Here is a 235,753-nt window from a genome sequence, read left to right as displayed (position 1 = left end):
CATTTTCATCTTGTGGTTCTCCCTAGTTATTTCTCTGCTGTTGCATAATGGCACACAGGGCATTTCAGGTGTCTGTTTTAGCCAGTACGGGCCCCAGAAGTGGTTCTGCCCCTGCTGTTGGTGAAGGCTGTATGCTCTGCTGCCACAATGTATTTCCTCTGTTGCGGGCAGAAAACTGAGACTGCTACACTCATCCACAGTAACTGATGTCTTGGAAAGCATTATGCTTGCTTCTTGAGGCTGCATTGTGTGTACTGCCCCACGCTGAGACTTGATGAGTAAATCATGAAGGAACTGAAACTTGACATGAAAGTGGTTTTGGTATTTTGATAGATGCATGTGATATTTCTCCTTGTAGTCTGTCATCAGCTGTGAGGTCCTCTTGTTTAAGGAAGCACTAAAATTCCAGAAAGGGAACTAAAACTGACATGACAGCAGGAACGTGTTGATTTGGGGAGAGATTAGAAGGACTGAAATAGTTTTTTGTACATAGTATAAGAAAAATAGTGCTGTCCAGAGATTACTGTACTGGTGATATGAAGCCAGGAGAATGAGTGATAATTATGTGATTCTTTTGAACTGTGCACCACAGGAAGATCGTAGTGTTCCTTCCTTTGAGTTTGTCCATCTCTTTATTGGTGCTGGTTAATGGAAAAGAAAGCCTAGAGAGTAGACTGGAATACAAAAACCTACATACTGTTCTGTTACCCACATTTTGGGCACTCAATGCACAAAGGCAAAAACTTGGGGAGGTGCAAAACAGCGACATAGTTTACAACTACCAGCTAATGCAGAGACTCTTCTAACATCATACAGAGGGAAGTGTCTGGGGACAGCCAGGGGAGGGAATTGTGAGCTAGATCAAAAATTAAAGATAAAATACTTGCAGTTGCATCAGAGAGAGTGATAGTTTCAGCAGTTATTGCTCCTATTAGTTTTGTAGTAAAAATTGATACAGTTATTACTGTGTTGTCCCACTGGACTGGGGGTGATGCACAACTTCTCATAGTCAGACTTCTTGTCTGGCTTTGCTCACAGGAAAGTCAGAATTGCTCTAAGATAAGACTTGAAACTTACTGAAGAATATCCGTGGCCAAGGATGTATTGCAGCAATATACTCCTGATGAAAATGTTTGAGAAATGAATATTTATTCCTTCCTGTGCTGGTAATTCTTTTTTCTTGCAATCTGAATTTTCATTCATTTCCATTTTGCAGCAGCAAAGAACTAAACGAGGAGGCTGGGCTAAAGGGAGAAAGAGGAAGAAACCTCTTAGGGACAGCAATGCCCCCAAGTCCCCCCTCACAGGGTACGTGCGATTCATGAATGAGCGTCGGGAGCAGCTTCGAGCAAAGAGGCCCGAAGTCCCTTTCCCGGAGATCACCAGGATGCTGGGCAACGAGTGGAGCAAACTTCCTCCTGAGGAGAAACGGGTATCGTTAAACTCCCTTTTCCTTGTTGGAATGGGATTGCTGTTAAATGAAAATATTGTTGTTTAGTGAGGAGGTTAACCATTGGCTTTTGATTAAGCTTGAGTTTAGGAATGTTCTTCAAAATAAGGGGCACAGATCCTCTAGAGTTTACATTACAAACCCTGGTAAGGCCATAATGTCTCATTCAAGTGTGGCTTGAAGAGAACTCTCAGTCCTCTGGATAATACAAGAATATATTCAGAACAGTGGCAAGTGCTCTACTGAGACATTCCACTGCTGATGTAGTTCATCTAAATAAACTTGTGTTGTACCTGACTCAGATACACCTGAGGCCTGCCAGCTTCCAAAGCCATCATAAATGTATGTGTACCAATGTACATGGATCGCTCTGAAAGTAATGCCTCCTGTGTATTTCTTTGGTAACTATAACAGATACAAAGAGCACAATGACACTATTTGATAGAGCAAATTCCCAGCTTCTAAAGTCTTTTTCAACATTGTCACAGCCACTGGCTGTGCATTTTCATCAGCGATGAACAAGAACCTGCATGCTGTGCTTGTACAAATCTGCACCAGTGGAGGTGACCCACTGTTTCAAAGCTGCTGTGACAGTGTTGCTGCTGAAACAAAACTCACCACCCACTGCATCACTCTCCTTCCATCCACTGTTCAGTCTTCATCAGTGCTCCACAAGCATGATGAATGTCAGTTGATGCCACTTTTTCCAGATGGAGGAGGAATTCAATTCCATACCTTTTCTTCACATGCACTTTCATGTCAGAGGCCATTTTGTCAGACTGCTCCTTTGCTGCCATCTGTTGCATTGTAACAAAATGGAACAGAATATTGGTAGGAATGTTCAACCTCTGCTTTGATTCCACCACATCTGCTTCTGATGTTGTGGGCCAACATAATAAAACAGGTGTTACTTTTGGAGCAGCCCTTATATATAAACACCTAGTGTCTTGGATTAAGACCAACAAACCTGAAAGGACAGGTTACTAAAGGAGATAGTTAAAGTGAGTAAACTTTTGCACAGTATTTTAGTGCTGTTTGCTCTGGAAAAAAACAAAACAAAACAAACAAACAAAAAATAAAACAACCAAGGGCCATTGCTGCTTCGGAAACCCTGCACTCCTGTTAAAACTGAGCAACCTTATTTTTATTGTCTCATATAGGGAAATATGCTATGAGGTGTACAAACCTGCACTAGAAAATCATGACATCTGCTTACAGGTAGTGTAGCAGAACACACTGTTCCAAAATGCAAAAGGAGAAATTTAACTCAGTTACTGTGCTCTTTCAGCAGTCACCCTGCTGGAGGTGGAAGAAAGGAATTAATGTTATGTGGAAGAGCTCAGTGCCCAAAAGCAATGCAAGCCCAGCATCAGCACCCTAATCCAGGACATTAACTATCGCCTCAGCAGGGTCAATATTCCAAATGCATGGAATATGTGATTGTTAAGTAAATTGCCATGATGATTTGATGATAATGCAAGTCATAGCATGTGACTCAGTTTGCCTCTGATTCAGTGCTTCCATTGAATTTTAAACTCCTGAAGAGGGGAGGGATTGGGAAGTTATTCCTTGAAAGGATCCCACTAAATAAGAATTGTGACTACTCCTTAAATGCTATTCTGTTCATTTGTTCCCCTAAACAGTTCTGTAGTTAAGCTCCTTCCGTTATGCTGATCTGTGAAACATCTGCAGGCCAGAAAAGAATTAATTTTCTTAGCCTAAATACAGGTGGCTTACATTGATAAATCCTTGCAGGCTTGTGCTTTGCTGATAACCACGTTGCTTTATTCGCTTCTCAGATGAAGGTTGAGGTGTGAGGTTGTAGAATGGTACTGCTTTTGTCTGCTGAGAGTGTGAAAACAGGTGTACTGGAACCTCAGTGTTACCCTTCTGAACCTTAAACCATGATCTGTTAATAATGCGTTCTTATTTGATTGCATTTAATCCTGACCACAGACAGGCAGTCCTTAAGCTTTTATTTTATAATGTGTAGGTGTGTAATTCTGTTGAACTGAGTGGCCTTAGCAGCAGGTCATCTCAACAAAACAACACTAAAAAGGGATGGCAGAGTACAGTAATTTTATCCAGGAACTTTAACCCTTTGCATCTCACACACTCTCGTTTCTTTGCTCCTTTCCTGTTAGTCAGTGAGATGGATCAGCACTTCCTCTGACAAGTTGTTTTTCTTCCCTTCCTCCAGAAGGGGATGAAACTCCCTGAACCTCTTGGACTTTTCTGTTTCAGCGATACCTTGATGAAGCAGATAGAGATAAGGAGCGTTACATGCGAGAACTGGAGCAGTATCAGAAGACCGAAGCCTACAAAGTCTTTAGCAGGAAAGCACAGGACAGACAAAAAGGCAAATCACACCGACAAGGTATTGATCAAGACAAAAATGTAATCTTAGCTAGAAGAGAAGATTCCCAGCTGGACGTGTAGCCAGACATTCGCTTAAAGCTTGTCACTGCAGAAGTGTTCTGTCTATGGCTTTGGCCTCTACTGTGTCTGAAGTGATTATTCATGTAGAATTAACTGTGTCTAGATTCTGTGGGAGGATGTGCATTAAAAGCATCCACATTTAGACACAGGTTCTGTCTGACTTGTTAGGAAAGTTGCACAAGTTTCCTATTTACCTCTCATGCAACTGCTTTAACTTTTGGTGATTTGCTCAAATCTTAGGTATTCTAAAGGATTACTTTTGTCTTTTTCAGATGGAGCAAGGCAGCCAGTCCACGATCATGAGGTAAACCTCTTCCTTCTGTACATGAGTATCTGCCGTGTTACAGGCTGAACGTGCAAAATTGTTACTATGGAATTTTTCAAAGCAGAAAGAGCTGTAACTTCCCCCATATTCTCTGAAACTGGAAACTGAAGTAAAATTGACACAAAGCTTGCAACCTAGATAAGCCTTCCAGCTTTACCCCCTGTAGGTTGTTGTTTTGAGGTACTGATTTTTCTGCAGCAACATGGGCGCTGTGGCTTCCTTGAGAGGAAAATAACATAACCAAATCACTGGGAGATGTCTCGCAAAACTCCTGCCTCCCACCACCTCCCACACACGCTTTGCATATGTAAATACTGGAAAAGAGTAATGAATGTCTGAAGATGAAGTGTCTATACATGGTGAGAAGTATCACAAACCTGGGTCTTGGCTGACTGTTGTCTCTCTCCTCTTGCAATACTTAAGCTTTCTCTCACAGCTGCAGAGAAATACAACTGGAATTTCTAGGGCAACAGAACTTCTTGCTTGGTTTTCAGTAAATGCAAACAAAAACAATGAAAAATCCTATTTATGCACAGCCTCTCCATTTCCTTTCTAAGCAGAGGCTGTTTTGAAAGATCTGCTTTTCTTTTGAGGTTTTTTTTTCTTTTGCCTTGGGAAAGCGATCAAGTTGCTTTTTAATGCATTCATTACAATAGTGACAAGGATGTGCACTGCTGAGAGGCAACTACTGGTCTCATCTACTTTAAAGGAAATAAGTTTCATGTTGTGGAAAATGCTTTGGTAGCATGTTTTTGGTGGTGTTTATTAACTCATAGGCAGTACTTGCATTAATATCTAGAAGTGCACAGTCCCCAGCTTTTCTGATATGCCTTTGTTTTTTGGTGGTTTTTTTTTTTGCATTTTTATGCAGGTAGTTAAATAGTACAATCTTCAATGTGCAAGGAATGAGTCAAAAAAGATTTAGATTGCTTTTAGAAGTATATGTTCACTGAAGTTGTTACTGGAGCAAGACTGAAGCTTCTTGTCTTGCTACTTTATCAGCATTGGCTATTATCTTTGTGATTAATAGGTAGGATCTGATGAAATTACATCTTGAGACTATATAGCAACCTTAAAGTCATGGAAACCTTTCATTTTCCCCTTGCTTCACTCAGATGATCATGATTTAATTTCTGGAAATCTGTTGAACTCATTATAAATATTATGTATGGAGGTGACCTCCAAAAAGAATTGCATTGAGCAATTCATATAAGCAGTATTAATGACAATAAGAGCAACAAGAGGATGAGGCTTAGGAAGGTAAGAATCAACTTCTAAAATGCAGGTGTAACCATGAAAAGCATGGAGAAACCTCAGAATGCTCATCTCTTTGTTTGGGAGAGGACATTTGTCTTCCTTTAAATCCTAGATTCATAAACATGACATACAGCAATATGTAAAACAACTATTAATTAAGATCTGCAGTGACAGAACCGTTGTTATTGTTCTCCATTGTTATGCTATTGCAGAAAACAGTACTCTGATGAGAGAACATTTATTATGTAACAGTATATATATGGTATCCGTACCTTACTTTACACCTAACTGTATAAGGGAGGATGGGTTTAAAGCCCCTCAAATCTCAGCTTTCTCTTTACCATACATCGCAATTCTCTAAAATCTTTGTCTGCTTTGTTGAAGATCAACCTCAGTTTTAATCACTAGGTGAGAATGGTGTCACTAGTTGATACTCTTGTTTAAAACAAAAGATTGAAACAGTTTTGATTGTCTTTTTAATCTGGGGGGAGGCAAAATGACATGCAGCCTGAACAGGCTGTGTATTTTAGTATGAGGTAATCAGAACTTTGATTTTAATCTTGAGTGAACCTCAGAGAGGCTTAAGTGTTCCTCAGCTCTCAAGAGGATCTTCAAGTTGTGTAATATATCCTGTAATGGGAAAGTGCTGATGACTTTCATTCTTGCTCTTTTGTTCAGTAGAAATTTTTGTTGCTTTTCAGAAGCTGAGGAGTTTTATCTATTTATTTATTTACTTATTTATTTTACCCGAGGAACCTTTATCTTATCCTGCAGAGCTGCAGGCAGAATACCCTGTCTTTTTCAAAGCACCCTCTCTTCTTCTTTCTATCCTCGAGGAACCAGTGCTGAGCCAAGGCAGTACATCTTTGCATATGGGTAGCAATGATAGGGATAAATAATCTCAAATGGATGTCTCAGGTGTTTTCACCAAGTTCCAAAGCTGTCAATGTTACTTAGTGGACATAATTTCCCTAATTGTTTATCTGCCTCTGCTTTTTGCCTCCCTTCTCTTTCTGTTTTCTTGCTTAAAACTATTTTATTTGTTCCTGAACATGAGCAGTATTACTCTCTTCTCTGTAGAAAGAAGCAGACACAAAAGAGAGATCTGTTTTTGATATCCCAATATTCACAGAAGAATTTCTGAATCATAGTAAAGGTAAGTTGAGCTTTTGCAGGATCTTCGTGTTTTCCAGAGCTCTTGCTGTGTGCTGTCAACTTGAACAGCTCTTGTGCTGTCCTGCCTCAGCTAAATAATGACTTGGGTATAGTTGGTTAATGATTCTGATAATACTTTACCCCTGTACAAACACAGTGGCTGCAGCAGAAGTTGTTCTTGGCTTTGTCTTTCGAAACCTCCCCTTCTGGAGAATGGTGCTAATGTTTGGATTCTGTTTGTCATTATTCCAACTATTCCAAGCTGGAGCTGCTGTTCTGTAGGATAAAGAAATAGCCAAGACATTGCATGCTGATAATTCAGGCTGCTTAGCAGTATTTTGTTTTCCTCGACACATGGAAGACTCCACTGGCTCATTTTCTGTTACTTTACTTGGTTTTGGCAGCTGCACGTAGTGAGAGTTGAGGATGTTTTTGCCAGAATTCCTGGAGGCTTTTTCTTAACTGAACAGACTTCAAATTGAGATACTCTTGCTGATGATCAATAGAATTGTATTCTTGTATCTGTTAACTTGTCTCTACGCCTCTTCATGCTGCTGCTAAGATATGCCACACTGAATGCATCTGAAATCATTCTTACAGCCTTCCTTTCTAATCAGTTGCGCTATTCACTTGTACTCTCATCCTTTGCATGTCTTAATTTTTAATGACAGATAAAATGGGTGCTATTTTAATACTTGGGTGTCATTTTGGTACTTCTTTTCACTCCTTGGTGTGTTGCTTGTTTGTCTGTAACCTAAAACTGTACAGTCAGTTGATCAGTACATCATCAGTTGAATGCTCCAGAATAGCCTACTTCATTGCCTACCAATCACAGTTGTTTTCTTGACAATGGTTTGATATCTACAGCACGTGAAGCCGAGCTGCGACAGCTGCGTAAATCCAACATGGAGTTCGAGGAGAGGAATGCTGCCCTGCAGAAGCACGTCGAGAGTATGCGTACAGCAGTGGAGAAATTGGAGGTGGATGTAATACAAGAGCGGAGCCGCAACACAGTGCTGCAGCAGCATCTGGAGACCTTACGGCAAGCACTGACAACCAGCTTTGCTGGAGTCCCGCTACCAGGTAACACTGAGGTTATTCTTAGGGCTCTCTGCCCAAGTTAAAATTTAATTGCTAATGTTTATATATCTCTGTGAATTCACAGCAAGTGGCCAGGTGGTGGAATTCTGTGCTATGGGCTGTTCCAGAGTTTTTGTTGTATTGGATTCTGGAATCATCAGATGCATACAGGGGAAGGCTTATTACCAGTGCTTAATTCCAGTGTGTTTTTTTTTCTTACTACTCTTATTCTTTTATTCCTAATAAAGTAAGACATTCAGTCTTTGCTCCCTTTCACTTGTTTGTGGAAGAAGTTACTAAATGGAAAAGACAGGAAGTACAAATTGCTTGATTTAAAAGAGGAGCTGTACCTGTCCTGTCAGATACCAGGGAATCTGCTTAGATGCACTTAATGCCCAGCTGAAAGAGTGTTGTAATTAGCTTTGAGACCTAAACCAAAGAAAGCCCAGCTTTGTTAGTCCCAGTATGCTTGGAACTACTCACCTTGGAGTTAGGACATACTGCTCTATTGAATCTGTCATAAGAGGTGGTGCGTGGCAAAAGCAGCCCTGTAGCAGTTGACATGTTGCCCTTAACAGTTCTAATTTTTGGAAGTGCTGCAGTCATCCAAGTGCTCACTGGCTCATTATGCTGTGTTAACAATAGGTAGCGGGGAAACACCCACGATGGAAACTATTGATTCCTACATGAATAGGCTGCACGGCATTATTATGGCTAACCCACAGGAGAACGAGAACCTCATAGCCACAGTCCGGGATGTGGTAAACAGACTTGAACGCTAGTGACCAGGTCAGTGCTTGCTTACTGCTTAGGCTGCTTTTGCTTGCCTTCTGCTCTGTACCGCTAGCATTTGTTCTGACACTGATTCTTGTGCTGATTACTGTATTTTACAATCATATTTTTTTCCTCAATGCTGTAGGAGTGGGTTAACTTAATGAAAGTCAAATGGAGCTGAAACTATTCAACAGCACTGAAGGGCTCTTAAATTCAATTCTCCAAGAGCTTTCTATAATGGCATAATTAGCTCTTTTGTCCAGTTATTCAGAGTATCTCTGTAAGGCGAATAAGGACTTTGACAGAATGCTGTAAAAAAAGAAGTGGGAAATGATATTTAAATTTTATTGATAGGGTTGGATAGGTTAGAAGATGATGAGCTTCCCAAATAAAGTAAACTTGAAGAATTCTGCATTCTTTTATCATCTGATCTGCTGATCACATGGGAATCTTGTCTGCCTCAGGGTGCAGGTGAAGTGATCTCCATTCTAAACTAAAAATGCACTACAACTAACAAGTTGGCAGCACCTGTAGTCAAACTCTTCTGATTAGGAGGGTTTGTATCTAAATGAAGTGCTGATGTGCAGCTCAGGCTTCATGTAGCATTTGCTGAGATTAATGACCATATGGTTTATGAATAGATTATTTCTGAGCTCATGATTTTTCATTTTTGCTTCTGTTCAGCAGCTCAGGAAATTGTAATAAGGAACAGAGGAGAAAAACAAATCAACAAAGAAAAATCAGCCTTTCTGAATTGCCACGCTTCCTTGCGTTTTGCACTCGTACTTCCCTCCACCCCCATGTTGTGATCATTAGCTGCCTGCCGGGTTAAACCACACAGTCATTTGCTGACTCTCCCCCCCACTTTCCCAGTGGGATGGGGAAGAGAGTCAGGAAAAAAAAACAAAGTAGAATTCATGAGTTGAGGTAAAACTATCACCAAGATAAAGAAAAGGAAAAGGATAATAGCTATGACTAAATATGAATGTATATAACAAGTGATGCACAAGCAGTTGCTCACCACCCCTGACCAATGCCCAGCTAGCCTCTGAGCAGCAGAGGAGTGAGATGAGATCCCACCCCTTCCAAACTCCTCCTGCATGATGTCACGTGGTATGAAACATCCCTGTGGCCAGTTTGAGTCAGCTGTCCTAATTCTGCTCCCTCCCAGCTCCGAGGGCCTTTTGCTGTGAATTGCCTTGGCTCTGCACAGCATCACTTAGTAGCAGCTATCAACACTGTTGTGTTCTCCTAGAACCAAAACAGCATCACACCAGTCGCTCTGAAGAGAACAATTCAGCTAGAACTACAACGCCCTGTAATGCACCAGATAGCCATTAGGAATTTGCCTGTTTTTATTTTACCTACGTACATACCTGGATTCTTTGTCAGATCAACTGTGTGTCTTGTACAGTGTTCAGAAATGCAAATAAATCGAGGTAACACCATCTGTAAATACAAAGACAGGATTTTTCATCCATTCTGATTCTGACCTTTCATGATACTGTGTAGATCAGCTAATTACACATTCCCCATTATAGCATGGCTTAAGCTAAAAGATCTTGTCCTTCCAGAGGGTAGCCAGATGGAAAGGACTGTAGTTCTAAGCAGACTGAGCTCCCAGCAGAACAAAGTGGCTTTACTGCTGCTGTTTGTGAAGGGGAACAGCTTGTTGATCCATGCCTGGGATTTTTCAATAGCTCATCAACCTCCTCATTTTTGTATACTGTTTTCTAACTGCGTTATAGGCTCAGAAAGAGATGTGGAGGATGGGGGGAGGCTTTACAGAGTGTATAAAAGGGAAAGTAGTTTCTCATTAGTGAGTTATTAGAAGGGTGTGCCAGACCTGAATCAATGTTTGTCCTTTAAGCACCTTGCCAGTAAAAGTGTATCTGAAGGCTACTGAGATCTAGACTTCGGTTTTCATGTCATGGGGATTCTTATTTCCTAAATAATGGATGTTTTCTGCTTTCCTAAAAATGCAAATATTTTCCTCTTGGTTAAGCTGGATTTAGCTATAATTGGTTTGAGGAAAAAAAATTATTGCTTCAGAATCCTTCTGGCTTTATAATTAAAAAGAAAAACTGCATTCCTCTTTCCCCCTCCCCCTGATACTTCCCCTACTTTCAGCAGCAAAACACTGAGGCAATTAAACTATAATTAATAATCACCTAGTTTCATTATACAGATCTGTGCATGTAACTGGTTCCAGTGGTCTCCTAATTCATGGGGCTGTCACGCCGATGCTCACATGGCAGTTATTTTGTGACAATATCTTAGAAGGGAAGAGGGTTGGCTGTTAGAGTTACAAACTCAGAAGAAAAGTAGGGCTTCCACACGAGAGAGGAGAAGCTGTGAAGGATTCAGCTGCCATCTGATGGATTGAAACAGCAGACTGTCATCATTATCCCTTTGCATATAAATTATGTTAATTCTTCTAAATGTCGTCTCTATCAACCAAATGGTGCGATGGAGGTTGGGACACATTACAAATCAATTTCATGGCAAAAATACCAGCGTGATGATAGTCTTTGAAAAACTGCCCTTTGCAGAATGGAGATGGCTTTTTTTGGTGGCTCAGGTGCTTTTCTTAGAGAGTATTTGACTATGCTGGTGGCTGTTGTTGCTTTTCTGTACTACATGGTGAAGATGCATTTTTTGTGCAAGCATATGGGAAGGGGAGAGGAAGCCTTTCTTATTTAGCACCGTTCTTTGAGTGGAAGCAGGAATTCACAGTTGCAAAAACAGGAGGAATTCTGGTATTGTTCTCTCTGTTGGCTTCTGTGCAATACTTCTTAATACTGTGTTTTCAGGTGTATCAACCAGTGTATCAGCAGTGTCCTCTTCAATCCTGACAGCTTGTCGTCTTCTAACACTTATTTTTCTGTTTCATCCGCAGGTCTCGTGATCCGGTGATACTTGACAAAATTTCTTTGGCCAGTGTGGAATATGAAGCCATGAGGGAAAGACTAGGGGTGGGAGGCAGAACTGCAGGTTTGTCCCGGTCCCTGCCTTTGTGGTTTGTCATTGGGACAAACAGATGCATTAAAAGGTCTTAAGAAGCCACGGATATCACCCACTAAACATTCTGGAACTGTCCTCTATGTAAACCCTTAAGTGCATGCAACTTCTGTGCAATCTTCAGTTTCTTATTAATTCTGCTAAATGTGAGGGTGCATATGTTCTGCGGACTTGCTGACTATGGAGATGAAACCTCTGTGAAATGAAGTCAGCCTGTGTGTTGTAGTAATAACTTGCATTACACTGCTTCATGTCTTCTAGTGTCTTTCAGTTTGTTCTCATGTTTATCTTGTGAAATTACCTTTCTCCATTTTAGTTTTCATCTTTTTATCTGATACTTTCAGTACTGGATAGCAGCGCTTGTGTTCTTCACTATAATGGGCAGTCTCCCTTGGTGCGCTGTCTCATCCTCCCCTGCCTGTCATGTTTACATAAGCTAATCTTCAGCTGAACTCTGTTTTCTGTGTTAGCCTCCAACTTCAACAATATGAGTTTGTGTGAGACTGGCTGCAATTGGTACTTTATGACTCGATTCTACCAGGAGAGGGACTTCTTTGTTTCCCTACAGCACCTCCCTTGCACACAGCAACCTGCCCTTCTGCGCAGACCCACTGTTATCTCTTGAAAATGTTTGGGAGGAATGTTTTACTGCAGCGTAGATCAGAGATAGGGTAGAAAGTGAAACGTTAGCTTTTTGCAGTTGGCTGGGAAAACAGAAATCTCCATTTTAGGCTACCACAAAACACAGTTTGCCTTTGCTCTGATACGTTGCTCGCTCTAATTTAGTTGTCTGCTTACTTTTGGAGAGAATGATCTCACGGTGAGAGTAATATTCTATATAAAGATAAGTGGGCAGGAAAATTGTATTTTCTTCTGCCCTTCTGAAATTGGTGCTGGAAAGCAGCGTGCCTGGAAGCAGCACGTGTATTTTTGCATGAATTATTATAGCAGAGATGGTTATTGGCAGCTAGGTCCACATAGCAACCCATGATGGTATTCTGTGTTACAGCACATAAGTGCTTTTTGACTTCTGTACAGGCGAAGTGCAGACTGTCAAGCCTATATCATTCAGCTCATTATGTTTCTGTGTGGCCTAAGTTAAAGGCCTAAGCCTTTTATTAGCATAAGGTCTAACTTGGCACACTGGAGACTAATTTTTCTGAGCTACGGCTGCACCTCTTGTCCAAGATGGCACCTACTGTTTGCACTAATGTATGCAAATTGTTTGCTGTCCTTTGATTGCTGTCATATTTTGAATTCAGACTGTGGTTAAGCACCTGTTGGACATCCGTGAGCTTAATGGTAATGATGGAAACGTGCTTTCTTCCATGTGACAATCTTGCTCCTCCTTCAGAAATCTTTCAGGTTTTCTGTGTTACGAATTGGAGATTGCTTTTATTACATGAGTGCATTGCAGTCGGGATTGCTTTTGTGTATCTGTAAGGCAAGTAGAAGATTAAACAGCAGTTTCTTTTTTCCCATGCGACGTGTGCAGACTTCATGCTTGCCTGAAGCCATCTCCAGGTCATCACCTTGTATGTCAGGTCTCCACTTTCTCATGGACTTCCTGCTGTAGCCAAGCAGCGAGGATTTTCATGTATATTCAGGTCTTCCTTTCTGGAGGAAACTCCTTTCTCTTGTCTTCAGGCTCACGATCAAGACTTCATAAAAAAGAACCTTGATTTGTTGAATTGACCTCCGTTATTTTCTGTAATGTGGATGAGACCAACAGATGATTGACGTGAACTTTTTAGTGGACTTTATGACAAATGTTGTGTGGGGAAGAAATCATGTGGATTCATGTCTTCAGAAGACACTCATGCCTTCCTCTCCTGTGCATGTCTGGATTTGTAGCGTTAGCGGTGTTTTGCTTGGATTTAATTGTGGCCAAAATACGATTGATGAAATTCTAAAGCTGACTGTGACATCTGACCTGATACATCCCATAAAGGTTCCAGAAATTGTTCTGTAGTGTGGTAGAAGGATGCACTTCCAGCCTATGACGTACACATTCCATAAATAAGGTATTTGTGGCTGCAGGCTGCCCTGCTTCCATAAATTCAATACAGCCATCAGCTTGTGGCACACTGCTAATGCATCGTTTGGTTGAGTAGCATGTAAGTATTCCAGGATGGGAGACTGAAGATCATATTATTAACTGGAGGTTGACAAATCTGTTGACTTTTCCTACAAGGAAGGCGGGGCAGTGTTATACCTATGTGTGGAAAAAGTAATTTCTTGCTTACGGCTGATACACCAATTAATGTTCTGTCTCATTAAGATGCTTCTTATTTACACTGATCAACCCTATGAAAATGGATTTTGTCTTTCCGGTGTTTCTGAGTGTCACTTCAGTTTAACGTTTTTCAGTGTTTGCTGATGTGGAAAACAAATGAAAATGTTGGTGTCAAGGAGAGGAGCAGGATAAAACGTTTTCATCACTTAGAGAAATATTAAGGAAAATACATGAAAACTGAATTAAATTACTTGGATTAATGTGTTTGGAGTTGTTGAGATGCCAATTTTTTTTTCTGTAAAATGCATTTGTAATTAAACTTTTGGAGTCCTGTTGTTTTTAAGAAGTTGATGTGCTTGTTTGACACTTGCTTCATTAAAATCCATCCTGATTCAATTTTAACTGCTTTTCTGTGAAAGAACTACTAGGATTGCTTTGTTGTGTGCGAGAAACCATCAGCTCCGTGTTTGCCTTTGAGGGGAAGTAAGGTTAGAGATGTTCCTTCCCTCTTCTCTTCCCAAATGTATCCCCCTCTGAAACAGCGGCAGGAGCTGGTTTGTATGATGGGAACTTTGGTGACTGTGTACAAATAAACATCAGGGCACTTCCTGTCCTCTTTGGCCCCCAGCTTGAGCTACTTTAAGACTGTTGTCCCTTTTTTGACATCCTCGTCCTCCCTTGACCTCCCTAATTTTTCACCCCCAGATTTGTTTTCTTTTAAGAATCTTCTGCATCATAAATGTTTCCTCCCAATTGATTTTCTTTTCCCCTGCTAGATTCTGTCGTGCATCTTCTGCTCACTGAGCCACACTGCAGCCTTGTGCAAGCAATTGTGAGAACAGCCCTGAGTGCACATCCTTGTGGGAGGAGTTTGGATGATTTCTGCCTGCATTGCTGCACCTTCTGCGGTTGCAGTAGTGCAAAGCAATCATGTCTGTGCTGCTTCTGTGGTCACATCATGTTGTTTCAACTGACCAATGAATGCCTGGTATGTCTCTATGCCAACATGCTCGATTTGATTGAACCTTTTGCTTTGTTAGAACTGACAAGCAGCATATTTAGGTTTACTTTTTGTGTTTTACAATGTCTCCAAAATACTGAAACTATAAACATAGCAAAAACTGAAAAAAGTTCCAGTCCCTTTGTAAGCTTTGCTGCTGTAAATGGCTTTAGGAGCAGATGGTGGCCAATCATGCTCAATATATGTCAAGATGGTCATTATATAGTCTTAATTTAAGACAGGACGACATTCCTACTGTTTTTCTTCTGCTTGTAATCTCTCTTTACCCTGCTGTCTTGTTGATAATCATGTAAGGGAAGTGATGTGGATTTGAGGGTTTTGAGTTCTTTTAAGGGGAAAAGCTAACTCCCCTTTTCCCTGGTGTATTTCTGCTAATAATGGTTTCTGAGGTTGAAATGAGTCAGTTGCTTGTTTTGCTGGGGTGTTTCGGGGTGGGTTTTTTGTTTGTTTCTCAGTTGCTCCAGTTCAGTTGTATCTTTCAGACTTCAGGAGTGTACTCAGACCCATCCTTCACTTCTCCTATAGGGTTTTCTGCTCATTCACTACAAATACTTTAATACTTTTTGCTTCTTTTTTCTTCATCATTGCTTATTTGATTGACATTTTTCTGGCATTTAGAATGTGTTGGTTATATGCAAGATTTGTCATCCTGGTTTCAAAATCAGTAGACTCTGTACTGTACCATTTTGGTATGTGATAATCTATCCACATCCATTGTGTAACGCAAGGACCACTGTTTCTAAATCTGACGTCTGGGTTATAATAATAAACCTGCCATTCTTATGCTGTGGGTTTTTGATTTTTATCATTTGATGGGTGGGTGCTGATGGGTGAAGATAAGAAACTGGCATTTGGGAGATATAGACAAGTCCTTGCTTGAAGCTTACGGCTAGCTGGCTTCATTGCTGTGGATATATGTGGAGACCTGTACAGCGCAAGGTTTTGGATGTATACCAGGTTTTTGAGTAACTGTACCAAAGTAATGACATATTAATGCTGCTAGTATGTTTTTAAACACGTTTTTGGATGGAAGCAAGAAGGAAAGGTGACTGTACAAATCAGACCAGATACATAAAACCACATAGCTTCGAAGTTTAACCTGCAACTGAGTGAAAAAGGTGCGATTCTGATGGCTTCTGTCACTGAACTATGGCTAGTTTGCAGTCTGTTCCAAAGATGTGCTGGCAGGGATATGGGCTGAATAGTCTATTCTGACATATTTCAGCTTGGATTTATGTTTCACTCTGTGTAAAAACAAATGCAACACAAGTTTATCATGTTTGAGCCTATTTTGTAGCTACAAGAAAGCAACAGGCGATTCTAGCTGTAAAAATCAGTGTGAAGTAAACTTCATTTGCATGTGTATCATACAAAGTTAAACTTAATGCTGACATGTAGTAATTTCTGTTAATTACTTAACGAAGTGGTGAAGTAACACTTGAAAAGATCTGCATGGACAAGTAGAGAAGCAATATAGAAGGGACTATTTTTTCTAGTCGAGTAGGGTTTTAGGTCCTGATCCTGAGGTGCTTGGGCATGAGGTCAACTTTGTACTTGTGCATGGTGCCACTGAGTTGATTGGACTTGCCCTCCTGAAGAAAATGACTCTTCAAATTGATTGTTACATCAGAGTTACAGACTGGAACAGTGAGAACATTGAAAGCCTCTCAAAAGTTCTGTAAAGGCTTATTCAATGAGAACAAGTTTAATACTGAACATAGTGTTAATTCACTTACAGAATTTGAAGTCTTTGTACACTGCTAACCAGGTATGTTGTTCTATTTAGAATCTTCCTTCATCTCCTTCATGCTGTGTTTTTATATCCTGGTTTGTCATCAGACATGCAAGTGTATGTAAATAATTCACTGCTATCAGAAACTGTTTCACGTAGCAAAACTTCTGGCATATTTTTGGGGAACTAATCACAAACAGTACAGTGGTTTCTGAGCAGGCCTGCTGGAGGCAACAGCCATTCCAGTGATGACATGGGACAAGTTACTTTTGCAACACCAGTTGTTGTAGAGGTAATGAAAACGCAAGGTTCTCTGAGAAGCGTGGCTGGCTGTATGTTTTCTCACTAGTTTGCATGGCAGGTTGCTGCCCAACAAAAGGATCTGCCATTTGGTTTTCTTAACCCACGTAGAGAGGTTTGATTAAAGAGTTGAGAAGCTCTGTGGTTGTAATAAACAGGAAACCTCAGTTCTCCTGCTGATACATGGAAAAGATTCCAGCTGATCACAAGCACTACTTCTTATAGAATGTAAGCCATAGGAAAAGGAAGTAAAAGCAATCATTAAAAACATAAGCGTGGTGCTCTTCTGGGCTTACTAACATGCATATGTTTAATTTGAATGTCATAAGAGCAAATATTTTAATGGTTAGAATTCCTTCCCAATGTGCATAGTTGGTTGGGTCTGGTAAAAGAATTGTTATTGATATTCTTTAATGTATTTTAAATACTTACAAGGAGTTCTGCCTGTCAGAATTCTTGTTTGAAACATATTGGTTTGACTTCCTTGGGCTGAGTAGAAGAATTATACATGCGTCAGCTGAATAGCTGTCTGTCTGGGGATTGGTAAGAGGTGTAGCTTTCAGTCTGGAGTAATAGTACCATGGGATTCCTCTATCTCATACGGGCAGTTTTAGTTTTATTAAATCTGCTCTAGTGTTAGTCACTAGAAAGAATTCCCTCATCTAATTTACTTGAAATAATATTGCTTAAGCCCAGGACGCTCGCAGAGAAATCCCAAGCTGAAATTCTAGGCCTATAAACATACCGTTTCAACCCCTCACCTTTCAAAATGAATGTTAACAACTGTATTAGTGCTGTAAGTCTTCTCAGTGGAAGTCTCTGGTTTTTTTTCCTGTATGGCACTTCAAGTTCCTGCCTCAGTTGTTTTTGTTTCTTCAATGCTGGAGAATGAGAGGTAAACTTGGTTGGACTGGGACAAGAGATGCAGGAATTGTATCAGAAAGTGCAAGCCCAGCAGGATGGCTGAGTCCTGGAGAGTGAAAACCTCCAGAATATTCATCTGATGCCTTTCCCAGAAAGAACTGGGGCTTTTCTCTCATCAGTGCTGTATGTGCTCTGAAACAGCAGCGTGGCTGCTGATTTACTTATCTGTAAGTATCAATAATGGGAAGAGTGTGAATGTCAAAAGATTTTAGTTATTTTACAGCTCTTCTATGGAAATGTTCTGCTGAAGAGCATCTGCTCACATAGATGAAATGTAGCTGTGTGCATGCATGTGGGTTTCAAACATGTGCTGTGAACTTAACAAACAGAAGGAAAAGGTGTCGTGTGTCTTCACAAGGAGTGAGTACAAATTCTCTTCCATCTCACCCCCTTAACAATCTGTTGCTGTTAAAGGAGACTTTGTAGGACAATTAGGCATAAGAGGATAAAATAATTTAATTTGCATTCATTCTTGAGGTGTTTACCTACTGCAGCACAGAAATGGTTGAGTCTTTAGCCTTGGTGTGTTTGGATTTGGACATGCAGATTTCATGCATTCTTGAAGTGGTTTTGATAGAAAAAGATAGGAAATGTGAGAACAGAATTCTAGCTGTAGCCTAGTTTTTGGATTTCAGTTATCTGGAAACGTACATTTGCCACATCTGAAAGAGCTATCCATGTCAGGAAAAGAACCCATTTTCTACTGGGGGGAACAGTGCCCTCTAATGATAATTCTTGGTATCTTAAAATGAGTGAAAAAATCTGCTTACAGAATCCAAAGCCAGAGAGCTTCTGTGTGTCAATTCCCTGCTTTTGTTCCAGACAAATGGTAGTTTCCTTAACTGCTTGTTTGTTTGTTATATGGGGTTACACAGTCCTTTTCCTATTATGCTTTGAGGGCTGGTCAGGGTAGAAGCAGGGCAGAGAGACCAGAAATTGTGGTATGGCAAATAAAACATTAATTGAGTTAACAGGTCTTTGAAATTGTAGTTCCTACAGCAAGGAAGGATTGCGATAAAGGCTTCCAGTTGGCTAAAGCTGATGTTGTGTGTTGGCTGATATGTGAAATATGCACAGTTGATTCCTCTTGCTCCCTAACCAGCGGGAGCTGTGAATACAGAAATCCACATACAGGAAACTTTGTGACTGCTGATATTTTTGTCTCTATAGAGTTGGTTTTTGTTGGGGAGCCTGCAATAGCCTCATAGCATGACCAGAACTCAGGAGCTGGAGCATATACAGCATGGTGGTAGCTGCTTTGTGAAGATTTTACTGCAGCTAAGAGCACCTGCACACTTGTGAACTTCACTGGCTCATCAGAGTAGTAGAAAACTTCCCCAACTTTTTCTTGCTGAATGTTTTCTGATCTTTCATGACTTAGATGAGCTCATTTAGAGGTTCTACAAGCACTGGAGTTCACACAAGGTCAGAGAGGAGAGGGATTCAGGAAGTCCTGGGTGGTATCTTGCTTTCACTTTGTACAGTGTTCATGAAACTATGGACTGAAATAATGCAGGAGCACCAACTGTAGAGAACCATCTCCTTTTTAAAATCCAAAGCTGTCATTAATTGTATGACTACATAAGTCAATCCAACTCCTAACTTCTGTGCTGGTGCTCTTAACTGTATGTTTTCTTCTCCTTTCTTCATATTAAACTGTTCCTGCTTACAACAAGTTAAAACTGTCTTAATGCCTCTGTCAGCAACATTTTCCTGTAGAAAAAGCTTTTCCATGAACATCTCTAGAGAACTACTGAATTTGGAAGGGACCCACAACTGCTGTAGTCAAGAAAATGTTTAGAAAAGGTAAGTCTATGGAAATAAATGTTTTAAGTTATCCTGTTTTCTGTGAAATGAAGGCAACCAACCCAACAGCAGTGCTGCACTCTCTGGTGCCAGTTCTGAAGCCAAGCTGAGATACTGAGAAAATGAACAGAAGGTATAAAATCAGAATTGCTTTGGGGCACGGGTGGATGGGTTTGGAAGCAAGATCACGTTACTGATAAATCAGTTTCTGGCTTTCTCCATTGGGGATCTTTCTGTGTGTTCAAATGCAGGAAGAATGTTTATAGGAGAATGCTATTCTGATCAAGCATAATTCAAAGAATGCAAACTTTCTTACCTTTTAGAATTTTTTCTTAATAGAAAATAGAAAATAATTGCCAAGCAATTCAGTTTTTACCACTTCCCTTGCCTCAGTAGAACTGCTATATGTTATTCATTGGCTGGCTTGTATAGGGGTAGCTTAATGTGGGTCCATCCCTATCCTGAATTGCAAGTTTGTTGTATTTAATCATGTGTTAACCCAGTTTGTTCTTTGAGATTTGTGCAGTAATTGCCGGAGCAGTCTGAAGCTGATTGAAGCGTAGGTGTACTCTGTAACACACCTGCTGAGTTTTGCAGTGATGTCTGGCCATTCTTGCCTCGTTCTGGTGTTCTTATATTTTCATCACAGCTCTTCCACCTTTCTTTCAGGTAGTCTTGCTTTATGTTTGAAGATTTATCTCCCTTTTTTAGGAAATGGATCTATGTCTACTTGGTCTGGCCTGTTTCCAGATCTAGTATCCCATCCTGCACTAAAACCCTTTCATTTCTGCAGGTACCACAGGCAGGATTTGGTCTCTGTGTTTTCCAACTCTGATTTAGTCACTGTCCATTTGCAGCCCTCTGTCCTGGACTCCCTGTGACTCTTTGCTGCTGGAATTTGCTCTTTTATACACATGGCATCGTTAATTTGGTGCTTTCTTTGTCTCTCTGAATCACTTTGACATTGTGTAAACTTCCTGTTGTCATCTAACTTATAAATGACTGCAGAAGGAATTCTGAGGTCCTTCTCGGGAAGTAACTGTTACACAGGCAGCTTTGCTTCAGTACCCACCAGCAGCAGTAACTGAAAGTATCACGCTGCAGTTCTTGATCTGCTGATACCTGTGTGTTTGGTTTTCAGTTAAGCTGTGGTGCAGACTACAGTTCACCAGCTTACCACAGGCAGCTCTTTGTTTGTCCCATCAGCCATCCCTCACTATATTCAGTAATCCATGGTAAGGCCATGATATACACTACTTCCTGTAGTAGTATATATAAAAATTCAGTCCTATTAAAAAAGTATTAAAATGCTTCTGGTAGTACAGATAAGAATATGAATAAGGGTGGTTTCTGAAATCTGTTTTACTAGTAGGTCTCTTTGTTCAACAGAATTGTAGCAGAACTCAGCTCTAATGATGTTATGAAAACATGAAGGATGATCACAGCTCAAGACAGTGATAGCGTTAAAGAAATGCCAAAACAACAGCAGAACAGAGGGGAAAGAGAAGACAACACAGAAAACTTAAAACTGACCATGTGTGCAGTGTGACAGACTTTACTTGGATGGAGATGCTCTATGAGAGGGAAAAGGTACAGACCAGCATCCATTCCATAGAACATAAGAGTGAGTCATTGTCTTCTTGCACAGGTGGTCTTACAATTGCCTTAGGATTAAAAACTCAGACAGGGGATTCATAGTAGGTAAGCTTACCAGCCAGTTTGTGTTAATGTGAATTCAACATGCAGCATGATTTCTGTTGAACTTGCCCAAATTTTTTTAATTCTGATTATAGAATACAGAGAGAACTAACTTCACCAGGAGCTCTTCTGGGACATACTTATGTCCTGAACTAATATGAAATGTGAGATCTATTTGTTTTGATTCTCTATGCTGTCATATAGTTTTGCCATTCTCGATCCACTAGTAGACACTCCTAACTTCAGAAAAGAGTTCTGGCTCTCTTGCAATTAATGGTCATTTAGACTCCAAATCTGAGGGAGCTGGGATTTCATCTTCAACCTTTTTGCATGGTCGTAGGTTATCAGCCTGTAACAAAGTTGCAGTTGGCACTGCAGCTCTTTCTAGATTCTTCCATCATTCCCAATCCTATAATATGGCTTCACAGAGGAATTTCTGCTATGAAAAATTGAAGAGCAATTCCTGCATTGCAATACAAGATTGAACAAATCATGTTTGTTCAGCTAAAACAGCAGCGCTCATTCCCATTTAATGGAATCAGTGTACCTGGTTTTTTTCATATCGCCAATACTTACTAGCTGGGTTCCAATTTGATGATAAAATATGAGCATTGTCGCTTCACAATCCTGAGGGAGCTTCAAATCACAGAAAAGTCTGTCCTGTCACTTAAACAAAAATCTTTCTTGTTATTGTCCTTTCACTGCTGCTACTTTTTTTTAATGATGGAAGAATTTTGATTCAACTCTGAAGTTCTCCAGTAGTGAATTCCCTGAACTCATTACAGGAGCTCTGCTGGGAGGAAGGAACCATCCTCAGGGCAAGGTGGGAGGACTGAGCCCAGATCTAGGTTGCAAAGGTGCAGTTGCCAAGCTCTGAGATGTTCTGTAAGTGACAGACACTAATGCTGTCACATGGCGTGGTCAATGTACTTGTGAAAGGTACTCAGATATTTCAGTGATGAGAATGATACAGAGTGATGCAGAACGGGCAAGAGTTCTAACCTGATCAAGGCATTTGCTTTTTGCTTCTGTGGTTCTTCATCATGTAAATGAAGAGAGTTAACATCATCCATTTAGACTGGGAGCTGTCTGAAAAAGAGACTAAGACCAAGTGTCTAGGAAATATCACTGTAATCTGAGTAAGAATCTGTAGGCATTATTCTGTTTAATCACCTGCCTCCAATGAGAGTTTTGAGTGTGTTTTAGAGGGTTAGGCGTAGTCATTTCTTGTTGGCCTTTTTATTATTTTTTGTTTAAGACAGACTTGTGTTTATTTTTTCTCTGTTTGAAGGGTGCGACCTAATATTATTAAATATTGCAATCAAATCTTATTTTCATTATTCTTTCTTAAGTTCTGACCTTTAAGAATGTAAGCAGAAATTACAGCCGTACAAGGAGGTGGCAGAATTCTCGTGTGGTCTTCTGAAAAGTCATTTTTTAGTTGCGTGGAAGAAGAGTAGTCAAAATATATCAAAATATATCAGGAAGATAAAGTGAATAAAAAATGAACGACCTTACTGAGTGCAGGAGCCGGGAATAACCTCCTGACTGGACTTCTTCACCTACCCAGAAATTATCAGTATAATGAGACTGTAGTTTTTAATCATTTTGAAGCATAACGGTAGTGTGCCTGGATATATATTTATATCAGAACACTTGATTTCTGTGTGGATGCACTAATGAAAAATGATAGACTGTAAGTATCAGCGTACACACAGTTTTTCAGTTTAAAAAATGATTTTTAGCATACAAATAGGCCCTATCTTACTTTGTTGTCTACAGAGGCTCCATAGCAAATGCCACATAGGAAAAAATGTTTACCGGGTTCTTAAATTCACCATTTTTTGACAATCTGTATCTTTGCAGGCTCCTCTGAATTCCAGTCTTGCTGCTCCTTGTTTGGATGAGCATAAAGTGCATTTCTACTGCTTTTTTAGAGATGTAGCATCGCATCATTCACTTTCAAAGGGGTTTAACGAAGAGGACATGGTTACTCAGTGCTGTTTCAGTTGAAGCAGCAGTGCTACTGCTAGGAAACTTGTGTTAGAGTTAGGAGCTGCTCATCACTGGGGAGGATGGAGCTGCGTCCAAAAAAAACCTAGTCAGTGAAAATGGCATATTCCCATCTTTTTACTTCTGCACATGGGGGGAAGTCACGGGTGAGAAAGCTTGTTTTAACTAGGCATGAAGTTGGGAGAAGAGGAGAGAATAGGATAAATCAGATGAGATTCAGGCTCCTGGGTAGTGAAGGAGTTGGTTTAGTTGTTGCCCATGAAGGAAAGATTCCCATCATCTCCAGATCTCTCAGGAGACATCGTATGCTGAGCTTCTGTGATGAGAAGGTTCCGAGTCTGGGTGGTTCACTAGTTTGAATGTCTGGTTTGGGGAGGTATGTTCTCAAGCAAAGGATTCTAAATATAAAACAGCCTTGTGAAGTTTTCATCTTATGAATATTCACTTGTTGAATTTACATTTTGTTTTTCATCTCCGAGCTTCTAGAACAGAGCCTTACACAGAGGACAGCCCTCCCATCTGTCTGAGTAAACTGATGGAAAATGTTTTGTGCAAACAGTACCTTGTGTGTCCATAGTCTTTGGTTGGTTTCTTTTGGAACACTTTGAAGGTCCAGCCTTTGTCACATGCAAGCTCTAATAATCCAGGACTTGAGTAGAATTCGGATCTTCTGTTCATCCTTGAACGTGTTTATAGTGATGGAGATTAAAGTGTAACTGATAATGCAGTTTGACCTTGGGAGCCTCAGGTTATTTGAGTAGCTGTTCTCTATTCAATGAGTTCTTGATAGACCTGGGAGAGAGCAAATGTGTTTAATGTATTCTTGTCAGGTGCCTGGATTGGATGGTCTGGAACTGCAGGGAGGATCATCCTTCAGAATGGAGTGTTATCACTAAAGCTTACATGGGCACCCCCTTCTCTGTGTCGACATTTCAACTGCAGATGTCATGCTTCACGATCTTGTTGAGAGCATTAGCAATTGCAGTTGGTCCCCTGCTTTCATATACACTGAAATCATTTTCTGAAGAATGAAAGATATAAATAAGGGTATGCATTCTTCACAACCGCCCTTTCCCAAATCCCTGGAATGCTTGATTGCTTCTAGACAGAGGATTTGTTGATATGTGTGTTATTCTGTTCTCATTTACTTTCTTTTCCAGTTATGTATCAAGTTATTTCCTAATATGGTTTCATGTGATGGCTAGTGGTACAGAATTGATGCAATTGCTCCTAAAAAGGCTGTTAGCCAGTAGATTCTAATTAAAGCAACTGTTTTTTTCCCTTTTTTTCTAGAGGAGAAAAAAAAGTCCTTCCAAGAGCCCACTTTCTTTGTATCAGATGAATATATATGCAATAATTTGCCAGCTTGTTGGAGACAGAAGCTGAAATATGCTCGGAGCAGTTATATTCAGCCATATGTGAGTGCTGGCACTACCTGGAGCTTATTTTTCCTGCAAGGTGATATTTCTACCATGTAATCTCGCTGCTCCCCACCCTAGGCAGTATTAGGGAGAAAATTTGTCAAAATGGCTTCCTGTCAGAAGGTTCCATTTTCATCGTGCCCATGGGAAAATGCAGAGATTTAGCTGAATATTCACGGTTCTGGGTTTTGACCGGCTTAAGTTTTCAGGGCAAGTCCACATGCCCCATGGCAGAAGCACTTGCATTTACAAATCCTGCCCTCAGGTTCTCTAGGGAGAATGTTTCTTTGATCTTTCTTGTGTCTTCCATGTGCCTGGTTACTTAAGCAGAGGTGGAGAAGAGAAGCTTGTCCTAGAACAGCTGTGCTGCAGGGACAGGGAGGGCAAAGCCAACAAAAATCCACTATAAGAATTGTAATGGAAACTAAAAGGTAGAATTTTACATGTCTGTTTCTCAATGACCAAAGTCAGGTGCAGCTGTGGAGATGGGATGGGGGCTAGGTGGGAATTAAGGAGCTGTACTGCCCTGATATAACATGGACTGCTCGTTTTACTGTGAGTCTAATGTGGTGGGGGGGAGGGGGTGGAAATCACCTTGTCTCTAAACCTCATCTCCCATCCAAATCTGCCTCATCATGTCAGACTGAGAAGGCAGTGCTTAGGAAAACAAAGAGCTGTTGCAAATGCACCTCCCTGTTCCAGGTGCAAGGAGCATTTCCTTAAAATATTTTCTTCTGCGTTAGAGAGAATCTGCCTAAAAAGCTTACGTAGCTAACTCAGTGCCTGAACCATCCTCGGCAGGAGGGGGAGATGGAATGAATGATTTGCAGTTAATACCTACTAGCCTCAAGACTCGATGGGAAGATAAGATGGGTACTTACCCAGCAGGGTTCAGTGCCTGAGAATCTCTGATTTTCTTCCCTTTATCACTGCCCCAGAACAGTCCTCCATAATTCCTTGCCCTTAGTGTCCTAAATATCAGTCAGCCTGTTACTCCTCACTTGGAGCGTTTGGGTTCTCCTCATATTGGGCATTAGTCCTTATCATTCCCTACAGAGCGTGAGAAGTTATATCCCTGAAAATCCTTCCTTTCCAGCATTCCCTGGTTTAGATGAAAGAAGCCAGCCAATACCCACATTTTCCCTGTTTTCCCTGTCCTCTCGCTCCCTTACACCTAAGCCGGCTGTATCTGTGAGGCTCCAAAACCTGTAAGTGATGCTGTTTGCCTCTCTGTCAGAAAAGCTTTTAAATCTGAGTGTAAAATAAGACTCCTACAGCAGTAAACAGAGTGATCATACTACTACCTTTGAAGTTACCATTTAAATAACCTCCAGGGCTTCACTAATGCAGGAAGCGAGCAAGAGGAAATAATTCCCCCCTCCTCCCCTCCCTCCCTCACGCTCCCCTCTCTGAAGCAGGGAAATGGAAATGCATTCTTTGGCAGAGGTGGTGTTCAGGCTATTGCAGAAGAGATGAACAGTTCTAACTTGTAGCTTAGCTAATGAGTCAGCACATTCATTCATGGGCGCAATTTATTAACCTGTAAACACTGCAGGTGATGGTGTTATCACTGATGAATTAGTTTTAATTTGCTTTATAATTTATAAGGTAGCTGCTACATCAGAGGGAAGCCTGTGTTTGTTCATTTGTCCTGGCTTGGTCCTAGGGAGAGGAGAGAGGATGTAGGGAACAAAAGGGAAGCGGTGCCAGTAGGATTGTAGGAGCAGAGCTAGTTGCAGACCGCTTTCTACTGATTCCATAACCCCCCTGGTTCTGGCTGGTGCTGCTAATTCATGAAAGAGTGGGTGTGTGTTCCCAGGCCTCTAGCTCTGCATCTGAACTGATGCGTGGAATTTCCTGGAGTCAGACAAACGCGTAGCAAGAATGTAAATGAGCGTGCATGACAGCGCTGGAGGGTGTGCGGTGATGTGCTGCGCAGGAGATCATCCTGTCTTAAGTAGGATTGCTGCTGCTGGAATGTGGATGGCAGCATGACATGTACCTGCTGTTATAGCAGGGCTTTCTATGTGGGCTGATGGCATACACCTACCCAGTAAGAACGCTGTGTAGCCTTCTGTGGCCTTTGCAGTCAGTGTGTGCAGCAGTGATAGCATAGGACAGGGTTCCTTTGAGACATGGGGCTTGTTCAGTGCTGGAGGGATCAGGACTAGGAGGATACTGAGAAGTAGGATATTGTGGACAATAGGTGTTTGACAGGTAGTTTAAGTAGTCAGTACTTAAAAGAGTTCACTCTTTTTAAGTGATTTATTAGATAGTAAGGTTTGTTCAACCAGTTAATAGTGTAGTCTTAGAATAAGTCTGAGTCTTACCAAGCTGCCCGAGGTCAGCTTCTCCTGGGATCAAAGGACGCAGTGCTCACCATTCCTGCATTTTCAGCCTGTTCTTAATTGAGTGTTAGGGGCTTATCTTTTATAAGGAAAACTATCCGCGTGCCTGAGCATGTTACTACTTCAGCCTGACTGAAATGTGAGGAGTTTTCAAGGCAATTATGCCTGTGCTAATCATAATTTGCTCCGTCATCTAGGAGTACCTGTCCTTATGTCTGCGTTTTGTTAAATTGCTGAACAATTTGATTAGGTCATTTAATAAGCTGTGTAATTGTGCTACAGATATTCCTGATGCATACATTATTTTCATTATCTGAGTTATCACCACCCATTGTTACTATTGTAGCGCAGTAACACTTAGAGGCTGCTATTAGAACTGAAGCTCCATTGTGCTAGGTATTGTACAGATGTTCAGTAAGCTGCAGTCTCTGCTCTGGAAAGATTGCACCTCTGCTGGTATACAACACCCCATCATGGCACCCTCTAGACTTCAGTGGTCTCACCCAACTATATTTTATATCATAGTTGTTTGGTTTGGGTTTGTGGGTTGTTTTATTTCTCTGCTTGTTTTTTGAGACAAGTTATCCTTTCAGCTAAGGAGATGTCTTCATGCCAGCAGCAGGAAGCATCAGTTCCAGCTGCACCAACCTTGTTGGTCTCGGTGTCTGGTAACTCCCCTGCTGCCTGTCTCTTAGTTTACTCTCCTCTCAGCACTGCCCTCTACTATAAGTTCTGTCTGATCCCTTTCAGAGGTTCTCTTGTCTCATCTGTCTTTACCTTCCTGTTTTAGTGATATTTGTATTTGGATTCTTGTAAGATCACTGTTCAAATAAGGCCTTGTAGCTTGAGGTGTGTGGCATAGGGAAAGAGCAGAAGATTGGGTCTCCTCCTTGATCTTTGGTTTTATGAAGTGTGTACAGCAGAAAACTATATTGTGAAAGAGTTCTTGGTAACGACAAGAACTTTCCCACTTATACCCACAGATTCTTCCCAAAAAGAGAGAAAATGTTCTGCCCAAAATAGTTCTATGGGTTCCACAGTGGAAAGGGCCTTGTAGAGCCTTTCGCCTGTGGAGACAGCGGTGTTCCTGGATCCCATTTTTCTGTGTTCTTTGAGTGTTAGCAGCGCTGAGGTTTGTTAGCCAGCATTTAGGAACGTGTACTTTCAAGTGTACTTCAAATGGCCACGTCTGCTTTTTCCATAAGCCCTCCTGAGGGTGGAACATTACAGTCAGACCATCCTCTTTCATATCCACAGCATCAGTTTCTGTTTTATCAAATGTATTTTATTGCAAGCTGAATTCTTTCCCGGCTTTTTGTACTTTGCCAGATTCCCTTGACCTTGTGTCAGTCAGTGATGAATTGTACGAGTCCCTGCTGAAAACACTGCAGAAGCCGGAGGAATGCCAGCCTTGCTGTGTAGTACATTGAGACAAAATATTTTAAGCCCAAGACTGATGGGTATGACTTCTCTATTTCAGTCTGCTCCTTCAGATTAAAAAGCTATTAAAAACTTCTATTTGTCTTGATGCATCTGCTGCTTCATGACCAATGAATGGCGTGACTAGGACTGGAGGCTGCGGGTAGGAGGGTGATATTTGTGATGAATGTATCTGACGGTGTTTTATTTGCAGGAAAAATAATTAAAAACACACTACAGCCAATGATTGGTTTGTTGCAGGGGCTGCAGAAATAGCATCTAGTGCTTCTGGCCGAGGGCCGAGCAGTGTCTGAAGAGACCACAGACCTCTAATATGCACAGAGCTGCTTTCTCCCAATGCCTCTTAGCTGTCCTTCCCTCCACTGTGCTGCGACTGTTAGATTGGCTGTAACTGTGAAATATCATTCTGTAACGTGTATTGGATCTCTAATTAATTCTGTAACTCTTTTATGCAGTTTTGTAGCTGTATGATTAAATCTGCAGAGCGTTTCTATGTAAAACTATAAAGTAACCAATCAGTGGTATTTTTCACATGCCCTGCATTCAGTTCTCAGTGTCAGAGGCTCACTGAGCCAGATTCTGTGCTGATGGGAATCAATGGCATTAGAGTTGGTTGATTTGATTTGAAACTAATGGTATGAGAATATGAGGATTTACGGAGTAAACTGGGAGGCTGGAAACTTGCTCCAAGACAAAGCTGGGAGGACGAGTCTGTAAAAGCTTTGAAATGATAAAAAGGCGTAAATATCAGGCTGCTTCCTGCCGGGCTGCTGTCATCTGCTGTGGCACCAGAGCTAGAAGGAGGAGAGGTGCAGTGGCTGCAAATAGCAGGTATTATTTCTAGAAACAGTTGGTGGGATTTGGATCTGGTTTAACAAGCATTACATTTTGGGACTGAGGCCAGGTGCTATTCACAGAGTTTGGGTTTGACCCATGGCTTGGATTAGGGGCTTGAGCTTGATTTAATTTAAGTCTAAGGCTGAACTTAGTTGGCATCTACTGGTGGGGTTTCTAGGAAATCCAGCCCCAATAAGCTCACTGAAGCTTTGTTGGCCCAAGTTCAGTTTTCAAATACTGGTGAGAAATCCAATGCACTTGAGCTGTGTTCCAACAACAAAAAGAGAACCCACACCGATGCCATTTAGGCCTGACCTCAGCACCCTCATTTCTCCTGCTTTTTGGAACGAGGGAAGGGGGTGCAGAGATGAGAAAAAGATGTCTGCAAATAGGAACTCAATTGGTTTAATATACAGAGCATTTTGTTGCAGCCTAACTGGAGCCTCTTATTAAGAATCTGATGGCATTTCTAAACAGGGAGAGCTGCTCCCTTGGTGGGGGCAATCTCCAATCATACTCCAACATTGCTTTTGACATATTTATGACTCCAATAAAATCTCCCATCTGGTATATTTTAAAATAAAATTGAAAATTTATCACTTTAGCTGGTTTGTCGTTCTCCCTGAGAGAAGATAGCCAGGCTGAGATTATTGCATCGGCAGCCTGTCAGCTGAGGTTAGGCTGAGGTGTGATTTAAATTTCAATACTTTCCACATTACAGCTGTCTGGGGTGGGGAAATTACAAGAAGAAAAGCAGAGAGTCTGTTATTTTTGTTCATTAGTCTCTCCTGATTTGCTTTGTTTTTCTTTTTGCTTGGCTGGGGAAGCTGGGGGAAGAAGGTGCTCCCCATTTTTCTGAATTTCCACAACCTTGGCTTGCTCAGAGAGATTCTGGAGGGGATGAGGCAGACCCATAAGGCTGGGCTGTGAGGGCAGGGAGGGATCCTTTTCTGTATGAGGTGCAACACAAGTGACTGCATTTATATAGCTGCTAGAGCCAGCCTGATTAGGCTGTGACCTTTGGGAGAGCAGAGCTGAGGGAGCAGTGCCAAATGTGATTTCTCCAATGCTTCCTCTGGCATTGCCCACTGGTGCATCTGACTAGGTGCATTTGTTTGTTACATCAGCTGTGTGTAAATTATCATAGATCTTGACTCCCTTTATCCCCTCCAGTTGTTTCATTGATCAGATTGTGACTTGAGCTACTATGAACTTGGGGCTGATATCTTCCACTGCAGTCACAAAGGCAGGAGAGGAGGGTGCTGGTGCAAATACCCATGTGAGGGCTGCAGTAATTTGCCCCTGCTACGAGCCTGGCAGGGAAAACAGAACCCAGTGCGTTAGGCCTATGAAATGAAACCTTCATTTGAGGCAAATGAATTTTCTTTGGAGTGCGTATGAACCTTTTCTGCATGATTTGTGTAGCATGTTTCCCTTCTCCAAAGCATTCATTTTGGGCTCATTATGTGCAGTGGGCGCATTGTTCTTCTGAAGTTTATTTGTGTGAATGAACATATGCTTAAAGGATCTGGTCACGTGCATTAAGTACAATGCCAGTGTGTGTCTATGGCATTGTGCTTCTGCCAGCAGCCATATTGTACATGCACAGTGCATGGGTGTTATTTCATTTGATTGTTCTATTTTCCTGTTTTCCAGATGGGACAACCGGGGTCATTTGATGACTGCATCAGGTGTTTTGTTTCCAAGCACAGCCAACATGAATTTGCTAATGTCAGATTTATTCTGAATCAATCTACTGGCACAACTGGGGAAAGCAGCAGCCTTTGTTGCATGGGCATTTTTGGATCCCTGGCATGTGTTGAACTCAAACAGCACACGTGCTTTTGTTGCCTATAGAAACGAGGTACGTTGCACTGAAAATAATGTGTGCTGTAATGTATGTTCGTGATGGTATGGTTATATACCACGTGCACTCAGAGGCCATAGTAAAAGTGTATTTTATCTCTGAAAATCAGTATGCTGAGGGCTGTATTTGTGCAGTGTAAGCGCATATTTTCTTGCACTTGCTGGCAGAGTTGTGGAAATGTTGAGTCTTCATACTGTTAAAATAACAGAACGGTTGTCCATATATTTTCTAATTTCCTCAAACATCCTCTAGCTTCCATGGTTTAAATTTTTGTCTGTCCAAATGATCTATGTCAGAATATCAGGAAGGATATTTAGGCAGTTAAGGCAGTGGAATGGAGCAAAGTTGTGAGTTAATGCTTTTCTGATGCTGTATAAAAGGGAAAATGGTGAAAAAGAGCCACAAATAAAATAGGAAATGAACAAGATCAACCAGGGGAAAGTCGAGGTTTGTGCTTAAATTGGCGATGTCTACAGCATAGGAATTCAGATGACAGTATTCCTATTTTATTCCATCCTGTGCTCATGCCACCCTGCCCCAGATCTCACACCTTCTGGGGTCAGCCCCCGGGATACAGGAAGGATGATGTAGCACTTCCAGCCTTGTTCCTTCCTTTGCCTGGCCTGCCTTGTACTTAGCTGCTTTGAAAACGAGTCAAGGCCTTCATTATCCCACCGTTTCTTTTCAATGACATTTTAAAAGATCTGACACAGAGTAGGCATGATTGAAGCACCTGCTGCTTTTCTCTGTAATTACCCAGTTTCCTTGTTGGGACTGAAATTATTGCCCTGCAAGAGTGCAGCGTCCCTATTAGCACATATGAGCCAGCCAAACACCAACCTGCCTGGCTGCAGCTGGCACCTCTCCATGTACTGAGACACAAAAACGATTTTCCTTGCCTGCTGGGCTGAGCTGTGGCGTACCTGAGCCCAGTGGTGGGGCTGCAGCAGAAATGATCTGTGACTTTGACAGAACAAGGGAAAAGGGAGCAGGAGCACAGTGAAGGGATGAGAGTGGTGCCAACGGCTGGGGCTGACAAGGACGGTGTTGTGCCTTTGGAGGCTGGGAGCTGTGAAGGGCTTGGGAGGCCCAGCACCCAGGTGCTGGTGGCGTGGCAGGAGCCCAGCCCTGGGGTCAGTGCATGATCAGAGAGGTAGTGAAGCTCTGTGCGGAGCAGGGGCAGGTGCCGGCATGCTGAGAGCTTCCTGGGAGCTGGTTACTTGTAGCTCAGTGTCTTTTGTCCATCGGTTTCTCTTTTAATGGTAACTAGAGCTAGGGAAAATTGTTCCTGAGTAGTAACTAGTGCAACAACTGGAGGTCTGGCCTGTAGCCTGGGGAGGGAGAGCACAGCCCGGAGGTAGAAAGAGGCAAATCTAAGACAGATGAATAATGAGTCTTCATTATGGAGAGCATTCTGCAACGTTTGCTTCTTAAAAGGTGTTCAAGGAGCATCTGCAGCCTTTGTGAAGGGAACTCAGTCCAGAGAGGTGGGAAAACATGAAAGTTAGGAACAGTTCAAATTTCTCTGCCCTTTTGCAAAAGGCAGGAGTGTGCTGGGGGTTGTGTGTGACACCAGAGGGAGCTGACAGTGATTCCTGCAGGTATTTGTTGTCCGGCTGCTCTTTGGATTTCAACTCCCAAAGAATCATCAAATATCTGGCCCTGGAGCTTGAGTGCTGACCCTCTGCTGAGCCCCCTGGCTCTGAATTGAGCTCCAAGATGCATGCGAGTGTGTCAGTCAGTGGATGTGCAGTGAGAGGAGAGAAAGAAAGGGAGGATTATGCTGAAGGATCAATGCAGTAAATGACTTCCACGCTCAGGGAGCTCACAAGCTCCCTGTAATAAAGGAAGAGGCAAATCCAGATCCCGCGTAGCCTCCGTGATGCATAGCTAAACCTTATCTCAGCCTGCTGGGTTTCCATGGGGCTCAGCTCACACCCCAGCCCCTCACTTCTCCCTCCCCACAGCAACGCCTGCTGCCTGCCTTCCCCCCCAGCCTCCCTCTGGGTCCTTGTGACAGGCTTAGGGATCCTGGGACCCTGATGCTGGAATGGCATTTTGGCCTAGCTGCAATTGTTTATAAGCACAGAGCTTTGATGCTGTTTCCAAGGCCTCTGGAGAGCTGAGAAGGGCTATTTTTCATGTGATGCTTTTGGAGTATGCTATGGGAAAAGGTCAAGGGACTCAGTGGGAATGAGTGGGTCACATACTCAGTGGTTTAGGGCACGACAACAGCATTGGTTCTTTAAGATCTCCAAGCCCACTTTGTAAAAATAAGCACCTCTTACTGAGCTGCCTGGGAAAGGAGAGGGGCACGTCTCCTGCGATCGGATGTTCGCGGTGTTCCTCTGGGTTTGTTCTCTTGCCTTGGCAATTGCTGCATCTCGGCATCCCTGTGAACCAGACAGATCCCTCAAACAGTGTTCAGCATTTTAAAAAGCCTCCTTGCTTACCGCTCTGACCTTTGTAATACAAGGAGAAATTCTGTAAGAGCAGAGGCTCGCCTCCTGCACCCGGCACACGGCTGTCTTCCAGCAGGGCTGGGGAGCAACACTGCAGGGCTCCATCAGCCCATCCCAATGTCCACTGTGCTGGGCCTGTGGGCAGAAAAGCTTTAGGCCCAACAGATATTTGACTCTTATTTTTCGCACGTGCTGTATTTGCTTATTCAAGTCAGGGAGGGGGAGCAATCTAGCAAGGGTTGTCCTTTTTTTCCTCTCTGATGCGTACCTACTGTAGATAAAGAGCCAGGAACAGGAAGCGGAGGGGTGAGGTGGCAAGTCATTTAAATTGGAAATAGAAGCTGAATGTGCATTTCCCCACTCTTGCCATCAATCACTCAAACTTCCTGTATGCTGTGAAATAAAGGAGTGGAGTTTGCTTGCTCCCCACTTCCCCCTGGGATGGAAACATTTGTTTCACTGTCAAGAAATGCTGATCGCTCAAAGCATTCTCTTTCCTAGATGCGTTCCATTCAGAAGCTGAACTTTTTGGTGTCCTCCAGTTTGGACTTCAGAAATGTATTCAGATGTCTTGCAGATGTGAGGAGTCACTCTGCTGGTGCTACAGCTCTGTAAGGGAAGGAAAGGTGCTGCTGAAATACAGAAGGGCCCCCAGCAAGTTGAACAGATACGTCATTGCAGAGCACTGGCAAATACTCTCTGTTCTCTAGTTGTTTTAACTTGTTTATGTGATCTCACACCTGATAGAGTGCAGTGAAGGCCACGTCCTGCTTGTCATTGGAAACCTGTGAGTATTTTATGGGACTAACAAATATGTTGGAATAGATAGAGCAGCATGTGTTGACTGTTATTTACAATTTAGCTCTGCTGGAAGGCATGGGGACAGTAGCAGAGATGTAGATTGTAGGACTGGGAAAGGAATAGAGGGAGGAAAAAAGAGGAAAAAGAGAAAGAAGTGGGACAAACAGGCAAGTGAATGAAAGTTACCTGTCTCAGAGCAAATAGCATAAATGAAATAAATGTGGAAGAATTCGGGTAGCTCCACCCGGCAGAGACTCAATTGAAAATGACCAGCAAATGTCTGTGGTTTTTAGATGGTGTCTTGGTCCCTGGTTAAGAAATTCCTGTTATTTACCACTCTCTAATTAGCCAAATTCTTGTCCTGCACAAGAGGAGCTGACTTAATTCCTTTGTGGAGGCACTCAGGCAATGGACAGTTCTGAACTTTGGGGGATAACCCAAGTAATGGAGCATTAAAAAGCTCTTACGTGACTTCAGCATCCTCTGACATCTGTGGGAAACTTGGTTACAGCATGGTGTTTCCAAAACTTCCATGAGATGGCTGGGAGCAAAGTGCTGATACTATTCAGTTCAATTGCTCTGACAAAGAAGCTGGTGAGGAGCTGTGTCCTTGGAGCGCAGTCATGGCCTGGAAACTTCTATTGGCCGTGGGGGACTGAAGCCCCATTCCCTTGGGTTGTGAGCTCAGCAGCTTTTATGAGCTCAGCCATTGTGGGTCTGGGCAGAACACACAGGAGAGGCCTGTCGGGAAAACCCAAGGACTGGAAGGAAATGCTGTTGGTGACTCAAAAGGCAGAGCTCTTCCTTTTGTTGATGTTGGAGTTGAGCCACACAGACATGTCCTTCCATAATTATCTACTAGTTGCTTGTAGCTCATGCTTTTTAACCTCAGGCATCATCATGTGTTGCCCACACCCCACTATGTGAGGCTGGAATCCACACCAGGAGCTCAGGTATCACATTGATGCAGACTCTGATAAGCACAGATGTGTTTGCTGCTGAGATGCATTCAGCCCAATGCATAGGTATGTACTGGGAATGTACAGATGTTGTGACAATGCAGGCAGGCCATGGTCAGCAGTCGTTGTGCTGCTGTCCTGCTTGCCCACAGAGGGCTGCGCATGGGATTGCACGCACATAAACACCCAGCAAGATGTGTCACTAACGGCTCGGTTTGAGCCTGCTGAGGGAGTGTGGGCTGGTTAGGAAGTGTGGGTGGGGGAAGGGATGAATGGATGTCAAAACATCCTGACAGAGGGAGAAAAATCTCCGCCGAGTCCCGTGTTGAGCAACAGAGACCCTTAGCGGTCACCTGGAGAAAGACACGGGTGCTGAGCTCAGTACTGTGTCAATGTTTGCTTTCTCCCCACTTGCCAATTTCAGACCTGAATTTAAGTAGTAACTCTAGAAATAGTAATTATTAAAGAAAAAAGACTCAGATTAATTTGTTTTAACTGCAGTGCATTATTTCATTTGTTGTTACTTTTCATTTTTAACAGCCTATTTTGAAATGGGAAGGTGCTTTGTAAAATTGGTATGTTTTCAATCCTTATCGATTGCCATTTGATAGTGCTGTATTTCAAGGATCATCACAATTACTGCCTTCTTCTGAGAAGTTATTACTTCTGCTTGTTACGTAAAATTCATGTTTTTATGCTTCCATCCAATTATAGCACCACCTCTTCTCCCTTACTTCCAACCAGCCCAGTGTCTGGTGTACCTGAATTTAGTGAATGTGTTAGCTCACCTGGTTCTGTGATGCTCTCACTCACTCTGCTGACCAGCGCACAGATAATTAGATAAATATTCTTTGTCCCTGTAGGACTTATTTCCATCTGATTACCCTTTGCTGTGAGTGAGCCCAGTCCACCCATGCACACTCTGGCTCTGCAACATCACTGCCTTCCTGCCCCAGGAGTACTGCTGGGATCCATGGACTTCCAACAGCTTTTTCTGACAACATCTTTTCTAGAATCACTCAGGTAACAACCAGCACTTGACACATCATCCCAATTCTAGGGCTCTTTGTGGGGTTTGCTTGCTGTCCTCCTAGTGCTCAGGACCTGCTGCCTTCCAGGGGATCTGTTGGAGCTTGAAGAATGGCAGGGTAGGGATCAGAAATGATGGGCTGCACATCTTGAGGGGTTGCTCATTTTGGGTAAGTCACTTTGGGTAAATCTCATGGGGGCTTATAAAACAAAGATAATAGTCTGACTCACCTTTGCCAAGAGCTTAGAGAACTCAGCTGGGAAGTGTTTTGAAAGAGCTATGCTGTTACAGCGATGCTGCCATTGTCTGCCATCCCCAAACCTCTGTTACAGCTTTGCCAGCAGGATTTCTGCTGGTCTGGTGTAGAGCAGAGCAATACACTGCAGAGCTCTCCCTTATTTTGCTGTCTTTTCCAATGCTGTTCAGCCACAATGTATATTACCAAACCATTACGGCTATTGCTAGGGTGCTGTGTGTTGTCACCATTACAGCCGTTTCCTGGGTTCCATGGGAACCTACTGAAATTTCCTGGAAGTGACAATTCAAAATTAAAACGATCCTGCAAAATAAATCCAGAAAGCTGAGATTTTTTCTCATCCCAAGTTCCCTTCTGCATTGTGGTACTGGCATTTATTACCTATTGGTACTGTAAGTAGTACATTTTACACAGTCATGAGCTGTTGCTGCATTAAGAGAAGCTGCAAAGGAGGCAGCATGCCAAAAGGTGGATAGGTGGGTTTAGAAGAACCGTGTGATTCTGAACAACCTCTCTGTAACTGGAGAAAAGACTCCAGTAGAGATCAGACCTTGAGGTTAGCATCTTGATCGCTGTTAGACTTCTTCCTACAGCTTTCAACTCTTGGTCAACTGTCAGAAGAGTTGTCCTGAGTAAATAGTCTCCCACTGAGCAGCTTGCTCCTTTGCCACAGGGGCCTCTGCTAGGGATCTGCCTTATGCTGAAGCCCAGCATGGGCACTGACAACTGTGGTTTGCTTACTGGTTCATAGAAAGTCTGTGTCTGTAGCAGATGATGTGTGTAACACGAGTGGTGATTGTTTCTTTAAGGCCCCTGTCGACTCTCCTTCCCTCTCCACTGCTGCTCTCTTGATATTACTGCTGATACAGATTTTTTCTCTTGTTCAATTTCAGTGCACCTGCTCATATAAACAAGACTGCAGTGGGTTTGCTCAAACTGAGCTTATATGTAATAACAGAAGCAGCACTCCTAAAGCATATTCCTATGTACAGAGGAGTCATTAATACAGAGAATGAAGCCTGGCTTAGGCAGTTTGGATGCCTGGCTTAGGTGACCCACAGAAGCTAGTCACTAAGTTAGGATATTCCCCAAGTAAAAGGTCAGATCAACTGTTATGGGAAGCTGTGGGGATGTTTTAGAGGGCTTGAAGTCAAACAGGAGGCTTTCCTATCATCCTTTCAGATCTAGATATTCAGCCTACCTATGCATCTTCATTACTGCATTATACATTCAGTGTAAACCTAACTACCTATATATGCTAAAGGCAAAGCACTCAGATTCAATTTTACAAAAGACAAGCTGACTTGAAACGTGAATTACTGTATTACACTGTACCTGAGCCTTCAAGACAGGCTTGTACTCAAGCAGCTACATGTAAGTTGCATTGCCTTCATTCCTGCTTCAACCTGAGTTAGCTATCTTGGGTTAGCCGGCCTATAGTTGTTTTTTTCCTTCACATTTCTGTGTAACCAGACGGACTTAAAGATGGATGGGAAGACCTTGGTGGCCAACTTTCATGAGGCTGTGCCATGTGGGAACTGGGTATTAGAAGCTGTTTGAGAGGCTGGCAAATGGATGGAGAAGCCTGAAAACACTGAGGCAGCAGAGCGTGGTTAAGATAACCCAGAACTTATGCAATAGAATACATTTTAGGAGAGTCGTGATGACTAGAGGGTGTGATTTAGATTCTCTATGGGCTGGAGAGCCTATGAAAAGGACAAAGTGAGCAGTTGCCTCTCAACACCTTCACTGCATCTGCCCACTGAGTCAGTGCATTCTTCTTGCCTGTTGGAGTTGTCGTGGAAACACTACCATGTGAAGTGTCTGTGATGCCATGCTCTGTGCCTGGAGAAGGAGCTACTTGATCGCATAAGTGGATAGAGGTGAATCTACAGCTAACTTCTGAAACGGAGGAGTGATCCCTGGCTGGCCCTTCCCCCTCCCAGCTCTGTGTGGTGGACCTCCCAAAGTGCTCTGCCTGGCACACTGCTGACTCTATTTTGTGCTCTTGACTGTTCCCCGTGGCTTAGAGGTTCAAGCACCTTTCTTCATCTTCCCCAACTCATGTGGGAAAGCAGGGCTAAGAGTCCTGGCCCAGGCCAATGCAATGACTCAAGAAGAAGCTGAAGTGCTCCCCAGGCCTTGTGAACTGACCAAAGCAACTGCTGAGGTTTAAAGCTTTATTTCAGGGAAGGCAGGGTTACCTAGAGCCTGGGTGGGGGTTAATCAATGTACATTCATCATTAATTTATGCATGTAAGGGGCTTCTTGAGTACAGTTGTCATGCTGGTTTTGATAATGCTAACTCGATCCACCCTGCCAGCTGCTGTGATGTCGCGGTAGTCTGTGTTGCTGCATGCAGAATTATGGTGCTTTTGTGGGAATATTATGTTCCCTGAATAGAGCCCCACAGAGCAATTTGCTTCATCCTTACAAACCCATCCAAATAACTGGCAGTGCCTTACAAATACAAAACAATCGAGAAAATAAATGTATTATACTGTACATCTGTGACAAAACAATGCTTTCATGTGCAAAGAGAAATGTGTTTGTTTAACTTACGGTTTCCCATTTGGAAATAAATGCATTCATTTAAATTAAAATGGGACGTTCTTCACTATTACAGAATTTTGCATGCCAGATGTAAGAAATATGCTGCTTGAAGAGCAGACTCAGAACTTGGAGTGGTTGGTATTACATGTGCTGGTTTATCCTTGATGCTGTCTCTCTTCCTGCAGGGTGTTCTTCACCTGAGTAGGACATTTCTGCCTTTGCATGAACAGTGTGGTCTCTAGGAAAGGTTTGGGAGTGAGATTCTCCCTTTTGTGGCAGCCTTGTGTCTTAGTGCATGCTGGAAAGCCTACTTTTCATCTGGGTTGTGCTTAGGAGAGAGTGCTAAAACTGACTGATCTGCTTCAGAACTTTGCACTACTGTGACCATGGGATGGATTGGCTTCCTGCAAAAACCATGGCAGCCCAGAGATATTTCATTGGTTCTGGGTTTTGTGCTAGAGAAATGTTAGTCTCATTTATATGCAGCAATGGAAATGAGAGATAGATGGGGGGGGGGAAACAATCAATGAAATACAAGTTGGACGTTCCAATATTTGTTTTTTAGAATGTGCCACATTAAATGTGCCTTTTAAATGTTTGAGTTCTTGTAATGAAAGCCTGCTGCATTTCAGTTTACACATAAGCTTAACATCATCAAGCCAAGTTTGTTCTGGGAGTTAACATTTGCATTTTTGAAAGCAGCAGCCTAATCCAGAGTAAGACCAGATGAGAGGACTTTAATACAGCATGTTATGAGCTGCGGGCTGGTAGGTGTGAGCATCCCCAGACAGATACTGAAATTCATTTGGACAGTTTTCCAGGAATCCACAGACTTCTGTGAACAAAACTGAAGATCACTGCTACCAGCAGTAGGAGTTGTCAACTGGATTTCCACCCTGGTGTGATTACTAGAAGGAGAAACGGCCAAGAAATAATAAATACACTTGATTTCTTTTTAACCTGCACTTTTGATATCAGTGCTCAGACCATCTTCTAGATTCATTATTCTTCCTTAATTTAAGTATTTTTTTCCAGTTATAGATGGGGGTGATGAAGGTAGCAGTTCTAGCCCTCTGCCCACATTGGCTGACCAGGGCTGTAATGCAGTGGTGTTTTTCAGGTGCAATCAAATCAGTGCAAGCATGTGATTGTATTGTCGTTTAGTTGCTTGGGGGCCACAAGAGATGAAAATAACAGTTCAGCAAGCCTGGCATTAATAAATGCTCTTCAGCTCACTTTGGAAACATCATAGTTTGCATCTACCCCATTTGAAGTACAAATATCTTGTATCCAGCCAGGGAATGCATTACATGACACCCGGCAGGAAACGCGCTGCATTTCTGAAAGGCAACACCAACGTATTGACTAAGAGACCAACAGGGCTATGCAGCAAGGGTAGCTGGGCCCAGCTCAGTTTTTCCTCTGGACTGATTAATCAAATACTTCAAATAATTGCTGCAGGTGTGATTAATGTCAGCATGTCAGCAGCACAGCTCATTGCCCACAAGACTAAAATAACTCTTAATGTTTGTAGGTTTTTTTTTTCCAAATCTGTAAATATGTTAATTATTTACTCTGATCACCTCTCTTATCTTGTTCTGCTTGTAAATGAATGGAAATATTGATCCCAGAATGGTTTTGGGTGCTGCCTGTTTTGCATCGGTCTAATTAAGGCTTTGACTGTGACCCTGTTTGCTCCTTCTAACCATACTTTTGGCTTTGCTTTTGTAGGTATCTTGAAGCTGGGGCTGGGAGGGATCATTAGGGCATAACTGACCTCCAGGATCTGTAGGATTTCCTTGTCCTAGCTCTACTTAAGCCATACTTACTGCTCTACTTAAGCCATACTGGCTCTTTGCAGCTGTGTCTTCTTGACCACATCTCTTGATAGCAGACTCTACCACCCAGTGGCTGTAATTGTTAAAACAATCTTCTGTTTTCTCATTGAACTGTTCCCTCAGCTTCAAGCTCCATCTTATTCCTCAGGTTGTCAGTCTGTGAATGCACTGTTCCTCACAGGCATACAGTCTATGTTTTAATTAAACAAGTTGCTGTAATACGTTTCTCCACCATGACAGAGTGATGTTAGAAGGCTGCAGATTCACTGATGGAGATGTTTGGTTGCATTTACCACCATGGAGCAGAGACCTGAATGCCTCCTAGACTGCTTGGCTTAGCTAACACTTGTGTACCCAGCCACTGCTCCACCCCCAAACAGCAAAGCTTCATGAGTTGCTAGCAAAATGTGGGCCTCCTTGCCACAGACAGAAGAATGCCAATGTTGGGAACAGCCACTGAGCTGCCCCTGTAAGGAAGACGTCTTGTACCACACTGGTCTGGGCCTTATGCTCTGCCTCCTTTCTCAGTCCAGAGTGGATGCATGTCAGACGTGCCCCTCAGCTCTGGAGCTATACTATTTGTATTAAACTGCAGAGACTCATGTTTGCCTTGGAGAGCTCTCATGGAGAGTTGAAATGGTGGCTGTAGCATTCCCTTTGATTCCTTTTTCCTTGTACGCTGAAACTCCAAAGTTGCTCTTTATTAAAGGAAAACATGACAATTTGGCCAGTAAATCGCATCTGTGTGTCATGGGTTTTGTCTCAGCTCCTCTCTTATGCAAGATGATGGGCTTGAGCAGCCTGGACAGTGACTGTCAGAAACAGCCTTTCAGAAATGCAGTACCAGCCTTCAAATCCTAAACCATCTGTCATGGTCAAATTAATGTAACCTTCTCTCTGCTCCTGGTGAGAGATGGGAAGTAAAACAGCAGCAAGTTCTTGGTCCAGTAGGATCAGTCTGGTAAAATGCAGGAAGCATTTCTGCTTCTGGGTTTGGTAGCTGGTTGTGCTTAGTAAGTAACATCCTGAGTGTCAGATGAGCAAGCAAAGCCTGTGCTGCCAGTGGACGTGGCTGGTACTGAGATGGGAGCGCAAGACTTGATACTGGGAGGGCAAGTGGTTGTGCTTTGTGCTCTAACAACCCAGCTCTGAAGCAGTCATTGCCAGATGCCATCATGGGAACCTGGCTGCAGCTCAGCTGCTTGAAAGCTGATAGGTTTCCTTGTAGCTCCTGAATATAGCTGTATTTTCTGGCAGCTGAAGAAAATGACTTTGAAAAATAATAGCAGCTTTTAAGTCAAATTGGTGTCAACATTCACTCCAGGCTACTTGAAGCTAATCAGTTTAAGTTCCTACTTGGCAAATGGAATGCCTGTCTTGCTGCCCTCCCTCTCCTTAGCCCAATTCTCATAACTGGTGATTGTTTTTTTCACCATCTCTTTCTAGTGTGTGTAGTCAGGGAAGATGTTTGGTTGCTGAGATGTAGGTTCTGGTGTATTATTGAAGGTACCTGCACAGTCTGTGTGAGCTTGGGCTTCCATTTTTTCTTTCTCTTTCTTACAGGTTCTCTCTAGTTAGAAGCAGAGGAGATAAAAATCAAAAGCTGGTGAACCTTTAGCACCTGCCATAAGCACAGTTCAGCTGATGATAACCACCAGTCACTGCTCTCAGCAAGAGACCTGATTCCACCCATCACGCTTGGACTGAGATAGGTGAGTAGTGAGGATCCGTGGGGGAGCCATTACAGGCTTTTCCAAGTGAACTGAAAAAGGAAAGAAGCAAAGCAGCTGCTGAATAGGGAGAATCAGGAGAGTAAGTGGTAGATGGGCTGATGAAATAATGCTGTCTATAACCATGAATAAGTAACAGCATCACAGGAGGCATTCAGGGCAACAATTTTGGAGAGTTAAAATGGAGGTTAAGGATTACATTTAGGATTAGAAAAATCAGGATCCCTAAGGCATGCTCAGTGAATGCTAATGGCATAGGCAAAATCAGGTGTGCCAGAAGTAATCAGGTGCCTAGTAATTAGATAGTATGATGTAGATATGGACGTGACTCATTTCTTTCTGCTAACAACACCAGTGTGTATGATATCTATTACACAAACACCTTATGGAAGTACATAAGAAGTTACTATATATTCAGGCTGACTTCTTGGATTTATGGAAGTGTTAGAATTTGCTGTGCTGTGAGAAGGTTTCTTCTGGCATCACTTTATCACAGCTCCTTAGTTCAGCTCCTGTATGACTGCGGCTTGCACACGAGGCTTTCTGGTCACATGGAGTGCTTAGTGTGAATGCTGAGACTGTGCGTTTGACTGAAGCTCCTCCTGCCTTTCCCTGAATGTTCGTGGAGAGTGCTGACTGTACTGGTACGCAACGCAGCTGTTGGTGAATGAACAAAGTGGAAAAGGAAGAATGAGTGAGTTTTCCTTTGTCATCCTTTTCAGAATGCAGAAGAATACATTAGCAACCTCCAGAGGGAGTTTCTCTTCTCAGCTGGTCCTTAGGCATGGTGAATGATACCCCAGGGAATCTCTTGACACGTGAATCAATTTTACTTGATTCTGTCATGATCCCATGTGATCACATTTGCTTCCTGATTGGTTTTAAAAGACTAGGCTTACTTAATGCTAGTTTTATGTGAGGATGTCAGACATTGCAGAAGAGCTAGTGCAGTGCACTCAGTTCTGGCTGTGCAGCTTGGGGCTCGAGTGATAAACCTCCCAGTTGGGTTTGAGACTGCTGAGCCACGTGTGTGATGTGGGGGCCAGGTAACACAGTCATTCCTTCTCTCTTCTGGAACCTTATCACATCTGCTGTGTAAAGGCTGACTGAGTTGTTTTGTAAATCTCAGCAATAAAACGTGTCCACAGTCTTCTAAATAAAGGAAGAAAGAGACGAGGGCATAGAATGATTATGCTGGTGAAAGAAAGGAAGACTAGTGGAGTCTGAAAGAGATGTGTGAAGGTAAGCAATGGGCCTTCTGAAGCAGAACAAAATGCATTATTATTTTTAATGGAAATGCAAAAAAGGCTTTGTAGAAGGTCTGGGCAGAGAATGAGTAGAGAAAATGTTAATTCTATTTTGCAAAGTTGATGGGAATGAAGTTGGCTTTGTTCCACTGTTCAGGCAAATGGATATGGCAGCTGGAAAGAACTGGCTGGCAGGGGATGGCAGGAACCTCACATGGGGACTGCACTTCACACCTGCCAGTCTGTGTTCCCATTTGTGCCACAGAAGCCTGTTGTGCAGTTCTGAAGTTCCGAGTTCCAACGGCGGGAAGATGTCTCAGCAATGTTAGTGAGATGCTAATGGTAGCCTTCTTGCTGGCCCTCTGTTTTGAGTTTCAAACCTGACCAAGCAATGTGTTTTCTCTGGCTCACTCAGTCCCTACACAACCTTTCTGGCTGAGGTCTCTCTCCATTCAGCATTCTTCCAGCAAGCTTGAGTCTTTCTGCCTTTAGTAAACTTCTCGAATGCGAGGTTTGTAACAGACAAGAAGGATCTGTGGAAACCATGAGCTGAAACATGAGAAACATTTTGCTCTGAGAGCCTTAAGGGAGAAGCTTCTGCGTAGTGGTTTCACCATCAAACCCAAGTGTGTATGGAGGAGTTCACCTGTATTGACTCTATTCCAAATTGCTGGGAGCCAAAGCTCCACTTGCCTTCGTGTTTGTTGATGAGGTCCTGATGCCACCACAAGGGAGCAAATGCCCATAAATTTTCACAGACTGAGGTCCTCTCTCTTCCTTTCTTCTGGGTTGGGCACTTAAAGCTCTGTTGGCAAAAGTGACAGTAATCTAGCTAGGCTAGGTGACAGTGGTGTCCTGTAGTGGTTGGCACTGCTTATAAAGTGGTCCCTGCTTGCTATTCCAGAGGCTGTTAGAGAATGTGACACAGATAAAATAAATTAGAAACAAAGTCAGCGTCCATGGGGAGAGCATTCCCAAGAAAAGCATTTGCTGAGAAAGAGCGTTTACTCTGCTTCGGGCAAAGTCAGAAGTAATTAAACATCTTAGTGAAGCAGTACAAGTGGGCACACTTTGTAAAAGAGGTTAATCTATCAGGCAGGAAGAATCTCAAACCTGAGAATAAACAGCTCCAAGAGAGCAAGTGGTGAAAGTCTGAGGCACTGAAGGTAGTTCTGTCGTCTTAGTGGCTTGAAGCAGTGGAGAAATGGAACTGGTGGAGTGGATTCTTCCTGCCTAACCAAAGCACTTCTATAAAGGTATCAAGCATTTTCTGCTGAAATAGAGGTAACTCAGCTAATAGCTCATCTGCCAGGTAGGCCCCTATGTGCGAGTGGGCTGAGTCTGAGCCTTTGGCCCAGCGTGTTGTGGAAGGCTGAAGTACCAAGTAGGAAGTCCTTTGACATTTTGAGTCAGAGCTCCTTCACCTTGAGCAGTTGTGATGGTGTGTGAAGGAGCAATAGCTGTTCCTTGACAGTGGTGCAGACAGAAAGATACCATAGCTTGAAAACTGCTTGAGTGTGTATGGGGAGAAGTATTTTTAGTGTGTCCCCTTTGAGGGGAGAGAAATGGACTGGGCTGGAGGTGCAGATGGTCATGTACATGACATGTACACGGGTGGCCTGGGCTGCCTGGAACGCTTTCATTGCCACTTGGTGAACTGGAGTTTGTTGTGATACGTTGCAGCAATGACCTGTTACAAGCATGGGATAATTTTAAGCCCTCCTGGATTTGCAGAGAAGAAAGCTCAAGTATGGTGTCTTTGAGGCAGTGATTTATTTAGATAATCAGCAGGGAATGAGTAAAGGAGTCATGGCTCACAAAAGCTGGAGACTGTCCATAAAGTACCAGACATCTGGGAAGATGGGATATAGCTGCCCCAGCCCAGATCTATACCCCCGTTTGAACAGCTGCCTGGCTGATCAGTGCCATGGAGAGGAATGGGGGGAAGGAGACCTTACCTATGGCCAAAGACAGGAGCAGAAATCCAGAGCTTGGCTGTGGGGTTTGAGCCTAGAAGTGCCCAGAGCTTTAACAGAAGGTGCAGAGGGCTGAAGGTAGAGACCTGGAGGATTAGAGGGAATGTAATCAGACTGAGCCTGTAATTCTGTGCATTAGGATCTGGCATAAAATGAAGTGCTTAGGCATGATCTGGTTCCATTCAAGAGCTAATGGGCAACTGTGAGAATGCAAGCGAGTGCAAATAAGGATATGAAACAAAAATCTAACCTCGATTTGCTCTTGTGCTGCAGTTTTTCTCTGGTCAGATACTAGTTTACAGAGAAGGATGCATGCTTTTCTCCTGTCTTTGTGACGGCCTTAGTTTTGGCAGTGGGGAGTTGGAAAGAGGGATTTTGAAGTGTGAATTTCATCTAACAGTGAAAGACAGACTCCTCAGGGACAGGCAGAGCACCTCCCCGAGGGAGCATCTGAGGTTGGTAGTTGACTAAGTGGGTAATGTGGAGAGACTTAGGTCATAATAATGGTCTGTGATAATGTTTAATAGAAAGCAGTGGTGAGCTGGTTGTTTCCAGGGGATTTAACTCCCCTGGATGCATGACCTTGCAGAGCACAAGCTTTCCTAGCATGAAGTTATGCTGCATACAGAGATGCTGGGGTCTCTGGGTTGTTGCATAACTTCCCTGGGCACAGCTGCTTGCTGTGGCACAGGTGTAAGGTAGGACTGTTTTCATCTGATGGGAAATAGGTAACAAATGGTGCATCCCAAGGTGCATCTGATTCTTTGTGCCAAGTCCTTTTTTCCCCGAGATGTACCTGTGCCAGGATGGGTTGGACAGTCTCTCAGGCTGTGTGCTCTGGTTCTGGCTCAGATAGATTTTCCCTACTTACGCCTGTGTGCAGTATAGGCTCTGGGCATTCAGTATGACATCCGTCTGGCGTTTCAATTGGCAGTTTGAACAGTGCCAGGGTCTCTGTGAGCGATGCTGTGTGTGTCCTGGTATGAAAACAGGAGTGTTTGCTTTTCACAAAAGGCTCTGGCTGAATCCTGAGGTGACAAGGAGCACGTTTGCTTCCCCTGCAGCCCACCAACATTAAGCATTTACTCTGCAATAGCCAGTGCCCAAGGCCTGGTTTCTATGCAGGGTCTGTAGGGAGGGAAGCGAGAACAAAAAGAAAAGGAGGTTTTAGGATTTGCTTTTGCAATGGCAGTTCATTCTGATCCTTTGTGTATGTGCTGGCAGAGTGCAGGAATGGAGGGGATGCCACTGCTTCATTCAGTGCTCTGGACGACTAATGGACCTTGACAACTGCAGCACAACATGCAAACTATTAAAAAGGGAGGACTGATTAAAGCCCCAGCCATCCCGGCATTCCCCTGGGCTCTTAACCCCGTGTTGGAGCTGAGCAGCCTAGCAATGCCTCCTCCCTGGCTGCACAATTAACATCTCTTGTCACTAATTGATTCCTGTGGTGCTCACAGGACAATTAGAATTTAAATTGCCTTTTACAAAGGTCATGAAAACATGATAAAAGACGAATCTATTAGGAAGGATCACTCAGGAGTCTCTCTCCTTTTCCACAACAGTGGCTGCTGGTTATTGCACAGACATGAGTGAGGGGAGCTAGAAAAGTGGTTCAGGTCTTGGGTTCATTCCTTGCTGAGTGTAGCTCATGGCAGGGGCTCAATTCTCTCACTATTCTTGCACTGAAGGTGTCACTTGATTATTTTTTTGCTGCTTCTTTTAGGAGCATCTGTGTCTATAAATGCTCACTTTTCTCTTTTGACAAATTTTGAAATTGCTATTTTTTCCCATTAACTCTTGAATTCACTGCAGGGGAACTCACAAGAGGGGAAGAAACCCCTTTGCAATGGAAGGTGAAGGGTTTGCCTTCACAGGGCCAAGCTGTCCTAGAACCAGCCCATCTTCACGTTCAGAGGGGAAAATAGTTAAAGCCTGGCATGACTCCCTGGAAAGCAAAGGCTGCAAGGGAAAGGGCAGCTGAAGCTCTATCTGCAAAGGATGCATGGCATCATGGCTTGGCAAGCTGTTTTGAGTTGTGCCACCAAAGCAGTATATGGTAGTTTGGAGTTAGGTGAGTAGCTGGTATTTTGCTGATAAATGGGAATATCCAAAGTTGTTACAGTCATGGAAACATTTGCCTCTGTCACCCTCAAACCTCAGTGCTGAGATGAGATTTAGAGTCTCGCATGTCGAATTTAAGGCAATGTTCTGTATTTGTTGTAAACACAGCTGAAATGGATCTTAGAAGACTACCTAATCCACCTGCCCTCTCCAAGGCAGGTTCAGCTCTACCTGTATCTCACCTCTGTTACCCAGGAAGCCACTCAAAGGCTCCTTTGCCACAGTGGTGATTGGGATGGGGCAGATTAACCCCCTGCAGGACTTAGGGCATCTTGTTTTTCACTCCTGCCTCAGAGACAGGATTCGAGACTCTAGGCTCTAAGGTCTGGATGCGGAGAAAAGCAGGCTTAAGTCCTGCAGTTTGGTGCTTTTTCTCCTGAATTTTCTATCCTTTCTGTGTGTGTTGTCAAGGAAGACAAAGTCTGAGAGACACCAGTGTGATCCAGGACCAGCTTTGTGCAGCTACAGAAATAGTTCATGCTGAGAGAGAAGCCAGCCAGAATGTCCAACTGCCCACCCCATCCTATCCCAGCGGCATCCCCATTATAAAAGACGCTGGCTGGCTATTTGAGAAACACATGTCCTTTCCAGGTCCTGCCTTTGACTTCTTGCTATTCTGGTTATTGAAATTGATTTTGCACTCCAGGCACGGGATTTTCCATTGCCAAGTTTTGTGTTGGAGATAATAGAAATTATGTTTCTACTCGCACGTAAATCTCAGGGATGTTTGTGCTGAGATGACTGGACAGTAAGTACAGGTGAAATTGCTCCTGTGATTGTTTCAGTAAAAATATTATATTGATGTAAGGTTTTATAAAGTGTGTTTTAACTGGTTTATACATATTTCTAACAGTTGCCAGATAGGTCATTATTATTACTATTTTTTGTAAAAGAATAAATATAAACCTGTAAGCAAGGCATCTCGTTTCTCTCCCTGACAGCGTGGTAGATCAGCTGGCTTTGGGAGCAGTCCAAAGAGTGAGCAGTGAGACCACCCTGTGCTGTGCTCACACTGCAGGTTTGTGCTGGGGTTCAGCGAGGTCTCTCTGCTATTGCAAACCTCCCCATGCAGGGTGAGCACCAGGCTCTGAACTGCCTGTGGGATGGCCTTGTCTCCACTAAACCTTCCTATCACGAGTCAGTGCACACAGGACCTGGCTTTGAGAAGATTGTGGAAGAATAAGCAAAGGTGAATCTTTTGAGCTCTGAGGGCAAAACGGCCTGAGAAGGCATCTTTGGCTCCCAGGGGCTGAAGGAGATGATAGTGGTAGTGTCAGGCCCACAGGGATCAGTTACTGAAGGCACTGTAGCCTTTAGGGTCTCCGTGTCTTAACCTGGCAGCTTTGTCTGCTCCCAGGAGGAGGAAGGGCTTGCTGTTCCTTTTCAGAGCAAGTAAGATAATCTCTCATGGTCTGAAAGGATAAAGGAGCAGGGAGGGAGGACAGAGCAGTGTGGGGCTGGGGAGGGGGCTGGAGCCTACGTCCACCTCAGCTACAGGCTGCTCTGGCGAGATGCAAATGTGCTCTGTCCTGCAGTCCTCACCTGGGCAGCATTCCCATGATCTGAAGGCCTTGATTAGCTTCCTGAACAGCTCTGTGTAGCATGGCCAGCTGGCTGCCAACCAGCCCTCTGCCATCTGCTACCCCGTGCCGCTGCTGTGCCTGCACCATGGGTGCCAAGATGCTGCCGTAGTGCCTTCCTGAGGGAAGCCCAGGCCCTGGGAAGTCAGGTGTTCTTCAGACTGTATTCTTCACACAGTAATGTGCCAGCCTAAAACAGCCAGGGCGTGCTGTGTGATGATTAGAGCACTGCAACGAGGAGAATGTATGCAAGGCGGCATTTTTAATGCGGCATCCTACCTGCCCTAACCCTCCTTTCTTTTATGCTTCGCACGTCTCGTGTCCTCGGCTCAAGGAATATCATTACTGCATGTCAGGCAGTGCACAGAGCGCTGAAACCTCAGCTTGAGTTGGAGTTTCAGGTACTGTTGAGCACCGACATTGTTTCTCTCCCAGAGACAGCCCTCCTGAGGGGGAGGTGCTCCACTTACCTCCTCCTTACCTTGCAGGGGCTTGGGGAGCTCAGCCAGCAAAGACTTGTAAATTGCTTGGAGATCATTAGGGGAAAAGTGCTGTGGAAGAGCAAAGTATTATTTATTAATGTGCCTCTGTCTTACAGTACCATAAATATCAAGGTTTTAATTGCTCGGACTTGTAATCTGAGTAACTTCCTGGATTTTTTTATTGCCTTGGTAAATAATTTCTTGGAGGAGCTGCTGCACGAAGCAGTGCAGGAGAGGAGCTCAAAAGCCAGGTCTGTTTGATAGAAGACAAAGTACCACTTCCAGCTTTCCTCTGGCTGCTTTAATCCCTCCTGGCTCACTGCTGTCCTCTGCATCTGAGCTTGCTTTGTCTCTGTTCTTGTTTAAAGTCCCGCTTCTGCCTGTGAGAGGAGAGTGAGAATCTGTATTACAGTGATGAGCAAAAAATCCTGCATTACAAGGGTTCCTGGTTCACTTCAGCAGTATGCTACTACTTATGAACACTAACCATGCCTGAGAATGGCATCACAGCCGCCTTAGGGCACGGCACACACAGCATGCCCAGCAGAAGGGCAGAGGAGGTGCCTGCCCAGGAGAAGTGTGATGCAGTTTACTATCTCTGTGCTTATAAAATTGCTGAGGTCAGGGTTTTTCTCTGCCTTTGAGAGCAGCTTAAAGATGGGCTGTATTAGGGACATATCAGCTGCCATTATGGCCATCCTACCTGGAACTGGGCCACGATGTTTCAGATACATATCTCTAAGCTGTGAGAAAGGAGGCAGGGCTGGTGTTGCAACAGGCTGAAGCCTTCTGTGTGCCTGATCTGCAGAGGATAATGTCAAATGCTGTGCTTGGTGGCATCGTGTCAAGTGATACACTGAGAACAACATGAAATATTGTGGTGTGTGGACTAGGAATTGAGCCTTTGGTGCACTATTTCCAATATATGAGGGAATTCCTTCACTCCTTCTCAGTCTGCCTATTTTTTGTTTTAATTGCCTCAAACATGGCAAGGCTCAGCCTGCTCCTGTTCTCCCAGGTGGATGGGCAGCCAGCTGCTTGCTCGTGCATTTCTAAGCTGTGGGATAGGCAGTTCTAATACATTGTTCATAGGCCTCTGAGATTACCCCGTTTCATACAAAATGCAGCAGAAGCAGCGCCAATTGTCTGTGTTGTTTTTACTCTTCCCTAGCTTTGGCAGATCAGCACCAGCTTTAAAATGCTCGCGTTGCCTGTCAGTGAAATATAGAGCTGATCCGAAGACTTTCCTTTCTTCTGAGGTTTGAATAGCACAGCTCCCTCTCCCCTCCATGCTTCTTAGTTCGTACTCTGCTAATTCCCAAACTTGCTGCAGGACTTTTTGTTTCCAACACAGCTGTCTCATATCAAACCCAAGAGGATAAAACTCCATTTCCATCCACATCACGAGAAAACCTTTAGGTAGGGTGATGAGCGTGTGTTCAGACAGTACTCAAGATGTGGCAATCAGACACTTTCTTTGTGGTCTTTGTAATAACACAGAGAAGAATAACCAATGTTGTGACCTTCACGCTGGGACCTTGAGTCCACCACTGAAATCCCTAATCTGTATGGGTTGGGCTTTTAGTTGGCAGCAGAACTTAAAGCTGCATCTGACATCTCTCAGTTGTAAGCATCCTCTTTTTTTGCTGCCTCAGACAATTTCACTTCCTGTTTCATTATCAGCATTCCCCAAGGGTCTCAATTATGCCACCTGAGGCTGAAGAAGGAAAACAAATGGTCCATGCTTCAAAGAAGAGGAAAGGTGTGTCAAGCCCGAATTTAAGCACAGAGGCAGCATTGTGAGGAAGCATGAAGACTTTCAAGAGAGGAGGCTGGTAACATGGGCTGCTGCTAAGCCAAGTGTGACATCCAGAGGCTCCTTAAGTAAATGTGAATGCATCTACATATGCTGAGGGGCTTGAAATGTGAACCAGGGGAAGATCTCCACTAATGATCTCCCACTGCATGGTCAATATCAATATCAACCAGAGCAAGTCCTAGTCCTTTAGCTATGCCAACTATCTTTCATGTCAGTGATTCATGCACCTTCTATTTTGTTTTGGCTATGTGGTTGATATTGAAAAGATGCATTTTAAACATGTATAGAGCTTTATAGAGCTGTGCTTATGCTTACAGAGAGGGAATCCACAGCACAAAGCTATAGATGGAATGACATCTAAATGAAGAAGGAAGGAAACTGTGCATTTCTTGATGCTGTGTAGCCTTGAAGTATTTTGAAACCTGGTGAAACTATTTGCAAAGGGAAATGTGTTTTCCTCATGCATTCTGGCTGAGATTTACTAAGGGTGTTGCAGCGTGACCACGAGCTGGAGGTGAGGAGATGTTGGTTTACTGTGCAGGAGCAACAGCAACTATAGCATTGCTGATTTCACTAGGCAAGTTTTGGTGTTGCCTGTAGCATGAGGGTTATGGAGGAGGTCTGTTCACAAGGATGCCTTCAGAAGTGTGTCTGTGAGGGTAGGAACGATGGCTGGTCTTGGTCTGGGTTTTACTGGGGATGTGCTTAAAATCCAAGAGCTGGCTCTAAAAAACACTGTAATAAATGCAGAACTATTTGGTTATACACAGCAGACTTGCTGTAGAGAGGCTGAGGTTGTTGTCTCACGTTTCTTTTAGCCACCTGAACTAAAGGGTACCTTCCACCTTCTTCTAAGAGGAAATACACTTAGGTGCTCTTAGCAGTGTCCTGCTCTTCCGCTCTGTCTTGCTAGCAGCAGTGTATTATTTTCAAACAACAAATGGGAAATGCCTCTGGATTTTTGTTGCTCTTTTATAACCCCTCAGTCTTGGTATTACACTTGAGGCATCCTTGATCCATGAAAGTGAACCCTCATTAATCCCATAATTCTGTCTCAGTTTAGGATCCCTGGCCAAAGGGAATACTGCACGTGTTGGTTCCTAGGCTTGTGTTTGAGCCTAATGCTAAATAAATAGGAATGGAGGTTGGTTCTGTCTGCTGTGGCCTCACTCATACAAGACTTGCTGACATCACAGAGGTCTTGTCTATTAGGAGGTCTGCTGCATTCTGGTGATAGCATCCTGCCCCACACAGACTGGCTCTCAGCAGGCCTGTGGGCTCAGAAATGTCTACCTGATCAAGCAGTGGTCGCTGAAAACTCCTGCTGGCTTCACTTCTTGTCTCTGCCCCTCAGCTGGGTGGTACCTTTTCCCTTTTGTGAGTGGACCTAAGTTGGCTGAACCATGTGAAGTCTGCTGTGTGTGCTCTCATGCCCATCTCAGTTCAAGGTATGTGCAGAGAAACCAAGAGAAGCCAAGAACTCAGATGAATATGATACTAGTAATGATACTAGCACCCGTCTGTATGTTGTTATGCGTGGCTGTCTCTGTTGATGGCAAAGAGGTCCTGGCCAGAACGAGGGCAGAAGACCTGCAGGCAGGCCCAGGAGCCTGGTGGCAGAAGTGTGCTGTTTGGTCTGAGTTGTCTATCAGCAATCAGGCAGTGGGCAAACTCAGCTCCAGCCCCTCGATTGTGATTCCAGGGGAGACTCCCAGCCAGCTCAATGCTACAAGTGTGCGCATACTTATTACTGAAATTAATTGCTCTAATGCCAAAGAACAGATGGAAGAAGGCATGAGGGAGAAAGAGGAGGGATTATGTGTAGATTTGGTTCAGGTTTGTGTACTGGTTCTCTCAGCTTGAAGAGCTCTGCAAGCCCGTGTGGCTGCTGTCTGTGTTCAGCCAAATGCACGCTGTGTTGGATGGTGGCAGTGAAATGGTTAAGATGCCTCAGCTGGGCTGCTTTAGAAATCCAGTGTAGGAGTAACGAGGACCCTTAAAAGTGGGACTAATCGTAGCAGTAGGCTTATGTGGACAAAGTCAGTGGGGAGACTTTAATTTCACCCGTGCTCAGGAATGGAAAAGAAATGAAAGCTGGCACCTGATTCTGTTTCCACTTATGAAGCACCCATCTGCCTTTTTAAAATTCAATTTATGGGAATGGTGAATAAGGGCTGGACCGGTTCGTAGCTATTAGATCCATGCCATTAACATCCCAGCCGCTTCGTTTCATCAATAGCACGCACTGAGCGAGGAACATCTCTCACACAGGATTGGCAGAAATTGATATTAATAAGTGGATCTAATATTCTTAAATTTGTATTCCTTTCCAAGACTTGCAGTGACCCCAGAGGGCAGAAGAAATAATAAGTAAAGGCCTAATTCATTATTTATAACCAGGCAAACCAGGGAAGTAACTCGGGGAGATTACCTGGATAATCCAGCATTAGCATCTTGTTTCAGAGATCTTTATTAGGACTCAGGAGGGGCTCCTGGGAGAGTGGAGGCAGTACAGTAAATTCATACGCTAGCCTTTGACCCTGCCTAGTGCCCTGGCCTTATAATTTACTTTGGGATGCGCGTGACTCTTAACAGCAAGATAAACACGGTTGGCTGAAGAGAGAGTGAAGGGAGCTGGAGAGGCAGTACAGTCTTAAGAGACTTGGAATGGATTTCAGAGTAGTTAGGAACGCTGCCCTCGGTGCAGTTGCGTACCACAGTTGTCCAACTGCTGCCTCCTCCCTTTCCGTGCTTATGGGGCCAAAATGCATTTGTGAAGGTACTGCTCAATCTTTTAGATTCACTTCAGAATGGAAATAATAATAGCACCTCCCAGAGATCGGGCTCATGAGGTGAATGTTTGTGTGATGCTTCAAGGTGAAAACAGATTAGGTGTTGCAGTGCACTCCTGCGCCTTTCTCAGTGCAGGGACAATCTAGGCCTTTTGAGAAGCTACTACTTGGTTGTCCTGTGCACTGCTTGCTTTTTTGTATGGTGTGTGGATGGTGTTCCAGAAGGAGGGAAGGTAAGGAGCTGTTTTGTGACCAGCTGCTGAGCCTCAGGTTGAGAAATATTGTCCTCATTAGTTTTTGATTTCTTGAAGAGGTTTTGAATGGTCTCAAGTTGCAGGAATGAAACCAGCCAGAAGGTTAAAAGTGAGGTTTTGCAGGAGGATATACAAGAGTACTGTGGGACAGAGGCAGAGATGCTCTGAGATTCCCAGCTCAGTTTTGCAGATGTGAAATGTCTGAATAAGTTATAGTGAAAGAACTTCATGCATATTTAGTCTGGATATTGCCTTCAACTCACTCTGCTTTGCTGAGCAGTCCTTTATTGCATAATGGAGTTTGCTTCTGCGTGCTAATGGCGAGGAGGAGTGCGATATGCTTCTTGGAAGATTCATGGGGGCTCCCCCCTGGATGGCTGTTGTTGGGACTGTTATTCATCCTAACCCTTTGCAAAGATAAGTGGCCTGGGGTTGGTTCAGGTACACGGGCAGACAGTTCACACGGGATCAGAGCAGGCTGTCAACAGTTAATAGAGCAGCAGTGCAACTGCTTTGCATTTATATTGTACCTTCCCTCTGAGATCTTGATGTTTCCAAATATTAACTGATACCCACTATGCACTTGCCAGATAGGTACAGTCAATAATCAGCCCATGTCGAGTGAGGAAGGCTGGGATTGAATGGTTTAATGGTTCCATAACAGCTCAGTGGCAGTGCTGGCAATGAAGCCTCCAGATGCCAGTCCCTGGTTCTCACGCGGCCTTCTCTGTTTCTTTCTCATCTGATTCATCCATCCCTAACACAAAGCAGATCAGATCACCTGCCATGTCTGCATACACAAATCTCCTTTAAACAGTAGCTGTCGGTGGGCCTTTTTGTGAAATTATATGCATGGAAGAAAGAGAATGCAACCATCTGGGATCTCGTATCAGTGCTTCTGGAGATATGTGGTACAGGATGTTTCCAATTATAAATGAGCTGGAGGCCTGCAGCCTAACAAAAGCAGGTGGAACTTGATCAGCAGCAACGAATGGTTTAAGAAAGGAGAGTTTGCAAGATTATTAACCCCCCTGAAATACTCTGCCTTCTGAAAGGGAAAATAATAATGTCCAGAACTGAAATAATTAACAGAAAAACAATTTGCAACACTTAATTAAACGGAAAAGAATATGCTAATACAAAGTTAAGGCTGCACGAAGGCTTCTGCTCCTGTGCATGCTAAGTATGCGATTTTAACTTTGTTAAATCAAAGCCAAGTTTCTTCCAATTTAGGACAGCACAGACTCCTCATTGAGAGCCCACGTGCCAAGTTTCAAGCACCAGCCATGATTTCTGGCCAGAGGATTTTTTCATTGTTCATTTACCCCCCTACCCCCAAATGTGTTTTCCATCATTGTAACTCATGAGCAGCTGAAGTGCTGTTTTCGAGATGATTCCAAACAGTCTTTAGCTCTGGGAAAGCATTAGCTGGCCCACAAGCTGTGGCAGTGCTGTCATTGCAGCTATGGCTGGTGTCCAAGAAGAACGCAGCCTTCTCCCTTAAGGACTGACGTGTGCTGAAAGGTAGGGGATGAAGCCTAACACCTTTCCTGGGGCCCTCAAGGTGCTGTGTTCTCTGTGTGCTGACTCTCTGCTTGGATATACTGAGATGTGCATGGGACAGCTCTGTGATAGTGGAGGGCAAATGAGGCACGTGGGTGTAGGGGTGTCCTGTAACACATTCATAGGTCTATATATAATTCCTAAAATCATAGAAGGTGGAACTTAATTTTAAAGGTGATAATGAGGTCATGCATGAAAAGAGCAGGAAGAGGTGCTGCTTGCTACTCAAGCTGAAGTCACAAGCTCCACCAACTGACAGAAGGAAAAGCCAGGAGAACTTTTTAGAGCTGTTTTTGGTATCTTCTGGGCTTTCTTCCCCACCAACTTGGGCACGTTTGTGAGCAGTGTGTATTTTTTTGTTACTGACCTACAAATGTCACTTAGTGACATGGAAAATGTCCTAATGATCCTTATTGGGCAGTGAGCATCTTTGGAGGACTTGCTTGCCTTGGGATAAAACCTCAGTGGGGTTCAGATTTGCTTGCTCATCAGTGAGGAGATGCCATTCAGCACAGGAGCATTTCTATACAAACAGATGTGTGTTGCTAAAACATGCCCTGCTCTGAGTTAAAAACATTTTAAGCTGGATATACCTCCTTACATTTGCAGTGGGTGCAGTGCACTGGAGCTGACATCTCACACAATAGCAAAGTGGAAAATGCTATTCAATACAGCCCAGGAAACCATGCTCTGGACATGTCACTATTTGCTTTGAGAGATGGTTCAGGCCTATAAACTGCAGATCTCTGTTCATAGTCACAGCAACATTCCTTAGGTCTGCTACCTTTTAATGCCTGGAATTAGCTGCCAAACAGCTTGATTTAGGGTTAGGATGTGGGAGTTCAGGTGTTTGGTGAGGAAGGGCTGAAGAGACGGTGTGAGTGGAGGGCTGGGCATCTTCCAGAATAAGCACAAACCACTCTTGTGCTGTTCACAACACCCGTAACTGCCTTCAGAAGGAGGGGACTGGGGGAGAGTGGGAAGAGTGTGGGAAGAGGAGTGTGAGGTTCTCATGGGGCTCTTTGCATTCTTCTTTGAGAAGGCTGGGAGAGGAAATTCCCACTGTGGCCATAGATATGGAGATTTTCAAGGGAGAGGGGAGGAGAACACATGAGAATGTGAGGGAATTTTGTTTGTTTGTTTGTTTTTAACAGCTCATTTGAGTCAATGTGACCCAAAACAGAAGGCTCTGGCTCTAACACAAAATGGCTTATTCCCATGCTGCCAAAATGCATCCTTTTGCTGATTCTATCTACTGCTTCATGGCTCTTTTAAAGGCTGAAATGACAGAGAATTTTCTCCCACTGTATATGATTGCTAGGATGGCAGGCTGTTTGCTAGGCCTAAGCACTATAAGCACAGGTGCTTAGGTAAATATTGCCTCTTCCTTGTCTCAATCAATACCCATGCTGATCGCTTTGCAAATTGGTGTGCCTTGATGAGAGGAGAGGGTGCAGTTAGCAATTTCGCAGTCATTCCGGAATATCATTGTTTTTCTGATTGTTTTGTTTTTATGGGACTCTGGCCCATATTCTTCTAATAACCCTGAAATTTTAAATAGTTAAATATAGTTGGCCAAATTCTTCCCTTGGAGATACCCATGTAGTTCCCATGGCATTGCTGAGAAACTTGAATGCATTTCTGAGGACAAGCTTAAACCCGACAGAGCCATTTCACTCCAGGCATAACACTGTTCAAAGTCAATGGAAGCATGATGTGAGCACATTGTCTTTATATTTTTACAAGTGCTTTTCTATATTCCTTTATTTCCAGGCTAGAATCCAAAAATGCAAATGCCAACCAGAAGACTGCTGTTTTCTTCTTAACCCTTGTTATCAGTGGGCTGTGGATGCTTGGGGAGTAAAGCCTGGTGACAGCACTTTACAGATGGGAATGTGTTCAGGACAGAACAAGTTGAAGAAAGCAAAAGGTAGGAAAACTGGCTTGGACTTTCAGCGATGCTGAGGTTGCCTTAATGTGTTCCTCCTGATGTTGGCTCATATGCTTGACTTCCATAACAGTGGAGTGAAGCCAGAGTGGAGCTGCCTTTGCAGAATCTCTCTGTGCTCTGTTTCTGAGCAGTTAAAACCAGTTTCCTCCCAGTTTAGCTGTCAGAGTTAAGCTGTAAGTACCGGTATCCACATTCACTTGGCACAAAACAAAAAGTGCCTGCTTTTCACAGTGTTTAATACAATTAAGAAGTTCTGCAAGGAGAGACACAAGGTAGTGCTCGCCTGCTCCAGCTAGTTTGGGAAGTAGCTAGGCTGGATCACAGTGACTGTGCAGACAGCTTCCACCCTCCAAATCCTGCCTGCATTGCTGAGTTCTCACTGGTCTCTCTTGTCTGGGTGTACTCAGGGCTTTTTGCATAGTTCTTCATGCTGAGATGTTTTGAGAGCTTTTTGTGGCCACTTGTAAGACCATTTTTGTGTCTCTTAGGGGAACTATAAAAAGGCTTTGGAAGGCTACCAGGATTGGGAGCAACCGGGATGGGAGCAATTTGGACTGCTGAGAGGAAGCAAGGTATGGCATCTAAGCGTTACACCCACAATGAAAATATGGCCAGACTTGGGCTGAGAGCTGTCTGTGTAGATGATAGGGGCATTTTATGCTAACTCCCAGGCAGAATCCTGCATGTATACATGCGTTAGGCTTTGGTTTTTTTTGACTCCACTGAGGTATTTTGGGAGCTATCTTGGGAAATCATTCTGGTGCCCGTGTTGTTGTGCTGTAAGAGCTGTGTAAGATGAGCGAGCCTGAGATAAGTTGGTGCACTTGGGTATGTACAAAGTGTCTGGGCATGTGTAGCAAGTCCTATTCTCGGCCATTAAAAAGTACTCTTGGCATATTCAGCTGTCTCCCCAGCTACTGGCAAGGTGACAGGAAAATTGGCCAGGCAGATTTCCAACTGGCTTGGTGGCAACATTTATTTAAGACTAATATTCCCTGTCAGGTTTATGTAGAAGCTAGAAATATCTACTTCCTGGGCTCTCCTCATCCGCTTCTCGCTGTTTTGCTGCCTCTCTCTCTCTATGTCCCTCTCTCTCTCTATGTCCTATTTTCTGTCCTTTTAAGGCAACCTTTGGCTATGGTGACTGTAACCCAAGGTTCCACAAAGCAGCACCTTTCTCAGCATTCAGACTGATTCATGAAGCACAGGCCGTGCCCTGGGGGTGTCCCGGTCCCCCTGGGCTGAGGGGCTGGTGCAGCAGGAGGATGCACTGAGGCTCTCTTCCTTCAACTTTTTGTTTTCCCTACCTTGAGAGGTTTCCTAGGTGAGGTGTGGATTCCTGCAGGAAGTATATCAAGTTTGTGACAGTGGGCTGCTGAGAGTAGTCAGGATTAGTGCGTGGGCCCACAGGGACACACCGACTATGGGCTGAGCCCCTCCTCTGTGAGCTGTCCTGGGGGAGATGGTGTCCTGCTGAAGCCATGGTGCTGCTGTGCTTGTCCCATGCGATTTCCATATTATTCAGCCTAAAGGCCTTCAGAAAAATGCCAGAGATGCTCCTGTGACCTCTTTGCAGTACATCCCAGAGCTCTACAATCTGATATTAATTACATCGAGGCTCTATATTAAAGCAGAGATTTGCCAAGTTACCATAGGGGTTTCAGTGCTGGATTCATATTAATTTAAAGAGGAACTGAATATTCCCTCAAGCAGCATTGGAAACCTTAACCTCATAAAAACAGAAAGATAGGAATTCTGCTGCATATGCCCTGCCCTGCTGGGGAGCTCCTCCAGTCACCTGTGCCAAGTATGAACCACAAAGAAGGGCTGTCCACATTGCTTACTGTTTACTTAGTCCTTTTTCTTCTCTCTTGCCCTCTCTGCATTTAGACTCATCTTCTCTGCCTTTCTACAGAAACCCTAAAGAGTTTTGGCACCTCTGTATGCAGAGCCTGATTCTCACCTGGCTGAGCCCAATGGTTTGTGCTGCTCACAATGGTCCTCTTGCACTTTGGTCTCTCATAGCACCTCTTGGCCTTTGCAGCTTGGGAGGACCTGGCTGTCAGTCTCCTAACTCAGCAGTGAGGTGGCTTTGTTTGGGCTTCCCCAGTGCTGTGGGGACAGGACCTGGCGATTTGGTTTTTACTGAGCTTGGGGCTCCAGTAGTGTTTACCCCTAGGGAAAAGCTGCCCCTTGCTGGTCCATAGCTCTCCTTAGAGAGCTTCAGATTGGAGAAATCTGTCTCACAAGTTAAACGTAGAGTAAAGGCACTTAAAGCTTAGTTTCGCCTTTAGACTGGGGTCTATTTTCTTTGTCTTGGTGTGCAGCTGGCCTGGTGATGATGCAGATGTCCCAAAAGGCAGTGGCCATTGCCTGTATTCCTGAGCTGCTCAGTGTTGGAGGCAATTCCAAGCTGCACTAAATTCCATTTCACTTATATCTACAAAAGCTGATGCAGTCAAATAAAGCTGTTCTGACAGCAACATTTAATAACCCTGCTGCTTGCAAAACCACAGACTCGCTGACAATGGATGTTTTTTTAGAAAGCTGAATTTTTACTGTCTTAGAACTAGATTTACAACCCAACCATCTATTGAGTACCTGTGTAAACAGGCGACTACAAAAGGCAGCAAGGGAGAGCAGGGAGGGGAGAACTGTTGCACGTTCCAACAGACCAGCAGGGAAAGGCAGCAGCTTTTGTGCATCTTGGCACACTGAGGTCAGCATGTGGCTAACTCTGTTCTGGGCGTGAGGAGGAGAGCAGTGAGGGGAAGCCAAGCCAGGACATCTCTCACATCCCTTCTGTTTCCTCTGCTGTGGGAGGGAGGACAGGATACAAGTTGCAGCAGGTGGAGCCATGCGAAGTCCAACAGCCTCAACCCCTGCCGCATCAAGTCCAGCGAGGAGGGTGGAAATGGCCAGTAGTGGGGATATTTTTATTGTGGGTTCTAAGTCCCTAAGGTTCCTTTAGGTACTGGGGTCACTTGAGAGGGTCACGGTGCATCAGGGCCCATTGCTGGGCTAATAATGAGAGATCTGGATCTCATTCCTCCCCTGTTATTTTAGGTAACTCATGGCAGGGATGAATTTTGGTGCTCATTGCCTTGTTTCTCTTCTGTTTTCGGCTGGGTACAGCCACCCTCATTCCTGCCTGAACAGATGAGGTGCTGTCACCACACAGTTCCATCCCACCCTCAAGGTGGCTGTTTCACTGATTCATGCCCGCCCAGAGGACTGCCTGCTTCTCATCTCATCAATTTGATGGAAGGATGCAGTTGAACTTGTTGTTCATAAGATTACGAGGATGCCTGTCACAGCCCGCACGGCAGAAAGCTGTATTTGTAATTAATATCTGCACCAATGGCCTACCAGTTAGTCATCTCTCATCGTATGGGGATTCTATTCTGCAGATCTGGTAGCTGGGCCTGTCCTTGCTCTGTTGGCCAACAGCCACTCGGTGGGTAGCAGTCATCCTTCCAGCTCCTGGGCTCAGACAGCAGTGTGGTCGGTGAGCTGCACTCCAAGGAAGTGTTCCTCTTGTGGCTGAATGAACCAACACTGCTCCCGTAGCACCCCATTGCATTGCAGGTCTACAACAGGGTTCTTGTGGCAGTCTCAGACATGACACCACTCTCAACCAGCCCCTCTGTGCTTGTTGCCCCATCTCCCTCTCCTGTCCATTTAGACTGAGTACTTGAAGACAGCGGCCTTGTCTTCCTATTTTGAAAACACTTAATACGTACTTGGTGCTGAGTAAATTACTGCTATTGTTGTGTTAATTAGCTCAGGGCCCCCTTGCCTGCGCAAGACCAGATCATTATAACAGTTGGTTGATAGTGCAGTAGCACATTAATTTGGGGCTCTCCAGCAAAGCTGTGGACCTGCTGTGCCGGAGGCTGCAGGCAGGCAGGAGGGGTATTGCTGGAGGTGACTGTCAGGGAAAGGGCTGATTTGCAACTAGCAATCCTTCCCCCCTTGGCTGAGGTCTATTGGCCAATGTTAGGGAGCTTCCAACCCATATCTGTGTGCCCGGGGAGGCGGGGGGCTCACTGCCCCTGGAGGTACTCAGAAAACACACAGATGTGGTAGTTAGGGATGTGGTTCAGTGAGCAGTACTGGTGGTAGGTGCAGTGTTGGACAAGATGATCTTACAGGTCTTTTCTAACCTTAACGATCCTATGAGTGCACGGATTGGTCTGAAGAATTGATATGACTTGCCTGAGATGACACAGGAATAAGCCCAAGAGTTTTGTTGCCCAGTCTTGTGTTTTAACCACACAGTCTCGCTCCCCAGGACACTTGGATCCAGTAGGACGCACGGCAGATGGAGCCAGGCAGCAAGTCCAGCTCCAGCTGGCAGGCAGGGAGAGGGCGAAGCAGCAGCACCAGTGACCTTGCTGATTTATTCATTAGACAGCGCTTAGAAGAAGGGGAGGATTGATTTGTCTGTCAAATGCAACACCAAACCATGCGGCCTGCAAGGGGAGGACTAATTGTGCTGCTGACACTGAGGCCAGTACTGACTTGCGCAGTCAAGCACCTTTTTATTATGTTTTCCCGCTAGTCAGCCCTTCTTCTTTTCATCTGTCCTATTACCTTGGCAATTTATTGATGTGAAACTGAATTTAAGTGGTTATTTTGCCTGTGAAAATGAGGAGGAAAAAACAGCTGATACTGAATGCGGTGAAATGTTGGATTAGTCTCTGTGTTACTGTCATTTGGAACCAGTTTGAAGCCACCAGGCTGTGCAAGCCACAGTAGCACCTCTCTGGCAGCAAAATGCCTTCGGGAGGCTGAGTCTCTTGTTCAAAAGCACTTTGTGAACTCCTAGGAAAGGTGTCCCAAAGTGCTCGTGATGATGTAGGCTCTTGATTCTTAATTTCAAAGGATTCTTGAATGCTTCAAACTTCCTGCCTGCTGTTGTAATCACTGTCGGAGCAGCTATTCAGTTTTATTTCATTATAGAAAGAAAACCTTTCTGTAAATGCAGTGCGATCACTCTGAGGCTGCCATTCTTGAAGACAAGCAAGGGACGAATGTAAATTGCCTATTTGCTGAGCCACGCAGGCATTGGCGAGTCCACATAGCATGGTGCTGAGCAGACACGTTCTTGGCTGGGTTGCAGCACGGGCAGACATGAGCTCATGGCCCATGATACATCACACAGGCATCCTGTGAGTTCACGTCCTCGGCGTGAAGCACTGGGTGCTGTCCCAGAGCTCTGGCTGCAGCCCTTGTGGGTTGGCAGGAGGAGCCGTTCTTGGGCTGCCAGCAGTCCTGTGCATGGCCGTGGAGCAGTGGTGGTCTGCACTGAGTCTTCCCACCCAAGACACATGAGAGCACTTGCCTCTGCCTACGCTGCCCTTAATTAAATGCAGAGCAGACTGCTCTTGGACGACATGCTGGCATGGGAGGTGCCATGGTGTTATCCATCCCGCAGACACGTGACCAGTCATGCAATTGATGAAGTCAGCTTTCTTTTTTCAGACTGCATCGTATCTCGCCTGGCAGCTTCACCTGCACTCCTGCAGAATGCCTTGGCCTGTTCCCCACCGAGCTGAAGAGGTTTCAGTTCATGCAGGATACCTTCCTACAGTTCATCTTTTGTTTGGTCCTGGATGGCTCCTCCTAATGGTTCTTAATCCAGGCTTGGCTGGCAATCTTTAAGGGTCATTACAGTCATTTGAAAGATTTCCAATGACTGCAATGGGTGCTGAGTCAAGCCTGCACCGAGGACACACAGAGGAATTCATTGTCCTTACTAATTTGGTTCTGGGATTCTCCCCCACTGCTCTGCTAAATGGACCTCAGCCCTGAGCTTGAAGCAAGCACTTTGCAGAAATTTACACCCCTGCAGGCATAGAATAGCTCCTCCATTCACTTGCAGCATCTCCTTCCTTTGCAATTGCTGTTCCTCCTCCACAGTTTTTGCAGGCTGTTCATCCTCTAGTTGTGCTGAGTGCCTCCCCTCCCCTGCTCCAGCTCCATGCTGTCATCAGGCGGTTAAACGTGATTCCATCTCATGTTGTGAAAATAATCAGCTTTTAATTATGGAAAGGAAAGGGGTTTGTAAAAGCCCTTCAAAGCCCAGTGTCTTTGAGTCATGTTGCAGAGCGAAGGCAACGTGAGCCCGGCGGTTTGTGTGTTTGCAGCAAGCTGTTCCTTTAAGCCGTGTTTTACACCTTCCACCAGCATTTAGCCATGAACAAAAATGCAGCTGAGTGATTCCTGGGCTGTTCTGAAAGCAAAGAAGGGATTAATTTCAGCACAAACTGAATGCTTTCCTCCCAGCTCCTTTCATCCCCACGGAGATAAATTGGGGATACTCTCAGCATGAGGGCGACGCTGTTGGAAAACCAACTGTTCTGCAGTGAGATTTCAGCAAATCTGGTGGATTTGGTGGTGAGTGCATCAGTGGAAGCAGTCAGCTGCCTCCCACAGGGTAAACCCCACCCCAGGTCACAGAGATGCTGCTTGCAGTTTGATTTGCTGCTTGCTGTCTCACTGTACTGCTTTGGGGATCTTATGGGGACTATTGAATCAAGGACTACACTTACCATCCTTAAGACTTTCTTTCTGCTATGATGCTATGTGAAACTATAAGAGCAGGGGCCTGTGAGAGATCCCTTGATGTCTCATCCATACTGCCTTTAATTTACAGAGTCGCTAAATGTTACTTGCTCATAGAAGCTTTTTCTTGTGTCTTTTAGCTGTTTCCTCCTCCTCCATGTTTCCTACCCAAAGCATCTACAAGAGAAACTTGTGCATTTGTGTAGCACCTAGCAGTGCAGAGGGGCTCTGGGAGAGGCAGTGTATGCGCATCTTAGTTATGACCCTGTGGATGTGCTGTAATCTAAGTAACATGAGCATTTAAGGGGTAGTTGCTACCTACTTTTTATGGATGAAAAAGCCTTGTCACCCAAGCCAGGCAGATAATTCAGGGGGAGACACCGTGGCAGATCCAGGATCTCTAGTTGCCAGGTCATGTGCATTTGACTAGGTCACACTTTGCTTTACAACCACCCTGACAGAGAAACTCGACTTGGGTACTTGGCTATGATTTGTCAGGGGGGCTGCTCACGTGAGAAACCCTGTATAACTGAATGTTTTCCTAATTCTCTGCACCTGAGATGGGAAGAAAAAAACTAAATAAATAAATGAAACTTTCCTGCTAGCATCTTAGAAAGCCTGGCAATGGGTAGGCCTTAATAACAGGCCTAGCAAAACGTCATAGAATCATAGCTCCCTTGGGGCTCCAAGAAGAAGGCACATCACTTCTTCTCAAGGTCTGAAAGTGGGAAAGAAGGGCACTCACAACCATTAGCAATCCAAAAGCTCATTGCTGGGTGCTCTGATGTGCTCCTTCAGGATGTCCATGTTGTTTCTCATGTCCATGTTAGTGGTGAGGGCAGAGCCTGTGGTACATACAGGGAGCTGGCTTTGTGCTCCTGCAATTCTGTTGCCCTGACTATGACATCAGGAAGCCTCTGTCGTGGCCACTGTGATGGTGGGGTGCTTCTACCCCACAAGGGCAAACTTCATGAAGTGTTTACAACCTCATTTCCCTCTTTGTGAGATAAGAGGAGTGATTCTGAGCTACCATATGGCTGCAGCGGTATCTGGAAGAACAGATAACTGCACGGAGCGTTGTGAAGGGCAGAGCTCCCTTTATTTATTGATACTGATTGTAGCAGTCAGTACACAGCTGTGTTCAACTGTGAATGTCTTCCTACCTCAAGAGAGGCCCATTACTAAATCCTCGTCCACCGTTCTGAGGACAAGAGGACCCTGGGGGTTAGGCAGTATCTCTCCCTGGTGGAGCTGTGTGCCGTCCACCTCTGTTAGCAGCTCATTGACATACTGAACACTGCTGCAGGCCTTACTGCAAGCCTGAGACTCGGGGAGAGCGGCGATGCGTTCAGCTGTCACGCTGGGACTCAAAGCCTTTACAAATCAGTTCATCTCTTGGTCTCGAAAAGACAAAAGTAACAAACCTCTTGAAAGGAGGTTGCTGTTCGTCCCGTTGCGCTGCGCGTTGTTTGGACACCAGTTATTGGAGGCTGGAGTGAAAGCACGAACCTGTTGAATGAATAAATCGGCTTAGAGAGCTTTGTAGCGATTTATTCCGCTCTTCGGTCCTTTGGGTTTGTGTGCAGCTCATAAACGGGCTTATTATTCTATCATGATTCATAGCTTTGTGGCAGGAGCGGTGGGTATATGTGCCACCAGGGAAGAGAGAGGGGCTGAAGATGGAACATTTGAAGTGGAGCTCAGGCAGAGGTCACGGTGGAATGCAGAAGGAGAGGGAGAAGCAGGGGCCGTCCCCATAGCCAGCAAGGGAGCAGCAGGGCTGATGGATGGCTGCAGGCACCACGCAGCCAGTGTGGGAGGTGACCCTTCCTGATGAAGGCTTAATGTTGTCACTGCTCTTTGGCATTCATTCTGCAGAATATAGAGATCTCCTAAAGGTGGGAAAATGCTTCCTGAATCTCCTACCTGATAGGAAGCTTTGTGGTGAGTTGCATATAGGCCATCTTGAGGAAGGCTTCAGCTCTCCCTTCCCCACCCTGAGGCTTCTCTATTCTACTTCCAACTTTCTGTGAGCAATTTCAGTCATTTCCACGTTAGTGGCAGAGTTTCTTACTGGGATGTTTTGCTCTAGCATACACCGAGGCATCTTAGAAGCCCTTCCTGCTCCCTTAGCACATATGACACATCGTCCTACTTGCAGTGCAGCACAGCTGGTTTATGCATATTGGGGGGCCCTCTGTCACTGGAGATTAATGCTGCAAACAGCAACGGCAGGCGGCCTGAAATGGAGCTTCAAGATGTCCCAGCCCATCATTGGTGTGTCTGATCTAATCTGTCAATCAGGCTCCTTGGCAAGCAAGCAACAGCCCAAGCCAGGCTGCCCAGCCAGATGCTGGGGTATGTTTGGTGTTTCAGAGCTGTCAAGGAAAAAAGGAGAAGCTTTGGCCTTGAGCACCTCCCTTTGTTTTTGCAGCATGAGGCTGAGCTTCATCTGGAGAGGACAGTGCACAGTTCTGCATGCAGAGATAGAGCAGATGTGCTGCTCAGTACATAGGTCAGAGGAGCTCAGTGTATGCTGCCCGTATGCAGTCCCTGCTCTCAGTCAGTCCCTTTCTTTTCCTAGAGACCTCCTCAGCAAAGGGTTCTTGGCAGAGCCTGACAGCTGCTGGGGCAGCTGTGGATGTTCTCTCTACTGTGACCTCAGGAGGCCTCCTCCTGCACGCTTCTCTGTGCTGTTGCAGTGGGACTCCGGTCATCTGTGGTTGAATGCAGGAGCTGCTCTGAGAGGATGTGTCCGCAGTGACAGGGGACACAGGAAGGTGATAGAACACATGTTCTCATAGTGCTCACAGAGACACCGTCCTGTGATTCTTCCATATGTTTTCCATGCAAGACTTAGGCTCTGGAAGTGCATTTATCTTGTACTGAGCAATGAGATTGTTCTCTGCATGTGTATGTTGCTGAAGTTTGGGTTGATCCTGTCCAAGCTGGGGATGGTGGATGCCTGAGGAAGAAGGCAGATACGGGGCAGGCACATTGTAGCACCTCCTTCATGTGTGCTCTCCACCTCCAGAGGTTTTTTACTTCCTTAGCCAAGAGTAATTTCATTATATTCCATAGCATTAGAGTTTCCTTCCTTGAGTTTGTGCAGTCTCTTCTTTGGCATAGGGAGAACTGACAGCATCCAGCACCCTGGAGCAAGGAGTGCCACTGCTCTTGTCTCTCTGGTATCTAAATCACAAGGTTTCACTCATAAAACAAACCCAGTAAATCAAAGAGCTGGGGGTCACTGGGCAGATTCCATTGATGATTCGGAAAACTGGGTTTCAGTGGAAGTGTGAGTCAGCACAATGTTGCCTCTAACTTAGAAATGTTTTCAATACTCCCGGCACAAAGATTTCTTTTAAAAAGGCTCCAGTTTACATATGCCCATGCTCCAGGACTTGGACAGTGTGCTGAGGTTGGGTCTGCAGATGGGCATTTCTGCAAAGGGCCCAAGAACAGTAATGCAATAGTGTGATCATAGATGCCTTCTACTTATGCCGGGTGTAGGTAGCCTTCAGCACCTGTGTAGTTCTAGAGCAGCATCAGTGCAGAAAAGCCAGGCACTGGCTGTATGTTTGGCAGGCTCTGTCACCATGTTTAATGCTTTTTTCTTTTTCTTTTCTTGCTGGAAGGGAACTCTGAATGGGAGAGCCTTGCAATGGGACAACAGCCAGCAGAGCACCTGAGCAGCAGAGCACTTTGGTAGCAGTGTGAAAAGTCAAGATGGATTTTGATAGCGCAGCAGCACTCAGCAGGCTCATCGCTTTCTCTGACCTACAGTGCTGACATCCAAACTGAAAGGACTACATTTAAGTGTCAGAGAGGTAGGAGAAACATAGGAATGAGTCGTCTTATGCATCGGGTGATTCTAGGAGTGCATTAGAGAGGCGAGAACTGACTCCATTTCTCCTGTATTGGTCACGTGTGCGAGCCATGAGACTGTACTTTCAGAAATAGTAGGGAGCAAGCGGCCTCTGTCAGGGAGACGAGTCCAATTCAGGGTGCACACAGATTGATGCCGTTTTGTCAGAGCTGCACCTGCTCGTGCCAGCTCGGAGGGTGGCCGAGGGCCAGACAGCACTTTGTTAATCAAATAGGAGATATGGAAGTGAGTTTGATTAAAGCCGAGAGACAACATGTGGGGGAACAGTGGGAGGAACCACTCTGAGCCAGTGCAAAAGAAATCTGCTGGAAAAAAAATGATGGGGAAGGATTTCTGCTGTTTGAATGGATGAAAGTAATAAGAAAAGAAAAGCTCAGAGAAGGCTGCGGGTCTTTGGGAGACGTGATGGTTAGGGACAGCAGCAGGAGAACAGCCAAATCTTCTTGTCGTAACATTTCAGACCTGCTATGGGCAAACATCGCAGCAACTTTTGTTAAGCATGATAATGCTAAATCCCAAAGACTTTGCCCAGCAGCTTAGAGGGAGGCACAGAGAATAAATGAGGTCTGATTCTGGGATGTGCAGGCTGCCGTCTCTTGTGTGCCGAAGATCCTCCTGAACCAAGAGTTGGGATTTGGCCCTATGCTGTGCAGTGCTCTCCATGTACAGCTTATGCTGGATTATCACTGTGCTCAGGGCTCTGTTCCCAGGAGATCCTGCAGGGAGCTGGCAGCCAGGAGACTCAAAGGGGACGGGGACCTCGCCTGGGTGGTGGGGCCAGAGCTGACTGGGTGGCAATGCAGCTCATCAGGCTCTGTGATCACTGAGTCTCTGAACCCAAGGATGTGCTGCCTTACGCCCTTTCAGGACATGGGGAGAGGTGGAGCTGCTGCGGTTTCTGGCCGCTGCCTTCCAGCAGCTCCAGCACTGCACATGCAGTTTGTGTGATGTGAGCAGTAGAGCTGCTGGAGCTAGCACAGTGTGGTGGGCTGTGCTGCAGTCTCCTAAAAGGAAAATGTTTTATTCTTAAGAGACTTTTGGCTGTGACCTTGACCCTCAAAACAGTTTTGTATGTCCTTTTAGTGAGACATAATCCCTCTGGTTGGTGAGGTGATTATAAGGTGGTAGATGAGCAGTGGGTGAGGGAGGATGCTCTGAATGGGCTGAGAGAACAGCCACCTGACCTTCTTCTCAGGATGTGCATCGTTAAAGCCGTTAGACTTAGACGGGAAAATATAGTCAGGGAGGGGGAACACAAACTGCATCAGAGGTTTGGGCAAACCATTTGAGACCCAATATGATTGAGTCACACTGAAGGGAGGTAGGATTCTGTCACGCGTGCCCGCTGTAGTGAGTATGAACAAACCCAGAACAGCTGGCTGTAGCATATGGAGCATCCAGAAGGGAACAAAGCTGAAATAATTCCCTTTCCTCTGCTCTTTGCTTATCCTGGCCCTGATTCAGGAGAGCATTGGGGATCATTCTCAACTTTAGGCCTGCACAGATTTCCGTGATATTGAGTTTCAGTTTTACAATTGGCTTAATGAATTTTCTGTACAGATGCTTGTGCCTGAGTACCGTTGGGGTACAGCATCCCTTAATCACAGAGCCCAGAAAGGCTTTGGCTCTGCAGCGAGCGCTGTCACCTCTGTGAAGCTCAGAAGGGATTCCAGCCTGCAGGTGTTCACCTTTGTTTCTGGGTGGGAGCTGGTCTGCAGATAGATCTTTATGAAGAAGGTGGGAAGAACTAAGAGATGGATCCATCTTGTTACTCACAGTTGGCGACTGGGTCACTCCTGGGCTGCTGGCATTTTTACTTACCCTTTGAGCTGATCAGGTTTTAGGTTTTGAGAGGAAGCAGCATCCCTCATCTGCATGCTCCACACATGGAAATGGCTGCTCAGGAAACTCAAAGGTGGCAAGTTTGTCCGAGCCTTCAGAATCAGGTAGAAATGGTTGACTCTTTCATGTTTAATTCCCATTGCCATAGAATCATGGAATAGAATCACTCAGGTTGGGAAAGACCTTAAAGATCATCAAGCCCAACCACTTCCTAAGCATACTACCCTGACTAACAAAGGTTAGCCATGAGAAGGTTCAGGGGCTGAAGAGCACAGGTGGTAATTGAGTCCCATTGTCAGCATCGCTGTAACAACGTGATGACAACAGAAAGGGGTTGTGGAATAAGCAACATATGTACCTGTGTGTCTGGGCATAAAAAGGTGAGCATGGCATAAGTGATCCCAGTCATCATTTCTGGCTTCAGTACCTAAGAGGTTGGTTATCAGCTGCTTTTAGCCAGTGATGCAGTGGTGGAATCAGACGCTGTCTGTCCAAAACCAGTATAAAGAACAAAGGAATTCAGAGGAAAGCTGCTTGCTTCTTGTAAAAACCATTCTCTGTGTGTGCACGTAAGTGTGTGTATGGATTTTACACTTGCCTCAGCGTTTTTAGGTGGGTTGTGAAGCATATTTCCTAAGCAGTCGGCACCTCCTGCTATGCAAAGGCTGGTCTGAACATTTGTTAGGTGAGTGGATTCATCTTTGTGGTAGCCTTTCAGCAAATGCCTCTTTTAAGATAAAAAGGTTTATTTGTGATTTGCAGAACTCTTTCAGCCTATTGGTTCCTCTGATATCCTAAACCTATTAGTTCACCATCCATCCACAACATTTTCTGGGAGAAAGCAGGTGAGACAAGAAATGAATTTCTAATAGAAGAAAGAAAGCAAACAAAAACCAACAACAAGAAGCAGGAGCCAAAATGAAATCAGCAAAGCAAAATCCTGCCCAAAGGTGTCAGGCTCCATTTTGAACTCAGTAAGGAAGGGTATAAAAATACAGCTGTGCTTCTCCCTTCTCCCCTGCACCTCCCTTTTAAGCAGAGCATACCTAAATACTTCAGGCTCCCAGTGGCTGTACTGGGACTGTACCCTTTAAGCAGCTTGTGAGCCCACAGGCAGAGCTCACTGGTGAAGCAGCCTGAAATGAGCTGGAGCAGCTGTATTGCACGGTCATTTATAGCTGGTAAGTGCTGCTGCTTGGGACCCTGTGACCATGGCCCCTAGGTCTCTTTGTGCTGTTGTTCAAAGGGCTGAAAGACAGGAGAAGAAACAGGGAACTGGGAACAGGAAAGATTTTTTTCAGCAAACCTCAGCATTGGTATTACAACATCTTTCTCGGCTCGTGGGCAGAAGCAAAGCAAAACGTGCTGTTCTCAAAGGTGCATTTCAGCTCTATCCAAATAGACATTCTACACCATTTTTGTTTTAATATGTTCTCCATGAGTCTTTAACATTAACATTATAAAGATAACCAGAACAGGCAAAACAGGCAAATCACAAGGTCTTGCACCCTGCTAAAACATGGGAGCAGCCCCTCAGAAAGGGTTTGACTTTCCTCACTGCTGGTCATTTACATTTTCATTTATGAAAAGGAGGAAAAATGAGCTGCCACCACAGCACCTAAGCATAATGGAAAGGAAAAGCCTTGGTGCATTCCGCACGAGGCTGTGCTGTCGTGCTGTGCAAGCAGGTCATAATGTGATTCCTTTCGTTACGGCCCTAAGCCTGCCTTCCAGTTTGATCACAGAGCTCAACAATATTTTTTGTACCTTTGATAATATCCTTGTTCTGCTTGACCACAACTTTCTGCTTTGTATTATTTTCCTTTTGCAATGTTTCTGGGGATAGAGCAACTCTGTACCTGCCAGTGCAGCTTGCATTATTCCAGTTAATAATTACCTTCATCACAGTAGTTATTAGAGGCCCCAACTGCTGCAGACTCGATGCATGTACAAGGCAGTCTCTGCCTGAGGAGCTTGAGGTCTAACTAGGCAAGGCAGATAGTGGAAGTGTTATCAGTTTTATTTTTACAGAGAGCTTAAATGACCTGCCGAAGGTCACACAGAGAATCTTAGGCGAACTCATGACTGGAATACAGATCTGCTATGTTTTATTCAAGCGTCTAACCCAGGTTCCTGGCTAAGGAGGGCGTTCGTGAGGAGGCTGTCTGTGCACATATGGGTCTGGGGGCAGTTCTGGGCCGCATACTGGACTTGCATGTGTTCTCCTGTTTGAAGCATGTCTGTGAGGAGCTTCAGGTGCTGTAGCTAATGCATGGGTGGCGACAGCTTCTATGCAAGCACAAGGTGCCTTAGCAGGTAAGCTAAGAACCTCAAGCTGTACAAAAGCCAACATTTTACTACAAAATACACATTTAAAATGATAAGAAAAAGATTGTGATGCAACATCCACCAATAACTATCCTGCAGAGCTCCCTTCTGTCAGAATGACCCTTGGAGGACTGGAGAAAGGTGGAAATCCTTCCTTTAAGACCTTTTTGCAAGGTCAGAGAGGTTGCACGGGCTGCATCTCTGCTATATCTGAGGGCAAGGAAATGGCTTCCCTTGAGCAGGGAGAACCTGTGCTGTGTGGAGGGCCTCTATCTTTGTGTTTGGCTGTGGGGTTGCCTTACAGTACTTTTCATCACCATTTGGAATCAAGGTGCTAATCTTCAAGAATGAGCACAACCATCTTATTAGCTGATAGTTTCTGAGGGTGTTTTAAAGCCTGTTCTTTTCTTTAGAATTTCTAGTCTGCTTTTCCATTGCTGGTGAATACAAAATTGCATTTCCCTAAGAGTCAATTTTTGTCTAAAATACAATAATTATTAACCATTTCAGTGCATTCCAATATATCTTTGATTTTTTAGAATTATTTCATAAAGCTCTTTGCACGTATGATTGAAACTGACTTTAACTTGAAACTCAGAGTCAATAATTCTGCAGTCTTTCTAAGTTTGTTTCTCAAGGAAAATATTATTCCTGTGTCTCTGGAAGGAAGAGAATGGAAGGGAAAGGGAAATGACGCGGAAGAAATGACATCAACCGCTGGGTGAAAGGAAGCGGACGCGGAGCGTACAGGAAGAAGAAGAGCTACGAAAGGCAGAAAGGAAGACAGGGATCCGGATTAGGCAAGGAATTTCGGGCAAGCTTGGACAATTTGAGAAGTAACGGAAGAGGACGCGATTAAGGGGAAGTGCAAAGCTGGATGCGAATTCTGGAGCGACCATAGCATGAAGGAAGGGTAAGTAGAAGGTAGAGGTAGGAAATCCGGAAGGGCCACAGAGGAAGGAAAGGGAGGGAGGGAGCGGGCCAGATGGAAGGAAGGAGGAAGGGAAGGGAAGGGAAGGGAGAGGGAGAGGGAACATATGTGATGCGTGCTGTGAGTTGGAGGGGTTGAGCCTGAGAATTTAAACGACTTTGGCCAGTTTTGACTGTAGGACTGCTGAGTTCTGCACTCACTGTCCATGTTATTGGGTCTCTCAGTGTATGCTGCAGTCAGGGCACAGTTCCACCAGGCTTTCTGACAAATTGTAGCCTTTGAGTAATTGTTGTGGCTTCCTGAGAAGTCAACAGTGTTGTTTTTTGTCAGTGGCTGGATTGGATTAAGGCAGTTCAGTTAATTGCAGTGTGAAGGGAGACATTTGAGAGCTAATGCATAGCGCTGAATGCAATTCCTTTTCATTTTATTATTATTTTTTTTCTGGACACAATGTTTTCTTTGCTTAAAGTTGCATTTATGGCCGAATAATTTGTCTTCAGCTCCCCTTTGTAACTTACCTTTCAATTAACGTCTTTTGCCATTGTTTTAATTTTAAAGCTCTGCCATTAAAAAGCTTTTAGCACGCTGTGGCAGGCCCAGAAGTGGCATTGAGTTCTAATAGCACCTCCTGGTGCTGGTTTTCCTGGAAGAGCTTAAAAATGGCTGTAGAACGACCTCGTCCTCTTTTCCTGCACCAAACTCACACCAGAACTCCGTGAACATTTAAAAAAGTCTCCAGATGCAGCCTATAGAAATGCCCTGTGTGAATGCTGGAAAGATTGGGCCAAAAGATGTAAAACTAAGGAATGCAGCCTTCTTGATCCAGGGATGGTATGTCCATATTTGCCATATGAGTAATTCTTTTATTCCATTAACTGAGAGAAATATAACTCTTCATACAAATGCTTATAAACATTAGCAATTACAAGTGGAGACACTTTGCCAATATTGAAATAATTTCATTACAGTAAATCTTTAACTTTTGAAAAGACTCCCAATGAAATTTTCAGTGCTGCTTTCCAAGTAATGAAGAAGACGATGGGCTGTTTCCTTTTCGACTTTGTAGCTGAAAATGATTATTGAATATTTTGATATTCCCAACATTTGTAGCATCGGAGACAGCAAATAAAATTGTCCTTCTCCAGAACGTCTTTGTTTCCTGCACTGAGAAAGCAGGTAATATATTTTTGTCAATAAACAAAGATTTTGCCTTATGAAGATGCAGCGTTTTAGCTATGGGTTAATCTCGTAGAAGCAGCGTTATTTAATTTGCCAGTGGTTCAGGAGATCAGTGCAGACAGCTCTGAATAGTGCTGTTCTGTGCCACCCTGGTTTCGCTGGAGCCACTTTGTTGCTTTCAGCATTTCCCTCCAATAACCATTTTCAGCAGTGTTGTTCTTCGAAGCTGTTCTGTAGCAGCCCTCCAGCTCCTGCTTGCTCACTGCCCTGCTTGTGGCGGACCTTCAGGTCCCACTGGGAGACATTTTCTGCAAGCCCTGCTGAGAGCTGGCTTCAAATATAGCAAATTTCAATGCAAAATCACTCATCCAGTCATCTTGGAAAGCAATGAAACTCCTGCAGTTGTATCTTGAACTATTGCTAAGAAGCTGCCATTGACATTGGAGTTGTTACCCAAGCAGGAGAACCCAAAGGAATAGCTGCTGGTGTTGGTTTTGATTTCAGATCCCATCCTGGTTAGTGGGTCTGCAACCCACAGAGACCGGGACTTACATAGACAGAAACTAGGCCATGGTAAATTTATGGGGGCATCATCTTCAGAGATCAGCAGGCTCAGAAAATCCATTATTCTAGGTGAGCTTCTCTTGTACAAGTGGCTGCAGCCTGCCTGCTTGCCTTTTGGATCCTAGCAGCAGTTGAGACCCTTTCCATCTAAAGTTTCTAAAGACTGTTAGGGTCCATTGCTCTTGAAGATGCTACAGAAGTGTGAAGTGCTGCTGCTTGAAATCACTTACCAACTCTCCACCTCAAATAAGAAGCCAGTCTGGGGAGGTGAATCAGTCTTTGCAGCTGCCCAGAGTCGCTACAGGCTGCCTTGGGAAAGTGAGTATCTGAAGTGCCTTTCTCAGTCACTTCCAGTCCTCCAGCTCTCAGTGATTTCCTCGCCTCACTGCAGGCCTTGCTTTCTCTGAAGGAAACCTTCCAGCTCTTCTCTGCCCCAGACCCAGCCCAGGTGAGCCCTGAGGGGCTGCAGAGTAGCGGGGCTACAAAGCAAGAACTGAGCTCTGGGGTGAAGTCACACCAAACTGCCCTCACTGCTTTCCTTCCCATCCTGTGGGCTGCTGTGGGATTAGCACAGCATCAAGAAAACGTTTCTCCCTTTCCCGTTAGACCTGTGTGGAGAATGTTTTGCTACAAGTTTAGATTTGTTCGGTTTGAACTCTTGACTAACCCCCCATTTGTGGGTTTTTTTTTCCCCATATTTACTCTGGTTCAACCTTTTCTTTACTGTAGTTATAAACGAATGAGAAAAGGCTGTTTTCAGGAAGCAGGGATGCTGAGCTACCCGCTGCTTTGGAATTAGTTGGAGGGAGTGAAAGCATGCATGGTATTGCTTGCGCTTCTGCTGTATTGGAAAATGGATCAAACATACACCAGGGCTGATTTCAAAGCGCTTGTAATGCAGGCAAAACTTCTGTATGCCTGTATGTGCCTTCATTAAAGCCAAACAAAACCAACGGTAGGCAAAGAACTTTAGGAGTCCCCCATGGGCTGTGGTTTACACCCTGGGTTTTGGAGTCTACAGCGAACAGGGACTACTGGTAAAGTTCAGAATTGCTTATCACAAACAGCTCAAATAATATCCTGAGGCAGAACCAGTCACTCCAACACAGTGAGTACGAATTGCCCAGCCATATATTGGTACTTCAGCTACTGCCACAAGGTGAGCTCCTGTGGGCTTTGCTTGTCTGTCCTGAGGAGGTGCTGCAAACATGCAGCATCCCCTGAGTCCTGCAGCTCTTGCAGGAGGTCCCTGGCAAGCAGACAGAAGAGGACAAGGATGTTTGAAACCTTTTCCACCCAGCCTTGCCTAAGGCACTGTTTCTGGAGCATGTCGGTGTCAGTTGGATTTCTGTGTTGTTGGCAGCGTTTAAGATGGAGGCCCAGGCTCAGAGCAGCTGCTGCTTCTGTGAGTCGGAAGTCAGGGAGGGCACGATTCTTCGCCAAAGTGATATTGTGCCTGGCTCTGCTCCCTCGCACCCACAAGTATGAAAAGTGAACCAAACTCTTCTCACAACAGAAGGAGGTTGCACAGCCCAGACCTCCCCTGAATTCTCAGCTGGTTGCAATGAAAAGCAGACGTGCAAACCCCTCCTTGAGTAGGGGGCTGCAATGGGCACCTACTGGAATGTTAAGAGGGAAAGAGAGGACAGTTCTCTTGCTGATGGAATGCTGCTTTGCTCAGGGGACCGTATTATGGCTGTTTATTTATTATTTATGCTCTGCCGAAGGTGTGCAAGGTACTTTATAGGCACAGTTTGAAAACGAGCAGTGTCTGGTCCTGCTGGATGCTGGGCTGCTGGTGGTGGCTGTGGAGGGGAAGGGTGGGCTGAAGGGGCCACTCCTCCCTGCACTGCACTGCAGAGGTCTCTTAGTGGGGCCGGGATGCTCTCAGGGCACAAGGTGGCCTTGGCTTGGCTGGGGAGCTTGGGTTGGCTTTGTCACCACATTGCACAGTTGTCGGCTGGTAGTGTTTGCAAGGGCATGTGCCCTGTTTGATATGCATTCCGAGTCTGGCAGCAGTGGGAATGAGTGAACAATAAAAGTGCCGCTGTCACAGCCCCAGTTTTTTTGTTGTTGTTTTTTTTTTTTAACAGATTCCCAGCCATCTGGTGCCTCACCAGCTGCTCTTGGTGCAGGATGAAACTTATCTCAATTCAGCGACCCAGGCCTCAGGCAGTGGGGTGGAAGGAGCATCGCTGGCCTCACAGGTGCTGTCTGCAGGATGCACACCCAGACTGGGTAAAAGCTCTGGAGGGACGGGGGGAGAATGGAGGGAATGGGTGAAAGGCAGCCTCTTGTTGACCCCTTAGAAAATGTTGACCATAGAGAAATGCTGACCTGGAGCAGTGTGAGGGGGCCTGGGTAGACCCCAGGGCTGTCCCAGCCAGCATTTGGTTGACAGAAGTGAAGACATTCATCCAAGGCTGCAGAGGATGTGTGAAGGTGAGACCCCTCGTTGTAGTGCTGCAACCAGCCTGGTTTGCTTTGAGGCCGTTTCTACAGGGGAAGGGGAGCAGAGCCTGGTAGCGATGGAACTGGCAGTGGTGCAGGGAAAGAAGGGAAGTCTGCCTTAGGGCAGCTCAGCAGCTACCTGCAGGCAGGGAATGGAGAGACAGCTGTTGGAAATGTGTGGGGTGAGAGGCCCCAAGGAGTCTGACTGCAAGGAAGGGAGCGTACGTTGATGTCTTTGAGGCATCTAGTTGAGCGTTTCCTAATTTCATTAAGTCTGATTTTTATAATCCCCTTGGGGTTGGAGCAGCTGACTGGAACACTCTTCACTCCTGTCCCTTGATCCCTCCAGTGCCTGTCTCCAGAAACAGTGGTGATGCAGGACCAGGTGAGGGGGAAGCAGCAGGTTGGCCACGTGAGCTGACAGGGAGTGACCAGGTTCCATCCTTCATTTCCAGAGAGCTCCTCTGCTTTGCGTGTGCCACTTCAGACTGCTCGGAGCACCCTCCTCCTGCTTTTATGCGTTTTCCAATTAAATTTCCTCCATGAGGAGGAGAGAGGCACTCTGAATCCATTAGCATTAGTAATTATGCAAACGCTTCGGGGAGTTGACTGCCCATCATTACATATAATTAATGTTTCTGGTTATGAATGGAGGGTTTGTTACTTTTTTCTCCTTTTTGTGCTGGAATAAGGCGGGGTAGAGGTACAAGGGGGTGATGCTACTGTATTTAATTTGCATAATCAGAAGGCCTGATTGGGTATGCATGAGGGTAGGGGCCGGGAGGAACCTTCTCCAGTGCACACTCTGTTAAGCTGGTGGGAAAACTCAGGAGGGAGATGCAGAATGTAAAGCAAGGGTGAGTGCAGCACAGTGACTGCAGACAGCAAGAGGCTCGGTTTTATGCAATGCCACCATCACAAAGAGGGAGGGAGGGAGCTTTGGGCTCACATGGCTGTGTGCAGCGCCCTATGCAGGGACATGCTTAGCCCGTCGATTCACCTCACTTGATTGTTTGAAATGACCTAGGGATTCCATAACCAGATTATGTTCCTGGCTTTAATTTGAGGACACACACTGAAGCCACAATGTGCAGACTCCAAATGTGTGTGTACACCAGGTAACACAAAGCCGGACTCCAGTTCCTCCAGATTGCTCCGCTCTCTAACTCAAGCTTATCCCAAGTCTTTCCCCCCCAACCCCTGGGTATAGGCAGTTTGCCACTGGACTCAAGGCTTCTTTGTTTTAAGTGACAGCTGTTGTGCTCTCTCACTGCTCCACAGAAGGCACATATAACCCTTGGTTTTGCCTACTGGAGGATTTATGGAAGCATACCTAGCGAAGGGATCTGCAGGAGTGGGGAGAAGGGCCAGGAGTCCATATTTACTTATTGAGACAATGCCCTGGGAGGGCAGAAAGGTTCTAAAAACAGGGAGAGATGAAGCAGTTGTCTGTGCAGGGTAGATCAGGTTGGCCATAGAATGTCTCAGTCAAAAAGGGATGAGGGACAGCAGTTGCTCAGACTGAGTCTGGTGCTTGAGGTCCCACACTGTTTGAAGTACTGTGTCCTATTTTATGGCTGTCCTTATTTTCGGTCTGATTACAATCTACTGCTTGCATTGCAGATGTTGGAAATTGGACGAATCTCTCGTGGTATCTCCCTGTTTGGTCAGCACAAACAGAGCGTTTCCTCAGCCGTGCACTGGAGAAAGACTTGGATCATCCCTGTTTGTCCCATGCAGTGGCTCATCGGATGTTTCTAGAGAAGGTAGGAAGAAAATCAACTTTGTTTCCCAGTGTGTTACCCCAGAGCTTGTACAAACGTGAGTCAGATTGCCAACACTTGTTAGTAACCCTTGGAACAAGTGGAGGACACATGCACAGGAAATAAACCACACGGAACAAACCAGAGGGCAAAAAAATACCACAGAAAAACAACAAAAGAACAGTAGGGAAAACCTGAAATTCATTGCATGCCTTTCAGAGAGAAAAAAATCAGCCTCTTTCTAGTGGGCCATGAGAGGACACCAGCTTTATTCTGAAAGATGACTTCTTGCACAGGGAACTTGAGGCACGACTGGATTCATTTTTGTTGAGGTTTTGTTCTCTCTAACTGGAAGTTGCTATAGAGATTTGTAGTTCTGAGGTTCATGCTGTTCATTATTTTGTAAAGTGTTTATACATTTGGTCTGCTGCTTGAGGAAACCGCTGGGGAAGACTCTCTGTAAGTAGAAGCACCTGTAAAATCTCCGGTGTACACAAAACCAAAATATCTGATTTGCTTAGACCACAAACTTTTGTGAATGATGAGAAAGGTCTCAGTAGTGATTGGGAAGGTGAAATCCCAGAAGGCACTGACTAGAAATGGAGTGGAGGCCTTGGTGAATTATTTGATAAATAACCACGGTAGGATGGTAGCATAGCAGCACATAGTGCTTCTCTTACATGGTAGGGAGGAAACTTCCTGGCCGTGAGATGGGAAGATGTCAATAGCTCTGCTCTGTTTCAGCTTCTGCGATGTCCTTCCTTCAACAAACCTTGCACTGGGGGCACCTGGACTGGCAGCTTTGCTGATGGAAAGAAAATGCTGTCTGGATGGCTGGTTCCCATGGAGAGCAAGGTGAGCTCAACCTCTTACAGGAGTCCATTGGCTCAAGCCTGAGTTTGTGTTCTCTGTGATCAAAGCTCATCCCAGTGCAGTACCAGACAGAGCTGTGCTGTACCTCAGAGTGGAGGTGACAAGGTAAAGACCTTATTCCCCAGGGCAGGTACTGAGGTCAGAAGGGCTAAAGGAAAGGGAGAGGGAAACAGTTGTCAAAGCAGGGGAGAGACTATGATGAGAATAGGGACAGCCTGCAGTCTAATCACTGCTGTTGCACACTGTGTCTCGGCACTCAGGAGGATGCTGGATGTGAACGTATTCTGTAGCCATTGTCCTGGAGGACCTCAAACTGCAAGAACAGGGTCGAGCACATCCCTACCCCTCTGTAGGGTGTCGGTCTCCTGTAACAGGCTGCTCTGTGTTAGCAGTTGATGGAAGGGCTTGAAGATGTCACTGAAAAATTCTGTGGGAAAAGACTTAGAATAAGGTTCCCTCTGAACTGTGCTGAACAGCATCTCCAAAGGGATCACACTGCTGACATGTGCTGTCGTGGCATTTACTGTATATCCCTTCCCCCTCTCATTCCCCCCTTTCTTGGGGGGTGGGGTTAGGATGTGTATGCTCAGCAGTGACACATAGAGAAGCACACATGAGTACACGTACACACGCAGCGCATGCATACACAGGCACTTGAGATTGCTAAAGGCAGAAGTTAAATCCCACATCAAAGCAGAGAGCTATTGGAGCAGCACTGTTCAAAGGCACCAGCTTCCTTCCTGGGAAAGACAGATTGTCACTTTGATTAAGAGATTTTAACAAGAGGGGGAAAAAAAAGAGAGGGAATGAAAGAAGGGAGGAGAGAAAAGTGAGAGTTTTCATTTATACTTTTTCTCCCCTTTGGCCATCCAAATAAGGATTTGGTTTGATGAAAAAAAAAAAAGACCCCAATTTAAAATAAGTTTAATGTAACAATGAATTATTTAAGGCAGAAGAAAATACAAGCTGCTGCCTAAAAAAAAAAAAAGAAAAAGCTATTATTGAAATGTCAGAACAAATACCCAGCTTGATCTGCATTAATATGATAAATACTAATATATTCATTTCCCCTGGTGCTTCTGGGCTTGCAGAGGTACATCTGCAGTGCCTTGCTTATGGTAATCAGGTCGCAGCTTCAAAGGGAGGCATGCAAGGTATTCTGGGTGATGTTGTGCAAGCTGCTGTTAGAGACCTTGTGGATCATCACGTAGAGTTGAGGAGAGCTGAGCAGGGGCTGCTGGAAGATCTCCTGGTTGCTGCAGGAAAATGAAAGTCTTCTCATAGTCGCTGGTGGACCACCAGTCATGGGACAACAGTGGTGTCTGGTTGTTGTCTTGAGTTGTCATTTTGCTGTAATGAAAGAGTGAGATGGAGAAAGCAAACGAGCTTCGTGCCTTGTATGTCCACATCCTAATTCCTAGTGTCTCCTATGACTGTGAATAGGAGCCATGGGTGAGCTGCAGAGCACAGCTGCAAGCCAACCAGCATCTCAGTTTCAGGAATGATTTAGTGGAGCTGATAGTTTCAAGCTCAGAGAAACTTAATGTGGTTTTGGAGTTGGGCAATCTGGGAACTGCAGGGATGTTTCCAGCGGGGACCTGTTGTCGCCTTCTCCTTGGCATCGTCTCCACGTACCCTGTACTTGTTGTCTTTTGGACGAGAGGCAGGGAGTGGAGGTAAGAGGTGGGAAACATGTTTGGAGAGAGGAGGTATGATGCAGTTACTGCATGTGAACCTGTCAAAGCATCAAGGTGTTTGGTTAGGTTTATACCTTCTTGGTCAAGTCTTCTTACAGGGGATCATCTCAGACATACTTGGTTAATATACTGCTAACCTACTCCGCGTTCTTTCCCTGGTAAAACTCTGGTTGTGTGCCTCAATGAACCTATAATCTCATGAGACATCGAGCTCTTCCAAACGGTGAACATCTAGATTGCAAGCTGAAGTGTGGCTTTGTGAGCTGGTCCAGCTGCTGCCTCAAGGGAGCAGTCATTGCCCCCAGAGGTGTTCAGCTGATTGTGGTGCCTGGAGCTTCCAGGTGGATGAAAGTAGTGCATCTGAAGCCTGGACAAAGCATGTTAGTGACCTGCAGGGGCTGTGCCTGGCAGTGTGTTGGAGTCATCTGGATTCACTTGGAGAAGCTTCTCTTCTGTGCGTGCGTTCCCCGATGAAATGCTCTAGTTCCCAAGGAACGCTAATGTGCTTTTCCAGTAGATTTTACTCACGAATGCAATAGAGTTTGAGTCCATCTGCTTCTGGCCCTCTTTCCCTCCATTGCTTAAACTGGAATGTTTAATGCTGGCTTTTGGGCACAAGCATGCTGTGCCCGAGCTACAGACCAGTTCCTCAATTAAAAGATGCATATGCTTTGTTATTTATACATACTTCTTTTTTCCTGGGGATGCTCCACAGTGTCTGCAGTTTGCTGGAAACCCCCAGCAAAGCCCCAGGCCTTGAACTTCAGAAGGCAAACTCTCCCAGTGGCCATTTTCAATCCATTCACTGGGAAAAATGTGATTACTTCTTATTTATTGAAGTTAAGTATTCCTGCTTGTAGCCACCACGGCATTAAAGTAAAACGCTCGGCATTTAAGGCGATGAATGCGGAGACACAAGGCTAAACGCAGTGCATAAAATCTTTATGGCGCTGTAAAACAGACGCCGGGAATATTTTCAGCTGCTGCCTTGTGAGTCAAGCTGGGTCCCCCTCTGCCAGGCAGCCTGCCCTGGGTGCCCTTGAGGCTGTGCCCATGGCCTGCAGAGGGGAAGGGACCCGGGAAACAGAAAATGAGCTGTCTGCTTCCTGGCAGGCGCTGCTCTTGCCAGCGCTGGCCTTGGCCGTGCTTGGTGGCTGTTGCTGCATCAGTGCAGGTCTGGGGGGGTAAACAGACGTGGCTGCTATCAGCTCTGATTGCTTCCGAGCAGCTTTCTTCAGTGTCAGCCTCAGATAAACAGAGCTCCAGAGGAAATCAGTTCAGAGTGAGTTTTGTCAGCTTCAAAAGAGATTCATTCCTAGAGTTGTCAGTCACAGGAGACTGATGGCTGAGATTGCTGAGGGAAGCAAGGCCTGTAGGCATTAAAACAGATACTGTTGCTGGAACTCAGGGTTTAAAGACAAGATTTAATCTGGGCTGTGGGTTTGTGCAAACTCACTCCCCCTTCCGCTTTCTCACACGTAAGGTCTGAATCCCGCGGGCACGCTCAGCTTCCTATGCTCCATAAGCATTCATTGGCTTTCTGATCAGCCCTAGAATCTACTTCATCCCTCCCATCTGAGCCTGACACCAAGCACCACACTAAGCATGAGGGCTGGGCTCCTGACCTTCTTCTCTGTGATGTCATGGCCAGGCTGTTTCCTCACCCATTAATTGGATGCAGGAAAGCTCTCAGCAGTGTGAGCATCAATTGCCCCTGGGGTGCATGGCTGGACACCCTGGGAGCCACAGTCACAATCTGCTCAGCTCAGCCTCTGTGTGGAGACCCAGCTGATGTCTCGGGGCAATGTGGTACAACACAGGCTGGCTGTGCCACCTTCAGCTGCCCTCCCTGAGTCCTGTCCCGCCACACTGGGCTCAATGACAGACCTGAGGGTTTGTCCCGGGGGCTGATCTTATTTCTGGTTGTTCCAAAACTGCATCCTCAAATGTGGAGTGGCATTTTGCAAGCTTTGCTCTTGGTAGAAACTACTGTGTGCCTGTTGGGAATGTCCCTCCCCATCTGCAATAAAGTGATGAGAACTGCTTTACATCTTCGCTCTCCTTTGATTGCTTTGGATGCTTCATTGCTGCAGAGGTTCCTGTCCCACATCCAGGCCTCCTCCCTCCTCCCCCGCCGCCGCCTCTTCCATCCATTCGGTGAGCATCCCTTGCCTCAACATATGGTCAGAGCATATTCTCAGCAATGCCGGCACTTCTGCTTCTTCACTTCAGCAGCCTCAGTAACTGTTGAACGGGAAATCTGTCGTTTAACTCGGCCGTTTGCAGTCGCTGAAGAGAAGTAATTACAATAGCCTTAATTGGCTGACTGCAGAGCCGCTGCCCGAGTAGTAATAAATAGTGCATGCTTAGGAGCTGGATGAGGTGTAACCATCCAGGGTTTCTCCTCTTCTTCTTCCAGTGGACCTGAATCTTGTTTGCACAGGAGGCTAACAGGGGTGTTGGGCTGCTGCGTTGAAGGGCTGGCTCTTTATACAAGAGAGATGCTGGTCAGCAGAGACCCGGAGATGTTTCCTGAAGCTCTCACAGGATCGTGGCAGGACGAGCTCTTGGCAGCTCTATCGCTGCCTGCCTCTGCCTGGGTTCCCTGCCTTCCCTTCTCCTGCTGCTGCCAGGCTATAGCAGGGCGTTTTTTCATTAGCAGTGATGCAGGCAGAGCAGGGCCAATTACTCACTGCTTTATGCTTGCTGGAAAACCCACCCAGGACTGGTAATAGCCATTAAGTGAGGGTGCAGCTTTAACTACGTGCCATTACATTAAGTTTCAAGTTGATATATGGCCAGAGCAAATTGAATTCCTGCTGCTATCCCGTCTGACATTTGTTACATTACAATGCCTGCTCTTTTGTTTTTGAGTCAATAGCTGCTGCTTTCGAGAAATATGGATTATTAGAATTTATAGCCCGTCCTACGCGTCTTTTCAAACACTCATATCCTTTTATCATTTCGTTTTGTTGTTATTCTGCCCAGCACAGTTTGTATTTCTTCAGGTTTTAGCACCTGGGACTCTTGATACTTGTGCTAAATCAATACCCTTTGTCCTCATTGCTTTAATATACACAACCATTTGCGTGATGCATGAATTGCGGTGGGTTTTCTGCCTGCGATAGTCATTTACTCCTCCTGCTCAAGCATTCCTTCCCCTGCTGCATGCAGGCCGTGCATTGCAGTAAATACTACACACCTGCATTTGAGTTCCTTTAGGTGTGGATTTGCAGGCAGCTGGCTGCAATGGGAAAGTGGTTTGCGGGCTCCTTAGCAGGTGTTGCAGGTGTGACACTGTGCTGATGCCTCCTGCAGAGTGCTGAGTTTAAAGAATGTGCCTTTTGCTTTATGGGAAATCTGTGCTTTATTATTACAGCTACACCTTTACCTGAAGCAGTTGTGAAAATCTCAGATAGCAGTGACAGGGTAAAGAAGGCCCTTGTGCTTTCATTCAGTGCCTCCTGGTTGGCAGCAGCTGGTGCTTCTCAAACTTCTGTGTGTTTCAGAGTGAAGTGCTGGGGCCGGATGGCTCAGAGCTCAGCTGTGGCCCGTTGCTGTGTGTGTCAGGGCACCTGGTGGCACCCCATGGCTGCAGCATGGCCTGCCCTGTGCCCATGGTGCTGCCCAGAGCTGTGCCAGCCATCCCACCTCGCGCTGCCCGGCCCCACATCCTCCTGAGTGCCTGCGAGGTGACAGTTCAGCCAAGCGCTGTTTGCAAGAATGATGAGCACGATTTGGAACGTCTCATTGAAACACAGGGCAAATCCTTCATCCCCAGAGGGAGATGCGTTAAACGCTGCCTTGGAATTAATCTGAGGAGCATGAATCTCCCGCACTGCACTTGGGGGGCACCCCCAGCCCTTATTTGTGTCCTTGTTCTCTTCTGAACTCTGCTGGTTCACCTTTGCCACCGCTGCTCTTTGGGGCTCTCTCTTCCTGTCCTACCTGTGAAAAATGGGATGTCAGCCTTCTTCAGAGCCAGCACACCCCAGTACTGATATTCCCCATAAGCAAGGGGAGCGATTTCCTGGTGAGTTACATGAGCCCAAGGCTGGGCTGGCGCAGCATGGAGGGATGACCCAGCACCCAGCCTCAGCTAAAGGTTTTTCCATGAGTTTCAATCCCCTAAGTCCCCTTATCTTCCCAGTGGGGCCTTTGCCATCAAACACCATCGTGGTCCCCGCAGCAGTGTCAGGAGGTCCTTCAGGTCGCTGCTGGTGCGAGGGGCACATGCTTGTGTGCTCCTTGGAATGGAAATGCTCTTGAATATAAAGATTATTTACATTCCCAAACAAAGCTGCCAAACACTTTCTAAATGCGCTAACGGTGCCTCTCTCTTTCCGCTGTGCTTGCTGATAAAGGGCCATAAACAAGCCTGACACATTTATAATAACCTTTCTCTCCTCCCTCTCCCTGCTCTCTCCTCTTCCTCTCTTGCCTCTCTCACAGGCTGCATCGGGTAATTCTTTATTCTCTTGCCATTAGCTGGGATGTATTGTTTGATAGGGGGAAATAAAACGTCGAATCTCCTTTTATTTTTGCTTTTATTTTTATTTCCTTGATCTTGCAGCAGCTGTTTCAAACGACGACAGTGGATGCTTAGTTTTAAGATTTCGTTTCCCCAGCTTTTTTCCTCTCCATCTCCTTCCCTTTTCCCGTGTCTCCCTTCTAAAAGGTCATCTTAAATGATGCAAGGATACATGCTTTTGCGGGTTGTTTTTATCACTTACCGGCCTATTCCAAAGGCCATTTAGTCTTCTAGGCAAAGGTTGTAGCTTTCAGTCTCCCCTTCCCACTTACAAAGGAAAAATGGATGTTTTATCTCTAGATGTATAAATTAGGTATAGATATAGATATAAACCAAAATGCTAACCCATCTAGAATAAAAGATCCTTGTAATTTCTTTGTCTCCAGGCTGAAGAGGTCTCAGGTTCACCTTTTGTCATGTCGTCTGTTCCTTTTAGAGATATTGATGGAAGTGCCACATCTAACGATCTCTTCTCCATCCTGTATTGATGGTGCTGTAGAAAGGCCGGCTTGCTGGAGATGAAAGGCAGCACTGAGCAGTGTGGGTACGCACTGTTCCTTTGGGGCTGCTCGTGCAGCTCGTTCTGTTCTGCAGCTCGTGGCTGTGGCATGAATGGGCTGCGGGGCACAAGGAAGACATCCCGGGGCCTGTGCCGGTGGAGGTGTGTGTTTCTGGAGCAGTCGGGCATGTACTGTTGTACGTGCCCTATAGATTTGCAGAGCTGTGGTTGTGCCAAGTGGGGCCGAGATCCTGGGAAGAGTTACTTGCTCTTTGCAGGAAAGGTGGAACTTAAAGGGACAGGGCCATAAACATCCACAAATGCAGAGCACAGATTTGATGAGTAGATAAAACCTCAAATTCTTTCTTTTCCTGAATACGTTAAGGCTTCACAGCCAGCCCAGAGAGTAAAATGTAGCTGGCAGCATCTAACTTTCCGATGTATCCGAGCCAGTTCTGGGCAGCACAAGCTCTCTGGGTGTAGTCCTAGCAGCGTTGTGATGAAATGAGGCTGTCAGGGACTGCAGCTTGGATGCTCCCCTGTAACTGAGGTGTCCTGGATGCCAGCAAGACCGGGACAGAACCTTCTAGCTCATGGTCACTTACACTCCTGTGCAATGGACTGGGGTGGCAAGGGCAGCGAGGGGGCCATGCAGGTAGCTGCGTTAGTTCTCCCAGTGTCTCTCCTGGCTCTACCACTCCAGCCATGTGCCCAGAGGAGGCTGAAGTGCTTCCTGATCAGTTCCACAGCACAGCACAGCTTGCTGCCACCCGCCGATTCCTTTTCTCTTGCTACAGCAGGCCTCAGCACTGTGCCACATTCACTCTCCATAGCCCTGGCTGGAGCTGTGCTGAGCAGGCCTGTGCTAGACATCCTGAGGCTTACATCAGGAGCGGGGCTGACTCCGGCTGAAAAATGAGGAAGGGATGAAGTGTCCTCTCCAGTATGACACAAAGCCCTCATCACCTGAGCCATTTTCCAGCACATTAATATTCATTTTTCACTAATGCGAGATGAATACATTTAAATGTTTGGCCAGAGCACATTCGTCATTTTTATGTCATACTCACAGAATGCATCAGTGTGATATATTGTGTATTTTACCATAATAGTAGACAATAAAGCTCAGTATTTCATTAGGACAAGTAGCAAGAATGAGGCAAGGAGACAGTGCTGCTGGACAAGGGGTGAGCTCGGGAAAACAGAAATAAATTAGAACATATTAATCTGGAGCGAGGAGTCATTTCACAGCTAAATTAAAAGCAGCAGCCATCACCTCTTGTTGAGTCGCCCTATTAGGTTTCTTAGGAAAGGCCTGGCCAGCAGCAACTCGTGGCTGTAGCCTCAGGTGCAATAAGTGCAGCCATCTCAGCTGTGCTGGTGGCCATGTCTTTGCCAAGGGTGTGATGGTGCCTGGGGCAGCTCAGGGCTGGAAGAGCAGGGATGGTGCATCAGCTCTGTGCCTGCTGCTGGGTGTGCCATGGGGCCACCAATGTGACTGGTGAAGCTGTAGTTACTGAACAGGCTTTTCCCTGTTGCTTTCTTTGGTCCCATGTTTTGCCACAGCGCTGATGTTTGGTAATTTAGACCAGAGGGATCTGCAGAGTTGCTGCAAAGGAGAGTTCAAAAATCAATGGACGTTAGAAAGGGTCAAATGATGCCATAAAGAGATTAACAACAGCACGGAGAGATAATATTCCCCTGACTGCAGAGCTGGCCCTGAGAGCTTTATGACAGGGAAAGAAAAGGGCAGAGGCAGCCCCACACCTCTGTCCCTGCCTGACTTCTCCCCCTTCTGAAAGCCCAAGGCTGTCTGGGGAGAAGAGGGCCAGCACAGCTGGGGCAGTGAGAAGGGCTTGGCTGCAGGGATGGCAATGAGAGGAGACAGGCAGGTGGGCCGTGCCATGCCTGATGAATTCTTCTAATCCAGACAAACTGCAGCTTCCTCAACAGTCCCTGCTAAATCACCCGGGAGGAAGCGGCTTGCTCAGCAATCAGCCACAGGTTTATAGCATGAAGGGCAGGTTTTAGGAGGGTACCCTGGCAGAGCAGGGGGAAGGGGCTCAATGTGTCAGGCAGGCAGGAGCCCAGGGCTGGGGGCTCTGCTGTGGGTGTCTTGGAGACCTGGCAAGGGGATCTGTGGTGGGGAGAGTGTGGGAAAAGTGAGGCTGGGTTTAACGGTCCAGAAAGGAAAAGGAGGTGGCTCCATCTTGGGAAAAGTTGACCTTGATCCATTGCCCTTTAAAGCTATGAAGGCATCTGTTTGCTTGAAGAGACAGCTGCCATTTTATGTGGGAGCATTTGAGTCAACATGTGATAAGAGGAGCGCACATGCTGAGCTTTCTGCTGTCGTTTTGGGGTGGCTCCTGGCCAGCAGCGGCTCACAGCCTGCTTTTCCCCCCGAGGAGCCTGCTGTGTCTCTCTTGCCCTTGCCCCAAAGTAGGCTTTTCTCTCCTGCTTCCTTGCCAAACGTAGCAGAGACCCTGGTGGCCATGGGGAGGCCTGGCCATACCTCGGGGAGCACTGGGACACAGCAGGGAATCCGAATTGCTCCAGCTGTTCCTGCTGTCAGGGCCGAGCAGCCAGGAGAGCCGGGCAGGTCTTCCAGACTCAGCGCAGACCAGCAGTGGCACCTCTGACTCTCATTTATCTTCTCCTTGTCCGCAAGGAAAGCAGCGTTTTGCTGACAGGCTTTAAATTTCCTGATGCATGTGCTGGCTTTGCTTTTTGCCGTCTTGTTTCTTCCCCCTCTCTCTCTGTTCCTCGTTACCGTTGTGCCACTTTATGTTGCTTCCTCTCTCTCACTATTGCAGAGGTGCTTTCCTCTGGCTCTGCCCCCTCCCCATTTCTCCCTGGTCCTGCTGCTGCTGACCCACTCCCTCGCAGTGCCATGCTGGGCTAGCTGCTGGTCCAGCTTTGCTCCCACTTTGTTGTCTGGCCTCACACCCAGGTGACGGCAGATGAGAGAGCGGGGTGCTGCCACTGGATTTCTGTGCTTGCTTCCATCAGTGCTTCCTGCAGAGCCTGAGCGATTATTATCTCTGTAAACGACTGAAAGAAGTACAGTGATAAAAGGATTAAGCCAGACATATTTTATTTTATTTATTTATATCTTGCTGTTCCTCCTCCCATCCCCCTTTGCAAGCTGTGGAGCATATTGTGCTGCAGCTGCTGCTGCTGCTGCTGATCCAGGGGATGAGTGGTGATGTGGGATGGGGGGAGGCACGGGGTGGGCTGGGAGCAGGCAGGGAGCAGAGGCACATGCTTGGGCAGGGAGTGCTTATGAGCTCTGGTTCGTTGTGCGTGGGGCTGAAGCAGGAGAGACAGATCCCACAGCAAGAGGGCTGCGTGTGCAGCCAAGGCAGCTTGCCCTTTTCCTTGGTAAGACGTCTCCTTTTGATTTCCCCTCTTCACAAAAGTGACTGAAAGCCCACAGAAATGGGGTCTGAACCTGGAGCTGCTCAGAGACAGTGCTTGAGGAGGTTCCAGACCTGAAGGTTGGCCCAGGTGTCTCCAGACAGCGGCTGTTGCATAGAAGCCCCATGTGCTGTCCTTGCTTGCTGGGGGTCCACAGGCGCGCTGCAGTGGCACAGCACCGTTTCCTGGAGCAGATCCCATCAGGCTGTTCCCTGCAGCAGATCCCTGCAGATGCTCCTGGAAGCAGCCTATTCCCAGCTGAAGTTGATTTCAGGTCTCTTTATGTGTCTGTTAAATAAGCGACAGCCCACAGACTCATACAGACAACCCAGTCCTGTCTGGGAACTCACAAAGCCCTGCCTGCATCTATGGCCTCCAGATTTCCATCATAAGGGCTGCTGCTGTGGGTAGCTGGTGAGACTTTCAGCCCTCCTGATGGTATCAGAGTTGGATGAGGAATAAAGCGAGACAGAGGCTCAGAGTTGCACAAGGCAATTTACCCAGAACGTTTGGGTTTTGATATTGCAGCTTTCTCCCAGCTCCTTGGCATGGAGGGTAAAGTGCCTGATTGCAAACTCTTACTGGATTGAGCCCTAGAGGAACAAAACTGGAGATTATATTCCTGGCAAGGAGTCCTCTCCAACACTCGTTTGTACCAAGGTTGTATCTGTTCTAGTAAATATAACAAGCCAGCATCCATTCTCTGGTGCTGCGGGGAAGTGGCATGGTGTGGTTTGTGCTGATACAACTAAACTTTGGCCTCTCTCATGCAATTCACTGCTGACAGCCCCTGGCTCATGCCATCCCCTGAACTGTATCCAGGGCTGTCTGGGAGAGTGCTGGCTGGTGTGGGCCAGAGCATGTGGACAGTTAAATGTCTTGGATGATCATGACACAGTGCCTGAAGCCAGCGCCTTGGTCCTGTTTTAGTTACCAATATAGATCTCTCCTGTGATGCTTAACAGAGTAAAAGGAGATTCAGAGACCCACCGGATGGAGCCAGGCAGGTGGGTATCCTCTGGAGTGCTGCTCTCTAGCAGTGTGGGGTCGTGGCAACAGGGAGCAGGAACGGGATGAAATTGGAAGGGAGTGAGGGAATTTGGATGGAGAGGAGGAGTGGTTTGTGTCAGGCTGGGAAGCCTCAGGAAGCACGAGCAGAGTCAGGAGGACCCTCTCAGTCTTTTTTTTCTCTATAGCTTCTGTGCTGGAATGATTGCACAGTCTGTATCAGCAGGAGGAACTTGGCACCCTCCATCTCGCTGAGTGCTGTGCGGAGACAAATCAGCTGCTATATTTGTATGACTAAAGAGACCCAGGAGCACAATCGTTCAGGAAGTGAAACAAAACGATGGCAGCGTTTGGGCCAATACGTTCAGCAGTCCTAGGAATATCAGAGCTCTTCAGGCAGATGAAGTAGCATCTAAAGCTACCCAACATGATGTTGTGTTCCTCTGCCCCCTGGGACGGTGAACTAGCCCTGAAGGGATGGCAGCTGTGCATCAATACTCCTGCAGGAAGCTCTGTCCCCCGAGGCAGCATTGCAGATATTTGCTTGAATATGGTGGCATGAGGCTCTTTCCTTAAAACCTGCCGTTTGTTCTGCCCCGTGTTGCAGCTACAAAGCAGTTGATGTTTGCTGGGTTGTTGTGCTTTCTGACCTCAGCGTCCATCACTAAACCTAGAGTTAAATGGCATTTCTTTAGGTTTATGGTCAGCAACAGGAGCCATAGATGTGATGTAACCCACCAGCATGTCTTTTGTTAAAGACGGTGATGTGTTTTCCCCTGCTATAACCTCCTGTATTAGCCCAGGAGCTCAAGATGGGGAGGTACACTGCCTCCACAGCCAGTCCCACAGGTAGGCAGAAGCCACAGTTTTGTATTTCAAGCTGAGTATTTGGGAGATGAAGCTACATCAGAAGGGCCCTTCATGGCATCCCATCCTTCCCTGGGGAATGCAAGCCAGGTGAGAATGCCATTCCTCACTGGAAGGGCACCTGAGGGATGGGCGCTGTCTCACAGCCTGATACAGCCCCACTTGAAGTCAGTGATGCCCCCAGCCAGGCGCCTGCTATAGTGACTATTCCCCATGAATCCCTGTCTGCATTTGTTTTTTGTCTGTCTTTTTCTGCTTCTCCATTTCTACCTTCCCTTCCACCTGCGCCCACAATGAGCAGAGCAATCCAGCATGGCCCAGTTTAATATTCCGCAGATCCTCCTAGGCTGATAAATGAGAACAAGAGAGGGAAAAAGGGGTGGGAGCCTGGTGCATGGGGGGGATATAAAGCCCTGAGCCTGTATTCAGAGCGGCAGAGATAACAATAAGCGAGAATAATAGTCTAACAAGTCGGAAATGTCACACGCGATCTGGTGCCATTAACACAACATGGATCTGAAATATCACATAATTAGTTTTGTGCCTGTTGTTCTGGCTTGGAGAGAAAAAAAATATTAAAGGGAAGAGATCTGGGGGGGGGATGGGGGGGTGGGCAGAGTGGGGAGTGCCAGCAAAGTGAACTCATAAAAGGGCAAAGCCTACAGCATCTAATGTTTTTGGAATAATATAATGAAGCTCTATCTCCTTACCCATGTTTGAGGCAGAGATTTTATCTGGCGGTATGGGATAAAAAGAAATGAGAACTTGAAAAGGGTAGATAAAATTGTGATTGATCTCTCTAGGACTGCCTTGCCTCCTTTCAGGCAAGCTTGTGGGCCTCATGAATTGCTCTACCACCGAGACACACGATCCCACCCCTTCCCACGTCACCTTGGTAAAAGATGAAAAACTCAATGTTTCCAAGGCTTTTTTTTCTGCATCTCTTCATTGCCCAGTGCCCAAAACCAATGTTTGAAGGCTGTGAAATGACTCAGAAGCTTTTTGTCCCCTAGGAACATGCCTGACATCCATGTGTGTTCCAGGGACCTCTGCTGCTGCTGAGCCACGTGAATTGCAGTGCCTTCATATGTGCTGCTGAGGTTGTCCCAGGACTGGTTTGGGAGGGCAGGTCACCCACTGTGCCCCTTTCCTTCCCCGTCCTGGTGCATGCAGAGCAGAGGAGATGTGTTGCCCATAGATTGGGGTACAGGTAACGAAGCTTCCTGTCAGTTTTGCTATGTGCCAATTGCTAATCACTTTTAAATATATTCTGGGAAAGAGGTACTGTAAAGCAAAAGCTACGCTCCTGTGCCAAAGACAAGGATTGCTCTGTCCAACTTCTGTCTCTGGAGAGTGCCTGTAGAATGGGGATTCAATTAATTCGGTCCCAGCGGATCCATCACTTTGCCCACTAACGGCCGGGTAGTGACAGCGAGTGCGACAGGAATGTTGATCTATTGCTCGCTGCTCTGGCCAGCCGTGGCAGGAGGCTGCTGTCACCGCGCCGCTGTCAGCTCGAGAGCCAGAGCCCTTCACACATGAGATAGAAGGTTTGCAGAGGGCTGGAACACAGCTGCCTCTGGGGTGGAGCACGGCAGCGATTAAACAGGAATCCACACTCCACCTTCACGTGGGAAAAGTATTTCTGCATTTTGTGAAGGCTGAACAGAAGTGATAAACATTAGGGCTGGGGAAGAAGCGAGTTTCCCTCTTGACTACAAGGTCTGCAGCATCAGTTCTTCCTTCAGCTCCCAACTGAATGTTACAAATTCTGATGAAGCATATGCTCTTCCAAAATTAAACATTTCATTTCTATTTCAGCCTTTGCAGCTTTGCCAGTAATCTTGAAACACAACAAAAAACACCAAACAATGATTTTGTTTGGAAAAAGTCATTTTGAAGCAGGCGTTTCTAAAATGCCTTTGTTTCATTTAGGAAAAAAAAATCCAATTGAATAAGGGTTGAACAGCCCACGTGATTGGAGTATGTTCTGAAATGCCTTGATTTAAATGAAAATTGATTTTTCTTGGTGGGAAGCAATGCTTTGATGAATATTTTTTTCTCTGTACTACTAAGATAGGCAAGGTCTGTATTATGTATTGGCCTCTGTGCAGAGAGTGAGACATCTGCTACCGCAGGGGGCAGAGGGAAGCCTGCAGGAACAACGCTATCAAAAAGGCTGTAAGCACAACTCCTTGTCATTTGTCCATGTAAATAATTAAGTTTCTTCAAGCAGTTTGCAGGGTATTTTGTCAGGATGACACAGACTTACTGCTAAGGCTTTTCCTTCCTCCTTTCTGTGACACTGTGCTATCACCTCCAGGAGGATGTGCGCCCATCACACAGTGGCTCCAGGCCGCCCCATGTTGGGAACAACTCCTGGAGCTGTTTTCCCTTTTGGGGTTTTCAGGGTCTCCAGCACTAGAAACAGGCTGCAAGGTGTGCTTGCCAGTGTCTCAGGTGATGTGTCTTGAGGAATTAAGGAAAAGGAAGTGTAACCTTATCCATCTGGCTGGCAGCCCTTTGCAGAGCGGCTCTTTCCTCCTTTAGCCGTGAGGATTAGAAGCAGCCCATCTTCTCCGGCAGATCCAGACAGGTGGGTTAAGTGCCGTGCCTGAGACTCCAGGACCTGAGGGCAGGCAATTCCCTGAACTCATAAAATCATGACTTGGCAAAACCGTGTTAGCTGCAGAGCTGTTCATGCTCTTAACCTGTATTTCTCCTAGGCCAATTATGCTGAGTTTCTGCTGAGGGCAGTAATGGCTGGGCACACTCTCTTGAACCAATGATGTAGGTGGATAGAGTAGACGATCGGCCTGCTAATGAGGGAACGGCTGCTTGCTAGTGATGCATAGCTAATGACCCCTGTCTCCAGCAGTCCACAACCAGGCGGAACAAAAAATCTATTTCCACCAAGTGCTTCATTACCATTCAGCTACACTCTGATGAACAGCTTGGTTTGGTGGAGAGAGAAGGAAGAGCGATGTGGCTGGGATGTGGCTGTTGGAAGGAGAGGTAGCATGGCTTCTTTGCGTCAGCCTGGCCCAGCCCCTCTGCCTCTCTGGGCATTGCTTGGGGTTGTGATATGTGCTGTGGGAAACAAAGGAGTGCCAAAATGGAGAGGGTTCAGAGGTGGGTGTCTGTCACCTCTTGTGGGCTAACACTGGGCTTGGGGAGGGAACAGGAGGTGGGACAGAAGCAGGTAAGCCCCAGGATACAAGGTTTGTAGTCACTGTTGGTCCTTGGCTGTTGAAACCAGTGCTAGATGCTGGCAGGCCTGGGCTGTGCATGGGGATCTGCTGTATCTCTGAGAGCGGTGAGGAGCTGCTGAAGTGCTGGGCAGGCAACTGGGGGCACTGCTATAAGCAGCAGTGAAAGCAGCAGGCTGAGTCCCTGCGTGCCAAAGCTCAGGTGTGTGAGGCTGCATCGGGTGCTCCATAAGGGCTGGGTTTGTTCTGTGTTTCTGTTTCATGGGGTGTGAGGGTGGGGAGAGGGGAGGTGGGCAAGGCAGAAAAATCTGCTGAAGGCTTTCTTCCTATCAGCAGCTTAAACTCTTCTCGTGCAGCTCCTGCACCTCTTCCCTCCCACCTGGAATTAAAAGTACATTTCTCAGCATGTCAGTGAGCACTTCAGGCTTTCTGCACTAAAGAGCCCATCTTCCAACCAAGTCCTGTGACATCCACCTGTGTCAGCTGATTTGGCCTCACTGGGCTGCTGTGGTTGGTGAAACATATTGAGGTGCCTTCAAGATGCTAAAGAAATATGAATGGTTGCTGTTAGGCTAATTTATTACTATTTAGTGGGGAACAAATATGTTTTAAAAGGATGATGGCAAATTAAAAATCCTATTAAGCAAATTTGCTTACCTGGTACTTAGTAACAACTTGGACTTAGATCCCACCGTCATGTAAATGTGTGCAAAACTTTACACAGATATGAGGGCCCAGAGAAATCCTAAATCTCAGTGGGATAAATAACAAGGATATTAAATATGAAACAATTAGTAACCCTGCCGCCAAATTAGTCTTTCCCTCTTGGCACCTCCAGTGTCCCGAATCTCTGCTTTTGCTTGGAAAATGGAAATCAATGGGGTCAGGTTTACTTCTGTTTCTAGTCAGTGTCAATTCAGTAACCTCAATGCAGAGCTGGTTTTGCGGGAGGGTGTGGTATCGATCCTGTTTCTGATCTGCAGCACTTGACATCACAGAGAAACCCATGCTAGCCTGGGAGGCTGCTCTTGTCTGTACCACTGGGTTGGGAGGGCTGTGCTCACTTTCTGTCTAGGGTCTGTGAGATGAGGTGCTGTGCTGGAAAAAAAGCTGGATTTGCTATGGAAAGGTCACTGAAACTTTGCTGTCTTGTGCTGTCCCTTGCATGTGTCACCGCACCACACAGCGTGGTGTCACCTGCAAACTGCTGAGGGTGCCCTCTATGCCACTGTCACTGATGGAGAAATTAAAGAGCACCAGTGCCAGTACTGACCCCTGAGGGACACCACTCATCACTGATCTCCATCTGGACATTGAGCCATTGACCACCACTCTCTGGGTACAATCTCACAACCAGTTCCTCATCCATTGAACATCAAACCCATCTTTCCAGTTCTGAGAGAGGGATGCAGTGGGGGTCTGTGTCAAAGGCCTTACTGAAGTCCAGGTAGATGACATCAGTGGCTGTTGTTATGTCATCATAGAAGGGTGCTGTGTTGCTAAGGAGGACCTGCCCTTGCTCGTTGTCTCATAGCAGCATCCAGGAGGATCTGCTGCATGATATTCACCAGCACAGAGGTGAGGCCGATCTGTTGGTAGTTCCTAGTTTGTCCTTTCTACCCTTCTTACAAACAGGTGTGAGGTTGCCTTTATTCCAGCTTACATTTCGGGTCTGCCCAGCAGCAGCTCAGGGGCTGTTCAGCTGTGTGTGATTCCCTTGTTTTTGAATAAAGGGCAAACAAATTGAAAACTCCATGAATGATTAGCAATCAGTCTAGCTTTTCTTCGCTTTCTGGTTTGTATTGTAAATCAAAGCAGTAATCTTGCCGTGCTTCTGGGTCAGAGATTGGCATTTCGTTATCATCAGCTGCAGCTTTCATGTGTTTCTGGTGCAGATAGGAGCTGCCCTTTTACCAGTGTGTTTTGCTGATCCGGTTGTTTGTGGGTTTGCTCTTGGCATGGGGTAAGCAACACAGAGATGGGCAGCCTGCAGAGAGCGGCCACACCGAGACCCAGCGCTTGGGTGGACGTGCAAGAGTTGTCCTTCTGCATCTGGCAGCACAGGTGACAGGGCAGCCAGCTCTGCCTGCCCACGCAGCCGTGGGCCCGTCCCCCAGGAGTGCTCGTTACCAGCTCTTCATTAGCAGCTGATGTGCCAAGGAAGGCCTGCAGGGAGGCTGGAGGCAGTGCTAGCTCCAGGCGCTGCTGGGGAGTGCCTGTGCTGTCCCTGTTCCCAAGTTGAGGTGCTGGTGAGCCCTGTGAGTGTTCTTGTTGGAAATGATGTGTGCATTCCATTCCTATGGCAAAAAATACACTGTGAGCATGATCCTCAGGGAAAGTGGGGAGCTCAGATGGTGGCTTTTGGAATGGGGCGTGCACAGCATCTCTGGGCAGCTGTTCCAGATGTGCCAGTGGTCACTGCCTTCTGATTAAACAGCAGTGGCCATCCAGTCAAGGAGAAGAAGGGACCCACAGCAGAGCTGGAGTAATAGTGAGAAGTGTGCATCAGCCCTGATTTCCACAATGCAGTTCTTATCTAAATGCAAGGGGTGCTGGGTGGCCCTGATGGCAACAGCGTGTCTGACTTGAGCTGTGAATTGAGTTGAATTTGGTGCAAATCAGCGCATGCAAAGGAGGCATTTTGATGCACGAGTAACATCTCTCTATGAGAAGGAAACTCCTCTTCTGTTTTTATTTTGCCACAAGCATCTTTGTGAATTGCAGCGTGCCTTTATTGTGATAAATCTGTCGGGCAGATATTCTTCCAAACAGGCTTTTCATCTTCCCTGACAGCAGGAGGTCCTACCCTCAATGTGTGGGGAAGTGGGAGCTGCTGCTGCCTGGGCATCCTCTGCCCGGTGCTGCCGTGAGTCATGCCTTGCCCTTGTCATTCCCCTGCTTCCTGAGCTGCTCGCTCATCTTTCTGAGCGCAGGATGTGGCTGGCTTTATTTGGAATGTTACAAGCAACCCTGCCTGAGTTAATTGACCAAGACAAATTTTGTTAAAAAACCTTGACATTAATAATGAGAAATAAGAGCTGGGAGGTAAAACACATGCTCTTTAGGCAGGCATTAGCAGCGCTCCCACCCTTCCAGTCTCCTCCTGAGGTAGTATGGCAGAGAGCTTAGGTCAGTTAGTTTTAAAATTAACTTCTAGTCCTCAAGGCAGCCTTTAAATAGTGCTTGTGCTGTGGCTGTTGCTAGTCTTTTCAGGCAGTACGAGGGTGTGAGCTGAGAAGGGAAGGAAGAGCAGAGTGGTGCAGGAGATCTGGAGGAATCCATAGCTGTGAGGGCTTGAGCCAAGCAGGGATGGAAGAGCAGAGAGGTACAGGGCACCCAGAGAACCCCATAACCACTGTGACTGCTCTCACTGCTGATCCTGGGCAGATCCTTCATCTCAGTCCTCTGCCCCCACTGCCCCTCCAGGCCCTGCAAACTGAGCTGGGATGTGGTGCTCTGGTAGCACCAGGAGTGGGGATGTCCCCCTTATACAAGGGATGGTTCCCCCTGCGCAGCCCTACCCTTTGCAGCCCCAACCTGTCCACTTGTCGCCTGGGTAATGTGATCCAAAGGGATGTTCCTGCTCCTCTCTCCTTGAACACTGCTGTGCTTCTGGAGCCATGCTAAAAAAAAGCCCTTTGAGGAAATGTTATCCCAGCTTTCTAATTCTAGACTTGAACACATTAGTGATGAAAACACGCACATGAAACAGCAACCAAAGGAGTATCCTCATTTGCTTCTGGGAACACAAGTCTGCACCTTAGGATGGCTGGGAAGTCATGGTGCTGCCCTGCTCCCTGAGGACACCGTGCTCCTGTGCCTTTCTATGTGGATGTGGGCCTTGCAGGTGATCCATCAGCTCGCATCTTTTCTGAAGTGGCAGGGCTGCAGCTGTACATCTCTGATCGATACCGCCCAACCTTGACATGGAATCAGTCACTCGTAGCCTGCTCATTACTGCTGGCTAACTGTTTGCCTGCAGCAGCCCCTTAATAGCCTTCCCCGACTGCTGCCGAGTCACAACAAGAGTGTTTAGCAGCCTTATTTACATGCAGCATTTCACCAGTCTCTGCTTCCTTGTGCTCGCAGCCCACCATCTGCTCCAGAGCCTCAGAGGAGATGGAGAGTGTGGAGCAGGATGGAGCGTGGTGCCAGCCTTGTCCCCATGGTGACTGGGGGCCCTTCCTGCTGGGGGCTGCTCGTGGCTCAGCCACAGCCTCTGTTTGTCCAGGAGACTTTAGCATTGTGTTCTGCTTTTATTCTTGCATTGAAGCAATTTTAGTCGCAGTGATTTTAATCCACTGTGTGTTTCAGCTTTCTCTATGTTTACAGTCTCCAAGGGTGGAAAAGGGCTCAGGAAGTTCTTCCTAGAGAGCAGCTTTAAAATGGCAATTTATTATTTATAAGCTGGGGGATGGATGAGGTCTGGGAATGGAGTTCCTGCGAGTCTATTAGCTGGGCAGGTTGTGCTCTGTGTCACTGCAAAGGCTCTCCTTGATATCCACAGCAAGGTCTTAGACTTGACTCCTGACCTTGGTCATGAGCCATTAATGATCTCTGAAGGAAGAAATACACTGACACATGCACTTTGGGGGATATTTGGTACATCTGCTAGCATGCCATTGATTTACATGAACAAACTCAGAGTACAGCTTTTTTCCTTCTTTTTTAAATTGACTATTACTTAAACTGAAGAGTAAGTTTCAGCCTTGGCCTCTGTTTCATAGCAAAAAAACGACTGCACCCTTGGGAGCAAGGATGTGGATGATGGCAAAAATTGATGTGTAGAGAAGAACCTGAGCTGGTGAGGAGGGCAGGGCAGCCTGTGCATGCCTGCTGCTTGCTGGTGCCATAGGAACCCCGTGCTCTGGCACTGCAGATGCCCAGATCTGGATTGCAGCCCTGCCTCACCCTCCTGGCATTATTGCTTGGCGTTAAGCTGGTGTCACTGAACTATGAAGGGTGGTGTGAGGAGATCAGCACTGTGCATCAATGTGGAACTGCTCCTTTCTGGGACACCCATCTTCAGAACCATGCACATCATCCTTAATGTGTGTAAATGGGATTTGGGAAGAATTTAAAATGTTTTTGGAGGTTGAGGTCGGCATTGCTGTGAACTGATTTGGGAACATCCTTCTCTCCGTGTATCTCCTCCTGTCTTCTCCTGGAGGCCATCAGGCACCACGTACTGCATGGGTGCACTGCTGCTTTGCCCAGCCAGAGCTGGTATCTTCCCCTTCTGCCCCAGCTAAGGGTTAGCTTCTGCCTCTGGACCTCTTTTCCCCACTTACCTGCCTCAGTCCCCATCTGATTTGTGTCTGCATTGTCCTTTCAGGAATGTGGCTCCTCCAGTTCATCCGGGACTCTCTTCCCACATCGGTTGCTAATGAAGGAGAGTGTTGTGTTTCAAGGTAAGATTTGTTTCTCCTCTTGGCTGCAAGAGATAAATAAACAGTTCACAAGAGAGGACTTTGCGTTACGTTCTCTCCATGTTCTCTTGCATACGAATGTGGCTCCAGAGACGTGGAGGACAAGGGCAGCCTGAAATGGCTTTGCAAACTGCCTTCTTCAGCTCAGCTATAGTTATTTATCCCATTTTCTTCTTTAAAAAAAATATATATATTTAAAAAGAGAGAAAATCCCCCTCCCCTCTAAGCTAGAATTAGCAGTTGAATTTTCTTTTATGTGCATTTCTTTTCTGAGCAGCCTGATGGAGCTGTAGGTGTCCCTGTTCACTGCAGGGGAGTTGGACTGGATGGCTTTTTGTGTCCCTTCCAACTCGAACCACTCTGAGTCCATGTTTCTAAAAAGTGGGACTTCCTCTGTGGGGTGAAGTACCTTGAATGCATCTTGACTTGTCGGACCATGCACATTTGTCTGGATTTTCCTTGGGTAACAAAGAAGGACCTATCAAGTTCTTAGGCTTCCAGGCTTTTTCATGGTCCCAGCAGCTGGGATGCCACCTCCTACCTGTAGGTTGTGTGCCCTGGGATCAATAGAGATGCACCAGCATAGGTAACATTGTTCTGGGATATAGTTGTCTTGCTTTATCTGATGCCAAGGTCTGTGCAGTCCTGGTGGTGGGGGGAGATGTATGACATCAAGGTCTAAGAAGCTGTCTGTTCCACCTCCTTCTCAGCCAGACCTCAGCCCCCCCGCTGCAGTAATCCAGATGCAATCAGTCTGGCACTTTCAAATATTTATGAATCCTTGATGGATATTTTTTTGAGGTTTGAAGTTGTAGCTTTCATGGAATCTGGTTTGATTAGCTTGAAAGTCAATATTTTCATTGTGCTGTGTCTGAGCTGCATTAATTCCGGCGCAGACAGCAGCAGTATCAGTGCTGCAGCACTAATGGCTCTCTGCATTCACCGACTGGTGCTTGTGTAGTCTGGGATGAGTTTGGGGCATGTGGAGATGCCTTGATGAGAAGCTAGGAAGGCAGTCCAGCTCGTGGTGGAAATTGGCAGAGGCAGGCAAGGAAAAGGCTCCCGGTGATGTTTGGGAATCTGCAAGATGAGGCACTGAGGCTGCCTTTCTTTGTAAGTCTTGTCTTCCAGCACATCCAAACAAAGTAGATTGCTCTTTACCAGAACTCCCATTAACTTGTCTTAAAAGAATACGACACCTTCGGCAGAGTGAATCAGAACCTCGTGGGACCAGACCTTTATTCTTCTCAGCTGATGCAAATATCAGATTGATAGGTGAGCAGAGTTATCCTTGTCTTTACAGATGAGGAAACTAAGCCATGGGGGAATTGTATGATCTCAGCAGAAGCACAAACAAATCTCTTTCTGTTACTTTATGCTGTGACAATCGTTGCCAGAATTGGAGAGCCCACTTCTCCTTTTCATGTGTGTAACATCTGTCCTGTTGCAGCTGAACCGAGCAGCTGCCATGCTAATGTAAAACAGATGAAGAGGCTGACCAAGAGCATGCCAGCTCTGCTCTCAGTGCTGCCTGTAGCCAGAGCTTCCTGTGCTCTCAGGGTGCACATCTGAACACCTTTTTCTGCATTACAGTGAATGTGGCAGGGTCTGGGTGCTTCTGTTTCCTTCCAGGGTTAAGTGCCTGCAGCACAGCACCGTGTTCCAAGGGATTGCCGTTACATCCACGTGCCATGGTGTATTTCTGTTAGATTAGGTAGCCCAAAGACACCCAGCTGTTTGCAGCAGGTAATGCTTATGATGACTTGTGTTCACCAGGGGGGCTGGGCTGGCTGCTGTATGTGGATGAGAGCCCTTGCGTGAGGCACAGTGGTGCTCTGTGATGATTGAGCACACCGTGGCCAGCGCTGCATCCTGGAAGGCAGCCTTAGATCTGCCAGGGAGTCCATGGGGAAATGAGGGCTGAGACTGTGAGTCTGATTTCTCCTAGATCTCTGTAGGCAGGGCACCAGCCTGCTGTGGTGGTGCTAACAGGATTACCTCGCAGTTAGGAATGCAGAGCGCGTTGCGGCTGAGCTCCCTGCACGCTGCAGGCTTCAAGGTAAGGCCTGTCACACTGCTGCAGTCTAGCTGAGAGGTGATGGAAGGTGTGAGTAACTGAGGTGCTGGCACTGTTTGCAGGCTGGGGTGATCTGAGATCCCGGTGTTAGTAGAAAGCGTTGATCACAGGTTCTCTGACACAGTAGCTTAAAGGCAACGAGGGATGCAAGGAGGTGTAAGCTAAGAACTGAACTGGCTGTGCCAATAGCATCACTAACCACTAGTTTTCAGCACTGAAAATACAATTTTTGTGGTGGATTTACATATTACGGCTTCCATTGTGGCCTGCTAGCTGCAGGCTCATCTTGGCATACATCTAGGCCACCCTTGTGGTAGTGGCATCCATGTGAGTGACAGGAGTGATGACAGTCCAATTACAAACTTCATAGGCTTTCTGGTACTGTTGAGTGTGCAGCAGTAATAACCAAGCTCTCCTGGAGGAAGAAATGCAATGGCAGGCTGCAGGGCCTCACTTGGCTGATCCAAGGGTGTCAGGTGTGTGATTCTCCTTAGCCTGGAGGGATGTTTGGATGGGCACGCATAGCCCATGGTATATACCAGTAAGATGGCAGATCCTCATAGTTTCATGCTGACCACAGAGATGCTAATGCCTTTGATGGCTTGATCTTGCTCCTGTCTCTGCGGTGTCTAATATATATAAGCCAGTTCATCTTCTGCTTTGTCTCCTTCCATGACCTTCCTTTAAATTTAGTCAGGTTCCCTATACACAGTCTTGCCCTTCGCAATGAGGAGAGCTGCCCTGGAATGACCCCAAGTCACACTGATTTCTGCTTCAACACTTCATTCCTAACTTTATCATGGAACAAGACAGCGTTCAATCATGCTCCACAGGGTACTAAGAGCCCATGGTCTGGGTGATGTTCTGTGTAATCTACCTTGTCAATACCCATTGCTCACGTCCACAGCAGTGAAAGGGGTTTTGGCTGCTGACTGGATGCTTCCAAACCTGAAGTACAACACTGACTCCTTCCACATCCTGGAAGTTCTATAGGAGCCAAATCAATCCGCTGCTACTTTACAGTCTTCTCTGCAATTGGCTGCTGAAAGCAACTCTTTGGGGATAAATAAACATCACTCTGCTTTCTTACCTGGGACATAAAGGTTCACAGGGCTGCAAGGTCTTGGTCCTAAGCAGACTGTGCCAAGATAACCAAATGCAGGTTTGGAGGTTAGGGAGGTGTCACAATGAATGCAAGTATCTCTTCCCAAAGGCTAGAAATACAGCACCTTGCAGGGGCTTAGCTGTCATCATTAGCATGGCGCGCTGCTGGTGTAGGAACACCGTCTCTGCTGTTCTTGGAGGGGATGGTGAATATGCCAGTTACAAGGAGGTGACAGTGATGCAGTAGATAAAGAGCAGCCTGGGTTGGGAATTCATGTTTTCTGATCCTTCTCAGTGCCCTTTGAGCTTGATATTGATTCTGTTTGCAGGCAGCTTAGGAAGGGATGCCCTGGATACATGCCAGCCTAATGCAATGTGCTGCTAGTTTTGTGTGGACCTTAGGCACTGCTGTCATGGGGTCAAGAACAAAAGGTGCCAGACCCATTGCAGCATCAACGGCTTGTGATATGCAAGGCTGGTGAAGCAATAGTCCCTGAAAACTTGTTTCCTTGTTCTTAGACAGGCTGGTAATTCCTGTATGAGGGGAAAAAATAAATCATGACCCTTGTATCTGCCTGAAGAGAGGATGAAATTCAGGCTGTCTCAAGCTACCAAGATCTCATCAGTCTAATCCTGTCTTCTGAAAGTACCTGCACTTCTTCCCACCTTGCACATTTAATAAGTCTGGTTTTTGCTCCCTCATCCAGGTCAGTAGCAAAAGGTCTGAGCAGTGCAGGGATGTGACAGACCCCTGCAAAATCCTTAAATCAACAAGTCCTTCCTTTGTGGCACAGGAGGCTGCTGGTATCTGCCCTCTGCACGTGGTTATCTGTGCAGGTTTATACCTGTCCTGTCACGGTTTCTCTTAAGACCATATTTCCCAGCTTATGGGAACAGCAGGCAGGACAGTGTCAGAAGCCTTTCTGAAGTGAGATGTTTGACAAGCAATGCTGTCTGTGCCGAAAGCCTGTTACCCTGTTATAGGAGGAAGATAGATTGGCTTGATGTGATTTGCTCTTGACAAATCCATATTGGCTGCAACTCATCTCCTTGTTATCTCATCGATTTTTTTTTTGGAGGGCTTGGAATTGGGTCCTTGGGGAACAGAGCAGCGTGCAAAGGAACGTGAGCTTCCTGTCTGCAGCCATACGAGGTGTATGTTGACCATTGCCATTGAAACCTTTCTCACTCCTGGTTCCCAAACTGCTTGTTGCTTCTTAACACCAAAATGGCAATGGTGTGGTTATCGGTGTACCCTTAATATGGTTTTGTCACACCCTAGTGGCCAGATAGCACAGTGGTCGTGGATAAAGTGCTTCTGCAGGCTTCAGGGGACTTGCCTTTTGCTCTTCCACGGGAAGGTTTGGTCCAGCCATGTGGAAGCCTGGCTTTCATTCCCCCCTTTGCTCACAACATGCCTGTCTATCTCCTTGTGGGCACCAACAGTGTATGCTCCCAAATCTTCCCACCTCTGTTCAGCAGCTGTTGGCTGCTGACCAGCTGCACCAAGTGGATGGTGAGCTTCTCTCTGCTCCTGTAGCACAACTTATTTTCTTCCATATTAGAAAGGCTGATGCTTATTTTTTTCTCCCATTAAGGAGCTTGGGTGGGAAGACAGGATGAGATGCAGTTTCCATAGTCTCTGTCCACTCTTGAGCTCCCACTGAATACGAGTTGCTTTCTGGCACTGTAATGACCATGCCAGCAAAAATAGCCTTATGGAATCAGCACCAGTTCCTGCCCCGCTGGAGGAGGCTTGGCTAAGACTGTTTGCTTAGTGGGCTCCTGTGGCTGCTTTGGGATCACCAGTGCTCAGCAGTGAGGAGGCTTAGGGTCAGCACCTGCCTAGTAGTGCAGCATGCAGATCCCAAAGCTGGGTCAGGGAACTCTTCTTACACCTCAGGCTGGGGGCTTGGGGATGGGGGGGGGGGTTGATGGTTGGGCCAGTTGCCTTCTGCCGTAGGGAAAATGAGAGGAGGGAAGTTACCCCATCCTGAAAAAGGCACATCATGCTGTGTGTGAGAGCAGAGCTGCTCTGACTTGCTGGTGGACACAATCACTGTCACAAGCTCCTCAGTGGCTGTTCCTTTTTTAGAGCTTCCTGAGATGGGGATGATGAAAGATGTTCTTTATGGTCTTTGGGTTACGAGCACCTAAGGAGGCTCTTGTGTCTCAGTTGTTAGACCTCTTTTGCATTCTCAGTAATTGAGTCTGAAGTCTTAGGGCTGCTAACGTGTCCATGCCAGCATTGAGCTGCCCCAGTGGGATTGTTGTGCAGATGGAAACCTTTTCTCCTTGCACAGCAAACCGTGCACAGGTCTGCTGGCTACTTGTCCTACTGCCTTCCTGCTACAGGGTGTTCTGCTATACTGAGAGCAGGCTGCTCCCCAGGCAGGTGTCTGAGTCCTTGTATTTGGGCTGGCAAAGAACAGAAGCTGTTCTGGGACTTTTAATACATGGAAATAACTGGTGATGTGGGGAGGCTGCTTCAAATTCCCATCAGCCAGAAGAAAAGTGCTGAGTTGTTGCCCTTTCTCTTATGGAAACCATGAACATGTTTTCTCTATTTAGGAAGTCGGTGCAGTTGTGATCCCGTGTTGTTTTCCTTGCAGAGCTTTTATCTCACCTTTGTCTTGTGTAAGGATTATAGCTGAGTTCTGATTTCCATTAATGGGACACTTGTGCTCTTGCCCTTGCCCTCCTCCGCTTCTCACTTTGATCATGATATCTTTAAATACCTGTTTCTAAAGTGTCTGAGTAGAATCTGGAGTGGATGGAAGAGAAGATATCTGAACCAGAAAGTTAACCATAGGTCTTTCTCAACAGTTTATCTGCCTGTCCATAGCATGCATGTCAGTTCTCATACAGCACTAGGTGGGATTGCCATGTAGGGGATCTGCTGGAGGTCTGAGTGATTGCACCTGCTGCCTAGTGCTGGATCTGAACTATTGCATGGATAGGCTGGGGGCATGGGAGTAGTCAGATAGCACTGGTGAGTGGAAGCTGGTGGTGGCTGTGCAGCCAAGCACCCGGCATCAGAGCTGCCCTGCTCATCAGGCTGTGATTGCCCAACCCGGGCTGTTCTCCGTGTTTCCAAAAAGCCCAGAGGTGTGCACAGCCACCTTTATTGTAAGGCTTTTTGATAGCAGATGATGTGCTGAGAAGCAAGCTGGTTGTTTTCCCAGAGCTGGAAGCTGTTGAAGCTGGGGTGTGGAGGGCGGTAGAGCAGAAGGAAGGTGATTCTGTTCCTTAGAGACTCAGAAATGTAACCAAACTAAACAGGGTGTGCTCTTTCCTACCCGGATCTCTGATCAGAAACAAACCCTGCAACTGTATCAGCTGGAAATACTGAAGCTTCCTGCTGTCCACTGTGGGGTAAGCCAGGCTCAGTTCCGGGGCTCGCTCTGCTGACACGCTCTTGGTTTTCTCTCCTCCTTAACCACCGGAGGGCAGGCAGGAATCCTTTAATTACCAACTACTGTGGGAGAAAAGCACTGGAATAATTAAAAAGCAATTAATGTTTGCCCTGCTGGATCTGCTGTGGCGTTGCTCTTTCCAGTTGCATGCTCTGCCTCTGGTCCCCCTCACCACATACTTCACTTTGTAGATTTTCCTTTATCAGTTGCTTTTCATTTTCATTCAAGCTAGCTGTGAGAGCTGAAGTACAAGTTCAGATTAAGTTACTGCTGAGATGTGCTTTGCTTGGGGGGATTATGGAGTTGGCTGTGATGTGTTGGCTGCCAGGTAAGGTGAGAGAAGCAAAGCCTTTTAGCAGGCTGCTATCAGACAGAAGCCTCCATGTCCCAGGGCTGGAAATAGTGCTGCGGGGTCAAACGCTCCTATGCTGAGCACTACGCTGGTGTAACCGTTACAGCTTCATCATGGAACTGGTTGATCCTTGGTGAACTGGAGCTTCTGGGTCAGCTCTGTAGAGCTGTCAGCACTGGTGAAGATTCAAACAGCAACTGGAGAAGAGCAAAGCCTGTTGGCAGTGGTGTATTTCAGGCTGATGCAGGTCCTGAGTGCAGCAGAGAGAAAAATTGGAGCTCTAAGATACCAGCTTTTTCAATTGCTTGGTTGAGCTCAATTTCTGTAATTACTTCCTCCAGGAAGCTCCCCGGCCATGGCTGTTGTGCATGTTGAGGAGATGCATCACTGAAGGATTAAAATACAACTGCTGTGAGATGGGAAGCAAAGCAGGCCAGGACTAGAAACTGCTATGGAAGGAGAGTTAAGACATTAATGGATGCTGTACATGCAATGGGACTGGTTAGAATGCACAGCCTCTGTACTGAGTTTGAATAACTGAGGCTGAGTGGCTGTTTCTTTCAGTATGTTAATAATACCCCAGTTTCTCCATAAAGTCAAGAAATATAACTGCAGTTGCCTAGCACTGGTGTGGATGACTGTCCTCTCTAAGAGCTGCAGTGCTGGCACTGAGCTGATATTGTAAGGACTCTGTAAGAGAAAATGGCTTTAATCACTGTGTATTTAGTTGGGGTAGCTGGGCTCAGCTGGGAGTTAAATCGTTTGTTTAGGGCAACCTCCTCCTTCCAGCAGCTGAGTGCAAGCTATCCCCAGGCAGCTGCGTTGCTCTTTCAAGGCAAGAGGTCCAGCCCGTGAAGTTGTGTGTGACTGAGACAATGTTTTAAGCTTCAAAGTGTGCTGTCAGAGTTGAGAGCCTCTCCTGTCCCAGCATGGAAGGCCCTTCCTGCTTGGCTTAAGAGAAGGTTTCCAGTTTCCCCATCTCTGGTGGCTGTTGGGTCAGACTGCTGTTGGACGGCATCTCTCACCCACATGCTCCCTTCTTTCTGTGTCTCAGTGAAGCAGAGCACTCTGACAAACCACCGCAGCTTGGTGGGATTCATTGTGTGATATTGTTGTTCTTACAGCTCCTAGAGCAGGGGGAATTGGGATCTTCTATCTGCCTGAACTGGTCACGGTGGGGGGGCATGGAGGGGAAGATGTGCAGCAGCCAGAGCAAGTGTGTGCAGAGGAAAGGGTTGTTCTAGGTGAGAGCTACACATCCATCTTTGAATGCACCAGAGCTGCAAAAGATCATTCTTCCAGGCCTTTCCCTTACCCTGAACTTCCTGCACTTTGCCCTGCTCTGGACTGGACCCACTGCTCTATCTTAAGGCTGCAGTATCCCCTACCATCACACCACAGCACTGGGACTGTGCTGTGGCTGCAGTGTAACAGGTGCATATGGCAGCACAGTGATGCTGACATCTCCATCCCGCAGCTTCCAGGACTGCTCTCATTTTTCTGGGTTACTCCAGGAGAATTTCAGCTGGGTCTGAGGTTGCTGGAAGGGCTGCTGATCTCTGAGCTGTAGTCACCCCATGCTGCTGGCTCCCTGCTCCCTGTGTCACAGGCACTGCCTTGCTTGCCATGTGCTTCCAGCTCTGGGACGTGCACACAGCAGAAGTGCTGCACAGCTTAACAGGGGACAAGGAGATCTCTAAAGGCATCTGTGTAGTTGAGACAGTGCTATCTGTTGGGAGGGAGGGGAGGAAGGAGTGAGCAGGCCTGACCTCCAGAGCATGAAGAGACTAAAAGCTCACAGCTGACTCTCTCATCTGATCTATCAGATCTCCCTCCACCTGCAGAAACCTGAATAGTAAAAAATCGATAAAAATGGTAGCACGGTGCTAGAAGATGCTTGGAAAACAAGTGATTGTACTAATGGAGAGCAGTAAGAGGGTAGCGTGGTACTCACAGCCCTCAAGGATGCTATAAATTGGGTCCTGCGTGATGCTGAGCCACTGTCGCACCATATGGCAGCCGGTGTGGGCTGTAAGTCTGAGCCCTCGGCGGTTGCCTACTGCCACCCAAAATGGCTCAGAGCCATCTGCTGCGACTACCCCTCCTCCCACCCCCTGCAGCAGCCACGGCCCGAGCCATCCCATCCTTCTCTGAGGGTGCAGGAGAATTTGGAAAGCCGTAAAGCCAAATGTTTCATGTAAACCTTCGTGTCAGCAGCATGTTAATGTACTGGAAATGTTAAGGATGCTTCCTGCTCCTTTCATTTGTTTGTTCTCTTCTGAAAGGCGTCAAGGGTGTTGGAAAAGCAGCAGTCTGGACAGCCTGTGGCCAGGCTGAAATTCCTCAAACAACGGACAGTTGAATGTTTGTTTAAAGTTCCCTTCCACCTAATCTCCACAGATGCTACCAGGATAACAACATTTTTGCAGGGTTACTCAGCAACGACAAAAAATATTTGGGTCAAGTTGAGCTGTTTACATTCATCTCGGTTTATCCATCTTGTGGGGAATGAAACAAGTTTCTGAAGATTTTTTTCCCCCCATCCTTTTATTTTTATCTCGGCGCTTTGTATAAAAAAAAAGCCTTCCATGTGAATCATGGATATTATGATTCCAGTCATGATGGAGGCCTTGTGACATCTCCTTGCTGGGGTGGTACATGAAGATGAGTAAGCTGGCTTGGTGCAGTGAAGCCCAGCTCGTCATCTCTCTCTTGCACTTCCCCAACCTTCTGGTTCTGAGCAGAGTGGCCCCAGTTTGTGAACTGCTGATGGTAACAGACAGAAGTGGAAGCTCTGTCTTTTAATGAGATGCCCGGCAGCCCTGGGTTTCACACGTGGTTCTCCAGCGTGTGTATGAAGAGGCTCTCCAGAGAGCAGACCCTGTTCTTTACACTCGTATTATGTTTTCATGAACTTCTTTACTTTTGGATTCTAAGTGAAGGTGCAAATAACAAAATGACTTTCAAAAGTCAGCTTCTGCATTTGGTGTGATCACGAAGCCCCGGAAAGTTTCTGAAAGGTTGGTTGTATTGCTTTTGTGGAAAGCTCAGATTGGCAGCGTGTCTGTGGGGATTAATCAGTCCTAAAAAGGCACTGGTTGACTGAGGATTGTCCTATGGCTTTAGAGGAACACCCCACACCCACCGCAGTGCACTGGGCTTTGGTTTGTGATCTGCACAGTGGAGGTTCTGTTGGCCAAGGTGAATCAAAATGGCGGGTGTTGGCAAGCTGCAGTGGATGGGCTGTGTCCAGAGGAGGCCATGCTGTCTGCCAGCCATGGGGCTGCATCTTTGGGCCTCCCTGCAGCTGCTGTCAAATGAGAACAACAGAGGAAAGCCCTGAGGGAACAGACTGGAGATGCTGCCGCACCAGCTCCGAGGGTTGGCTGAGTAACCAGCCGGCCTCCTCTGCTGCTGAAGCCAGTGGTTGTAATTGTAGGACCCAGGGGCCTGCACCATGCGGGGAGCACCCGGTGCTGCTATAGGGCTTTGGGCATGGTGGGGATGGCTGCTCTGAGCAGCAGGGCTGCTGGGGAAGAAGAGAAGTGCACTGCAGGCACACGGATGGAAAGTAGGTCAGCGTTGGGGAGCAGGTCTCTGTGGGCATTAGCATGCTGGCGTGTGGCTGGCAAACTGAGGGAATGAAGGAAGCTGTTTTTATCCTCCTTTTGCATGCGTACTGTGGAGGGAAGGAGAGTCTTCAGAGAGAGCGGGCCAGATTCTTCTCCGCAGCAGATCTTTGTAGCTCTGTTGATTTAGTTTGGCACCTCACTGATTCATAGCAGTGGAGAAAGTGGGCTGGAGTGTTTTGTGTGCTTGTAAATAATTGAAGACCATGTGAATACAATGGTGCTGGGGAGGGTGGGAATAAAACAGAGACTCCACAAAAATGTAGGATTTTTGCCACAAAGCTTTTATTTGGAAACACACTGGTATCTTGGCTGCAAGGTGCTGTGCTTGAGTGTGGGGTTTTTCATCGTAATTATAAGGACTGGAGCTGCAGAGCTGCTGAAACCACAAAAAATGGTGAGCGCGTGTCTGATGGGGAGAGGGAGGCTGTGCCAGATGTTCCCCCTCCCTGCTGCCAGGCTGGGTTTGGTAAGCTTGAGTCCTTGCTCTGGCAAGATGCTGGGTTGACAGACTGAAGCCCTTGTTACCCAGGGCAAGGTGGTGACAGCACCAGCCTCCCTTGTGCTGAGGTCCCACTTAGTGCCACGCTGCATGGTGAATGCTGGCACATGGTGAGGGCACTGCAGTGTGACCGCAGCCTCCTGCTGCCCACAGCTGCCAAAACCCTCCTGGTGAGAGGTGCCTGGTGGGAGCAGGGCTGGTGGGAACTGGCATCTTGGCTGGGTGCAGGTCATCGGTTCTTAACATCCCTATGGAGAGGCTCGTGGAGCTGGGAGCTCCAGGAAGATGCAGGCTTTGTTAGAGCCTGTAGGTTGTTTTATTGCCTGTCATGGTGAAAAATAAATGTGCCTAATTTCTTGTCCACCTCCTGAGATGCTGAACGGGATGGAGATGGGGATGGAGGCAGCTGTGCAACTGTAGGAGCTGCTGCCTCTTTGTGCACAGAGCTGGCATTGCCGGCTGCGGCAGCAGCTGCCATGTTGTGTTGAGCTCCAGTTTGGCTGCACAGTGAATTGCTGTGCTTAGCCTCTTGGGGAGGCCTTGTATTCACTCTTCTTTATTGCTGTCTTTAGTGTGGGAATAAAAGCCAAAGAAATGCCCATTTTGCTCTGGGTGTGGGACAATGTAGCTGGCTGCAGGTGCCCTCCATTTCTTGGGTTGTGGGCACAACTTAATGCTGTAAGTCTTTTCTATCAAGAGCTTGGGCTTTTCTTGCCATAGCATTCATTATCTGCTTGCTACATTGCAGATCCCTTCCTGCTGCAAGACTCTGGAACTGTTAGAGAACATGGTGAAAGAAGTCAACCCTCACTCCACAGACTCATTCCAAAGCATATATTAAAGGCTGCCCAGACAACATTAATACTTCTAGCAATGTGACCTCGAGAATGACCTCTGGAGCATGAAGCTTACAGGTAATCTCAGCTGGTAGCCAGGAGTGGTGCCCACAGAGAGATGTCCCTTATTTCTCACCTTGATCTCACCTGAATGCACCTGCTGCTCTCACCCAAAATTCAGCTGGCACCAGGTCTGGTTTGCAGCCTTGCTGCCCCTGTGAAAGGGGGAGGTGATCTGATGAGGCATCTGCACAGCTCTGAAATGTATTTTGTGAGCATCCATCGGGGAAGCTACATTTCAAACCAAGCCAGCCCTGTGGGGGTGCTCTGAAAAGGACATAGGAAGCAAATGTTGAGCTCCCTCAAAGGTTTGTTGTTGTTGTTGTTGTGCTGTGGACTGGGGTATAAAGCTGCCCATCGCAAGTGGCAGCGTCTCCTGGGAAGAGGAGCAGCCCTGGGCCAAGGGGTTGTTGTCTGATTTAAATACATGAAAATGGAATTGGGGGACTAAATCATGCCTGCTCCATTCCTCAGACTTGACTCCTTTCTAGAGAGCAGAGCAAAACAGCAGAGGGCTTTTTATGCTTCGCAACATAGACAATGGGACTTTGCCTATGGGGAGTGAGGAAAGCAGCTGAAAAATGCCAAAACCACAAAGCAATCACAACTTCCGAGCCCTTTGTCACATGTTTTTATTTGCCTCAAACATCCCCGAGGCTCAGGCTGGTCTGTGAGCAATGCTGTGATATGCTGGGCTCACACTGCTGCTCACAGCCTAGGACAGGGATGCAGGCTGGGGCTGCAGTGTGGTTTGTGGCTGCCCATCTCAGCCTGCTGGCCCTGCCTGCCTTCAGCTGTTACTGAAGGAGGCCCCGAATGCTCAAGTGGTGACTTTTTCATGCCTGCATGTTTCAGGGGCACTTTCAGAGTGCTGTTTAAAGAAGAGAGCTCTCTAATCTATTATTCATCCAGGAAAAATCATTTCAGAGTAAAATAAAATATTTTCCTTCTCCACCTCATTCTTAATATACTCTCTTCTCCTTTTCTCTCTCCCCAACCTTCTTTCCACCCTGCAGGGCTCCAGGGAACGGTATGTATGAAATTATTTTGTAGAATCCAATAAAAATTTTAATCAGGTCAACATCATTACAGGGGAGGAAAGTGATGGAGCTTTCTTGATGCGGGGGAAAAAGGTGAAGGAAAAAGCCAAGTAAGCACATCGTTGTAGAAAGGAGACGGAGCTCCACGCCTGGATGCCACGCAGTGCCTCCCCATCCTGTCTCCAAGGAGCACTGTTGCTTTCAGATACGCAGGGCTGTTCACTGTTGGCAGCATGCACACGTGCCTTGCACACAGCCCATGGCACAGACACCAGTGCAAGGATGGAGGTGCACCTTTGGAGGTACAGGCGAAGCTCTAACATCTTCAGGAGAACATCCTCCTCTGCTTGTATTGTTTTTCTTCTGCTCTGTCAAAACCTTCCTCTAACCCTGAAGGTTTCTCTGTTACAGAGCCCTGGGGCCGTATGTTCGGTTACCATCTCCACGTGGTGGGTGGTAAAGCAGAGAGACCAGCAGTTATGTGGCTGCTCTACTCGTTAATCCTTGTCTGTCTGATTACCATGGAGGGGAATAAAAAGCCCTGGCAACACACGGTCACACTCTGAGGATTTGCATAGTATATTATGGTTTGCTAAGATCTCATTCCTGTCCTGACATTTTGCAGGAGCTGGTGAGACTCCTCTCCATTTTTCCTCTTCCAGAATAAATGTCAACTTCCAAATCTGCAAGAGGAGCCAAGGGGAGGGCCAGGACAGGTAGCTGCATCTCATCGACCTCAGCTCATTACCACCATTGGGAGCGTGGAGCGGGGCCAACTGATAGAAGTGATGGATGTCCGTGCAGGCCAGAGACCTGAGGGAGGTGAGCAGACATGTCAGACCCTAAAAGTAATTTACTGCTGACTCCAAGAGAATTGCAGAAGCGTGGTACTTGGTGCCTGGAATAACGTGTTGTCACCCCCTGTTTGTTGAGAGGTATGTGGGGGGGTGGCTGCCTTCACCTCCTTCCCACCAAAGTCAGGGCAGTGATTGGGAGAGCAGTGCCGGCCTGGAGGTGAGCACTGCGCTCTGAGGAGCCACTCTGTACAATGGGAAAAGGAACTCCTGAGACCTGTACAGTGGCAGGTGGAGATTATTGTGTGTGTGTGCATCCAGAGGGTTTGCTGCATCCCTTTGGAAGCTGGGGACCCATGGAATAGCTGTGGTTCCTTGTGCTCTTCTGACCAGGCTGGGCCACAGTGTTGTCCCATACTTGGTGCACTGTTGGAGCCGGTGCCCTTGGTGTGGTGGTGACCCTGGGGCTCACGTGGGATAAGCTGGGCCATGTGCTGCAGCCTCCCCTCCCTGCTGCCATACGGGCTAAAATAGGAGTCAAGACGTTCTGTGCTCCTGGAAAGGAAAACAAACTCCCAGGTTGGTGCCAAGCACAGCAGCCATTTTGGCACGAGTGCCATCCTGCAGGGGTGAGGAGCAGTGGTCTGTGCCAATGGGGCACCCCCACATTGTGCTGTGCCCCACGGCAGTGGGTGCGGGCTGTGGGTGCACTGCCCATGGCAGCCCTTCTCCTCCTGCCGTGTCCCCAGCAAACACATCCTGAGGCTCCAGTGTTGTTCTCTGCTAATTGATGAGAGGGACTCAAAAATATGCCCATTTTAGGGGCTTTGTATTTTGGGACCCAGACTGGAAAGCTCGTCACAGTCAGTGACAAGCAGCTTCTGGGAAACAGATGAACAGTGCTGCTAGGAATTCCTCTCATTGCTGCCAGTGTTTAAAATCTAAAGTTAGAATGAGAAGAGAGGAAAAAAATGAAGTTTTGTAGGCTGAATTCCAGTGGAGTGCCACGAGATGGTCTGCGCAGCTCTCCCTGTATGGCTGCAGAGCTCAGAGCACTGAAGCGGGCAAGGATGGCTCTGCTGGTCCTTGCAGGGGATCAGCATTGCCTGGAGCCCAGCACCAAATGATACAGGCACCCATGGCCAACCTGAAGCAGGCTCCTTGGGGGGCATGTGGGCCCTACAGGATGGATGTCAACCCTGCCTGGCTGTGGCTGCTGGATCTCAGCCTCGTGCTGGGCCTGGCTGTGTCCAGCAGAACGTGCCTGAGCTCCCCATGATAGATGGTGGGGGGGGACTGAGCACCCGAACAGGGAATAAATCTCACAGGCTGGGTAATATAACACAGCACTTGACCTTTGCCCTGGTGGTTTATTTTGTAATCAGTGCCCGGCCATTGATTTATGGGATAATCAATCTCTCCCTTTCTCCCTTCCTCTGGCCTCGGCTCTCCCCGCACTGTGGTCCCTACTTCTGAGTGATGGCTCTGGGTTACAAATGGCACCAGGGATGCCTGCTGGCTCTGCCCCTTCCCTCCATCACAACCAGGAGGGGCCATTGCCTCCTCTGCTCAACAGACCCCTCTCTCAGGGAGCTCTCCTCCCTCTCCTCCTGGCCAATTCTTCCTGCTGCTTGGCTCCCAGGCACCTCGGGTTATAAGTCCTGCAGCAAATTGCCCTGGATGAAAGGCTTTCATGCCTCGTGATGGATTTCCCTCCCATAAATTGAGGCTGTGAGCACGTCGCTCCCAGGGCTGCTCTGTGGTGGGAAGCTGCAGCTGTGCTGGGCCACAGCTCATGCACAGGGACACAGACGTGGTCAGTTCTGGGGGACCTTCCCAGGGAGAGCATTTCAGATCCCTTTCTTCCTTATGAGAAGTCTTTCCTTATATCTATTCCAAACTTGCCCTTCTCTTAAGGCAGTTCCTTCTTGTAATACATCATCCTCGGTCAGCCTTAAAGGTTGGCGAACCCTCAGGGAGGGAAGGAAAGAGTTATAATGTCTGAGGGACTAAAGGTTTGATTTGGATGCAACCACATTTATTCAGCGGCAAATTACATCTTCAATCAAACTAATGCAAATCAGGCTCCCACTCCAGTCTATTTGTTTGGACTTAGTGAGTGCAGGGGGATTCATTATTTCTTGTTCTTCTTTCAGCCCTGCACAGTTTCTTGTGCACATGTGTGGAGTTGCACACATCTGTAACAACCCTTTCCCCGAGGAGTTGTGCTGTAGGGAATCAACATGGCATGGTCTCTGGGTGTGGGCAGCCCCTTCCCTTAAGAAAGCAATAGGAAAACAGCAATTCTAACCCAGGATGGCACCACATGAGGGAAGGAAGGGGAACCTCAGAGCTGCAATTAGGGCTTGGTTGTAATTGAGTTTTTCAGTGGGGTGTATGAAGTAGAACAGCTTATAAGTATCTCTGGGAGGCTGTCAGTGATCCCTTTCCCCTCACACACACCCTGAGGAAGAAACAAACCGTGAAAATCTATTTCATTTGGTTGGGGTCAATTCATTTTGCTTCTTGTTTGTGCATGCCTGCCTGCTTCCTGAGTGAAAAGAAGGGGGAAGAAAAAACACACGGGTCAAAAATACTCATTTTCACTTTTATTTCCCCCTGAAATTCATCTTGACTTTGACCTGCGTGTCTCTGAGTTGATATGAAACCTGCACTAGGTTGGAAGTCTCTTGTATGAGCAATTTCTCTCACCTTAGTCCTGCTCTGCCCTGGACATCTGGCTGCCTGGAGCTGCTGGAGCTGCTGGGATGCCCTGGGGGCCCTTCAGCACACCCCAGCCCTGCAGCATGTGGGTAGCATGCAGCCCAAACACACAGCAGCAGCCTGATGTTCAGAGACAGAGGCTTCTTCCCTTGTCCTCATCCTTTGATTCAGGCATGGCCATGAGGAGAACCTTTGGGGTTTTGCATCATGCTGGTTCTTTTCCAATGGGGAAAGTGCTGGGGAGGTGATTGGGTGCACGCTGTTTCCTGCGGTGCTCTCGTGCTGCCCTTTGCACCGAGCCCTCATCCTGCACAGCTCGCACGTGTGCTCAATTTCACACGCTGTCAAGTTCAATAGGACTCCAGCAGTAAAGCTCATGAGACCTTCACAAGGTCCGGACTTCAGGCTGTGAGCCCTTTGAGGCTGAAGGGATCTTTAGGCTGCATGTGTTGTGTGCAGTTGGTTCCTGCTTGCAGTCTTGTATGGATTCAGAACTGTGCACTGTGTTATTTGCTAGGAGCACATGGCACACAGTGCATCTGTAAGCATCTCAGCTTACCCAGCTCTCTGGACCCATCCCTCTTTGAACCATAGAATCTTGAAGCCCTTTAAGATCATCCAGTACAACCCATCCCTCTGTGCCCACCGATTTATCCCCGTTCCAAACAGCTGTTTCCCTTCATTTATAAATCCACTGCCCCATAAACATTTGGGCTCCATCACATGGGGCTGTTCGTGGCTGCTGCCGTCCCCGTGTGCCACGTTGCCAAGGGACTGCTCAGACTCCTCCGGAGTGTCATCGTCTCACGGCTCAGTTCCTGTAACATCCTTTTCTTTGGCCTTGACAAATGCAATCTTCTCCCACTTCTGCTTGTTCAGAGCTCTGCTGCGAGGCTCATTTTCCTTACCTGTCATTTCTCCCGTGTCACCCGTGCTTTCCTCGCCGCTGCTGGTTCCTGCTGGCAAACAGCAGTTACCTGTCTCAGCTCTCAGGCCCTTCACAGCTTCCCCTCCTGTTAACCTCGCCGTCCCTCCATGCGTGGTTCCTCGCTGTCAGTCACCCACTGGAGCGTGCAGCTCTGCTTCTGCCCCAGGGCATTATGCTATGGGAGGAGCTCCTAGAAACACCCTGTGAGAAGTTCTGTCCTCCTTCACACTTTGCTAGCAGTGTCTGTCCTATTCACACCCTGCCCTCCTCCTTCACTGCTGGCACCTGTTGGGTTAGTGATGATGGCTCAAATGCAGCTGTGTGAATCGCCTGTCTGCTGGGCATCCCTGCTTCCTCCTGCTGCTCCTTCCCAGCTTCTGCTGAGCCTGGAGCTCTTCATAGAATCATAGAATGGCCTGGGCTGAAAAGGACCACAGTGCTCATCTCGTTCCAACACCCTGCTATGTGCAGGGTCACCAACCACCAGACCAGGCTGCCCAGAGCCACGTCCAGCCTGGCCTTGAATGCCTGCAGGGATGGGGCATCCACAGCCTCCTTGGGGCAGGGCTTTCTAGCAGTAGTTGCCTAATGCTGGTGAGACCCTCCAGGCTCTGGGCATGCATGGCCATCCCACAGTCCAGCTTCATGGGAGCAGGTGTAAATTGAAGCTGAATTTGGCACTCCATGTGTGGATGTGTCTGGGTGTCACAAAGCATCCTTCCCACACAGCTGTGCACAGGCTTTGTGCAACATGGTGCCAGTGAGCACCTCTGCCCATGCACATGTGCTCCATCATACTTGGAACTGAGGGTGCAGGCAGCCTTCCCACCTGGGGCTGTTCTGCTCAGGCAGCCCTGAGTCTTGCTGGAGTCTGAGGGACATGCCAGGGCATCTCTTCCCATTGCAGACCTGCTGTACCACCTGGGCTAAGCTGGAGAATGGCCAGGGCCGTGGAGCCCTGGGGAAGCACGTGGACCCTGGACCCCACTGAAAGTGCAGGAGGGAGATAAAAACGCATCAGTGCCTTCATCTGCCCTTATGGATTTTTCCACCATATTTTATCAGCATTCATTTTTATTTATGTGAGGTTAAAGTCAGTCCAATTTGGAAATCAGCTTGTCTAAGGAGCTCCCCTCAGATCTTATTAGCCTCATGCAGTATTTCTATTCATTTTTGCTAATACCATTCACTAGGCTGGCTTTGGCGGTGGCTCCAGGAGATGGTAACCCTCTCTCTGCTGGCCCATGGTGGCTGGGAGCCTGCTGGGAGCTGCAGGATCTGCTGGGCAGTATGGAGCTGGGGCTTTCCCACTGCTGCCAGCAGCACAGGGCACTCACTGTGCTCCCAGCTCTGCCTGCAGGCTCTGAGGGCATTGGTACTGCCGTGCTGGAAGGCAGGGCAGAGAACGGTTAAGAGGCGATTGGGCTATCCTTGTAATTAGAGAAATTCCTGGAAGAACAAAAACAACAACAAAAATCCATAGAGGGCTTTTAAATGATAAATAGGATGTCTGAATCAGGAAGTCCTTCAGCCACAGATTGCAGAGCTCTCAGTGCACGCCTGGCCTGCCCTGCCATAGGGCTCAGGCACTCGCTGCTGGCTCTGCCACTGGGCATCTCACGGCCCACAGCATCCAAAGGAGCTGATTGCAGAGGGAAACAAGTAGATGTGTAGGCTGGGTGTCAGCCTGGTGCCTTTGAACCACCAGTGTGACCTGCAGCAACACGGCCAGCCCTGTGCCCTCACCATTGGGTGTTATGGAAGTGTCTGGTGCTGGGTGAGTGTAATTAAAAGAAGACAAATACACGCAATGAAATGATTTCTAAAATGGCAATGTGCTGGATGCAGTGAAGCAAGGAATGTATTAAATATTCATTGCCACTGGTCTGCTGGGGGGGAAAAAAAGATTGGAATTATTTAGAAGGGGAAAAAAAACATTTTAATTATTTAATTTGAGAGGAAACCTCCCCCCCAGCTCTCCTTAGAGCTGAGCCCCAGACACATGGCAGCACAAGGCAAGGTTGGGTAACATCTTCATGGGACTGAGACCTGAAGATAGGAATGGGAAGCTGCTGGTGTGCCCAGCTCCTGCACAGCCCGTCTAACAGGCCCACATGGGGTCTGCTGTGCATGGGTAGGTCTGAGCACCAGCAGCTCGCAGCACGCACACCCTGCAGGCATCAGCCTTCCCCTGAGAGCCTCTGTGCTCTGCAGAAGAGGTGCTGGGGCAGACATCCTGCTGGCACGTCCGCTGGAGATGGAGCTGAGGACCTCCCAGCCGCACATCAGAGATTGAGACGGACGAGGCGTGGGGTCTGGCAGCAGCTGATTGTTTTCCACGAGAGGAGGTGCTGCGATTTTTTCCCTTGTGTCTCCAGATTGACAGTCTCTCATTATTAGCCCCCTGGAAACAGACGCTTTGACTGAAAGAGCCATCCCAGCCTTCGCTGTAACAATCAAAGCGGCTCAAGAATAAACATGGCTTGGCAAAAATAAACACAAATTGCAATGCTTGCTGTGAACAGCAATATCCAAGGGAGCCAACATCAAATGAAGGATTATCCCTGTTTGCAAGGAAGCTCTTCTAGCAAGAGATTGAATAAGGACCATCTGCAGCCCAGAGCAAAGGAGCTGTGAGGAGAACCTGCTCGTGCCATCAGGAGCTCTCCTCTTTGAAGCCCACATGTAGGCACCGTCTGGTTTGCTTTATGTGCTCTGCTGGCTGCTCCAGCCCTTCAGCTCTTCACGGCTCCCTCCAGCTTGCAGGCACAAAATGCAAGAAGGGGTGTGAGGAGGGCATGGCGAGTGTGGGGAGAGCCTTCCCTGAGGCCGGGGTGGCTGTAGGAAGGCAGCATGAGCAGCACAGTGATGCAGGAAGGCTGAGGGCACAGCCCTAAGGCAGCTCCTAGCCGGCAGCTGTCCCTGCACCCGTGGGAGTGAGCAGGAGCGAGTTCTCCTCCCGAACCCTCACAGAGAGCCCGCGCAGCATAAATCAGGTTTGGAGGCACAGAGGTTCCATAAACAAGCTTATTTTCTGAAGCCAGCTCCCATTATGTTATCTGTCACTTTATTGGGGTTTCTGAGCCATTTATTTTTATGTATATACATCGGAGCTGGTGAGCCGGCGTTGGCCTGAGCGTATAAAGCTGACAAGACACGGTAGCGGCGTGCGAAACCTGTCAGCAGAGCAGCCGCCTGTGAAATGAACACAAGAGCCGGCTGCGAGGCTTTTATTTATGGGATGTGGTGCTGGGGGGTGCTGGAAGCCCTGCGACCCAACACAGGCAGCTGGAAGCACCCCTCCTTCCTAAGGAGCACTGGAGATCACTTTGGGCCAACAGGATCCTCCTGGAAGGGCGCATCGTCCTGGGCTGGATGCAGCACTTTGCTTCCCAGCCTGGACCTTCTTGGTAGATGCTCCCTTCCTTCTTTAGTTCTGTTTGTGCTTACGGCATAAGAATTCATTCTGACATGGGAAAATCATCATTTCCCTATCTGAGAACTGCAGGGCTTTCAAATGGTTTGGAAACTTCCCCCACCCTCCCCACCCTGGTTATTTTACCCCTGAAACAACATTTTGCCAAACTCAATAGTCTTTACAAAAGCCTCAATGAAAAATAGTTCCTGTCATACTCCAGGAGAAAAGTATTTCCATCAGCATTTTTTCCTCTTAGTTGCAGCAAACATTTAGGATGCTAGATAGTTTCATGGGTCATTGAAAACCCTAATGAACACTGTTACCGGAGTGACAGAACAAACACAGACCCTATTTTTACCCTGGTTTGCTTTCTGTTTTCACGCCCTGTGGATGTTGTGCTCCTGGTCTGGTCCTTCAGCAGGAGAAATGGACCTCTGGTGCTTTGGGAGGGCAGCAGGTGGCCATGCTGTGTGCAGAGCTTGGTGCTCCTTGAATGCTCGTGGCAAATTTTGGTCTGATTTTCAGTTGGTTTCTATGGCCCTTCTGAGTCCCTTCTAAACTAACTCAGGGTTTTCCATGCCTTTATGAAGTGATGAGCCCATACAAATGCATCTGGGTGCTCTGTATGCTTCCACTTCCTTTCATTCACACCCTGGTCGGACTTGGCCCGCATTGCTTTCATGGTAGGCAGCAGCGTGGCTGTGTGCCACCCAACTCAGGCTGTGTTTCAACAACCGGAGATGAATGTTGTGCCTTGTGCTTGGCAGCGGAGGGGGTCAGCAGAAAGCACTATGCTGTGTGCCAGCTCCTCTGCTGTCAGGAAAGCAGGGCTGTCAGGGCTGCTCCTGCACGAGGATGGCTCTGATGCACAGACTTCTGCATGGAGTGGCCCCAGAGCTGCTTTCCCCTGGCACCATGTTGGTGTCACAGCACCCTTTCTGCCCAGTGTTGTGCCCAGTTCCAAAGTCACGCAGCCTTGTGCCTTTTGGTTAGACTTGGGAAGAGCGCAGGAGATAAAGAACAAGCTGGAAGCAGCTATTCTGGGCTGTGTCTGTGTGTGTAGGGGGGTGTTCTATTTGACAGCAGTAATAACCTGCAGTTGAATCTAGACTCCCACCATGCCTTCGTGCTTCCCAAGCGTTAGCAATGTGTCGTCATCCCATAACCATTCAGCCAAACACACCTGGGGCAGCTGTGTGTCTCCAGGGTTTCCGTATTCCGATGATGCTTGAAAGCGAGAGGCATTATTTTAATCCAAAGCTTGCTTTCTGCTGGGTGAGGAGCACATTTCCATCCCTGGATTGTCTCTCTCCTCAGCACACCCCATGTACGCCTGCTGCAGGAAGGGCCTCAGCGCCTGCTCTCCCTGGAGAGTGAGCTGGCAGCTCTGCCTGGTTATCTGCTGCCTTCAGCCTGGATCATCCCTCTGCAGCTCTGTCTCTCACCTGCCTGGGCAACTGCTAAATCTTCCCTGAAAGGAACAGCAATTTGTCAAGGAAAACAGGAAGGTCTGAGCCTCACGCGCCCCAAGGCCACTTAGCAGGGCTCTGGCTGTCTCTGGACACCTGCTTTCTGCAGCAGAGTGACAAGCAAGGCTGCAAAGCTCTTCTGGAAAGAGCTTCCTTCATCCTGCTCAGTGTTGGTGCTGCTGCTGTGAGCCCTAAATGCGTTTTGCCCCCCCCCTTGTCCTGGAAGGATGTAATGTGCCCCATGTGGAGTGATGTCTGCTCCATGTGCTGTCACCGCCTTCCTTTGTACTTCTCTGCACCAAGCCACTTATTGACTGGGAGTGTAATTGTGCTGCATCATGTCTAATTGGTTTGCTCTGTCGCTCTCCATTTGCTTTCTTGCTGTACTCCCCCCCCTCCCCATTCCCCTGCTCGAATGCAGTGAGCAGTGAGCGTGACTGGGGCACAAGGCCACCATCCTGATTGCTGGGGAAAAAAAAGGCCCCCACCTTCCTCCTTTCTTCTCCTAAATTCAAATGACAAGAAACAGAGGAAAACAATTTTGCAAACCCTTGGCGAAGGGCCAGCTCTGATAAAGAGCCGTAATTAATCTCCCCAGCTTTATTAGAATATCATTACAATTAACTCAGCAATCTTCTGTTGATCAAAGCCATTGTTCCCCACAGAGCAGAGGAAGGCAGCGTGTGTTTGTGAGCCTGGATCGTGCAGGGGCTGAAGGCAAAACCAAAGCGCTCCTGCTGGATGAGCAGCCAACCTTTGGGTCCAGCCTATTCAGCAATGGGTTTATTCCTTTGTGTGTGCTGATACAGCTCTTTGCCTGCCCGCTTCCCACTCCAGGCTGGAGATACAGCCACTGCTGCAGTAATACAGCCAACAGAAGCACAACGGGTAAAGGAACTGGGGAAACATTGGTGGAAGCCACATTGTGAAGAAAGGAAAGTTGTCAAAATGAAGCTTTGTGAGCTCTACAGTTCAATAGCCCACGATGTGTGCTATAGAAAAGCAAGGAAAATGAGCACGGTTAAACTACCCCTCTCCTCCTTCTCAGACTGTTCTCCTAATATCGGGTATTTATCTGTAATTTAAGCCTGTGATTAGTTTTATCAAAAAGATAGTTCTGAGGCAGAGATCTTCCAAATGATTAGGTGTGTGTTTGAAGAAAAGAAAGCCGTGCTTGTGCTGCAGGATAAAGCTGTATCTTCTTGCTTCCTGGAGCATCCATCTGTGAGGGCCTCGTGCCAGGAGGAATCTCCTGGTTGTGCACAGATCTACACCCCCTCTGTTCTTTCAGAGCAACCATCTGTCCCCTTCCAAGGCACCAGAGCCGGATCCTCCTGGCTGCAGGTGACCGGGCAGGGCAGTGTGTTCACCTGAGGTGATCTCGTGTGTCTCTTCTTCCTCATCACACTTCTGCTCCCTGGGAGATGCTGTGGTGGCCATCGCTGTGGTTCCAGCAGTGTGGGTTCACCAGCAGCTCTGGGTACGTGGACCTGGAGGCACCCAGCTCCCTGTGTAGGACCAAGAAGGGGAATGGTTCCACTGCTGGAGAAGGTGTGGGGCTGAGCTGCTCACAGAGCCCTCCATGGGGTACCAGTGCAGCCATGCAGGGTTGGATCTGAGAAGTGGGGCAGGGTGGCTGATATAAAGCAAACACTGTGCAGACATTGAGGGTGGCACGCACTGCTACTGCTGCTGCTGCAGGCCAGGGGCATAAGTAGATTAAAAAATGCAATCAAATGACTTCAAGGAAGAAAGGTTTGTTAAGGACTAATCAGAAAATGCTGCAGAGACAGCGTGGCTTAGAAACTCTCTCACCTCGGCTTGCCTGAGGCTGGTCGGATGGTGCAGGAGGGCTATTAGAGTTATGCTATTAGAGCACTTGCCTGGGCCTTCCCTCTGCCGTGGCCATGACTGAGTGACTCAGTGTGGTCCTTCCAGGGTGCAGACCTTCCCCAGCTGCAGAGGCTTTTCTGCAGGGCTCCTCCACAAATGGCTGGGGACATCAGGCACTGCCATAGGGCTGAGTGAAATGCAGGGCTGAGTGTCAGGTTGTCATTAAATAGCATTAATAAGTGACAAAACTTCAGGCGCAGACAATGGCTGGAGGAGGATTGTTGCAGCAGCAGAGAGATGGAGCACAGGGAATGTCAGAGGTATCTGCTCTGTGCTCCTTCTCTTGCAAGAGGAGATGGGGTGGGATAGGATGGGATGGGGTGGGATGGGATGGGATGGGATGGGATGGGATGGGATGGGATGGGATGGGATGGGGTGGGGTGGGATAAGATGAAATGGAAGGTGGTGGGGTGTAGTGGTATGCGATGGGATTGGATGGTTTGCAGTGGGATGGGATAAGATGAAATGGGATGGGATGGGATGGAGTGGCCTCTTCTGGGGGTTGGCCTCTTCCCTCGTGTAATCGATGACAGAACTAGAGGGAATGGTTTTAAGCTGTGCCAGGGGAGATTCAGGCTGAATATTAGGAAGGATTACTTCTCAGAAAGGGTAGTCAGGCATTGGAATGCACTGCCCAGGCAGGTGGTAGAGTCACCGACCATGGGAGTGTTCAAGAAACGTCTGGATGTTGTGTTGATGAATATGATTTAGCCGGGAAGTATTGGTAATGGTTGGACTAGATGATCTTCTAGGTCTTTTCCAACCTTGATAATTCTGTGATTCTGTGAGTGGAGTGGGATGGAGTGTGATGTGATGGGATTAGATGGGATGGGATGGGATGGAAAGGGATGGGATGGGATGGGATGGGATGGGATGGGATGGGATGGGATGGGATGGGATGGGATGGGATGGGATGGGATGGGAGGTGGTGGAGTGTAGTGGGATGTGATGAAATACGATGTGATGTGATAGGATGCAATGGAATGGGTTGATGTGGGATGCTATGGGATGCTATAGGGTGGGTTGGGATAGGGTGGAATGGGATGAGATGGGATGGGATGGGTGCAGTAGTGTTGCACAGAGAGACAACTTCTGTAATATCCTGGAGGCAAGTGGATAAGAAAAGATGCAGGCAACTGTTTTTCTTGCAAGATATTTATTGTGCTCAGTGCTTGCTTTCTCCTGCTGCTCCCTCAGGGAGAACCAGAGCTGGAGGACCTCTGGATGGCAGTGCCCAAACCAGCAGTGCCCACATGTGCAATGGGGCTGCCTGCCTGCTTCAGTGCCTGGGAAGCATGCACCTGTGGGAGGGATGAGCTGGAGGCCAAGACACCTCCAGTGGTTATGGTTGGACTGGGAGCTGAGGGACAGCAAGTGGGCTGATCAGCTGCTTGAGGCAATTGCAGGGTATCATCAGTGCAGTGAGACACTTCCTGGCAGTTATTTAAGGCGAGATGCCCTAGTTTTGTGCTTTCGGTGGAGTCCCTAATTATTTCTCAGCCTTTGTAGTGAGCTAATTGGTTTTGCAGCTCTCAGGGCTGGGGAGCACTGATAGGCTCAGGAAGCACGAGCTGGAGGGACGAGGAGGGGAGGGGAAACCATTGGGGAACGTCAGCATGGCTGGGTATGGGGAGTGGTGGTACAGCAGTGTGGGGTCAATGGGGGGATGGTGAGGTGGGAAGACAGGGGGAAGGACAGTGTCTTGTCTGCTCTGAGCTGCTGCTTTTGAACGTCATTGGGAAGAGTGGCCACCACATGCAGTGTGTGACAGCTCCGAAGTGCCCAGGTGGCACTGGATTTATTAGGGCATTATCCTGCTAGTGCTGCAAATGGTGTCATCTGTCTTCTAAACTTTGCACTTTATTTTGGGGAGAGAATTTAGAATATCCAGGCTCTACGCTGAAGCTTTAGCATATGAAAAAGCCCTGCTGGGAAGTGTAGTTTTATTGATTTTGTTATTAAAGTGCCACTGGAATAAATTAGCTCATTTGACCGAAATGTCTCATTACCTGGATTGTAACAGGCACATGATGAAGTCTCCAGAGCTGCCTGCTGATGGGACCCATGGCCGCCATCCTGTACCCTGCTCTGAGTACCCAGAGACCCCCAGCACTGCCTGAGTCCACCCGGAAACAGTCTGCAAACCTCAGGTGCTGTACATTGTTGAGGTTCACATTGCTCCTCTGGTCCTTGGCTCAGCTGAGTGCATTGTTTGAAAGGGGAAGAGGAAAAATCCCCTTCACAGGGCAATATTTCTTTAGTACCTCGGTAATGAAGGTGGATTGGGAAATGAACCGTTCCCCATTACAGTGGGACCTAACTGCACAGCCCATGCTTTCCGGTTAAAATTTGATTGCCTTGAATCCTGAAGATTATGGAAAATAAGAAAAAGGCCCAGTAAAATTTATGGCTTTTAATCATAAAGCAGTAGAATTGCAGTAAATCTGTCATAAGCAAGCAGATAGGGACCCAGAAAAAAGAGAGGGAAGCCATAGGCCTGGTGCTGGGGTCTGGAAGAGCTGGCCTTCAGGGTGGAACTGGGCTGCAGCCCCCACCTCCTCCAGGCTGCTCATCCCACATGTGTGGGACACTTCTGTGCTGGGCAGGGCTGGGAGGCATGTAGATAGTGAGGAATGGTGAGGTGGGAGCAGGGGATGGGGCAGGATGGGGGAGCCCATCACTCCCATTTTTAAGAAAGGGAGACCTGAATAACTACAGACTGGGAAGATCATGGAGATGATCCTCCTGAAAGAGATGTTAAGGCACATGAGGGATGAGGAGGTGACCCGAGGCATCTAGTGTGGCTTAATCAAGGGCAGATTGTGCCTGACCCATCTGATGGCCTTCTATGATGGAATGATGGCACTGATGTACAAAAACTGAGTATGATCCAGCAGTGTGCTCCTGCAGCCTGGAAGGCCAACAGCATCCTGGGCTGCATCAACAGAGCAGTAGCAGCGGGCAGGGAGGGGATTGTCCCCCTCTGTTTTGTAATTGTGAGGCCCCATCTGGAGTACTGCATCCAGGCCTGGGGCCCCCAGCACAAGAAGGATGTGGAGCATCCCCTCCATGCACAGGGTGCAGGATGGGACCCACTGAAGGGAGTGCTGGGGGAGGTGTGTGATGAGAGGAGACCATGGAGAGTGAGGAGAGCACAGGCAGAGGAATGACAGCAGGGAGAGGTGCATGGAGTGATAAGGAGGAAAAGGGGAGAAAGTCTACGATTGACTGAAGGAGAGATAAGAGAGGAGGGCAGTTATTGGGAACAGAGCAGAAAAATGGAGTGGTGATAAAGCCTGATAGAAATGGGAAGGCCATGAGGAGCTGGGCAGCTCCTGATGAGCAGCCTCCCTTCCGTGCCCTAAGCACATCTCTGCCTGGTTTTATACATTGTTTTATAAAGCTTTGTATTTATCCTTATTAAAAAGTGTGAAGCATCTATCTGTGACACACAGCCCGTGGTCACCTGATGAGCAGTGCTGGCAGTCAGCCCCTGCTCTCACCTGGTTAAACTGCAATAGAACCACGCTGTAAATTTCAGTGAAGGAGGGAGAGAAAATAAGTTTATTCTATTCTTTTTTTTTCTTCCTCCCCATCTTTATGGCCAAGAAAATTGCTGATCTGAGATGCTGGCCCTTCTTGAAACGCTTTTCTTCTGCTCCATCCATCTGCTTTAATCACCCGCTAACTGAGAGAAAGAAATGATCCAGCTCACAGAGCAGCAAAGATAAAGAAGAGTGGCTGGTGCACTGCCAGGTGGGCAGCTAATGAGCACTGTTGGGTGGCTCTCCTGGGGGCCTCAGCTGTGTGCTCAGGTGCCTGGGAAGGGGCAGAGGGCTTCAGGACCTTGCACAAAGCAGAAGTAATAATCTCACTTCTTTTCTAAAGCTCTCTTTTAAGTACCGATTCCTCCCTTTGATTGCTGGGGTACTGCTGTGCACTGCAAATACCTCGCTGGACTTGCTTGTTAGTATTATTATTTTTTTAAAATCTCTTTGTGTTGAATTAGCTCTTTTAATTACGGCATTAAAAAAGGATAACTGGAGTCAATTAAAAAGCTCTTTCAGACCGGCAGTGTTAATAGCTGCCCAGGAACATGGAAACCCCTCCACCCCCTCCGCTGTCTGTTGAACTGCCAGTTGAATTGTCACCATCATCCTAGCAGAGCTTGTGCACACCCAGTGTGGGGCAGAGCACAGCCCACAGTGATGCTGGGCACAGCTCCTCTCAAGGGCTGAGCTCCAGGGAGCACCACTGGGTCCATCCATTGGCCACCATGACATATGGATCTGCAGGCACTTCTGGTTTGTTCCTGTGCGTTCACTCCTGGATGGCTGCAAACAGTGTCTAAGCACTGCTGAGAGGGAGAGCCTGCAAAAAGCCATTGTGCTTTGGCTCTTTTAGAAAGCAAAACACGAAGCAAATGGCTTTAAAAATAGTTTAGTTTCAAAACTGAAAGGGAACGACGGGTTAGAGATGATGAGAAGCTAAAACATGAAGCTCCTGAAAACCTGCTGTGGAGAAAGAAATGCAAAATGTTTTGTTTCAAGGTGAATGGAAAGCTGAAACCAGCAAAAAAAAAATCCCTCTTCCCATGAGCACGGATGTTTCAGGTTGTTTTTCCTAGATTAGCACATCGCTGGAAGAAAAGAAAATCCATTCTTTTCTCTGCTGGCACTCCAGGTTCCTGTTGCTTATTTTTTATCATGTTGTAGTGACTTTGATCCCCGAAGACTCCTTAAGTGCTTTACAAGCCAAGCATGCAAATCTGGGCTCATCCCCCGAGGTGCCACCGACACTATAGAAGAATCATAGAATCATTATGGTTGGAAAAGACCTCTAAGATCCCCCAGTCCAACCCCAACCCACTCCACCATGCCCACTGACCACATCCCTCAGTGCCACATCTCCATGGCTCTGGAGCACCTCCAGGGTGACCCCACCACCTCAGCCTGTTTCAGTTCACCACCACTCCTTCTGAGAAGGAATGTTTCCTGACATCCATGCACCATGGAGATAGGTGACCCACATCAGCATCAGGGCAGCCTGCCCCACTGCCGTGCTGCAGTCCCGGGCCTGTTCCGCTCTGGCTCAGTCAGCGTGTCTGTGTCTGTGTGTATTTATATATGTGTGTAATTTCAGATTTCCAGACGAGCCTGGAAGCCAGATTCCCTCGGACGTGCCTGAGGGTGTTTGCAGGTCTGACTGCCAGCTGCCATGTGCCCAAATCCTCCGTGAGAGTCACTGCAGGTGGGAAACCTCAGTGGACCCCATCACTGCTTGTACTGCGGGGTGCTGCAGGGCTGGGTTCCAGCAGGGCACTGCCCGCCTGTGCCACAGCACTGCAGCATCCCTGCCTGCGGGGAACGATGTCCAATGGAGAGGAGAGACAACTGTCCTCTCCCAAGTCCTCTCCCACAGACCCCCAGGCATCCCCAGTCCCAGCACCATCTGCACTGGGGCTGGCGGTCTTTGCACACAGAGGGCAGGCAGACAGCCCTGCTGTGTGCTGCTTACGCACATCAGAGACTGGGCCCTGCTCCCCTGGGCTCTGAGGGCTGAGCTCACCACTCAGATGGGCAATTGGGAATTGGCTGTAAAAATACAACCGGACTTCGGCAAAGAAGCTGAATTTGTCTGGGTGCGCTGCGCAGGACCTGGGGCAGCATGGGAAGTGTCTTTTCTGGGCAGCAAGAGCCCTCAGTGTCAGCTCGGAGTCACTGCCTGAGGCTGTTCTGAGTGAGAGGGCTGGAAAGTGCCTCCAAGACCACAGCTCCAGTGGGGAGAGACCGAGCAGTCGCCAGAGATACAGAAGTCAAGATTTTGCATTCCGACTATCTATAGGAAATAGGGTTTTTTATTATTTCAAGTTTTCATAAAAATTCATAATTACTGAAATCAAAGTTACAGAAGAAAGTTTGTAACTTTTTATTGATTTTATTTCTGGTTTTTTTCTTTTTTTTTCTTTTTTTTCTTTTTTTTTTTTTTAGTTTATTTCCCCCCCCACCCTCCCCCTTTTTGTTGTTTTTCCCTCTCAGAATTATATCTGACACCAGAGTCCATCAGACAAAGTCCTTACAAACACAGGAGTCCTGAAGACATTGGCTGAATGTTTTCCTGGTATAAAGAAGAAGAGGAGGAGAAAGAGGTGGTGACGGTGCAGGTGCAGAGAGCTTGGACTGGGGCGGAGGGTGTGGTGGAAGGAGAGAGGTCGGTATGTTTGTACCAATGTTTTTTAAATTAGTTTTTGTATTTGTTCATATGTTCTCTTTAAAAAACAAAAAAAACAAAAAACAAAAAACAAAAACAAAATAACCCAAAACTATTTGCAAATTGTTGCCTGGTTAAATCATTTTCATATTGAATTTGCGCGGTGCGTCGGCAGAGCTGATGCCTGCGTCAGACTTGCGTGGCACGTACTCGATTTCAATGTTGTGCTTGGTGTTGCCTTTCCCCCGGCTCCACAGGAAGAGGAGCACCAGACAGAAGAGCACGACGCCCAGGAAAGAAATGAAGCCCATGGTGGTGGCGATGATGAGAGTCTTGATGTCAAAGGGAAAAGGCACGGTGGCACGTGTGCTGTTGGCATCGCTCTCGTTGGGCTGGTTGGAGATGAACGCGAAGGTCTTGTTGGGCTGGTGGGGCCAGTCTGGGGAGTAGCTGCGCACGTGCAGGTGGGCCAGCATGGTGTCGTTGCCACCCGCGTTGCTGGCAATGCATAGGTAGGTGCCGTTGTCCTGGATCTGGGCATAGCGCACCTCCAGCGTGCCGTCAGGGAAGACAGTGAGCCGCCCGTTGGTTTTGGTGGAGATGAGGTGCTTGCGGGGAGAAAGCCACATGATGGCGGGTGGCGGATCCCCGTCTGCCCGACAGACAAAATGCACCGTGTGGCCTTCGTCCACAAAGATCTGCTGAGGTTTGCGGTCCCGTATCCGAGCTCGGCGGCAGGTGAAGTAGTTGGGCAGGAGGACGTCAGGGAAGTCTTTGAACTCCTTGCCCTGGACGAACTCAGGGGTAGAGCAGGTGGGCTGCTGCTTATTGAAGTTCAACCTCCATCGCCGTCGGAAAACCCACAGCAACCGACAGTCGCAGGCTAAGGGGTTGTTGTCAAGGATGAGCGTCTCCAGGTTGCCCACTGAGTGGAAGGCCGACTCTTCCAGAGTGGTCAGCAAATTTCCTGACACGTTCAGGATGCGCAGGTAATTGAGGCCACGGAAGGCAAAGGGCTCGACCGTGGTGAGCTGCCCTCCCACCAGCTGGATCTCCTGCAGCCTCAGCAGGTCATGGAGCATGGAGCCCTCGATGGTGACAATGGGGTTGTAGGACAGGTTCAGGAACCGGAGGTAAACCAGGTGCCTCACTGACACGTACGGGATGGACGTCAGGTTGCAGTGGGTGATGGACAAGGAGGTCAGGTTCAGCCCATAGAGGCAGTTGGATGTCATGGTATCCAAGTAGGGCCAGTGTGAGATCTCGAGGACCTTGAGCCTGTACAGCCTCTTGAATGAGTAATCCCGGATGGCGTTGATGTTCAGGTGGCGCAGCCGCAGCACAATCAAGCCGTGCAGGTGAGACAGGGCCTCCGTGGGGATGGAGGTCAGGTTGCATTTCTCCAGGGTCAGCTGCTCCAGGCTAAGAAGTCCACTAAAGGCCCTGTGTGATATATAAACCAAATCATTGTCCCCAACCTCCAGGGACTTCAGGTTGTACAAGTCCTGGAACATGTAGTCTAGGAGGATCACAATTTTGTTCTCACTAATGTCTAGCTTGGTAAGATTGCTGAGTCCAGTAAACACCCCCAAGGGGATCAGCTTGAGTCTGTTACTCCTGAGCCCCAGCGTCCTGAGGTTGAAGAGGTTGTTGAAAGCCCCAGGTTCAATGGCACTGATAATGTTCTCGTTTAGCTCCAGCTCTTCAAGGTGAGGGTAGTTGGCAAATTCATCCTGGTTGAGCGTCTTGATGCGGTTCTTACCCAAGTCCAGCTGCCTGGTCTCTGTTGGGATCCCCTCCGGGACGACCATGAATCGCTTCCGATGGCACAGCACGGCGCGCTCCTGGGCAGAGCACTCGCAGCGCGGAGGGCAGCCCGTGGCAGAGCCAGACAGGATGGATCCCAGCATCAGGAGGAGAATTGGCTGCCAGCAGGCCAGGATTGGGCTGCGCATACTCGCCTCCCCAGCTAACATCCTATCTCTCACCTGCAAAACACAGGGCAGAGGAAGAAAAGGTGGAGGTGAGCAAACACTGCACAGAAATGAGGAAGAAGGTTTACCGTCCCGGTAGAGGTGACACTATCTACCACCCAACAAGATGAGAATTCTGCTGGCACTTTGCTCTGATTTCAGAATCCTCAAAAGAATACCCGATGAGACACTGGTCAGTGGCCGGTGTGAGGCTGGAACACTGCAGGGAGAGGGATCACCACGCACTGAGACAGTGGGAAGGCTTCTCTCACACATGGGACACCATATCAGGGAGCTGTTGTGAGCACACCTCTGACACAGGCTGTGCTCTGCATGCTCCTATATAGAGGTGCATGCCCCTACACAGAGGTGCCATTGTATGTGCACCTCTAAGACATCAGACACACTTTGCAAGCCCTTTTACAGCGACTGTTACACATGTGCCTCTGAAACTGGGTGTGCTTTGTATGCTCCCATATAGGGTCTGCTCTGTGTGTGTCTCTAAGATACTGGGCACACTCAGTGCCACTGTAAGAGACCATAGAGCTCTTGCTTCTAAGACACTGGGTGTGTTTTGTGTGCAGTTATATAGGGGCCATCACACGTGCACCTCCAAGACACTGGGTGTGCTTTGAGAGGCCCTATACAGGGGTCACTGTGCAAGCCTCGAACACGCTGGGTGTACTTTGCACACCCCCAGACAAGGGCCCCTCTGAGACACTGGTTACGCTTTGTGCAGCCTGACAGAGGGGCTCCTACACACACCTCTAAGACACTGGGTGTGTTTTGTGTGCCCCTGTATAGGGGCTGTCAAGCTCTTGTCTCTAAGACACTGAGCGCATTTTGCATGCAGCTACACAAGGGCCATCATGTATATCTCTAAGACAGAGGGTACACTTTGAGCACTCCTACATGGGGGCTGTTGTGCAAGTGCATCTAAGACACTGGGGGTCCTTGTAAGAGGCCAGCTCCCTCTATGCACTGGGAGTCTGGGGATTGCAGCTGCATAAGAGATCTGTGCTTCATTGGGTACAGCATCCCTCATCCCATCCCAAACACAGCTCATGGTCAGACAGCTTCAGGGCTCCACTTCTCCAGGATCCTCGTTTCCTGGTTCCAGTCCCTCTGTGTCCTGGGAGCACTGGTGGTCTTCCCTGGGCACTGTATGGGCAGCTCCTGTCCAGGATTAGGACAAAAAGCAGAAGTTGTCCCTCACTCTGCCCCTGTGGCATTCCTTCCCTTATTGTGTAAGCTACTATAAGGAATCAAATCATATTAATGTTACAAATGAGATGAGCAGCTACTCTGGACTTTGTTTATATCTATTGTTATGTGTAGGCTCTGCATCGCTTCTACCAAAGCTATTTATGGCTATCACTGCATTGCTTTATATCCCTCATTACATACACTGTCCATTACTTTCCCTGCTGCAGCACTATTTATGGGCCTGGTATACATTCTGTGCGTTACTTTAATTGTGTCTGTTTATATGCATCATTTCATAGAGCTAGATGGCATAAGTGTAACTTTTGATGCAGAAAACTAAATTCAGCATTTCTTTGCAAGGTTAAGGTTCTGGGATGAGCGATCTTGGACAGGCATAAAACCATCCACCAGCACCATCTTGGAGCCCAGCAGATCTTGGCATGCCAGGCTGTGCTCTGGCTGGGCTGCATGCTGTGGAATCCTCCGTGGCTCCCATTGGGCCATGCAGTAGGTGAAGCCCTTCCAGGCATGCCACAAGGCACACCCTGAACCCTGTCTGACCTCACAGCACCTGAGCACCTACCCCAGTTGCCCAGCTGGGATTGGGGCTGATGGTTATGATGCACAAGCTGGTACCAGCTGGGGAGCACTACAGCCCTCTGGCACCAACACAGAAAGTGAATTGATAAGAAGGGAGCAGCTGCCGGAATCACTAACGTCAGGCAAATATCAAATCAGGGCAAACCAAAGGAAAAACTGTGCCCAGAGACATGGCATCCAGTGCCCGGCCTCACCACCCGCTGCCTGGGGACGGGGGCTCGGAGGCACAGCCCCATCCTGGAGGAGAGCTGCCGAGGGGCACAGATGGCCCATAGGAGTGGTGCTAAATGTGGCAGTATCCGCTGAGCTGGGAGGAAAGATGCTATTCTGGGGCCGGGCTGCTGACGTGCACGGGGCGCACTGCTGTGACGGACATGGGAGGAACATCCCTGCAGAAACCAACCCTGGGTTGTCACCGAGGAGCCCCGCCGTGCACCCAGGCTCACCCTGGGGTGCTGCTGCTTCTGGCTGTGCTGTGCTGTGCTTGCTGCCCGCAGGGTGCCCCTGGGGTTGGGGCTGGAGCTGCACTGCACCGTGCAATCTGCTGCATTGACAGCAAGTGAGCAGCAAAAGCCCCGCGTCAGCGCTAAGCCCACCTGGCATTCATAAATTACAGCGCGTGAGACGTTCACCCTTGAACCAGATGCTTTTGAGAGCATCAAGCAACGCAGGCAATTGAGGACGGAGCGAGCCAAATCCCTGGGGCCCCACAGTGCGCGGGGGCAAAGCAGGGCTGGGGTCACAGCTTTGGGTGGGGCTGTGGCTATAGGTGTGGGCAGGGGGTCAGCCACCAGCTCAACCCCACCCCTGTACCACTGCCTTTGCATGGAGCCTCTGGCACGCAGCTCTTGGAGTCGGTGCTCTCATCGAAGCTGCTCCAGCTAAATCAAGTTTTATTGAACTTGACTACATTTTAGAGATAAAGACTCCAGGTTTACAAATAAATATTTAACAACCTTTCCTGCTGCTAAAAGAGTTGCTTATCCAGACCCCGGGCTCTGCGCTAAGTGTTCCTGTAGCTATCTGCAAAGCAGCAAAACAAAGGGAGAAGCTTTAATTTGCCAACCACGTTTGTTCCCATTTCTGCCTCTCTCCATCACTCCCTCTGCGTCCAGTTCACGTTCATGGCCTCTTCCCTCCATCTCCCCGCTCCCACCCCAGGTGGGATGGCACCATCTCCCTGCTCGGGAATGCACAGCGCTCCGGGGGGTTGCACAGAAGGATCTCTGAGCTGCAGGATCTGCTTTCAGCTGCTCCGAGATGGAGCCTGGAATAGGTGCACCGCAACCTGATCTGCCATGGCAGTTGCTCCGGGGCTGTAAAAGAGCATGAAGAAGTATCCAAGATGCAAATCCCCTTCCGGCACCAACACGGCCTGGCTGGCACCAGGTGCCCACAGCTTCCAACCCATGGGACTGCTGTGCAAAGGGCTTCCCCATGGCTATGGTTCTTCCTCCCCAAGTGCAGCAGCCCCATTGCCCCAGGGCAGTAAGTCAGCAGGGTGCTGGCAAGGAAATCCCATCAGTTCTGTGGTTCTGCTGAAGCCCTCTTGCTGAGATCACAGCTGTGCAGAGCTACTCACCCTCCTCACACCTTTGCTCCCTCATTTTTCAAGGTTTTTTTCTCTCTTTGGCTACACATGCTTCAGTGACCCATCAGCAAAGAAAACATCCTGACAAGTGATCAATAAGTAATTGCAAAGGCAGCTGTGGATGCCTCGGGTGCAGAGCCCTGAGCTAGCAGGAGATAAATGAGCACGGGAAGGTGCAGCACACCGTGGAGCTCAGGCTGAGAGCCTGTCTTGCTCCGTGCACACCAAACTGCTGCAGTCAGGTCAAGGGCCGCCCGCAGCTGAGCAGTGCCTGGAGGGCTGTGTCTGTTGGATGTCCCCTGAGGGTCTGCCCTGGGAGCAGTGCCCTGGGGATGTTTCAGGCTTGGTCAGCAGGAGAATAGGAGGTGTATAGTGCGAAGGATCACAGAACCATTAGGGTTGGCAAAGGCCTTCAAAATCACCTTGCCCAACGCCAGCCCATCCCACCATGCACACTGTCCACATCCCTGAGCAGCTCCTTTGAGCCTCCTCTTCTCCACACTGACCCATCCCAGCTCCCTCAGCAGCTCCCCATAACAGCTGTGACTCAGACCTCTCACAGCTCTGTTCTCCTCTCTGGACACATTGCAGGGGCCCAATGGACAGTGAAAGGTCCAACACTGCACTCAACTTGCAGCCTCACCAGAGCCCAGTACAGAGGGACAAACACCTCCCCAGTCCAAGGACATGCACCAGCTGTCCAAATGTGGCTTCTCATTTTATTTATGGCAGCGAGCCTCCCCTCTGAGAGACCCACCTTTGGGGTCATGGGCTGCTGCAGGCGCTCAGCACAAGGCACTCAGCTCTGGTAGAGCTTTGTGCTTCCCTGCATGTAGCAGTGGAAAGGGGATGGAAAAAACCTTGGACTATGGAAACATTTGCACCGGAGCAACCAAGGAGCATCTCCTGGGAGAGGCGCCAGGGTCACACTGACATTGGGAAGGCAGCACTCACCTCACCGTGCCCTTATGGGACAGAGGCAGCTGTCGGAGCCCATCCACCAACCCACTCAGTGCTGTGGGGTCAGGGCAGCATACCCTACTGTGCAGCCCGGAGCATGCCTCGCTGTGCAGAGTCTGGGTCCCCCACCCCTGCATCCCAGCCCTGCTCTGAGGTGAAGCCCCGGATGGAGGCACTGATGCTACGCAGACACAGCAGATGGGGACCAGGCTCATCCCAGCCCCACGGAGCAATGCTGCTGCTGCCGGAGACCGTGGGCACATCCATTACGTTACATTTAAGGTCAGCCCGTACTCACAGCACCGCTTCTGTTCCCACGCCTTATCCTAAAATACACCCACAACCAGCGTAATGCCCTAAAAAAAGGCTGATCCGGAGCACCGCGTCGTTCCCCGGAAACCTTTAGGATAACAGCAAAAGGATTTCAGAGGACAACAGCCCCACAGCTCCAGGGAAGCTGCTGATTTACCTCTGGTTGGGACTAGACCTGGTATTATCACATTGCTGCCCCAAATGAGAGATCCCACAGCCCTCTGGGAGGGGCTGACCGCAGAGCAGGGGAGCATCGCTGTGCCCCCTCCTTCACCTCCTGCCCAAAGCCTTCCTGTGAGCCACATCTCCACCTGTCCCAGTCATTGCTTCCGTCATGCAATAATGAACACAGTGCTGCAGGAATGTCCAGAAAGAGGGAAATGGAGGAAAAAAGGCAGCAAAGGAAAGCAGGAGTGATGGTGAACATAGAGAAGACTCCTCTTCCCAGCCTGGCTTTTATGATGATTTCACACGTAGAATTCCTTTTTCTTCTTTCCCCTTTCTTGCTTGTTTGATTTCTGCATTATTTATGGCTTGTCTTCGGGGCCTCTATTTGTTGTTATTGTTTCATCCGACAATAAAACGCATTAGATACAAACAACGAGCACAGAGCCGCGGCGGAGCCCTGTCCTACACCATTGGATGGGGCCGGTGTGCACACCCCCAGCCTGACCCCATGGCTGCAGGGTGCAATGGGATGGCATGGCAGGAGCAGGGCTGTCCTCAGGGCAGGAGCAGGGCTGTTCCCACAGCACAGAGCTGCCTTCAGCGCGGTGCTGCGCGGCGCTTTGGTTTTGTTCCGCCTGAGCTGAAAGCGATGCTTTCCACCCCTTCCTCCTCCTCCCCAGCGGTGGTGATAATAACACAGAGGCTGCACTCCGGGCTGTATGTGAGAACAAAAGTAATCACGTGGAAACGCAGCGCATGGAAATTAAATCGGAAATGCAAGGCCAGGGGTTTCCATTTCGGTTCAGCTTCCGTATCGTTTCCCATTGAAAAGGATAAACAGAGTGAGTGCCAATCAGCCTAATGGCAGCACCTAATGGCAGCACAATTCCATATTTCCCAGAGCAAATCACAGCTCCGGCCCAGGGCTCAGAGCCAGCTCCATGGGACAGCCATGGCACAGCACAGCCTGTGGGCAGGGAGGGGTTCTTGCTGCACCCAATGTGCCCATGTGAGAGGAGGGAGCACCCAGCAGTGCACGTGTCCAGGCTCTGCCCCCCACCCCCTGGGTGCCTCCGGGTCTGCACTGGCTGTTTCCCATTTCACACTCAACATCTCCAATCTCAACAATGAGCTGGAAGAATGGATTGCACCAAAATATTTCTGCTTCTCTCTCCAGCGAGAATTCCCCATCAGAGACCAATCCAATTAAGGTGCTGGTTATGAAATTATCCGTAATTACAAGAGCAATATTTAACGGTTTGCGTTCTGATGAAGAAACGGGACGGAAATGATAAAAAAAATAACAACAACAGAAACTGACCCATAATAATTTGTGGGTCCAAGTGAGATAAGTGAGAGCAGTGTGGGGCAGTGGGAAGGCTGGGGCTGGGCTGCACCTGCCTGTCCCCAAAGCGTGGCATTGACCCCAATGGACGGTTTGGGGGGCACCGCCATGTGGGCATCACCTGGACCCCATCAGGAAATGTGGGCAGAGAGAAGAGGGAGGCCTCAAGGCAGGCCGAGGGTGCAGCCCCAGCAGCACGCAGAGCAGGGGCACGTGGCAGTGGCACGGAACGCTCTGCATGTGGCCGTTCCCCTCCGCAGCTCCAATTTCTCCTCCCCCAGGTGGAGAGAGAGAGAAGGGGGGGAAAAATGGGCTTGGAAGAAAATTGAGGCCACGGCCTTCGGTTGGTTTCTCCCTTTATTTTCCTTGATTTGAGTTAAACACCCGCAGCTCACTGCTCTCCCCTCACAGGAGCCACGTTATCCCTCTGCCCACCCAAAGCTCTGCCAGGACAGACCCCACCAACCTTCACCCTGTGCCATCAGGAGGGCTGCCATACAAACCAGCAGCACACCCTGCCCAGTGCCGGTGTCCAGGGGCAGCACCTCACACATCCATCAGCTCTCACTGAGCCATGATGGGCTGCGTTTGCTTTAGGATCCAGCGACTGTAATTATGCTGCAATTACGCTGTGATTGTGGCGATATTATAAAGTGATTTATCAACCCCTGAAATGAAAGCTCACGTCAGAGGGTTTTACACTTGTTACGTGCAGCGAGCAGTGCAAACTTTGGCATCCTTACGGCGACCGTCTTAAACGGGAAAGCAAAGGAACAATAAGTCATTCCGTCGTGCCGTTCACCTTCCGGTGATATGAAGCAGTAGTAATTAGTGGTATCGCGGAGTAATTGCGTTACAGGTGTGGAATAACGGCAGCACGGTGCTGTATCACGGAGGTACAACCGCCTGCATTGTAACGAATCCCCCCAGCCAAGTGCCCGGGGTGCGCGCCCCTTCCCATCCCGGCGCACGGAACTCCTGCAGCACCGCCCTCCTGAGCCCCACCGGAGCCCCCGAGCGGTACCACGGCTCCGGCACCGCACCGGGACGGGAACCCCTCGGGGTACCCGGTGCTCTGCACGGGGCCTCTGCGGCTGCCGGGGGAGCTGCAGGAAGGGCCGTTTGGTGGGGAAGGGCTGCCTGGGCACCGCCGGGCACCGCTGGGTTTGGGGCGCAGCTGAGCCCACAGCGAGGAAAGCCGCTCGCACGGAGCCCGCAGGCGTTGGCCGCACATCGCTCCCTCCCTCCCGGCAGAAACCCTTCAGCGGCATCAGCGCTCCCACCTCAGCCCGGAGGTGGCACCTCCAGCCGCGCGGCTGCCTCGCGATCCGGGCTGTCAGCGCTCGGCGAGGAGCAAGGTGAAAAATCCGAGCACCCACGGACAGCAGCGGAGCAACAAGCGGCGGCCGGGGAGCGGTGGGGGCAGCCCTCGTGCCGTCCTGCCCCGAGAGCCCCTTCACCATTAACCCCTTCTCCTCCTGCCGGGCGCAAACCGAGGGCGAAGCGCTGTCAGCGTTACGTCCCCGCCGCTCTCCCTCCAATTCGGAGCCCGGGCGGAGGGACCCTTCAGCGCCCCGGTTTCCCTCTCAGCCCTCAGCCCTCCCACCTGCCGGCACCTCCCCGCGGCCCCGCGTCCATGAGCGCGATGGCGACGGAGGGCACAGCGATACCCCCCACCCGGGGCCGGGCGGCGCGTCCCTGCCAGCCCCCGCACGGGGCCGGGCGCAGCCGAGGGGCGCGTTTCCCCGGCCCCGGATGGCGACGCTGGGGCAGCCGCCGTTCTCCGGCTCCGCAGCCCTCCCTGGCGGGGAGCGTTGCCCCGGCCGTACCCCACCTGCGTGTGTAATCCGCTGCCGGGCGGCTCGGCTCCTCCATCCGGGGAGCGGGAGGGCTGCCCCTCGGGATGCGGCTGCGGGCAGGGCGGGGCGGGGGCCGGGGGAGCGGCGAGGAGGGCTGCCGGCAGGAGAGGGGCGGCGGGGGCGGCCACCGGCGGGGCCCGGGGTACGCGTCCCCTCCTCCCCACCCCCCCCACCCCCGGCCCGGCAGCCCGGCTCCCCTGCTCGCCCCGCGCCCCCTCCCTCCCGGCATCGCCTCCCCGCTTACCTGCATCTCATCCTCGCCGGCGATCTCCTTCGGTCAGAAATGGCATCTCCCCCGGCCCCCACCCCCTCCGCCAAAATCTCCACCTGCAGTAACGCAGCTCCCCCTCTCCGCAGCGGCCGCACGGGAAGGCGGCGGCTCTGCCGGCTCGTGGGTCCGCCCGGCTCCGGCCGCCCCCGGCTCCGCTCCGGCACGGGGAGCTGCGGGGCCGCCCTTAGGGACGTACCGCGGCCGGCGGCCTCCCCTCCGCGCCCGGCGCCGTGCTGCGGGGCGGCGGCATGGCCCCGCCGGAGGATGGCACGGCCCGGGCTCCGGCTCTGCTTCGGCGCGGCCGGGCTGGGGCTGGGGCTGCAGCCGGAGCCGGAGCAGCCGCCGCCGCCGCCGCGCCGGCCCCCGCCTCCCCTCCGGGAGGAGTCGCCGGCGGGCGCGGGGCGGTGCGCGGAGCCGAGCGGGTCGGTGCGGAGCCGCCGTCAGTCCCCTCCTCCCGCCGCCTCCCCCGCACCGAGGGGCGGTGGGTTCGGGGCTGCGGGAGCGGCGCCCCCAGGGGTCGGGGCCGCGCGTCGCCTCTGCCCCCCGCTCCGCTCCGCTCCTCTCTCCTCGCCGCAGCCCCGCACCGGAGCGGGAGGACGGGGCGATGGGGCGATGAGCCGGGGGAGCTCTGCGGGCGCGGGGCTGAGCGCTGCCGGGCCCCAGGGATCCCCAGCAGCCGGCCCTCCGCGCTGTGCCCGCCGCGTCACCCCTGCCCCGGTGGGTATTGATTTATCGAGCGGCATCGGCCCCTCTTCTATCGAAGGCCGGTATTACTGGTGATAGCCAACACCGACTTTGCTCCCGACGTGCACTTTCCCCTCCCGCCTCCTCTCAGCGGGGCTCTCCTGGGGGAGCAGCCCGGTAAGGTCCCGCATGGCCAAGCTGGGTGCGAGGCGGCCGCTCCAGCAGCCCACAGCCATCGCCGTGGGGCTGGGCATCCCGCGCTGAGCCCCGGGGTCCTTCCCTCGGGCGGCCCTAAAGCCCGTGGGAGCTTTTGAGGAAGAGGATGGCTTGGCCTTCCTCCACGAGCCATTAACTGCGCGCAGGGCTGGGGATTCCCATACAGACAGGCTCCCTCCGTGGGCTGCGTGCCCGGCAGCCACCCGGCCCCTGGGGAGGGCGTTGGGGCAAACCCCGTGCTGCTGCTCCCCCGGGGCCTGCAGAGCAGCAGCGATCCTCCAGCTCCGAGCAGCACGGGAACAAACAAGGGGTGGGCACCGGCAGCTCGCCCGCTGCAGCTGAGTCAGCCGGCAGTGCCGCTGCCCACCCGCCGGCTGCCCGCTCCTGGCACACGCGGGGAGCGCGGAGCAGCGCAGCCCCTCTCGGTGCAGCTCAGACCTTTCCTCGTGCGGATCGATGCCTCCTATTATGACGGCTATTTCAGCGATGCCATCGATGTTAATAGCACTTCACCAACACAGACAATGCCGGCGAGCTGAATGCATCCAGGAAGAAAAAAGCAGAGGACAAAAGACAGGCTAAGAGCACTGAATGCTGTTTTCAGTTCTTTTCCCCCCTCCTCCCAACACACACCGTTAAAACCCCACTAAAGTGCCGGGCACTGCGCGTTCGGTAACAGCGCTCCAGAATCATTCCTGGCATTGTCTGGTGCACGAGAGGGGGACTTCGCCTCGGCCGTGCCGCACAGCCGCGCTGCTATGCGCTGCCGGGAAGCAGGGGGCCTCCCAACACCGCCTTTGCAACAGCCATCCCCGCCCCGTGGCACACAAGGGACGAGGATGGAGCTTAGCAAGGGGGCACGGACAGCCGTGTCCCCCCCAGGGCACCGGGGCCGAGCTGGCAGGAGGGGGACGGGTTTTCATCCCTCCCGTTATTATTATAGTTCCTTCTCTTTTCAGTTTTTCACACTTTTGCCTTAACGAGCTGAGCTGAGAAAATCCATGCAAATGCCAGGCACAGATAAGATGCGCCGCACCTTGAAGCACTGCCAGCATCGGCTCCGGGAGCACCACATCCACCGCCCGCCCCTCTGCAGCGCTCCCACGGGGTGGGGGCCGCAATCCGCAGCTGCCCAGCACCGTGCACACCGTGGGGCTGCTGGGGCAGAGCGTGCCTTGCAGGATGGAGCTCTCCTCCTCGGAGGTGGTGGCATTTGGGGATGTGTGTGGGGAGCGGGATGAGGGGTAAGGCGGGATCTTCCTCTCCCCCGTCCCCGCGGCCATCTGGCCGTGTGCTGGTGCCTCCTCGCAGCAGGCTGAGTCAGTCCAGTGGCTTCTCATTACCAGCTGGAGGGAGTCCAGATTCCTCATGGTACGCCCGCTCCTGAGCAAAACTGAGGCTGGTTATCGAGTATTATCATAATGGTTTCTCTCTGTACTGCCTCGTGCCTTGCCCTGGCCTGCCAATGGACATGGAGCAGGACGTGCCCCAATCCCATACACCCCAAATCTTCCAACCTTCAGCCAGAGCTGGAGCTCGACCCAAAGCCCAGCAGCGCTGCTGTACGACAGGCTCCATTCAGCCCTGGAGCTCATTGACACATATGCAGAAGGTATTAATAATATCGAGCATCTCCTCTCCTATTGTAGCCCACATCCAGGAGATGAAAGATAATTTCTGGGACAAGGAAGTTATGACAGTGACAGCTTTTTAACAGCCTGGCACAAGAATAGGAGCGGCACAATGGGACAAAGCGATGATTAAAGCTCTCAGCACAAAGCAGAGAGGGCCAGGAGAGCGCAGTGAGCACGGGGGGGGTGAAGGGGGGACACAGCGGAGTCGTGTCAAGAACCAGCCCTGAAAGAAAGCTGAGGGGGGGGTGGTGCAGGGGAAGGGACAAAGCTGGGGTCAAGGAGGTGGGGGAAGGAGCCCCTCAGCCCATGCTGTGATGGGGCCGGGCCCTGTGGCTGTGCCAGGTGCATGGTGGTAATTCCTGAACCATGGCGGTGTCATCATGACCAATATTTGGTGTTTCTTTGCACACGCACGCACTCCCCTCATGTACACAGAGCATGTAAACAGCCGCCTAGTGACATTTGCACGCCCAATTACACCTGTGTATCATTGATTTACATGCACAGTTGGAGAGCAATTAAAACACTGGAGCCTGTTTCGCACTTTCCCACGGCCGCCACAGGGCAAGTTTTGGCCCCATCCCTCGGGCTCACACCTCTGCTGCTCCCCATGGTTCAGCACAGAGCCCAGCACTGCCGTGTGCCCACAGTGTGCCAGGCAGTGCCAAGCTGTGCCTGTGCTCAGCACACCAGGCCCTGCCACCACCCTCACAGCACATGGATGCTCAGCCCTGGGCAGCATTGCCTGGCACCTTCCCAAAAGGGATTAAAGGCAGGGAGTGAGAAACATAAATGCTCGTGTAATTATGTGCAAAAAGCCCCTTAATAATTTATAGAGGGAGAGGGTAAATATCTCCATGCGTTATCCGAGTGTGGCTTGTTGTCCCGTTGGCTAATACCCAGCGTGCACGCATGGCAGCCTTTATCCGGGAGGCTGCTCTGCCCTTAATACCTGCTATAAATTATTGAATTTATAAAGAGGAAAGCAGGTGTCATGTCATTCCTACACAGTGCTCATTCGTTACAGCTAACGAAGGTGGGGAGCAATGGTTTCCTCTCCCTTGTGGCTGCCGGCAGAGATGTGACACAGCATAGAGGGTACAGGCATGGCAGCACCCGTGCCCCGGACAGATGGATGGATGGATGGATGGATGGATGGATGGATGGATGGATGGATGGACGGACAGATGGCACAGCAAACACAGGGGGTGGGGACACGAAGCACCTTCCCGCGGGCGCACAGCTGAGTCAGGCAGCACGTGGCTGGGTGCAGGAAGGCAGTGAGCACCCAGCAGCCCCCACACAGCCCCCATGCAGCCCTGCCCCAGCCCCATGCTGTGGGCCGGGTGCCGTGCTGCAAGCAGCTGGCTCGGGGGTTCTGGGGGACGAGGTGCTTTGGAGCTGAGCCCCCACGCGCACCTCTCCAAATATAGCATGTGTGCATTGGAAAACAGACACGGCACCAGGGGGATGCGGAGAGATACCCACAGCACCGGGCTGCCGGCTGCAGGGAGCTGCATGATGGATGGGGGATCCCAAAGAAAGGCCTCGCAGGTATGGGAAGAGGGAGCTGAAACTATTGATAATCAATTAACTCCTTCAATTACAGGAGCCTAATGAGGTAGCGCAAAGTCAGCCCTCATGAACATCGGTTTAATAGAGGCGCTTCCTCGGGGCGCTCCGTTTTGACTTAATCTTTACAGGGTAGGAAACACAGTGAAGGCAGCAAGCAATTAGTGCCATATAACGAGCACTTGCTGCAGGCTCTGGGAGCAGTGTGGGGCATCTCCATTAGGGACAGCAGTGCGGGGGGATGCAATGCAGGGACTGGGAGTGGAGCTCTGAGCTCACGGTGCCGGGATGCTGCTGGATGCATCACTTGCTGTTAGATGAAGTGAATGTCACAGGGCCCAGCTCTCCCCACAGGCAGCTGTTTTTTTTCCCTTTTTTGGTGATGGCAGCGCAAGTGACAAAATGAATGTCACTGCCTGCCGGCCCTGGTGCCTCATTGGAAACCTGCTGGGGCACTGGGAAAGGAGAGGTGCTGGCGGGGTGCTGCTCCTTGTGTTTAGCGCCAGCCCCAATAACCCTACAGTGCCCAGCATGGAGACAAAACCCACTCTGTGCCCTGAGCTACTCCTCCAGCAGCCTGACCAGGGGTACATGATGGGGAAGGGTGGTGAAGGAGCATGGTGGTCTCCCTGTTGGTTTGCATGCTGCTGAGCACCCTCAGCCAGCATAACAGCGGTGCCGTCCCTCTGCAGACACAGCTCTGCACTGACCGTGCTTGGGAGGGATTTGCATACTAAGGAGCCTCCAGCAGAGCAGAGGCAACCTAACATCTATTTCGGGTCTCAAAGCCAAAGACCATATTTCAAATCCGCTAATCAGGTGAGAACACGGCAAAATAACACAGCGAGGAGCTGGGGCTCATGGCAGCACTCCCTGCTCCACGGCCACATCCCCACAGCCCAGCAGCCATCAGCACTCACCAGGACACAGCTGCCAGGGGGCCCCACAACTCTCGTGGGGGTCAAGTCCCACATTTCTGCCCTGGGTCCATCTGCAGAGCTCCTCCCAGCAGCCACCCCTTGTGCTGCTCCCCAGAGGGGATGGGCAGAGCTTGATTCCTGAGCCCTTGATGACAGCACAGAGTCATAGAGTCACAGAGTCATAGAGTCATAGAATGGCTTGGATTGGAAGGGACCCCAAGGACCATCACGTTCCAACCCCCCGCCACAGGCAGGGCCACCAACCTCCAGATCTGTTACTACACCAGGCTGCCCAGGGCCTCCTATAACTTGGCCTTGCACACCTCCAGGGATGGGGCATCCACAGCCCCTCTGGGCAGCTGTTCCAGCACTTCACCACTCTCACTGTGAAGAAATTCCCCGATATCCAATCTACACCTTCCTTCCTTGAGCTTGATTCCTCTCCTGTTCATACAAGCCATCAGGTATGTGCAAGGCAGTGGGTGAGAGCAAGGAGACATGGGTGGCTATAGAGTGGGACACCAGTGTGAGATGCCCAGGGAGGTGGGTGGAGGCTGTGCTGCATGGGGATGTTCAAAGAGCCGCTGCCACCAGCAGCCACACAGCTCTGGGCACTGAGATGATTCTGCCCATTTCCTTGTTCGGTGGGTTTATTATAAGACTATTAGTGGATTCACTGAAATCCTTATGGTCCTGGAGCAGCACCTTCGTGGTGGCTCTGGGGCTGCAGAAGGGTTTGTTCCGTGTTCCCAGAGTGTGCCTGCAGCTGGGCAGACTGCATGGGGCACACGGGAGCCCAGCAGCCCCCAGCCCCACAGCAGCCCATATTGCAGGGCTGCTCTGCTGCATTCAGCAGATCCTTCCCTCCCCACCCTGCAGCCCATCCTCTGGCAGAGCCCTGGTGGGTTCCCTTGAGAGCATGTGGTGAGACCCAGCGTGAAACAACGGCAGATAATTAAGGGATTTGAGCGGGGTATGGAGGAGAGCGGGGAGCTTGCAACATCCATAAATAGCTCGCCTTGCCGAGCTGCTTAACTCCTTGCTTGTTCTTGCCAAAGAGCGGACCCCAAAGGGATGGTGCCTGTGCGTGAGCAGGGGTGGAAAGTTCACCAACGTATTTTTAAACCGTTCAAGCTTTACTCAGGCTGGGTGATACGTTATTGTGTGCGTGTCACTTGAAGGCTCCAATGAATGTATAAAAAAAAAAAAGAAGAAACAAGAAAGCACCATTTTGTCTCTCTAAACTCCCACCCCTCTGCTCCTACCCAAATAGCGTCAGGCTGGATCTGACAGGCGAACGGAACGCACCACGCTCATTCAAAGCCAAGTGAAATGCTCTCAGCTGCAGGGCAGAGCCCAAGGGCAGCAGGGTGTCAGCTCCAAAAATCACTGCTGCTCCCAGGGAGCCCAGGCAGGGCAGTGAAGGTGTGTGTGGCACGTGGAGATGGGGGCCTTCACATCATGGCATCCTTGTGTTGGAAGATGCCATCTTGTCCACTTCCCAGGGACACCCACAGCACATCAGGTGCTCAGAGCCCCCCAGCCTGACCTTGGCATCTGCAGCCATGGGGAGAGCTACTGTCTCTCTGGGCACCCTGTGCCAGTGCTCAGCTGCCTTGTGAGGTGTTGAACCCCACAAGGTTCTCCCAGGCCCACTGCTCATCCTATCCGGGTCCCTCTGGATGTTATCTCATCCCTCAAGCATGTCACCACACCACACAGCCTGGTGTCACTTGCAACCTGCTGAGGGTGCCCTCCATGCCATTGTCAGTGTCACTGATGGAGAAATTAAAGAGCACCAGTGCCAGGGCTGACCCCTGAGGGACACCACTCATTGCTGGTCTCCACCTGCACATTGGGCCATTGACCACTGCTCTCTGGGTACAATCTCACAGCCAGTTCCTCATCCATTGAACAGTCTGCCCATCAAACCCATCTTCCCAGTTCTGAGAGAGGGATGCTGTGGGGTCTGCATCAAAGGCCTTACTGAAGTCCAGGCAGATGACACCAGTGGCTCTTTCCTTGCCCACTGATGCGGTTACACCATTGCAGAAAGCCACATCACAGTGATGTATCTTCCCCAGACTATAGGAATGCTGGAAATGGCACCCCCAGCAGGTCTGGGTGATGCTCATGTTGGTACAATTGGGTTTCTTTGCTTGAAGACCACTCAGCCAGGCTGGGGCCACTCCTGCCATGGATGCTCACCATGAAGGATTAGAGAGGCCCGAACGAGAACGAAGGGCTTTGTGCTAGAAATTGAAAGTTGATGGAGTGTGTCATAGGAAAATGACAACAACCTACTGTACCTCGAAAGACAATTATTTTTCCCTCATTGGAAGTGATTGAATTTCTCCATCAGTGACACTACTGATGTCAACGCCAACAGCTCTCTTAAGGAAAGGCTCTTCCCCAGCTGCACACCTGGGTGCTCCTGACACCTGCCCTCCCTCTCTGCTCTGTTCCTAGCTCTGTGCACCAGAAGAACTGCCTATGGGCACCAGCTTACCTTACCCCACAAACACCTGCTCCTCTCTACCCCATAGCTCCTGCAAGCTCAAGTCTCTGTCCCATCTGCTCCTCCAGACCATTCCTGAATACACCCTGAATAGAGATTACAGATTTGAATCATACGGCTCTAAGTGCCCCTGGGTCCATCAGGTGGTCCCTGCAGACCTGTGCCCGTGCCCATGCTGTGCTGCAGGCAGGTGTGTCCCAGCACTGCCCCAGTGGGGAAATGCGCATGTGCCAGCACTTTTCTGCTGCATATGTTGTGGGGGCTGAGAGCACATATGTCAGCTACACACACATCGACGCGTGTGTGCGTATATATATACACAGACATACATGAGGGGGACAATTATAGATACAGATTTACATATATAATCAACACCAGAAATTACTGCAGGGCTTGAAGGCAGCAGAACCAGCACAGGCAGCAGGAGATGGCTGCCTTCATCCCTGCCCTTCCAGCTTGGTCCCATGGCCATGCCTGCAAGCCCAGCCCAGCTGGGAGGTGCTGGCTGCCCATCCCTGCACCCAGGGACCAAGGAGCCATCTGCCTGCACGCAGCCTGTGTGCTGCATGGCGATGGAAGCAAGGGCTGCTCTGGGCAGCATTAATCTCTTCTGAAGGTGGCTGCCTGTGAAAGGTCAGATGAGTTGTGCCTGGCCGTGCCTTTTCCCTTCTGCTGACTGCAAATGTCATCCAGCCAGCAGGCATGGGGCAGGCACCCACAGCTGGGATGCATGCAGCAGGTTGTGGTGGCACACAGGCATGAGGTGGTGAGGTCTAGGAGGCACCTCTGGGGGTCATCCAGCCCAGCAACCTCTAAAGCAGGTTCAGATGGAACTATCAAGTCATAGGTTCACAGGATGGCTTGAATTGGAAGGGACTTCACAGCTCACCCAGTTTCAGCCCCCTGCCATGAGCTGGCTGCCACCCACCAGATCAGGCTGCCTAGGGCCCACCCATGGTCTTGGGCACCTCTGGGGATGGGGCACCCACAGCTTCTCAGGGAGATGCTCCAGGTCCCCAGTCATCTTTGTGGCCCTCTGCTGGACTCTCTCCAGCAGTTCCCTGTCTTCCTTCAGCTGGGGAGCCCAGAACTGGTCCCAGTGCTCCAGATGAGGCCTCACAGGGAGAGAGTAAAGGGAAGGATCACCTCCCCTGACCTGATGGCTGTGCTCTTTTTAATGCACCCCAGGATACCACTGGCCTTTTTGTCTGTAAAGGCAAACTACTGGCTTATGGCCCATCTGCTGGCCAACCAGGACACCATTGGCCACCATTGATTCATGGCCAACCTGATGTCCTCCAGAACACTCAGGTCCTACTCTGAAGATCTCCTTTCCAGCAGGTCAGCCCCTAACCTGTACTGATGCATTCAGTCATTCCTCCCCAGGTGCAGAATCCTACACTTGCCCTTGCTGAACCTCATCAGGTTCCTCTCTGCCCAACTCTCCAGTCTGCCCAGGTCTCACTGAACAGCAGCACGGCCTTCTGTGTGTCAGCTCAGTACCAGGTGGGTGAGCCCACTGCTACCTGCTGGCTCACCCTGGGGTGAGCATGGGGGTGCTGGTTCCAGCCACATGCAGGAACAAAAACTCCTCTCTTGGGCTGAGTTTTGGACTAGATAAAAACAGAAAGTGCTTACCCAACAGCGTGCAGCATTAGCTAATAGGAAACGACCCAGCAGGTTTGTGCCAGAGTGGGATCGAACCCGAGCCTTCACAGCACAGGACAGGACTCTATGGCTGCAGGCCAGGGCCAGGGGCACCCTGCTGGTACCAGGCTGCACTGTGTCCATCAGCACCCTGCACAGCCCTCAGCAGTGCTGGGCTTCCCACAGAGCTACATCCAGGTCTGGTGTGAGGGCACACAGCTCGGGTGCTGGGAGTCAGCAACGCTCTGGCTTGGTAAGGGGAAACTTTCATTCATTATATCAGATAGCCCCGAGCAGCAGCAGCGAGCTGTAAAGCACTTCAGAGTTGACTCAATGTCACATTTAAGTGCTGGCTGCATCAGAATTCAGGATGCTTCAGAAAGGTTATGTAAACCATTACATCAAATCCTGGGAGAGTTATTAAGGTGAGCGGCAGAGCATGGGAGAATGGGTGATTATCTCGCAGCAGCAATGTGGAGCCATGCGAGCAGTGTCCAGCTTAAGGATGTAACTCATTCTCCTTACAAGCCTAATTTTGTTTCTCCTTAGTGCTTCTTAACAAAAAAAAAAATAACAAAACTTATCAATTCTGGAAAAAGACACAAAAAAAATGATTACAGAGAGCCTCCAATTAATCAGGTGAAGTACTGGAGATATAAGGTTGAGAAAGAGAAGTATTCTCTCTTTTGGAAGTTTTCATCCCTGCCCCTTTTTGGAAGGTCATATTTAAAACTCCATGTGGTCTATTAACTCCCAGTTAGTTTTATCCATCTCAACTCATGCCTTCCGGGACCCAAAGGGAGGGTTTGTTTTGAAGTTATCTGCTATGGATTCTCAAACCTCTCCAAAAGGCACAGCATCCCCACAGAGCTCTATGGACAGGGGGTACCAACAGGGCACCCCCAGGGCCAGCTGTGTTTCAGAGCCTGGAAGTGAGTGGGCTAAAGGACAAAGCCAGCAGCGAGCAGAATACAGCGCAGGGTTCGGCCCTACAGCAGTGCTGCTGTCACCCCCTCTGGTGGGTTATGGATGCAGTACACACTGCTGGCATTTCCGTGCTGATTGTCACATCGCTGCTCATCCCGCGGTGCGCAGTCACACCGGTGTTGAACACGGGGGCACTGACTCATGCGGGTTCCAGCAGTGCCCGGTCACCGTCTGCATGACAGCCCTGGGGAGATGAGGCTTTCCCACGCCACAGTGCTGCTCCATCAATCCAAACAGCCCTACGCGAGGCCAGAAACCCAGCGTGGCTGTGCCCCTGTGAGCTCAATGGGGGGCAGAGGAGTCCCAGCCCTATGGCACTGGTGCTGGGAGAGCCCATTGCTACCAAGGCCGCAGGGGATTTATGCATGGGATGGGCATACAAGGACACCGGTCTGTCCCTGTATACCCATTCCTTAAAGAAAAACTACAAAACAACCCCAACATGGGCTAATTAGCTAATGACATTATTTTGGCCTGATGCGCCATATAATTAAACAACTAATAAACGGCAAGAGCCCTGTGCTGCTGAGGCTCCTGAGTCAATACCGTGCTATTACCGCGGTGTAATTGAGTTTACAGAGAACCTCAGCGCAGGCGTCCCAGAGCCCATGCGAGGAGCGGCATTGAAATAGCCACCAGAGACCCACCTGCTGGATCAAGGAGAAAGACAGATCTTTTAATCTACGGTACTGCCTGAAGTCACACGCGGGGAAGAGAAGTTTGTGCTTTGCGCTGCGGTAAATGCGTTTGCTGGAGGAGGGTACACGCGGCCCTGGGGAAGCTACGCGTGCCAGAGCTTCTCCTTTGGCAGAAACGGGGTTAGGGAGGAGGGGATGGGATGTGGCCGCCCTCGCTGCTGCAGCAGTGCTTCCAGAAGGCAGAGCTGTGGTACCGAAAGGGTTCAGGCTTTGTAGGATGCTGCACTGAAGCTGGCTGTATCCCGGTGCTGGTACAGAGGGACCCCAGCCCTGCGCAGTGCAAGTAGGGGGCAACCAGGGTCAGCAAGCAGCAGGGCTGCATTGAAACGGCAGCAAATCCACATGGAGAGGGCAGAGAGCGGTGCAGGCAGACACGTGAGCGGAGCGGCAGCAGAGGTTGGGGAGGAGGTTGTGTGAAGGCTGCGGAGCTGCGCTGACAGTGAGAGGCAGCGCTGGTCGTGAGCGTGAGCCAGGCTGTGCCAACCCAAATAGCGAGCTGGCTGAAAACAAGATGTGTGACCGTGTGTCTGTGCTGTCAATCAGCAATATAGAGGGAGTGTGCTGTCGCTGCTCCATCTCCATCTGAGACCTGCCATGGTGTACCTTGCTGGCACGGGGCACATCGCCAGACCATGGATGGGAGGTCAGGAACATGTTCCATCCTAACAGCCAACAGGGAAAGTTCTCCCTCTGCCTCACCTCAGCTCACCCACAGTCCTCTGTACCAGGGCCGAGGAGCAGCATCTGACATCCGCTGCCACTATGTGAGCTCTGGAGAGGTGCTTGTGTGGAGAGCAATTGCTGCACTCGAGAGTTACTCACTGCACACTCCAGAGCCCTGCAGAGAGCACTGGGGTGCACAGTGTGAGTTTCAGGGGTTGGCCCCAGCACACCACAGCCCACAGGAGGAGCAGCCATGGATGGGCAGTGCCAAGGGGCCCCATAACGCAATACTGGCACCCCGCAACACCAGCATCCACCCCAAGCACCCACCCCATGTGAGCCATGGGTCCTGCCCTCCTGGCTGAGCTTTGCCACATGTGCAGGGTTTAAGCAGCCCCATGTCTCCCCTTTTATCTCTCATTTCTCTGCTGACATTTTAAAGGAAATTTGCTCTCCTCCTTGAAGGAGGGAAGTCTGTGTTCAGTGAGTGCTCGGGCCCCAAACGCCAGGAAGATAAACATATTTGGACGTGTGATTTCACAGTTGCTATGCTGATAGCTTTCAGAGGCCGGGTCCTGTCCATCAATTACCCACAATGTGCATTCAGACGTGAGATGGGAGAACAACACCCGGCTCATTAGAAGGGAGGAGGTGAGCGCAGCAGGGCTGCTTCAGTACAGCAACTCGGGCTCTGGGGGCAGCAGGAAGGTGTTCCCCCCTCCCCTCCCCATCCCAGCCCACAGCACCCAGAGGTGCCCCACAAGTGGTGCTTGGCTATGCTGGCAGTGACTGATGCTTGGGCACAGGGACAGCCCTTAGAGCAGGCTTTGCTTTGGAGACATTTAGAAGGGGATTTTTAAAGATACTCGGGCCCCTCTCTCCCCTCTGGCCTGCAGGTACTTGGGAGTGCACACACAAAAAAGGTATTTGTCTAATAGATGATGTTGGAATGTGAGATGACATATCCAGGACAGACTTTTGTATAAAGCAGAGTTTTAAAAGCAGAATTTTAACAGTCCTGGGGGGACTGGAGCATGTGGAAGTTGCAGTGGAGGCAGTGATGGTTTGTGTTCAGCCTGGCCAAGTGGTTTTGCCCCAGTTCCTTGTCCCAAGGAAAGGCAATCATCATTTGCTGGGCTGCCTCTTGCTCTACTCAGCTTGACCAATATTCCCAGATCCATTTCCCCCATAAACTTTTCCAGCCACTCTGCCCTAAGCCTTTAGTGCTGCGTTGTAGTGGCCAAAGTGCAGGACCTGGCATTTGGTCTTGTACAACTTCATTCCATTGGCTTCAACCCAGTGATCCAGCCTCTGTAGGGCCTCCATGCCCTCTGTATGGCCTTGCTACCCCCAGGTAGATCGACATTCTCTTCTAACTTGGTGTCAGACTTACCGAGGGTGCATTCAATCCCCTCACTCAGATCACCAATAAAGATATTAAACACGACAGGCCCCAGTACCGATCCCTGGGGATCACCACTCATAGCTGGTTGCCAGCTGGACGTAACTCCATTCAACACCACCCTCTGGGCCTGGCCATCCATCCAGACCCTTCTCCAGTACAGAGCACACCTATCCAAGCCATGGGCTGCCCGCTCTGTGGTGGCAGAGCATACCGGCAGGCATCTGCACAGCTCTGCAGGTGATGGCTTAAGGTACTGAGCCACTCAGGTAGAGGATCACATTACTCTGGAAATGGAGGATCAAAATATTCCATTATTCCCCAGGGAGGGGATTAAATTACCCTGGAAATAGAGGATTAAATTACTCACCAAGGGAGAGGATTGAATTACTTTGTGAGATGTGGGATTAAAACGCTTTGCAGGTGGCGGGCTCAAAATAGACCTTCACACAGAAGGCAGGATTAAATTATTCTATGGCTGACCAGAAGGAGGAAAAAAAAACAACCCCAAACAACAAACCCAAACCGCTGTACTCTGGAGGAAGCCATATTAAATTATTTCTGGATATTAAATTGCACTGGATCCCGGTGCTCAGAGCAGACCATCTGCTTGGTGCAAGGTGTGCAGACACCCCACGTGCTGGTACCCAACCTGATGCCTGGATATCCTGCTGGGCTCTGCTCCCCTGCAAAGGGGATTCCTGTGGGGGTTGGGGGAGACCAGGCCACCCATGGACCCCAGGACATCCCCATGTCACTGAGCTGGGTTGTAATTCACTCTCTTTAGGGAGGTTTTGCCTTATTTTCATGCTTGCATAGATGCCTACAGCACCGCTGGGGCTCCATTGGATGGTGGAACTGCTGCCCTCCTGCTGTCCCTGCTCTCTACCACAGGGACAAATTGCTATTTGCAACATGCCTTGGTATTTTTTTATGCTGATTTCTTTTGGAGGTGCCACTGCTGAGATATTGAGAGAGAGAAAGAGAAAGGAGCGTTTTTAGGATAATCTTAAAAGCAGAAAAAATTATTACATGTCAACAACGAAAGGGGAGTTTAAAAGGCTCCCAGGTGGGCTGCAGAATTAAATGTTTGGAGGCTTTTTTTTCCCCTGGCGAGGCAAGGAATGGCAACATCACCATAGAAACAACGGGGCAGATGCGGGGATGGCGCAGGGCATGATGCTGCAGGCGGGGATCCCACGTCAGAGTGGGGCTGGAATGGGGACTTCCATAGGGGGGTGGGGAGGCTCAGTGCTGGGGATGCTAAATGGCACCTGGCATTGATGAGTGCCAAGTGCTGAGGGCTGCTGGAAGCTGGGAATCAGCACAGGCATCCAAGGGTTAATGGGGCATTAGATGTGAGAGGGGATCCTGCCCCTCTGCTCTGCCCTGTGACATGAACTGGAGCACTGCATCCAGATGTGAAGTCCTTAGCACAGGAGAGACACGGAGCTGTTGGAGCATGTCCAGAGGAGGGCCACGAAAATGCTCCAAGGGATGGAACACCACCCTGTGAGGGCAGGCTGAGAGATGGGGCTGTGCAGTCCCAGGAGGAGAAGGCTCTGGGGAGAGCTGAGAGCCACTTTCAGTATCTATAGGGGCTGTGAGGATGGATGGATGGATGGATGGATGGATGGATGGATGGATGGATGGATGGATGGATGGATGGATGGATGGAACAGGGAAGGGAGGGAGGGAGGCAGGGACGGGAAGGAGGCAGGGAGGCAGGGAGGCAGGAGGGAGGCAGGGAGGCAGGAAGGAGGAAGGAAGGAAGGAAGGAAGGAAGGAAGGAAGGAAGGAAGGAAGGAGGAAGGAAGGAAGGAAGAGAGGAAGGAAGAGGAGGGAGGAAGGAAAGAGGGAAGGAAAATAGGGAGGAAGGAGAGGAAGGAAGGAAGGAAGGAAGGAAGGAAGGAAGGAAGAAGGAAGAAGGAAGGAAGGAAGGAAGGAAGGAAGGAAGGAAGAAGGAAAGAAGAAGGAAAGAAGAAGGAAAGAAGAAGGAAAGAAGAAGGAAAGAAGAAGGAGAGAGGGAGGAGAGGGAGGGAGGGAGGGAAGGAGGGAAGGAAGGAGGGAGGAAAGGAAGGAGGGAGGAAGGATGGATGCAAGGATGGAAGGATGGAAATATGCAAGAATCAAAGAAAAATGCAAGGAGGGATGGATGGAAAGGAGGACGGATGGATGCTACTGTTGGGAGGCAGCAGGAAGGCTCCCCTTGGCCCAGGATTTACGGCAAAGCTGCAGAGCAATTGCCAGCAGCCACCAGCCTTGAACATGGTAGTGCAGAGGACTCTGGAGCAACACCAAACCAGTGCCACAAAGTGCTGGCAGCATCTCACTGGCCTATTTGTCAGCACCATGGGAGCAGAAGATTGGAGGGGCTAGCAGGGACACCCTCCCAACCCCAGCACACAAAGAGGGAGGGGACTTGCTGCCCTGCTGCCCACTCAGCCACTCGCCCACTCAGCTCAGAGGGCTTTTTCTTTTTTTATTGTGGGCAAACAAAGTGGAAAATGAATTCCTTTAGATAGCAAATGAGTTTAACAGAAATGGTGATGGAGTGACACTGTGCTGGGAATGTTAATCCGGCACCGATGCAGCCGGACTCTCAAGCAGGGCAGAGTGGGAGGGGAAAGGGTGCACATGTGAGCACGGACATCAGGTCAGTGCTGGGCAGGGCACACCTTAATAGGGGGCACAAAGAGGGATGGGGCCCTCCTTTGTGGCCCTGGGCACTGAGCAGGGACTCGGACTGGGAGGAGCAAAGCATGGTGGGCAGGGACAGGGCTGGAGCAGGCTGTGGCTGGGTGCTGGCATGCAGTAGGGCAGCACGCAACACAAGCTGCTGCTGCTCCTGCTGCTTTCCTCTCTGCTCAGAGTCACCAGGAGAAGCCCACGCTTCTGCTGCCAGAGCATATTTGATTCTTCTGCTAACCTGACCTTATTTAGTTCATTATAAGCCCCCAGGACATCACAACTGTAACTTAAAAGAAGAAAGGGAAAAAAAAGAATCCTAACAGAAACACAAACCTTTTCTCTGATCAATAGTGCAGGGAACTGGAAAAGGTATAATTCAATTTGTCAGCACGGAGTTATTAGTTACTGTGATGGAGCCCTTCTTCCCAGCCACGCTGCCCTCACCATCCCGGTGCTGTGTCCCTGCAGGGGGGCAACAGCTGTGCTGGGACACAGCCACCAAGTGCCAGTCAGCAGGGTGGCTGTGGGAGAGGGCAGAGCAAGGAGAGAGGCAGGGAAGGGTGTTTGATGGGGGTTCTTGCAGTGGAGCTGTGGTGATATTTCCTCTTCCTCCCACTGGCTTTGCAAGCACCATCCCCGCAACAAACATGGCATTGAGGGGTTGATGCACCATGGCCTCTCCTTGAAATGCCAGTGCCACTGCTCTGCCCAGGCATGCCAGTCCTGTGCCACTCACTGCTTTGGGATGCTGGTAAAGCCACATCCATCCTCATCAAGGACCCACTGGTCACTGTCCCTGGGCCTGCAGACAGAGATGCCCTCCACCCATCCATAGGGGACACCCCAGGGCTCTGCCTGTAGCAGCTTGTGGCCAGCAGGGATGGCAATGTGCCGGGTCACGCACAGCCTCCAGCCTTGGAGAAAATCAATTACCATGCCAAACAAGGGGCCGGGAGGCTTTGGGGAGCCTTATCACATGCCTTTGATTGTAACCTAGCCTGAAATTACCTCCCGGTGCTCCTGAGGCTCACAGAAAGCAGCGGGGGGAGAGGTGCGACGATGCGCAGCCATGAATATCAAGTGGCTCCTGCATGCACCCATCCCTGGGCAAGATGTCCCCCGCAGCACCTGCTGTCCAGCCTCAGAGCCCTCTGTGGGGCACAGAGCCCCACATTGCATTGCAACCTGCTGAGCTGTGCAGTGCTGCCTGGAGCCACACAATAGGAGGCACTCCCTGCTCCTTCCCTGCTCTCCTCCCCCAACTTCCACACAGGGGAAGCCTCCAGATCGGCACCCAGAGATGTCTCTTTCCATTTGTTGATGTCGACAGGCGTATCACGCACACACACACACACACACATTCATTATTTAATCTACCTTTGAATCAGGCTAAATAGTTCTAACGATAATTACAGAGCGCTCGTATTTATAGCAAACCGTCGTGCACAATCTGCATCCACACGGGTAGTGCTGCCACCATCTATAAATACGGCCGGGGACGGTGTGGGAAGGCAGGCAATGCTCTGCTGGCACATGGTGCTATGCAGGGATGTCACTGGTAGCTCGGAGGCCTCCATCCCAAGCAGCACAGGGTGCTGGTGAGGCTGGGTGGGCACAGGGGAGTGTGTGCAGGGGAGGGCAGGGCTGCGTGCAGTGATGCTCCGGGCACTGCCTGTCCCACACATGCACACACTCAAATTAGGAGCGTTTCTATTGCATTACTGCCTGGAAATCTCATTGCAGTCATATCCCATTCAGCGAGATGCTGCACAGATACAGGACAAGAAACATTATTTTCTCTTTTTTTTTTTTTTCCTAGAGAGAAAAGCAGTGTTTCTCTGCATATTGGTTTAATGCAAACACAGCCAGCGGCGGAGCACGCTTGAGTAATGGCCCGTGACTGTGCCACTGAGCAGGGAGAGCTGGCAGCACCGTGCCCGTGCTCATTGCTTTTGAGGTCTCCTTGTGCCGCTGCGGTTTGCCCAGCACTGCTCTGCAGAGACCGACTGCAGGAGGAAGAGTCCAATCCCGGCCCTGCTTTTCTGCCATTTAGGGCTGCACATCTCACGTTTCCCATTGCTAATTTACAAGCAAATATTTGGCCATCTGGCAGCCCCGTCCATAGGGTGAGGTGCTGCTTGTGCTGCTGCAAGGGTGAGGGCAGCGCTCGCTCCCATCCCCACACACCGGGCAGCCCTTCTCAGCAGCACAGCATCCTCCTCCCGGCACGCTGCTCCCCACCATCTGCAAGGAGAGCTCTGCGAAGGGCACAGGGCTGCTAAATATAGCAGGGCAGCTCACAGACACGTAGCCAGGCTGGGAAGGCTTCTCCCAAAGTTACAGCTTTTGGGGCCACCTCCCTGCACGTGACGTCTCCCACATCCTCCACCACACCTGTGCTTTTCAGCCTCATTTCCTCCCCCTTTCCCTCTGTTCCATGTTCCTTTCTCAACACCACTCTTCACCTCTCCTTTTATACGCCATAGAGAAAGGCTCTGGCTGGTGCAAATGCTCACCCCATAGCCCAAAATTGCACACAGGAACATCACACCAGCTGAGGTTGGGATGGCCAGCACAGCCTCCCCTTTGTGCTCTGCCTTAAGCAGCATTTGGCTGAACCACTCCTTTGCCAGGTTGATCCCAACATACCTCTGCTCCCTGCAGGAGAAAGAGCCATCCAGTTGTGTCCTACCACAGCGAACAAACTAAGCAACGGGGAAAGAAAACAAGCACCCAGACACCTGGCCATGGACAGGCCTGGCATGGAGACAACCCTGCTGCTGCCCGGGTGTGAATTGTTAATAGAGCTGCTCCTGCAGCCTCCTCGTTGGGAGAGCACAGAAAGGGAAAACGCAACAACACAAAACACCTTTAACAATGAACTCTCGTGTTCAGCCAGACGTGAAAGACAGGAGAAGGGGGGAGAAATAGAGAGAGGAAACGAAGAGGGACAATAGAAGACAGAGTACTATTTCCTCTTCAAATATTTATTTTCAGGTCTGCCTTAGAGCACTGCTTATTGAGATATACAGCCTTGCTGCATGGCAGCTCAGAAGCTGCACTGCACGTGGGTATAGCCCTGCCTTGTCCTGCAGGCATCAGAATGGCTGGGAGCTGCCAGCAGCTCAGAGCCAGGCCTGTGGGGCAGCCCCACTTCCCTGTTTCACCTCCATCCATGCCCAGCACTGGGCATCTGTGGTGCCCATCTCCTCCAGGTGCTATGTGGGAGCCCAAAGCATGTGATCCATCTCCATCCCTCTGAACAAGGAACTCCCATTGGAGTGGGATCCCAGAGCTCAGCATCCCAAACACCTTTGAGATTGTGATGATTTCCCTGGGCAGCAGCAACTGCCCTGGAGGTGAGAGCTGCCCCGGGCAGCAGGGCTGAACGCAGCATCCAAGCAAGGCAGCAGAGAGCCCAGGGCTGCTAGGAGTGACACGGCTTGGAGGAGAGCCAGGGCTGCCATCCTGATCGCAGACAGCAATTAAGAAATTAAGCTATCAGAGAGGCTTTTTGGGAGGAGTGAGTGTCCGCGGCTTGGGCGGGTGCCAGAGTAGGTCAATAACATTTGTCCTTCCCCTCTCCGCTGCAGATGGAGATCTTTGTTCATGCTCCCAGGGCGGGCGCGCTGCTCCTTCCTCCCAGCACCACGGAGGGCATGGAGAGGGGAGTGCCAGGACTGCAGGGCCATGACGGAGGGGCAGAAATCCCCTGGAGAGGTCAGACCCAGCTAAACAGCTTCGCCTCCCCTGGGCCGGGTGTCACTCCCCAGCCTTGTGCCGGGTCGGGAACCACACACTGCACTCAGTGGGCATACACCCATCTCTCTCCTGCTGCAGCTCCTGGCCATGTATGTGTGTGCATGCTCCTGCACTAATTGCCCACACATCTGCACCTGCACCATGCCTGTGGCTGTGTGCGTGGCTCCCTCCCTGCTCTGGGCCTGAGAAATATTGATTTCCTTCCCCCCTGCAATATTTCGCTTGGTTGAGCAGATTTAGAATTGAAGAGTCAGGCTCTGCCTAGAGACCAGAACCATATTTAATTCCACGCTTTAAGAAGCCCTGGAGCAGGTTATTCTTATTTTAAACCACCAGTGCACTTAAAAGCCAGTGACATTCGGGGGGATGGGTCGGGAGTGGATGCAGGGTCCTACTGGGGCCAGAGCCATTCTACAGCCCCATTGCATCCCTGCAGGCCCTGCAGCTGCGGTTTGCAGCCCAGAGCTGGGCAGGAGCCATGAATCACAGCAGGGCAGTGTGGGCACTGGGTATGGGGAAGCAGCCCCAGAGGCTGCGGTGAGGCTGAGGACAGCTGCGGTACAAGGAGATGGAGCACCTACCGCAGCAGCCCGCGCATTAGCTGGTGTGGTCGGGCTGACACACGGCACCACCGGCTGCGGAGCAGTATTTTGACTGAAGCAGACAGGCAGGAGAATGAAAATGGATCCCTTTATCTCAGCCCGCTCACACGCCGTAACCGCTCTTGACATCTCTTCCCCAGCTCCGCTCCTCAGCGTGCAGTGAGCCTGGATGGCAGCGGGCAGGGATGGGAGGGCTGAAGGCTGGCTCTGCCCAAAGCCACACACCCCCACCTGGCAGCACCAGCAGTGCTCAGCCACAGCAGGACCCCCTGTTCCCAGCATGAGGCTGAGTGTGGAGCAGGGAGAGGAGCTCTGCAGCACAATTAGAGGTGGTAAAAGCCACGGCCAGGAAAACACATCCCTGTTAGCGTAATTGTTATGACTGCCATGATTTTTTTTCCTTATATTTGACAATTCGGTATGAATTAGCTTAACTAAAATGCATTCTGCTAAGTGCCATTGCATCTGAGAGGCAGAGGATGCACCCGTTTCCCTGAGGTAATGGTCACAGAGCTTTCCAACCAAAATTGCTCTTTCTAAGCAGTTACATCCTCAAGCAACCAGCTGACTGATGCCCTGGGACATGTTCCAGCTTTCCATTTTTTGGCCCCCAAAACAACCAACTCAGCAGCTGCCACCAACATGACACCCCATTCCCACCCCCCTGAGACCACCGGGCATCCCCTGCCAGCCCCATGGGTCCCCGTGCCATGCTTATAGCTGAGGACGTTGTGAGCATCGCAAGGTCACGATGGGAGACGGCTCCTGGTGGGGATGGCAGCACGCACAGACGCACACATACATGCGTGTCTCTTGCGCTTTGTATATTCATAGCCCAGGAGCTTAACCAGCACGCTACCAACAACGCATCAAATGAAGCAATTTGTCTCAGACAATTGCCGGAGCTGCCTCTGATGTCGCTGTCTCGCCACCGACGATAAGAGGCTCTTAAGTGTCCTGAAATTGTACTGCGAGTTCCCATCGCGCTCACCCCCGCCTCTGCCGCCTCTCCCCCGAGCTCCTGCCCATGTTTCTCCAGCAAAACACCCTCTTACGCAAATAAACATGCGGGGAAGCACAAAAGGCATTTTGTCTGGGCTTTCAATAGAGCCGTGCATTTCTCATTCAAATATGCAGCTATACCCTTCAGAGATCAAAGCGTACTGCCAGCAGCCCGAGCCTCCATCTCTCCCCATCCCCCTTGGGTTGGAACTGTCCCCCCCCCCCCCTCCATCACAGCAGCCGTAGACCCGGGGTGCCCACATCCCTGCTGTGCAAGGTGCCCGGTTGGAGACACGGGTTTGCTGTGTTATCCATGTGATGTACGAACCCGTGCAGGTTTTATAAGCCCCTCCTGACTCCAATCGAATTGTAATTCTAACCAGCCCTAAACTCATTTAAATCCTAATAAAAACACTGCCCCGCATTTGCATTCGTCGCTCGCCGGGCCCTGCGGCTGCTGTGAGCAGTGGTTCTGCAGAATGGATAACGCTCGGGATGCTGCACACCGGAGAGCACCAGGAACGTGCTGCGATGGCATCCCCTGTCCCCAGGCTGTGCCCAGCAGCCCCCCCCCAGCCCAGCCCTGCCCAGAGCTTCGTGCCTGGCTGCTCTCTGTGATGCCATGAACACAATCCCTTGAAACAGGGAGATGATGAGCCATACTCTCACAGCAATAGAATTACTAATTATTACGGAGATAAATGGGAATATCAATGATGAAAGTCGATATTATTGCCTCGTTTGTTCCCGTTAAAACTATCTGCGGATGAGGAGCCGCTCGGCCCAGGATGCGGCTGGAGCTGGAGCAGGAGCCACACTAAGGGCTCACAGTGCACAACCGCCTGCAAAGTGCTTTCCGAATCAGCTGCTCTCAGAGCTTTCATTGGCTTTGATTAATTCACAAAACCGGAGCTGCCTCCGCTCCAGCACCAGGCAAGGAGGGGCTCAGAGAGGGGAAGGTGCAACGTGGGTGTAGGCGATGAGTGGTGCAGCACGGCTGGGTGGGCTGAGCGCATTGCTTACACCCTCCCCAGCCACACCACGGTATGAAACCATGAGAGCTGTAACCCCACACTGGGGCTGCCATCGGGGAGACCCATCCAGGCGAGCTCCATGGCAATAGGGCTGCCTCATTCAGCACGTCTGCTCCCCTGCATGCTCTGAGTCAGAGCTGCTGATCTCAGTGGCAAGAGACTCTTTTTAAAGCGTTGTTAGCCTCACCAAGCTCACACAGCAAGGAGTGGTGAATGGGATGCTAATTCTGGAGCATGCTGGCAGTGCTGGGAGCACCTCCCGCAGCAGGAGGAGTGGTGACATGGGGTGTGTGTGGGGGGGTGCACCCTGGAGCAGATGCAGAGCACAAGGGATGTGCTTCTCACTCCTGATAATGCCCCAAAACCTCTGCTTCCCTTCCAAGCCCCAGTTCACTCCATCATGGCAAATGTTCATGGAACAAGCCAATCACAGAGCCCAACCCCCTCATCCCCAAACACCTGAATATGGCCATAACCTCCCCATGATGCAGCAGCCAGCCCAGCCTCAATCCATGCTGCTGCCTCCCTCCACATGCAATGACACTGATTGACCCTGGGCTCGCAGTTGGGCTCCATCCCCAGCTTACTTGAACAAATAAATAGTGGTGCAAGATACTAACATGTTCCTAAAAGAAAATCAATTAAACAGTGAAAATGTGAATGGCTTTATCAGCCCCCAGAGCAAGATGCTTGGAGAGAGATCTGGCTGAATTTGAGAGCCAGGTGGGGAGGTGTTGGAAAAGAAATTCAGGTGGGGGTTTTCTCATCCCTGCTGGGTGAGGGGCAGAGATGACTGGTAGGGGTTGGAGGCAGGAGGTGTGAAGACCTATAGGCTTTTCCCATAACCCCGATGCTGGAAATTTGCTTTAAATATGCAAATCTGTGACACGGTGGCTTAATGGAAAACCTGAGCTATTGCAAGTTTGTTCCTGTATCGCCAGAGCAGGAGGAGAGGGAGGGTTTTTTGAAGCATTTACAGCACACATTCAGAGAGGAAGAGAAACATCCCTCTGAAACCACACAGGTTCAAAGATTTGTTCCATTTAAACACTAAAAATTTATGCATTAAAAATCCACTCAGGTTCAGCTCTGCCTCAGAGCTGAGTAAAACCTGTGACCGCACCATCCGGCCCCATGGCATCAACCAGCCCCATGGCAACATCCAGCCCCATGGCATCAACCAACCCCATGGCGTAATCTGGCCCCATGGCACCAACCAGTCCCATGGCATCATCCAGCCCAATTGGCAACATCCAGCCCCATGGCATCAACCAACCCCATAACATCATCTGGCCCCATGGCACCATCCAGCCCTGCAGATGGTTGGTCCACAAGATGCTTAGTGGGGAGCACCAGCACCAGGGCCCCTATGCCAGCTCTGGGATGGGGCTGGATGAGGGGCTGTGCCCACCCCACTTTTGTCAACATGAATCTGCAGAGCCAGGAATAGCCATTTGCAGGCCCCTTTTGCATGCGAACATGAGGCAAGGTGAGGATGTGGAAACCTTTTTGCATGCACCAGGTTGATCCTATGCAGCCCGCTCTCTGCTTTGAGCAAAGAACATGATGCAGAGGGGAAATTACACATTGGTGGGCATGTGTTTGAGTAGGGCAGCCAGCTCTGCCTCTCTGCTTTGATCCCCTTCTCTCCAAGCCTGATGTGGATGTAGCCCCAGGTGACCCCATGCTGTGTGTCCCAGGCAGGGCACTGTGTCAACCTATTGGTGTCCCCTATGGGACGGAGAGCGGAGCACACTCCACCATCACGTTGTTTGGACAAAACCCGACGTGAACGCCACCCCCTCCCCAGCTCCGCCGTATAAAAGCTGCTTGAATCATCCTAATTTTCTCTTGTTTGTTTCATTAGGAAGCCGAGTTCTGCTCTTCACTGCTCTCTCTTTGTTCTCTCCCGAGGACTGACATCCTGGGAAATTGCCCGTGCCCAGCCAGCTCTGATGTTTGCCGTCTCACGCGGCGCTCGCATCAAGCTGACAGCTCACAGATTTCAACCCAGGATGGGGATGTACTGTACGAGCTGAAACCTGCTCCCATCCCTCCCGACAATCCCAGTGAGAAAGCTGGGAGGAGGCCAGGCCCTGTGGTCCCATTGGAGACACACCAGGGCACCCATGGGCTGCATACCCTGCTCAGGTGAAGGCAGGGTGTTGAGGAATGGCTGCCAGGGCCACTCCTCAGCTTTGCACTCATGTACTGTAGGAAAACGGTGCTGCAATTAGGGCTGTAAGCTGGCATTTAGAGGAGGCAAGCGGGAGGGAAATTAAAAAGCTGCGAACGCTTCGCCCCTCTCCCTCCCAAAACGGAGCTTAATCTTCGTCTGAGATGATATTTAAAAAGCTATAAATCAGGCTGCAAGGGAGAGGAAAACAAGGCTGCCCAAATTTAGGGACCTGCTGCTGGAAGAGCCAGGATGAACCGCTCGGGAGAAGCCATTTTCCAGTGGAAATGGAGCAGACCTGTGCTTAGCAGCGCATCGATCTGCTGACAGCTACCAGGACAGATTTGGGCCAGAGCACTGGGGAATCATTTGCAGCCATCTCTCAAGAAACACTCGCATGCAAAAGCCCTCTTATTAGCCCTGTTGTCATGCTGCCCGAGGTTGCACCGCACCCTGCAGCCTCCCACCACACAGCCTCACTGGGTGCCCTGGGGACTCACTGCCTGCACACAGCCCTTGGTTGGTGCTCTCCCTATGAGGGCAGTAGGTGAGCTGGGAGCCCCACATGCCCCCCCTAGAAGTGAAGTCTATCCTGCATCCATCTGTTGAGGAACCAGTGGTTCATTGCTTGCTGCCCTTATGCTCTATCTCTCCTTATGAATACTCATAGAGATCTTACTCCAAAAGCTGCTTCTGTGGAAGAAAAGCAGAAGCCAACCAGTGGGGATGTCACCTGCCCAGCTGCATCCCAAAGGACAGAGCTCTCCAGTGCCACTGAAGAGCTGCAGGAAGAGCTGATATCTGGGAAACAACCAATGTTCCACGTTCCCCCTCCTCCCCCACTTCTGCTATCATAGAATCACACACGACTTGCTTAAAAAAAAAGAGAGAGAAAAAAAAGTAAAAACATGCTTATGAATTTAATGTTTAAATAGCTCAAAATCTGTTTCTCTAGGAAGGAAAACAGCTCTCCCACCCCAACCTTCCCGTGGGCTGGGACACGCTCCTCAAGCTCACACCCACAGGCAGCACTCAGCCCCTCCGCAGCTGAAAGGGGGGTGGGAGAAGGGGGAGAGGGGCTGTTGGGTCCCCCAGCACAGCCCTGAGTGACCTGGGGGTCAGCTGGGGGAGAAAGCTGTGGGGAGAGCATTGGCTTGGAAGGGAGGATGGGGAGAAGTGGGATAAGTCTTCTTCCTCCTCCTCCTCCTCCTTCTCTTCCTCCCCATCCATGGGCAGCTTTCCACATGGAGGATCAATGCAGCCCCACTGTAACCGTGCCTCTGTTCCATTTTTAATTAATGAAAGAAAAAAAAAAAAAAAACAACTAATCATTGAATTAAACTTCTCATTACTCCAGCTGAATACTCGCTAAGTAAATTTAATTACTGTACGAATTGGGTTTCTCCCTGCCTGTTTCATTAGCTACTGATAAAGATGAAGGGCTGGGGGGGGGGGCTGGGGGAGAGAAGGAAAAAGAATGGGAGATGGGAACAACAAACAGCAAAGAGAAGGGCCAGGCAGGGAAAGGCACTGGAGCAGCAGCATGAAGCTCTTGCTCAGAAAACCCAAAGCACTGCATGGTACCCCATGTCACAGTACAGTAACCCCACTGCAAACCTCCTCCTTCAACCTCCCCCCAGCAGCAATGCCTTCTCAAGGAAAACAGAGCAGTTTTTGTTGTTGCTTTGTTCGCTTTCCCCCTCCAAATCAGTTTTGGTGGCCCAAAGCTGAGGAAAGAAAGAATTCCAGGTGAAGGAAACCATTTCTTTTCCCTTTGGATGAACTTTCAAACCTCAGCAATGATCTGGGGCTGAAGGAAGGGTGTTGTTTAGTCTGAAATGAAGCTCTCGTTTTGGTTTGTAGGTGGCTCCAACCCTCCCATCTCCTCCTACCCCCCCTCTAAACCACGCTGGGGGAAAAAAAAGGGGGAAGAAAAAAAAGAAAAGAAAAAAAAACCCTAGCAAAATTTCCAAATGAAATGTCATCTCCAAGCAGATGGCTGAAAGGTTTCGTTTGGAAAATGTCAAAATGAAACTTTTCAGCATTTCACTACTTCTTTTTTTTTTTTTTCCCTCCTCCTCCCCAGCCAAAACCGTCTTGCTAAATACAACCTGGATTCGTGAGTGGTTGCTGTTGACTGCAACCTGAATGATAAGGAGTGCAAGCTCTGTGCTCTTGGTGGGACCTCCCACGAGCCACAGTATTTTGCTTGCTGCGGTGAGGATGCACGTGGAGCAACCTGGAGAGGGAAACCTATGGCACAGGGCAGTATAGGGCAACATAGGACAGTACGGGGCAGTGTAGTGTCATAGAATCATAGAGTCACCAGAGGTTGGAAAAGAGCTCCAAGATCATCCAGTCCAACCACCCCTCTACAAGCAATATTTCCCCACTATAGGGCAGCATAGGGCTGTATAGGGCAGCACAGGGCGGTATAGAATCACAGCATCATAGATTCATAGAGTCACCAAGGTTGGAAAGGAGCTCCAATATCATTCAGTACAACCACCCACATACCATCAAGATCTCCCCGCTGTATGGCAGTATAGGACAGTATAGGGCAGCATACAGCAGTACAGGGTGGTGTAGGGCAGGCAGCCCGGGCACCTACCGTGGCAGCAGAGTGCAGCAGCTTTGTGTCGGGTGCTGGAGGGGGATCCTGAGGAGCTCAGCAAGGGTGGGGAGCCACAGCCCCGGGTGCAAAGGGCAGTGCAAGCCTTCCTGGCTCATGGGACCAGCCCTGGAACAGAGCCCTGTGGGACAGGAGGAGAGGGAGGTTGGCAGAAGGGCAGAGCAGGGAGGTGTTGTGCAGAGCAAGGTGAGCACAGTGTTTTTCCTCCCCTCCCCATTTGCCTATGCTGACACAAGGCCCCACGCTCCCCTGCACAGCACAGGGACCCTTAACACTCCCTGGGGAGCCATGGGGCTCCTGAATGCATCATCAAAGAGCAAGGAGATGAGACTCAGAAAACCCAGAGCCTTCAATCCAACCCAACGTCATGGCCATAAAGTCTGGCTGATGTTCCACAAGAGGCCAAGTGAGGAAATTGCATGCTGTAAAACCTTGCAGAAACAAGAGCTGGCACCTCAGCTGCCGGCCAGCAGCCACACGTAGGGCTCATTCCCTCCGCCCTGTCCCAGGATCAGCACTCAGCTGCCCAAGGCAACATCACCCTCCAGCACACACAGCACAGGGCTGTGCCACCGAGCTGCTCTGGTGGGATCGCTGCCCCAAGTGCCGGAGGAAAGAGGATTAGCTGGAGCTTAGCCTAAGCATCTCAGCAGCATCAGCCGCGCAATGCTCAGCCATTGCTCAGCCCAGGTGACACAGAGACAGCTTGATCCGAGTGGCAGCCTGGCTTCAGAGCCCCCGGCACAAAGAGGGCTGTGTGGGGTCCTGCCTTGGGGCTGGGCAGGAGCCTGAAGCTGTCACGTGGAGTAGGAGCAGACGTGCTCCAAGCTCGAGCCTCCTGCAAAGCGCAGGGGCGGCAGGCGGAAATTAAGCCCATCTGTTCCCGGAGCTGTGTGCGGAGAGGTGAGCAGGCTGGGAATGAAGAACTGGAGAGCAGGAGTGCTGCCCACAGGGAGGGATGCGGCACCTCGAGCTGCCAGATATCAGTTAAACCTCCCTAGCCCAGGAGCTGGGTCATGTGGGTGCAGGTGTAACCCACCCAGCTGAGATGGGACAACGCAGGAGGTCCCAGCTGGGGAGTGCAGGTCAGAAGGAGAAACAAGGACACAAGGAGCTGGGGAGCAGGTTGGGGAGCTGACTGAACCATGAAGTGATGCCCATCCTGCTGAATGCGCCCCATTGCACAGAGTGGTGCTCCAGGAAAGAATATCATGTCATTCATCAGCAGCATTAAAACTGGCTGGCTTTGACATGTTTAAAAGAAACTGTCTCCTTTCCCTCCCCCTGAGCCCACCTTTCAACACAAGAATCTCCTTTTTTAACCCCAGCTCCACACGCTGCCGTCAAGCTTTAGAACTCGCTTTGCATTTCTGATGCACTCATTTCAATGAATCACTCCGATCCCAAAGTGAGCCTTCGCATTCCCCTCCTCTCTCGCAGGAACAGTGCTGAGTTCCCAGCTGACCTGGAAGAGCACCCTGCTCATCTCCTGCCCAAAGCAGGCAGCGGGCGCTGGGCTGAGCGTGGGAGGCAGCAGCCGGGTGGGATGGAACATGCTGCCCACAGAGCATCTCCAGTGCCAAGGACATGGACAAAAGCAATTTGTGCACAGCCTTCATCCCCAGGAGGAGGAAATGGTGAGGGAGAAGAGCTGGGCCAGGCAGGGAGGCATGGTGCGTGGGCATGGGGCCACAGCCCTGTGCCATCCTGCCTGCCGGAATGGAGTCGTACTTAGAGCAGAGTATTTATGAGTATGGAAAGAAATGCTGTGCCACAGGGAATAGAGCAGCTTTCTTGTGGCTGGCAGTTGAATGAAATAAATCCATCCACTGGGCATAAATTGTTTAAGCAGAAATCCCTCTCAACTTGAATATTTTGTGAGGAAAATGGCAACAAGAAAAAGGGAAAGAGAATTCAGAGCCCTCATCATTTCTCTCCTCAAGGTCAGGGCTGTTATTCTCTCCCGAGTAGCAAGAAAAACCACTTTTTGCTACAGCATTTAGCCAGAAGAAATGTTTGGGAAGCAATCAAGTTGCTGCTGGGCCTTACCTACCCACTGGGCTTGGTTAGCATCACTGCTGGACCAGGACTTGCTTCCCAAAAGCAAACCCTGGGTGGCTCAGCACTGGGACAGCATGGCAGCAGCACCAGCCCCTCCTGTCACCCACGATGTCACCTGGCTATGGCATCCACTGGGATGGGGCAAGGGTCATGTAGAGCTGCCATGTGCCACTAAAGCATCCCCAACCTCTGTGGTTGTTATGCAGAGGCTGTGCTAAGGTTGCTGCTTTAGTGCAGTGCAGGCACTAAATTAAGGGGACGTTTACAGCCTGGAATGCAGAGAAGCAGCTGCTTGGGGTGGCCACGGTGAGTGCATCCCCCTCTGGGTGCAATGTTCCGTGAACCCCATCTGGGAGAGATGGGTGGGAGATCAGCTCTGCCTTTCTTCTGCTGCCCTACGAGCAGTACAGTGCAGGGGGGTCCTGTCCTGGGATCTGCCATGCAGGGGGACAGGGGACAGCGCTGGCACAGCAGGAGTCATCTCCTGGAGGTGGTGAAGGAGGAGCAGGGAGCAGGAGGGAGCAGGGATGAGCAGTCGCGTGAGTGAGAGCAGTCAGAAGGGATTAGCTCAGCTCCAGGCAGCACAAGGCAGAGGTGCACCCAGAGGGGAGCCCAAGGTTGCAGCTGACCAGAGCACGCATGGCTTTCATCAATAATTCAGCGCAGCTAGGCATGTGCTACAGAAGAGCTGGGTGCCAAGAACAGGTGAACAGCCACCAACCTCACATCCTGCTATGCCATGGCCTGAAAAGGCTGTCCCCAAAACACCTAGCAAAGCAGAGAACCCAGTGGCAAAGGGAGGCCATGGCTAAGGGCCGTGATAGCTGGCAGGGTGGTGGTTGCAGCTCCTTGGCTGCAGGAAAGCCACAAGCTGCATGATCATGAGCCAAGAGACACCTGTAAGCCCACAACACAGGCCAGTAGCACTTCCTCAAGTGCAGCCCCAGGGACAGCCTCCCTAACGGGGGCTTGTGCCACCATGCTCCTCCCCTGCATGGCACTACTGCAGCTGGGCAGCTGAGAATGCGCCCATGCCCAATGAAGAGTCCCAGACAGGGTACCAACCACATCTAATTCCTATTACCCAAACATCTCCCCATCTGTCTGCCTCCCTCACGCTGCGGTGTGCCAGGGTTGCCTGATATCAATGCTACTTTAATTTCATCATTCCCAACTTATTTAGAGCAATTAGGAGGCAATGAGCACACGCCGGGGGCCACAATGCACTTGAATAGCATCCAAGGGTTACCGCAGCGTCGCGTGAGACCTTCCGATGGAATTATCAGCCTGCAGAACCAACCTAAACAAGGAGCAAGGTAACCCCCGAAGGGAGGATGAGGTTCTTCCTGATCCTACAGGTCCCTTTTTAATTTGAATCAGCCGACAGATTGAAAGAGATGATATTACTCATTGAATTAAGCGAAAAGGCGGCATCTCCAGCTGGAAGACATCAACAGATCTCAGCCTGCAGTGGGGTTTTACTACTGGGTGTAGAGGTAAAACTGAGCAGCTTTGGAAACACTACGAGATGGCAAGCAAAAAGGAGAGTTGCATTTGCAGCCCTATCATCCCCATTGATGCTGAGGAGTGCAGGAGGGGACGTCCTCACTGCTCACCCTGCCACGTGCCCACACTCCTCGCGCAGCCTCCCTAAGTGCTGCCTGCGTGAGAAAAGCAGTGGCCTATTTTTCCCAAGCACAGCCTCCAGCCCAAAGCACAGTGTATGCAGGTCTGATGTAGGAATGCTTCCGACACATCCGGAGGGACTGCGGGAACCAGCTGGGGAAGAGCAGACTGAGTGGGCAACCTGAGTCACTTGACTGCTTACGGAAGTGTGCATAAGCATCTTCCATTTGAGCACAGCACAGCACCGCTCCCGATGACTCTGGGGACCTGGGGAAAGTGCATCTTCTCCAGCACACTCCACTGATGCAGAACAGCTGTGCACCACCGTTCCTGGCTGGGCCGACTGTCTTTTCCACCAGATAAGAGCCACAAAGCGTGGTCCCAAGCAGTCAACGCGGTCTCATAGATGCCATCAATACCACATGCACAGCTGCTCCTGGATAGCAGGGCAATGTAGATAGCAGGGCAATGGTAATGTATGGAAAGCACCAAAATATGAACTGCTAACAAGATGTATTTTCTAATGCCATCCAGTTACGATCTATTGATCCCGCACCAGAGGCTTGACTTTTCCTCTGCAATACCAATCTATGTCACTCACACGTTCCGGGAACTGCAGAGCAAATGAGTGCCATTATGCTAAAATTAGATATTACAATTAAGTGCAACAGGCCTGACCCTGCAAGGTGCTCATGAGCCAGTGCAGGAAAACTGACTTACAGCATGGGGGGCACATGAGCTCAGGCACTGGGGTTGCACCTTGTCCTGCAGATAACAGCCCTGCCAAGCATGAAGCTCACTTGGGTCCATCTGGGAACACAAGTGAAGTCCTACCCACAACCAGGAAATCCCAAAGAGGACGATGTTCCCAACTCCACCCAATGCAAATGAAGGCAGCAGCCTGCTCACCTCACCAGCTGCTGGGGGCTTCCCCTGATGTTCCCCCAGCTCCTGCAGTGCACCCAGGTGAGGTGCTCCTCCTGCAGACCTACAATTCCCCCTGCCCCACAGCAGCCAGGCAGGGACACAGGCATGGCAGGGCGCTGCTGGCCCCTCCTGCACTGTGTGCCCACACTGAGGTTAGCACAAACCTCAGAGCATGGCTCTGGTAAGGGCTCTGTGCACAGGGCAGCCAAGCTGTCTAGCAGAAGATTTTCCAATAGCTGAAAATGCTCCAGCAGGGTTTTGGCCAAATATTTTTGATCCCTTTTGAAAACAAGGCCAATCCATAGTTACTTCTAACGATCCAATTGACTGTTCCGCACTGAGTGCTAATAGAGACAAGTTGTCTCCTTTAGACCACTATATCACAGCTGAGAGCATCAGGAGGGGAAGATGATGGGCGCGGAGAGGAAGAGCATCCTTCCTCTGCTCCTCTCCAGCTGCTAATAGGAGTGCCAGAGCTCCCCGCATGCCATTACATCAGTGCTGCACAACAGCAATAAAGCCCTGAAACAACACATTATGCATTCTCTGAACTGCACGCCACACAAAACACAGTCCCCAGGACACACATGAGCACTCAGAACAGCAAAGCTGAGGGCTGGACAAAGCCCCAGGCTGGGCTGGCACGCACAGTGCCCTCAGTTGGGCTGGGTGCATGAGAGCTGGCACACAGGGAGCTGGCAGGTGACCTGGAGATGGCATCCTCACCCTCTCTGCCAGCACACAGCCAAGCTTCGGCCACAGCAAGGCCAGCACAGCAGCCAGCATCACGGGGAACACCATGACCAGAGAGAGCTACCCTGAGCCATGTGTCCCCCCATGCCTTGGTGCTCACTTCCAGAACTTACACCTTTGCACTCTACATGCTCTATGGCTTGTCATTTTCAAATGCCTGCTGCTCACAGGAAGGAGAATTGCACAACATGCTGCTCGATGCTTTCAATACCTGTCCCTGCAGCACTAGGCTGACGTGGAGCCTTCAGTGGGAAACTGTCATGATGGCTTTGATGGGATGGAATAAGCGGGCTTTAAACAGACCTTTTCCTTGCTTGCTGCACACAGCTGTCTGCTTCCTCATCCTGTTCTCCAGGCTCCAGTGGGCCCACAGCCATGTTCCCATAGCCAGGCAGGTGGTGAGGACACCGGGCTCTGCCACACTGAGGGCACCAGGTGCACCCAGGTGAGAAGGTCCCCACTGCCCAATGGTGCCAGGCACCTCTCAGGCAGCCACAGCACAGCAATGGGATGCACTGTAGCATTAGGCTGCAGCACAGCACTGGGATGCACTGCAGCCACCATGCCTGGGCATCACCCAGGGACCGGCGGCGAGCAGAAGCACAACGCCTCACAAGTCTGGTTCCTTATTGTGTCACACAGAACAGCTCTGACCTTTTCAACGTTCTGTACGTTCATTGGCTGCTGCTTCTCCTCGGTCCCCACAGGCTCATTAGGCAGCGAGTGGAGCCAAGAGCTGCTCCAGCAGCCAGCGTCACTGCATTGCACTTAAAGGTCGGGCAGGGGGCTGAGCGATGCTGCTCTGCAGCTGAACAGGATGGGGAGCTGCAGCCCAGGGGTGCCCAGCTCCACAAGTAGCATGGCACAGAGCCACAGTGCTCCCATGGTACAACCAGCAGGGAGAGAGCCAAGGACATCCCTTAGAGCTGCTGGGGCACAGCACCAGCTGCTGGCTGCTCCCTGTGCCCAGCAGTTGCAAGGATGGCAGGCAAGCACCAAGCACAGCAATAGCAAAGTTCCGAGAATGGGAAAATAGCTCTGGCAATAAGTACTCAGATTTTTCTGAAATAGTGCTCGATTTTAGAGGTGTGGTATTTTTTAGGGGGGGAGGGGGCTGTTTGTGGGTTGCTTGTTTTTGTTGTTGTTGTTGTTGTTTTTGTTTTCTTTTAATCTGGATCTGGGCAAAGAAGTGCATTGACATTAGTGACAGATGGGATGGAAAAATTTGGGTTGGAAAAATTATATCATCTTTTGAGTCACATGCATGCAGTGAGGAAAACAACCCCTCTGTGATGAGCTGTGGCAAAGCAGCAGAGCCAGGTCCTGGCGGTGCAGAGCCAGGCCCACACCTGTTGAGTCGGCAGTGACCAAGGTGGAACGAGCAGAGGAAGGTGGAAATGCCTACAAAGAATTACTTCTTCCATCCCTAGAAGCACGCTGGTGTTCAGCCCATCAGATCCCAAGGGGTTTTGCCCCAAACCAATGGGTTTTACCATCCTACAGTGATGGGGCTGTGCCATGCCAAGCCCTGAGAATGACACCATCCTTCCTTGAAACACACCACTTGGCCAAGCCCAGAGCAAGCACCGCATGATCCATCACCTGCACAGTGCCTTGGAGCAGGGATGAGCTCTGTGAGAGCTTAGTGGAGATGAAGAGCGTTCGGGAGAGCCGACCTGCAAGCAGCAGGTTTTCTCCTGGGAAGCAGAGGCCAAGCAAGGAGCTGTGTTTGCCCACAGAAGGCGGGCAGAGGGGAGGGAGCTACAAAGCGTTTGCCCTTGCGGTGCCACCGACTGGAGACGAACTCCCACCGCCGCTGTTCTGACAGCCCAAACGCGCTCACTCGCACAATATCTCTGTCTTGTTAAAGGTAATTACAGTTCTTCCTGTGTAATGAGATGGTTTTTAAAGGCCATTCAAAAGAAATTTTCTATAATGAGGTTAAGGGTTTTATGGTGTTATACATCAAGGGAGCTGGTAATTGGTGGGATCCAGGCAGCATCCTGAAGCAGGGAGATAGGAGGTTTTGTGAATAATAGGCTAGCACAGAGTGCAGAGTCTCCAAAATGTTTTGGTTCTGTAGGAGAGGGAGCATAAAAGCGGAGGGAGAATAGGAAAGGAGCAGGCAGAGAGCTGGAAGCTGACAGCTTCTGCAGGACTGAGGTGGCACCTTGGATGGTGGGCACTCAGGGCAGCTCTGTGCATTACTGCAGGCCTGCAGCCTGTCTCCATATTTAGGCAGAGCTGGTGATGGTTCAGACACTGCTGCGGGCGAGCGCCAGGGAGCTGAGCGCAGGCGGCGGCTGTTTCCTTGCCACCAGCAGCTCCCTCGCACAGCGCGTTCTCTTGGGATCTCCAGCCCACTTGTTTGTGCTGAAGAGGCAGGCGTAGCATGGAGAGACAAGTATCTGAACTCTGGGAGCTTCAAGTGCTCGTCTGATTGAGAAATCAGCCTGGAGGTACAGGAAGGCTCACCCGGCGCTTGTGCGGTTGTGCTGAAGGAGCAGACAAGAGTGCAGGGGATGGCAGCAAGGATGCTCGTTGCCTTACTCCCACCTGCACTATGAGGACTGCTGGTGAGTGAGTACCCTCAACACCTCAGCTGAACCTTCTGTAAACTGCAGAATATATATTAATAGGGTTTTTTCCTTGGTTTGTTTCAGCCTTCCTTGTGTTATCCCCTCACCCATAGCACAAACCAGCCCCAAGCACTGGCTTACAGTATCACAAAATCATAGAATCCTTAACACTGGAATATACAGAATCACAGAATTGTAGGGGTTGGAAGGGACCTCTAGAGATCGAGTCCAACCCCCTCACTGAGTCCAATCCCCAAGACCTCTAAGATCACAAAGTCCATCCCAGCCCCACCACGCTCACTGAACCATGTCCCTCAGTGTCACATTTTCACAGTCCTTGAACACCTCCAGTGATGGTGACCTCACCACCTTCCTGGGCAAACAGTGCCAGTGCATCGCTGCTCTTTTGGAGAAGAAAGGTTTCCTAATATCCAATCTGAATGTCACCCAGTGCAGCTTGAGGCCATTCTCTCTCATCATTTCACTAATTACGTGGGAGAAGAGACCACCGCCCACCTTGCCACAAACTCCCTTCAGGTTGTTGTAGAGAGTGATAAGGTCTCCCCTGTGCCTTTTCTTCTCCTGACGCCTGTGTCTCATTGGGGTGGTGGAGCTGGCTGCCCGAGGGATGGATGTAAGGAAGGACATGCAGTGCAGCACCTCTCCATCACCGCAAAGCAGGACACGGTGTGGGCTGGAAGGAAGCGGGCTGCTCAGGGTGCTCCCAGCTTCCTGCTCCTACCAGCATACCAAGGAGAAAGAAATATATCTCCAGCCCTTAATTCCAAACCACGCTAAGTGCATCGTGCAAGATGCTGCCGGTTGCTGTGTACCACACTCATCTCACTCTGCCTTGAGGAGTCGCATTTAATAGCCTGCCTATTTATGTTTTTTAAAGAGCAATTAAATATTAAAGGCATTTATCAAGGTATAACACTGCCAATGGTGGCCCATGATAGCAGGGCTTGTGGTCATGGTAGAGCTGCAAGGGGAGAAGGGCATCCAGGGGTACCCGGTGCTCCCACCCAGGCAACACAGCCCTGAAATCACAATCAGTGCCTGCACAGAACCTGCTGTGGAATTTGTTGCCTGAATGTGTTCTCATCGGTAAATATCAGTCTGGAGCAATTCAAAGCCTTCCAAACAAAACAAACAAACAAAAAAAATAAAATAGGGATCAATTGTGACAAATTACCCACTTCACAAAAATTCCAGAGAAAGGCTCGGAGGGGTCAGAATGTCCCATTTGTGACACATTCAAAATGAAAGAAAATCTTTTTCTTTTTTTTTTATTATTATTATTTTTTTAGGTTAATAAATCCAAGGTAATATATAGTTTGGCAGAAAGAACTGGAAATGAAAAGCAACTATCAAAATGTTTTGAAATTATTTAAAGAACCCTATTCAGTGGAATAAAAAGGGTTCTTTTTTTTTTTTTTTTCCAAGACAATTTTTTACTATATATTCTGTTTTGCTTTTGAATTTTACATCTCTATTGCTGTCAGTGGTGGGAATTCCTCCCTTTTACATCTCCAGAGCTCTAGGGTGGGGGAGAACCATCCTCAGTGGGCTCTGGCTGCTCTTGCATGACCTCACGTTGATTATCGTGGCTGCAGACATCACAACAGGAGTCAGAGGGCTCCGCTAGGCTCTGCTTTCTGGGGGAGACCAGGGGACATCACCCCGACCCCTACGGCCCCAGTGCTTTGGGCACTGGGACAGGACATGGTGGCTGGCACACAGGTGAGATGTGAGATGCCCACTTGGCAATGGGCATCTATGCAAAGATAAAGGCAATGGAAGGGGGGAAATACGCTGATGGAAATAAACGAGGCTGGGATAATGAAGCAGCATCCAGCACGGAGGAGCAGGCAGGCAGATCAAACAGCAGCTGGGCAGGGCAGCAGCCACGGGAGAGCTTCTCCTCCCCTTCCCCACGTTTCTCCCCCTCCTCCCGTGCCCTGCTCCCCCTGCATGAATCTTTCATCCCGACTAACGTCTCTCTTCATAAGGACTGAAAGAATTAAATATTTCACGAGACTGCAGTCAATCTTGCAGGGCCTTTCTGTTGACATTTCCAACCTATCTTTGACATTGCTTTCTCATTCCCTCCTGGTGGAGCAGGGAGCTTTGCACAAAGCCCATTACACTCTGCACAGAGGGGATGCCAGGGCCTATTCCAGCTGACCTAATGGGAAGCGAGATGGAGGCAGCAGCCCTTCACCTCCTTCCATTCCTATCCTTTTCTCCCCATCCCCAGCTCCCGCACAGACAATGCTGTCCCTTCACTTTGTCTTTCCTCGCAACACAGGAAACACTGATGGGCATTTCTTCCCCAGCATCAAGTTACCCAAGGGCCTCTCAAACATGTTAAGCCATCTTTGATGACTTCCCAGGTGTTCTCCAAGGTGCAGCCAAAGCCACAGCATCCCTTTTGCATCCCTGTAGGCCATAATCCACAGCACATGGAACATCTGCAGCAGGGCTGGGTAGTGGGGTTGTGCATCCACCACCATGGTGTGCCCTGGCTGCAGTGGGTGTACAGACCTCTCTTCTCATGGTGCATGTCCTATAGATCATAGGATCATGGGTTTGTAGGTTCATTGAACCACAGAATCATGGAACAGTTGGGTTGGAAGGGCACTCAACGCCCACCCAGCCCCATGCATTGCTTTGGGCTGGTTGCCCCCCACCAGATCAGGCTTCCCAGAGAGCCTCCAAGAAAGAGTTATGCTAGGAGGTGGTGGGTAGGCCCCATCCCATCCATGCAGCCCCCATCCCATCCTTGCAGCCCCCCAGGACTGCAAGCAGTGCAGGCTGGAGCAAGAAGTGAGCTCAGAGCTCCTCGCCAAGGCTGAAAAGCTCTGTAGAACCATATCCTTTTTAATGAGGCTCTACAAATTGTTCTACAGTTTCTCTGGTGTGTTGGTTGAACAAATCCCATCCTTCTTTTTAAGTTCCGCATTTAAAGATACATTTAATCCCCCCGTTAAAACTTTTCCCAATTCCTAATAAAATTACGGAACTACATTTCTATTTAGTTCTACCTATCTGACTCTAATTCTTACTGCAACCTTTGGGTCTTCTTTAGATTGGCACAGATTGATGTTTGTAGATCAGAAGGAAAGATTAATGATCACCAGTGTTCCCCCTGGAAACACCCACAACCCACGCAAGCTCCGATGGATCCAAGTAAAACCAAGTAAAGTAAAGCCACTGGAAAGGATTTGCCCCTGTGTATGGGCAAAAGAAAGGGAACGGCAGGGCTGTGTGCCCAAGCACGTGTTGTTCTGCCTGATGGCATCACACAGCCCAGAGCAGAGCTTCCCAAGGCAGAGTTGTGCCCCAGAAATCCCATTGCACAGCATGGGGATCCCCTGCCCACTGCATCTGTTCCTTAGCTATGGTGGGCACCAAAGGGGACAGCACTGGGACCATCCCCGTGCCCTGGTTGGGAGCCACAAGGTAGGGAGTTTGCTGGAAGGTTGGGTGAGATGATCCCATTGGTTTCCTTGGCTGTTAAATCTCCAGGAATAGAAAAACGGCTTGCTTTGCAAGGAAGTATTTTGCAGTTTATGTGGCAGTTCTCTTCCCTGCTAATTTTTGCTTTGTCAAAGATACTGGGAAGTATTTCTTCTGACTGACAAAGCGGTGGGATTTATGAATAGGGAAATTAAGAATAAAGAGGGAAGAAATAAGTCTGTTGATAAAAAAGCTGAATAATTCAGCCGAGGATCAGCTCCTTTCGTCGATTCCCCCAGAATTTGAATGAAATCATTTTTACTTAAAGTAAGTTTGTCTTTTGGGTTGGAAACCTGCGAGCCGGAAAGCAACATATTTGCATTTTCCTTTCCAATACATAAAACCGAGACTTCATTTTGTAGGCTTTCTTGTTGAATAATCTGCTCTAATTTAATTGGAATTTGAATCCTATAAAAAAGCATTTTCTACTTAGGTTTCTACTGATCTTCGGTATTGAGATTTTGTGATCTGAAAAAGCAATATGTCTGTGTTTGCTTATTATCATACTCAGAGGAGCTTCATTGTTTTCGCTTTTTTCTGCTGAATAATCTGTTGAATCTAAAATGCGGTTTTTCACTCCGCTCCTTATTGATATTTTGATTTTAAAATGTTATGATACGAAGAGCAATTTGTTTGTATTTTCTGCTGGGAAGTGTGTTCTGTCGAGTAACAGGGGGTTGATTCCGTCAATGTTTACAGGAGAATCTAAGTCAACAGCATTACTCACACAATTAGTCCTACCTGGCCCTAATCATTGCCTACAACTCCCTGACAGGAGGTTGTGGTGAGGTGGGGGTCGGTCTCTGCTCCAGGTAACAGCAGCAGGATGAGAGGTGATGGCCTCAAGCTGTGCTAGGGGAGGGTCAGGTTGGGTAACAGGCAACGCTTCTCATTAAGAGCGGTAATGCATTGGAATGGGCTGCCCAGGGAGGTGATGGAATCACCATTCCTGGATGTGTTCAAGCAATGCATAGACGTGGTGCTGAGGAATGAGGTTCAGCAGGCAATGTTGGTGGCTGATGGATGGTTGGACTAGATGATCTTAGATGTCTTGTCCAACCTTGATGATTCTACGATGCTATGTCTCTTTGTAATGGGAAACGCTGGTGAGCATCCACTGAGAAAAAACACTCTGACTAGCCCGACACTTGTATGGATGTATAGAAAACAGATTCCTGCTGGGCTGCAGTCCCACGTGGATAAACCAGCCCTGTCTCATTTACCAGCCTCATTACACCAGGCCCGTGTGCAGGCTGCTGGCTTGTAGCAGCGGATCGCTGCCAGGGCAAGCACAGCCTGGCACGTAATGTAATCACAGCTGCAATCACAAGGAATTAAAGTGAATTTATACATGCAACAGTCACACGGCTCTGGGATATCAATAATACGGCAGCAGAGGAGCGAGTCGGTGGCCGGATCCTGTTCTGTGTGCTCAGACCATAAGTCAGCAGCAGGCAGCATGCAGCCCATGGGCGGTGGCAGCTTGCTGCTTGCAGGCAAAATGGACAGCAGGAGCGCTAGGGGGAACAGAGCATTTTATTCGGTGCATCAACAGAAAGGGATTAATAGAAGACAGTGATCCTTCCAGCAACGTCTGGGTAAAATATCACCAAGGGGATGGGAAAGTTACATTGACTGTGAAATAATTCCAAAGGGCAACACCATAATTTTGGTATCATTTCTGGCCCATGGGTGCTATTTCACCACTGCTGCACTCCTAACAAAGGCATGCAGCACTGCTGATGAGGCTCCTTTTGCTGCAGTTTGCCTCTGGGTCTGAGCAGAGCCTGGCCATGGCATAGCAAAGGGCACCTGACAGTGCATTGCTTGTTAGCCTTTCCATCACCCTGCTTGGAAAACTAAGTGTGGGGGTAAGGAGAGAGAGCCACGGGGCCATCCTGCAAGCAATCAAAGCTTATGTGATGCTGAGTGTGCTCACAGGGCACAAGAAAAAGAACAGGGATCCACACCATGGGGTGGGCTCAGGCAGTGTCCCTGCACACACGCATGCACACATAGCTGGAGCACAAAGCCCCTGCTCCAGACTTGAGGCAACAAGCAGATGGCTCCCCAGCACTCGCATTTTACAGCATCACAGCTCCTGCTCTGCTCGTGCAGTAAACATTTTCTGGTTTATTGCGTGAGAAAAGGTGGATAATGCAGCTTTGCACAATTATAAATTTCCTGTGTTATCTGTTTGTTGAATACTTTCTCAGGGAAGGGGAGGGCATTTCTATTTTTGATTGCCATCCTGCAGGACTCTGATTTTCCCCTGCATCCCACTAGGCTTGTGCCTCTGTTTGCCTCCTCCAGATTGCTATAGCTCTGTCACTCTTTGTGGGTAAGCAGGAGATGGAAGGCTGTTATGCAGACATCAAGGGCTGTGTTTGCTTGCTGGTAAACATGAGAGCAAGAGGGACTTCTGATGGTATTAGAAACCACAAGATCTCTGCAGACACAAGGACGTAAGCATTCCTGGAGGCACGAGTCTGGCTGTCAGCAAGGCAATTAGACCTGGTGCTACTGCCAGTCCTGGGGACAGCTCAGTGGAGATCATCATGTAACCCTAAATCTAAACCCAAGCTTAACCCTAACCATAACCCAAAAGCAGTACAATGGAATGGAATGCAATGGAATGGAATGCAATGCAATGGAATGCAATGCAATGCAATGGAATGCAATGTCTAACTCTAGCTCTAGCCCTAACCTTGGGCTACATCCAGCAGTGGCACTCCAAACCTTGGGCATCCTCATAGCAACAGATCTGGTGTGTCCCACCTGCCACCAGGACTCTGCTCATCCCAGTGGGGCCTCAGCAGCTCAGCAACAGGGGAAGGAGATTATCTGAAGCAGACAGCACCGTGCCTTGCTTTACATGTACTGCAATTACCGCACTGGCATTTTCTCTGTGTTGAGAAGAAAAATGTCAATAAGGAACAAGTTATTAAACCAGCAAGAGAGTGGAAATGGCAAGGGTTCCCTGAGGCTTGGGGCTGAGTGTTATGGCAAATGCTCCTGGGGTCTCCGGGCTCTGCTCTTCCCACTCTCCTCAAGGCTGATCCTTCTCCCCAGCACTGCTGGGTGTAGAACCAGCCCAGTGTGGGCACTGTGGTGCTGAGCCAGCCTGCCGAGGGGCTGCTGGGGACCAGAGCAAGCGGTGTGTGTCACCTCAGGTTGTCAGCCTCCAAGCGAGGCCCTTCTCCCCCCTCACCCCCCTCCCCACCATCCTGAGCGATTGCATTTTTCTCTTCTAATGAGGCTTTTCTGTCTCAAGTGAAAAACCTTGCCTTTTCCTTTCCAAGGCTCTCGTCAGTGCCCCGCTGAGCTTTCTGCCTCCACCAGCAAAGCCAGGAAAGCCCCAGGGAACGACGTTTTGAAAGAAGCTGAGTGGTTCCCCGCCATCGCTCAGCTTGGAGGCTTCTGCATTGAGCAGGGCTCTATGCAGAGAGAACACTGGGACCCCAGTGCCAGCACAGACCCCGCAGTGCCAGGTGGTGTGAGCAGGGTGCCCACAGCACCATCCTGCCGGGGTGAGGCAACCCCTAAACACACCCCCACTCTCCTGCCCACCTCCCCACCCCCAAGTGCCTCCCCCTCTCCCTGTTGTTAATTATCAAAGAGATAAAAAAAAAGAAAATAAAATATATTATAAAAAAAAAAAATCAAAAAAACCACCACCCTCCAGGAATTAATTAGTGATTCATGTTGGAGCCTTGGCAAAGCTCCTTGTGCAGAAGTTCAAAGTAGGAACAATAAGTATTTGGCAAGGAGGAGGCGAGTGGCTCGTGCTTGTGGCGTATGGCGTGTGTGGTACAGAGAGGCACAGGAGTCCCTGCCCTCAATGTGGGCACCCCACAGCCAGCACTGCCATGCACACCCATCCTCCCCAAAACCTGGGCCTGGGCAGAGAATGATGGTAAAGCGAGGTTTGAAATGCAATTAATAGATGCCATGGGATGTGCTCTTGCAAGCCCAGCGCAAATGGGGCTTGGATAATTGGCGCTGAGACAAATCTATCAGGGAGATGGTGTGTCCTCTCCGAGCAGAGGTCAAGGGAGCTCATCATGCACCTTCCCAGCCAGCCCTAGTGCAGCACACACTGTATTGGCACAGCCCAGCAGCACGCACACTGCCTCTTCTTACTGGAAAACCCTCAGCAGTGCCTTTCTGACTATGCACGTGCACAAATGCATATGCCTCTGTGCTCTGCAGAATGCATGGGAATGGCAAAGACAGTCATTTGTCAGAAACCACTCAGTGCGAGGCTCCTAAATTAAAAGTTTTGTTTGGCACCAAGCAAAACGAATCAAAATCATCTGCAGAATGAGGCCCAGGACAAAGCAGAGCACCGCCTCTGCTGGGAAACATTGCGGTAAGGGAAAGGAAAAGTCTTTCATTGCTCCAACAGCAGGCCATAAAAAAAAGAAAGAAAGTTAACTGTAAGCTGGATATGAAATTAAAACATAAAAGTCAAAACACGTCGCATCACGGAGATGCATTTGAATTTCCTGGACACTGTCAACAGACGGAAGTCAAAATGATTTGCTTCAAGGCTCTCCCATCTGAATGCTGCGCGCCGGTTTTGATAATGCAAGCTGATAAAAAATGTATTTTCCAACAGAAAATTGTATCCCGGTACCTCCACCTCCATTTCCAGCCTGTACAATGCTCTGCCTGCCCAGGGCTGGAGCACAGAGCCCTCTGGTTGCAGGGGATCCCATAGCACAAGGGCAGCACTCATCGTGCATTGCTGTGGGTTGTTAAGCATCTCCATATGGCTTTGGAAACTGCAGCCATGTATAGTCGTGGATAAACACAGTGGAGCACAGCAGAATGCACAGAGCATGGTGGGGCTCTGCTGCCTGCTTCCCAGTGTTCGCTGGGAGCAATGACAGTGGGATGGGCAGCCAAGGCTGTTGGCTTGGCAAAAAGCAGATCCAGGCCAGGGTGCTCCACGCTGAGCCAGGGCAACCACCGGGTGGGCAGAAGGTTTGCCCTGCTGCCTTCTGATGAGCTCACAGCGCCTGGCCGGAGGTTCATCTTGGACTAGATGCCTTCCCAGAGGGTTCCTCCAGTGCTGCCAGGTTCAGGAGCACCTGTGCAAGCAGTGGGAGAGGAGCTTCTGTGGATGTTGTTCTTCGGGGGCACAGTGGAGGTGCTGGATTGTAGCAGCACCGCACTAAGGAGCCAGCCCAGCTGGCAGGGCAGCCACAGCAGCACGGCATGGCCTGAAGGATGGGAGAGGGGAGGCATGGGGAGGGCTGAGCAGCACCAAGAGGGTTAACTGGCAGCCACGGGAGCAGAAAATGAGGTTCCAGTTATTAGCTGATTTATTGGTCTGTCCTCAATTGGCACTCAGGACTCAGAAGAAAATGTTCCACTCCAAAGCATTAAGCATCTTCAAAGAGCAGAAGCATTAAAAATTGAAATCATAAAATAGACATGTAAATATAGCAGAGGTAAACGGGGCAGAGAAGAGAGGCACAGAGCCCAGCCTGGGGGTGGGGGGCAGCCATGGGGATCAGACACACAGGGCCAGGGAGCCGAGGGGGCACAGGTGGGCATCCCAAATTCTGCAGGGCTGACACCCAGCTGCTCCTTCTTGCCAGGTGAGCCTTGTTCCCATAGGACTTGGGAGCTGGTGCAGTGACCCAGCTGCTCTGCATCATGTCAGCGGTCATAGCTGGCTGTGTGTGGCTCCAGCATCCAGCCCAAAGAACATAGGGGACTGCTGTGCTCTCTGGAGCCCTTGTGTCCCCAGGGTGCATCCCACCAGAGCAGCCAGCAGGAGGACCAGCACCCTGCCCCATGCCCTGGCAACAGCCCAGCCCTCTTGGCACAGCTACCTGTTTTTCCCCTCCAGGCAATTTTTCTTAATTGGGAGCTTGTTAATTACCCCACTACTTTGCAGAGGAAATAAACAGCAATTAGAGACATGAGCGGCATTTCTACTGGCTGGCGCCTCGCCGTGCTGCCAATGCTCTCCTGTGTGACTCTGGGCAGGCATGCAGTCCTTGCCCATCCTGCTCTGCACTGCCCCAAAGTCATCGGTCGCTGGGAAAAGCCCACTTTTCCTGCACAACAGAAGGTTCGTGCCTTTCAAGAGAGCATCGGAGCTGTTCTTATTCATCAGAACTGCTATAAAGAAAGCATTTTTAATTAACATAATTATCCCGTTTAAGAGAAGCAGCCTGCACCTCACAGATACTTTTCAAACTAAGGATGCGGGCTGTCACAGTCAGTCATCATTAAGCAAAATGAGATGCTTTGCCTTGCTGATCCACCCCTGCCTCCCATTTCCTATTGCAAACCCTTGTGAGTTGACCAGAGACAGCTTTGGGCTCTGTGATCCTCTCTGTCCCCATATCCCTGTCCTCCACTAACTGTTTCCCTGTCCGTGCACCCTCCTGTAGCTCGAGGTACACCCCGAACTGCAAATGGGCAGCCCAGGAGGCAAAGGTGGCTATGAAAAGCTGCAAGATTTGTAGGGCTTTGTTTCCAGCACCACTGCACAGTCAACAGATAAAAGACTTGTTCTCACTGAAAAAGACCAGAAGGAAAAGCACTGAATGCCTGGTGTTGGGCTGCCAGCAGAAAGGAAGGGAAGGGAAGGGAAGGGAAGGGAAGGCAAGGCAAGGCAAGGGAAGGGAAGGGAAGGGAAGGGAAGGGAAGGGAAGGGAAGGGAAGGGAAGGGAAGGGAAGGGAAGGGAAGGGGCTGCAGGAGCAGGCACCAGCTGTTTGAGCATCCCAGCCCCATCCATGCCACACTGCTTCTCCTGCCTGGGCTCCCACTGAATCACTGATGGTTGGACTAAATGATCTTAATGGCCTTTTCCAACCTCAATGATTCTACAAACCCAGTTCACTGTTTTTTAAAAGGTATTTTAATATGCTGTTTTGCTAACATTTCACCTTAATATGGATCACAAGGAGGGCTTTTAATATAAATCTCCATGGCTGGTAGAGAATGGCTCCAATTGGGTGGGTATGCCCTGGAAATGCTCAGTGCTGATGGAGATGCTCATACCATGTTTTTCCTGCTGACCTGACACCTGCCACATGATATGGGCAAGCCACCTGCAGCTACAGCAAAGCCTTCAAAATGAAGATTTTTAGTGGTTTTCTCCCTATTTGACCAAGGTTTCCCTAAGAAAGCGAGGTTTCTGCAATCACGTGCTCAGCGTGTTGCCTGTCTCCCCTAATCACTCTCCAGCTCAGCAGTCAAACTCGATAGGCGGTGAGTGACAGCTGGAAATCTCAAAGATATTGAATTCCTGGAGGTTTGGCACAAATGGGCAGGCAGGCAGAGATGAGAGGCCTGCTTGTTCGGCCCTATCATCTCTGCCTGCTTGTTCAGTCCAGCCAGGCAGCAGCAGGCTCTGCAGAATCCACCAGCGGGAAGGAAAACCATGAAATCTCCAACCCAGGGAATGGGATGAATGAAAGCACGCATGGTTCTGGATATTGAAATCAGTCAGTCTGAGGTATCAGCCCTGGAAAAGCAGCCTTCTGTAGTGCTGACAGGCGCCTAACAACCCGTTTCCAAATAGGAAATGCAATTTCCATGGGAAATTCTTTTTTTTTTTTTTTTCTCTTTCTCTCTTGGTAGAAGAATTAAAATATTCCGGAATATATTCAGAAGCAGCTCCTGCGAGCAGCTTCCAGGTGGAAATGTCCAGGTCCCCTGCTTGTTGGGGAAGGTGTGAAGGGGAAGGAGAGCACGAGCAGAAGGTAGAGCAAACCCCAGGATTCTTACTGGGTTGGGTTCACAGGGCACACGGGCAGCCTTTATTTGCATGCAGGCTGCGAAGCACCCACTTAGAGATGCCTCAAGACCTACTTGCAAGACTAAGTAAAAATACCTCCTTGGGTCCTGGATCGACAGAGCTGGGAAGGAGGTTTCCAAAACAGGCTCGTCTCCCCGCCTGCGCGGAGGCCGGGGTTGCGACTCCCCGGGAAGCTGTTTGTAGGTCTCTGTTGGTGGGCTGCAGGCGTCTGCCTTCCCCAGCTGTAAGTAGGGCTCCCTCCTTCCCAGAGTGTTATACAACGCGGCTTCCTGGCTACATCCCTTTCCTTTGCTGCCCCGAGTCGGCTGTGGGTTCGGGAAGCCTTTCCCCAGCCGCCAGTCATGTGCAAGTCTTATCAAAAGCCAAAGCTGAGGCCAGATGAACGGTGATGCTCATAAACGCCTTAGAAGGCAAATGTTAACGAGCACTGAGCGGAGGGCAAGAAAAGCCCTTAATCGCATTAGCTCCGCTGCCAGAGCTGATGAACATCCCCAGGCCCAGCTCCCGGCCCAGCCAGGCGGCACAGCGGCAGGACGAGCTCCCAGCCAAGCTTAACCCCAAAGAAATGCCTCCTGTGAGCGGATGGCACTGGCACCACGTGGCTCTGCAGTCATGAGTCCCACTGGGCTTCCAATGGCTCGACTGAGCAAGAGTGGGAGGCACATTGATAAATCAGAGCCGGGGATATGGGGCAGAACGGACCCCTCTTGGCAAGCACAGGGAGAGCCCTCAGCATGGTGCTGGAGAAAGGAGCCTGCCTGAAGGAAGGCTTATCCACACCATCATTACACCGCGAGGCTGGAGGAGAGAGAGGTGCATTTATGCACTGCAGCTCGGCTTGCATAAATAAGCCATGTGCCAGGTTTTCATACTGGAAGCTCTGCTCCCAGCTCGTGTAACTGCCTGGGCTTTTTTATGCGGCCAGGAAATTATGATATAAAAATATACATATAAAAAATAACGGCTCTCCTCAGATCAGTGGCCACGTGAGCACAGCCTGCTGTGCTGCCCTGCCTGTGGTCCTGCTCACCCCGCACACGCGCTCACGTGCCGCTCCACAACACACGGCGATGGGTTTTTTACGACGCCAGTCTGCAGTTCCCCCTTGGGGGAAAATGTGGTTTAATTTTTATTATAACCTTAAAAAGGAGACTAGTGAGGCATCTCTGCCATATATTTGGTAAGTGACATTTACGTCCACGCGCATTAAAGCTGCTGATGGACCAACCCGAGGAGCAGTGTCCCTTGGGCAGGGCACCTGCGGCTCAGCTCGGCCCCAGGGCTCCCTCTACGTGCTCCCCATCCCCACTGTGTGACCCACTGGAGAGATCCAGGGATGCCTTCTGGCTGAGGAACCCCATTTCTACATGTGTGGCCAAGGGACCCCACACCAGCAGTGCCTTCCATCCTACAAGCATTTCTGTCTGGCATGGGTTGTTGCCCATCCTTGCCAGGCTAGAATGGAGTTTACTGTGTGAGCGCAACAGATCTCCTTGGCCACCGAATCCAGCTTCCTGCTAGTCAGTATCCTGCCAAGTTTCAATTTGAATACACATAAAAAGACCTCAACAGCTGGGTGTTTAATTACAGGGCTAGGAATCAGGCTCCGTAGAGCCCTATCAGGTTATTGCAGCTCCCTTGAGCTGGCTGCGTGGTGTGCCAGGAGCGGCCCCGGGCAGCACAGCAGCTCCAGCTCTGGCTGAGGGTGCAAAAGCTCAAGGAAGTGGAAAACACAGTAAGCTGAAGGCAGAGCACAGAACTCAGCCCCTTGCTTGGGTAGAGGTATCACAGTGGCTCTGAGAACGCTGTGGGCAAGCTGCTCTGCCTCCCATGGGTATGTCCCTGGCAATGTCTGCCTGTCCTGCTAAGTAGGGCTCTCTCTAGGCAGCCAAGAGCCCAACTGAGGACTCCACCATCACTGCACCAGGCACCTGTGCAACTCTTTGCTCTGCTCTCCAGTATCCAGTAGCCCAAAGCTAGCACCCACTGCCTCCTACAAGTGTTCCATGCACCATGAGCTGACAGAACAGCAGAGGAGCCGGTAGCAAATGTGCACAGGAGGTTCACTGGAAGGTGTCCAATTAGTTAACGAGCACTCCAGATCAAAGCACTGTCAGCAGTCAGTAATTGATTTCCACAAGACAAGTGGCAGTGAGTACATCTGAGCAACCCATGTCTGTCCTAGGGATGGACATAAGAAAAGAGGATATGGGGATGAACATGACCCTGGAGCCACAGCACCCAGCCTCTCCCAGCAGAGAGGTGGCAGGAGGAGCACAGGTTCAGCCCCAGACCCGTGCTGACACGGAGGGGAGCAGCAGGCAGCGACAATGCAGGGGTTATGAATGGATGATCCGGATCCCCAAATGGATGATCCCCATCCCTCTGTGCAGCACCAGGAGCAAGCAGCATGCCTGCTGCCATCCCTGATATCCAGTTCAGACACACAGGGACACGGAGCACAGCCGAGCAGCCCTGCCCTGCTCCCACACACTTGCAGCAGCACGTCACAGGCGCGCATGCCGCTGCAGCTCACAGCCCGTGCGGGCTTTGCTTCTGACGAGCTGCGCTGCAGTCATTAAGGGAAAGGAGACGTCAGCCCAGCCAGGCACCTCCCACTTCCACCAGCCACAAGCTGTGGAAGGCCAGCTTTCATTTCTTCACGTGCTCACCCCACAAGCGTTGCTTCTACTGGGGAAGGTGGGCGCAGCGGGCAGCTCTGCTGGGCTGCTTTGGCCAAGAGTCATCTCCAGCAGAGAGGGCAGGTGTGTCACTGCGCCTCAGCCCTTCGCCTTTCCGCAGCCACCTTCCAGCAGGCTCCTCTGGTTACAAAGCAGAGGCAGAGCCACGAGTGCGCATCTCCCCCGGGGTGCCCGCACCGACACCGGCGCTCTGCCCGGCCGGAGCTGCGGAGCGGTTCCGCACGCGGTCGCGGTGATAAATTAGCCCGAGAGCCGGGCTTTTCGTGCAGCTGCCTCATCCCCTGCCAGCATGACAATGTGATTAATTTTCAGTGCAGATGAAGCTCATTTCTCACCGGCACGTGACGGCCACGCAGCCGGCGGGGGTGAGCAGCGAGCGCAGGGGGGTGAAGGCGAAGGCAGCACGGAGCCACGCTCAGGGCAGAGCCAGGAGGAGAGCTCGCCGCATTCGGCTGCAATTAAGCACGGTGCTGGAGAGGAGCCCTGCGTGGGCAGTGAGCTTCTATCGCCACTCACACACATGGCCGAAGCTGAGGAGCACTGTGTGGCAGGAGAAGAGTACAGAGATTTGGGGAGAAGCAGCCTTGAGATGCTTACTGGGCTTGGGAGAGGCTGTGCCACCCAGCTGCCTTTCACCCCTCTTCTCCCTTTGGGGTTGTTTTCTACCCCATAGCACGTGTTTGCATGCTCTCCTTCACAGCCAGGCAGAGGCTGGCGGCTCCCGATCCATCACGGGCTGCAGCTCTGGGAGGAACTGCCTGGGATGGCAGCACTGCCTGCTGCTTCCTGACGTCACCCAGGCCTGCCCCGGGAAAGCTCATCCTGCTCACCACCCATTGACAGAGTTTCTGCTCTGGAGCGGTGCCCAAAGCGGTGATGCTGTTGACACAGCGCTGCACGGCACGACTCTCCCAGCACCAGCGCACTGATGCAGGGCACTGAGCGCTCTGGGGCTCCCACTCGGTCTTTTCCTTAGGGAACCGAGGCGCACTGAGTGTGACCGGCAGATGCCCAGCCCTCCCGTGGACACCCTTGGGTTTGCAGGAGCTTGCACAGCAGCTTGTGCCACAGCAGCAGGAGAGGAATGCAGGAGTGCACGGAAGGAACAGCAGCTTGGAATGCAACTACTCTCACATGGATAGCAATCTGGGGAACCATGATATGACACCACTGGGAGATGGGGTGCATGAATCAGAAGGAGATGGGAATGCCAGGAAGAACTGCAGGTGATCAATCCGTGGGGGTGCTGTAGTCACTGTGCACTGGTCTACCATATGCCCTGACTCTGGCACAACTGGTGCCAGGCCATGGTGTCCCTGCTAGTGCTCCATATCCCTGAGCCAGTCATCCTAGCAGCAGGTGCCCCTTGTTGGCACCCCATCCAGCACCCCATCTCTGCACCTCTGCAAAGCACAACCAGCACAAGTGGCAGCAATTCGCTGTGTTTTGCTCCAGCATCCGTGCCCTCTGTTGGACAATACATCAGTGCAATCCTGTTGCACAGGAAGTCTGCTATGGTTTCCTCCCTTCAGGAAATCAAAGCAATGCCTCTCCAGTCAGACCATCTTGTCTCAGCCTACAGCGCAGGAGGAGCCTGGCATGGATGGAACTGTTTGTAATCTGTGCAAGTGATGCGGCAGGAGTTCAGCCAGGCCACATGGACCAGGGACAGCAGCAACGAAGCAGTGCCAATGCGTGCAGTGGGACTCAATTATCAGCCCTACGGGTAGTGCCAAACAGAGGAGATGCACTTTTTGATATGTGTACTTCTTAAAGAAAACGTGTCAAAGAGGCCAGATAGGAAGGCAACACAACATGCAATGGCCCTGCTGCTTTGGAGGCAGCCCTGCTAATTTCTCCCTGTGCTGAAGCAGGGTCTTTTCTGCTGGTTTAAATTACACTCAGAAAACCCAGGGTGACTTTGGGAGTGCAAAAACATCAGACAAAGAGAAGGCAGAAGGACTGGCTCTAAGACGCAGCAATGGCCTCGCTGCACCTAGCAAAGCTGTCATGGGGACATGCACAGCACCACTGCCTTGTGGTGAGACCCAAGCCCCAGCCAGGACCATGCAAGGCCAGGTGTCCCCAGAGCCTGGCCCTGAGTACATCTGTGCACTCAAAGCCTGGCATCAGCTTTCCCAGGGTGCTTCATCTTGAAATACAAAAACCAAAGGGGTTTTTGTCCTTGTTTACTGAGCTCCTTTGCAGGGAACCTGCCAGGCCCAATATGTGCTTCACAAGAAGAAAGCAAGCAGGGTAGCTGTAAGGAGCACACTACTGGAAAGGTCGCATGGCCAGCGCTGCCACCCCTGACCTTCATGGTTCTTTCAGATCCTGGGTGCTCTGAGCCAGCCACATCCAAACCCACTGCCCTGCCACATCCCCAGGGTGGCTCCGTTCTGCTCCAGCCCAGCGCTTTGCCCTCTGATCTTTGCAGAGCTCCTCCAATCCCCCCTGCACTCCACCATGGAATTTCTCAATGGAAGTTCTACGTTCTCATCCAGCATACCCTACCCAGCGAGGACCGAAGATACCCACACAGTTCCCCTTTGCAGACTTCAGAAAGGCAGCAACAAATACAGTTTGCACACAGCTGGGAGATAACTGCGCCAGCACATGTGCTGCACTTGCATTGTGCTGAAGGGCTTTGGGATGGACCCTCTGCAGAGTCTGGCAGTGGGGAATGCAACCCAACCCTCACTGCTGAACCCTGCCCTCCAGCACAACACAGGTGCTCTAGCAGCAAGGAGGAAACACATTGCACTTACCGGAGCTGGAGTCCTGCAGGGACCCGCTGCTAGGTGTGAGACCTGGAAGGGAGCAGAGAGAGACGTGTCAGTGGGCACTGAAAAAGGGAAGGCAGGCAGGCTGATAGGACTGTGCCAGCAGCTGGGGTCCTGCTTCTGGTCTGGGGGGCTGGCAGGGCACTGGTGGCCAGTGGACAGACACAGGGTGTGCTGAGCCATAGGCAGGCTCACTCAGGGCTCAGCCCTCCTGGCTCAGCTCTTGACCACCCTGCTGGGTCATGTGCTGGTGTGTACCTGAGCCAAGGAGGGAGAAATCGAAACCTTCACACGTGTGGAGGTGCTGACACCCACCCTGGTGTGAGCTCACCTGGTGCTCGGTGCCTCCCCAGCTCCCACAGCACACTATGCAAACCCATGCAAAGGAGTCACAACAATTATAAATATCTGTGGGGAAAAAAAATCTGCCCGTAAATACGAGGGAAGGGGAATTTACAGCGTTTTCTTTGGAGATTTCTCCAGGTGTTCCCTATTAAGCCATTGTGTTAGTTTGCATAAGTATTCCTCAGACAATAAAGCACGCTCTGCAATCAGTTACCAGCAGCGGCGGGTGTGCGGCACGCCAGCAGCCAGCCATAAAGATGACAGACGGGTTCCTGACGTCACCCATCTTTAGGGGGGCTTTAAATCAGCACATCAGCAACAGGTTGTGCTCAGCCTGCCCCATGGCAGGAGGATGTGGGAAGAGCTGGGATGCAGGGGACTGCATGGCCAAGGGACGGCTCACGGCTCAGTCCCAGCACAAAGAGCCTTTGGGAGGGTGAAGAGGAGAGAAACCCCCCTGCAATCCCTGCAGCTCTGCCAGGCTGACAGGTTAACATCGAGAGTCTGAGCTGTACTTGGGATGTGACATTTCTTGGCGTGTTTAACATGTCCTTATCACGGCTCCATTGTACTTCAGTGGAGATGGGTGGGAGAGAGGCAATGGTTAGTGCGTTTCCTCCCGGCATGAAATGCGGAGCATGTCCTCCGCTGAGTGCAATTACTGTGTCTCTGACTCCTGTAGTCTGGCTAATACAGTTAAGTATACTGGAGATTAAGGGATTTTGGACTGCAAAGTCCATTTCATCCACCCAGGCCTGTGCAAGGTGATGCTGGCAGAGAAATCTCCTGCAGAGGTATTGAATGGAGCCGGGGCAGGTCAGTGGGTGATGGTCACACCGCATCCCTGAACTGCTGGGGGGAACACAGAGTAAGTCCAGGGCTGCAAGAGGATCCAGGTGAGCATGCACTGGTTCTTGAGGCATGGCTATAAACCATAGGTCTTATGCCAAGGAGGCCCCCAAATAACCCTCCTTCTGCTCACCTACACCCCTATATGCACATACACCCTACATATACATTGGCATGGAGCTGGCAGCCCCCGCAGGGCCACCCCATGCATCCACAGGGCCCAGCCCTAGCCAGCTCACTCCAGCAACTCAAAGCCTGAATCCAAATGTTAACTCCACTTCTCAGCACAGAGCAATATATACAGCACAAACCCACGTTGTCAGGAGATACCCCACAGCCATCAACACATCTGGATGCAAATGATCGCTTAAACGCCCCACATGGTTCCGCGCATACGCGATGGATTTACTGCCATGTCTTGTAGAATTAGGAAGGATGAAATAAGGCAGCTGAACAGCACCGGGCAGGTGGGAGCAGCCACCAGCTGGCTGCAGGGCTTTGGCTAGGGAGGGAGATTTGAGTAAGCTCAGTGGGATGCAGCACTGCTCACAGCCTGGGGGCAGCACGCTGGGGCTGTGCCCCACAGCAACACAGCTGTATTCTGGATCTGCAGTCTCAAAGTCAGCCAGGACAGAATGCACTGCAGTCCATGGCAGGAGGGGCACTGCGACCAGAATCATAGGATCATTATGAGTGAAAAAGACTTCTAAGATTACCTAGCCCAACTATTGATCCATCCCATTGTAAGTTCTGCCCTGAGCCTCCACTTCTCCACACTGACCCATCCCAGCTCCCTCAGCAGCTCCCCATAACAGCAGTGCTGCAGACCCCTCACAGCTCTGTTCCCCTCTCTGGACACACTGCAGGGCCCCAGTGTCTTTCTGGCAGTGGGGAACCCAACACTGAACACAGCACTCGAGGTGTGGCCAGCAGAAAGCATCTCCTGGATGGACCCGGCCCTTGCTCTTGTTGATGCCGACAATATGGCACCATTTTTAGGCAGCCACGAGCACTACCGACCGCAGCCACTAAGCTCAGAGAGGGAGGAAATCAGTCTTCGAGGGGAAGATGGGGTTAAAAAAGAGAGAGAGAGAAAGAGAGAGAACAAACGATGCCGGGGAATGACTACAACACCTTGAAACCGTCCGGCTTTGAAAGGCAGGGCTGGTGCGGGGAAAGAAAGCCTCATTACCATCAGAAACCCTCGTTCCTGCCCTCACCTCCCAGCTCATTTCCATATCACAGGGCACACAATGCCTTTCTTCGCCCGGAACGCTCGGTACAGCCCCGCACCCGCGGGAGGAGCGAGCGGAACAAAGCCGGGCCGGGTGGCACCGCGCTGCCTTGGGACCCTCATTGCCGCTCAGGGACATCTCCCATCGCGGAGCTGACTATTGGACGACTTCATCTATTTCTTTCCTCAGCTTCAAGATTCTTTAGTCAGTCAAATAAGGCTGAGGCGTAGCGGAAAATCAAGCATTGTAAGGGCTGCGGCGAGTTATTTTCATCTTAATGAATGTGTAGGAAAGGTTGACGAGTCTTTATTCTGCTCTTAGGGGATCGTCGGGAAGTTCCCAGCTGAAGAAATTAAAAGCATCAGAAGAAATTACAGCAAGAAGTCAAAGCAAGTGTGCTCCACAGAGCTGGGTGCAAGCAGGGTCTCCAGCCAGCACCAAAAATGGTTGTTTTGCCCCAGAAAACACCACGAACATGAGCTGGAGTCACTGGATCCATCATGCTCCTGCCTGCCTGCTCTGATAACAGCGAGGCAAATCTTGTTGTGCATGGTCAACAGTTCCTGCAGAGACCTTGGAGTTGGAGAGCAAGGGCACATAGAGCGTGATGAAGCCCCCAGGAAGCAGTGCCCGAGGGCAGAGCCAGGGGGTTCCCCATCCTGGGGGTACCCTGGGGCCGAAGTACCCCCCCACGGGGAGCCACGCTGTGCCATGCTGTGCCATGCTGTGCTGTGCCATGCTGTGCTGTGCCATGCTGTGCTGTACCACTGTGGCTGCTCAGCCCAATGCTGCTCTGCACGAGGCGGTGCTGTCAGCACTGATTGATGGCGTGGTTCAGAAGGAAATAAATTCCCAGGCTCTTGCAGGAGGTGAATCGGGGGGTGTATCCATCTTAAAGATACTTAATGAATGTGCCTCAGCACGCCGAGTGGCAGCAGATACATCTCTGCAGCCAGCACTCCCTGTGCTTCTCCTCGCAGGGCTCAGGCACAATTTAGCAGCTTCTTATTGATTATATTTACGCTTCCCAGGCCCTGGCAGCATCTCGATTGCCCCAGTGCAACAAGAGCCCTGTGGTCTCGGTGGGGATGTGTCCACCTTTAGTAGGGCACTGGCAAACCGCCTGGTATGGTAACTTTGGGGATGAATCCTGCACTCTACGTGGTGTTTTGGCCCCTGGACCAAGCACTGAAGATCACATAGGCCTCAGCTCAGCTCTGAGGCCAAGGGAAAGGATGATGCTGCACTGCTGGAGAGAACTGGCCTGCACCAGAGCAGAGGTAGGAGCAGGGGGGTGGTCCAAAAGGGAAACGCTGTGTTATTGGGTGGTAGGAAAGGAAATCCCAGCAAAATAAAGGAAATAAGCATCTTAAGGAGACAGCTTTGCAAGGAAGACTTTGGAAAGCCTTGGCCTTTATTCAGCATAGAAGACTTGCACTTTTAAGGCAAGAAAAATGGCAATCAGCAGTAATGGTGTGTGGTTTTGCTTTGTTTTTTCCCTATTTCCCTTGAGGGGGGAAAAAAGAAAGGAAAGCAGCAAAGAAAAGCAGAGCCCTGGCTGACCTTTCTGGCTATGCGACCTTGTCTGAATCACTGGATGGTAACAATGAATGAAATGCCAGTGCCCTGGTTCATAAATACCAGCCTCCTCTAGGGGTGAAATGCCAGCTTTCTAACGTGTAAATGGAGCAAAGCAAATGTCACCCTCCCCGAGGTGTGAAATGCCAGGTGGCAGGGTCTGCCAGGATGGGGCATGGTGGGGCTGCTGGGTGCTGCCCAGGGCTGTGCCTGGCTCCTCCCGAGCCTTGCTCTTATAGAAGCAGAGAATGGTTGGGTTGGAAGGGGACACTAAAGATCATCAGGCTCCAACCTCTGCCATGGGCTGGGTGCCACCCCCAGCTCAGGCTGCCCAGGGCCCACTTGTGTTCTTGTCACCTCCAGGGATGGGGCACCCACAGCTCTGGGCAGCAGTGCCAGTGCCTCACTGCCCTCAGAGTAAGGAATTTCCTTCCGACATCTCACCTCTTTTAGTGTAAAACCATCCACCCTTGTCCTGTCACTTTGAGACCACATAAGACATTGGTCTCCATCTTATTTATAAGCTCCCATAAAGGACTGAAAGGCTGTTCTCCAGCTCCAACTCGAGCTCAGCTCTTCTCCAGCTCCTGCTCAGGTTCTGCTCATCCCCACCACTCCCCGAGTGCAATGCCTTAAGCGTGCAGTCAGGAGGTGTGGGACAGGCATGGCACCCACACCCACAGAACCCCATCTCATTACAGCTGCCTCTGGCCTCATTTTCCCCCCTTTCCAAGTGTTGCTCCCCCAGCAAACCAAGCGTGAGATTCCTCACAGTGGCCAGCCAACCAAGTAATCAAATCTAAAGATTGCTTCGCATCAAGCCCAAATGGGTACTTCCAGTTTTCTAAATGGAAAAACAAGTGAGTGTAAGGAGATATTGCCACATAAAGAGTTTATCTGTACCTGAAACTCCTAATTTTCAGCGAGTGCTACCGCTGCTGGTCTTAATCCTATTTGTTAAGCAGGAGGAACCATCAAACATGCTGTCGTTGCAGCACTGAGCAGAAGAAACAGGTGGGAGAAGCCAGCAATACATTTGATGCTCCTCCAACCCTACATGTGGCCAAGTACTTTGCTTGGATTTAAGTCCCCATTAGCTCCCATTCCCTTCTCTCCTCAGCATCAGTGCTGGCTCAGGATGCTCTTTTAGGGCAGATCTGTTCCCCCAGCTCCCAGCAAGGCACCCCGTAAAGCCATAGGGTTGTGCACATACCAGCATCCCTACCTGCCACCGGAACAGCGCGGCAGCAAGGGAATGAATGAAGCTTTGCTTTGTGTCCCATGGGATCCGCAGCTCTTCTCTTTCCCCACACCCACACCTTTTTCTTCTATCCATCTTTCCCCCCCCCCCCAAAAAAAAAGTGTGAAATAATTTCATCACTCCTCCTCTCCCCGGATCTCACCCTTCCCAGCATTTGAAAATAGCTCATGAAAAGGAGGAGGAAGGTTGGGAGGGGAGGGGGGAGGAGAAAGAAAAGGAAATGTGTGGTGATGGGATGGAAAATGGAAGGGGGAAAAAGAGTAAAATGCAAGAGTAAAAAAATATGCATCTTCAAAAGCAAGTCAGGCCTGGCTGGTGGCTTCCACCAGAGTACCCCGGGCTGCCCCACATTCCCTCCTTGGGTAAGGGGGGAAATGAATATCCCCAGCAGGGATGGGGACACCCAATGCAGGGCAGGATGGAGCCGAGTGATGTGCTGAGGTTATGGTGGAGCTCTGAGTGAGAGCAAACGCTAGAGGGACGCTTCCCAGCTCCTTCCTTGAATAAGCAGCCCTAATTCAGCACAAAGCAACTGCTTGACGAGGGGAGGGCGGGTATGGGGAGGGGGGGGCGGGGATTTCTGCTCGCAGCGGCACAGAGGGGAATCCGCGGCTCAGCGGGAGGGTTGGCAGCGGTGGGGGCCGTCCCCTGAGGAGAGCAGCTCTGTATCTGAGCCCAGAGGGTGCTTCCCACCCTGCTTGGGAGCACAGCAGGATCCTCGCTCCTACACAGAAGATCCTGGGGAATCACAAGTGCCTGAAGCAGTGGGGAACCCAGGCTGGAGTTGGGGCCCACCTGCAACACAGGGCTGTGCCCACACTGCAGAGGTCTGGCATGGGGGGCTGTAGCAAACGGAGCCAGCTCTATCGGCATGCATTACCACCTCGGCCAAGCCTCTCTGCACAGAATGACCTCCGAAGCCAGATCCTGGAGCTGGGGGTGATGCTGAACGTGCCTCCGACATCCCTTTGGAGCTGCCGCTGCGCTGCTCCCTCTTCCCACCCTCCCACAGGGACGCTCACTTCTCCCAGCTGGGATGAGGAGCAAACAAGTCCTCACCCACTCCAAGTAGGTGGCTTGGCAACGGCCAAGCAGGAGATGCTTTCTGCTGGCGCCAACCTGCACCGCTAGCTCAGCAAAGCCAGATGATAGTCAGCGAAGCCGCCCTTTCCAAGAATAGCAGCGCTCGGCACGCAGATCGCTCCTCCTCAAGAGAGCTCTAAAGGGCTTCGAGCACTTCACGGCACCCCAATTTCCAGCACACAGGAACAGTGCTTGCAGAGCTCATCATTTTCTAGTGCATCTTCATTAGCCTTTAAGCACTCTGCTGCTGGCCTCCTGTGTCTCCACGGCTGCTTGAGAGCCCGAGCCACATTCTGCTATCGTGTACATTGGTGTAAGTGCAGCGCGAGGCAGAGCAATGCGGGAGCTAATGGGTAGTGGCTCTGTTTCCATAGGCCCTGTCAGGCCAGGACTTCTTCCCTGTGCCCCCCACTTTGCCTCCCCCCAGCTTGGTGTTACCAGCTGAAGCCAGGTGCCCTTGCTGGGAACTTCTCCCCCAGCTCATCGCTGCACCATCACTGCTTTATTCATCTCTGCTGGAGCTGCATACCTGAGGCAGCTTATCTGGGTCACGGTGTTCCCCTTCCAGCCCTCTGCAGCAGGAGAAAGACACTGTGCTCTGAAGCTGCCCTGCCACGTGTCCCATGCGCTGCACAAGGGACCAGAGGTTGTGACAGCCCTTCTGAGACCGGACCCCCTGAAGCACTCAGGGTGCCCAGGGGGATGCAGGAAGGAAACCAGCACCAAGCAGGTATCCCTGTAACAAGGGCAGCCCATGGAACTGGCCCCACCACTGCATCTCGCTTCTTCTCACACCCCATGCACACACACCCCAGCCCAGGTGCTCAGACCAGAGGCAGCAGGCTCTGGCAGCAATGCACATGGACCTGAGCTTCCTCTGCACAGCTCTGCCCTCACCCCCCCATCCCCTTCTGCCCTGTTGGCAGGATGGGATTTGTCATAGCTGGCTTTTATGGGAATCACTCATAAATCCCAGCATGAGAAGCACTGGAGAAGAGCTAACTCTGACCCAGCCTTTACCTTTGCCTCTGGGCACGGCTGCGATAAGACAATTCAAAATCCAGGCTGAGGATATCCTGCCCAGCCTGCCCCAAATCTGGCAGAGAAAATCCTCCAGCTCTGCAAGGCTAAAGCCAATGAGTGGCACCAAGCCATGGCCATCCCTGGGCCAAGCAACATCCCAGCACCAGCCCCTGGCATCCCACAGACCCACACTTAAGGGATTCACCAGACAGAGGGAGAGGACTGGGAATACATCCCAGGGCACCTCTTACTGAATGACTTGTTGATATGGTGAAGGCCAGGCTGCTGCCCTCCCCTCCCAGCCACCCACCCTCTCAAATAGGCAAATAGGAAACAAATTACCCAGCGTTTAAAAAGCACAAACAAGCGAGAGAGGAGAGCGCTCCCACCTTTACAAGCCCAATGGCTGGTGGTAAATGGGACTCATTTTCCCGTAATGAGGGACGACTACACTTCGTTAGCTCAAACTTTCTCATTAATCACCTTTGCATCGCCGCTGTCTGCCTCGTCGCTGTCAGGCCATAATAACATATGAAGAACATCCATTTATTCCCCAGCTTCCCACTCAGTGGAGATATATGGCGCTGTAGGAATGGATTTACCCCAGTGCCTGGCTCCCTGCATGAGAATGCCAATCCAACCACGTGGCTGAGTCAGACCCTCCTTTCTCCTTCCCATGCCCTCTATTTCATGTTGCAGCCAGCAAGGGGCTGCTGCTCCCCTATAAGCAGTACTTCAAGGAGTGCTTAGTGAAAAGTGATGGGTGTCAACATTGGAAACGGCCATTTCCCTGATTGTTGTCCGGTCGGATGCATGCTTAAACAAAACCCACACGTGCACAGCAGCCATGGGGAGCACCAGGGATCCACATCAAGGCAGGAGGTGGGGAAGGGGCTCCCAGAGGCCTCGCCAGCATGAGAACAAAGTGTTGCACGTGTCCCTGGGGGGGATGAGGGGCCGGACACAGGGATGGGGCTGTGGGTGACCCCGGAGCTGACGCCCATCCTCAGCAGCCGGCTCCATCCCCATCAGGGCGGCGGGATTAAGTGCAAGTTATAATTAAGACTGGATGTTTGAAGAGAAACATAATCTCCGTTCCGTGGGATTCGCCGGCACAACAGTAATTAACGTCTCATTAACATTCGCCTAATTAAGCAGTTTATGAAAGTGGGTAGATTTGCATACTGCTCCACTTCAGCTGGGCTGTGCTCCATTCAGGCAGCAGCGTTAACCCTTCCCGCACCGCTCCTCCTGCAGGGAGGGCCGCAGAGCAGCAACACCCCCAGGCTCACCCAGGGCCCTCAGGTGGGGTAAAAGGAGGAGCACCAGGGCTCCCCCACCCCCTTTGGGAACAGCAGGGCCACAGCCCCATGCCACCACCACAGCCATCACTCCTGGCAGTGCCGGACGCAGTGCTTCCCTCTGCTCGTACCCACTTCTGCTCTGTTGCTGGATTAACAGAGCCACTGCATCCATCATGTGCTTAAAAGGAGCGTGTGCAAACCCACTCTTTTTTTTTTTCCCCTCTCTTTCCTCCTCCCCTCCTCCTAAAGGGGAAAAAATGAGCTCTCTAGTTAGCAGTTAATGCTTGCAGTCAAGATGCACCTTTGCAGCAAATACAGCGGGAGAGAAAAATTCATGACACAGCCTTTCATTGAAAATCAATACAGCCCAGACCTGCCCGTGATACACGCACTCAATTTATCCCCCGCCTGGCTTGCAGCATCCTCACCACCAGTCCCCCAGCCGCAGCAAGGGGAGGGCTGCCCCAGCTCTGATTGCGCACTGGGGTCACCCTGGTGTTCCACACATGTCCCCATGGGCTGAAACAGGGCAAGCATTTTGAGGATGCATGGGGCTGGCACACAGATGGCCCCGTGCTCCTGCAGCACCCTGGCACCATTGGGGCAGACTTTGCCCTACCCGGTGCTGCAAAGGCAATTTCTGAGTTTGCTTCCACCTCACAACAGGTGCCTGCAGCTACAGCAAAGTGCTGCGCTCTGGCTCTGCTGGCCAAGTGCTCCTGATTTGCACTTAAAACACCTCCACCATGAAAGCACCTCTTCATTTTCCCCTCTCCACGTAGCTCAGGAGCCTTCTGGAGGTGCTGATGGGTTGACCCGAGCCTGGCCTGAGCCCAAGCTGTGACCAGGCTACTCATCTCAACCTTCCCCTCCTTCCCCACCCAGGGGAGCCCCAAGGCTCCAAAAACTGCTGACATCAAACACATGGAGCCTTGCGTCAGTACAAGAGGATGCTGTCCTGCTGTCCCTGAACCCCATGGCACTCGTGCTACCCATCTGCTCCCAGGGTGGGTGGCCACACTCAGGGCCCTGCTCGGCACTGCACTGAAGCCTGACCTACTTTCTGCAGCACAGCCTGGGCTGGGCATAGCAGCACAGCTTTCTTCTCCCCTCTGGCACGTACGGAGCTATGCCACGGAGCAGCAGCAAGCTGGGCTGGCTGGCTGCCCTCCTTCAGCCCTGCCCTGCACTCAGGCCAGGAACTGGTGCCTTCTGTGCCCTTCCCCGAAATATTCTCAGCACATTGCAGCTGAGAAGAGGATTTATTGATCGCCTTATCTGCGCCTGATCCCAGCCGGAGCAGCGTGATGAACACAGCCGGCTGAGCACAATGCTTTCCTGCAAGGTCTCAGCAGCAGGAGCAGCTGGCAATCTGTGGGTGCCAATCAGGAACCCCCCCCCCCCAGTGCCCTCAGCATGCAGGGGAGCACACCAGGACCTACATTTCAAGAGGGTGCTGCCAGCATCCTGCGGACAAGGGGGCGAGGGGGGACAAAACAACTCCAAACCACTTTGCCTAATCGATGGTAAGCAGTTTAACCACTGTTCCTCTGCAGTCCAGGGAGCCCTAATTCCAGGCATGACCTGAATCTCTAAAGAGAAAGAGAAGGGAGGTGGGGCTGGCATGCGAGAAGAGGGAAAGCCAGGAGTGTGGCGGGTGCCAATTTGTCCCTGCTCCCTTTCTGCAGACCAGCTGCTGGGAGACAAAGCACCTGCTGGCAAGGAGGGATCGTCGCGGAGCAGAGAGCTGGTGGTGGTACACAGAGAAATCCCTCCATCACCCAACCAGCCCAGAGCAGATGGAGTGATGGACGCAGATGGAATAACAGACGCCGTTCGTTGTCATTGCAGAAGAACCCCCTGGTGCATGAAGCAGCACACCCAGAATGTGACCCAGGCACTGAATGCACAGAGGGATCCAGGGGACATGAGCCAGCCTGGCCCCAGTGCGACCATATTTAGGGAGCACTCTGTATGGTGAGATGCTCAGAGCATCCCATAGCTATGAGAACAGGGATGCTGACACAGAGAGCATCCTTACCCTCATTGCATGGTGCTGGGGGCTGATGGGCTGCACAGCACCTGGGCATGCAGCCACCTCAGCAGGGCTCACAGAACAACACTCCACAAGGCCCCACCAAGAGCTACTGCCTGCTTTCCAAAGGGACAAGGGCTGCATGGGGGCTCTGACCTCCTGGCCCATCTGAAGGACCAGGGCACAGGGACAGGGGGCACAGGGCTCCAGCACAGCCCTGGGACCTTGCACCCCAAACAACGGGAAGTGGAAACCAAGACTAAATGGAAAAACCTTCCGTTCCTCGAGGTAAAATCAAGTGTGTCACTTGGGTAACAAATTGGCCTCCCTGACTGGCAGAAATAGCTTTGTTAAAATATCTATCTATATATTTTTTTTAGTTGCCTTTCCTAAATGAGTTGAAGAATGGGGAGGGTTCTTAAGTCCCTGCGGACAGCCGGTCTCTCTCTTCCCTTCCTCGTATGGAGCAAGGTAATTATCTGCCAGGAGCCCAGCTGCTGGATGGCTGGTTACACTGCTAATTAGCAGGAACGAGCCAGGCCCCCGGGGCACGCAGGGCCGCCCCATCCTGCTCTGCCTTCCTCACTGCCCACTCCTCCTCCTCCTGAGCAGCAAGCGGGTAGCAGCATTGCAGGATGTCCCTTCCCTCCCCAGGGAATGGCCAAGTAGGATGAGGATGTCCTGGACAGCACTGGTGCTGCTGGTGCCAAAGGGCTGGCAAAGTTCTTCACCCTGGGACAGACTCTCCGAGCAGTCTCCCTTTCCCCCTAAAAATACCAGGCTGACTGCTGAACAGCATAAAGGAGAGACCCAGGCCATGGCAGGTATGGTGCCCATTGCAGGGTTCACTAAAGAGAGCATCCCCAGCACCTGGTGCTGACCATCACAGGCAGCAGGACAGCAGAGCACGCTGATGCTCCAAGTGCAGCTCAGCTCTCTATTCACACCCAGCACTGACAGCAGGCACCAGGCAGGGAAAGCATTCCCAAGCAGCTCCCCCAGGATCTGAAGGGGCCCTGGATGCTTCCCTCTCTGACTGTACCCCCCCACACCAAGGAATGACCACCAAGACACAGTCCATCTCCATATCACATCACTAGCCCTCACAACCCATTGCACCCTGCAGGGAATAACGCAGCCCCATGCTTCAAGCCCCACCACCCCAGAGGAACATCAGGAAGAGACACTCACCCAGACAGGTCCTGGGCAGCTCAGGCTTCTCGTCCCATTTCCCCACACCACGACAGGATGGGCCTGCAGCAAGCTGATGGCCAGCACCGTGCTGCTCCCCTGCGCTCTGCCCCTCTGCAGTGAGCCCCGGAGCTGCTCAGCCTTTGAAACCAACGCCCCTGCGCACACAGACACTGGTTTGTGGGTGCTGTGCCGCCTTCAGGATTTTTTTCCCCCTTCCTTTTTTTATTTGATTTTATTTTATTTTTTTTTTTTCCCAGAGCATTTTGTACGTGCAGATGCCCCGGCTTCTTACAATTCAGCCTAGGGGCGTGGGAAGTGTTTTGGAACATGCCCAAGCTGTCTGCTCCGTGGTGTGTGCGCGCTGCTCGATGCCATCCATCTCCAGCCCCCGGCCCCAACTCAGCACAACTCCAGTGCTGGGGACACTGGGCGAGCTTAGTGCGACCCATTGCAGCAGTCAGCGAGCTGGGGGAATCTGGAGCCAGCCATGGGCACACAATGAGCAGGGGCTGTGCTCATTCCCTCACCCTTTTGCTATCAAAAAGATAATATTTGGGGGGTGTGCTGGGAACAAGTGCTTATCACGCCCAGCTTGGGAGCCCTGCCCCAAAGCAGAGCATCCGTGCAGCAGCGCAGCCCAATGTAACGTGTCTCCTCCCAGGCAATTCCCAAGTGCTGTGTGAAAAATAAACGAGCTGCAGGGATTTAATGACTTAACCTGAGAGACAACACCGGTCGCACTCAGCCTGGCTAGCAGTGTGGTGCAGTGGGGTGGCACAGCAGGCTCAGGTGTGCACCAAGGAAAGGAATGGCTGCACCAGTTTGCACCAGCTCAGCATTCAAACTGGCAAAGTATGAGAAGGAAGGGAGCGTAAGGAGCGTTTGAATCATCAAGATGCTAAAAGGAAGGGAATGCAAAGAACCAAAGCCCTGGGGGAGCCCGGCGAGCACCACTGCGAGCTGTATGGTGAGGGGACAGCAGGGCCACTGCCAGCAGGGACTCATGCTGCAGGCTCACAACAAGCTGCTAGGAACCAACAGCAAGGCTGCCTTTGTGTTTGCTTTTAAATCCCCTCAGCAATCTGCTATTAAAGCGCTCGTCAATTCACTCAGGGCAGGCTCCCCCCCCCCCCCCCTCCAGCATTACTTCTCCACAGATTTGAGTGAAACTTGTATTTTCCTATCAGAAACGTGAGATTTCAAACACAGAGAACATTGAATTTGAAAGCTGACTTTTGTTGGGAAGGTGCCTGTCTCTTTGTTCACAAAAGGGCTCATTTTTCCTGGAAAAGGGCCCAGATTTTGAGTGAAAGATCAATAACATGCAGAAAGCAGGTGCTTATATTTAATTTTCCATGATACCAAAAGAAAAAAAGAAGATATATATTAAAAAAAATGGAAAGAACGCAATTCAATGGTGAGAGTGAATGAATTCACAATATTTTGCATTTGTTTATCCCTCAGTGCTGTGCTGGAGCATCCATTCAACCGCAGGGGAAGACTCAGCCCTTGAGGCCCCTTGCAGTCAAAGAATCGTTAAGGTTGGAAAAGACCTCTAAGATCATCAAGTCCAACCATCCGCCTACCAGCAATATCACCCACTGCCCATGTCCCTCAATACCACATTGACATGTTCATTGTACGCCTCCAGGAATGGTGACTCCACCACCTCCATGGGCAGCCCATTCCAATGCCTTTTCTGAGAATAAACTCTTCCTAATACCCAACCTTGTGACACCCCCTACCTCTGTCTGCCCACTGGGATCTCCAAAGCCTCTTGAATTGCCTCTCCAAAGCCCCTCTGCTGTGTTAATTACAATGAGCGTGTGGGCAATGAGGAGACAAACTTACCGCAATACAGCCCAAGGGGAGGGGGAAACACGAAGACATGGCAGTCAAGATGCTGTGCAACAGTCATGACATGCTGTATGTATCCTCCTAGATCCATATGGGGGAAAACTAACACTTTGGCAAATTGATGAAGATGTGTGAAAGTGATTATATTCCTGAAAATATCTCAAGTGGAACGGCCTACCTGGCATATTTTGTTAGTCATGAAACACGATCCGCACACCGACTGTATTTTGTGTGGCTCCCCATCTGCTTAAAGACTTTAAATACTGATTTATTTATTTATATTTTTTTTCCCTTTAAAAAAGGGAAAGAGCATGATGACAGCAGCAGCAGCACGGTGCTGACTCAGGCTGGCAGGGGGGCACAGAGGGGGCTGCATTCGCCACCAGCAGCGTGATGCAGCGCATGCCTTGTCCAGATGGAGCAGCCACCTCCTTGGACAACAACCAACCTTGGCTTGATGGGGACCAGCCCTCTGCAGCCACTGGGATGGATGTCACCCTGGGCAGAGCAGGTCAGAGGCTGCATGGCCTCCATTCCCAGCAAGCTGACTGAAGGGTAGATGGCACTGCAGGGAGAGACCTCGTGCTGGTTTCTCCTAAACACCCCGAGAGGCCATTCAGTGTTTTCTCACCCATTTCTGCCAGCACCCAGTAGCTAAGGCAACCTGGCTCAGAATCAGCTGAGAAACAGGCTTCAGTGTAAGCAACCATATTCAAAGCAGTTCTGAGAGTTGGACAGGGGACACAGACCAGAGAGATGTGGGTGCCCCATCCCTGGAGGTGCCCAAGGCCATGGATGGGCCCTGGGAAAACTGAGCTGGGGGGCACTGAGCCCATGGGAGGGGTGGAACTGGATTTTCTTTAAGGTCCTTTCCAACCTGAGCCATTCTATGATGTGCACCACAGGGATGGAACGTTCCACATCCACGCCACACAGCACTTTAAAGGGAAAAGGCATTTTCCTCACCTTCCATCTCTACAATAGCTGAAGAGGAAGATGCACTTTTACAGTGTGGTCACCTCGCAGAACCATCGTGCAATTGAAATGAGACAACTCAGGGTGTAAACACAATGATTTTCCACCCTGACTCCAACAGAGCATTTAACCACAAAGAGATAATTTTTAGTTATTTAAGCAGTTACCTTCTGGTTACACAAGGCAATGGCAATTACATAGTGCAAGGCAGCAGTGCATGGTACTTACAGCCTAACTACATTGTAATTACCCCTAGCTTGATGATGGGGAATGAGCAAATGGGATCAGAGCATCCCAGACAAATCCCTCTTCCCAGCACATGTTGGCTGTTACAGACCTATGGAAAGCAGAGTGTAGAGCAGAGGGAGAACCCATCTAACAGACCTATGGAAAGCAGAGCACAGAGCAGCAGTGTGATGAATGTTCTCCCTAATGGTAGCGCTGAGTATTAGGCAATTGATAGCAGGTTGCCTCCAAAGTGAAAATCCCTCCTGCCATCTTGGTGGGCACATTACGCACCTGGAAGAGTCTCCTCTTCCAAATGGGCTCAGTCAGCGGGAGGACTAATCTCACTGGAAATAATCCAGAGAGGTTTTACAGCATCTTTTGAAAGGCGCTTTCTTACTGACAACTGACGAGTTCATATCCACCGATATCCATTATGGGGTTTATTTATTTATTTTTTTCTTATTTCTTGTTAAAAAATGAAAGGGCAGAGCAGGAGAAGAGTAAAACCAGCAACAGAGGCTGAAGACTGACAGCAGCTGCCTGGCAGACAGTGAGTGAAAATGCTCTGACAAGATGAAATGTTTTTTCTTTCATTGAAATCACTCCCTTTCGGAATGACTAATACACAGCTCTCGCACCATGGATATTTCCAGAGTGATGAGATGTTTTTAAAATATCTCGCCGTGCCTCAAAATACCTCACTCCGGCTCAATAGATCATCCCAAACACCACCCACGGAAATCATAAATAAATACATTCCAGAGCCATAAAAGAGCAGACCGGCCAGGGCTGGGTTGATATCCCTCATCGCTGTTGAACTCCTCACCTCGGTGCTCGGCTACTGGAGGCTGATGGACCTCGGGTACCAACCCCAGGGAGGAGCTCAGTGCTTCCTCCTCTCCCCATCGCATTCACAAGCCTTCATCCTGCATAGGACGCACCCTGGTGGATGCAGCCAGAGCACCCTGAAGCGCTTTCTTTTTGCTGATGGAAGGAAAAGAGAACGAACGCTGCGGAGGAGCTGAAATCAGGCTCCTTTGCTTTGCTCAGCAAGGGAAAATTGTTTTGCTCATTGAGACCGTGCCACTCTCAAATGGTTTCCTCTTTAGAGAAGTTTACCCACGTGTGGTTTCAAACTTTTGGAGAGATGTTGCCTTTCCAGAATAGCAGAGTCAAAATACATCGCTTGGAAGCCGCAGCATCACTTGGAAGCCTTGCACTTCTTTTCTAAAGGGCTGGACCTACTCCCCCAGCACAACAGGCACCCCAAGGGTTGGAGAAAGATCAACACCTTGCCCATAAAAACTCAACCCAGCTGCAGAAATCAGGGCCACAAAGTGAGGAGCTACCCAAAAGGTAGAGCTCTGCCATCTGAGTGCTCCCACCACTCCCTTCCCACTCCTTTTGCTCCCCAAGAACAAGACTGGGGAGCTGCCAAGGAAAGACAGAGGTGCTGCAAAGGGTGGAGAGAGAGAGAGAGCCGGTGCCCCACATCCCCAATGAAGATAGCTCCAACATCTGTCCTCAGACAGAAATGTATTCACCCGCACAGACACACTCATCAGATGAGGCTCTAAAATATTTACTGCCCAAATATCAATCCTCATAAAGCGAGGCAGCCATTTGGGCCTGGGGAGGGGGAAGGAGACTGGGTGGGTTGTCAATAATGTCATAAACACGGGCAATTTTATGTATCTCTGGAAATGGCCAAGGAACACGCAGTTTGACAGATGTGCGAACGGGTAATGCAGGCTCCCTAGTTATGAGCATGAGGATGTCAAGAGGAATAGATGAGCAGTAATTCAAAGTATATTGGGCTTAGAGAAGTACAGGGACCTTGCAATGAATACGTGATGGGCACTGCAGTGGGGAGGGTTGAGAAGGGAGGCGGTGTGCTGGTCCAGGAACACATCCAGCCAAGGGCAGCCTTGCTGGTGTCAAGGAGCAACCACCAGGATGGGGACTGGGCAGAGCTGTGATGCCTCCGGGTGTTACTGCAGCAGGGAGCATGGCAGCCTGCTGGATGCTGCCTGGGGCTGGAGTAACCTCCAGGCTGACTTCTCAACACTGCCGCTCATATGTCTCTCTAGATCAGAGGATCATGGAGGCACACAGCACCTGAAGGCTCCTGGGTACTCTGCATCATCAGCATTGGCCATTTAGGAAGGGATATCATCGAGTCATTAAGGTTGGGAACCACCTCTAAGATCACCAAGTCCAACCACAACCCATCACCACCATGCCCCTCAGTGCCAAGTCTACATTTTCTTTCTTGAAAATCTCCAGGGACAGTGAATCCACCACCTTAATATCAATAGGTCTACCCCATAACCCTCTTCACACAGGGCACCAGACCACAAGAGCCAACAGCAAAGTGCCTAGGGGACTCCCATAAGCCCAGCCCTTTGACTGATGGCATTGTTGGGTGGTTCTTTCAGGCCCTCATGGTGGGCCAGGCTATGCCTTCTGCTATGCAGCAGAACCAGTGTCCTACAGACTGCTTTCATAGGGAAACTGGAGAGTAGGGACCTTGGGCTGCTCTGACTCAAAGTCCTTCATGAGAAGGGATATTTGAGGTCTACCTGCCCCATCCCGGGTCCAAATGTACAAGCCAAAAAGGGGACTTTGCTGCTCCACCTGCACACACACCCACCATCATGCCACCTTTCCTTTCCCATGAATGGAAACTTGGGTCTGGGTCAAATTAGCATCTCTCTACTATTCCAGTGTAGAGAACACTAAACAAACAAATAAGCAAATAAAACCTCAGCAAGAAATCAAAGTAAGTTCCATCTCCAAACCAACGAGCCACCCCCAGCTCCAGGATGGCCTCAATCAGAGACCTTGTCTCTACTTGGTGCAGATTCACCTGCTTTGGGCATCGCTCCCACTCCATGGGGCTCTCCAGCAGGATGTGGTCACAGTACCAGCGCTGCAGCCAAACTCACCCTTCCTTCCCAAGCCCCACGTGGCACCCGGGGAGGAGTTCATCATTTTCACACACCCCAGTGCTTTCTGTGGGGGGAATTACTCATGAAGTCAAGCAGGCGCCCGCGCACCAGCCAGCCCCTCAAAGGTGATTTTCCTTGCGGAAAAAGCCATGAATCACTGTGAAAGTAAGCCTGCCTCAAACCGAAGCACGCTGCTCACCATTTGTTTATTAAAAAGCAGCAATCTTTCCCGGCTGATTTTATGACAGATGACTTATCCTAACCACTCACTCATCACTTATTGCGACACTCAGCTGCAAGCTTCCCCTGCTCACACTCCACGAGCTTTTCACAGCTCACATGGAGAATCATAGAATGTCTTCAGTTGGTGGGAACCTTAATGCCCACCCAATTCCAACCCCACTGCCCTGGGCTGGGTTACCCCACCAGCTCAGGCTGCCTGGGGCCCATTCATGGCCTTGGGCCTTGTTGAGCTCCAGGGCCTCAACCTCAGGGCTCTGATAGGTTGAATAAGATGGAATAAACATCAAGCAGGTACTTTCTACGGTGTCAATGCCACCACTGCATGTTCCCACAGATGTGCCATTGAGTAATGCTGGGCTTGGGAGAGCAGGGTGCCAATGGCTGGCATGGAGTGAGCAGGGGACAGGTAGAGTCTGCCCAGGCATAGCCATCCTGATATGATGAGATGACTGAGTGGGATCAAGCTGATAATGAGTGTTTCTTTTCTAAAAACAGGCTTGCTGTAATTTGACTTTCTCCTGGAAGCGCTCTCCTGTGCACAAGAGCTCTGCAATGAAATGGTATAATAGCAACAAACTTCAATGCCCACAGCCAGAATAGCAGCAGAAGGGGATAATTGCACTTGTTACAGCAGCAGTAACTTATCTCGGGGACGCTTTCCTCACTAATGAGGCTGTTCAAGTCAAAGTCAGTGCAAGCAGAGAGGGCCAGTCCTGGTGCCAGTCTGATGACCAATGCCAGTCCCGACCTCATTGCTTCGTAGCTTCCTGGAGCTCAGCTTTCCAAAGCTAGCACTGCACCAGCGAGCTGCCTCACGTTTATTTCTCCTTAGTAAAGCCTCCCCGTGCAAGCTTTTGTTTGCTCTGCCTCCTTTTGCCTTTGGCTACATGCTGGTTTCGAGGCATCTCCCAGCAGTGCCACACCTGCCATCCAGCCCCTGGATTCTTGCAGAGGATTTCATGCATCGTTGCCCCAGATGCTTGTGGGTCCCTTGGAGCACGTGGCGGGCGCTGCCTGCGGGGACAGGGCACAGCCTCTCCTCCAGCTGCATGGCGTGTGTCAGGCACTGCAGCAGCTGGAGGCAGAGGGAGCAATTTGCGTGCTCACCTGGAAAGGCAGAGATCCTCCTGCCCGTGCTCCCACCCAGGACTTAAACACCACAGTATTGAAGCCTTCAGCAAGGAGCTGATCTCCATGAATTCAATCAGTTTGCCTGAGCAGTGGCAGCAGGAAGGCCTGGAAAAGTAGAGCATAAGAAGAAGAAAGGAGGGGGGGAGCCTGCAACCCATGGTTGGGCGTAGCAGAGCAGTGCTGCAAAAGCAGGCAGCGTTGCTCCGGTCACTGGTGTGACCTTGAGAGCTGGGACAAGCTGCGAGGATGAGAGGGAAATCACCCTGTGTACCATGCAGAGAGGCTGGGGCTCACACAGTGGGTCAGGCTTCAGCCTCAAAATCACAGCCCAGGTGAAACATATCCCCTCCCTTTTGCACTGGGACCTGGAGCCAATACAGACAGAAGCACGACAAAGGAGACACGGGTCTCAGCAAAGCATGGGCACATCAGAAGCAATAGATATCAAGTGTCCGCTCTGCCGTGAGATAAATTCCCTCATGTATGCACCTGACATGAATGCAGGGGGGATACCTGGGAGATGGGAGCCAGGACACCACCCAGACCCCTTTCCATCCAGTTACAGCCAACCCAACATGGAATGTGCGTCCCCCTCCCCTTGCCTTGTCCTGTGAGCACACCCTGCATCAGTATTTGGGACAGCAGGCACATCCAGCAAGGACGCTCCCAAACCAGCATCCTGGCCCTGCACAGCCACAGCAGGAGGGGAACAAACCTCAGCTCAGCTTTCCTGCTGCCTGAAATGAGTGAGGGCTGCGGAGGATGGGAGGTCACAGCCCCACAGGATGCCCAGCACTGGGATGTGGCTCGGAGGCGTTGGCCAGAGCAGCTGCAGAGCACAGGCTGTTCTGTATGGCTAGGCTGTCCTCAGGATGCTTTTATTTCCAGAGAGAGCTCATTAGCTCGGCTTGTGCAGGAGTTCGTTTTTTTCCCCCTGTTACCGAGAGCTGGAAAACTCCACTGAATAACATCTCTAAGCACAGCTGGAACAAAGACAGGGCACGGGGGGAGAGCGGGAACAAAACCAGAGATAATCAAAGCTGCTGCTGCAGCCTCACATCACTGGTGGGAGGCCCGGATCCCCAGGTGAAGCTCTCTCTGCCCCCAGCAGCCTGCCCTGTGCTGGGGCTGCGCTCAGCCCTGTTCACCCCACAGCTGGGGGCTGCACTAGAGCTGGCAGTGCTCCCAGGAGCTGCAGGGCAGGTATGGGTAGGACAAAGTAGGCTGGACCAGGTGGGATCCCAGGAGCCAGGATGGGGAAAAGGCTAGAGGAAAGCCAGGGGCTAAATGGGCTCATGCATGCACTAGGCAAGGAAGCAGGCATTGCTGCAGGAACATGGGCACGTGCTATCATCAGGGATGTTCCAGCAGAGATGCCCTGCATGGAGCAGCCCACAGCCACCTCCTCCTCACCAAGCTTTGGTTCTCTCCCATCCCTGCACAGCCCAGCACGCCGCAGCCAAAAACCACGTAGGAGCAGCAGGAGATAAGCCGGCTCCCTAGATATGATCTAAAGCTCCGTTATCACCTTAACCTTTCTGCAATTCATTTATCCCTCCCAGATCTGTTCCTCCCTATCAGGATCCTCCTGCTCTTCCCCTTTGCTCACCCTGCAGAGGCTCTCAGAGCAGGGGAAGCTGTGGGAGCCTGATTCAAATGGGCTGCCGCTCGCTGCAGCTAATGGGATGGACTCCGATTGACTGGCCCAAGCGATTTAAAGTTAATAAAATGTTAAAAGCAACCCCATAAATCACCAGCACAGGAAGTGACCTGGACAGGAGGCCTAACGAGCTAGCGGAGGGTTTTATTTAAAAGCCATTTGTCTAAGAAGTGCAACACAAAGAGTCAAATAACTCTTAGGAAAGCAGGAATGCTGGAGCTACGGGGAGGATTAGAGAGGGCAAAATATTTATGGCTGAGGACATCAGCACTAACCAGCTCCTGCTTCCCCTTGGTTAATAGTTGACTTGCCTGCAGAGCATCACTCTGAAAACACGGGCTGGGATTGGGCTTTGGGGGGCTGAAATGGGACAGGTCAGGCCAGAGAGCTCCTGCAGGAGAGATCTGTGCCCTCCCCACACACTGCTCAGGGCACCCACATCCTTCTGCCCACCCCAGCTGCTCCACACAAGGCAATGCAACTGTAAAAATCTCCAAGCACCAAGATTTTGTTTTCTAAACCCAATTTCTACCCCTCAACCATGAACAGTGATTCTGCAACAGCACGGCTGCAGTCCTTACCTCTGGAGGACCACGTGTAGGCTGCAGCAGAGGGGCTATCAGCACCGGGGGGGTGGGCACAGGGGGCTGCTCCGGCGGCTCTGTGGCTGCTGGGGGTGGCTCATGGCTCCCAAGTGCAGGGTGCTGCGGAGGAGAAGGCACAGGGGATGTCAGGATGGGAAAGCACAGCCTCGAGTCCCCACCTCAACCTGTGACTGTGATGGGTTTGACTGTCACAGGGGCAGCATCACTGTCCCCCAGACCACCCTGTGCTACGTGTGCCATGTGCTGCACATACTGTGAACTACGTGTGCTCATCCACTCAATGAGAACCTGAAGAATTTCCAGACCACCTGCCTGCTTAGAAATATGGCACTGATGGTCAGCATACATAGCCTGAATAGGGTTTGAACCTGGTCAACCTCAGCTGCCAGATATCCTACTCACACTCTTGCTAATGGCGATGTATGCATTTTCTAATTGCTGAATTTAAAGCTGCCATCCTCTCCTTTCTTGGATGTGCTATGAAGACACTGAGCAGGTAATATTTCCTCTATACTTCTTCCTCTCCAACCCATCGCTATATTATGAATGTTTCCAGGAATTTTAGAACCCAAGCCTTGAACAAGGACTGAAACGAATACAAGCTTTGCATCCTTACAAACTTTTATCTTAATCTATCCAAGTATTCGCCTGAATTTTCATCCTTGAATAGTTTGCATGCATAAACTTGAGTCCAATCTGTTTTTCTAGGACATACTTGGGAAACAGCATTGAAAATAGAACCCCCGGGCAATTTAATCAGCATTTGGCATGGATTGCTCTGGCCACTTGGCCATGTCACATAGTTTCCTGTGGAGCTGCAGACTTAAAAAGCTGGCCCATGGTTAAGTTAGCATATTTATTATTATCCAAAGCCCCTTGTTAAACTACCAGGCTGGGAAACTCAACCCCCTTGCTGTTGGAATGAAGGGGCTCAAGACTCTGGAATCTGCTTGGGTACATGACAGGCATTGGTGTGGATGAGAAAACTAACACGGGTTATCCTCAATACAGATAAAGACACAAATGTTGAGTTGATTTGGTTCATTGATCAGTTCGTTTCCATTAGTTTTATTTTCATTTTTTGTTGTTATTTAACTTTTCCTGGTAGTCTTTTTTTCTTTGCAGCTCAGTGCACTGTTTAGATGCACTGCTGCACCAACTAAAAGGCATCCCACTGAGCCTCTGTTACCATATTTTGTGGTCGGAATCAAAACCACATTAAGGGAAATTGTTCAAGAGGATCATTCTGGGTACAGCAATTGCATTTCTCTAACATCTTGCAAGTTTTAAAGGAGGAATTTGATACATAAATTGGGCCTGGCTTCCTTGGAGAGAACCTCACCCTAAAGCCAGGTTCTGATGGCCATCTATACTCAGTTTCACTGACACACACAACACAGGGGTAAGTTACAGGGAATGCCAGCCTGTAGATTAATCTCCTCAAGATGGATTCTGACAGCCCTCAATGCTAGAGGTATCACTAGATACATTGATCCAGAATCATTAGGGTTGGAGAACATCTCCAAGGTCACCAAGTCCAACCCCAACCCATCACACTACGCCCATTAACCATGTCTTTGGGTTCTTGAACACTTCCAGGGTTGGTGACTCCACCACCTCCCATTTCAGTGCCTGACCACTCAGAAAGAGAAGGAATTTCTCCTAACAGTCAACCTGACCCTCCCTTGGCACATCTTGAGACCATCTCCTCTCATTATCGGGTTTGCAGTTCAGTCACATCAACACCAGGCCTGCTTCTCATCACACCAGGATGGCTCACATGGTCATCATAGAATCATAGAATCATGATGGTGGTACAAGGCAGGGAAGAAGGAAGGGGTCCATTAAAGTCAAACATGTCTGATCCAGATGTTTGGGCCAATGGCAGACTTCTTCAGTGATGGGTCTCAAGCAGCTCCTCCAGGAACCAGAGGGAGGAGGGGGGTCGCAGAGGACCCTTCTGTTGAGACATAAGGCCTCTCTGCTGGGCAACCTCCTGCTGGAGCCTGGCATGGACCCAACCTCAGTGATGGGTTACCATCTCATGCCTGAGAGCTCTCACATGCACACACATACAGCTGACTGGGCAGACAAAGCAAAATATACTCCCCCCCTTAGAAATTAAGACCTTATGTTTACCCAAATAAATTAGATTTTCCACCCGAATCGATCAATTAAAATTAAGTTTCCTTTAGCCATCTTCATGGCCCTGGGTTGACGTGCATTTAAAAAGTCCAAATGGTCGCTTCTGAGCGCAGCAAAGAGTCTACAGACAATCCTGACCAGTGGGGAATGTTTTAATTCCTTTTTTGTTGAAGAAGGTCTCTTACCTTTTTAGTTGGGCACCTGGGGTTGGGAGGAGACAGCCTGCGGTTCCCCCAAGCTGTGGCACAAAACGCCCTGTCTGAGTCACAGCACTGTAATTGCTGGAGGATATCGGGACTCTGAGGTTATAACAAGGTGAGCACAGTTTGGGATAGATCTGGCAGAAGCTTCATTAACCACGATCACAGCGATTGAATGCTCAGGAAGTATTTCCCTCTCTGCACAGTTTGCTGAAAGCCAACTCACATAACTGTTTTAAGGACATTAAATGGGTGAGGAAAATCATCCCAAGTTAGAGGCAGTTAGGGTGCACTGCTGGGAAGGATGGGCTCCATGAAGTCATTTATATGCAATCGAAGCCAAGTGCCCATTCATGGAAGGGAATGGTCCAAGCTCAGTGGACCCATATTGTCTCCACAAGCACCTGGTAAGTGATGAGATGTCCTTGCAACAATGCCTCCTGTTTGCCTGAACAAGCAGCAAGACCCTTGCCTGATGGAGAAGAAAGCATCTTCACCCCTCTTCTGACCAGCTTCACCTTTGCATGCAGTGCTATTATCTCTAGCCTGGGTATGATTTAATACATTTATTTCACTATGAGATCTCCGTGGCAGAGCTCACATCCTTTCTTTGCATCTCAATGTTGATCAGTCGGTGCTTAGCAAATTAATAATAACGAGAAGTCGCCCTGAAAAATAGTCTCCTGTCCTCGGGAAAGTGGCCGTGCCTCCCAATCACTCCAAAGGGCACTGCTTTAGACCTCGCCGAGCAAATGGTATTTAGCTGCAGCCACCTTTTAATGGGAGTGATGTGCTCCTACAAGGGATGCAGTCAAGTGTATCACATCTGAAGTTAGCCACGTGCTGCACAGCAAAAGGGCAGGAGGAAGGAAATGCTGTGAGCCTCAGCATCCAGCAGCAGCCACTCCTGGCCCCGTCCCAAGGCCTGACATCCTACCCAAAGCTGCCAATCAAATCCAGCATCCAGGTCAGGAGAAGCATCCACCAAACTCACCGTGGAGGCGGGCAAATATTTGCCAAGGATTCTTCCAAATCTCTAAGCCCACCACGAGCTTGCTGCAAATGTATTTGCTGATCGTGGTCCTTGCACAGATTTGCAAATGAAGAGCAAAGAAGAGCACTGCTTCCGAGACAACTCCGCTGACTCGAATGATGGTGCAGTAATTAACACCTTGAGCACTACTGGTCCCGCTACCCGAGCTGCACACAGCCAAGGAGTCTTCTCCTCTCATCTTGATTCTTTACCCCCAAGCTCTAGCCTGGCCAAGAACCCCGCTAATTAGCTACACTAATTAATCACAGTTTCTACTGTTTATCTTCTTGTTCTCGCACAAGCAGCCACCGCAGCTGGGTGCGTGGTCGCAGTGGTAAGCCCAGATCGCCTTCAAAGAGCACCAGCACAGCTCCACAGCAATGCTGGGAGGTGCCCAAGCCCTGCCACCACTACTGGCACAGCACACAGCAGCTACCCTCCTAAACCTGCTAATCCCCCTGCATGTCAAATCTACAGCCAGGCCGTACTGAGGACAAAGCTGACAAGCCATTACCTCTCTGCTTGCTCCCTTTTGTCAACGCTTGTTTTAAACAGGTATTGCTGCAAAAAGACACCGAAAAGAGAGAAAAGAAATGTTGGTCCGAGTGAGGCTGTGTTGTTAAATACTGAGAAATCCAAGCTGGAATCCAACAGAGGCCAAGGCTTCTGGGCTTTGACACAGCCGACAAGCTGCAGCACAATGAGGAAATGCACACACAGAAATTGCCGGCCAGGATAAAGGATTTACTGCCTCTTTCACAGAAAAGAAAAGAATGAGCTTAAACTCTCCATTTAGGAGCTGTAAAAAAAAACACACACAGATCTGCAGGAGGAATATTTCAGCAGCAGGATTAGCAGGAAGTGAAGAAAAGCCAAATCCTCCTGTCCTGAGAACACAAGAGGATGCTGACCTTCTGCTCCGGGTCAACCCCATCTCAACACATCCCCGGGCAGCCAGGTCCCAGCACAGCTCTTTGGCACAGTGGGCATTGCAGGAACCCCCAGCCAAGGGGTTGAGCTGGTTGGAGAGCTGCTGCTTCATCACAGCCCCCATCCACCGTCAGCCACAGCCTCCAGCTATAAAGCAAAGATTCAGCTTCCCTGAAAGTTTCCTCCATCTCGAGATGAAAGGAACTCTGGAAGAAGAGACAGGAACCCAATTTCCCCGAGGAGAGCAGTTCAGCTGGATTATTTCTGACTAGCACCAGTCAGAACGGAGCACTGCAGCCAGCCACACGAAAGGTCTTACCCTTCTCATGGAACCAGATCAAGTCTCCCAGCTGGAGGCCAGAAGAGCGGCAGAAGAACCCACCCACGATCCTGCTGGGAAGTGAGTTAAAAACCACAGCCTTCATTTCTGGGTTTAAACAGAGCACAGTTTGCAAACCCAACCCAAGACAGCTCCTGGCAGAGCTGCCACATCATCCTTCTGCCACCCCACAGAGAGACAGGAGCTGCTGGGGGCTCTTCTCATCTCCCTCCCCTCGAGGCAGGACTTTCACCATCCCCAATGGACATGGTCAGCATGGCCTTACCACCTTCAGCAATGGTGATCATTAAGGCTGGAGAAGACCTCTAAGATCCCAACCTGATCCTCCCCTGGTGCAACTTAAGGCCATCACCTCTCGTCTCATGATCCCGCAGCCTCCCTTGGCAGCTCATGCACTGCTTAATTACCCCCGTAGCTATGCATTGAAGTTCTTTATTGTAAGCAGCAGCTGATTTCTCAGCAGCAACAAATACTTGGGAAAGCTTCCTCCCTGGCACACGCTCTCTATTGTTCATCTCTTTCACATAAAGCGCTCCTAATGAAGAGGGAAAGAAGGATCTTGGCTTCTTTCAAAACAATCTGAAATATTATATTAAAAACATGCACTGAGTGTTGACACATTTAGTGCGTTGCTTTATAAAGCAAATTGCCCGAGCTCATTGTGAGCTTGACACTATTAAGACAGCACGTAGCTACACAGCTGGAAGGATACAGCTGCAAGAAGACCCACTTACATGAGGCACAGCTCGCCAGACTTTGGGGACAGCTGAAGCCACCAGCACCAAACAGCCCCTCTGGGTCTGAGGCCCTAAAGGGAGTAGTGGAGGGGAGACTTAGATTGGATATAAGTTTTGGACACTAAGGGCAGTGAGGCAGTGGCACACGTTGCCCACAGGGGCAGTGGCGTCCCATCCCTGCAGACACCAAGGTCAGGCTTGGGGGGCTCTGAGCACCCAATGTGCTGTGGGTGTCCCAGTTCAGTGCAGGGGGTGTGGACTGATGGCTTTTAGGGGTGTCTTCCAACTCAAATGGTTCTGTGGTTCTATTTATTGTATGTACTAAGCCTGCTAGCAATTGGCACGCATGGGAGCATGCTCCAGTGTCTGCCCCTCCACACCAAGCACAGTCCCTTGGAAATGAATAGATTGTCTTTAGGAGGTGCCCATTTTGCTCTCCAAGCAGACCAGCACCCAAGGGTTCTCAGCACAGGGCAGGAAGGCTGCACAGAGCACAGAGCTCGTTTAGGTGCATTTACACACAGCATATCCTGGTTATACTGCCATATCGAAGATCTGGTCCTTGGCACAAGATCCTGCTTCTCCAAGTCCAGCTGGGGAAGGGCACAACCATTGCACAGCCAAAAGCTGTCCTCCATCACGACATAAAGCATCCAGGCAGAACAAGGGGCAACACAACAGCCCTGGTTTCAGCACAGAGGAAGGCAAGGCAATGGAAACACTACACAGCTGCAGACAGAAGGCAGGGCTGGGAGAGCAGCCGCAGAGGGATGGGATGTGCCGGAGCCTTCCCTAATGTAGAGAAAATTGCTTTTGCCAACTCTCTGCAGTTTGGAAGCAATTACGTTTGGGGGAAAGCCGAGAGCACGTCTGGATGCTGCGCGTGTGCTTTAAAATGCAAGATCTGTTGGGGGATAAAAAAGAAAAAGAGAGAGAAAACGCCACTAAACAAAATGCTGTGCTGCGTTAAGTGCTGAGAGGTTGAAGTGCTGATGCTAAAGGTGAGGACAGGAGCTGGGGCAGCACAGGGGCAGACATGCAGGCACCCTACCGCTATGCTGGCTGCAGAGAGCTCCTTCAAGCTGCAAGAAACACTCCTCATGGCTTCACCCTGCAACCTTTCAGTCCTCACCCCTCAAAGCTGTTGGAATTAGAGAGGATTCCAGACTGTTAGTGCACTGTCTCTAATGAGTGGGGCGGCAGGGGCTGCGAGGACTGCTGCCATCACTGCTCCCACACCAAGCCCTGTGCTGTGTGCCCACACGTGCTCTGTCCTTATCTGCACCAGGACAGGTGTGGGAGCTGATGGCAGCCCTGACAGTGCCCCTTTTCAAAGTGCCACCACTCCGCCATCGCTACCGGCTCGGAATTGAGACATGAAGGAGATTTGTGCCTGAGATAATGGCATTTATTAGACAAGCTATTGAGGACAAAACAAAAGCCAACAGTGGAGAGCCACTGCGAGCCAGGCTTTCAAAAAAATCCATCAAGAACACAAAGAGGAGCAGTGCTAATAGGTGGTGCTTCCCATCGCTGATTAGAAAGCTTGTGCGGTCCCTTAATGGCTCTGGGAGAGAGCAGGCTGGTGTCACCAAGCATGAGGTGACAAGCACACATGAGAGGAGGTGACAGCACCAGCCTGCTGCGTCTCATGGGGCCCATGAGGACAGGGCAAGCAGGGTGAGCATGTCCTTGTCCCTTGTCCCCAGCTCAGTGGGGTCAGTGCAGCCCTCTCCTGTTACCCCCACCTGCACCACGACCATAGCGCAAAGGCCCAACCCTGCAAACACACAGCAGGGACAACAGCCACTAAACATCTCTCCATCCTCTCCCTGGTGGAGCATGTTACACTTCCAACTTGGTGAACAACACAAGAAGCCACCAAGGCTGTAGTGGCCAAGGCAGCCCCCAGGAAGCCCCTTCCACACCTGACCTTGCCACCCCGTTCTTGCTGTAGGGCTGGGGTGCAAACCGAGGCAGAGCCTGCAGCAGGGAGATGGGAACATGAGGGCGTCCCCGCTGCCCGGCAGCTCAGCCTGAATTTATTGCTTGTGACACGCTGTCAAAGTGAGACGCGCCTCGTTAATCAGAGCCGAGGCAAACAAGAGGGCTCCTTAGTGAATTAAGGGAAATTAGGCAGGCTCTGCTGGGTGCACCACTGCCTCCCTTCCTGCTGGGGGAGGACGGGAGAAGCAGGGCACGATGCACAGCACTGCCCACCAAGGATGCTCTGCTTCCCCTCCCCTCCATAAAAGGGGCACACGAGACTCACAGCACAGCCCCAGTGCTGCAGCTGCCAGTGGGCTGCCCAGCGTTATGCTCAGGAGAGCATGGGTGCTCATAGAAAGCAGCTCAGCCCACAGACTGGGCCAAGTCCAGCACAGCCAGCATCCTTAAAAGCCGAGTTCCCCCATGGATAGAAGCAGGAGAGGCAAACACCAGCAAACAGCAGGCTGTGTGCACCGCGGGCTTGGATGCACACAGAGCCCCAGCTGGCACTGGGAGCTCTACACCAAGAGATTCCCTTGCAGATCTCCCCAGGTGCTTTGTTTCCCAACTCTTAAAACAGAACCCATTGACTCTTCCCAAGTGGTGTTTTCTGCTAAGGAAGAGATCTATTTTTAAAAGCTTTTCTTTTCCAAATGACGTGGTTTTCCTTTGTGGGCTAGGCTGAGCTGGCACATGCTGTGCTTTGTTTTCCAACCAGTATCAGCCCTCACTGCACAAGACTCTCCTCTGGCACCTCAGCAGTGCCCTGGGCTGTTTGGATAGCGTGCAACCTACCCTTTCCCTTCTGTGCCATCAGGGATGCTGAGCCACACCCTGACAGCAGCAGCTCAACAAGCCCAATCCCTGTGCAAGGAGCTCAGGGCAGAAAACAGCTTCCAGCTCCCACTGGTGAAACCAGCTCTATTCCAACCTCATGAACACCCAGCAGACAAAAGAGACATTGCAGCCCCAGAAGATGCCCTGGTTGTCACCATCCCAGGGCTGCAGACAGATCCCCCCATGAGCAGAACAGAGTCCCTGCACAGCAGGAGGGTGCACCCAAGCAGCTCCCACCCCTTCCCCAGTCCCTCATATACCTGCATGCAATGGCACAGACATGCCCCATCTCCTGGGCAGCCCCAGGGATGCTGTCTATGGGATGTGGGCACTGTGAGCCCAGTCCCTCTATACCAAGCAGGCTGAGCCCAGCCGTCAGCAGCATCTTCCCCAAACTGAACAATAAACAAGCAGCCGTTTCAGCTTTTCCTGACGCTGTGGCTCCTTATTAATCCCCACAGTAAACACGAAAGGAAGAAAAACAATTAACCTAAGAGAGATGCTTTCCATTTAAGGATACGGATTGCTGCTAGAAGCAGACAATGGAGCTGAGAGAAGCACAGCGAGCACCACACCACAGGGCTGGGCAGTGTGGCAGGCACTGGTCCCTAAGGGAAGGGATGGGGATCCCAGCCCACCCCACAGCTCTATGGAACCCAGGATGACTTGCCTGGAGATGAGCCAGGTGCTGGCAGTGGCACCTCGTTCCTGCCCGGCTTTAGTTAGCAAAGGAGCCCAGAGCTCTACATCTCCTGGTAGGTTCCCCTACTCATCCCACCAGAGCTGCTTCCCGCATGGTGCACCCAGCTAATTAATTACAGAGTGCAATCCAATCAGCCCGGCCATCCCATTTCACTTAAAGGCATTTAAGAGATAATGCCATGAATCCCCAGATGGACTGGCCTGACCCCAGGCTCCGGCAGCGCGGGTGCTCCAGGAGCTGGCACTGCCCTGAGCCACAAGCAGGTGATGGGAAGCCACCTGCCCAGGCCGGGCACGCTCTCGGTGTAGCAGAAGGATGGATGTGAAGGACAGATGCCAGCCCATCCCCTCCCTGCTGCCGACGCATGCCCCGCATATGCTCAGCTACAGTGGAGGCTGCCTTGTTCTGATAAACCACACAGGCTGTCTGGCTTGTGTGCTGCAGCCAGGCTCATTGCCTGCCCAAGCTCCCACTCCTCTATGCCCCTGACCCCCCCTAAAAAAACCCTATAAGTGGCAGCCAGGCCCTACCTGCAGGTGCTGGAGCAGGTTGCAGTGCTGGATCCTCACAGCCCTGCAAGGTCTCAGTGCTCTGTGCCAGCTGAGCTCACAGCCTTCTTATGTTCAATGATGAAAGTGGCTGATCTCTGATTTACTGATCCTACACTTGGTTAATTTTGCCTACCCGGGGTGAGGATAAGCTCTTGGATTTGCAGACATTTTGAGGATTGTGGTTTTAATTTCTTTCTTTTTTTTTTTTTTTCCTTTCTCCATTATTGTGTGTGCATGCGTCAAAAGCTCTTATTGCTTGATCCAAAGCCCAAAGCCAGAGCAAGGGATATATATCAGGTCTAAATATGCTCCCGTCACAGGTGGTATCAAAAGCTTGTTGCTGTTGCAGTGAGTGTGGCTTCATCTCGTGCTCAGTCCAACCTGCCCCACGGCTGCTTGGCTCCATCACTGCACGGAGCACAGCACAACCACTTGCACCTCTCAGCCCCTAAAGCAAAGAGCATCACTACAACTGAACACCACGGTTCCATCCAGTTTCACCAGCTCCTTCACACCACTGGGCAAGTGAGAGCTCGGGAGCATTGCAGCATGCACAACATCTGCTCCATGCACCCCTGGGAAAGCTCAGGAATGAGGATAGAGAATAGCTCAGCACATCTGGATGAAGGATAAGATCAAATGTGATGTCCTTCCACCTCCTGCTGGTGTGTTCCAGCCCAGCACTGCACAGGGTCAGGGCTAAGACCATCAGGTCCTCGTGATGGTGACACGGCTGTGATGGGGTCCCATATGAGGAGCAGGGGGCAGCAGGATGGGGAGCTGATCCACACATCCCATAGTGCAGCCGTGGTGGGGGCGAGGGGAGAGGCTTTCCCCACTGCTGTGGGACTGCAGCCCTTCAGATGCTAATGTCAAGAGCTGGTTCAGCACCTCAGGGATTTGAGCAGGAGGACAGATGATGCTCGGCGGACCCTGAGCTCATCCAACCTCCCGCCCTCAGACTGCTGTGCAAAGCCGAGGACCCGGAGGCGCTTTGCTCGCTCCCAGCTCCCCAGTGCCCCATGCAGCACATTGTCTCCTGACAACCAGGGCGAGGGCTCCCCGGGGGTGCTTCAGAAGCAGAGCAGTGCTGGAAGAGCACCGGCCCTCAGAGGACAGCACCGATGTGATGTTGTGCCACCAGCCCAGAGCACCTGCTCTGCGTCCCAGCCCCAGAGCACCGAAGGAACGCAATGAGAGAACACCCAGCCTTCAGCATCCATCCTTCCTTTGCCAGCCGTGCCAATAGGATTGCCACTGGAGCCCATACCATCTTCCATACCCTGCTAGGAAGCTGCCAATTAAACCAGCGAGCAGCTCTCGGCTCAGCCTCCCGTGCACGAAACCCTCTTGTTATCTCGCACCTGCCAAGAGCTGTGTCCCAGCAGATTTCTCTCGAGCTGACACGGGAGGGTAATTAAACCCCTCTCTCTCCTCCGCCAGCAGCGCAGCGGATGAAAGCGGAGCCCTGGGGCCCTCGGGTCGCCGTTGCGGTGGTGGGCTGCCGTGCCAGGCGGGCAGCACGAGGGGAGGGGGCAGCTTGAGATTCGTCCTCACTGGGAAAGGGACGCGTGCCGAGCAGGGCGGTCACCTGCTGCTGCAACACCGAATGGCAGCGGATCAAGAGCCATTGAGGGCACCGTCCCCGAGCCGCTGGTCTCGGAGCTCCAGGCGCGATGCTCCAGGCACCCTCCCTGCCTTCCGCAGCAAGGGAAAGGGGTCTCCAAGGGAAAGGGGTCTCCAAAGCAAGGTCCGCTGCCGGCAGCGTGGAGCTCCCCCCACCCGCGGATACCCGGCAGCTCCCCGGGGACACGGCGCATCCCTCCGCGCCCGGACCCCCATCTCCCACCGTCGTTTTACCTCCGATGGGCGGTCGGGCGAGCGGCGCCGCGCTGCAGCTGGGCTGGGCTCGGCGGGGCCCGGCGCATCCTCCGCCGCTCCGGCTCCGCCCGGCTCCGCGCTCCCCGGGCACCGCGGCAGCGGCGGGGGCGAGCTCCCGCCCCGGGGCTGCGGCTCCGGCTGCGGCCGGCCCCGCACAGAGCGGCTCAGGCTCCGCTCAGCCGCCGTCGCCGCGCCGGGCACCTCCCGCAGCAGCCGCCGCCGCCGCGCCCCCCGCCCGCCCCCAGCCCCCCCCACCCCCCGCCCGGCCCCGGTGACAAATGGCGGGGCAGCCTGGCTGGTTTAAAGGGAGAGAGCGGCCGTAAGGAGCCCCTGGTGCTGGGAGGGAGCTGCGGTGGAGCCCCGACCCCTCAGCTCAACGATGGGAGCTTTACTCCCTTCGCATCCGTGGGTGCAACGAGGCGTCGGGGCTCAGCCGCACCCCTGACTGTGGCTCTGCAAGACCGGCTATGCCTTTGCACGCACCCATCTGTCAGACCCATCGCTGTGGGACACGCGGGGGCTGTGCTGAGCCCCTTTGGCACCAGCCTGTCCCGTGCTGCTGGGACCTTTGAGGCTCCATCCAGCAGCCGCTCCATTCGGGGTTGTGTCTCGCAGCGCTCGGTCTGGGTTTGGAACGATTCCCGCCCCACTGGCACCGGGATAAGTGAGGAAAAGCACCTGCAAGGAGGATCGTAAGGCAATTAATGCATAATATTAGCAATGACGTTCTTATTCCAGCTCCACTTGTTATCACAACAAGCTTCGCTCCAGTCCACCATGATGCATAAAGCAGCTCTCTCCCGAATCTGATTTCCTGTTTGGAGATGATCTCTAGCTGAGAAATTACCTGCTCTCGAAGCTGATTAGAGCCCTAATCAGCAGATTCTTCACCAGCCCTTTAGGCAGCCCCAGAATACAGAAGGAGCTGACGGTAATTTCACGCACGTGTTTGCTCAACCCCAAGGCACAACGAGGGGATGCAGGGAGCAGCCTGTCAGAGCCAGGGGAGACAGAGGAGTCACACTGAGGTGGTAAGAATGGGGCACTGAGGAGCACCTGGGGCACCCTGTGTCACCCAGAGCCCTCCTGGGGCTGCTTACCCTTGCATCAATGCACCCTGAAGCACTGGGACAGACCACCCCCCCTTTATCTATCTCTGCTGTGTTCCTCCTCTCTCCATACCCCATCCCGTGCCATTTCCAAAGCACTGAAGTATCTTCCTCCTCTTCCTCTACAGCGCCACAGCTCTCATGGTTAACATTTCCTCTCCTGATTTCCAGCCTGCAACAGCCAGTTTAAGCATATTTGTTCTTGTGCCAGCACAGTCTTTTAGCTTAAATGGTTCTTCTCTGTACCTGGTGTTTTCTTGCTTGGTATATTTATGGGGAGCAATCAGATCGCTGCTTTCTCTCCCTTTGCTGGGCTCAACAAGCCAAGTGCTCTCAGTCTCCTCTCACAAGCCAGGCTCTCAGTTCCCATCCACACAGAGTGCTCTGCATCGCTGCCATACAAATCCATCTCACCAGGTGCTCTCGGTGACACACGGAGCCTCCGTGCCCCCTATGCCCCATGCCACCGCCACCCTGCCAGGGTCTCACCATGGGCACACGGCCTTTGCATGGCCTCAGCCCACGAGCACAGGCGGGAGATGGTATCACCATGCTCCGATGGCCACTAATAACTTTACCTCTGCTGTGCTATTCTCAGCAGAGATAAACCTCCAGTGTCTGATGAGCCAGAACAGAAATATCCAATGGCTCTCCTTTCTTTTCTATTTTTGCTGCAAGCTGGTTAACCCTGAAATCCAATTACTGCTCATTATTCGGTGGAACTTGCCTCTTATCAAACAGGCACACTGCGAGGCCGATGCACCGGCTCCTGGTGCTAATGGAGCTGCAAATTACTGCTGCCACACTGATGGACGGGTGGGTGTGAGCCCGGGGTCACTCTGTAAGAGAGCTGCCAGCCCTGCCGTGCCATCACAGGGATGCAGGTGGGAGATGGGCAGCCTTTCAGTGCAGCTACACGAGAGCAAACCTGGCACGGGCACAGCACAGCCCCAAGGTGTCCACAGCACCCAGTGCCTTGAGGATGGAGCGGTGCTGGTGCAGCCCTAGTGAGTGTCGGGGCTGTGGGCTCAGCTCCCAGCACAGCACACAGCAGGAGATGAGCTGAAGAGTGCTCAGAAGCCCAAAGTGTTCCTCTGCACCAAACGGCTTCCCCCAGTCCTGCACTGTGAGAGGAATCAGAGGGAGCAGATGAAAGAGCAAATCTAATAAAGGGAGTTTTAATCAGAGCAAAAGTGAGCAGGGAGGGGAGGGGGGGGGGGGGGGGATAGCTCAGAGTTGTACACTGGCTGGGAGCCGGTCCTTCGTTATCACAAACACATGATCAGAACTTAATAGTGTTTGACGTTTCATTAATTTAACTCAGGGGTCTTGGGAATAGAGAGAGAGAAAGAAAGAACATTATTAATTTTAAAGACCTCCTCCCGGAAGGGCTCGTGTTAAAAAAGGAAAAGAGAAACGTTAGAAGAGAACTGTTTCTTTATGCTTTCCCCACTTTCCCCCACTGTCTTTTCTCCTCTGGCTGCAGGAGCTTGTTAGCCATCAAAAACCCAGGGCTGGGCTGCAGAGCCTTCCTAGCACTGTAAGGCAAGGGTAGGATGGATAGGATGCCCTGAGCATCACCCCAACCCGCTGCACAGCACCAGGAACTGAAATAGCTGTCCCCGACCCCAAAGGCACGGCAGCAGCAAGCAGCGCTTTCATCTCCGCTCTTCGCTCGGACCTGGTGGAGCTGGATGAGAAGCTGCCAAAAATAGGAGAATGAGGACACCGACTCTTTTGTGAGGGCTGCTGCACTTCAAGGGGAGGATCTGAAGGGAAGAAATGGGAAAAGGATGGGGAGAGGCAGCACCAGTGTGCTGGAGCCCAAGGGAACTGCTGTGCTTTGGAATGCCTCAGCATCCCAGTGGGACATCACCCCTTCCAAGCCATCCCAGCACAGTGCAAGAGGAGGCTGAGGTCTGGATGCTGAAGCTGTGCCTCTCGTTCCCTTTATATTGCCGCCATCTGACAGAGAAGAAATACAGAGAGGATATTTACGAGCCCTCCAATAGGTTGGTTTGGCTCCGGGCAGGCTGCGTTTCAAGCACCTCCACCGTTAGAAAGCATTAAGAGCATCCGAGATATTTACAGCACTGACAGCTGGAGACAGACACAGGTTACAGCCCCGTGTACCTGGAGCTTGGGTGTGCTTGGGTGCTGCTGCTTAGTGCTGGGATTGTGGCACCCATTTTCCTCTCCCACCCTCCCTTGAGCTCGTGTTTATTTTCCTGCTCTGCTTTTGCATCCTATTCATCTGTCTCTCCTGCCATTTCTCCTCCCCGATCCTGAAAGCCTTGTCAGTAGCAAACAGAGCGAGCCCCGCATCTCCCAGCTCTATTTACCAAATAAGGCCTGGAGTCAGATTTTATTTCAGAACAGGGAAATGAACTGGATGCAAGTAGGGCAGGAAGCTCACTGTGAATAGCAATGACAGCAGAGAAGATGATGTGCAGGGAGGGGCAGAGCCCCACAACCCCCTATTTACCCACCCAGGGGTCTGCAGAGTCAGGGTGGGATATGTCCCATGCTGTGGGGCCATACCCTGCACCATGCCCCTGGTGGGTGATGTGCCAGCAGTAACGAGCTGCCTCCTCCCCCTGGCAGCTCCGCAGCGAGTCGCTGACGAGCCCTCCTTGGGGGCTGCTTGAGAGCTGGGATGCAGGCAGAATATTTTACAGCAGGCAATAGGAGCGTGGTGGATATTTCTGCATGCTACAGTGAGACCTTGGACAGGACGGCTGGGAAGGGGCCTTGTGCTGGGCAGGCTGTGGGGAGGAGCAGGGCCAATGTCTGAACAGGACAGGGGTTGAAGTGGCCCTGCAGAGCCCCTGTAGCACCCCAACCCCTATAGGGGCTCCTCCAACCTCCCCCTGCACATGCTTGCCTACACATGGCTCATATGGGTGTGTTGCTTGATGGCAATGGGATGAAAAGTGACCAAAAATGTATTTTTTGCAGGCAATCCACCACCCTTTCAGCAAACAGCCTTTAAAGAGGTGCCTGGCCCCATGCCCGACAAAGTTAACTTCAATTGACTCAAACGCATTTTGCTCCAGGCCCTCTATGGCTTTTCCAGAGCACCGTGCAATATTGCACTGCCACAGCCACTGAATTCAGCTCACTGTGTTCCAAACAGAGAGATCCCTTTGGTATTACCTTTCCCAGAGTCACACAGGTTGCCCAACAAACCTCCACCTTGCTTTAAAGGTTTAAAGGAGGGTTATTGCTTTAAAGAGGTGCATTTGGCCTTAAATCCCTTTTCCTGGGGGAGCAGAAGTGATTCCGGCCAGCGTGGCCAAGGGAAGAGCATCAGCCCCTGGTGGAAACGTGAATTATTGAGGTCTAGGGGTTGGCGGTGCACCCACTGCGGGCACCCGGTGAATTATTCACAGACTGAATTTAAGTGGTTCCTGAAATGAAGTGCTAGAGAAGAGCACCCCAAGGGGTTCCGGGCCTGGTTGGGCTCCAGAAGAAAGCAAAAGGAAGGAGTGAGTGCTGTGCTCCAGCTGTTTGAAGTGAGGATACAGACGGGGTGGCCCAGCCCTGGGAAGCCTGCCCAGAGTAGTGCTGAGATGAGCTCCCCATCACTCTTGGAGCTCCTTGCAGCAAACCCAGACCCCAGGAAGCGGATCCAGCCCCTCCAGCACTGCCCTGGGAAGCTCTCTGGAAGCAGCCGTGGGCCCTCCAGCACTCTCAGCCCCCGCTGATTGCAATCAGTGCTTCATTCACATGCTTCTGTTTACCCATTTTCCAGGAGATCTCATCCTAATGAGGGAGCCAGGCAATCAGGCAGCCTCCTGGGAGGGAGAGATGCAGGGTTGCAGGTACCTGGCAAGCAGCATCCAAGCATCTCTGGCCAGGTACCACACATTCCCAGATGGGTACCACACATCCCTGGCCAGGTACTGTGCATCCTCAGTTGAGTAGTGCACATCCCTAGTTGGGTACTGTGCCTTCCCAGTTGGGTATCACACGTCCCCAGTTGGGCTCTGCTCATCCCTTGTTGGCTGCTGCCCATCCCCACTTGGGTACCACACATCTCCATTTGGGAACCACACATCTCCACTTGGCACTGCTCACCCCTGTTGGGTAATGCACACCTCCCTGGTTGGGCACCACTCATCCCCGTTGGGTACCACACGTCCCCAGTTGGGTACCACACATCCTCTGTTGGGCACCACTCATGCCCAGTTGGGTACTGATCAGCCTTGGTTGGGCACCACTCAGGTCCCTTAGGCACTACTCATGCCCTGCAGGGAAGCCCACTTCCCTGGTTGGGTACCATACAACCCTAGTTGGGTACTGCATATCCCCCAGTTGGGCATCACTTGTCTCCAGTTGGGCACCACTCATTCCCAGTTGGGTACTGCACATCTCCAGTTGAGTTCTACATATCTCCAGTTGGGCACCACTCATCTCCAGTTGGGTACTGCATATCCCCTATTGGGCACCACTCATTTCCATTTGGGTGCTTCACATCCCCAGTGGGGTACCTTGGCTAGGTACCACTCATCCCTGGCTGAGCACTTGAGCTGTGGGAGCTGATATGAGCCCCCAGGTCAGGGCATAGCTTAGGCCAGGATCTATTGCACATAGCACAGGTGAAGGAGATGGATCTGGAGGGGGAGGCAGGATGGAACAAGAGGGATTTAGCAACAAGGCAAAAAAATAACCTTAAAAATATGGCAAGTGAGCAAACAGCACTGGTTCCCAGCACCAGGAGGATGAGTTAAATCCTGGCTGGTGTAATTCAGCAGAGATCCCAGGAAGCCGTTGGAGCTGCAGTAATTTACAATAACTGCTGGTTTGGCTTGGCTGAAATGCTGGGTTTTATAAACATTGGGATTGGGGTGCACGCCTGCGAGCGAGGGGAGGAGAGGTAAGTGGGGAAGGGTTTATTTACACTGCAGCTTAGAAGCTGCTTCAACTAATTTGGAGGCAGGTGAATAATTAATTGCATCTTTAAGGAGCCCAGCTCTTAATAACCCTCCCCACGGTGGTTGAGCACAGGGAAGGGGATGATGCTCTGTGCCCCCCTTGCTTGCCAGCTCCCGCTCTGCTCTTCCTGCCACCCAGCTGCTCCTGACACCTGGATCAGTCACATCAGTGCTGTAATGACAGCACTGTGAGATAGATAGGGGGAAAAGAAAACCCATCCTATTACTACATGGAAAATATTTATATCACCTCCCACTCTCCGAGGTGCAGGCTGCTAATTGAGCACAGAGGTGGGTTTGCCTGCAGCACCCAGTCCATAGAGCTGCCCTATATCCAGCATGGGGCAGAACCCCACTCCCAGAGCCCACATTCGGGGCACACGGGTGCTGCAGATCAGAGAAGTTCCTTCACAGCAGCACTGACAGCTTTTCTAAAGCTCAGTCTCCCCGGAGCTACTAATAATTACTCCAGACCCAGACATTAAAGCACCACCAAAGAAAAGAAAAGAGGAAAAAAAAAATGGGTTTTAATTAAAAAATTAATTTTTCCTGACAGACATGTTGATGTTAACTTGGCACGGCATTCGCTGGGGAGAGTAGAGCCCACTGCAATAGGGTTGTGCAGTGCAGGCATGGGGTTCCCCACTAACAGGGGGCAAATGGTGCCCTGCGGAACCCCCTGCATCCCCTCTCCATCCTTCTATGTCCCAGGGCAGAGTTAAGGGGATGGTGCTGTGGAGGCTGGCTGCTACAAGAGGGGACATCCAACATGTGGATGGAAATGCTGCCATTTCTCATAGGGTCCACTGTGGGGAAAGCAGGAGTGCAGACCTCCTCAGTTCCACCTGTGGCACTGTGAGGTGGGCATCCCAATGGCTCCTTCCTCCTTCACCCTCATGACACTGAATGCTGCTCATCCACCCTGCAGAACCCTGCACCCTGCCAGCTGTGACCTCATCCCCCAACCCATCGTCTTCAGAAGCAAATTAATAGGAGCAGCAATTAATTAATTGCAAATAACCGCTTGCTGCTGCCTGTGAATACCCAGGGCCAGCTGCAGCCTTGCTCCAGACCCCGCTCCTGGAGCACTCAGCTCACAACCAACCCCAAATTGCATCTGACACCAAATTGCAGCTGACCTCTCAGGATCCTTCAATGCATTCTTCAGGTCCAGCACTGAATCCTGTTTTGCTGGTTGTTTTTCCTTTTCTCCCCGAGAGAACTTCATCAATCTTGGAAATCATCAAAAAGAAATGCAGCTCCGATGCTCAGCGAATGCAGTTAAGTTACATCCTGGCAATATAAACCGGGGCTGTAAAGTCAAACATTCCTCTGCTATAACACGAGACAAAATGAGGGCCTGGAGGGGGGAGGGAGGAGCAAAAAGAGCCCCATCTCAGCTCCTTGCACTGAGATGTGACCCAGGTAGGGCTTCTCAGGGCACCTCTCATCACATGTGGCCACAGGACCATCTCATTCATGACCCCAATGTGTTGTAGCCCCTCTGCTCAGTGTCACCCCCCACTGCTGAGCCCTTGGTTTGCTCTCCTGCTTTTTACATCTCACTTTATTAGTGCTGCCTTGGAGCTGTGCACAATTACAAGTATATTAGCGGCTAAATAAAAAGGAAACACAAGCAGAACTCACACCCAGCTCTGCAGCAACACCAGAATTAGTCCTGGCTGCCTTTAGCTGCTCATATTGATTACCCTGCCAGCTGATTTGAATAATTAAGGCCAGATGGACCCTATTTATACGTTTATGGGAACAACCCTAGGAGTATCCCTTAGGGTAAGTGTAGGGGGTTGCTGTTGTGTTTTCCTCTGCTGCCTGGTCCCATCCTGTTGCATCCCTCAGCAGTGCTTCTGCAGCAACCCACAGACAGTATTAGTGCTTCTCTTTACCCAGGAATAATTGCTGTTGGTGTGCTGATACCATCCCTTATACAAACAGTGCAATAAAGGCCAGCCAGCTGTGCTCTGATGGCGCTGAGTAACTGGAGCTGTGGTTGGGACAGGTGCATCCCCAGTGCTCAGCCCTATTCCAGGGCAGGGAGGTCACCATCTGACCCTCAGTATCTCTCCGTGCTCCAGCAGCACATCACAGCAAGCAATTTGCAGGTGTTTATTGTCTGGGAATAGCTGTCAGGCCTCGCTGGGTTTATTTATGCATACTTCCCAAACCTGGAAATAGATATGTATACAGGGCCGGCGCTGTGACGTGCTCCAGAGCTGGTGGCCCCAGCCCAGCAGCAGCAGCTGGGGGATGTCCTGCAGCTGTTTGTCCCTGTCAGCCCAACACCTCGGTGCTGAGGGGTGGCACTTTGCTGCAGCCCTGCTCCCCATCCAGAGCTGTACCCATGTGTGGTGTATTACCAGGTGCAGAGAACAGATTAGTACCCTCCAGCCTGGGTCCCTCCCCTCTGGCTGTTCCAGGCTTTGCTCCTCATCCCATTGCTCCCATGTAAGAGCTTGCTGCCCTGCTTGGTATTTCTTTCCATGCCAGCTTTTTCACTGTGTCCTTCTCTATTAGTCACAGGAATTAGGGAAGACAGTTGGTATTTCATCATTAGATGTATCACATCCAATAAATTGATCATTATTCTCTGATGATTAGCAGCTCAGTTTCCATCAGTTTGGAGCAGTTCTGCTTTTTTTCCTCCCCCTGCCTTCAAGCAGCAACGCTTTCTCTTAGGATCTGTTCTAATCAAAGGATCAGAGCTCTGGAAATGTCCTTTGCACACGTGGGAAGGCTGTTCTCCCTCTCACAGCGAGCGACTTTGAAGCACTGCATGCAGCCATGCACTGTGGTGGTGCCTGACCTGCTTTCCTTGCAGCCGCCTACGTGTGCCCCCACTCCTTTACTGGAGCTCTCCA

General features: G+C 49.9%; 3 protein-coding genes and 2 long non-coding RNA genes across 11 annotated transcripts in view; 3 read left to right on the top strand and 2 right to left on the bottom strand.

Annotated features, from left to right (window-relative positions):
• HMG20A (high mobility group 20A) overlaps positions 1–15,541 on the top strand; it is a 33,364-nt gene extending 17,823 nt beyond the window's left edge. For all 3 annotated transcript variants that reach the window (XM_015872458.1, XM_015872459.1, XM_015872456.2), the window contains 7 exons: positions 1,217–1,432; positions 3,695–3,827; positions 4,162–4,193; positions 6,552–6,627; positions 7,494–7,709; positions 8,352–8,495; positions 11,380–15,541. In XM_015872458.1, coding sequence (XP_015727944.1) covers positions 1,217–1,432; positions 3,695–3,827; positions 4,162–4,193; positions 6,552–6,627; positions 7,494–7,709; positions 8,352–8,488 — 810 coding nt within the window. In that variant the 3' untranslated portion in view covers positions 8,489–8,495; positions 11,380–15,541. The remainder of the gene's footprint in view (positions 1–1,216; positions 1,433–3,694; positions 3,828–4,161; positions 4,194–6,551; positions 6,628–7,493; positions 7,710–8,351; positions 8,496–11,379) is intronic.
• Positions 15,542–34,076: 18,535 nt separating this feature from the next.
• On the bottom strand, positions 34,077–35,096 carry LOC107318530. Its single transcript, XR_001557398.2, has 2 exons — positions 34,875–35,096; positions 34,077–34,215 (listed from the first exon to the last, which is right to left on the bottom strand). It is a non-coding gene; the product is annotated as an uncharacterized LOC107318530 (long non-coding RNA).
• Positions 35,097–57,445: 22,349 nt separating this feature from the next.
• LOC107318454 lies at positions 57,446–113,605 on the top strand. Its single transcript, XM_015872264.1, has 7 exons — positions 57,446–57,466; positions 59,053–59,136; positions 77,961–78,105; positions 79,942–80,084; positions 80,826–80,936; positions 101,518–101,593; positions 113,440–113,605. Exons 1-7 carry the CDS (start codon positions 57,446–57,448, stop codon positions 113,568–113,570), a joined length of 711 nt encoding a protein of 236 aa, XP_015727750.1. The 3' UTR covers positions 113,571–113,605.
• A 1,331-nt stretch (positions 113,606–114,936) lies between these two features.
• LOC116653895 lies at positions 114,937–131,951 on the top strand. The gene is made up of 4 exons (XR_004308492.1): positions 114,937–115,449; positions 127,877–129,609; positions 130,996–131,103; positions 131,844–131,951. It is a non-coding gene; the product is annotated as an uncharacterized LOC116653895 (long non-coding RNA).
• On the bottom strand, positions 131,824–227,000 carry LINGO1 (leucine rich repeat and Ig domain containing 1). Of its 5 annotated transcripts, XM_015872454.1 has the most exons (4): positions 226,811–227,000; positions 215,462–215,584; positions 193,914–193,955; positions 131,824–134,051 (listed from the first exon to the last, which is right to left on the bottom strand). In XM_015872454.1, the coding sequence occupies exon 4, from the start codon at positions 134,037–134,039 to the stop codon at positions 132,198–132,200; it is 1,842 nt and encodes a 613-aa protein (XP_015727940.1). In that variant the 5' UTR covers positions 134,040–134,051; positions 193,914–193,955; positions 215,462–215,584; positions 226,811–227,000; the 3' UTR covers positions 131,824–132,197. The 5 variants fall into 5 exon arrangements, with proteins under 5 accessions (XP_015727940.1, XP_015727941.1, XP_015727938.1 ...); XM_015872455.2 differs by lacking the exons at positions 215,462–215,584; positions 226,811–227,000 and adding an exon at positions 205,833–205,943 and having other exon boundaries at positions 131,842–134,051; XM_015872452.2 differs by lacking the exons at positions 215,462–215,584; positions 226,811–227,000 and adding an exon at positions 169,168–169,309 and having other exon boundaries at positions 131,842–134,051.
• Positions 227,001–235,753: the final 8,753 nt, after the last annotated feature.

This window comes from Coturnix japonica, chromosome 10 (assembly GCF_001577835.2).
Source record: "Coturnix japonica isolate 7356 chromosome 10, Coturnix japonica 2.1, whole genome shotgun sequence".
NCBI classification, from domain to species: Eukaryota; Metazoa; Chordata; class Aves; order Galliformes; family Phasianidae; genus Coturnix; species Coturnix japonica.
Note: the sequence above shows the minus strand (reverse complement) of the source record. Positions and strands in the feature narration are given on the sequence as shown.

What these genes read in the sequence shown, in the direction of transcription:
- LOC107318454 (XM_015872264.1), top strand. Translation starts at nt 57,446, where the DNA reads ATGTGGGAGTTCAGGTGTTTG. An exon ending in AGGATGCACACCCAGACTGG is followed by an intron (nt 78,106 to 79,941) that starts GTAAAAGCTCTG and finishes CTTGCATTGCAG; the next exon opens with ATGTTGGAAATTGGACGAAT. An exon ending in ATCGGATGTTTCTAGAGAAG is followed by an intron (nt 80,085 to 80,825) that starts GTAGGAAGAAAA and finishes GCTCTGTTTCAG; the next exon opens with CTTCTGCGATGTCCTTCCTT.